Raw genomic sequence first — 288,358 nt, 5'->3', positions numbered from 1 at the left:
ATATTGTTTTACAGAAATAATCTTCATAATATTCCCTACACAAAATCATCTGCTGGTATAAAATATCTTAGGTAGTTATATTTATATACGCATTTATTTTGACCGTTGCGTCAACGCAACACCAGCAGCTAATGGGTTAACGCATGCATGATGTCAGGTCGCTCTATTGCATACATACATGACGATGAATGTCAGTTCGCTGTACATGAATTAAATGTTTAATGCATTGGGACTCGTATTATTCGTCTTAAATGAATGCAGATTCATTCTACCCAAGTTCAGTTAGAACAAATGCAAAGACTATTACATTTATTTTTATTCTTCTAGCACTTAACAGAATATACCCAAGAATCTTTTATTTAATTTAGTATTAATAACAGATATTCTACTATTATTTGAAATGAAATGGTACGACATGAATCTAAGAATTAACACGAAATCTCAGATTTTACTTTTATAAATTCTAATTTTAATTTTATATGTTATCTAAATCCTGCAAATATTGAACGGAAATAACCACTCAAGTGTTTACCATGTGTGCCTTCCTATCATAGAGACTCATAATAATTATATTCGAGCTCATTCTTTTCAATCATGTACACTAAATCCATGATGCCTTCAAAATCCTTGAGTGGTTGAGATAATCTGAGCTCACGCACATTAAAGAATGGCTGTATTTATAGGCGGACTTTATCTACGTAAGAGGCAAGGTGTTCAATAACACATTTTGAAATACTTGGCATAAAATATTTGCGTGTGAGAATTGGTTAAAAAAAGAATGAAAACAGATGAAACAAATCCATATTGCAAGGTATGTAAATAAGAACTGAAGTCACATAAAAGGAGCAAACCACCAACTCAAAAGTATTAGTACTGTTAATGTCGCGAATTTTAATTATTAATATGTGTTTTAAGTTATTATTATTCTAATATTTTTATTTGTATTCTTGTATATTTTAATCTGGAAAAAAGTATTCTTAAATTGTTAAAGCCTTGTTTAACTAGTAGTTCTTGAAAGTGTAGTGTAACAACGACAGGAAACGGTTGGAAGAGCCATCTGGTTTATGGCCTTTTTACTAACATTGGCGGCAGTAGGGTGTTGTGTTCTCGCCTTTTATTAATGGCGTGTGAAACGAAAATCGTCTTGCTTTCGCTTTGTTGAAGTTGCTGTTTTGCTTACTTCAAGCCAGTGGCTTGAACTAAGCTTAGGTAATTGGATTCTCGTAAAGCTTAGTTCCGCTTGTTAGTTGGAGGGTCAAATTTTTGTCTCACGTTATGTTACAGATGTTTTTCTAACTACATTGTCAGATTTTCTGGTCTTTGATTCGTCATGGGTGTGTCATTTTCTCAGTTTGGATAACGTAAAATTCTGGCATTGTTGGGATTTTAATTTTATGATTTTTGATAGCCTATGAACTCACAGAGGCGGAGAAACCGAGATTTCCTGGGTGCTTGCACTAGGCTAGAGTTCATTATTCATATTCTGATTTTCAAGCTAAGAGTAAGAGGAGAAAGGAATGGGGGCTTGACCTCTTGCGGGTCTTGCTCTCGCAAGCGTCGGATTTGTAGTCTGATTTGAGTCCTGCGATGTGAAGTTAAGCTGAGAAAAAAGTCGGGACCTTTGCCATGTTGCGGCCTTGCCTAGCAGCGGGCGGCATGAACCAGCGAGTAGCGGATATGATTTTCTCTCGGCTTTTAGCTGGCGAGAATTTGCGTTGGCATAAGGCGTAGAGCTCAGCATAGAATTTCGATTTTCTTGTTCCAAGAATTGTAATTCAGATTCTCGTGGTGATCCTGATGCGGTATTCCTGTTTTTTTCCAGACTTCCTAATTAGATTTTGTTCCAAAGGTGTTTTATGTTTTTGGTGGGTTTCGAGGCTTCTAGAATGAAAGAGACTCGTGTAAGATCCGTCTAAGGTGTGTGATGCTGTTTATTCTGCATGTGTCAGCTGCGTCGATTTTTAATTTTCCGCGTTCTGGAATTTATTAATTGTAAGGACAGCTTCAGTGGTGTTTCAACCAAATCATCTTTAAAATTCGCAAGAACTGTCTGTCTCCATTAACGAGGATTTTGGGAATAAAGGACAGCAGGAAGAATGTAGTGCTCGAGTAAACTTTGGACGCTGGACGATCTGTGGAGCTGTCAAATCGCCTTATTAATCAGTATACAAAGGTATTCCCGAGTAATGGGAGTGTGCGGTATGGACTTCACCCCGTCAGTGATTTGTTTTTTTTTATTGTTTACTTTAATAATTATCTTAATACTCAAGCAAGAGTCGTCATTTTAATGTTTGTTGAAATCTGAGTAATTACTTAAATTAATTAATCGGTGTGAAAATTATCAGTGTTCTTAAAGAGAATTACCACGATAAATACTTAAAGTTAGAAGATGAAATGGGAGAAATATTAGTGTTACACTTCTGATACAGTAGGATTTGATAATATTAATTGTAATTAATGTAAGCTGTAACTTCGTGTGGTATTAGGTGTTATTTTGCATAGAAAAATATGTGGTAGGGGATACTAATCAGTTACCCAAGTATTTTCTAATAATATAATATATTCAAGAAATTAATAAATGTGTTTGATATATATTTTATGTTTCATTTGTTTAATTTAGTGTAGAATTTACTGTGGTCTGTCATGTCCCTCCATTTGTTTGAGCCGGGAGGCTTTTAAAAAACATGGAGTTTTATTGAATTTGGGGTTATTGATTTTTCCCTAATGGGCTTCACAACGCGCCCTATTGTACTAAACCAATACCACTATACGATTGTTCGATATGATATACGATTGTTCATTCGATTTATCTTTTGAATATTATGAATTACATTTGTTCTAAATTAATTTTTTTTGAGTTAGTGTGTCCGGCACCATGAGTCAAAGTTTTAAAAAACTATTAAAACACCCAAATTTTAAAATATTCAAAAAATTTGTTTTGATTTTTTTTTTTTTTTTTTTTGAGTTAGTGTGTCCGGCACCATGAGTTAAAGTCAAAGTTTTAAAAATATATTAACACATTAACCGCCAAAACTACAAGGAATGTTTCTTTTCTCATGAAAATAATAACAAATATTAAATTAAGCATTTATAACATAAATTTACATTGAAAATAAAAAAAAATGCTCTTACCTGTGGAAAAAGCGAGTGTTGCGTTCGCGCAACATCAGCGGAATAAGACTACGGATGTTTAGTAAGTAGGATTGTACTCGTGTGATGTTTCTTTTGAGTGGAGCGCAGGATTACTTTTTAGCTGTATAACGTTTTATAAATCTACAAATCTCTTTACTTGTAATTAATTTAATATTAAAATATACATTGTATTTCTTTTACAAATACAGATTATTTCATTTGAAAGATTCAAGCATGAAAAGCATGATTACAATCATGATGTAAAGCTACATTACATACTTTGCATCTATAAACAGTCTAGCTATGGTACTCTTTACAACAAAGTCTTTTGTTATCAACGGACTTTACGATAAAATGTCTACCATCTCCATGCAACGGTTTTTGATTGCTGAATTTACTAAGTCTTCCTGTTGCTGATCTATTTCTGGCTAATTCTACACTCTCAATAGGAGTTTGCAAAAGGAATAATGCATTCTCGCGTCCGAAATCTAAAACAGTATATTTCCAGTAGTAAAATGTGGTGATATTTAGTAAGTTTAGACACGGTCTCACGTCATATAATTTATCAGTATTGTCAATTTGACTATTGTCAAATGCAAATTCTGCGTCATATTCCTGTACTGCAAACGTGATATCAATTCTCGTACAAGAAGAACAGAAATGTCTTTATCAAAAGACCAAAACATTTTTTCTTGAGGTAAACAATGATATCCTGTAAGCAATAATATTCCAATAAATCTTCTCATACATGCTTCAGATGCAGTAAATTCTGGTGATTTTTTTTCCCCTGAGCATATATATTTGTCTGTTCAACGAGAAGAGAGTAAATGTCTAAACCAAAAAGAAAATCGAAAATCTGTGCACTACTTTTACCTTGTGTTTTGTCTTTTATAATTTCTGTTCTATCTCTTTCTTCATGTTCTTCCTGAGACGTAACTAATAGTTCCTTTTCTATCCATATCAAGATTTCAGTCTTCTGCTTTTTAAACTTTTAGTATGACTATAACTGCTTTTAGAAGGCTGAAACTTACTTCTTACGTGAATTTCAACTTCCCCAGCAGTATCCTTTGGTAAAATATCATTATCATTATTTAAAACATTGCCATTCCTTTCTGCTTCGTCACTAGCCTCTGCAATTTCTGGGGAAACAACAACAATATCAGTTTCATTCTGGTCATTATTAACATTATCATCATCTGTTTCTTCATCAAAAATTCTTTAAAGGGCTTCTTCTAATGTAAGATACCTCGTTCTAGGCATTTTTAAATAACCAGAACATGAACCAGAACATCGAAAGGAATGAGTAGAAAAGGAGATTGACTACCCGTTTCCTGCTGACGTTGCGTCAACGCAACACCTGTTTTCCTTTTTTACTCAACACAAATATAAACATCTGACTGATGTAATGTTTTGATAAACGGTCACCTTGACTAAAAATACATCACTCATAAAGACGGCGATTCTTTCGTTAAATATTTTCAGCAAAAATACCCTGTCGAAAATTTTGCTTAAATTTTGCTTAAAGTATGAGATTAATTATTATAAACAAAATGATTGTTGAAGGGAAATATTGTTTTACAGAAATAATCTTCATAATATTCCCTACACAAAATCATCTGCTGGTATAAAATATCTTAGGTAGTTATATTTATATACGCATTTATTTTGACCGTTGCGTCAACGCAACACCAGCAGCTAATGGGTTAACGCATGCATGATGTCAGGTCGCTCTATTGCATACATACATGACGATGAATGTCAGTTCGCTGTACATGAATTAAATGTTTAATGCATTGGGACTCGTATTATTCGTCTTAAATGAATGCAGATTCATTCTACCCAAGTTCAGTTAGAACAAATGCAAAGACTATTACATTTATTTTTATTCTTCTAGCACTTAACAGAATATACCCAAGAATCTTTTATTTAATTTAGTATTAATAACAGATATTCTACTATTATTTGAAATGAAATGGTACGACATGAATCTAAGAATTAACACGAAATCTCAGATTTTACTTTTATAAATTCTAATTTTAATTTTATATGTTATCTAAATCCTGCAAATATTGAACGGAAATAACCACTCAAGTGTTTACCATGTGTGCCTTCCTATCATAGAGACTCATAATAATTATATTCGAGCTCATTCTTTTCAATCATGTACACTAAATCCATGATGCCTTCAAAATCCTTGAGTGGTTGAGATAATCTGAGCTCACGCACATTAAAGAATGGCTGTATTTATAGGCGGACTTTATCTACGTAAGAGGCAAGGTGTTCAATAACACATTTTGAAATACTTGGCATAAAATATTTGCGTGTGAGAATTGGTTAAAAAAAGAATGAAAACAGATGAAACAAATCCATATTGCAAGGTATGTAAATAAGAACTGAAGTCACATAAAAGGAGCAAACCACCAACTCAAAAGTATTAGTACTGTTAATGTCGCGAATTTTAATTATTAATATGTGTTTTAAGTTATTATTATTCTAATATTTTTATTTGTATTCTTGTATATTTTAATCTGGAAAAAAGTATTCTTAAATTGTTAAAGCCTTGTTTAACTAGTAGTTCTTGAAAGTGTAGTGTAACAACGACAGGAAACGGTTGGAAGAGCCATCTGGTTTATGGCCTTTTTACTAACATTGCCGGCAGTAGGGTGTTGTGTTCTCGCCTTTTATTAATGGCGTGTGAAACGAAAATCGTCTTGCTTTCGCTTTGTTGAAGTTGCTGTTTTGCTTACTTCAAGCCAGTGGCTTGAACTAAGCTTAGGTAATTGGATTCTCGTAAAGCTTAGTTCCGCTTGTTAGTTGGAGGGTCAAATTTTTTTCTCACGTTATGTTACAGATGTTTTTCGAACTACATTGTCAGATTTTCTGGTCTTTGATTCGTCATGGGTGTGTCATTTTCTCAGTTTGGATAACGTAAAATTCTGGCATTGTTGGGATTTTAATTTTATGATTTTTGATAGCCTATGAACTCACAGAGGCGGAGAAACCGAGATTTCCTGGGTGCTTGCACTAGGCTAGAGTTCATTATTCATATTCTGATTTTCAAGCTAAGAGTAAGAGGAGAAAGGAATGGGGGCTTGACCTCTTGCGGGTCTTGCTCTCGCAAGCGTCGGATTTGTAGTCTGATTTGAGTCCTGCGATGTGAAGTTAAGCTGAGAAAAAAGTCGGGACCTTTGCCATGTTGCGGCCTTGCCTAGCAGCGGGCGGCATGAACCAGCGAGTAGCGGATATGATTTTCTCTCGGCTTTTAGCTGGCGAGAATTTGCGTTGGCATAAGGCGTAGAGCTCAGCATAGAATTTCGATTTTCTTGTTCCAAGAATTGTAATTCAGATTCTCGTGGTGATCCTGATGCGGTATTCCTGTTTTTTTCCAGACTTCCTAATTAGATTTTGTTCCAAAGGTGTTTTATGTTTTTGGTGGGTTTCGAGGCTTCTAGAATGAAAGAGACTCGTGTAAGATCCGTCTAAGGTGTGTGATGCTGTTTATTCTGCATGTGTCAGCTGCGTCGATTTTTAATTTTCCGCGTTCTGGAATTTATTAATTGTAAGGACAGCTTCAGTGGTGTTTCAACCAAATCATCTTTAAAATTCGCAAGAACTGTCTGTCTCCATTAACGAGGATTTTGGGAATAAAGGACAGCAGGAAGAATGTAGTGCTCGAGTAAACTTTGGACGCTGGACGATCTGTGGAGCTGTCAAATCGCCTTATTAATCAGTATACAAAGGTATTCCCGAGTAATGGGAGTGTGCGGTATGGACTTCACCCCGTCAGTGATTTGTTTTTTTTTATTGTTTACTTTAATAATTATCTTAATACTCAAGCAAGAGTCGTCATTTTAATGTTTGTTGAAATCTGAGTAATTACTTAAATTAATTAATCGGTGTGAAAATTATCAGTGTTCTTAAAGAGAATTACCACGATAAATACTTAAAGTTAGAAGATGAAATGGGAGAAATATTAGTGTTACACTTCTGATACAGTAGGATTTGATAATATTAATCGTAATTAATGTAAGCTGTAACTTCGTGTGGTATTAGGTGTTATTTTGCATAGAAAAATATGTGGTAGGGGATACTAATCAGTTACCCAAGTATTTTCTAATAATATAATATATTCAAGAAATTAATAAATGTGTTTGATATATATTTTATGTTTCATTTGTTTAATTTAGTGTAGAATTTACTGTGGTCTGTCATGTCCCTCCATTTGTTTGAGCCGGGAGGCTTTTAAAAAACATGGAGTTTTATTGAATTTGGGGTTATTGATTTTTCCCTAATGGGCTTCACAACGCGCCCTATTGTACTAAACCAATACCACTATACGATTGTTCGATATGATATACGATTGTTCATTCGATTTATCTTTTGAATATTATGAATTACATTTGTTCTAAATTAATTTTTTTTGAGTTAGTGTGTCCGGCACCATGAGTCAAAGTTTTAAAAAACTATTAAAACACCCAAATTTTAAAATATTCAAAAAATTTGTTTTGATTTTTTTTTTTTTTTTTTGAGTTAGTGTGTCCGGCACCATGAGTTAAAGTCAAAGTTTTAAAAATATATTAACACATTAACCGCCAAAACTACAAGGAATGTTTCTTTTCTCATGAAAATAATAACAAATATTAAATTAAGCATTTATAACATAAATTTACATTGAAAATAAAAAAAAATGCTCTTACCTGTGGAAAAAGCGAGTGTTGCGTTCGCGCAACGTCAGCGGAATAAGACTACGGATGTTTAGTAAGTAGGATTGTACTCGTGTGATGTTTCTTTTGAGTGGAGCGCAGGATTACTTTTTAGCTGTATAACGTTTTATAAATCTACAAATCTCTTTACTTGTAATTAATTTAATATTAAAATATACATTGTATTTCTTTTACAAATACAGATTATTTCATTTGAAAGATTCAAGCATGAAAAGCATGATTACAATCATGATGTAAAGCTACATTACATACTTTGCATCTATAAACAGTCTAGCTATGGTACTCTTTACAACAAAGTCTTTTGTTATCAACGGACTTTACGATAAAATGTCTACCATCTCCATGCAACGGTTTTTGATTGCTGAATTTACTAAGTCTTCCTGTTGCTGATCTATTTCTGGCTAATTCTACACTCTCAATAGGAGTTTGCAAAAGGAATAATGCATTCTCGCGTCCGAAATCTAAAACAGTATATTTCCAGTAGTAAAATGTGGTGATATTTAGTAAGTTTAGACACGGTCTCACGTCATATAATTTATCAGTATTGTCAATTTGACTATTGTCAAATGCAAATTCTGCGTCATATTCCTGTACTGCAAACGTGATATCAATTCTCGTACAAGAAGAACAGAAATGTCTTTATCAAAAGACCAAAACATTTTTTCTTGAGGTAAACAATGATATCCTGTAAGCAATAATATTCCAATAAATCTTCTCATACATGCTTCAGATGCAGTAAATTCTGGTGATTTTTTTCCCCCTGAGCATATATATTTGTCTGTTCAACGAGAAGAGAGTAAATGTCTAAACCAAAAAGAAAATCGAAAATCTGTGCACTACTTTTACCTTGTGTTTTGTCTTTTATAATTTCTGTTCTATCTCTTTCTTCATGTTCTTCCTGAGACGTAACTAATAGTTCCTTTTCTATCCATATCAAGATTTCAGTCTTCTGCTTTTTAAACTTTTAGTATGACTATAACTGCTTTTAGAAGGCTGAAACTTACTTCTTACGTGAATTTCAACTTCCCCAGCAGTATCCTTTGGTAAAATATCATTATCATTATTTAAAACATTGTCATTCCTTTCTGCTTCGTCACTAGCCTCTGCAATTTCTGGGGAAACAACAACAATATCAGTTTCATTCTGGTCATTATTAACATTATCATCATCTGTTTCTTCATCAAAAATTCTTTAAAGGGCTTCTTCTAATGTAAGATACCTCGTTCTAGGCATTTTTAAATAACCAGAACATGAACCAGAACATCGAAAGGAATGAGTAGAAAAGGAGATTGACTACCCGTTTCCTGCTGACGTTGCGTCAACGCAACACCTGTTTTCCTTTTTTACTCAACACAAATATAAACATCTGACTGATGTAATGTTTTGATAAACGGTCACCTTGACTAAAAATACATCACTCATAAAGACGGCGATTCTTTCGTTAAATATTTTCAGCAAAAATACCCTGTCGAAAATTTTGCTTAAATTTTGCTTAAAGTATGAGATTAATTATTATAAACAAAATGATTGTTGAAGGGAAATATTGTTTTACAGAAATAATCTTCATAATATTCCCTACACAAAATCATCTGCTGGTATAAAATATCTTAGGTAGTTATATTTATATACGCATTTATTTTGACCGTTGCGTCAACGCAACACCAGCAGCTAATGGGTTAACGCATGCATGATGTCAGGTCGCTCTATTGCATACATACATGACGATGAATGTCAGTTCGCTGTACATGAATTAAATGTTTAATGCATTGGGACTCGTATTATTCGTCTTAAATGAATGCAGATTCATTCTACCCAAGTTCAGTTAGAACAAATGCAAAGACTATTACATTTATTTTTATTCTTCTAGCACTTAACAGAATATACCCAAGAATCTTTTATTTAATTTAGTATTAATAACAGATATTCTACTATTATTTGAAATGAAATGGTACGACATGAATCTAAGAATTAACACGAAATCTCAGATTTTACTTTTATAAATTCTAATTTTAATTTTATATGTTATCTAAATCCTGCAAATATTGAACGGAAATAACCACTCAAGTGTTTCACATGTGTGCCTTCCTATCATAGAGACTCATAATAATTATATTCGAGCTCATTCTTTTCAATCATGTACACTAAATCCATGATGCCTTCAAAATCCTTGAGTGGTTGAGATAATCTGAGCTCACGCACATTAAAGAATGGCTGTATTTATAGGCGGACTTTATCTACGTAAGAGGCAAGGTGTTCAATAACACATTTTGAAATACTTGGCATAAAATATTTGCGTCTGAGAATTGGTTAAAAAAAGAATGAAAACAGATGAAACAAATCCATATTGCAAGGTATGTAAATAAGAACTGAAGTCACATAAAAGGAGCAAACCACCAACTCAAAAGTATTAGTACTGTTAATGTCGCGAATTTTAATTATTAATATGTGTTTTAAGTTATTATTATTCTAATATTTTTATTTGTATTCTTGTATATTTTAATCTGGAAAAAAGTATTCTTAAATTGTTAAAGCCTTGTTTAACTAGTAGTTCTTGAAAGTGTAGTGTAACAACGACAGGAAACGGTTGGAAGAGCCATCTGGTTTATGGCCTTTTTACTAACATTGCCGGCAGTAGGGTGTTGTGTTCTCGCCTTTTATTAATGGCGTGTGAAACGAAAATCGTCTTGCTTTCGCTTTGTTGAAGTTGCTGTTTTGCTTACTTCAAGCCAGTGGCTTGAACTAAGCTTAGGTAATTGGATTCTCGTAAAGCTTAGTTCCGCTTGTTAGTTGGAGGGTCAAATTTTTTTCTCACGTTATGTTACAGATGTTTTTCGAACTACATTGTCAGATTTTCTGGTCTTTGATTCGTCATGGGTGTGTCATTTTCTCAGTTTGGATAACGTAAAATTCTGGCATTGTTGGGATTTTAATTTTATGATTTTTGATAGCCTATGAACTCACAGAGGCGGAGAAACCGAGATTTCCTGGGTGCTTGCACTAGGCTAGAGTTCATTATTCATATTCTGATTTTCAAGCTAAGAGTAAGAGGAGAAAGGAATGGGGGCTTGACCTCTTGCGGGTCTTGCTCTCGCAAGCGTCGGATTTGTAGTCTGATTTGAGTCCTGCGATGTGAAGTTAAGCTGAGAAAAAAGTCGGGACCTTTGCCATGTTGCGGCCTTGCCTAGCAGCGGGCGGCATGAACCAGCGAGTAGCGGATATGATTTTCTCTCGGCTTTTAGCTGGCGAGAATTTGCGTTGGCATAAGGCGTAGAGCTCAGCATAGAATTTCGATTTTCTTGTTCCAAGAATTGTAATTCAGATTCTCGTGGTGATCCTGATGCGGTATTCCTGTTTTTTTCCAGACTTCCTAATTAGATTTTGTTCCAAAGGTGTTTTATGTTTTTGGTGGGTTTCGAGGCTTCTAGAATGAAAGAGACTCGTGTAAGATCCGTCTAAGGTGTGTGATGCTGTTTATTCTGCATGTGTCAGCTGCGTCGATTTTTAATTTTCCGCGTTCTGGAATTTATTAATTGTAAGGACAGCTTCAGTGGTGTTTCAACCAAATCATCTTTAAAATTCGCAAGAACTGTCTGTCTCCATTAACGAGGATTTTGGGAATAAAGGACAGCAGGAAGAATGTAGTGCTCGAGTAAACTTTGGACGCTGGACGATCTGTGGAGCTGTCAAATCGCCTTATTAATCAGTATACAAAGGTATTCCCGAGTAATGGGAGTGTGCGGTATGGACTTCACCCCGTCAGTGATTTGTTTTTTTTTATTGTTTACTTTAATAATTATCTTAATACTCAAGCAAGAGTCGTCATTTTAATGTTTGTTGAAATCTGAGTAATTACTTAAATTAATTAATCGGTGTGAAAATTATCAGTGTTCTTAAAGAGAATTACCACGATAAATACTTAAAGTTGTAAGGATCTTAAGTTTTACTAACGTTTATTTTATTTTAAATCTTTACTATCACTTCTTATTTTCTACTTCCGGCCAGAATTATAAGCGTGAAGGAGTTTATGCAAAGTTGTCTGGCGAACGCCAAGTATTTAAGTGTGGCCTTTTTGCCAAGCAGAGGAGAGGAAGCCGTGAGTTCGAAGCAGGCCGCTTACCTTAGAAGTTACGCAGTTGCTACTTTGCCTTCCAGGCCAGAGGTTTTAATCCTCTTGATAAATTAAACGTATTGTAGTGTTCACAGTCTCTGTGCTACATACGCTTCCTGTTATTATAAGGCCAATCTTATTCTAAAGTTAAATTAGAGTTTAGTTTTTATTTTGATATCTTTTAAGTTAGACCCCGAGTGGAGGGTCATTGTATTCCGAAGTACGGAAGTCATTGTATATAAAGAAAAAAATAAAGGGTTTTGTATACCCTTCGTCTGTATCCTGTCCACTTACTACAATTAGTGAACATAGCTTTAGTAAGCTCTCTGTTCTAGTCAGGTCATTGTATGTTTCCGAAGAAAGTTAGAAGAAACATTGAACCTGATAGTGGCGCCCGACGAAGAATAACCATGGCCGAGTTTCAAGAAGAACCTGTGCTGCCTGCAGAAACAGCTCAGAATCCAGAAATGCCAGCTGCCGCCCTGGAAGGATTTGGGTATATTGTCCAGACCATGCGCGCTTCGATGAAACCGGAAGCAACGTTTAATGGAAACTCACAGGTAACCAGTTTTTTGGAAAAATTGGATGACCACTTCATGCTCTACCCCGTGCACGAGTTTCAAAAAGTTACCTTAGCTACCAGTGCTTTGAGGGGCCAAGCGCTTAACTGGTTCAAATGTATCGGCAGAAGTCTCTTGGGTCAAGCAGGAAGTCCCACCTATACCTACGAAAATTTCAAGACTGCCCTACTAAAAGCCTTCCCTGTTGTAAGGGATCGTGCGAAATTAGAAACAGAACTGTTCAGTATATATCAACAAAGAATGGAAAACCTCTCCAGGTTTATTTTAAGAAAAATTCACGTTTTCAAGCTCTTGTATGGAAACCGTCCGGATCCTGAAATAATTCAAGTGATTTTGCCGAGGTTACTACCCCAAGTGCAAGACTTTATTGAATTGAGAAATCCGACTACACTGGAAAAATTATTTGAGCTAGCAATCCAGTTTGAAAGTAGAAGAACGGCGGACGTCGAAAGAAGACGCCAATATCAACAGCGAAACCAATTTGGTACGCCAAGACTACAGCAAACTCAAGCACATGGCTACGGAGAAAAAGCGAATCAGTGGGCAAGGAAACCCGAGCATTCAAAAACAGCCGGCGAACGTCGACAGTTCAATAGCAACCCAGGAAAAAAGTCTCAAGGCCAGTGGAGAAAGAAGGAAAGCACCGAAAGAAAAAATAATTTAAACTAAAACGGATTTCTGCTGACGAGAGGGTGCGGAAATCCGAAGGCCACGAAAACCCCTCTTCCTACAAGTTAAATACAGTAATGGTGAAAAATTTAACTCTTCCGAAGATTGAAGTCTTGGTAAATAATATCCCGGCCACCGCACTCCTGGATACCGGCGCGCAGTGTTCCTGTGTGGCAGAAGTCTTTTTTAGAAAGTATTTTCGCAAATACCGCATATATAATGCGGATAATACAACAGTATTAGCGGCGCAAGGGGAACAATGTAAGTGCGTAGGTAAAGTACCTTTGTACATCCGTATCAAGGACGAACAAGTAAAGGTGATGTTTTTTATAGTAAAGAATTTGCAAGCACACTTAATACTAGGAATAGACTTTCTTTCAGACGCACAAGCTACACTGGATTTTAATGAAGCGTCTCTTAAACTGACGATGAAACCAGTGCGTGTAGAAAAGGTTGAACCGCCAAGGGTAAATCTCGACCACCTGCCTAATGACGAGCAAGATAGAATCCGACAAGTGGTAAGTGAATTTGCTTCCTTATTTAGTGATATTCCAGGATTTACCCAGGTTACTAACCATAGTATTGACACCGGAGATGCATTGCCGGTTCGTCAAAAACCATACCGGTATGATAAGAATAAGGAAAAAATTATAGAATGGCATATTACCGATATGCTACGTAAAAAGATCGTAACGCCTATCTCAAGTAGTTATGCTAGTCCGGTGGTTTTATGTAAGAAAAATAATGATTATCCTTTGGAGCATCCAAAAAGGTGGAGATTCGCTATTGATTACCGTAAATTAAATTCCATAACGAAATATCCGGTATATCCGTTACCGATTATAGAAGAAATTTTAAGGAACATAAAATCAACCAAATTTATGACAACTTTAGACTTAACGAATGGTTATTTTCAAATAGGGATCAGGCCTGAGGACGTGCCTAAGACTGCTTTTATAACCAAGTCTGGCACTTATGCATTTTTGCGAATGCCGTTTGGCCTTTCAGGCGCCCCAGCAACATTTCAGCGATGCATGGACATTGTGTTAAGACCTGTTCTCGGAAAGTCCACATTTATCTATTTAGACGATATCATTATTACTAGTGATAATCTAGACCAACATGTACAGGATTTAAGACAGGTGTTTTCTTTATTAAATGAGGCCGGTCTAAAAGTTAATGTCGAAAAATGCAAATTTGCAGCCCCTGAATTAAAATATTTAGGTTACAAAATATCGCAAAAAGGGATCGAGACAGATGAATCAAAAATAATCGCGGTACAAAAGTATCCCACTCCAAACACGGCAAAGAAGCTCTCTTCTTTTCTAGGACTTTGTTCATATTATAGGTCCTTTATAAAAGATTTTGCGGCTATCGCTGAGCCATTGTTAAAATTAAAAAGGAAAAAGGCAAGATTCTCGTGGACGGCCGAAGCCAATAGTGCTTTCGAAAAATTAAAACAAGCATTAACGCAAGCCCCTGTGTTGAAATTTCCTGAAAAGGATGAAAATTTAGAAATTTCAGCGGATGCTTCGGATTATGCGGTAGGAGCGGTACTTTCGCAAAATCAGCAGCCAGTAGCATTTTTTAGCCGAACTTTAAATCAAACACAAAGAAACTATTCCGCGACCGAGAGAGAGGCACTTGCAGTTCTGTTAGCAGTGCAAAAGTTCCGAGTCTATTTTGGAAAGGCGCCGATAACAGTATATTCTGATCATGCGGCGGTAACTAGATTGTACTCTGGAAAAAATTTATCCCCAAGGTTAATAAGATGGGCACTCAAGCTGCAAGAATATAATCTGGTAATCAAGCATACCCCCGGAAAGGAAAATATCGTAGCAGATGCCCTGTCACGAATTAAATTAGACGAACAGGGTAATACCGTAAAAGTTGCAATGCTGACAGCGTGTACAATAAATTCCCGAGAAACTGTAATAACCGAACTGGGTAAGGATCCTGAGTTTGGAAGTATTTATGAGTATTTGAAGGATCCTGAAAATTTTAGCCACCAAGATATTGTGGCGATAAGAAATAGGGCGGCCCATTACGAACTAATAGATGGTCTATTATTTTATACAAAAACTACGAATTCCAACAACGAATTTCGACCTGTTATCCCAGCTAGTCTTAGATTAAATATCCTGCAAGAGCTCCATGACAGCCCTTTAGCTTCTCATGCTGGTATTCGAAAAACTACTCAACGCGTACGCGAGGCAGTCTACTTTCCTGAACTGCAAAAGTTAACAAGGGCGTATGTCCAGTCCTGCCCAACATGTCAAGCCGTTAATTATATTAATTTCCGCCCGGCCGGGTTTCTAAATAGTATTAAATCCGAATTTCCAAATGAAATAATCGGCATCGATTTATTGGGCCCTTTCCCAAAAAGTCAGTTAAACAAAAGTCGCTATCTCCTTGTTATAGTTGATCATTTTAGTAAATGGACCGAAATTGTTCCCTTAAAACGAGCCTCCGCGAAATTAGTTACCGATTCTATTTTAAATAAATATATTTTAAAATACGGGGCGCCCCTAAAAGTTATATCGGATAATGGTCCTCAATTTGTAAGTAATATATTTGAAGACATGTGCCAAAAACTGGGCATACGTCATTTAAAAATGGTCCCGTATCGGCCGCAATCAAATATAGCGGAACGGGTCAACAGAAATATAGTGAAAATTATCCGTAGTTATGTTAAAAATTTTCATAAAAGCTGGGATAACTATGTCAATGAATTTGCTTTCGCCCTTAGGACCGCAAAACATGATACAACGGGCAAAACTCCTGCTGAGTTATTTCTAGGCAGAAAGATTATAACACCGTTAGATAAACTATTTTATGTGCAACAAAGAGCCCCAGAATTTAAAATGGGTGATATAGAAAAACTAATAAAAGAAGCAAAAAAGAATACGGAAGTAGCACAGAGAAAACAGAAACTCTATTATGACTTGAAACGACGGGGAGTAACTTATAAAGTAGGGGATGAAGTTTTAAAAATTAAGCATTCACTTTCTTCAGCACCAGAAGATAAAACTGCCAAATTTTTCCCACGCTTTGAAGGACCATATGTTATAGAAAAAATAACTCACGCTGTTGTAGTATTAAAGGCAAGAAATGGTGAAACCTGTTCCGCAAACATTGACCAGATAAAACCATTCTATGACCGTAATAAAATGCAAATCTTTTCAGATCTTTTGCAGGATCCGGTACGGCAGACACCGCAGGTACAAGTTCCAGAGGTGGGAAAACGACAAGTACAAGGGCAAGCCAATGAGAGACAGAAGCAAGTAAAAAGAAAATTGCCCCGCGGAAAAATTGAAGGTACAAAGAAAAAGAAGCCGTTCCACCGTCCAAAAAACAGAGTTCACGAACACCCCCAGAATGAAGAAGGGAGAAGGCCGACGTATGTGGAAAAGACCGGGAGAAAGGACGGCAACTATAACCCGGCTGTGAAACGGAAGATTGACTCATCCGACAGAACTCTCCGCAGCAAAAGTCGCCGAACTGCGGAAGGGCCATCAGCGGCGGAGGAAAAAGTACAAGAAAAATTTGAACGGCCAACAACGAGGTCCAAGCAGGATCACGACAGAAGTTTCCCGGTTCCACCAAGACCAGCTGCCTTCAAACGGCCAAGACCACAAGCAGAGGACAGAAGGAAGATGTTCAAGGGTGGCCGTAGTGGTGAAAAACGGAAGCTTCCAGAGGAAAGCACTGAAGGGCGAGCCCGTACAAGAAGGAGGATCAACCAAGCAACGGTCTGCAGCACCTTTAAAGACTGGGCCCAGAAAAGGATGTCTGAATATTACAAAGATAAGTAAAATTTTGTGTTACTTTACAAACTTAAGTTAATCTTTCATTCTTACTGCAAGTGGCAGATTTGAAGAAGTTTTACCTCATGCGAGGTCTACCTTTATCGCCAAAAGGGCGAGAAATGAGTTGTGACCGATTTTCTTATTATGTTTTTCAATTACTCGCGCGTAAAACTAAAGTTGATGTATAATAGCGTTGTCTAAAGACTTAAATATTGTAAAAAGTTATTGTATAAATTTTATTTAAAACATTCTAACAAGAAAGAAGTTTTAGTCTGAAAGACTTTTTGAAATGTAGTATTATTTCAATGTAGAAAGAATTGGCACTTGCTTTGAAAAGAATAGAAGTTAACAATGTACTACTAATGGATGTTTTCAAATGTGTAAAATTAACGGCATCTTGATATGTTCTTGTATACATGTGAACTGTTATTTTGAATGTTTAGAAATACCGTGATATGGTAAAAGTGAAAGTAATGTTAAAAAATTTGTTATTCGTGTGACTGTAAAGATTAAATCATGGTGAATATGTGTTAAAGGTTGAATGATGTAGTTAGGCTCTCTGACGCTACACTTTAGAGTTAGCCACTTTCAGAATAGTACCTCAGGGTCTAGAGTTGAAATTAGGGTGTGTTAAGAGGTCTCGTATGTTGAATTTTAACACGTTAGTGTTTTGATTATAGGAGGAAGTGTTGAACACATAGACAGAAACACATTCGTGTTTGGTGTTTTTACAACACATGTCAGAGAGCACGGGGAGAGATAATTAAAATAGTCATGAATGAAATAAGAATGTTAAGAAAAGTATATTCTATATGTTATTTGCAATGTCATTCTGTAACATTTCATTAAACTAGTTTTCCTTCCAGATCTCTGGAAGGAACCAGAATTGAATAAAGCTCCTGTTTTGATGCAGTACAGATGAAAAAGAAAAAAGATTGTTGTATATTCCGGGAGCTGCTATTGTAACAAATTTCTTTCTTTTAAATTTTTCTAGTTTCTAGCGAAGCATTTTTTGTTAAAGGTTGGCCTCGCGTTAGTTTCTAGAGCTAAAAGTTTTCAACAAGGTCGTTTTAGACCTCAGTTTCAAACTAATTAACTCTGGCGGGAAGTATGTAAGGATCTTAAGTTTTACTAACGTTTATTTTATTTTAAATCTTTACTATCACTTCTTATTTTCTACTTCCGGCCAGAATTATAAGCGTGAAGGAGTTTATGCAAAGTTGTCTGGCGAACGCCAAGTATTTAAGTGTGGCCTTTTTGCCAAGCAGAGGAGAGGAAGCCGTGAGTTCGAAGCAGGCCGCTTACCTTAGAAGTTACGCAGTTGCTACTTTGCCTTCCAGGCCAGAGGTTTTAATCCTCTTGATAAATTAAACGTATTGTAGTGTTCACAGTCTCTGTGCTACATACGCTTCCTGTTATTATAAGGCCAATCTTATTCTAAAGTTAAATTAGAGTTTAGTTTTTATTTTGATATCTTTTAAGTTAGACCCCGAGTGGAGGGTCATTGTATTCCGAAGTACGGAAGTCATTGTATATAAAGAAAAAAATAAAGGGTTTTGTATACCCTTCGTCTGTATCCTGTCCACTTACTACAATTAGTGAACATAGCTTTAGTAAGCTCTCTGTTCTAGTCAGGTCATTGTATGTTTCCGAAGAAAGTTAGAAGAAACATTGAACCTGATAAAGTTAGAAGATGAAATGGGAGAAATATTAGTGTTACACTTCTGATACAGTAGGATTTGATAATATTAATCGTAATTAATGTAAGCTGTAACTTCGTGTGGTATTAGGTGTTATTTTGCATAGAAAAATATGTGGTAGGGGATACTAATCAGTTACCCAAGTATTTTCTAATAATATAATATATTCAAGAAATTAATAAATGTGATATATATTTTATGTTTCATTTGTTTAATTTAGTGTAGAATTTACTGTGGTCTGTCATGTCCCTCCATTTGTTTGAGCCGGGAGGCTTTTAAAAAACATGGAGTTTTATTGAATTTGGGGTTATTGATTTTTCCCTAATGGGCTTCACAACGCGCCCTATTGTACTAAACCAATACCACTATACGATTGTTCGATATGATATACGATTGTTCATTCGATTTATCTTTTGAATATTATGAATTACATTTGTTCTAAATTAATTTTTTTTGAGTTAGTGTGTCCGGCACCATGAGTCAAAGTTTTAAAAAACTATTAAAACACCCAAATTTTAAAATATTCAAAAAATTTGTTTTGATTTTTTTTTTTTTTTTTTTTGAGTTAGTGTGTCCGGCACCATGAGTTAAAGTCAAAGTTTTAAAAATATATTAACACATTAACCGCCAAAACTACAAGGAATGTTTCTTTTCTCATGAAAATAATAACAAATATTAAATTAAGCATTTATAACATAAATTTACATTGAAAATAAAAAAAAATGCTCTTACCTGTGGAAAAAGCGAGTGTTGCGTTCGCGCAACGTCAGCGGAATAAGACTACGGATGTTTAGTAAGTAGGATTGTACTCGTGTGATGTTTCTTTTGAGTGGAGCGCAGGATTACTTTTTAGCTGTATAACGTTTTATAAATCTACAAATCTCTTTACTTGTAATTAATTTAATATTAAAATATACATTGTATTTCTTTTACAAATACAGATTATTTCATTTGAAAGATTCAAGCATGAAAAGCATGATTACAATCATGATGTAAAGCTACATTACATACTTTGCATCTATAAACAGTCTAGCTATGGTACTCTTTACAACAAAGTCTTTTGTTATCAACGGACTTTACGATAAAATGTCTACCATCTCCATGCAACGGTTTTTGATTGCTGAATTTACTAAGTCTTCCTGTTGCTGATCTATTTCTGGCTAATTCTACACTCTCAATAGGAGTTTGCAAAAGGAATAATGCATTCTCGCGTCCGAAATCTAAAACAGTATATTTCCAGTAGTAAAATGTGGTGATATTTAGTAAGTTTAGACACGGTCTCACGTCATATAATTTATCAGTATTGTCAATTTGACTATTGTCAAATGCAAATTCTGCGTCATATTCCTGTACTGCAAACGTGATATCAATTCTCGTACAAGAAGAACAGAAATGTCTTTATCAAAAGACCAAAACATTTTTTCTTGAGGTAAACAATGATATCCTGTAAGCAATAATATTCCAATAAATCTTCTCATACATGCTTCAGATGCAGTAAATTCTGGTGATTTTTTCCCCCCTGAGCATATATATTTGTCTGTTCAACGAGAAGAGAGTAAATGTCTAAACCAAAAAGAAAATCGAAAATCTGTGCACTACTTTTACCTTGTGTTTTGTCTTTTATAATTTCTGTTCTATCTCTTTCTTCATGTTCTTCCTGAGACGTAACTAATAGTTCCTTTTCTATCCATATCAAGATTTCAGTCTTCTGCTTTTTAAACTTTTAGTATGACTATAACTGCTTTTAGAAGGCTGAAACTTACTTCTTACGTGAATTTCAACTTCCCCAGCAGTATCCTTTGGTAAAATATCATTATCATTATTTAAAACATTGTCATTCCTTTCTGCTTCGTCACTAGCCTCTGCAATTTCTGGGGAAACAACAACAATATCAGTTTCATTCTGGTCATTATTAACATTATCATCATCTGTTTCTTCATCAAAAATTCTTTAAAGGGCTTCTTCTAATGTAAGATACCTCGTTCTAGGCATTTTTAAATAACCAGAACATGAACCAGAACATCGAAAGGAATGAGTAGAAAAGGAGATTGACTACCCGTTTCCTGCTGACGTTGCGTCAACGCAACACCTGTTTTCCTTTTTTACTCAACACAAATATAAACATCTGACTGATGTAATGTTTTGATAAACGGTCACCTTGACTAAAAATACATCACTCATAAAGACGGCGATTCTTTCGTTAAATATTTTCAGCAAAAATACCCTGTCGAAAATTTTGCTTAAATTTTGCTTAAAGTATGAGATTAATTATTATAAACAAAATGATTGTTGAAGGGAAATATTGTTTTACAGAAATAATCTTCATAATATTCCCTACACAAAATCATCTGCTGGTATAAAATATCTTAGGTAGTTATATTTATATACGCATTTATTTTGACCGTTGCGTCAACGCAACACCAGCAGCTAATGGGTTAACGCATGCATGATGTCAGGTCGCTCTATTGCATACATACATGACGATGAATGTCAGTTCGCTGTACATGAATTAAATGTTTAATGCATTGGGACTCGTATTATTCGTCTTAAATGAATGCAGATTCATTCTACCCAAGTTCAGTTAGAACAAATGCAAAGACTATTACATTTATTTTTATTCTTCTAGCACTTAACAGAATATACCCAAGAATCTTTTATTTAATTTAGTATTAATAACAGATATTCTACTATTATTTGAAATGAAATGGTACGACATGAATCTAAGAATTAACACGAAATCTCAGATTTTACTTTTATAAATTCTAATTTTAATTTTATATGTTATCTAAATCCTGCAAATATTGAACGGAAATAACCACTCAAGTGTTTAACATGTGTGCCTTCCTATCATAGAGACTCATAATAATTATATTCGAGCTCATTCTTTTCAATCATGTACACTAAATCCATGATGCCTTCAAAATCCTTGAGTGGTTGAGATAATCTGAGCTCACGCACATTAAAGAATGGCTGTATTTATAGGCGGACTTTATCTACGTAAGAGGCAAGGTGTTCAATAACACATTTTGAAATACTTGGCATAAAATATTTGCGTGTGAGAATTGGTTAAAAAAAGAATGAAAACAGATGAAACAAATCCATATTGCAAGGTATGTAAATAAGAACTGAAGTCACATAAAAGGAGCAAACCACCAACTCAAAAGTATTAGTACTGTTAATGTCGCGAATTTTAATTATTAATATGTGTTTTAAGTTATTATTATTCTAATATTTTTATTTGTATTCTTGTATATTTTAATCTGGAAAAAAGTATTCTTAAATTGTTAAAGCCTTGTTTAACTAGTAGTTCTTGAAAGTGTAGTGTAACAACGACAGGAAACGGTTGGAAGAGCCATCTGGTTTATGGCCTTTTTACTAACATTGCCGGCAGTAGGGTGTTGTGTTCTCGCCTTTTATTAATGGCGTGTGAAACGAAAATCGTCTTGCTTTCGCTTTGTTGAAGTTGCTGTTTTGCTTACTTCAAGCCAGTGGCTTGAACTAAGCTTAGGTAATTGGATTCTCGTAAAGCTTAGTTCCGCTTGTTAGTTGGAGGGTCAAATTTTTTTCTCACGTTATGTTACAGATGTTTTTCTAACTACATTGTCAGATTTTCTGGTCTTTGATTCGTCATGGGTGTGTCATTTTCTCAGTTTGGATAACGTAAAATTCTGGCATTGTTGGGATTTTAATTTTATGATTTTTGATAGCCTATGAACTCACAGAGGCGGAGAAACCGAGATTTCCTGGGTGCTTGCACTAGGCTAGAGTTCATTATTCATATTCTGATTTTCAAGCTAAGAGTAAGAGGAGAAAGGAATGGGGGCTTGACCTCTTGCGGGTCTTGCTCTCGCAAGCGTCGGATTTGTAGTCTGATTTGAGTCCTGCGATGTGAAGTTAAGCTGAGAAAAAAGTCGGGACCTTTGCCATGTTGCGGCCTTGCCTAGCAGTGGGCGGCATGAACCAGCGAGTAGCGGATATGATTTTCTCTCGGCTTTTAGCTGGCGAGAATTTGCGTTGGCATAAGGCGTAGAGCTCAGCATAGAATTTCGATTTTCTTGTTCCAAGAATTGTAATTCAGATTCTCGTGGTGATCCTGATGCGGTATTCCTGTTTTTTTCCAGACTTCCTAATTAGATTTTGTTCCAAAGGTGTTTTATGTTTTTGGTGGGTTTCGAGGCTTCTAGAATGAAAGAGACTCGTGTAAGATCCGTCTAAGGTGTGTGATGCTGTTTATTCTGCATGTGTCAGCTGCGTCGATTTTTAATTTTCCGCGTTCTGGAATTTATTAATTGTAAGGACAGCTTCAGTGGTGTTTCAACCAAATCATCTTTAAAATTCGCAAGAACTGTCTGTCTCCATTAACGAGGATTTTGGGAATAAAGGACAGCAGGAAGAATGTAGTGCTCGAGTAAACTTTGGACGCTGGACGATCTGTGGAGCTGTCAAATCGCCTTATTAATCAGTATACAAAGGTATTCCCGAGTAATGGGAGTGTGCGGTATGGACTTCACCCCGTCAGTGATTTGTTTTTTTTTATTGTTTACTTTAATAATTATCTTAATACTCAAGCAAGAGTCGTCATTTTAATGTTTGTTGAAATCTGAGTAATTACTTAAATTAATTAATCGGTGTGAAAATTATCAGTGTTCTTAAAGAGAATTACCACGATAAATACTTAAAGTTAGAAGATGAAATGGGAGAAATATTAGTGTTACACTTCTGATACAGTAGGATTTGATAATATTAATCGTAATTAATGTAAGCTGTAACTTCGTGTGGTATTAGGTGTTATTTTGCATAGAAAAATATGTGGTAGGGGATACTAATCAGTTACCCAAGTATTTTCTAATAATATAATATATTCAAGAAATTAATAAATGTGTTTGATATATATTTTATGTTTCATTTGTTTAATTTAGTGTAGAATTTACTGTGGTCTGTCATGTCCCTCCATTTGTTTGAGCCGGGAGGCTTTTAAAAAACATGGAGTTTTATTGAATTTGGGGTTATTGATTTTTCCCTAATGGGCTTCACAACGCGCCCTATTGTACTAAACCAATACCACTATACGATTGTTCGATATGATATACGATTGTTCATTCGATTTATCTTTTGAATATTATGAATTACATTTGTTCTAAATTAATTTTTTTTGAGTTAGTGTGTCCAGCACCATGAGTCAAAGTTTTAAAAAACTATTAAAACACCCAAATTTTAAAATATTCAAAAAATTTGTTTTGATTTTTTTTTTTTTTTTTTTGAGTTAGTGTGTCCGGCACCATGAGTTAAAGTCAAAGTTTTAAAAATATATTAACACATTAACCGCCAAAACTACAAGGAATGTTTCTTTTCTCATGAAAATAATAACAAATATTAAATTAAGCATTTATAACATAAATTTACATTGAAAATAAAAAAAAATGCTCTTACCTGTGGAAAAAGCGAGTGTTGCGTTCGCGCAACGTCAGCGGAATAAGACTACGGATGTTTAGTAAGTAGGATTGTACTCGTGTGATGTTTCTTTTGAGTGGAGCGCAGGATTACTTTTTAGCTGTATAACGTTTTATAAATCTACAAATCTCTTTACTTGTAATTAATTTAATATTAAAATATACATTGTATTTCTTTTACAAATACAGATTATTTCATTTGAAAGATTCAAGCATGAAAAGCATGATTACAATCATGATGTAAAGCTACATTACATACTTTGCATCTATAAACAGTCTAGCTATGGTACTCTTTACAACAAAGTCTTTTGTTATCAACGGACTTTACGATAAAATGTCTACCATCTCCATGCAACGGTTTTTGATTGCTGAATTTACTAAGTCTTCCTGTTGCTGATCTATTTCTGGCTAATTCTACACTCTCAATAGGAGTTTGCAAAAGGAATAATGCATTCTCGCGTCCGAAATCTAAAACAGTATATTTCCAGTAGTAAAATGTGGTGATATTTAGTAAGTTTAGACACGGTCTCACGTCATATAATTTATCAGTATTGTCAATTTGACTATTGTCAAATGCAAATTCTGCGTCATATTCCTGTACTGCAAACGTGATATCAATTCTCGTACAAGAAGAACAGAAATGTCTTTATCAAAAGACCAAAACATTTTTTCTTGAGGTAAACAATGATATCCTGTAAGCAATAATATTCCAATAAATCTTCTCATACATGCTTCAGATGCAGTAAATTCTGGTGATTTTTTTTCCCCTGAGCATATATATTTGTCTGTTCAACGAGAAGAGAGTAAATGTCTAAACCAAAAAGAAAATCGAAAATCTGTGCACTACTTTTACCTTGTGTTTTGTCTTTTATAATTTCTGTTCTATCTCTTTCTTCATGTTCTTCCTGAGACGTAACTAATAGTTCCTTTTCTATCCATATCAAGATTTCAGTCTTCTGCTTTTTAAACTTTTAGTATGACTATAACTGCTTTTAGAAGGCTGAAACTTACTTCTTACGTGAATTTCAACTTCCCCAGCAGTATCCTTTGGTAAAATATCATTATCATTATTTAAAACATTGCCATTCCTTTCTGCTTCGTCACTAGCCTCTGCAATTTCTGGGGAAACAACAACAATATCAGTTTCATTCTGGTCATTATTAACATTATCATCATCTGTTTCTTCATCAAAAATTCTTTAAAGGGCTTCTTCTAATGTAAGATACCTCGTTCTAGGCATTTTTAAATAACCAGAACATGAACCAGAACATCGAAAGGAATGAGTAGAAAAGGAGATTGACTACCCGTTTCCTGCTGACGTTGCGTCAACGCAACACCTGTTTTCCTTTTTTACTCAACACAAATATAAACATCTGACTGATGTAATGTTTTGATAAACGGTCACCTTGACTAAAAATACATCACTCATAAAGACGGCGATTCTTTCGTTAAATATTTTCAGCAAAAATACCCTGTCGAAAATTTTGCTTAAATTTTGCTTAAAGTATGAGATTAATTATTATAAACAAAATGATTGTTGAAGGGAAATATTGTTTTACAGAAATAATCTTCATAATATTCCCTACACAAAATCATCTGCTGGTATAAAATATCTTAGGTAGTTATATTTATATACGCATTTATTTTGACCGTTGCGTCAACGCAACACCAGCAGCTAATGGGTTAACGCATGCATGATGTCAGGTCGCTCTATTGCATACATACATGACGATGAATGTCAGTTCGCTGTACATGAATTAAATGTTTAATGCATTGGGACTCGTATTATTCGTCTTAAATGAATGCAGATTCATTCTACCCAAGTTCAGTTAGAACAAATGCAAAGACTATTACATTTATTTTTATTCTTCTAGCACTTAACAGAATATACCCAAGAATCTTTTATTTAATTTAGTATTAATAACAGATATTCTACTATTATTTGAAATGAAATGGTACGACATGAATCTAAGAATTAACACGAAATCTCAGATTTTACTTTTATAAATTCTAATTTTAATTTTATATGTTATCTAAATCCTGCAAATATTGAACGGAAATAACCACTCAAGTGTTTACCATGTGTGCCTTCCTATCATAGAGACTCATAATAATTATATTCGAGCTCATTCTTTTCAATCATGTACACTAAATCCATGATGCCTTCAAAATCCTTGAGTGGTTGAGATAATCTGAGCTCACGCACATTAAAGAATGGCTGTATTTATAGGCGGACTTTATCTACGTAAGAGGCAAGGTGTTCAATAACACATTTTGAAATACTTGGCATAAAATATTTGCGTGTGAGAATTGGTTAAAAAAAGAATGAAAACAGATGAAACAAATCCATATTGCAAGGTATGTAAATAAGAACTGAAGTCACATAAAAGGAGCAATCCACCAACTCAAAAGTATTAGTACTGTTAATGTCGCGAATTTTAATTATTAATATGTGTTTTAAGTTATTATTATTCTAATATTTTTATTTGTATTCTTGTATATTTTAATCTGGAAAAAAGTATTCTTAAATTGTTAAAGCCTTGTTTAACTAGTAGTTCTTGAAAGTGTAGTGTAACAACGACAGGAAACGGTTGGAAGAGCCATCTGGTTTATGGCCTTTTTACTAACATTGGAGGCAGTAGGGTGTTGTGTTCTCGCCTTTTATTAATGGCGTGTGAAACGAAAATCGTCTTGCTTTCGCTTTGTTGAAGTTGCTGTTTTGCTTACTTCAAGCCAGTGGCTTGAACTAAGCTTAGGTAATTGGATTCTCGTAAAGCTTAGTTCCGCTTGTTAGTTGGAGGGTCAAATTTTTTTCTCACGTTATGTTACAGATGTTTTTCTAACTACATTGTCAGATTTTCTGGTCTTTGATTCGTCATGGGTGTGTCATTTTCTCAGTTTGGATAACGTAAAATTCTGGCATTGTTGGGATTTTAATTTTATGATTTTTGATAGCCTATGAACTCACAGAGGCGGAGAAACCGAGATTTCCTGGGTGCTTGCACTAGGCTAGAGTTCATTATTCATATTCTGATTTTCAAGCTAAGAGTAAGAGGAGAAAGGAATGGGGGCTTGACCTCTTGCGGGTCTTGCTCTCGCAAGCGTCGGATTTGTAGTCTGATTTGAGTCCTGCGATGTGAAGTTAAGCTGAGAAAAAAGTCGGGACCTTTGCCATGTTGCGGCCTTGCCTAGCAGCGGGCGGCATGAACCAGCGAGTAGCGGATATGATTTTCTCTCGGCTTTTAGCTGGCGAGAATTTGCGTTGGCATAAGGCGTAGAGCTCAGCATAGAATTTCGATTTTCTTGTTCCAAGAATTGTAATTCAGATTCTCGTGGTGATCCTGATGCGGTATTCCTGTTTTTTTCCAGACTTCCTAATTAGATTTTGTTCCAAAGGTGTTTTATGTTTTTGGTGGGTTTCGAGGCTTCTAGAATGAAAGAGACTCGTGTAAGATCCGTCTAAGGTGTGTGATGCTGTTTATTCTGCATGTGTCAGCTGCGTCGATTTTTAATTTTCCGCGTTCTGGAATTTATTAATTGTAAGGACAGCTTCAGTGGTGTTTCAACCAAATCATCTTTAAAATTCGCAAGAACTGTCTGTCTCCATTAACGAGGATTTTGGGAATAAAGGACAGCAGGAAGAATGTAGTGCTCGAGTAAACTTTGGACGCTGGACGATCTGTGGAGCTGTCAAATCGCCTTATTAATCAGTATACAAAGGTATTCCCGAGTAATGGGAGTGTGCGGTATGGACTTCACCCCGTCAGTGATTTGTTTTTTTTTTATTGTTTACTTTAATAATTATCTTAATACTCAAGCAAGAGTCGTCATTTTAATGTTTGTTGAAATCTGAGTAATTACTTAAATTAATTAATCGGTGTGAAAATTATCAGTGTTCTTAAAGAGAATTACCACGATAAATACTTAAAGTTAGAAGATGAAATGGGAGAAATATTAGTGTTACACTTCTGATACAGTAGGATTTGATAATATTAATCGTAATTAATGTAAGCTGTAACTTCGTGTGGTATTAGGTGTTATTTTGCATAGAAAAATATGTGGTAGGGGATACTAATCAGTTACCCAAGTATTTTCTAATAATATAATATATTCAAGAAATTAATAAATGTGTTTGATATATATTTTATGTTTCATTTGTTTAATTTAGTGTAGAATTTACTGTGGTCTGTCATGTCCCTCCATTTGTTTGAGCCGGGAGGCTTTTAAAAAACATGGAGTTTTATTGAATTTGGGGTTATTGATTTTTCCCTAATGGGCTTCACAACGCGCCCTATTGTACTAAACCAATACCACTATACGATTGTTCGATATGATATACGATTGTTCATTCGATTTATCTTTGGAATATTATGAATTACATTTGTTCTAAATTAATTTTTTTTGAGTTAGTGTGTCCGGCACCATGAGTCAAAGTTTTAAAAAACTATTAAAACACCCAAATTTTAAAATATTCAAAAAATTTGTTTTGATTTTTTTTTTTTTTTTTTTTTTTTTTTTTGAGTTAGTGTGTCCGGCACCATGAGTTAAAGTCAAAGTTTTAAAAATATATTAACACATTAACCGCCAAAACTACAAGGAATGTTTCTTTTCTCATGAAAATAATAACAAATATTAAATTAAGCATTTATAACATAAATTTACATTGAAAATAAAAAAAAATGCTCTTACCTGTGGAAAAAGCGAGTGTTGCGTTCGCGCAACGTCAGCGGAATAAGACTACGGATGTTTAGTAAGTAGGATTGTACTCGTGTGATGTTTCTTTTGAGTGGAGCGCAGGATTACTTTTTAGCTGTATAACGTTTTATAAATCTACAAATCTCTTTACTTGTAATTAATTTAATATTAAATTATACATTGTATTTCTTTTACAAATACAGATTATTTCATTTGAAAGATTCAAGCATGAAAAGCATGATTACAATCATGATGTAAAGCTACATTACATACTTTGCATCTATAAACAGTCTAGCTATGGTACTCTTTACAACAAAGTCTTTTGTTATCAACGGACTTTACGATAAAATGTCTACCATCTCCATGCAACGGTTTTTGATTGCTGAATTTACTAAGTCTTCCTGTTGCTGATCTATTTCTGGCTAATTCTACACTCTCAATAGGAGTTTGCAAAAGGAATAATGCATTCTCGCGTCCGAAATCTAAAACAGTATATTTCCAGTAGTAAAATGTGGTGATATTTAGTAAGTTTAGACACGGTCTCACGTCATATAATTTATCAGTATTGTCAATTTGACTATTGTCAAATGCAAATTCTGCGTCATATTCCTGTACTGCAAACGTGATATCAATTCTCGTACAAGAAGAACAGAAATGTCTTTATCAAAAGACCAAAACATTTTTTCTTGAGGTAAACAATGATATCCTGTAAGCAATAATATTCCAATAAATCTTCTCATACATGCTTCAGATGCAGTAAATTCTGGTGATTTTTTTCCCCTGAGCATATATATTTGTCTGTTCAACGAGAAGAGAGTAAATGTCTAAACCAAAAAGAAAATCGAAAATCTGTGCACTACTTTTACCTTGTGTTTTGTCTTTTATAATTTCTGTTCTATCTCTTTCTTCATGTTCTTCCTGAGACGTAACTAATAGTTCCTTTTCTATCCATATCAAGATTTCAGTCTTCTGCTTTTTAAACTTTTAGTATGACTATAACTGCTTTTAGAAGGCTGAAACTTACTTCTTACGTGAATTTCAACTTCCCCAGCAGTATCCTTTGGTAAAATATCATTATCATTATTTAAAACATTGCCATTCCTTTCTGCTTCGTCACTAGCCTCTGCAATTTCTGGGGAAACAACAACAATATCAGTTTCATTCTGGTCATTATTAACATTATCATCATCTGTTTCTTCATCAAAAATTCTTTAAAGGGCTTCTTCTAATGTAAGATACCTCGTTCTAGGCATTTTTAAATAACCAGAACATGAACCAGAACATCGAAAGGAATGAGTAGAAAAGGAGATTGACTACCCGTTTCCTGCTGACGTTGCGTCAACGCAACACCTGTTTTCCTTTTTTACTCAACACAAATATAAACATCTGACTGATGTAATGTTTTGATAAACGGTCACCTTGACTAAAAATACATCACTCATAAAGACGGCGATTCTTTCGTTAAATATTTTCAGCAAAAATACCCTGTCGAAAATTTTGCTTAAATTTTGCTTAAAGTATGAGATTAATTATTATAAACAAAATGATTGTTGAAGGGAAATATTGTTTTACAGAAATAATCTTCATAATATTCCCTACACAAAATCATCTGCTGGTATAAAATATCTTAGGTAGTTATATTTATATACGCATTTATTTTGACCGTTGCGTCAACGCAACACCAGCAGCTAATGGGTTAACGCATGCATGATGTCAGGTCGCTCTATTGCATACATACATGACGATGAATGTCAGTTCGCTGTACATGAATTAAATGTTTAATGCATTGGGACTCGTATTATTCGTCTTAAATGAATGCAGATTCATTCTACCCAAGTTCAGTTAGAACAAATGCAAAGACTATTACATTTATTTTTATTCTTCTAGCACTTAACAGAATATACCCAAGAATCTTTTATTTAATTTAGTATTAATAACAGATATTCTACTATTATTTGAAATGAAATGGTACGACATGAATCTAAGAATTAACACGAAATCTCAGATTTTACTTTTATAAATTCTAATTTTAATTTTATATGTTATCTAAATCCTGCAAATATTGAACGGAAATAACCACTCAAGTGTTTACCATGTGTGCCTTCCTATCATAGAGACTCATAATAATTATATTCGAGCTCATTCTTTTCAATCATGTACACTAAATCCATGATGCCTTCAAAATCCTTGAGTGGTTGAGATAATCTGAGCTCACGCACATTAAAGAATGGCTGTATTTATAGGCGGACTTTATCTACGTAAGAGGCAAGGTGTTCAATAACACATTTTGAAATACTTGGCATAAAATATTTGCGTGTGAGAATTGGTTAAAAAAAGAATGAAAACAGATGAAACAAATCCATATTGCAAGGTATGTAAATAAGAACTGAAGTCACATAAAAGGAGCAATCCACCAACTCAAAAGTATTAGTACTGTTAATGTCGCGAATTTTAATTATTAATATGTGTTTTAAGTTATTATTATTCTAATATTTTTATTTGTATTCTTGTATATTTTAATCTGGAAAAAAGTATTCTTAAATTGTTAAAGCCTTGTTTAACTAGTAGTTCTTGAAAGTGTAGTGTAACAACGACAGGAAACGGTTGGAAGAGCCATCTGGTTTATGGCCTTTTTACTAACATTGGAGGCAGTAGGGTGTTGTGTTCTCGCCTTTTATTAATGGCGTGTGAAACGAAAATCGTCTTGCTTTCGCTTTGTTGAAGTTGCTGTTTTGCTTACTTCAAGCCAGTGGCTTGAACTAAGCTTAGGTAATTGGATTCTCGTAAAGCTTAGTTCCGCTTGTTAGTTGGAGGGTCAAATTTTTTTCTCACGTTATGTTACAGATGTTTTTCTAACTACATTGTCAGATTTTCTGGTCTTTGATTCGTCATGGGTGTGTCATTTTCTCAGTTTGGATAACGTAAAATTCTGGCATTGTTGGGATTTTAATTTTATGATTTTTGATAGCCTATGAACTCACAGAGGCGGAGAAACCGAGATTTCCTGGGTGCTTGCACTAGGCTAGAGTTCATTATTCATATTCTGATTTTCAAGCTAAGAGTAAGAGGAGAAAGGAATGGGGGCTTGACCTCTTGCGGGTCTTGCTCTCGCAAGCGTCGGATTTGTAGTCTGATTTGAGTCCTGCGATGTGAAGTTAAGCTGAGAAAAAAGTCGGGACCTTTGCCATGTTGCGGCCTTGCCTAGCAGCGGGCGGCATGAACCAGCGAGTAGCGGATATGATTTTCTCTCGGCTTTTAGCTGGCGAGAATTTGCGTTGGCATAAGGCGTAGAGCTCAGCATAGAATTTCGATTTTCTTGTTCCAAGAATTGTAATTCAGATTCTCGTGGTGATCCTGATGCGGTATTCCTGTTTTTTTCCAGACTTCCTAATTAGATTTTGTTCCAAAGGTGTTTTATGTTTTTGGTGGGTTTCGAGGCTTCTAGAATGAAAGAGACTCGTGTAAGATCCGTCTAAGGTGTGTGATGCTGTTTATTCTGCATGTGTCAGCTGCGTCGATTTTTAATTTTCCGCGTTCTGGAATTTATTAATTGTAAGGACAGCTTCAGTGGTGTTTCAACCAAATCATCTTTAAAATTCGCAAGAACTGTCTGTCTCCATTAACGAGGATTTTGGGAATAAAGGACAGCAGGAAGAATGTAGTGCTCGAGTAAACTTTGGACGCTGGACGATCTGTGGAGCTGTCAAATCGCCTTATTAATCAGTATACAAAGGTATTCCCGAGTAATGGGAGTGTGCGGTATGGACTTCACCCCGTCAGTGATTTGTTTTTTTTTTATTGTTTACTTTAATAATTATCTTAATACTCAAGCAAGAGTCGTCATTTTAATGTTTGTTGAAATCTGAGTAATTACTTAAATTAATTAATCGGTGTGAAAATTATCAGTGTTCTTAAAGAGAATTACCACGATAAATACTTAAAGTTAGAAGATGAAATGGGAGAAATATTAGTGTTACACTTCTGATACAGTAGGATTTGATAATATTAATCGTAATTAATGTAAGCTGTAACTTCGTGTGGTATTAGGTGTTATTTTGCATAGAAAAATATGTGGTAGGGGATACTAATCAGTTACCCAAGTATTTTCTAATAATATAATATATTCAAGAAATTAATAAATGTGTTTGATATATATTTTATGTTTCATTTGTTTAATTTAGTGTAGAATTTACTGTGGTCTGTCATGTCCCTCCATTTGTTTGAGCCGGGAGGCTTTTAAAAAACATGGAGTTTTATTGAATTTGGGGTTATTGATTTTTCCCTAATGGGCTTCACAACGCGCCCTATTGTACTAAACCAATACCACTATACGATTGTTCGATATGATATACGATTGTTCATTCGATTTATCTTTGGAATATTATGAATTACATTTGTTCTAAATTAATTTTTTTTGAGTTAGTGTGTCCGGCACCATGAGTCAAAGTTTTAAAAAACTATTAAAACACCCAAATTTTAAAATATTCAAAAAATTTGTTTTGATTTTTTTTTTTTTTTTTTTTTTTTTTGAGTTAGTGTGTCCGGCACCATGAGTTAAAGTCAAAGTTTTAAAAATATATTAACACATTAACCGCCAAAACTACAAGGAATGTTTCTTTTCTCATGAAAATAATAACAAATATTAAATTAAGCATTTATAACATAAATTTACATTGAAAATAAAAAAAAATGCTCTTACCTGTGGAAAAAGCGAGTGTTGCGTTCGCGCAACGTCAGCGGAATAAGACTACGGATGTTTAGTAAGTAGGATTGTACTCGTGTGATGTTTCTTTTGAGTGGAGCGCAGGATTACTTTTTAGCTGTATAACGTTTTATAAATCTACAAATCTCTTTACTTGTAATTAATTTAATATTAAATTATACATTGTATTTCTTTTACAAATACAGATTATTTCATTTGAAAGATTCAAGCATGAAAAGCATGATTACAATCATGATGTAAAGCTACATTACATACTTTGCATCTATAAACAGTCTAGCTATGGTACTCTTTACAACAAAGTCTTTTGTTATCAACGGACTTTACGATAAAATGTCTACCATCTCCATGCAACGGTTTTTGATTGCTGAATTTACTAAGTCTTCCTGTTGCTGATCTATTTCTGGCTAATTCTACACTCTCAATAGGAGTTTGCAAAAGGAATAATGCATTCTCGCGTCCGAAATCTAAAACAGTATATTTCCAGTAGTAAAATGTGGTGATATTTAGTAAGTTTAGACACGGTCTCACGTCATATAATTTATCAGTATTGTCAATTTGACTATTGTCAAATGCAAATTCTGCGTCATATTCCTGTACTGCAAACGTGATATCAATTCTCGTACAAGAAGAACAGAAATGTCTTTATCAAAAGACCAAAACATTTTTTCTTGAGGTAAACAATGATATCCTGTAAGCAATAATATTCCAATAAATCTTCTCATACATGCTTCAGATGCAGTAAATTCTGGTGATTTTTTTCCCCTGAGCATATATATTTGTCTGTTCAACGAGAAGAGAGTAAATGTCTAAACCAAAAAGAAAATCGAAAATCTGTGCACTACTTTTACCTTGTGTTTTGTCTTTTATAATTTCTGTTCTATCTCTTTCTTCATGTTCTTCCTGAGACGTAACTAATAGTTCCTTTTCTATCCATATCAAGATTTCAGTCTTCTGCTTTTTAAACTTTTAGTATGACTATAACTGCTTTTAGAAGGCTGAAACTTACTTCTTACGTGAATTTCAACTTCCCCAGCAGTATCCTTTGGTAAAATATCATTATCATTATTTAAAACATTGCCATTCCTTTCTGCTTCGTCACTAGCCTCTGCAATTTCTGGGGAAACAACAACAATATCAGTTTCATTCTGGTCATTATTAACATTATCATCATCTGTTTCTTCATCAAAAATTCTTTAAAGGGCTTCTTCTAATGTAAGATACCTCGTTCTAGGCATTTTTAAATAACCAGAACATGAACCAGAACATCGAAAGGAATGAGTAGAAAAGGAGATTGACTACCCGTTTCCTGCTGACGTTGCGTCAACGCAACACCTGTTTTCCTTTTTTACTCAACACAAATATAAACATCTGACTGATGTAATGTTTTGATAAACGGTCACCTTGACTAAAAATACATCACTCATAAAGACGGCGATTCTTTCGTTAAATATTTTCAGCAAAAATACCCTGTCGAAAATTTTGCTTAAATTTTGCTTAAAGTATGAGATTAATTATTATAAACAAAATGATTGTTGAAGGGAAATATTGTTTTACAGAAATAATCTTCATAATATTCCCTACACAAAATCATCTGCTGGTATAAAATATCTTAGGTAGTTATATTTATATACGCATTTATTTTGACCGTTGCGTCAACGCAACACCAGCAGCTAATGGGTTAACGCATGCATGATGTCAGGTCGCTCTATTGCATACATACATGACGATGAATGTCAGTTCGCTGTACATGAATTAAATGTTTAATGCATTGGGACTCGTATTCGTCTTAAATGAATGCAGATTCATTCTACCCAAGTTCAGTTAGAACAAATGCAAAGACTATTACATTTATTTTTATTCTTCTAGCACTTAACAGAATATACCCAAGAATCTTTTATTTAATTTAGTATTAATAACAGATATTCTACTATTATTTGAAATGAAATGGTACGACATGAATCTAAGAATTAACACGAAATCTCAGATTTTACTTTTATAAATTCTAATTTTAATTTTATATGTTATCTAAATCCTGCAAATATTGAACGGAAATAACCACTCAAGTGTTTACCATGTGTGCCTTCCTATCATAGAGACTCATAATAATTATATTCGAGCTCATTCTTTTCAATCATGTACACTAAATCCATGATGCCTTCAAAATCCTTGAGTGGTTGAGATAATCTGAGCTCACGCACATTAAAGAATGGCTGTATTTATAGGCGGACTTTATCTACGTAAGAGGCAAGGTGTTCAATAACACATTTTGAAATACTTGGCATAAAATATTTGCGTGTGAGAATTGGTTAAAAAAAGAATGAAAACAGATGAAACAAATCCATATTGCAAGGTATGTAAATAAGAACTGAAGTCACATAAAAGGAGCAAACCACCAACTCAAAAGTATTAGTACTGTTAATGTCGCGAATTTTAATTATTAATATGTGTTTTAAGTTATTATTATTCTAATATTTTTATTTGTATTCTTGTATATTTTAATCTGGAAAAAAGTATTCTTAAATTGTTAAAGCCTTGTTTAACTAGTAGTTCTTGAAAGTGTAGTGTAACAACGACAGGAAACGGTTGGAAGAGCCATCTGGTTTATGGCCTTTTTACTAACATTGGCGGCAGTAGGGTGTTGTGTTCTCGCCTTTTATTAATGGCGTGTGAAACGAAAATCGTCTTGCTTTCGCTTTGTTGAAGTTGCTGTTTTGCTTACTTCAAGCCAGTGGCTTGAACTAAGCTTAGGTAATTGGATTCTCGTAAAGCTTAGTTCCGCTTGTTAGTTGGAGGGTCAAATTTTTTTCTCACGTTATGTTACAGATGTTTTTCTAACTACATTGTCAGATTTTCTGGTCTTTGATTCGTCATGGGTGTGTCATTTTCTCAGTTTGGATAACGTAAAATTCTGGCATTGTTGGGATTTTAATTTTATGATTTTTGATAGCCTATGAACTCACAGAGGCGGAGAAACCGAGATTTCCTGGGTGCTTGCACTAGGCTAGAGTTCATTATTCATATTCTGATTTTCAAGCTAAGAGTAAGAGGAGAAAGGAATGGGGGCTTGACCTCTTGCGGGTCTTGCTCTCGCAAGCGTCGGATTTGTAGTCTGATTTGAGTCCTGCGATGTGAAGTTAAGCTGAGAAAAAAGTCGGGACCTTTGCCATGTTGCGGCCTTGCCTAGCAGCGGGCGGCATGAACCAGCGAGTAGCGGATATGATTTTCTCTCGGCTTTTAGCTGGCGAGAATTTGCGTTGGCATAAGGCGTAGAGCTCAGCATAGAATTTCGATTTTCTTGTTCCAAGAATTGTAATTCAGATTCTCGTGGTGATCCTGATGCGGTATTCCTGTTTTTTTCCAGACTTCCTAATTAGATTTTGTTCCAAAGGTGTTTTATGTTTTTGGTGGGTTTCGAGGCTTCTAGAATGAAAGAGACTCGTGTAAGATCCGTCTAAGGTGTGTGATGCTGTTTATTCTGCATGTGTCAGCTGCGTCGATTTTTAATTTTCCGCGTTCTGGAATTTATTAATTGTAAGGACAGCTTCAGTGGTGTTTCAACCAAATCATCTTTAAAATTCGCAAGAACTGTCTGTCTCCATTAACGAGGATTTTGGGAATAAAGGACAGCAGGAAGAATGTAGTGCTCGAGTAAACTTTGGACGCTGGACGATCTGTGGAGCTGTCAAATCGCCTTATTAATCAGTATACAAAGGTATTCCCGAGTAATGGGAGTGTGCGGTATGGACTTCACCCCGTCAGTGATTTGTTTTTTTTTTATTGTTTACTTTAATAATTATCTTAATACTCAAGCAAGAGTCGTCATTTTAATGTTTGTTGAAATCTGAGTAATTACTTAAATTAATTAATCGGTGTGAAAATTATCAGTGTTCTTAAAGAGAATTACCACGATAAATACTTAAAGTTAGAAGATGAAATGGGAGAAATATTAGTGTTACACTTCTGATACAGTAGGATTTGATAATATTAATCGTAATTAATGTAAGCTGTAACTTCGTGTGGTATTAGGTGTTATTTTGCATAGAAAAATATGTGGTAGGGGATACTAATCAGTTACCCAAGTATTTTCTAATAATATAATATATTCAAGAAATTAATAAATGTGTTTGATATATATTTTATGTTTCATTTGTTTAATTTAGTGTAGAATTTACTGTGGTCTGTCATGTCCCTCCATTTGTTTGAGCCGGGAGGCTTTTAAAAAACATGGAGTTTTATTGAATTTGGGGTTATTGATTTTTCCCTAATGGGCTTCACAACGCGCCCTATTGTACTAAACCAATACCACTATACGATTGTTCGATATGATATACGATTGTTCATTCGATTTATCTTTGGAATATTATGAATTACATTTGTTCTAAATTAATTTTTTTTGAGTTAGTGTGTCCGGCACCATGAGTCAAAGTTTTAAAAAACTATTAAAACACCCAAATTTTAAAATATTCAAAAAATTTGTTTTGATTTTTTTTTTTTTTTTTTTTTTTTTTTTTTGAGTTAGTGTGTCCGGCACCATGAGTTAAAGTCAAAGTTTTAAAAATATATTAACACATTAACCGCCAAAACTACAAGGAATGTTTCTTTTCTCATGAAAATAATAACAAATATTAAATTAAGCATTTATAACATAAATTTACATTGAAAATAAAAAAAAATGCTCTTACCTGTGGAAAAAGCGAGTGTTGCGTTCGCGCAACGTCAGCGGAATAAGACTACGGATGTTTAGTAAGTAGGATTGTACTCGTGTGATGTTTCTTTTGAGTGGAGCGCAGGATTACTTTTTAGCTGTATAACGTTTTATAAATCTACAAATCTCTTTACTTGTAATTAATTTAATATTAAATTATACATTGTATTTCTTTTACAAATACAGATTATTTCATTTGAAAGATTCAAGCATGAAAAGCATGATTACAATCATGATGTAAAGCTACATTACATACTTTGCATCTATAAACAGTCTAGCTATGGTACTCTTTACAACAAAGTCTTTTGTTATCAACGGACTTTACGATAAAATGTCTACCATCTCCATGCAACGGTTTTTGATTGCTGAATTTACTAAGTCTTCCTGTTGCTGATCTATTTCTGGCTAATTCTACACTCTCAATAGGAGTTTGCAAAAGGAATAATGCATTCTCGCGTCCGAAATCTAAAACAGTATATTTCCAGTAGTAAAATGTGGTGATATTTAGTAAGTTTAGACACGGTCTCACGTCATATAATTTATCAGTATTGTCAATTTGACTATTGTCAAATGCAAATTCTGCGTCATATTCCTGTACTGCAAACGTGATATCAATTCTCGTACAAGAAGAACAGAAATGTCTTTATCAAAAGACCAAAACATTTTTTCTTGAGGTAAACAATGATATCCTGTAAGCAATAATATTCCAATAAATCTTCTCATACATGCTTCAGATGCAGTAAATTCTGGTGATTTTTTTCCCCTGAGCATATATATTTGTCTGTTCAACGAGAAGAGAGTAAATGTCTAAACCAAAAAGAAAATCGAAAATCTGTGCACTACTTTTACCTTGTGTTTTGTCTTTTATAATTTCTGTTCTATCTCTTTCTTCATGTTCTTCCTGAGACGTAACTAATAGTTCCTTTTCTATCCATATCAAGATTTCAGTCTTCTGCTTTTTAAACTTTTAGTATGACTATAACTGCTTTTAGAAGGCTGAAACTTACTTCTTACGTGAATTTCAACTTCCCCAGCAGTATCCTTTGGTAAAATATCATTATCATTATTTAAAACATTGCCATTCCTTTCTGCTTCGTCACTAGCCTCTGCAATTTCTGGGGAAACAACAACAATATCAGTTTCATTCTGGTCATTATTAACATTATCATCATCTGTTTCTTCATCAAAAATTCTTTAAAGGGCTTCTTCTAATGTAAGATACCTCGTTCTAGGCATTTTTAAATAACCAGAACATGAACCAGAACATCGAAAGGAATGAGTAGAAAAGGAGATTGACTACCCGTTTCCTGCTGACGTTGCGTCAACGCAACACCTGTTTTCCTTTTTTACTCAACACAAATATAAACATCTGACTGATGTAATGTTTTGATAAACGGTCACCTTGACTAAAAATACATCACTCATAAAGACGGCGATTCTTTCGTTAAATATTTTCAGCAAAAATACCCTGTCGAAAATTTTGCTTAAATTTTGCTTAAAGTATGAGATTAATTATTATAAACAAAATGATTGTTGAAGGGAAATATTGTTTTACAGAAATAATCTTCATAATATTCCCTACACAAAATCATCTGCTGGTATAAAATATCTTAGGTAGTTATATTTATATACGCATTTATTTTGACCGTTGCGTCAACGCAACACCAGCAGCTAATGGGTTAACGCATGCATGATGTCAGGTCGCTCTATTGCATACATACATGACGATGAATGTCAGTTCGCTGTACATGAATTAAATGTTTAATGCATTGGGACTCGTATTCGTCTTAAATGAATGCAGATTCATTCTACCCAAGTTCAGTTAGAACAAATGCAAAGACTATTACATTTATTTTTATTCTTCTAGCACTTAACAGAATATACCCAAGAATCTTTTATTTAATTTAGTATTAATAACAGATATTCTACTATTATTTGAAATGAAATGGTACGACATGAATCTAAGAATTAACACGAAATCTCAGATTTTACTTTTATAAATTCTAATTTTAATTTTATATGTTATCTAAATCCTGCAAATATTGAACGGAAATAACCACTCAAGTGTTTACCATGTGTGCCTTCCTATCATAGAGACTCATAATAATTATATTCGAGCTCATTCTTTTCAATCATGTACACTAAATCCATGATGCCTTCAAAATCCTTGAGTGGTTGAGATAATCTGAGCTCACGCACATTAAAGAATGGCTGTATTTATAGGCGGACTTTATCTACGTAAGAGGCAAGGTGTTCAATAACACATTTTGAAATACTTGGCATAAAATATTTGCGTGTGAGAATTGGTTAAAAAAAGAATGAAAACAGATGAAACAAATCCATATTGCAAGGTATGTAAATAAGAACTGAAGTCACATAAAAGGAGCAAACCACCAACTCAAAAGTATTAGTACTGTTAATGTCGCGAATTTTAATTATTAATATGTGTTTTAAGTTATTATTATTCTAATATTTTTATTTGTATTCTTGTATATTTTAATCTGGAAAAAAGTATTCTTAAATTGTTAAAGCCTTGTTTAACTAGTAGTTCTTGAAAGTGTAGTGTAACAACGACAGGAAACGGTTGGAAGAGCCATCTGGTTTATGGCCTTTTTACTAACATTGGCGGCAGTAGGGTGTTGTGTTCTCGCCTTTTATTAATGGCGTGTGAAACGAAAATCGTCTTGCTTTCGCTTTGTTGAAGTTGCTGTTTTGCTTACTTCAAGCCAGTGGCTTGAACTAAGCTTAGGTAATTGGATTCTCGTAAAGCTTAGTTCCGCTTGTTAGTTGGAGGGTCAAATTTTTTTCTCACGTTATGTTACAGATGTTTTTCTAACTACATTGTCAGATTTTCTGGTCTTTGATTCGTCATGGGTGTGTCATTTTCTCAGTTTGGATAACGTAAAATTCTGGCATTGTTGGGATTTTAATTTTATGATTTTTGATAGCCTATGAACTCACAGAGGCGGAGAAACCGAGATTTCCTGGGTGCTTGCACTAGGCTAGAGTTCATTATTCATATTCTGATTTTCAAGCTAAGAGTAAGAGGAGAAAGGAATGGGGGCTTGACCTCTTGCGGGTCTTGCTCTCGCAAGCGTCGGATTTGTAGTCTGATTTGAGTCCTGCGATGTGAAGTTAAGCTGAGAAAAAAGTCGGGACCTTTGCCATGTTGCGGCCTTGCCTAGCAGCGGGCGGCATGAACCAGCGAGTAGCGGATATGATTTTCTCTCGGCTTTTAGCTGGCGAGAATTTGCGTTGGCATAAGGCGTAGAGCTCAGCATAGAATTTCGATTTTCTTGTTCCAAGAATTGTAATTCAGATTCTCGTGGTGATCCTGATGCGGTATTCCTGTTTTTTTCCAGACTTCCTAATTAGATTTTGTTCCAAAGGTGTTTTATGTTTTTGGTGGGTTTCGAGGCTTCTAGAATGAAAGAGACTCGTGTAAGATCCGTCTAAGGTGTGTGATGCTGTTTATTCTGCATGTGTCAGCTGCGTCGATTTTTAATTTTCCGCGTTCTGGAATTTATTAATTGTAAGGACAGCTTCAGTGGTGTTTCAACCAAATCATCTTTAAAATTCGCAAGAACTGTCTGTCTCCATTAACGAGGATTTTGGGAATAAAGGACAGCAGGAAGAATGTAGTGCTCGAGTAAACTTTGGACGCTGGACGATCTGTGGAGCTGTCAAATCGCCTTATTAATCAGTATACAAAGGTATTCCCGAGTAATGGGAGTGTGCGGTATGGACTTCACCCCGTCAGTGATTTGTTTTTTTTTTATTGTTTACTTTAATAATTATCTTAATACTCAAGCAAGAGTCGTCATTTTAATGTTTGTTGAAATCTGAGTAATTACTTAAATTAATTAATCGGTGTGAAAATTATCAGTGTTCTTAAAGAGAATTACCACGATAAATACTTAAAGTTAGAAGATGAAATGGGAGAAATATTAGTGTTACACTTCTGATACAGTAGGATTTGATAATATTAATCGTAATTAATGTAAGCTGTAACTTCGTGTGGTATTAGGTGTTATTTTGCATAGAAAAATATGTGGTAGGGGATACTAATCAGTTACCCAAGTATTTTCTAATAATATAATATATTCAAGAAATTAATAAATGTGTTTGATATATATTTTATGTTTCATTTGTTTAATTTAGTGTAGAATTTACTGTGGTCTGTCATGTCCCTCCATTTGTTTGAGCCGGGAGGCTTTTAAAAAACATGGAGTTTTATTGAATTTGGGGTTATTGATTTTTCCGTAATGGGCTTCACAACGCGCCCTATTGTACTAAACCAATACCACTATACGATTGTTCGATATGATATACGATTGTTCATTCGATTTATCTTTGGAATATTATGAATTACATTTGTTCTAAATTAATTTTTTTTGAGTTAGTGTGTCCGGCACCATGAGTCAAAGTTTTAAAAAACTATTAAAACACCCAAATTTTAAAATATTCAAAAAATTTGTTTTGATTTTTTTTTTTTTTTTTTTTTTTTTTTTTTTTTTTTTTTTTGAGTTAGTGTGTCCGGCACCATGAGTTAAAGTCAAAGTTTTAAAAATATATTAACACATTAACCGCCAAAACTACAAGGAATGTTTCTTTTCTCATGAAAATAATAACAAATATTAAATTAAGCATTTATAACATAAATTTACATTGAAAATAAAAAAAAATGCTCTTACCTGTGGAAAAAGCGAGTGTTGCGTTCGCGCAACGTCAGCGGAATAAGACTACGGATGTTTAGTAAGTAGGATTGTACTCGTGTGATGTTTCTTTTGAGTGGAGCGCAGGATTACTTTTTAGCTGTATAACGTTTTATAAATCTACAAATCTCTTTACTTGTAATTAATTTAATATTAAAATATACATTGTATTTCTTTTACAAATACAGATTATTTCATTTGAAAGATTCAAGCATGAAAAGCATGATTACAATCATGATGTAAAGCTACATTACATACTTTGCATCTATAAACAGTCTAGCTATGGTACTCTTTACAACAAAGTCTTTTGTTATCAACGGACTTTACGATAAAATGTCTACCATCTCCATGCAACGGTTTTTGATTGCTGAATTTACTAAGTCTTCCTGTTGCTGATCTATTTCTGGCTAATTCTACACTCTCAATAGGAGTTTGCAAAAGGAATAATGCATTCTCGCGTCCGAAATCTAAAACAGTATATTTCCAGTAGTAAAATGTGGTGATATTTAGTAAGTTTAGACACGGTCTCACGTCATATAATTTATCAGTATTGTCAATTTGACTATTGTCAAATGCAAATTCTGCGTCATATTCCTGTACTGCAAACGTGATATCAATTCTCGTACAAGAAGAACAGAAATGTCTTTATCAAAAGACCAAAACATTTTTTCTTGAGGTAAACAATGATATCCTGTAAGCAATAATATTCCAATAAATCTTCTCATACATGCTTCAGATGCAGTAAATTCTGGTGATTTTTTTTCCCCTGAGCATATATATTTGTCTGTTCAACGAGAAGAGAGTAAATGTCTAAACCAAAAAGAAAATCGAAAATCTGTGCACTACTTTTACCTTGTGTTTTGTCTTTTATAATTTCTGTTCTATCTCTTTCTTCATGTTCTTCCTGAGACGTAACTAATAGTTCCTTTTCTATCCATATCAAGATTTCAGTCTTCTGCTTTTTAAACTTTTAGTATGACTATAACTGCTTTTAGAAGGCTGAAACTTACTTCTTACGTGAATTTCAACTTCCCCAGCAGTATCCTTTGGTAAAATATCATTATCATTATTTAAAACATTGCCATTCCTTTCTGCTTCGTCACTAGCCTCTGCAATTTCTGGGGAAACAACAACAATATCAGTTTCATTCTGGTCATTATTAACATTATCATCATCTGTTTCTTCATCAAAAATTCTTTAAAGGGCTTCTTCTAATGTAAGATACCTCGTTCTAGGCATTTTTAAATAACCAGAACATGAACCAGAACATCGAAAGGAATGAGTAGAAAAGGAGATTGACTACCCGTTTCCTGCTGACGTTGCGTCAACGCAACACCTGTTTTCCTTTTTTACTCAACACAAATATAAACATCTGACTGATGTAATGTTTTGATAAACGGTCACCTTGACTAAAAATACATCACTCATAAAGACGGCGATTCTTTCGTTAAATATTTTCAGCAAAAATACCCTGTCGAAAATTTTGCTTAAATTTTGCTTAAAGTATGAGATTAATTATTATAAACAAAATGATTGTTGAAGGGAAATATTGTTTTACAGAAATAATCTTCATAATATTCCCTACACAAAATCATCTGCTGGTATAAAATATCTTAGGTAGTTATATTTATATACGCATTTATTTTGACCGTTGCGTCAACGCAACACCAGCAGCTAATGGGTTAACGCATGCATGATGTCAGGTCGCTCTATTGCATACATACATGACGATGAATGTCAGTTCGCTGTACATGAATTAAATGTTTAATGCATTGGGACTCGTATTCGTCTTAAATGAATGCAGATTCATTCTACCCAAGTTCAGTTAGAACAAATGCAAAGACTATTACATTTATTTTTATTCTTCTAGCACTTAACAGAATATACCCAAGAATCTTTTATTTAATTTAGTATTAATAACAGATATTCTACTATTATTTGAAATGAAATGGTACGACATGAATCTAAGAATTAACACGAAATCTCAGATTTTACTTTTATAAATTCTAATTTTAATTTTATATGTTATCTAAATCCTGCAAATATTGAACGGAAATAACCACTCAAGTGTTTACCATGTGTGCCTTCCTATCATAGAGACTCATAATAATTATATTCGAGCTCATTCTTTTCAATCATGTACACTAAATCCATGATGCCTTCAAAATCCTTGAGTGGTTGAGATAATCTGAGCTCACGCACATTAAAGAATGGCTGTATTTATAGGCGGACTTTATCTACGTAAGAGGCAAGGTGTTCAATAACACATTTTGAAATACTTGGCATAAAATATTTGCGTGTGAGAATTGGTTAAAAAAAGAATGAAAACAGATGAAACAAATCCATATTGCAAGGTATGTAAATAAGAACTGAAGTCACATAAAAGGAGCAAACCACCAACTCAAAAGTATTAGTACTGTTAATGTCGCGAATTTTAATTATTAATATGTGTTTTAAGTTATTATTATTCTAATATTTTTATTTGTATTCTTGTATATTTTAATCTGGAAAAAAGTATTCTTAAATTGTTAAAGCCTTGTTTAACTAGTAGTTCTTGAAAGTGTAGTGTAACAACGACAGGAAACGGTTGGAAGAGCCATCTGGTTTATGGCCTTTTTACTAACATTGGCGGCAGTAGGGTGTTGTGTTCTCGCCTTTTATTAATGGCGTGTGAAACGAAAATCGTCTTGCTTTCGCTTTGTTGAAGTTGCTGTTTTGCTTACTTCAAGCCAGTGGCTTGAACTAAGCTTAGGTAATTGGATTCTCGTAAAGCTTAGTTCCGCTTGTTAGTTGGAGGGTCAAATTTTTTTCTCACGTTATGTTACAGATGTTTTTCTAACTACATTGTCAGATTTTCTGGTCTTTGATTCGTCATGGGTGTGTCATTTTCTCAGTTTGGATAACGTAAAATTCTGGCATTGTTGGGATTTTAATTTTATGATTTTTGATAGCCTATGAACTCACAGAGGCGGAGAAACCGAGATTTCCTGGGTGCTTGCACTAGGCTAGAGTTCATTATTCATATTCTGATTTTCAAGCTAAGAGTAAGAGGAGAAAGGAATGGGGGCTTGACCTCTTGCGGGTCTTGCTCTCGCAAGCGTCGGATTTGTAGTCTGATTTGAGTCCTGCGATGTGAAGTTAAGCTGAGAAAAAAGTCGGGACCTTTGCCATGTTGCGGCCTTGCCTAGCAGCGGGCGGCATGAACCAGCGAGTAGCGGATATGATTTTCTCTCGGCTTTTAGCTGGCGAGAATTTGCGTTGGCATAAGGCGTAGAGCTCAGCATAGAATTTCGATTTTCTTGTTCCAAGAATTGTAATTCAGATTCTCGTGGTGATCCTGATGCGGTATTCCTGTTTTTTTCCAGACTTCCTAATTAGATTTTGTTCCAAAGGTGTTTTATGTTTTTGGTGGGTTTCGAGGCTTCTAGAATGAAAGAGACTCGTGTAAGATCCGTCTAAGGTGTGTGATGCTGTTTATTCTGCATGTGTCAGCTGCGTCGATTTTTAATTTTCCGCGTTCTGGAATTTATTAATTGTAAGGACAGCTTCAGTGGTGTTTCAACCAAATCATCTTTAAAATTCGCAAGAACTGTCTGTCTCCATTAACGAGGATTTTGGGAATAAAGGACAGCAGGAAGAATGTAGTGCTCGAGTAAACTTTGGACGCTGGACGATCTGTGGAGCTGTCAAATCGCCTTATTAATCAGTATACAAAGGTATTCCCGAGTAATGGGAGTGTGCGGTATGGACTTCACCCCGTCAGTGATTTGTTTTTTTTTTATTGTTTACTTTAATAATTATCTTAATACTCAAGCAAGAGTCGTCATTTTAATGTTTGTTGAAATCTGAGTAATTACTTAAATTAATTAATCGGTGTGAAAATTATCAGTGTTCTTAAAGAGAATTACCACGATAAATACTTAAAGTTAGAAGATGAAATGGGAGAAATATTAGTGTTACACTTCTGATACAGTAGGATTTGATAATATTAATCGTAATTAATGTAAGCTGTAACTTCGTGTGGTATTAGGTGTTATTTTGCATAGAAAAATATGTGGTAGGGGATACTAATCAGTTACCCAAGTATTTTCTAATAATATAATATATTCAAGAAATTAATAAATGTGTTTGATATATATTTTATGTTTCATTTGTTTAATTTAGTGTAGAATTTACTGTGGTCTGTCATGTCCCTCCATTTGTTTGAGCCGGGAGGCTTTTAAAAAACATGGAGTTTTATTGAATTTGGGGTTATTGATTTTTCCGTAATGGGCTTCACAACGCGCCCTATTGTACTAAACCAATACCACTATACGATTGTTCGATATGATATACGATTGTTCATTCGATTTATCTTTGGAATATTATGAATTACATTTGTTCTAAATTAATTTTTTTTGAGTTAGTGTGTCCGGCACCATGAGTCAAAGTTTTAAAAAACTATTAAAACACCCAAATTTTAAAATATTCAAAAAATTTGTTTTGATTTTTTTTTTTTTTTTTTTTTTTTTTTTTTGAGTTAGTGTGTCCGGCACCATGAGTTAAAGTCAAAGTTTTAAAAATATATTAACACATTAACCGCCAAAACTACAAGGAATGTTTCTTTTCTCATGAAAATAATAACAAATATTAAATTAAGCATTTATAACATAAATTTACATTGAAAATAAAAAAAAATGCTCTTACCTGTGGAAAAAGCGAGTGTTGCGTTCGCGCAACGTCAGCGGAATAAGACTACGGATGTTTAGTAAGTAGGATTGTACTCGTGTGATGTTTCTTTTGAGTGGAGCGCAGGATTACTTTTTAGCTGTATAACGTTTTATAAATCTACAAATCTCTTTACTTGTAATTAATTTAATATTAAAATATACATTGTATTTCTTTTACAAATACAGATTATTTCATTTGAAAGATTCAAGCATGAAAAGCATGATTACAATCATGATGTAAAGCTACATTACATACTTTGCATCTATAAACAGTCTAGCTATGGTACTCTTTACAACAAAGTCTTTTGTTATCAACGGACTTTACGATAAAATGTCTACCATCTCCATGCAACGGTTTTTGATTGCTGAATTTACTAAGTCTTCCTGTTGCTGATCTATTTCTGGCTAATTCTACACTCTCAATAGGAGTTTGCAAAAGGAATAATGCATTCTCGCGTCCGAAATCTAAAACAGTATATTTCCAGTAGTAAAATGTGGTGATATTTAGTAAGTTTAGACACGGTCTCACGTCATATAATTTATCAGTATTGTCAATTTGACTATTGTCAAATGCAAATTCTGCGTCATATTCCTGTACTGCAAACGTGATATCAATTCTCGTACAAGAAGAACAGAAATGTCTTTATCAAAAGACCAAAACATTTTTTCTTGAGGTAAACAATGATATCCTGTAAGCAATAATATTCCAATAAATCTTCTCATACATGCTTCAGATGCAGTAAATTCTGGTGATTTTTTTTCCCCTGAGCATATATATTTGTCTGTTCAACGAGAAGAGAGTAAATGTCTAAACCAAAAAGAAAATCGAAAATCTGTGCACTACTTTTACCTTGTGTTTTGTCTTTTATAATTTCTGTTCTATCTCTTTCTTCATGTTCTTCCTGAGACGTAACTAATAGTTCCTTTTCTATCCATATCAAGATTTCAGTCTTCTGCTTTTTAAACTTTTAGTATGACTATAACTGCTTTTAGAAGGCTGAAACTTACTTCTTACGTGAATTTCAACTTCCCCAGCAGTATCCTTTGGTAAAATATCATTATCATTATTTAAAACATTGCCATTCCTTTCTGCTTCGTCACTAGCCTCTGCAATTTCTGGGGAAACAACAACAATATCAGTTTCATTCTGGTCATTATTAACATTATCATCATCTGTTTCTTCATCAAAAATTCTTTAAAGGGCTTCTTCTAATGTAAGATACCTCGTTCTAGGCATTTTTAAATAACCAGAACATGAACCAGAACATCGAAAGGAATGAGTAGAAAAGGAGATTGACTACCCGTTTCCTGCTGACGTTGCGTCAACGCAACACCTGTTTTCCTTTTTTACTCAACACAAATATAAACATCTGACTGATGTAATGTTTTGATAAACGGTCACCTTGACTAAAAATACATCACTCATAAAGACGGCGATTCTTTCGTTAAATATTTTCAGCAAAAATACCCTGTCGAAAATTTTGCTTAAATTTTGCTTAAAGTATGAGATTAATTATTATAAACAAAATGATTGTTGAAGGGAAATATTGTTTTACAGAAATAATCTTCATAATATTCCCTACACAAAATCATCTGCTGGTATAAAATATCTTAGGTAGTTATATTTATATACGCATTTATTTTGACCGTTGCGTCAACGCAACACCAGCAGCTAATGGGTTAACGCATGCATGATGTCAGGTCGCTCTATTGCATACATACATGACGATGAATGTCAGTTCGCTGTACATGAATTAAATGTTTAATGCATTGGGACTCGTATTATTCGTCTTAAATGAATGCAGATTCATTCTACCCAAGTTCAGTTAGAACAAATGCAAAGACTATTACATTTATTTTTATTCTTCTAGCACTTAACAGAATATACCCAAGAATCTTTTATTTAATTTAGTATTAATAACAGATATTCTACTATTATTTGAAATGAAATGGTACGACATGAATCTAAGAATTAACACGAAATCTCAGATTTTACTTTTATAAATTCTAATTTTAATTTTATATGTTATCTAAATCCTGCAAATATTGAACGGAAATAACCACTCAAGTGTTTAACATGTGTGCCTTCCTATCATAGAGACTCATAATAATTATATTCGAGCTCATTCTTTTCAATCATGTACACTAAATCCATGATGCCTTCAAAATCCTTGAGTGGTTGAGATAATCTGAGCTCACGCACATTAAAGAATGGCTGTATTTATAGGCGGACTTTATCTACGTAAGAGGCAAGGTGTTCAATAACACATTTTGAAATACTTGGCATAAAATATTTGCGTGTGAGAATTGGTTAAAAAAAGAATGAAAACAGATGAAACAAATCCATATTGCAAGGTATGTAAATAAGAACTGAAGTCACATAAAAGGAGCAAACCACCAACTCAAAAGTATTAGTACTGTTAATGTCGCGAATTTTAATTATTAATATGTGTTTTAAGTTATTATTATTCTAATATTTTTATTTGTATTCTTGTATATTTTAATCTGGAAAAAAGTATTCTTAAATTGTTAAAGCCTTGTTTAACTAGTAGTTCTTGAAAGTGTAGTGTAACAACGACAGGAAACGGTTGGAAGAGCCATCTGGTTTATGGCCTTTTTACTAACATTGCCGGCAGTAGGGTGTTGTGTTCTCGCCTTTTATTAATGGCGTGTGAAACGAAAATCGTCTTGCTTTCGCTTTGTTGAAGTTGCTGTTTTGCTTACTTCAAGCCAGTGGCTTGAACTAAGCTTAGGTAATTGGATTCTCGTAAAGCTTAGTTCCGCTTGTTAGTTGGAGGGTCAAATTTTTTTCTCACGTTATGTTACAGATGTTTTTCTAACTACATTGTCAGATTTTCTGGTCTTTGATTCGTCATGGGTGTGTCATTTTCTCAGTTTGGATAACGTAAAATTCTGGCATTGTTGGGATTTTAATTTTATGATTTTTGATAGCCTATGAACTCACAGAGGCGGAGAAACCGAGATTTCCTGGGTGCTTGCACTAGGCTAGAGTTCATTATTCATATTCTGATTTTCAAGCTAAGAGTAAGAGGAGAAAGGAATGGGGGCTTGACCTCTTGCGGGTCTTGCTCTCGCAAGCGTCGGATTTGTAGTCTGATTTGAGTCCTGCGATGTGAAGTTAAGCTGAGAAAAAAGTCGGGACCTTTGCCATGTTGCGGCCTTGCCTAGCAGCGGGCGGCATGAACCAGCGAGTAGCGGATATGATTTTCTCTCGGCTTTTAGCTGGCGAGAATTTGCGTTGGCATAAGGCGTAGAGCTCAGCATAGAATTTCGATTTTCTTGTTCCAAGAATTGTAATTCAGATTCTCGTGGTGATCCTGATGCGGTATTCCTGTTTTTTTCCAGACTTCCTAATAAGATTTTGTTCCAAAGGTGTTTTATGTTTTTGGTGGGTTTCGAGGCTTCTAGAATGAAAGAGACTCGTGTAAGATCCGTCTAAGGTGTGTGATGCTGTTTATTCTGCATGTGTCAGCTGCGTCGATTTTTAATTTTCCGCGTTCTGGAATTTATTAATTGTAAGGACAGCTTCAGTGGTGTTTCAACCAAATCATCTTTAAAATTCGCAAGAACTGTCTGTCTCCATTAACGAGGATTTTGGGAATAAAGGACAGCAGGAAGAATGTAGTGCTCGGGTAAACTTTGGACGCTGGACGATCTGTGGAGCTGTCAAATCGCCTTATTAATCAGTATACAAAGGTATTCCCGAGTAATGGGAGTGTGCGGTATGGACTTCACCCCGTCAGTGATTTGTTTTTTTTTATTGTTTACTTTAATAATTATCTTAATACTCAAGCAAGAGTCGTCATTTTAATGTTTGTTGAAATCTGAGTAATTACTTAAATTAATTAATCGGTGTGAAAATTATCAGTGTTCTTAAAGAGAATTACCACGATAAATACTTAAAGTTAGAAGATGAAATGGGAGAAATATTAGTGTTACACTTCTGATACAGTAGGATTTGATAATATTAATCGTAATTAATGTAAGCTGTAACTTCGTGTGGTATTAGGTGTTATTTTGCATAGAAAAATATGTGGTAGGGGATACTAATCAGTTACCCAAGTATTTTCTAATAATATAATATATTCAAGAAATTAATAAATGTGTTTGATATATATTTTATGTTTCATTTGTTTAATTTAGTGTAGAATTTACTGTGGTCTGTCATGTCCCTCCATTTGTTTGAGCCGGGAGGCTTTTAAAAAACATGGAGTTTTATTGAATTTGGGGTTATTGATTTTTCCCTAATGGGCTTCACAACGCGCCCTATTGTACTAAACCAATACCACTATACGATTGTTCGATATGATATACGATTGTTCATTCGATTTATCTTTTGAATATTATGAATTACATTTGTTCTAAATTAATTTTTTTGAGTTAGTGTGTCCGGCACCATGAGTCAAAGTTTTAAAAAACTATTAAAACACCCAAATTTTAAAATATTCAAAAAATTTGTTTTGATTTTTTTTTTTTTTTTTTTTTTTTTTTTTTTTTTTTTTTTGAGTTAGTGTGTCCGGCACCATGAGTTAAAGTCAAAGTTTTAAAAATATATTAACACATTAACCGCCAAAACTACAAGGAATGTTTCTTTTCTCATGAAAATAATAACAAATATTAAATTAAGCATTTATAACATAAATTTACATTGAAAATAAAAAAAAATGCTCTTACCTGTGGAAAAAGCGAGTGTTGCGTTCGCGCAACGTCAGCGGAATAAGACTACGGATGTTTAGTAAGTAGGATTGTACTCGTGTGATGTTTCTTTTGAGTGGAGCGCAGGATTACTTTTTAGCTGTATAACGTTTTATAAATCTACAAATCTCTTTACTTGTAATTAATTTAATATTAAAATATACATTGTATTTCTTTTACAAATACAGATTATTTCATTTGAAAGATTCAAGCATGAAAAGCATGATTACAATCATGATGTAAAGCTACATTACATACTTTGCATCTATAAACAGTCTAGCTATGGTACTCTTTACAACAAAGTCTTTTGTTATCAACGGACTTTACGATAAAATGTCTACCATCTCCATGCAACGGTTTTTGATTGCTGAATTTACTAAGTCTTCCTGTTGCTGATCTATTTCTGGCTAATTCTACACTCTCAATAGGAGTTTGCAAAAGGAATAATGCATTCTCGCGTCCGAAATCTAAAACAGTATATTTCCAGTAGTAAAATGTGGTGATATTTAGTAAGTTTAGACACGGTCTCACGTCATATAATTTATCAGTATTGTCAATTTGACTATTGTCAAATGCAAATTCTGCGTCATATTCCTGTACTGCAAACGTGATATCAATTCTCGTACAAGAAGAACAGAAATGTCTTTATCAAAAGACCAAAACATTTTTTCTTGAGGTAAACAATGATATCCTGTAAGCAATAATATTCCAATAAATCTTCTCATACATGCTTCAGATGCAGTAAATTCTGGTGATTTTTTTTCCCCTGAGCATATATATTTGTCTGTTCAACGAGAAGAGAGTAAATGTCTAAACCAAAAAGAAAATCGAAAATCTGTGCACTACTTTTACCTTGTGTTTTGTCTTTTATAATTTCTGTTCTATCTCTTTCTTCATGTTCTTCCTGAGACGTAACTTATAGTTCCTTTTCTATCCATATCAAGATTTCAGTCTTCTGCTTTTTAAACTTTTAGTATGACTATAACTGCTTTTAGAAGGCTGAAACTTACTTCTTACGTGAATTTCAACTTCCCCAGCAGTATCCTTTGGTAAAATATCATTATCATTATTTAAAACATTGCCATTCCTTTCTGCTTCGTCACTAGCCTCTGCAATTTCTGGGGAAACAACAACAATATCAGTTTCATTCTGGTCATTATTAACATTATCATCATCTGTTTCTTCATCAAAAATTCTTTAAAGGGCTTCTTCTAATGTAAGATACCTCGTTCTAGGCATTTTTAAATAACCAGAACATGAACCAGAACATCGAAAGGAATGAGTAGAAAAGGAGATTGACTACCCGTTTCCTGCTGACGTTGCGTCAACGCAACACCTGTTTTCCTTTTTTACTCAACACAAATATAAACATCTGACTGATGTAATGTTTTGATAAACGGTCACCTTGACTAAAAATACATCACTCATAAAGACGGCGATTTTTTCGTTAAATATTTTCAGCAAAATACCCTGTCGAAAATTTTGCTTAAATTTTGCTTAAAGTATGAGATTAATTATTATAAACAAAATGATTGTTGAAGGGAAATATTGTTTTACAGAAATAATCTTCATAATATTCCCTACACAAAATCATCTGCTGGTATAAAATATCTTAGGTAGTTATATTTATATACGCATTTATTTTGACCGTTGCGTCAACGCAACACCAGCAGCTAATGGGTTAACGCATGCATGATGTCAGGTCGCTCTATTGCATACATACATGACGATGAATGTCAGTTCGCTGTACATGAATTAAATGTTTAATGCATTGGGACTCGTATTATTCGTCTTAAATGAATGCAGATTCATTCTACCCAAGTTCAGTTAGAACAAATGCAAAGACTATTACATTTATTTTTATTCTTCTAGCACTTAACAGAATATACCCAAGAATCTTTTATTTAATTTAGTATTAATAACAGATATTCTACTATTATTTGAAATGAAATGGTACGACATGAATCTAAGAATTAACACGAAATCTCAGATTTTACTTTTATAAATTCTAATTTTAATTTTATATGTTATCTAAATCCTGCAAATATTGAACGGAAATAACCACTCAAGTGTTTAACATGTGTGCCTTCCTATCATAGAGACTCATAATAATTATATTCGAGCTCATTCTTTTCAATCATGTACACTAAATCCATGATGCCTTCAAAATCCTTGAGTGGTTGAGATAATCTGAGCTCACGCACATTAAAGAATGGCTGTATTTATAGGCGGACTTTATCTACGTAAGAGGCAAGGTGTTCAATAACACATTTTGAAATACTTGGCATAAAATATTTGCGTCTGAGAATTGGTTAAAAAAAGAATGAAAACAGATGAAACAAATCCATATTGCAAGGTATGTAAATAAGAACTGAAGTCACATAAAAGGAGCAAACCACCAACTCAAAAGTATTAGTACTGTTAATGTCGCGAATTTTAATTATTAATATGTGTTTTAAGTTATTATTATTCTAATATTTTTATTTGTATTCTTGTATATTTTAATCTGGAAAAAAGTATTCTTAAATTGTTAAAGCCTTGTTTAACTAGTAGTTCTTGAAAGTGTAGTGTAACAACGACAGGAAACGGTTGGAAGAGCCATCTGGTTTATGGCCTTTTTACTAACATTGGCGGCAGTAGGGTGTTGTGTTCTCGCCTTTTATTAATGGCGTGTGAAACGAAAATCGTCTTGCTTTCGCTTTGTTGAAGTTGCTCTTTTGCTTACTTCAAGCCAGTGGCTTGAACTAAGCTTAGGTAATTGGATTCTCGTAAAGCTTAGTTCCGCTTGTTAGTTGGAGGGTCAAATTTTTTTCTCACGTTATGTTACAGATGTTTTTCTAACTACATTGTCAGATTTTCTGGTCTTTGATTCGTCATGGGTGTGTCATTTTCTCAGTTTGGATAACGTAAAATTCTGGCATTGTTGGGATTTTAATTTTATGATTTTTGATAGCCTATGAACTCACAGAGGCGGAGAAACCGAGATTTCCTGGGTGCTTGCACTAGGCTAGAGTTCATTATTCATATTCTGATTTTCAAGCTAAGAGTAAGAGGAGAAAGGAATGGGGGCTTGACCTCTTGCGGGTCTTGCTCTCGCAAGCGTCGGATTTGTAGTCTGATTTGAGTCCTGCGATGTGAAGTTAAGCTGAGAAAAAAGTCGGGACCTTTGCCATGTTGCGGCCTTGCCTAGCAGTGGGCGGCATGAACCAGCGAGTAGCGGATATGATTTTCTCTCGGCTTTTAGCTGGCGAGAATTTGCGTTGGCATAAGGCGTAGAGCTCAGCATAGAATTTCGATTTTCTTGTTCCAAGAATTGTAATTCAGATTCTCGTGGTGATCCTGATGCGGTATTCCTGTTTTTTTCCAGACTTCCTAATTAGATTTTGTTCCAAAGGTGTTTTATGTTTTTGGTGGGTTTCGAGGCTTCTAGAATGAAAGAGACTCGTGTAAGATCCGTCTAAGGTGTGTGATGCTGTTTATTCTGCATGTGTCAGCTGCGTCGATTTTTAATTTTCCGCGTTCTGGAATTTATTAATTGTAAGGACAGCTTCAGTGGTGTTTCAACCAAATCATCTTTAAAATTCGCAAGAACTGTCTGTCTCCATTAACGAGGATTTTGGGAATAAAGGACAGCAGGAAGAATGTAGTGCTCGAGTAAACTTTGGACGCTGGACGATCTGTGGAGCTGTCAAATCGCCTTATTAATCAGTATACAAAGGTATTCCCGAGTAATGGGAGTGTGCGGTATGGACTTCACCCCGTCAGTGATTTGTTTTTTTTTATTGTTTACTTTAATAATTATCTTAATACTCAAGCAAGAGTCGTCATTTTAATGTTTGTTGAAATCTGAGTAATTACTTAAATTAATTAATCGGTGTGAAAATTATCAGTGTTCTTAAAGAGAATTACCACGATAAATACTTAAAGTTAGAAGATGAAATGGGAGAAATATTAGTGTTACACTTCTGATACAGTAGGATTTGATAATATTAATCGTAATTAATGTAAGCTGTAACTTCGTGTGGTATTAGGTGTTATTTTGCATAGAAAAATATGTGGTAGGGGATACTAATCAGTTACCCAAGTATTTTCTAATAATATAATATATTCAAGAAATTAATAAATGTGTTTGATATATATTTTATGTTTCATTTGTTTAATTTAGTGTAGAATTTACTGTGGTCTGTCATGTCCCTCCATTTGTTTGAGCCGGGAGGCTTTTAAAAAACATGGAGTTTTATTGAATTTGGGGTTATTGATTTTTCCCTAATGGGCTTCACAACGCGCCCTATTGTACTAAACCAATACCACTATACGATTGTTCGATATGATATACGATTGTTCATTCGATTTATCTTTTGAATATTATGAATTACATTTGTTCTAAATTAATTTTTTTTGAGTTAGTGTGTCCGGCACCATGAGTCAAAGTTTTAAAAAACTATTAAAACACCCAAATTTTAAAATATTCAAAAAATTTGTTTTGATTTTTTTTTTTTTTTTTTTTTTTTTTTGAGTTAGTGTGTCCGGCACCATGAGTTAAAGTCAAAGTTTTAAAAATATATTAACACATTAACCGCCAAAACTACAAGGAATGTTTCTTTTCTCATGAAAATAATAACAAATATTAAATTAAGCATTTATAACATAAATTTACATTGAAAATAAAAAAAAATGCTCTTACCTGTGGAAAAAGCGAGTGTTGCGTTCGCGCAACGTCAGCGGAATAAGACTACGGATGTTTAGTAAGTAGGATTGTACTCGTGTGATGTTTCTTTTGAGTGGAGCGCAGGATTACTTTTTAGCTGTATAACGTTTTATAAATCTACAAATCTCTTTACTTGTAATTAATTTAATATTAAAATATACATTGTATTTCTTTTACAAATACAGATTATTTCATTTGAAAGATTCAAGCATGAAAAGCATGATTACAATCATGATGTAAAGCTACATTACATACTTTGCATCTATAAACAGTCTAGCTATGGTACTCTTTACAACAAAGTCTTTTGTTATCAACGGACTTTACGATAAAATGTCTACCATCTCCATGCAACGGTTTTTGATTGCTGAATTTACTAAGTCTTCCTGTTGCTGATCTATTTCTGGCTAATTCTACACTCTCAATAGGAGTTTGCAAAAGGAATAATGCATTCTCGCGTCCGAAATCTAAAACAGTATATTTCCAGTAGTAAAATGTGGTGATATTTAGTAAGTTTAGACACGGTCTCACGTCATATAATTTATCAGTATTGTCAATTTGACTATTGTCAAATGCAAATTCTGCGTCATATTCCTGTACTGCAAACGTGATATCAATTCTCGTACAAGAAGAACAGAAATGTCTTTATCAAAAGACCAAAACATTTTTTCTTGAGGTAAACAATGATATCCTGTAAGCAATAATATTCCAATAAATCTTCTCATACATGCTTCAGATGCAGTAAATTCTGGTGATTTTTTTTCCCCTGAGCATATATATTTGTCTGTTCAACGAGAAGAGAGTAAATGTCTAAACCAAAAAGAAAATCGAAAATCTGTGCACTACTTTTACCTTGTGTTTTGTCTTTTATAATTTCTGTTCTATCTCTTTCTTCATGTTCTTCCTGAGACGTAACTAATAGTTCCTTTTCTATCCATATCAAGATTTCAGTCTTCTGCTTTTTAAACTTTTAGTATGACTATAACTGCTTTTAGAAGGCTGAAACTTACTTCTTACGTGAATTTCAACTTCCCCAGCAGTATCCTTTGGTAAAATATCATTATCATTATTTAAAACATTGCCATTCCTTTCTGCTTCGTCACTAGCCTCTGCAATTTCTGGGGAAACAACAACAATATCAGTTTCATTCTGGTCATTATTAACATTATCATCATCTGTTTCTTCATCAAAAATTCTTTAAAGGGCTTCTTCTAATGTAAGATACCTCGTTCTAGGCATTTTTAAATAACCAGAACATGAACCAGAACATCGAAAGGAATGAGTAGAAAAGGAGATTGACTACCCGTTTCCTGCTGACGTTGCGTCAACGCAACACCTGTTTTCCTTTTTTACTCAACACAAATATAAACATCTGACTGATGTAATGTTTTGATAAACGGTCACCTTGACTAAAAATACATCACTCATAAAGACGGCGATTCTTTCGTTAAATATTTTCAGCAAAAATACCCTGTCGAAAATTTTGCTTAAATTTTGCTTAAAGTATGAGATTAATTATTATAAACAAAATGATTGTTGAAGGGAAATATTGTTTTACAGAAATAATCTTCATAATATTCCCTACACAAAATCATCTGCTGGTATAAAATATCTTAGGTAGTTATATTTATATACGCATTTATTTTGACCGTTGCGTCAACGCAACACCAGCAGCTAATGGGTTAACGCATGCATGATGTCAGGTCGCTCTATTGCATACATACATGACGATGAATGTCAGTTCGCTGTACATGAATTAAATGTTTAATGCATTGGGACTCGTATTATTCGTCTTAAATGAATGCAGATTCATTCTACCCAAGTTCAGTTAGAACAAATGCAAAGACTATTACATTTATTTTTATTCTTCTAGCACTTAACAGAATATACCCAAGAATCTTTTATTTAATTTAGTATTAATAACAGATATTCTACTATTATTTGAAATGAAATGGTACGACATGAATCTAAGAATTAACACGAAATCTCAGATTTTACTTTTATAAATTCTAATTTTAATTTTATATGTTATCTAAATCCTGCAAATATTGAACGGAAATAACCACTCAAGTGTTTACCATGTGTGCCTTCCTATCATAGAGACTCATAATAATTATATTCGAGCTCATTCTTTTCAATCATGTACACTAAATCCATGATGCCTTCAAAATCCTTGAGTGGTTGAGATAATCTGAGCTCACGCACATTAAAGAATGGCTGTATTTATAGGCGGACTTTATCTACGTAAGAGGCAAGGTGTTCAATAACACATTTTGAAATACTTGGCATAAAATATTTGCGTGTGAGAATTGGTTAAAAAAAGAATGAAAACAGATGAAACAAATCCATATTGCAAGGTATGTAAATAAGAACTGAAGTCACATAAAAGGAGCAAACCACCAACTCAAAAGTATTAGTACTGTTAATGTCGCGAATTTTAATTATTAATATGTGTTTTAAGTTATTATTATTCTAATATTTTTATTTGTATTCTTGTATATTTTAATCTGGAAAAAAGTATTCTTAAATTGTTAAAGCCTTGTTTAACTAGTAGTTCTTGAAAGTGTAGTGTAACAACGACAGGAAACGGTTGGAAGAGCCATCTGGTTTATGGCCTTTTTACTAACATTGGCGGCAGTAGGGTGTTGTGTTCTCGCCTTTTATTAATGGCGTGTGAAACGAAAATCGTCTTGCTTTCGCTTTGTTGAAGTTGCTGTTTTGCTTACTTCAAGCCAGTGGCTTGAACTAAGCTTAGGTAATTGGATTCTCGTAAAGCTTAGTTCCGCTTGTTAGTTGGAGGGTCAAATTTTTTTCTCACGTTATGTTACAGATGTTTTTCTAACTACATTGTCAGATTTTCTGGTCTTTGATTCGTCATGGGTGTGTCATTTTCTCAGTTTGGATAACGTAAAATTCTGGCATTGTTGGGATTTTAATTTTATGATTTTTGATAGCCTATGAACTCACAGAGGCGGAGAAACCGAGATTTCCTGGGTGCTTGCACTAGGCTAGAGTTCATTATTCATATTCTGATTTTCAAGCTAAGAGTAAGAGGAGAAAGGAATGGGGGCTTGACCTCTTGCGGGTCTTGCTCTCGCAAGCGTCGGATTTGTAGTCTGATTTGAGTCCTGCGATGTGAAGTTAAGCTGAGAAAAAAGTCGGGACCTTTGCCATGTTGCGGCCTTGCCTAGCAGCGGGCGGCATGAACCAGCGAGTAGCGGATATGATTTTCTCTCGGCTTTTAGCTGGCGAGAATTTGCGTTGGCATAAGGCGTAGAGCTCAGCATAGAATTTCGATTTTCTTGTTCCAAGAATTGTAATTCAGATTCTCGTGGTGATCCTGATGCGGTATTCCTGTTTTTTTCCAGACTTCCTAATTAGATTTTGTTCCAAAGGTGTTTTATGTTTTGGTGGGTTTCGAGGCTTCTAGAATGAAAGAGACTCGTGTAAGATCCGTCTAAGGTGTGTGATGCTGTTTATTCTGCATGTGTCAGCTGCGTCGATTTTTAATTTTCCGCGTTCTGGAATTTATTAATTGTAAGGACAGCTTCAGTGGTGTTTCAACCAAATCATCTTTAAAATTCGCAAGAACTTTCTGTCTCCATTAACGAGGATTTTGGGAATAAAGGACAGCAGGAAGAATGTAGTGCTCGAGTAAACTTTGGACGCTGGACGATCTGTGGAGCTGTCAAATCGCCTTATTAATCAGTATACAAAGGTATTCCCGAGTAATGGGAGTGTGCGGTATGGACTTCACCCCGTCAGTGATTTGTTTTTTTTTATTGTTTACTTTAATAATTATCTTAATACTCAAGCAAGAGTCGTCATTTTAATGTTTGTTGAAATCTGAGTAATTACTTAAATTAATTAATCGGTGTGAAAATTATCAGTGTTCTTAAAGAGAATTACCACGATAAATACTTAAAGTTAGAAGATGAAATGGGAGAAATATTAGTGTTACACTTCTGATACAGTAGGATTTGATAATATTAATCGTAATTAATGTAAGCTGTAACTTCGTGTGGTATTAGGTGTTATTTTGCATAGAAAAATATGTGGTAGGGGATACTAATCAGTTAAACAAGTATTTTCTAATAATATAATATATTCAAGAAATTAATAAATGTGTTTGATATATATTTTATGTTTCATTTGTTTAATTTAGTGTAGAATTTACTGTGGTCTGTCATGTCCCTCCATTTGTTTGAGCCGGGAGGCTTTTAAAAAACATGGAGTTTTATTGAATTTGGGGTTATTGATTTTTCCCTAATGGGCTTCACAACGCGCCCTATTGTACTAAACCAATACCACTATACGATTGTTCGATATGATATACGATTGTTCATTCGATTTATCTTTTGAATATTATGAATTACATTTGTTCTAAATTAATTTTTTTTGAGTTAGTGTGTCCGGCACCATGAGTCAAAGTTTTAAAAAACTATTAAAACACCCAAATTTTAAAATATTCAAAAAATTTGTTTTGATTTTTTTTTTTTTTTTTTTTTTTTTTTTTTTTTTTGAGTTAGTGTGTCCGGCACCATGAGTTAAAGTCAAAGTTTTAAAAATATATTAACACATTAACCGCCAAAACTACAAGGAATGTTTCTTTTCTCATGAAAATAATAACAAATATTAAATTAAGCATTTATAACATAAATTTACATTGAAAATAAAAAAAAATGCTCTTACCTGTGGAAAAAGCGAGTGTTGCGTTCGCGCAACGTCAGCGGAATAAGACTACGGATGTTTAGTAAGTAGGATTGTACTCGTGTGATGTTTCTTTTGAGTGGAGCGCAGGATTACTTTTTAGCTGTATAACGTTTTATAAATCTACAAATCTCTTTACTTGTAATTAATTTAATATTAAAATATACATTGTATTTCTTTTACAAATACAGATTATTTCATTTGAAAGATTCAAGCATGAAAAGCATGATTACAATCATGATGTAAAGCTACATTACATACTTTGCATCTATAAACAGTCTAGCTATGGTACTCTTTACAACAAAGTCTTTTGTTATCAACGGACTTTACGATAAAATGTCTACCATCTCCATGCAACGGTTTTTGATTGCTGAATTTACTAAGTCTTCCTGTTGCTTATCTATTTCTGGCTAATTCTACACTCTCAATAGGAGTTTGCAAAAGGAATAATGCATTCTCGCGTCCGAAATCTAAAACAGTATATTTCCAGTAGTAAAATGTGGTGATATTTAGTAAGTTTAGACACGGTCTCACGTCATATAATTTATCAGTATTGTCAATTTGACTATTGTCAAATGCAAATTCTGCGTCATATTCCTGTACTGCAAACGTGATATCAATTCTCGTACAAGAAGAACAGAAATGTCTTTATCAAAAGACCAAAACATTTTTTCTTGAGGTAAACAATGATATCCTGTAAGCAATAATATTCCAATAAATCTTCTCATACATGCTTCAGATGCAGTAAATTCTGGTGATTTTTTTTCCCCTGAGCATATATATTTGTCTGTTCAACGAGAAGAGAGTAAATGTCTAAACCAAAAAGAAAATCGAAAATCTGTGCACTACTTTTACCTTGTGTTTTGTCTTTTATAATTTCTGTTCTATCTCTTTCTTCATGTTCTTCCTGAGACGTAACTAATAGTTCCTTTTCTATCCATATCAAGATTTCAGTCTTCTGCTTTTTAAACTTTTAGTATGACTATAACTGCTTTTAGAAGGCTGAAACTTACTTCTTACGTGAATTTCAACTTCCCCAGCAGTATCCTTTGGTAAAATATCATTATCATTATTTAAAACATTGCCATTCCTTTCTGCTTCGTCACTAGCCTCTGCAATTTCTGGGGAAACAACAACAATATCAGTTTCATTCTGGTCATTATTAACATTATCATCATCTGTTTCTTCATCAAAAATTCTTTAAAGGGCTTCTTCTAATGTAAGATACCTCGTTCTAGGCATTTTTAAATAACCAGAACATGAACCAGAACATCGAAAGGAATGAGTAGAAAAGGAGATTGACTACCCGTTTCCTGCTGACGTTGCGTCAACGCAACACCTGTTTTCCTTTTTTACTCAACACAAATATAAACATCTGACTGATGTAATGTTTTGATAAACGGTCACCTTGACTAAAAATACATCACTCATAAAGACGGCGATTCTTTCGTTAAATATTTTCAGCAAAAATACCCTGTCGAAAATTTTGCTTAAATTTTGCTTAAAGTATGAGATTAATTATTATAAACAAAATGATTGTTGAAGGGAAATATTGTTTTACAGAAATAATCTTCATAATATTCCCTACACAAAATCATCTGCTGGTATAAAATATCTTAGGTAGTTATATTTATATACGCATTTATTTTGACCGTTGCGTCAACGCAACACCAGCAGCTAATGGGTTAACGCATGCATGATGTCAGGTCGCTCTATTGCATACATACATGACGATGAATGTCAGTTCGCTGTACATGAATTAAATGTTTAATGCATTGGGACTCGTATTATTCGTCTTAAATGAATGCAGATTCATTCTACCCAAGTTCAGTTAGAACAAATGCAAAGACTATTACATTTATTTTTATTCTTCTAGCACTTAACAGAATATACCCAAGAATCTTTTATTTAATTTAGTATTAATAACAGATATTCTACTATTATTTGAAATGAAATGGTACGACATGAATCTAAGAATTAACACGAAATCTCAGATTTTACTTTTATAAATTCTAATTTTAATTTTATATGTTATCTAAATCCTGCAAATATTGAACGGAAATAACCACTCAAGTGTTTACCATGTGTGCCTTCCTATCATAGAGACTCATAATAATTATATTCGAGCTCATTCTTTTCAATCATGTACACTAAATCCATGATGCCTTCAAAATCCTTGAGTGGTTGAGATAATCTGAGCTCACGCACATTAAAGAATGGCTGTATTTATAGGCGGACTTTATCTACGTAAGAGGCAAGGTGTTCAATAACACATTTTGAAATACTTGGCATAAAATATTTGCGTGTGAGAATTGGTTAAAAAAAGAATGAAAACAGATGAAACAAATCCATATTGCAAGGTATGTAAATAAGAACTGAAGTCACATAAAAGGAGCAAACCACCAACTCAAAAGTATTAGTACTGTTAATGTCGCGAATTTTAATTATTAATATGTGTTTTAAGTTATTATTATTCTAATATTTTTATTTGTATTCTTGTATATTTTAATCTGGAAAAAAGTATTCTTAAATTGTTAAAGCCTTGTTTAACTAGTAGTTCTTGAAAGTGTAGTGTAACAACGACAGGAAACGGTTGGAAGAGCCATCTGGTTTATGGCCTTTTTACTAACATTGGCGGCAGTAGGGTGTTGTGTTCTCGCCTTTTATTAATGGCGTGTGAAACGAAAATCGTCTTGCTTTCGCTTTGTTGAAGTTGCTGTTTTGCTTACTTCAAGCCAGTGGCTTGAACTAAGCTTAGGTAATTGGATTCTCGTAAAGCTTAGTTCCGCTTGTTAGTTGGAGGGTCAAATTTTTTTCTCACGTTATGTTACAGATGTTTTTCTAACTACATTGTCAGATTTTCTGGTCTTTGATTCGTCATGGGTGTGTCATTTTCTCAGTTTGGATAACGTAAAATTCTGGCATTGTTGGGATTTTAATTTTATGATTTTTGATAGCCTATGAACTCACAGAGGCGGAGAAACCGAGATTTCCTGGGTGCTTGCACTAGGCTAGAGTTCATTATTCATATTCTGATTTTCAAGCTAAGAGTAAGAGGAGAAAGGAATGGGGGCTTGACCTCTTGCGGGTCTTGCTCTCGCAAGCGTCGGATTTGTAGTCTGATTTGAGTCCTGCGATGTGAAGTTAAGCTGAGAAAAAAGTCGGGACCTTTGCCATGTTGCGGCCTTGCCTAGCAGCGGGCGGCATGAACCAGCGAGTAGCGGATATGATTTTCTCTCGGCTTTTAGCTGGCGAGAATTTGCGTTGGCATAAGGCGTAGAGCTCAGCATAGAATTTCGATTTTCTTGTTCCAAGAATTGTAATTCAGATTCTCGTGGTGATCCTGATGCGGTATTCCTGTTTTTTTCCAGACTTCCTAATTAGATTTTGTTCCAAAGGTGTTTTATGTTTTGGTGGGTTTCGAGGCTTCTAGAATGAAAGAGACTCGTGTAAGATCCGTCTAAGGTGTGTGATGCTGTTTATTCTGCATGTGTCAGCTGCGTCGATTTTTAATTTTCCGCGTTCTGGAATTTATTAATTGTAAGGACAGCTTCAGTGGTGTTTCAACCAAATCATCTTTAAAATTCGCAAGAACTTTCTGTCTCCATTCACGAGGATTTTGGGAATAAAGGACAGCAGGAAGAATGTAGTGCTCGAGTAAACTTTGGACGCTGGACGATCTGTGGAGCTGTCAAATCGCCTTATTAATCAGTATACAAAGGTATTCCCGAGTAATGGGAGTGTGCGGTATGGACTTCACCCCGTCAGTGATTTGTTTTTTTTTATTGTTTACTTTAATAATTATCTTAATACTCAAGCAAGAGTCGTCATTTTAATGTTTGTTGAAATCTGAGTAATTACTTAAATTAATTAATCGGTGTGAAAATTATCAGTGTTCTTAAAGAGAATTACCACGATAAATACTTAAAGTTAGAAGATGAAATGGGAGAAATATTAGTGTTACACTTCTGATACAGTAGGATTTGATAATATTAATCGTAATTAATGTAAGCTGTAACTTCGTGTGGTATTAGGTGTTATTTTGCATAGAAAAATATGTGGTAGGGGATACTAATCAGTTACCCAAGTATTTTCTAATAATATAATATATTCAAGAAATAAATAAATGTGTTTGATATATATTTTATGTTTCATTTGTTTAATTTAGTGTAGAATTTACTGTGGTCTGTCATGTCCCTCCATTTGTTTGAGCCGGGAGGCTTTTAAAAAACATGGAGTTTTATTGAATTTGGGGTTATTGATTTTTCCCTAATGGGCTTCACAACGCGCCCTATTGTACTAAACCAATACCACTATACGATTGTTCGATATGATATACGATTGTTCATTCGATTTATCTTTTGAATATTATGAATTACATTTGTTCTAAATTAATTTTTTTTGAGTTAGTGTGTCCGGCACCATGAGTCAAAGTTTTAAAAAACTATTAAAACACCCAAATTTTAAAATATTCAAAAAATTTGTTTTGATTTTTTTTTTTTTTTTTTTTTTTTTTGAGTTAGTGTGTCCGGCACCATGAGTTAAAGTCAAAGTTTTAAAAATATATTAACACATTAACCGCCAAAACTACAAGGAATGTTTCTTTTCTCATGAAAATAATAACAAATATTAAATTAAGCATTTATAACATAAATTTACATTGAAAATAAAAAAAAATGCTCTTACCTGTGGAAAAAGCGAGTGTTGCGTTCGCGCAACGTCAGCGGAATAAGACTACGGATGTTTAGTAAGTAGGATTGTACTCGTGTGATGTTTCTTTTGAGTGGAGCGCAGGATTACTTTTTAGCTGTATAACGTTTTATAAATCTACAAATCTCTTTACTTGTAATTAATTTAATATTAAAATATACATTGTATTTCTTTTACAAATACAGATTATTTCATTTGAAAGATTCAAGCATGAAAAGCATGATTACAATCATGATGTAAAGCTACATTACATACTTTGCATCTATAAACAGTCTAGCTATGGTACTCTTTACAACAAAGTCTTTTGTTATCAACGGACTTTACGATAAAATGTCTACCATCTCCATGCAACGGTTTTTGATTGCTGAATTTACTAAGTCTTCCTGTTGCTGATCTATTTCTGGCTAATTCTACACTCTCAATAGGAGTTTGCAAAAGGAATAATGCATTCTCGCGTCCGAAATCTAAAACAGTATATTTCCAGTAGTAAAATGTGGTGATATTTAGTAAGTTTAGACACGGTCTCACGTCATATAATTTATCAGTATTGTCAATTTGACTATTGTCAAATGCAAATTCTGCGTCATATTCCTGTACTGCAAACGTGATATCAATTCTCGTACAAGAAGAACAGAAATGTCTTTATCAAAAGACCAAAACATTTTTTCTTGAGGTAAACAATGATATCCTGTAAGCAATAATATTCCAATAAATCTTCTCATACATGCTTCAGATGCAGTAAATTCTGGTGATTTTTTTTCCCCTGAGCATATATATTTGTCTGTTCAACGAGAAGAGAGTAAATGTCTAAACCAAAAAGAAAATCGAAAATCTGTGCACTACTTTTACCTTGTGTTTTGTCTTTTATAATTTCTGTTCTATCTCTTTCTTCATGTTCTTCCTGAGACGTAACTAATAGTTCCTTTTCTATCCATATCAAGATTTCAGTCTTCTGCTTTTTAAACTTTTAGTATGACTATAACTGCTTTTAGAAGGCTGAAACTTACTTCTTACGTGAATTTCAACTTCCCCAGCAGTATCCTTTGGTAAAATATCATTATCATTATTTAAAACATTGCCATTCCTTTCTGCTTCGTCACTAGCCTCTGCAATTTCTGGGGAAACAACAACAATATCAGTTTCATTCTGGTCATTATTAACATTATCATCATCTGTTTCTTCATCAAAAATTCTTTAAAGGGCTTCTTCTAATGTAAGATACCTCGTTCTAGGCATTTTTAAATAACCAGAACATGAACCAGAACATCGAAAGGAATGAGTAGAAAAGGAGATTGACTACCCGTTTCCTGCTGACGTTGCGTCAACGCAACACCTGTTTTCCTTTTTTACTCAACACAAATATAAACATCTGACTGATGTAATGTTTTGATAAACGGTCACCTTGACTAAAAATACATCACTCATAAAGACGGCGATTCTTTCGTTAAATATTTTCAGCAAAAATACCCTGTCGAAAATTTTGCTTAAATTTTGCTTAAAGTATGAGATTAATTATTATAAACAAAATGATTGTTGAAGGGAAATATTGTTTTACAGAAATAATCTTCATAATATTCCCTACACAAAATCATCTGCTGGTATAAAATATCTTAGGTAGTTATATTTATATACGCATTTATTTTGACCGTTGCGTCAACGCAACACCAGCAGCTAATGGGTTAACGCATGCATGATGTCAGGTCGCTCTATTGCATACATACATGACGATGAATGTCAGTTCGCTGTACATGAATTAAATGTTTAATGCATTGGGACTCGTATTATTCGTCTTAAATGAATGCAGATTCATTCTACCCAAGTTCAGTTAGAACAAATGCAAAGACTATTACATTTATTTTTATTCTTCTAGCACTTAACAGAATATACCCAAGAATCTTTTATTTAATTTAGTATTAATAACAGATATTCTACTATTATTTGAAATGAAATGGTACGACATGAATCTAAGAATTAACACGAAATCTCAGATTTTACTTTTATAAATTCTAATTTTAATTTTATATGTTATCTAAATCCTGCAAATATTGAACGGAAATAACCACTCAAGTGTTTAACATGTGTGCCTTCCTATCATAGAGACTCATAATAATTATATTCGAGCTCATTCTTTTCAATCATGTACACTAAATCCATGATGCCTTCAAAATCCTTGAGTGGTTGAGATAATCTGAGCTCACGCACATTAAAGAATGGCTGTATTTATAGGCGGACTTTATCTACGTAAGAGGCAAGGTGTTCAATAACACATTTTGAAATACTTGGCATAAAATATTTGCGTGTGAGAATTGGTTAAAAAAAGAATGAAAACAGATGAAACAAATCCATATTGCAAGGTATGTAAATAAGAACTGAAGTCACATAAAAGGAGCAAACCACCAACTCAAAAGTATTAGTACTGTTAATGTCGCGAATTTTAATTATTAATATGTGTTTTAAGTTATTATTATTCTAATATTTTTATTTGTATTCTTGTATATTTTAATCTGGAAAAAAGTATTCTTAAATTGTTAAAGCCTTGTTTAACTAGTAGTTCTTGAAAGTGTAGTGTAACAACGACAGGAAACGGTTGGAAGAGCCATCTGGTTTATGGCCTTTTTACTAACATTGCCGGCAGTAGGGTGTTGTGTTCTCGCCTTTTATTAATGGCGTGTGAAACGAAAATCGTCTTGCTTTCGCTTTGTTGAAGTTGCTGTTTTGCTTACTTCAAGCCAGTGGCTTGAACTAAGCTTAGGTAATTGGATTCTCGTAAAGCTTAGTTCCGCTTGTTAGTTGGAGGGTCAAATTTTTTTCTCACGTTATGTTACAGATGTTTTTCTAACTACATTGTCAGATTTTCTGGTCTTTGATTCGTCATGGGTGTGTCATTTTCTCAGTTTGGATAACGTAAAATTCTGGCATTGTTGGGATTTTAATTTTATGATTTTTGATAGCCTATGAACTCACAGAGGCGGAGAAACCGAGATTTCCTGGGTGCTTGCACTAGGCTAGAGTTCATTATTCATATTCTGATTTTCAAGCTAAGAGTAAGAGGAGAAAGGAATGGGGGCTTGACCTCTTGCGGGTCTTGCTCTCGCAAGCGTCGGATTTGTAGTCTGATTTGAGTCCTGCGATGTGAAGTTAAGCTGAGAAAAAAGTCGGGACCTTTGCCATGTTGCGGCCTTGCCTAGCAGCGGGCGGCATGAACCAGCGAGTAGCGGATATGATTTTCTCTCGGCTTTTAGCTGGCGAGAATTTGCGTTGGCATAAGGCGTAGAGCTCAGCATAGAATTTCGATTTTCTTGTTCCAAGAATTGTAATTCAGATTCTCGTGGTGATCCTGATGCGGTATTCCTGTTTTTTTCCAGACTTCCTAATTAGATTTTGTTCCAAAGGTGTTTTATGTTTTTGGTGGGTTTCGAGGCTTCTAGAATGAAAGAGACTCGTGTAAGATCCGTCTAAGGTGTGTGATGCTGTTTATTCTGCATGTGTCAGCTGCGTCGATTTTTAATTTTCCGCGTTCTGGAATTTATTAATTGTAAGGACAGCTTCAGTGGTGTTTCAACCAAATCATCTTTAAAATTCGCAAGAACTGTCTGTCTCCATTAACGAGGATTTTGGGAATAAAGGACAGCAGGAAGAATGTAGTGCTCGAGTAAACTTTGGACGCTGGACGATCTGTGGAGCTGTCAAATCGCCTTATTAATCAGTATACAAAGGTATTCCCGAGTAATGGGAGTGTGCGGTATGGACTTCACCCCGTCAGTGATTTGTTTTTTTTTTATTGTTTACTTTAATAATTATCTTAATACTCAAGCAAGAGTCGTCATTTTAATGTTTGTTGAAATCTGAGTAATTACTTAAATTAATTAATCGGTGTGAAAATTATCAGTGTTCTTAAAGAGAATTACCACGATAAATACTTAAAGTTAGAAGATGAAATGGGAGAAATATTAGTGTTACACTTCTGATACAGTAGGATTTGATAATATTAATCGTAATTAATGTAAGCTGTAACTTCGTGTGGTATTAGGTGTTATTTTGCATAGAAAAATATGTGGTAGGGGATACTAATCAGTTACCCAAGTATTTTCTAATAATATAATATATTCAAGAAATTAATAAATGTGTTTGATATATATTTTATGTTTCATTTGTTTAATTTAGTGTAGAATTTACTGTGGTCTGTCATGTCCCTCCATTTGTTTGAGCCGGGAGGCTTTTAAAAAACATGGAGTTTTATTGAATTTGGGGTTATTGATTTTTCCCTAATGGGCTTCACAACGCGCCCTATTGTACTAAACCAATACCACTATACGATTGTTCGATATGATATACGATTGTTCATTCGATTTATCTTTTGAATATTATGAATTACATTTGTTCTAAATTAATTTTTTTTGAGTTAGTGTGTCCGGCACCATGAGTCAAAGTTTTAAAAAACTATTAAAACACCCAAATTTTAAAATATTCAAAAAATTTGTTTTGATTTTTTTTTTTTTTTTTTTTTTTTTTTTTTTTTTTTGAGTTAGTGTGTCCGGCACCATGAGTTAAAGTCAAAGTTTTAAAAATATATTAACACATTAACCGCCAAAACTACAAGGAATGTTTCTTTTCTCATGAAAATAATAACAAATATTAAATTAAGCATTTATAACATAAATTTACATTGAAAATAAAAAAAAATGCTCTTACCTGTGGAAAAAGCGAGTGTTGCGTTCGCGCAACGTCAGCGGAATAAGACTACGGATGTTTAGTAAGTAGGATTGTACTCGTGTGATGTTTCTTTTGAGTGGAGCGCAGGATTACTTTTTAGCTGTATAACGTTTTATAAATCTACAAATCTCTTTACTTGTAATTAATTTAATATTAAAATATACATTGTATTTCTTTTACAAATACAGATTATTTCATTTGAAAGATTCAAGCATGAAAAGCATGATTACAATCATGATGTAAAGCTACATTACATACTTTGCATCTATAAACAGTCTAGCTATGGTACTCTTTACAACAAAGTCTTTTGTTATCAACGGACTTTACGATAAAATGTCTACCATCTCCATGCAACGGTTTTTGATTGCTGAATTTACTAAGTCTTCCTGTTGCTGATCTATTTCTGGCTAATTCTACACTCTCAATAGGAGTTTGCAAAAGGAATAATGCATTCTCGCGTCCGAAATCTAAAACAGTATATTTCCAGTAGTAAAATGTGGTGATATTTAGTAAGTTTAGACACGGTCTCACGTCATATAATTTATCAGTATTGTCAATTTGACTATTGTCAAATGCAAATTCTGCGTCATATTCCTGTACTGCAAACGTGATATCAATTCTCGTACAAGAAGAACAGAAATGTCTTTATCAAAAGACCAAAACATTTTTTCTTGAGGTAAACAATGATATCCTGTAAGCAATAATATTCCAATAAATCTTCTCATACATGCTTCAGATGCAGTAAATTCTGGTGATTTTTTTTCCCCTGAGCATATATATTTGTCTGTTCAACGAGAAGAGAGTAAATGTCTAAACCAAAAAGAAAATCGAAAATCTGTGCACTACTTTTACCTTGTGTTTTGTCTTTTATAATTTCTGTTCTATCTCTTTCTTCATGTTCTTCCTGAGACGTAACTAATAGTTCCTTTTCTATCCATATCAAGATTTCAGTCTTCTGCTTTTTAAACTTTTAGTATGACTATAACTGCTTTTAGAAGGCTGAAACTTACTTCTTACGTGAATTTCAACTTCCCCAGCAGTATCCTTTGGTAAAATATCATTATCATTATTTAAAACATTGCCATTCCTTTCTGCTTCGTCACTAGCCTCTGCAATTTCTGGGGAAACAACAACAATATCAGTTTCATTCTGGTCATTATTAACATTATCATCATCTGTTTCTTCATCAAAAATTCTTTAAAGGGCTTCTTCTAATGTAAGATACCTCGTTCTAGGCATTTTTAAATAACCAGAACATGAACCAGAACATCGAAAGGAATGAGTAGAAAAGGAGATTGACTACCCGTTTCCTGCTGACGTTGCGTCAACGCAACACCTGTTTTCCTTTTTTACTCAACACAAATATAAACATCTGACTGATGTAATGTTTTGATAAACGGTCACCTTGACTAAAAATACATCACTCATAAAGACGGCGATTCTTTCGTTAAATATTTTCAGCAAAAATACCCTGTCGAAAATTTTGCTTAAATTTTGCTTAAAGTATGAGATTAATTATTATAAACAAAATGATTGTTGAAGGGAAATATTGTTTTACAGAAATAATCTTCATAATATTCCCTACACAAAATCATCTGCTGGTATAAAATATCTTAGGTAGTTATATTTATATACGCATTTATTTTGACCGTTGCGTCAACGCAACACCAGCAGCTAATGGGTTAACGCATGCATGATGTCAGGTCGCTCTATTGCATACATACATGACGATGAATGTCAGTTCGCTGTACATGAATTAAATGTTTAATGCATTGGGACTCGTATTATTCGTCTTAAATGAATGCAGATTCATTCTACCCAAGTTCAGTTAGAACAAATGCAAAGACTATTACATTTATTTTTATTCTTCTAGCACTTAACAGAATATACCCAAGAATCTTTTATTTAATTTAGTATTAATAACAGATATTCTACTATTATTTGAAATGAAATGGTACGACATGAATCTAAGAATTAACACGAAATCTCAGATTTTACTTTTATAAATTCTAATTTTAATTTTATATGTTATCTAAATCCTGCAAATATTGAACGGAAATAACCACTCAAGTGTTTAACATGTGTGCCTTCCTATCATAGAGACTCATAATAATTATATTCGAGCTCATTCTTTTCAATCATGTACACTAAATCCATGATGCCTTCAAAATCCTTGAGTGGTTGAGATAATCTGAGCTCACGCACATTAAAGAATGGCTGTATTTATAGGCGGACTTTATCTACGTAAGAGGCAAGGTGTTCAATAACACATTTTGAAATACTTGGCATAAAATATTTGCGTGTGAGAATTGGTTAAAAAAAGAATGAAAACAGATGAAACAAATCCATATTGCAAGGTATGTAAATAAGAACTGAAGTCACATAAAAGGAGCAAACCACCAACTCAAAAGTATTAGTACTGTTAATGTCGCGAATTTTAATTATTAATATGTGTTTTAAGTTATTATTATTCTAATATTTTTATTTGTATTCTTGTATATTTTAATCTGGAAAAAAGTATTCTTAAATTGTTAAAGCCTTGTTTAACTAGTAGTTCTTGAAAGTGTAGTGTAACAACGACAGGAAACGGTTGGAAGAGCCATCTGGTTTATGGCCTTTTTACTAACATTGGCGGCAGTAGGGTGTTGTGTTCTCGCCTTTTATTAATGGCGTGTGAAACGAAAATCGTCTTGCTTTCGCTTTGTTGAAGTTGCTGTTTTGCTTACTTCAAGCCAGTGGCTTGAACTAAGCTTAGGTAATTGGATTCTCGTAAAGCTTAGTTCCGCTTGTTAGTTGGAGGGTCAAATTTTTTTCTCACGTTATGTTACAGATGTTTTTCTAACTACATTGTCAGATTTTCTGGTCTTTGATTCGTCATGGGTGTGTCATTTTCTCAGTTTGGATAACGTAAAATTCTGGCATTGTTGGGATTTTAATTTTATGATTTTTGATAGCCTATGAACTCACAGAGGCGGAGAAACCGAGATTTCCTGGGTGCTTGCACTAGGCTAGAGTTCATTATTCATATTCTGATTTTCAAGCTAAGAGTAAGAGGAGAAAGGAATGGGGGCTTGACCTCTTGCGGGTCTTGCTCTCGCAAGCGTCGGATTTGTAGTCTGATTTGAGTCCTGCGATGTGAAGTTAAGCTGAGAAAAAAGTCGGGACCTTTGCCATGTTGCGGCCTTGCCTAGCAGCGGGCGGCATGAACCAGCGAGTAGCGGATATGATTTTCTCTCGGCTTTTAGCTGGCGAGAATTTGCGTTGGCATAAGGCGTAGAGCTCAGCATAGAATTTCGATTTTCTTGTTCCAAGAATTGTAATTCAGATTCTCGTGGTGATCCTGATGCGGTATTCCTGTTTTTTTCCAGACTTCCTAATTAGATTTTGTTCCAAAGGTGTTTTATGTTTTTGGTGGGTTTCGAGGCTTCTAGAATGAAAGAGACTCGTGTAAGATCCGTCTAAGGTGTGTGATGCTGTTTATTCTGCATGTGTCAGCTGCGTCGATTTTTAATTTTCCGCGTTCTGGAATTTAATTATTATAAGGACAGCTTCAGTGGTGTTTCAACCAAATCATCTTTAAAATTCGCAAGAACTGTCTGTCTCCATTAACGAGGATTTTGGGAATAAAGGACAGCAGGAAGAATGTAGTGCTCGAGTAAACTTTGGACGCTGGACGATCTGTGGAGCTGTCAAATCGCCTTATTAATCAGTATACAAAGGTATTCCCGAGTAATGGGAGTGTGCGGTATGGACTTCACCCCGTCAGTGATTTGTTTTTTTTTATTGTTTACTTTAATAATTATCTTAATACTCAAGCAAGAGTCGTCATTTTAATGTTTGTTGAAATCTGAGTAATTACTTAAATTAATTAATCGGTGTGAAAATTATCAGTGTTCTTAAAGAGAATTACCACGATAAATACTTAAAGTTAGAAGATGAAATGGGAGAAATATTAGTGTTACACTTCTGATACAGTAGGATTTGATAATATTAATCGTAATTAATGTAAGCTGTAACTTCGTGTGGTATTAGGTGTTATTTTGCATAGAAAAATATGTGGTAGGGGATACTAATCAGTTACCCAAGTATTTTCTAATAATATAATATATTCAAGAAATTAATAAATGTGTTTGATATATATTTTATGTTTCATTTGTTTAATTTAGTGTAGAATTTACTGTGGTCTGTCATGTCCCTCCATTTGTTTGAGCCGGGAGGCTTTTAAAAAACATGGAGTTTTATTGAATTTGGGGTTATTGATTTTTCCCTAATGGGCTTCACAACGCGCCCTATTGTACTAAACCAATACCACTATACGATTGTTCGATATGATATACGATTGTTCATTCGATTTATCTTTTGAATATTATGAATTACATTTGTTCTAAATTAATTTTTTTTGAGTTAGTGTGTCCGGCACCATGAGTCAAAGTTTTAAAAAACTATTAAAACACCCAAATTTTAAAATATTCAAAAAATTTGTTTTGATTTTTTTTTTTTTTTTTTTTTTTTTTTTTTTTTTTTTTTGAGTTAGTGTGTCCGGCACCATGAGTTAAAGTCAAAGTTTTAAAAATATATTAACACATTAACCGCCAAAACTACAAGGAATGTTTCTTTTCTCATGAAAATAATAACAAATATTAAATTAAGCATTTATAACATAAATTTACATTGAAAATAAAAAAAAATGCTCTTACCTGTGGAAAAAGCGAGTGTTGCGTTCGCGCAACGTCAGCGGAATAAGACTACGGATGTTTAGTAAGTAGGATTGTACTCGTGTGATGTTTCTTTTGAGTGGAGCGCAGGATTACTTTTTAGCTGTATAACGTTTTATAAATCTACAAATCTCTTTACTTGTAATTAATTTAATATTAAAATATACATTGTATTTCTTTTACAAATACAGATTATTTCATTTGAAAGATTCAAGCATGAAAAGCATGATTACAATCATGATGTAAAGCTACATTACATACTTTGCATCTATAAACAGTCTAGCTATGGTACTCTTTACAACAAAGTCTTTTGTTATCAACGGACTTTACGATAAAATGTCTACCATCTCCATGCAACGGTTTTTGATTGCTGAATTTACTAAGTCTTCCTGTTGCTGATCTATTTCTGGCTAATTCTACACTCTCAATAGGAGTTTGCAAAAGGAATAATGCATTCTCGCGTCCGAAATCTAAAACAGTATATTTCCAGTAGTAAAATGTGGTGATATTTAGTAAGTTTAGACACGGTCTCACGTCATATAATTTATCAGTATTGTCAATTTGACTATTGTCAAATGCAAATTCTGCGTCATATTCCTGTACTGCAAACGTGATATCAATTCTCGTACAAGAAGAACAGAAATGTCTTTATCAAAAGACCAAAACATTTTTTCTTGAGGTAAACAATGATATCCTGTAAGCAATAATATTCCAATAAATCTTCTCATACATGCTTCAGATGCAGTAAATTCTGGTGATTTTTTTTCCCCTGAGCATATATATTTGTCTGTTCAACGAGAAGAGAGTAAATGTCTAAACCAAAAAGAAAATCGAAAATCTGTGCACTACTTTTACCTTGTGTTTTGTCTTTTATAATTTCTGTTCTATCTCTTTCTTCATGTTCTTCCTGAGACGTAACTAATAGTTCCTTTTCTATCCATATCAAGATTTCAGTCTTCTGCTTTTTAAACTTTTAGTATGACTATAACTGCTTTTAGAAGGCTGAAACTTACTTCTTACGTGAATTTCAACTTCCCCAGCAGTATCCTTTGGTAAAATATCATTATCATTATTTAAAACATTGCCATTCCTTTCTGCTTCGTCACTAGCCTCTGCAATTTCTGGGGAAACAACAACAATATCAGTTTCATTCTGGTCATTATTAACATTATCATCATCTGTTTCTTCATCAAAAATTCTTTAAAGGGCTTCTTCTAATGTAAGATACCTCGTTCTAGGCATTTTTAAATAACCAGAACATGAACCAGAACATCGAAAGGAATGAGTAGAAAAGGAGATTGACTACCCGTTTCCTGCTGACGTTGCGTCAACGCAACACCTGTTTTCCTTTTTTACTCAACACAAATATAAACATCTGACTGATGTAATGTTTTGATAAACGGTCACCTTGACTAAAAATACATCACTCATAAAGACGGCGATTCTTTCGTTAAATATTTTCAGCAAAAATACCCTGTCGAAAATTTTGCTTAAATTTTGCTTAAAGTATGAGATTAATTATTATAAACAAAATGATTGTTGAAGGGAAATATTGTTTTACAGAAATAATCTTCATAATATTCCCTACACAAAATCATCTGCTGGTATAAAATATCTTAGGTAGTTATATTTATATACGCATTTATTTTGACCGTTGCGTCAACGCAACACCAGCAGCTAATGGGTTAACGCATGCATGATGTCAGGTCGCTCTATTGCATACATACATGACGATGAATGTCAGTTCGCTGTACATGAATTAAATGTTTAATGCATTGGGACTCGTATTATTCGTCTTAAATGAATGCAGATTCATTCTACCCAAGTTCAGTTAGAACAAATGCAAAGACTATTACATTTATTTTTATTCTTCTAGCACTTAACAGAATATACCCAAGAATCTTTTATTTAATTTAGTATTAATAACAGATATTCTACTATTATTTGAAATGAAATGGTACGACATGAATCTAAGAATTAACACGAAATCTCAGATTTTACTTTTATAAATTCTAATTTTAATTTTATATGTTATCTAAATCCTGCAAATATTGAACGGAAATAACCACTCAAGTGTTTAACATGTGTGCCTTCCTATCATAGAGACTCATAATAATTATATTCGAGCTCATTCTTTTCAATCATGTACACTAAATCCATGATGCCTTCAAAATCCTTGAGTGGTTGAGATAATCTGAGCTCACGCACATTAAAGAATGGCTGTATTTATAGGCGGACTTTATCTACGTAAGAGGCAAGGTGTTCAATAACACATTTTGAAATACTTGGCATAAAATATTTGCGTGTGAGAATTGGTTAAAAAAAGAATGAAAACAGATGAAACAAATCCATATTGCAAGGTATGTAAATAAGAACTGAAGTCACATAAAAGGAGCAAACCACCAACTCAAAAGTATTAGTACTGTTAATGTCGCGAATTTTAATTATTAATATGTGTTTTAAGTTATTATTATTCTAATATTTTTATTTGTATTCTTGTATATTTTAATCTGGAAAAAAGTATTCTTAAATTGTTAAAGCCTTGTTTAACTAGTAGTTCTTGAAAGTGTAGTGTAACAACGACAGGAAACGGTTGGAAGAGCCATCTGGTTTATGGCCTTTTTACTAACATTGGCGGCAGTAGGGTGTTGTGTTCTCGCCTTTTATTAATGGCGTGTGAAACGAAAATCGTCTTGCTTTCGCTTTGTTGAAGTTGCTGTTTTGCTTACTTCAAGCCAGTGGCTTGAACTAAGCTTAGGTAATTGGATTCTCGTAAAGCTTAGTTCCGCTTGTTAGTTGGAGGGTCAAATTTTTTTCTCACGTTATGTTACAGATGTTTTTCTAACTACATTGTCAGATTTTCTGGTCTTTGATTCGTCATGGGTGTGTCATTTTCTCAGTTTGGATAACGTAAAATTCTGGCATTGTTGGGATTTTAATTTTATGATTTTTGATAGCCTATGAACTCACAGAGGCGGAGAAACCGAGATTTCCTGGGTGCTTGCACTAGGCTAGAGTTCATTATTCATATTCTGATTTTCAAGCTAAGAGTAAGAGGAGAAAGGAATGGGGGCTTGACCTCTTGCGGGTCTTGCTCTCGCAAGCGTCGGATTTGTAGTCTGATTTGAGTCCTGCGATGTGAAGTTAAGCTGAGAAAAAAGTCGGGACCTTTGCCATGTTGCGGCCTTGCCTAGCAGCGGGCGGCATGAACCAGCGAGTAGCGGATATGATTTTCTCTCGGCTTTTAGCTGGCGAGAATTTGCGTTGGCATAAGGCGTAGAGCTCAGCATAGAATTTCGATTTTCTTGTTCCAAGAATTGTAATTCAGATTCTCGTGGTGATCCTGATGCGGTATTCCTGTTTTTTTCCAGACTTCCTAATTAGATTTTGTTCCAAAGGTGTTTTATGTTTTTGGTGGGTTTCGAGGCTTCTAGAATGAAAGAGACTCGTGTAAGATCCGTCTAAGGTGTGTGATGCTGTTTATTCTGCATGTGTCAGCTGCGTCGATTTTTAATTTTCCGCGTTCTGGAATTTAATTATTATAAGGACAGCTTCAGTGGTGTTTCAACCAAATCATCTTTAAAATTCGCAAGAACTGTCTGTCTCCATTAACGAGGATTTTGGGAATAAAGGACAGCAGGAAGAATGTAGTGCTCGAGTAAACTTTGGACGCTGGACGATCTGTGGAGCTGTCAAATCGCCTTATTAATCAGTATACAAAGGTATTCCCGAGTAATGGGAGTGTGCGGTATGGACTTCACCCCGTCAGTGATTTGTTTTTTTTTATTGTTTACTTTAATAATTATCTTAATACTCAAGCAAGAGTCGTCATTTTAATGTTTGTTGAAATCTGAGTAATTACTTAAATTAATTAATCGGTGTGAAAATTATCAGTGTTCATAAAGAGAATTACCACGATAAATACTTAAAGTTAGAAGATGAAATGGGAGAAATATTAGTGTTACACTTATGATACAGTAGGATTTGATAATATTAATCGTAATTAATGTAAGCTGTAATTTCGTGTGGTATTAGGTGTTATTTTGCATAGAAAAATATGTGGTAGGGGATACTAATCAGTTACCCAAGTATTTTCTAATAATATAATATATTCAAGAAATTAATAAATGTGTTTGATATATATTTTATGTTTCATTTATTTAATTTAGTGTAGAATTTACTGTGGTCTGTCATGTCCCTCCATTTGTTTGAGCCGGGAGGCTTTTAAAAAACATGGAGATTTATTGAATTTGGGGTTATTGATTTTTCCCTAATGGGCTTCACAACGCGCCCTATTGTACTAAACCAATACCACTATACGATTGTTCGATATGATATACGATTGTTCATTCGATTTATCTTTTGAATATTATGAATTACATTTGTTCTAAATTAATTTTTTTGAGTTAGTGTGTCCGGCACCATGAGTCAAAGTTTTAAAAAACTATTAAAACACCCAAATTTTAAAATATTCAAAAATTTGTTTTGATTTTTTTTTTTTTTTTTTTTGAGTTAGTGTGTCCGGCACCATGAGTTAAAGTCAAAGTTTTAAAAATCTATTAACCCATTAACCGCCAAAACTACAAGGAATGTTTCTTTTCTCATGAAAATAATAACAAATATTAAATTAAGCATTTATAACATAAATTTACATTGAAAATTAAAAAAAATGCTCTTACCTGTGGAAAAAGCGAGTGTTGCGTTCGCGCAACGTCAGCGGAATAAGACTACGGATGTTTAGTAAGTAGGATTGTACTCGTGTGATGTTTCTTTTGAGTGGAGCGCAGGATTACCTTTTAGCTGTATAACGTTTTATAAATCTACAAATCTCTTTACTTGTAATTAATTTAATATTAAAATATACATTGTATTTCTTTTACAAATACAGATTATTTCATTTGAAAGATTCAAGCATGAAAAGCATGATTACAATCATGATGTAAAGCTACATTACATACTTTGCATCTATAAACAGTCTAGCTATGGTACTCTTTACAACAAAGTCTTTTGTTATCAACGGACTTTACGATAAAATGTCTACCATCTCCATGCAATGGTTTTGATTGCTGAATTTACTAAGTCTTCCTGTTGCTGATCTATTTCTGGCTAATACTACACTCTCAATAGGAGTTTGCAAAAGGAATAATGCATTCTCGCGTCCGAAATCTAAAACAGTATATTTCCAGTAGTAAAATGTGGTGATATTTAGTAAGTTTAGACACGGTCTCACGTCATATAATTTATCAGTATTGTCAATTTGACTATTGTCAAATGCAAATTCTGCGTCATATTCCTGTACTGCAAACGTGATATCAATTCTCGTACAAGAAGAACAGAAATGTCTTTATCAAAAGACCAAAACATTTTTTCTTGAGGTAAACAATGATATCCTGTAAGCAATAATATTCCAATAAATCTTCTCATACATGCTTCAGATGCAGTAAATTCTGGTGATTTTTTTTCCCCTGAGCATATATATTTGTCTGTTCAACGAGAAGAGAGTAAATGTCTAAACCAAAAAGAAAATCGAAAATCTGTGCACTACTTTTACCTTGTGTTTTGTCTTTTATAATTTCTGTTCTATCTCTTTCTTCATGTTCTTCCTGAGACGTAACTAATAGTTCCTTTTCTATCCATATCAAGATTTCAGTCTTCTGCTTTTTAAACTTTTAGTATGACTATAACTGCTTTTAGAAGGCTGAAACTTACTTCTTACGTGAATTTCAACTTCCCCAGCAGTATCCTTTGGTAAAATATCATTATCATTATTTAAAACATTGCCATTCCTTTCTGCTTCGTCACTAGCCTCTGCAATTTCTGGGGAAACAACAACAATATCAGTTTCATTCTGGTCATTATTAACATTATCATCATCTGTTTCTTCATCAAAAATTCTTTAAAGGGCTTCTTCTAATGTAAGATACCTCGTTCTAGGCATTTTTAAATAACCAGAGCATGAACCAGAACATCGAAAGGAATGAGTAGAAAAGGAGATTGACTACCCGTTTCCTGCTGACGTTGCGTCAACGCAACACCTGTTTTCCTTTTTTACTCAACACAAATATAAACATCTGACTGATGTAATGTTTTGATAAACGGTCACCTTGACTAAAAATACATCACTCATAAAGACGGCGATTCTTTCGTTAAATATTTTCAGCAAAAATACCCTGTCGAAAATTTTGCTTAAATTTTGCTTAAAGTATGAGATTAATTATTATAAACAAAATGATTGTTGAAGGGAAATATTGTTTTACAGAAATAATCTTCATAATATTCCCTACACAAAATCATCTGCTGGTATAAAATATCTTAGGTAGTTATATTTATATACGCATTTATTTTGACCGTTGCGTCAACGCAACACCAGCAGCTAATGGGTTAACGCATGCATGATGTCAGGTCGCTCTATTGCATACATACATGACGATGAATGTCAGTTCGCTGTACATGAATTAAATGTTTAATGCATTGGGACTCGTATTATTCGTCTTAAATGAATGCAGATTCATTCTACCCAAGTTCAGTTAGAACAAATGCAAAGACTATTACATTTATTTTTATTCTTCTAGCACTTAACAGAATATACCCAAGAATCTTTTATTTAATTTAGTATTAATAACAGATATTCTACTATTATTTGAAATGAAATGGTACGACATGAATCTAAGAATTAACACGAAATCTCAGATTTTACTTTTATAAATTCTAATTTTAATTTTATATGTTATCTAAATCCTGCAAATATTGAACGGAAATAACCACTCAAGTGTTTAACATGTGTGCCTTCCTATCATAGAGACTCATAATAATTATATTCGAGCTCATTCTTTTCAATCATGTACACTAAATCCATGATGCCTTCAAAATCCTTGAGTGGTTGAGATAATCTGAGCTCACGCACATTAAAGAATGGCTGTATTTATAGGCGGACTTTATCTACGTAAGAGGCAAGGTGTTCAATAACACATTTTGAAATACTTGGCATAAAATATTTGCGTGTGAGAATTGGTTAAAAAAAGAATGAAAACAGATGAAACAAATCCATATTGCAAGGTATGTAAATAAGAACTGAAGTCACATAAAAGGAGCAAACCACCAACTCAAAAGTATTAGTACTGTTAATGTCGCGAATTTTAATTATTAATATGTGTTTTAAGTTATTATTATTCTAATATTTTTATTTGTATTCTTGTATATTTTAATCTGGAAAAAAGTATTCTTAAATTGTTAAAGCCTTGTTTAACTAGTAGTTCTTGAAAGTGTAGTGTAACAACGACAGGAAACGGTTGGAAGAGCCATCTGGTTTATGGCCTTTTTACTAACATTGGCGGCAGTAGGGTGTTGTGTTCTCGCCTTTTATTAATGGCGTGTGAAACGAAAATCGTCTTGCTTTCGCTTTGTTGAAGTTGCTGTTTTGCTTACTTCAAGCCAGTGGCTTGAACTAAGCTTAGGTAATTGGATTCTCGTAAAGCTTAGTTCCGCTTGTTAGTTGGAGGGTCAAATTTTTTTCTCACGTTATGTTACAGATGTTTTTCTAACTACATTGTCAGATTTTCTGGTCTTTGATTCGTCATGGGTGTGTCATTTTCTCAGTTTGGATAACGTAAAATTCTGGCATTGTTGGGATTTTAATTTTATGATTTTTGATAGCCTATGAACTCACAGAGGCGGAGAAACCGAGATTTCCTGGGTGCTTGCACTAGGCTAGAGTTCATTATTCATATTCTGATTTTTAAGCTAAGAGTAAGAGGAGAAAGGAATGGGGGCTTGACCTCTTGCGGGTCTTGCTCTCGCAAGCGTCGGATTTGTAGTCTGATTTGAGTCCTGCGATGTGAAGTTAAGCTGAGAAAAAAGTCGGGACCTTTGCCATGTTGCGGCCTTGCCTAGCAGCGGGCGGCATGAACCAGCGAGTAGCGGATATGATTTTCTCTCGGCTTTTAGCTGGCGAGAATTTGCGTTGGCATAAGGCGTAGAGCTCAGCATAGAATTTCGATTTTCTTGTTCCAAGAATTGTAATTCAGATTCTCGTGGTGATCCTGATGCGGTATTCCTGTTTTTTTCCAGACTTCCTAATTAGATTTTGTTCCAAAGGTGTTTTATGTTTTTGGTGGGTTTCGAGGCTTCTAGAATGAAAGAGACTCGTGTAAGATCCGTCTAAGGTGTGTGATGCTGTTTATTCTGCATGTGTCAGCTGCGTCGATTTTTAATTTTCCGCGTTCTGGAATTTAATTATTATAAGGACAGCTTCAGTGGTGTTTCAACCAAATCATCTTTAAAATTCGCAAGAACTGTCTGTCTCCATTAACGAGGATTTTGGGAATAAAGGACAGCAGGAAGAATGTAGTGCTCGAGTAAACTTTGGACGCTGGACGATCTGTGGAGCTGTCAAATCGCCTTATTAATCAGTATACAAAGGTATTCCCGAGTAATGGGAGTGTGCGGTATGGACTTCACCCCGTCAGTGATTTGTTTTTTTTTATTGTTTACTTTAATAATTATCTTAATACTCAAGCAAGAGTCGTCATTTTAATGTTTGTTGAAATCTGAGTAATTACTTAAATTAATTAATCGGTGTGAAAATTATCAGTGTTCATAAAGAGAATTACCACGATAAATACTTAAAGTTAGAAGATGAAATGGGAGAAATATTAGTGTTACACTTATGATACAGTAGGATTTGATAATATTAATCGTAATTAATGTAAGCTGTAATTTCGTGTGGTATTAGGTGTTATTTTGCATAGAAAAATATGTGGTAGGGTTAGTGTGTCCGGCACCATGAGTTAAAGTCAAAGTTTTAAAAATCTATTAACCCATTAACCGCCAAAACTACAAGGAATGTTTCTTTTCTCATGAAAATAATAACAAATATTAAATTAAGCATTTATAACATAAATTTACATTGAAAATTAAAAAAAATGCTCTTACCTGTGGAAAAAGCGAGTGTTGCGTTCGCGCAACGTCAGCGGAATAAGACTACGGATGTTTAGTAAGTAGGATTGTACTCGTGTGATGTTTCTTTTGAGTGGAGCGCAGGATTACCTTTTAGCTGTATAACGTTTTATAAATCTACAAATCTCTTTACTTGTAATTAATTTAATATTAAAATATACATTGTATTTCTTTTACAAATACAGATTATTTCATTTGAAAGATTCAAGCATGAAAAGCATGATTACAATCATGATGTAAAGCTACATTACATACTTTGCATCTATAAACAGTCTAGCTATGGTACTCTTTACAACAAAGTCTTTTGTTATCAACGGACTTTACGATAAAATGTCTACCATCTCCATGCAATGGTTTTGATTGCTGAATTTACTAAGTCTTCCTGTTGCTGATCTATTTCTGGCTAATACTACACTCTCAATAGGAGTTTGCAAAAGGAATAATGCATTCTCGCGTCCGAAATCTAAAACAGTATATTTCCAGTAGTAAAATGTGGTGATATTTAGTAAGTTTAGATACGGTCTCACGTCATATAATTTATCAGTATTGTCAATTTGACTACTGTCAAATGCAAATTCTGCGTCATATTCCTGTACTGCAAACGTGATATCAATTCTCGTACAACAGGAACAAAAAGGTCCTTATCAAAAGAGCAATACATTTTTTGAGGTAAAGAATGATATCCTGTAAGCAATAATATTCCAATAAATCTTCTCATATAGGCTTCAGATGCAATAAATTCTAGGCCTCCTTTTTTTTTTTTTTTTTTTTTTCTTTCTGAACGTATATTTGTCTGTTCACTCCTCAACGAGAAGACAGTTAATTTCTAACCCAAAAAGAAAATCGAAAATCCAAGCACTAGTTTTACCTTGTGTTTTGTCTTTTATAATTTCTCTTCTATCTCTTTCTTCATGTTCTTCCTGAGACATAACTAATAGTTCCTTTTCTATCCATATCAAAATTTCAGTCTTCTGCTTTTTAAACTTTTAGTATGACTATAACTGCTTTTAGAAGGCTGAAACTTACTTCTTACGTGAATTTCAACTTCCCCAGCAGTATAATTTGGTAAAATATCATTATCATTATTTAAAACATTGCCATTCCTTTCTGCTTCGTCACTAGCCTCTGCAATTTCTGGGGGTAACAACAACAATATCAATTTCATTCTAGTCATTATTCACATTGTCATTATCCGTTTCTTAATCCAAAAATCGTTGAAGGGCTTCTTCTAATGTAATACCTCGTTCTAGGCATTTTTAAACAACCAGAACATCGAAAGGAATGAGTAAAAAAGGAGACTGACTACCCGTTTCCTGCTGACGTTGCGTCAACGCAACACCTGTTTTCCCTTACTTCCCAACACAAATATAAAGTTCTGACTGATGTAATGTTTCGATAAACGGTTACCTTGACTAAAAATAGATCAATCATAAAGACGGGAATTCTTTCGTTAAAAATACCCGGTCGAAAATTTTGCTTAAATTATGAGATTAATCATTATAAACAAAATGATTGTTGAAGGGAAATATTGTTTTACAGAAATAATCTTCATAATACTTCCTACACAAAATCATCTGCTGGTATAAAATATCTTATGTAGTTATATTTATATATGCATTTATTTTGACCATTGCGTCAAATCAACACCAGCGGCTAATAGGTTAAAACACCCAAATTTTAAGATATTCAACAATACGTAATTTTCAGATATTCAACAGTACAGTAGTATTAACAATCCAAACCTGTAAAAGCAAGTAACGATAAATATGAACAAATTAAATCAAAGAAGTGCATATTTAAACAATGGCAAATTACGACTGTCGGTTTACGATTTTCCTCAAAACAAGTGTACTTATTTTATACTACCAAAAATAGAATATCAGTCACTCATGGATACTGCATTTTTGATGAAGTCAGAAGTCATGTGAGATAACAAACCTATGACGGCACAAAAAAAGTACGTGATATCTGACGTCACGTGCTTTTTGCTATTTTTTGCTTCGGCTTTTGCTACCTTAGCTCCTTACCTATTGTGCCGCTTTGTACTTTTAAGATATACAATAATGGACAACTGAATATCACAAATTGGGAGCGCTACGAGGAGATGCTCCAGAACAACCACCAGCCCTTGGAATTTTAAAGTCTAGGAAAGACATTGACACGCTATTAAAAATCTACCTGACTGCATCTGCATCAGCAAGGCGATCAATAGCGTCTCACTCTATATTACTAAAGAAAAATATGCGAACACATTGCCCAAAACATTAGAAATCACAGAGCGCAATCGACTATGCAAAACGATGGCACTTAACTTGGAGTCCTATCGTTAAAACAAAGCTGAATAGACTAAACATCGATATAAGAAACGGATTGAACAATTCAGAAAAGATACCCCGGAATAACACGTTTTGAGCTTGAACCCTATGGATGGTTCCCTATGGGCTTTCATAAAGAATTTAAAACGTAAGGCGAGCAGCACTCGGACCATTTTTAAAGATGACAAAATAGCTTTTACTAGCAAAGCTAAAGCTGAAGTACTGGCCGATTATCTAGAGCAGCAGTTTATGCCAAGTCGGATCTCACGTGACCTGGATTTCGTCTTTTAATTCTGCCATAAGGTAAAAGACTATCTAAATGTTCCCACCATTAGGAATCAGATTAACTATGCCTCGCCTTTAGAAATCAGGGACTTAATCAAGAAGCTAAAAACACGGAGAGCACCCGAGCATGACGCTATAAACAACGTCGCTACTAAGAAAATGCCTATAAATAAAGTTTGTCACAAAGTTTACTAGCATCACAAATGCAACCCTCAGTATCAGCTACTTCCTCAATGCTTGGAAGCAAGCAAAAATTATACTGTTACCCAAACCTGGAAAAGATGCCACTAAGCTTGAGGGCTATAGGCCTGTTGCCTCCTATGCGGTAATAAATGTTATGTACAGCGCATTGTTTCTGCGCAACTTCAATGTTATGTACAGCGCATTCTTTCTGCTCAATTTCAGTTAGTTAAGATTCGAACTAGCGTAGAATACATGTTTTGATCCCGTATGGTCGGGAATTTATCATTTTCGATTTAGATTTTTAGTTATGTTACAGTCCACGAAATAAAATTGGTTATTGTTGTTGTTGTTGTAAAGTTGTCTTTAGTATACAGACTAACCAGCGACCTCAAAACATTGGTCGCGATCAGCCGCAGTTAATTAAAATTAAAAAAATGGCTAATGAAGACAGAACTACGTTGAACAGAAAACGTGGCGGTATTAAAGCGCAAATAACCAAATTAAAGTCGTCTGTCAGTGGATAAAGTCATGATTTTGGTTTCGAACAAATAAAAGTATTGCAAGAAAAAGTGCACAAGTTAAATAAACAAATTGATGAACTTCGCTTGCATTATTACAAAGTGTGCAAAGATGAAGAAATATCAGACATCGAAGCTACTTTTGAAGAAATCGAGATGGATATTACCAATGTTGAGGTAAGCTTTTAATGTCTTTATACTTCATTATGTAGTAAGAATGCAAATAATGAGTATGCAAATAATAGTATCCCAGAAACAAGAAGTAATTCATTGAATTATAAATTGCCTGAAATAACATTACCTAAATTTTTTGGTAATTTCGAAGACTGGAATTTATTTAAAAACCAGTTCATAGCTTTAATTTCATCTAATAGACAATTAACAGATTCTCAGAAATTGTTTTATTTACAATCTTGTTTAATTGGTAATGCAAAGCAGATACAAGCAATAGATGATACATTTTCTTCTTTATTTAAGGCACTTGAAGAAAGATATGATAATAAGAGACTGGTTGTAAATTCTCATATCAATGAATTACTTTCTATTGAAAAAATAGTTTATGAAAATCCTAAAGATTTACGTTCATTAATTGATAAAGTTCGGAAACATTTAAGAGCATTAAAAGTTATGGAATTAAATATGGATAAATTAAGCGAAGCTTTGCTGATTAATATTATTCTCAATAAAATAGATAAAGAATCACGTAAGCAATTTGAAATGTCATTAAATAGCAATGATTTATGTGAATGGGATTCTTTCATGACATCTCTTCAAAAGCGATGCCAGATGTTAGAAAATATGCAAAACAAAACTGTATTTGCAAAACCAAAACAAAACATTCCTCCGAAGAAAGTTCGATAGTTAGTGACAAAAACGAATAATCATAATAAATTTATGTGTCCAGTTTGCAAAGATAATCACGCAGTTTTTAAATGTGAAACAGTTCTAGCATTAAATCCAATGGAACGATACGAAATGATTAAAAAGTTTTTTTGTGCATTAATTGTTTACAGTCAAATCATAAAGTAGCTTCCTGTCAGTCTAGACACTTTTGCTCGATTTGCAAATCAAAACATAATTCACTTCTTCATCGGAATGAAGCTTCCATGTCGTCTGCAACAAGTGGGAGAAAGCAAAATTAAACTACGCCCTCCCCAGAGAACCACAAAACCGAGGCTGTTTTGAATAGCAATGAATGAACAGAAAAAGCCTTATCGGCGTGTCTTTTTCGAAAAATAAAACTATTCTCCTTTCAACTGCGATTGTTTGGGTTAGAAATATTTATGGCCAATTCGTTAAAGCAAGAGCAGTTCTTGATTCAGGATCACAGTCAAATTTTGCTACAAATGAATTCTGTGAGCTGGCAAATTTAAAAAAGGAAAGAATAAATATCCCCGTTTCTAGTTTAAATGGGCAAATTTCAAACATTAAATCTCGTACTTTTGCTTCTATTTTTAATGGAAATAATTCGTTCTCTGCTTCATTAAATTTTTTAGTTGTAAATAAAATCACAGATTGAGTACCTTCTACACAATTAAATATAGAAAATATAGATATTCCTAATACATCAAGTTTGGCTGCTGATTCAGAATTTGTAACTCAATCTAGCATAGATCTGCTTTTAGGAACAGAAATATTTTATGACATTTTTATTAATGGACAATTTAAATCGTCTACGAAATCACTCGTTTTCAGAAATTCAGTGTTTGGTTATATAGCTACTGGTTCTTTGAAAACATCCCTTGAAAATTGCCAGAATTATTTTGGACTTCTCGGTAATGTTGATAATATTGATAGATTGGTAGAAAAATTTTGGTTAGTGGAAAATATTGATGAAGAAAAGCCAATTCTTATCCAAGAAGAAGAATTCTGTGAACAACATTTCAAAGACACTTACAGACGAAATGATGATGGCAGATTTATCGTAAAAATGCCTATGAAAGACGAACAATTAGGAAATTCAAAGCATTTAGCCAACATAAGACTCAATCAATTAATTAAACGTCTTAGCAAAAACGCTACATTGCAACAATTATATCAAGCTTTCATAACAGAATATGAAAATTTGGACCATATGGAAAGAGTCGATGATAATTCAAAATCGGAACTTGAATATTACCTCCCCCATCATGGAGTATATAGACCAAAGAAGTCAAGTACAAAATTAAGAGTTGTGTTTAATGCTAGTGCTCCAAGCTCAAGTGGCTTAAGTTTGAATGATTTACTTTTAGCGGGAGCAGTTCAAGAAGATACTTTTGATATTCTTGTGAGATTTAGAAAACATCAAGTTGCAGTTATTGTGGATATACAAAAAATGTACCGGCAAATTTTAGTTGATAAATCCTAAAGAGACTTACTTCGAATCTTATGGAAGGGAAACCTTAGCGACTCACCTGTGACATATAGACTCCAAAACAGTGATTTATGGTACTAAAAGTGCTCCATTTTTAGCCATTAGATGCATAAAGCAAGTTCCATATGACGAAATACGTAAATATCCTGAAGCTGCCAAAGCTCTCTTGTCATACTGTTATGTTGATGATGTCATCTCTGGTTCATCAAACTTAGACTCAGCAAATGAATTGAAAAATCCGCTTATACAGCTTTTTCGTAGTTGTGGAATGACTTTGCACAAATGAAACTCTAATTCTCCTGAACTGTTGGATAGCCCTTCTACAAGCTCTGAGCTTTCATTCTCCTCCAAAGGTGATAATGTGGTTAAAGCTTTAGGTATAACATGGAAAACTCAGAAGGGTAAATTCAGTTTTAAATTCTCAATCACGGAGAAATCATCATATACCAAAAGAGACATTCTATCGACAATTGCCAGACTTTATGATCCCTTAGGACTGATTGGTCCAGTAATCACCAAAACCAAGATATTTTTACAGAAATTATGGGTTCAAAAACTGAGTTGGAATGAACCACTTTTTGCAACTATTGCTCAAGAATGGCAACAAATAGTTTCAAATTTAAAGACTGTTGAAAACATAAAAATTAATCGTTGCATCCTCTCCAATCATCCAAGCAAGATTTCACTCATGGGATATGCAGATGCTTCGGAAGCCGCTTATGGTGCAGTTGTCTACTTGGTTTGTGTCGATGAAGATCACGGCTCGTCATCTCAACTACTAGCCAGCAAATCTCGTGTGGCTCCATTGAAAACTTTATCTATTCCAAGATTGGAACTTTGTGCATGCTTGTTATTGGCTCATCTGATTTCGAAAGTTAGCAACTCATTGAAGATGTGTTTAGATGACATCATTCTGTGCACTGATTCAACGATAGCACTGTCTTGGTTGAAGACTTCTGCTCATCTTTTGAAGACCTTTGTTGCAAATAGAGTCTCCAAAATTAAAAAGACTAGTAGAGCTACGACACTGGAAGCATGTATCATCAGCAAATAATCCGGCAGATCTGATTTCTCGTGGTGCTTATCCTCATGAACTTGTGGCATCTTCTTTGTGGTGGAATGGTCCTGAACAGAGAGAACTTAGTGATGCTTCTTTATTTGAACTTGATAAGACTCTCATAGATTCTCCTGCTTATCAGGATGAACTTATAAACCTTTAGACGTTAATTTGAACTGCAATTTAATTTTGTTTTAGAATACCTTTTTTCAATTAACAAATAATTATGTTAAACTAATTAGAATCTTAATTCTTATTTTCAGGTTTCTGTCCAATCTGAAATGTCCAGTGAAGAAAACAGCCCCCATTAGTAGTACTGAATTTCAAGATGCGGAAATGCACTTGATAAAAATGGTTCAGGTAATAGAATTTGCTGAGGAGATTAAATTACTTCAAGGTCAAAGAGTAATCAAAAGTCAGGTAAAAACTTTAAATCCTAAATAAATAATAATAATTAAATAAATAATAATTAAAATAATCTAAGTTATTTAAAATAAATAACTTAGATGGAAAAAATATATTACGTGTGGGCGGTTGCTTAACTCATGCCACAATTAATTATGATTCTGAACATCAAATTTTATTGCCCAAAAATCATAAGCTTACCAAGCTAATATTTATTCATTATCATTTGAAAAATGTTCATGCTGGTCCTCAAGCATTGTTACATTTTGTTAGGGAAAGGTTTTGGCCCATTGGTGGCAAGGATTTAGCTAGAAAAACAGTTCACGAACGCTTAATTTGTTTTCGTGATAAACCTATCATTTCAGATCAATTAATAGCCGATTTACCTCCTGAAAGTGTAAATCCAAATCTAACCTTTCATAACACAGAGATAGATTGTGCAGGCCCTTTTCTAATCAAATATGGAAATCAAACGAAAGGTAGTCTACATAAAGTTTATATAGCAATCTTTGTTTGCTTAGTTACAAAAGCGATTCATTTAGAAATAGCATTTGACTTAACGTCTCAAGCCTTTATTGCATGTTTAAAACGATTTTTTTTTGCGTAGAGGTAAAAGCTCATGTCTGTTTAGTGACAATGCGACTAATTTTGTAGGAGCTCACAAAGAGTTAAAGAAACTTGCTTCTTTAGTTACTGTCCCTGATGAAGTTTTGGGTAAGTATTTGGCATCTGAAAATATCTCTTGGAAATTTATTCCTCCTTGTGCCCCAAATTTGGGTGGAATTTGGGAGGCCGGAATCAAATCTTTCAAATTTCATCTTAAAAGAACTATTTCCGATGCAAAACTAACCTATGAAGAATTTTTAACCGTAATTGATCAAACTGAAGGAATACTAAATTCAAGACCTCTTTCTCCTTTATCGTCTGAACCTTCAGATTACGAACCCTTGACGCCAGGTCACTTTTTAATAGGTAGACCCATAAACGTAATTGTAGAACCTCAAATTTTAGATTTGTCAGAAAGCAGATTGCAAAAATTAACTAAAATGATACAGATTATATGGAAAAGATGGATAACTGACTATCTTAATAACTTGCAAAAACGAAAGAAATGGTATTTTTCAAAGGACAATATAAAGAAAAATACAATAGTTATTATTAAAGATGATCAGTTACCTCCATTTAAATGGTTACTAGGAGAAATTGATCAGACAATTCCTGGTAAAGATGGTAAGATACGAGTAGCAGTCATTAACACAAAATTTGGTCCAATTAAAAGGCCAATATCAAAAATTTGTTTATTGCCTTGTAGGGTTTATATTTATTTTAACTAACATTTATTTTAAGCTTAAGCTATCTTTCCTGTCAAGCCTTTACTTTACCCTAGAATTGCCAATGCCAGAGTATGTAAATTAGTAGAACGCGCAGAGTATTCAAATTTTAGCAGAAGTAAATTGAGTTAAACAGAAGGGAAACGTGATTGTAAGTATGCTTCTTGACTCACTAGCGTGAAGGTTGCTAGGTAGAAATTTAAAAACCGCGCGTTTCGGCCTGTGTGCCTATTTCGGCAGTTCGTCGAATCTTTCAAATTCTTAATCAGAAAGTTTGCTGAATCTCAGCTGTATCTTAGAACGCGGTTAAGTTAGTTACGATTATAGAGCCTCGTAGGTAGTGACTTCGTTATTTATTCATCCTGTCATTTATTTTTAGTTACATTTTTGTCTATTTTGTTCAACCTCCGGTTCGGCGTAGTTTGTGAGCGTCAAGTGAACGCAACTGTGATTTCTAAAGTGGAATAAAAAGGGATTTAAACACTTCTTACGAGTTTGTGTACTTTACAGTTCATAGCAGTCACTACTACTGTTGCTGACAAGTGGAGCTTCGCAACATCACATTGGCGCCCGAACACCTTACGAACTGAAATGGCCAAAAATTGGATGGAAGCTCCTGTACAACTCCAACAATAAGAAATGGCGAATCAGTTAGAAGGATTTGGATACCTGGTCCAAACGATGAGAGCCTCTATCAAGCCAAACGTCAATTTCGACGGAAAAAATTCGGTGGCGATATTTTTAGAAGGCCTCGAAAATCACTTCCAACTTTACACTGTGCCTGAAAGACAAAAAGTTGCCATTGCCACGTCTGCACTAAGAGGAAAGGCCTCACTATGGTGGAAGAGTATAGAGAAATTTTTATTAGGAGAATTCAGAGGCCAAACATATATCTTTGAAAATTTCAAAATATCATTATTAAAGGCCTTCCCCATAGTGAAAGACCGAGCAAAGCTAGAAGCCGAACTGTATAGTTTTTATCAACGTAATATAGAAGATTTGACGGACTTCATTCTGCGAAAAGTTAAGTTGACAAACATGCTGTATGTGAAGAAACCCGACACGGAGATAATTGAAATAATCTTACCAAGATTGCTACCTGCTGTCCAAGATTACTTAGAAATCCGAAAACCAAGCACCTTGCAGGAACTCTTCGAGTTGGCGGTCAAGTTCCAAAACCGCAGAATAGCGGAAAAATCTAGAGGGGCATCGTATTCTCAAGGTCTCCGAAGGCAATCCTCAAATCAACAGACCGGAAACACAAATCGCTTTTATGGGGGAAAGAGCTATCAAGCCAACTCATCGAAGCTCGAAGGTCAAGGCCCAAAAAGGAAATTTGAAAACCACCGTCCGCGTAGCCAGAAGACTGAAGTTGAAAGGAAAGCTTTAAACGAGTAGAGGGGCCTGTAAGAGCGAGGGTCCAGACCCCGGAAGTTTCGAAAAAACCCTCAAGAAGATACCTAAATACGGTCGTGGTAAAGAATCACAATTACCGATTATACAAGTCCTGGTTGGCGATGTACCAGTAGAAGCCCTCATTGATATAGGGGCAGAAGGTAATTTTATGAGTGATACATTTTTCAAGAAGAATTTTAATAGGTTACGATTATTTAAAAATAAAAACACAGAAATTATAGCGGTGCAAGGAAAAACCTGTCAATGTATTGGGAAATTATCATTACAAATACAAGTGACAGGTGACGGAGACCCTGATGTTTAACGGAGGTAAACAGGCATATGTCCCACGCTCTCCCCTATATAGATACAAGAACTCCCTGGGGTCCCACAAGGGCGCACCGGAAGTTACTGAGCCTTCATGAAAAAGTTTAGATGGCCATACAAGGCCTATTCCAGTTTGATATTGGTTCTGTACAGATTCTTATGTTAATGGTTGCCTGGGTGTTCATAGGCCATAATGCATACATGAAACATAACATTACATACATGATATATGACATGACATTAAACTTATACATAATACTTGCATGAATTAGTACATACATACTTTACACTTCACATGACATTAGACTACACATACATAATGCATGACATTAATCTGCACTTATTAGAGTTATAACCTGACGGTATACTACGTTAGGCTAATTGTATTGCAAACTTGCTAAGTTACTTTATAACTGGATTACTTATAGTTTACATTATTGCTATTACTTCTTAAATGACATTATGCTATATAACAAGATAGGCACACATACTTTGCCTTATAATTGTATATGCGTTACTTAAAATAATACACATGTGGCACGCGTTACACGCGCTAATGACTACATTACCGATTACGTTATGTTAAAAGTACACATAGTATGACGTATTACAGTCATTGATTAAATTACTTACATTACACTATTACTTACATTACACTATTACTTACATTACACATTTACTTATACACTTACATATTTACAATTTTAGACATAACAACCTGCTAAATTACAATAGAGACATAGAATTCTTGCGCTGTGTATGCTATTATTTCTATGTTGGTTGGCAGACATCCTGCCCTAGGGCGCTCAGCTGCTGTATAATTTTACATATATTTCTTATCGCAGGTGCGTGTTTGATGATGAACGTCTTGTAAGGTACTATATCCGTAGTGGGATATGGTAGGTGATGGCTCGTCGTGAGGCTACAGTTGAACGCGTAGTGGTCGGGGAAGCCAATTTCCCCGCACACACACGCTTCAGTCATGGAGATAGCACGCTTATAAAAGAAGGTGGGAAAAGGGCCATGCTCCGTGATATAGTTTACCAAAGGGGGTATGGCCTGTAAGCGTTCTTTATCTACTACAGGGTAGAATTCGAATGTCCTTCTGCCGGTATCTCCATTCTCCCATTCGTGTTGCCATTGTTTATTCCCTATGTCTCTTAGTTGTCTTTTTAAAAATGACGCTGGGTTTAGTGCTGAGACAGCCTGTGCATTATTGTTGGTTGCTGCCTCATTGGCCAGTTGATTTGCCATCTCATTGCCTGCGATTCCAGAGTGGCCTATCACCCATTTTAGCTTGATGTTAGATTGCTGGTTGCTATGCAATGTCTGTTGGATTTGCAGGATTATGGGAGATGTGTGATGATGATTCTTTACTGCCTGCAGCACTGACATACTGTCTGTGCAGATTTCTGTTCGTGCAAGTTGTATGTCGTGTGCGTACTGTATTGCCGCTTCAATTGCTAAGGCCTCCGCCTGGAAGATACTGTTGTGAGCTGCAAGATGGCCTTTCCATTGACTGTGAAGTGTACCCTGCTCATAATAAGCGTAAGCACAACCCACTCCGTTATCATGTTTGGAGCCATCTGTGTAGAATTGCGAGGCGACTGGTACGCGTATTTCCAAACCCTACCCCACTTTTCGAATTTTTGACGTCATGGACAAATCGACTAGTTTCGCCTGGATGGTAATTCTTGAGCATGCGCTGAAGGGCGAGAAGTAACATAAACAGAACTTTGGCTTGCACTTGTAAACAGTATTAAATATATTGTCTGAAAGCGTATTCGTTTATGTAATTGCATAATTTTACTGTTTCTGTAATAAGAAAACTTCATTCAGATAAAATTTATTTTAATATTATTACTATTATCTGGTTATAGGATTATACGAAATGCTGAATACTCTAGGTACTATCGTAATCTTCGCATAACCTTTCACATTGGATTTTTCCTTATCATTTTAAAATATATTGTATGATAAAGATTAAATCAAAGCAAATTACTTTGTTAGAGATGTGAATGTTCTAACTGAATTTTCTTTTTATCACTTATTATTTATTTCCTCTTTGAAAACACATTCATATTTGACAAATAATTATCCCCGCTGAAAATGTTTTGATTGTTTAAAAACTATATTTGTCAATAATGTAATAAAAACTCACTAATCTAGTGCTTCATAGATCAATATGACAACGAATTCAAAATGTTTTAAAAACAGTTCTTTAATCTTTATTTTGTAGTAGATGCAATTAAGGTCACAGAGAAAAAATATTTCAATAAAAAAGTTCCCCATGTTAATTCAATAGCAAAATTATTTCTATTTCAGTGAGAAATCCACTTTCAATGCTTATATAACAGAAAAATGTAACATAAGCATTTTAGAAGTTTTAAATATAAGCTAAAGGTTTGCTGTACAATTTTATGTAAGAAACGTAATAATTTACTTTCATTCCTTTTTAATCGGCATATTCGTTTCCAATAGATAACTAAAATTTTTGGCAAGTTACAGACTTAACTTGAACACACAGTATTCCGTCACTTAAAATATCAATTAATTGTTCTTTTTCATTTAGAGATACATTGGAATTGAAAATACCAAAGGCAAAATGAGTCACAGATCCAACCTAATTCCTTATTTGGAAAATTTTCAAAAACATTTCTGTCAATTTTATCATATGTTGTTTTAAACAAGAAATCTGTATTATTTTCTTTAGTAAATTGTGAAAAAAGCATGTTTCTTTTTTTTTTTTTTTTTTTTTTTGGTTCAATTCTCCTTGCCAAAGTATTGGCTTAGTTTTAAAAGCTTACATTAGTACAAACTGTGACACAGTGTGTCTAGGTAAGATTGTTTCAAAATGTCTGATAATAATTTCAAACATTTTCTCTCCAGTTGCTTTTCCTTCCCAAATATTACAACATAAAAAATATTCTACTGCGTCGTTTTCAAAAACATATCTCACATAAACGATAAATTGAAACATTTTAGTACTGTTGGTAGTTTCATCAAGTTTTATAGTAAAGACTGGATTTTGTATTCTGTAGTGTCTGATATGACAAAATTTTGGTGAGAAACAGTATCTTTTTTTAATGCTATTGTTTTTAAATCGTTACTATATTTTTCTGCATGCATAAATGATGTCATTTTAATTGCTGAAGGAGGAATTAGCGATTCTCCAATTGTATGAGGTTTTAAATTTTTTTTAAATTAAATAGTTTCATATTTAATTATATGAAACTTTTAAGCATGCCTGTAAATCTTTCTCAGGAACTGTTGTATATTTTTCAAAAACATATTTTAATTTTAAATGCTCTCAGCTCATTCTTTAAAAAAATTCTTCAGATTTATTTACTTAATCCTTATGTTTAGTTTCTGAGGTACTTTTCAGTTTCACTGGTGCAAATCTCGCCAAGCAGACTTTGTTGACGACAACATACAATATACAAATAAAAAATGTTAACAGACGTTAGTTCTAAGAATTTTTTATTTTGAAGGCACAAACATTTTAATATCTTTTAAAATTTTGTAAAAAGCCAATAAATAGAGATAATAAATTTGTTAAAAGACATTAAGAATTTACTATGTTTTCATGGTTCAACATCCTGATTCGCCGGTTCGTATCACGTAACACCACGTGATCTCATCTCGCGTAAACTACGCTACAAAAATCTAATTCTCTCAGTAATTATCTACATTAATTTCAAGTTAAATCTTAATTTGGAATACAAGTTTAAATGCAAGAATTATTTCAATTTGTACAAATAGCTTACTCAGAAATTATGTAAAACCGCAGTGCTCTACTTCGCTACTGCATTCTCATTAGAATTGATGAATTTAACCCTTGATTTTGCCTTCGGGTGGGTGAAGTGATTGCAGTCTAATTGTCTTAATTACCACGAATGGTCTTGGGGCATAAATTTTAATTATCTTGTAAAAATTCTATGTAGTTGTATGCCAGTATTGAAAGAAACAATCTGATAAGAAATGGCTGCGACTTGTTTCGAAAATGAGGTTGTTTTCGAAAAAACAATTGCAATACTCTTGTATAATACTTACAAGGAATGAGTTAGGTTATTTAACTAAAGTGCAGTCAATTTTATTTCTTATTTACATGAATGATGTATCACACAATGCTGTGTAGGCTAGTGACCTAGCGATGATGACTCAAAATGCATCTTTGCATTCAGGCATACACTTTTTATAAGAATATAACCATGCATTGGAGTCCTAGCTTCAGCAGGTACATTTTGTTATGCTATGCAATCTCTGTGGGTCCTAAATTCTAAAAACTTTTCGACTCCTAAATTCCAAAAATTTTGCTACTTGATATTTCTGTAAATTCCAAAATTTGCACACCTGCCATAACTGCACTGGCTGTAGCCTCAGTTATCCAATGTTCCAACAAAATCAAATATTATAACATTATTTTAGACCAGACTTTCTTAAACTGTAGATTGCAACCCCCATCTACAGCAAAGGGTCGCAAAAAATTTTAGTAGTTTTGGTATTTCTTAAACTTAATATAATAATTTTACAATTACCCAATATTTTTACACAATGTATCTGAAAATAGATAAAGATAAGATAATACAGTCAAAGAGAAAAACAAAAATGTTTTAACGCATTCTGTTTATAATATAAATGTTCACTGTACTTGCTTTGCACGTGATGCTGTCATTTCATCTGTTAATTAATTAAAATTTTCACATTGTTCTATGTCTTAAAATGAGAAATTAAAGATATGACCTAAAACTGCAATACTATCTTACAATACAAGTGAAAAAATTGACAGTTTCGCTCGCGCGTGTTTCAGATTTTCGCAATGCTTATGGGGTCCCACAAAATTTTCATAAATATTTTGGGGTCGTGAAAAAAATCTATGATAAAAAAGGGTCACGACTGAAAAAAAGTTTTAAGAAGCCCTGTTTTAGAACAATCAGTTTCCTGACACCAACCCATTTTTTTGCCTGTTTTGTTTCTAAGCCGAATTATGTTGCTGTGGGAGTTTTTCTATATTTTTACTGTTTCAGCTGAATGGAAAAACGCTAAAATGTTTCAAATGACTATTAGGGGAAGAGAATCGAATATCCCACATTATTATTATCTCTATTTATCTCCTGTTTTGATTCCGAGTTATGTTTTTTGATAGAGTTTTTCCATATTACATATTTCAGTTCAACAAAAAATCAACTTTTAAAATATTGAGGAAAAGCATGTACTAAAATGTTTCAAAATGAAAATTTGGGATAAATAAATATATAAATTAGTTTTTTCTAGGAGTGTAGGAGTTCTTATACATAGTATGTAAAGAAAACTAGAAACAACTTTTCACAAAGACAAAAAAATTGAAGTTCAAATGATCTTCATAAAATCCTATAAATGTGGAACAAGGATAATTTAAAATGTAAAAACTAACACGTTGACTGCCGCGTGCATTTTACGTGATTTGCGCATGACGCCAACTTGAAATTTTTATTGTGCGATATATATTATGTCGAAATATTATCTACAGAACATAATGTTATATAATCATGCTTCATGCTGGGGGTCACCAGCGACCTCCAAACATCTGTAGACCATTTTTGTGATTTATAATTTAAATTCTTACGATTTATTATTCTTCAAACCATTATAGTAACAATGGCACTATTTAAAAATTTATCAGTATCAATATTTATTCTAATTATGTATTTTACTTTGGTCGCGTTGCCAGTGGCACCCACAGCGCTGTAGCCAAGTCGAGTGCAGGTTACCGGTTACTCCCACGGCAGTCAACATGTTAAAATAAACCATCACAAGAAAAACCAAAAAAGTAGTATAAAAGAACAAGAAAGGTGAGGAATAAAACCAACTTTAACATAATATCGTCAAAAGGAGGTATGTCGAATTTAATTACATTTCCCCTTCTAAAACAAAATCCTTGCTTCTCTGTATCCAGAATCAGCTGATGAACCATTTCAATATATTTTTTATCTTAATAGTTCACCAAAAAATTCTAGTCCTCCTCAAAGCGAAGGAAAATCATTGAAAATATCTTCCGATTTAAAAATATTTTTCTAATCTAAGGAAAAAAAAAAAAAAAAGAAAGAAAGAAAGAAAACATGCCCTCCTGCAGTGGAAAATCTTTGAAAGTTCAAAATAATTTTAACACAAAACTTTACTAGAACCTCTTATCAAACAGCAGTAGCAAAGGAAAATGGGGGGGGGGGAAGTAAAATCATTAAAAATATCTTCCAATTTAAAAAGATTTTACTAGTCTAAACAGGATTTTATCAAGTTAATTTGAATTTCAATTTTTATTCTTTCTGAAAAATTGGTTCTAAATTTCTTTCTTTATATATTTACTGATCAATTTTTAGCAGCATAATGCACAAAAATTTTTGGAAGGATTCTAAATTTTCCTTTTAAAAAATTATTTGTATATACATAGTCCAAACACATCTGTATACAGTGGAATACGTTGAACGCGAAATATCGGTTAACACGAAATAATGCAACGGTCCCGACAATCTACAGTCAAAAGTCGTTAATCCGGACTCGTCGGGACTTCGGCGATTTCGGATTATAGATCAACAGTTTAAATCTCGTAAGATGGCATGCAGAAATTCTAAAATTAAAAATATGAAACCGTAATTTATGAAATAAAGAACAATTATGATCTAAAGGGTATCAAAATTTACAAAAAAAAAGCTTAATATTTATTTGTTTACTTTATTAAACATTTCTTTCAATGTAAGTTGTTTAAAATGCTTCGTTTTATGTGATAATACTTTCTCTTTAATTCTATAAACAGACATAATTTCTTGTTCAGTTACAAAGTTCCAAGTCCTATAATTGCTGTGCTGAGAATACCGACTAATTTGTCAATCGAAATTTTTTCGTTTTCACTAACCTCTCTGTCACCTTCTTCATGTCTTTACCCATTTTTTGCAGCAATTCCACTTTTTGTTTGATGGACATCGAAACATACTTTCGTTTTGTAAGATCCTTTGGGAGCTCCAGAATCGGAAATTCTATTTGACATAATCGAAAGTTCAAGTTTACTTTTATAAAATTGCTCTTACAGTCTGCAAAAAATAATAAGCCAGATCCAATTCGAAGATTAAGGAACAACGCGATCATCACCATTAACTGAAATAGATAATTAGATAGTTTTAGCTTATACCGTCCGTTATACGTAAAACGCGCACGCGAAAACGTATTCTGCGCTTGCGCAGTCGTAAAAGGTCTTGCGCGCATGCGTAATTGTCTATGCGCATGTGTCAATGCGGCGCATGCGCAGAAAGTTTTTAGCTTTGAGGTTCGGATTATAGATCATTCCGGATTATGGGTGTCCGAATTAACAACTTTTGACTGTACTATGTAATTTCATGCATTTTTCTCTTAACACGAAACAAAAATCGCTTAACATGAAAAGATATCCTTTCTGGAAATGAACAAAATACAGAAAACACTGGCATCGCTGGCGAGATTTAAGCGGGGTGTGAAATGAAAGAGAGGTGGTTTCACATGTTTCGTAGAAAAGAGGCTAATTTGAAACGCCCTCGGAATAGCCTGTGACACGAGCCAGTTTTGTTTATCTACGGACTTTCGCCTTCCACGTCTACAAATGCCACACAAACATCTCATCTCTCATCAGTTAGCTTGGGAATTCAGTGATGAGTACATGGCAGTGTGAGTAAAAATTAGTGAGTTTGGCTCATATGTTGCACTGCATAGAATTCAGCGACTCCAAGGTTGAACGAAAATTTTCATTACACACAATTCTCAAAAGTATCAGATTCTTTGGCTCTGAAAGAAATGGAGAAGTAGGATATTGAAACTGAGCTGACACTTAATGAAATGTTTGAGAAAAATTCTGTATTAATGAACTGTTCTACTGTATTATCGAAGAATTCGTTGCAGTAGTTTATGATAATGTGTGTACAGCCCCAATTATGGCAGACAAAGTTATTTTGGAGTTTGTTCAAAGCTAAAAAGATATCATTGATGCAGAGACGAAAATAAAATGAATGCAGTTCCTGTTCCCATGTCATCCGAAATGAGGAATATCATAAAAAGTATGGACAGTTATTTAGACGCACATTTCCAATGGTAAAATGAATAACAAAATGTTTGACATTGAACAATTTGATGCTAAAAAAGACAATGCAAAGAAAAATATCAGAGAATTTTCCCAAAACTCAATAAATGTTTTGTTTTTCAAAAACTTGAAAATTTTGTATTAAATTCCATTAAGTTCTTGTGGATGTTTTTGTTTCATTGGTTTTTATTAAATACATGCATATATACATATCTATGTAAATAAAATGTACTCTAATAAGCTTAATTTTGTTGAATATATGCTTGTTTTTCCTTTTCAATATTCTTTAACACGAAAAAATATTTCAGTCCCCTCAGTTTTGTGTTAAATGATTTTCACTGTATATCTGTTGCACATAAATCCCTTTCTTACATAAAATATAAATGTATGTATAGAATAACTAAATAAATTGTAAAGGAAGTTTAATTAGCAACTATGAAATCTTAAAAAAGTACATAGTATGAAATTTATAATGGCAAACATTAAAAATAGATAAAAGTAAATAAAATTTAAATTATAGAATGTACTTTATAAATTTAATAATAAGTGGTTAAAAATATATTTTTTAATTACTTAAAACATGGAAGTTATTTGGCAGAGATTGTTGGATATAAAATTACTACTTCAAATTTTCAGATTACTATTGTTCATATTTAAAGTCTCAATTTGCAGTCTTAATCCACATAACAACCATTGTAAAACCCATTATCATATTCCAAAGATCAGCAGCATACATTTTTTTCAAAATCGTGCATAATATTAAATATTGGCTTTTGATAGTCAAGTTGATACAAATAAGATGAACTGTTTTTATGATTTTAGACTAGTAGTTTATTCTTCCATTCACTTATTACAATATTTCATTTTTTATAAGCTCGGCTATCCAAAATTTCAAGAGCTTTCCGGGTATTTTTTTTGTCGAGTTTTTACTATACATACATTTCAGCATTTACATTGTCAAAATTGCACAGACACATACTTGAAGTGAATTTACTTTTACAGCTAAACACAGGAACTGGAAAACAAAAAAGTACTTATTCGGAGATTGTATTTCTTTTTCGTTCATGAAAATCAAAGTTCATTACACAAACATGCATTCACACTGCACAAGCATGTATGGAAATTCTTAATACATTTAGTAAATAAATCAGAAAATATTTTAATGTATAACAAATGAATAGTAAGTAGCTAAGCTTTTAGTTAGTAGTTAGCTTTTAGAAGTAGTTAAGCTTTTATAAAACAGAGCATAATAACACAGTTACAAAGATATTTAATGTTATAAAGTTAGGTAATTTAGTAAATTTCAGTTGTTCAACAAAGCAATGAATTATGAAGTTTCTTGTGTATCTTTATAAATGAACTTTATTGCTGTTTTAAGTAATTAAACAACTGTTCAAGTTATTTTAATAATTTTGAAATATATACACTAAAAGAAACAATAAAATGTATTAATCTATTTGTCAAACTTGATTTTGGCACGAAAGTCTGCAGAATGCTTCGTAGTTTTTAAGCACATAGAGGCACTGCAATTCTTATTCCTTGATCTGAAGTTTTCTGCAATTTTGTTTTTTTTTTTTTATTTAAATTGCTGTATTGGCACACATACAATTTTTGGAACACCTTTAGTATTGGTCCTTTTGGCGATTTTTTTATTTGGCGACAAACTTCGGTCGCCAAGGTAGACCCGGTTTTGAAGATCGGAAAAAAATGGCGGATTGTCAACAAAACCCGATCTAGACTAAATAACAATCCTAAAAAATAAGCTCTTAATCAGAATAAACAGTCTTTCTCTAATTTTCAATATTTCTAGTACTGCTATGATAAATTCTTGAACCACTACTGTAAATGAATTTATGACAATTATCATGTTATGAGTAATGAAATTTACAAAATGTTAATATTTTTAATTACAAAATATAATGTATTAAACATTAATATTTTTAGTAGTTAGTTCATATTTATATTTTATTATATTAGTACTTAACTAATAGTTTTAATTTACAAAAGGTTAATTTTTATGTTTATGAATAATGAAATTTACAAAAGGTTAATAAATGCATTTCAAACTAGTATATGTTACTTTAGTTTCTTAGATTCTGTTATTAAAAGAAAATAAAAAAATATTTCAAAGTGAAGGAAATCAAATTCAATTATAATGGGCAAGTTTTGTACCAGTGTTAGAAATATTTTTTATGATTAAATATTGTAAATGGTAAAAATATTAAGAAATGTGTATTTTTTAATCCCTCAATTTATTACAAGTAATTTATGATTATAATTTAAAAGCTAAAATTAAATTATCATAATGAGTAAATTTTGTACCAATGGTAATAATACAACAATCATCGTAAATGATGATTTCTGTGAAAAATTCGAACAGTCATTGGAATCCACTAGTGGTGGAGTGATAGCCACTGAACAGTGGTAGTTCAGGCTGGCTATATGGGAGTTTTAGTAGTTTTCCGTAGATGTAATGTGAATCTGAGCCAGTTTCTCTTAAAAAGTACTTTATGAAGGCATCCTTCTTCTGCTAGCCAACATATGTATTTATTTTCTATTCATAATTCTCTCTTATTTTCTTATTTCTTAATTCTAAATCTTACTTCTGAAGAGAAGAAGTGTTGCATCTATAGGTCAAAAAATATGGTCAATATGTTTGCAAAATCCTGTCAGTTTTGGAAAACATTTAAATAAACTAAATAATTTGTATGTGATGCAAACAAAAATGCATTACACTATTACATGTACTGAATAATTAATCAGGGAACAAAGTATATTGTAACGTTCCTTTATTTTGTAACCAGAGTTATTTTATTCTTGGGATCTTTACTGTCAATTTCCTCCATCCATTTTCTCACCAGAATCCAAATGAAGTTTTTATTTTGTAAAACAAACCGTTTTTTGCCTTTTGAGGCCACATTAATAGGTTGCTAGATAAGAAAAGATTTGTAGTCTTCAGCCTTGCATTATAATTGCTGATAGTTGAATTCCATGCCAGTTAAGTTTTTAACCAACTTTGCATTAAATTGATTTGTGCAGCCTTTGGGCTACAAATTTATTTGAATTTAAATTTTACATTTGAACTTAATTGTTATCATAAGTTATCTTGCCACAAGTGGTTAACCGAGTCGTAAGTACAAAGTGTGCCTTCTGTTCTGTACATCTAAACTTTATAATAGAATAAAAGTATATCTTAACTTAATAAGAATATATCTAAACTTTATGATAATAACATTTAAAGACATTGAAATCAGTATCTAAGTGCTTGCCATGTAGTCAAATTTTTATATATAAATTGTACTCTTACTTTTATTATAGAGTTTTTATTACAAAAAATTCAGATTTCTGTTAGATAAAATGTTTTAAGTAATGTAGAAAATTTGCATAAAATTTAAAATAAAAAGTCGACTGTTATGTCAACATACTATTAATGAAAGTAATAATACTCAGTGAAGGTTATTCATATGCAGCTGTTAGGTTGTAAGATTTAAAAAATTTGAGAACTCTAAATTCTAAGCAATATATTCCATAATCTAAGCAACATTATATTTTTTATAGTCAGACAAATTATGAAAATGTTATAAAAGCAATAATGAAACATGATTTAAACCTATGAATTCATGCAATTACACATCCATATAGTTCTAATATGAGGTATACAAGTATTTTTAGACCATGGTAATTTTGATCAAAGGAAACACCAAGAGTTTACCTCATGCTACTGAAAATGTGTTTTTTTTTCCCTTGGGGGGGTGGCGTTTATAATAATATGCAGAGTTGACATATGAAAAAATGTCAAGATTCATGTGATGTAATATTAAAAGCACTAGTTTTAACTATCAAAAATTTGGCTTTTTAAAAAATATTTTAAATGTTGTGCTTTCCTAACACAAAAGTAACTTTAAGAAAAACACACAATTTATCCCTCCTGCCATCAAAGCTCCGATACCTATCAAATTCGTTAAAGTTACGTGGACAGAAATGGCGGCATATTTGAAGCTCAGTATTTAGGGTTACCAAGGTTATCATAATTTTTCATTTATCGCTCCATAATGTTGCCAAAAAGGACTAATACTAAAGCTGTGCCCAATTTTTGTATAGTGGCTTCAGATGTGGATACGTTTTTCGAACACTTTCGTTTATTTTACTGGCGTCGTTGAATTTTGCGATGAAATGCAGCACATTTATTGCCGAGTATCACCTTCCAGATTTTTCATAGTGTTATGTATACATCAGCAATGAAACAATCACCATTCACTAAAGATTTTGCGTATATTCCCACTCATAATAATTTAAATTGCGAAAATCTCACAATTAACACCTAAACACACTATTCAGGAGCACAATTCTTCCGAAAGCGCCCCGTAGTGGTCAAAAGTGGGGTAGGCGTCTTGCCAGATGAAACTAGTCGATATTTCCGTGACGTCAAAAATTTGAAAAGTGGGGTAGGGTTTGGAAATACGCGACTGGTTAAGGCTCCTCTAAACCAGGCTGAATCCAAGGAGGTTAGAATACATGGAGATGGCGTCTCTGCTGTCGCAATACGAGGAGAGTGAAGCCGGGGAAAGCAAATAAGCCACGCCTCGTGAGGGCAAGAAAACGCTTCCCTTACTATGTGAAGTGAGGTTAAACGTCAGCTTGTTTGAAGTTTTGAGTGTGTTTTCTGATTTCTTATGTGAAGACGTGAGAGGGTTATAAGGTACTGAATGGTTACATTGAAATAATGTCTACATTCCGGATTTCATTTCCATATAAAAGAATGTTTTTTTAACATGCATAAATAAGTAGAATAATTGAAATGTGCGTTTGAAAAGCCGTCAGAAAAGAGTTTGAGTATTTTCTCGGTGTGACGTGCGCGAAGAAACATCTATAATTCTCAGATTTTTCTTCAATTAATGGTTTGAGTATTATACTCGTAATTAACTGAGTTGTAAAAGCAAAACGGTAAGTAAACAAGGGAAGGGGGAGTGGTCAGCTCATCGTGGAAAAGAAAACGCGTTATTTTAAAGGTGTGATCATATTACATTACAAGTCATATTTTATGTATTTAATTTTATTTTCTGTTCAAGTAAATATTTAATAACAGGATTTAATTTGGGGTGAAATTTGTGGGAGTTTTAAAAATAACAATGCAGGATTTAAATATTATTTTTTATCATTGTTCATGCAATTTAATATTTTTCGAAACGTAAGTAGTATTTCTAACATGGAAAATTGAGAATTATACCTGTATATATTTAGAATAACTAAAATATAATCAATTAATGGTTTGAGTATTTATTTATTTATTTTCACAATACCTTTATTGCTAGCATTCATTAATGACAGCATGTAATTACATAATGCATTTCTCATTTAATTCATTTTAATGGAATCAGTCCCTTTGTACATATATTTTCCCTCTGCATATCCTGATAATCATTAGAATTGATACAATTATCAGCACTTGCAGCCGTTTCCTTGGATATGTTTTAAACATGCACAGCAAATTTTTATCTAACTTTGAGCAAAGTATAATTAAATAAATGATAGTATATATGTTAAAAGAATATTTACCTGTGAAATGTAATACCGGATCCTGCTATTCTTCTATTTGTACAGCCGAAAGCGACGCAGGAATTTACCATTTTGGCAGGAATAAAAATTGCTTCTCGGAACAATATTGCAGCCGTCTACAAGATGATAGAAAATGTAGAAATAAAATGAAATGGCGGGAAAAAGTGAAGGAAAAAGCGCGCGAAGAATCCACGGTCTTTAATTTACGAAACTGGGTGTGGCTAGGTTCTGCCTCATTGGCTGAAGAGCTCGTCAATCTTTCTAAAGCCACGACTACTAAGGGCATGCTTTCCCCCACTTTTTGGCTTCACTTGGACTGCGCGCAGGGCATCTCCATGTATTCTAACCTCCTTGGCTGAATCACTAACTTTTCTCTCTTGGCGAGGGAGGGACCGCGCTACCAATTTTGGCGCGTTTATCGCACACGCTGGCTGAATGTCTGCTGTTTTTTTAAAGATTTATTTTATAGACGCGCGGCATTCAGCGCACATAAACTTTTCGGATAATTTATTAATTCTCGAATAGTATATAGACGTTTTCACTTAAATAAAAATTTCGCGTATATTTTGTAAACATATTCAAAATAACTTATTCTTTAGATGTTTCAGTTTTGTTAGCAGACTAAAATAAATAAGATATGAATAAAAACTTTCAATAGTGTCAAATGGGGAAATAGTTAAAGCGTAGAGTGTGCAAATAAATTTATCTTAATGACATTTTAACAAAAATTTCCATAAAAACACTAAATTCATACTAAAAAAATAACTTAAGAATATGTTGTCATTTTAGTCTGAGGTATATGGAAATAATTGTGCAAGACTCTGAAGAAACACTTTCTTTTAAATGTGTGAAATATTTCATAACATATATGGAAGAAGAAAGTACAGCATTCTGTGTTTTGGATGATTTTCACCAAATGTAATATAAATACGAACTAGAAACCGTAATAAAAAGTCCTTCCTCTCCAATCAGATCACCTTTGTGTTGCATTGTATTTGCAATACTTCTAAAAATCCAATTTTTACCTAAATTAAAAAACAGTTATTCCATAAAAGATAATAAATTTGAACGTATATAGAATGAATTTTGTAATTTGAGTTATGTTACAAAATAATTCCTAGTTTATATATTTTATACTAATAATTTAGATAAAACCTGTCCAATTTAAGAATGTGTGTTAACCACATTCTTAAATTGTAAAAGGACGACTTAACCCCACGTAATTCATTTCAAAGCATAAAATAGCTTATTTTCTAATATTCAAAATTTCTAATAGTCATAAAATAGCTTATTTCTATCTTTCATAAGCTTATTTTCTATTTTACACAGCAACAGCATTTTCATGCAGTCAAGGTTTTTTAATTGCTAGTTATTATACATAATACTTAATTTTTAACACATTCTTATTAGAAAGCATAACTAAGAAACTTCTTTTTAAAGCACCACAGTGATTTCAATGAATGTCGTTAAATTTACAAAAGTATTGAAGATATATTGAACAGCATTATAACAAGAAACTACTGTACAAAATATGTAAATTTAGCATAATTTCTTTTTTAGTATTTGCATAGTTTCCTCCAAATGAACCTTAATGGGAAGTTATCTTGCAAAAATTTAAAAGTATTAAAATGGCCTCTATTTAAGATGTAACTGCATTTATAATTATTTTGTAATTGTGAATAGATTATATTATTGCAATTAGATTATGCACTTACAACATAATTGCATAAAGTAATGAAATTAAGAGTTCACAGATACAATGTAATATAATTACAATGCAATTATCTAAATTGTAATTATAATCACTTATTTAATACCACAATATTATTATAATCACAATGTAATTTAAATTGGGTACTATATTTGTATACCCTCCACTCAAATGGAGGTACTGATAAGCCTGGAAGTTATTATCAACAAAAAGCCTGTTCAGGACAGTTTGATGACAATTTCCACCGGGCGAAAAGTACATTCTTAAGCCCAGGCAAATCATGACAATAAAAATCATTTAGTCTCATGATTCACTATATTTCAAACCCTAAATTTGAATTCTGCACCAAATTATTTACCTATATTTTAACATACTTTATGAATTATTAGAAGCGATATGGCAAATATCTTCTAAAAATAACTTTAAAATATTTGTATCCATTAATTGATTCAGATACACACTTTTATTATTTAAGTATATCAAAATAAAGTTTCATGTTCCTGAAATACAAAAATTATGAAAAAAGTTAAAAGTAATATTCTTAGAAGCATATGATATTAGTCACCAGCTGCAAAATAGTTAATTTTTTGCCCTAAATACAAGTTTATTACACAGTAGTCAAACGTGTAACTTAATAACATGTTATATAAAAAATTAATGATAATAAGTTTATCAGAAATGAATTAATTCTGCAAACAAACTTTCTGCATTTGAAAATTTTCTACACCTGACGGGAGAAAGAGATCTAGTAAAATTAGATTTATTATAACTTCAGTTGGACCAAATACCTTCTCTCTATATATATGCATCACTAAAGAAATAAATAAAATTATCATGCTTAAAAAACAGATGTACCATACCAGTTTTTTTCCCCTTGTTACCCTTTACATTGAGAAATAACAAACAGTACAATGCTGAAAAATACTATCCTTGAAATTTTGTTTAAATGAAGAAACACACACCATCTTTTTATTTAAGCATTACACTTCAAAAACAGATACACATACCAATTTATTTTCACTAGCCTTTATACTGATAACATGCCATATAAAAATGAAAAGAATTATCCTTGAAATTTAGATAAAATGAAGTAACACAATGGGAAAATTTATGCACATGGACAACTTTTCTCTATTGCATGTTGTCTGACATGATCCACAAGTGCCTAAAAATGTATCCAAAGAAACACATTTCAATATTAACAAAAAATTGTTTACAGATTAAAATTCATTTATTTCATACCAGTATTATAAAGATCATGCATGAAACAAATCTGCTTTCCCATACTTTTAAGTAAAACTTAACTGAAATTTTATACTGGAAAATATGCTATAATTCTATATATTAGAAACAAGAAAATAATACCATAATAATATACTCATAGCCTAGCAGAAAGTAACATATATAACATCAAACACAGAAATTTATATACTCGTAGCCTAGGAAAAAGTAATACATATTACATAAAACACATAAATTATTTAATATAAAACATACATACCTTCTAAAATTATTTTACTTTTTGTTTCTTATTGGCCGATGCTGATGAATATGAAACGTTATGGGCTCTTTTGTTGATAAGATGCTGTGTAAGGCCTTTGCATCTAGTAATAAAAAAATTATCAATAATTACTTTCTTAAGATTACAGCATTCTGGCATGGCCACATGCGTACATTTATCAATTATTCTTTCAACTAATTCTTTTGTGATGGCTGATCGTAAACGAAGGAGTACATCTTTACATTTTTGAAATTCTCGTTCAGCTTCCCTACATATTCGATACATTCCTGAAGAGATGACCTTCAGTCCACCTTTATTGCTGTGTTTTGTAAGAATTGTGCGATGCTCGGGTATGTCAGGTTCCAGCATGTCCTCTGAAATGGTCATAGCTGTTTTACAATTTTCACATATGCTTTTTTTTTTCAACAACTTATTATATATGGCTCCTGCGATGTAATGTATATCATTTTCTTCCACAGCTGGGGGCAAGCGACGTTTCACTGCCACTGCAGAAGAGGTAGATGGCACTACAGAATTGGAGATAGGATGCAAGACCTCCTTTCTGATAGCAACCTCTAATTCAGAAGCATCAAAGAGGCTGTGGTCACTTTCAGAACAATAATTTGTATTATTGATATCCGAAATGAACTGTGATAGGCACACTAATTTCAGTGCTCTCTTGGCTTGCAAAGCAGTAGGCTTTGCACCCGACTTTCGTCTAATCTGTGAAAAGGCATTTTCCAGCGCATCTTGTGTCAACCTGCCTGGTAAGAAAAATGTAAACCCCTCGGAAAATAATTCTTTTGAGAGTTTCACAACACTCAATGTGCTCATAATAATGCCAGTTTGAAATGACTTCCATGCTTTTCCAAACTGAACAGTTTCAGTCACATGAATGAATTTCAATAAAATATTAAATTTCTCATCTTGATTTTTGATAGTGATGCCTTTTTTTGGATGCCTTGCAGTCATAATTGTAAACCATTCTGCTACAAGTCTCAGCCACCATGCAGAAGTTAATGCTTCTTTTGCAACTTGGTGTAAAAGAACTGCTTTTTCAATAGCAGCAGCTGTTTTTACAGAAAACAATTGCACAGCAGATGCCACATTCATCGAGGAAAAGTGTGTTGGGAAGAGATGAACTCTGTTCAAGTGATGTAGAGATCTCAGGGCAGCATCTGATTCTATCTCACTTGACCAGAGTCGTTTCACATACACTGAAGATACTATCCTCGATGGCAAGGCATGCTGCTGGCGAAATTCCTCTGGTAATATCATAATACTTGAAAGAAATGCATTTCTCATGTTTTTAATGAGATGTGGTACATCTGCAATACTGTGAATGAAAACATCAGGTCCTCCAATATTGTAATTTGTCTTCCTATCTGTCCTAGAGACAGATACATCCAATGACGACCACATTGCTCTGTTATTGCTTCCCATATCTGAAACAGAGGCTCTTACAGTTAAACCTATTTCTGTAGCTGCTACTCATGTCAGAACCTGATGTTGAAGGCCCTGTTAATTCATTGGCAACAATCTGTTTCCATGATGTTTTAAGGCCTCTAAGCATTACAATAGTGTAATGCTTAGCAACTGCAGGTTTTCCTAACGTAACATTTCCAATGAATGACTTAGACGATGTATCAAAATCTTGATATGAAGCTATTTCCATTTCGTCAACTAAAAGGCAGCAGTTCCTATCAAGAGCATCCAATGAATGAGCTTTTGTCTTGAGGAAAAAAAACAAATTTTCTAAAATGCCGAAATTAATTTTTATGTCCCTAATCCTCCTGTTCAAGGTACTGTACGATGGTGCTGGATATCCAGTACTTCTGAGGTAATTATATCCATGTTTGCTCAAAGCAAATCGCATCTTCAGTCCTTTTATAATGGACTTTTCTGACCAGTTCCTTTTTGACTGCACAGCAAGGGTTCCTACTTGCTCATCGGACAAAAATGATGTCAATTTTGCATCTTTTTCTTGAAGCTGTTGCTCAAGGAATTCTATTTTTTTTTAACAACTCTTCATTTGAAGCAGGTAGAGTTTCCTAAATTCAAAAAGAAATAGTAAACATGTTATGCTGTGATTATTTTTTTAAACAATGGTTGGATGAATTAATATATTTGTAATAACAATGATTTTTTCAACAATTTTTTTGGAGAATATTAAATAATTTACCACTTCAGTATTTGGCTTAGGACATCTTACTTCTCTTATCCTCTTGTCAGTTACAGATGGTGGTGGATTTGGAATGCTAAAGAGTGTTGGTACTGCAGTTTTTCTTAGTTTTTTTCTATCTTTGCATAGTGACTCAAATTGAGATTCCTCAAAATGATCCTGTAAATACATAAAGTAATAAAAAAAAAGTACACAAAATAAATAAAAGTACAAAAAAACAAACCACACAGTGAGGTTGTGCCAAAGGCAGCAAGCATGAACTGTAAGTAAGTATAGGCAATAAATAAATATGCAGGTAATTAAATTAGGCCCAGTATTATAAAAAAGTGAAACAATAAACAAACCATGTCTAACATATCAGCAGCAGCATCTTGTAAGCTTGTAAGCATCTTGTAAGTATTTGTAGATCATTTTTCAAAATGGACAGAAATTGTTCCACTTCAACGCGCGTCAGCCAAAACTGTCGCAGATGCATTCTTACACAGATACATTTTAAAATACGGTGCACCGATAAAAGTCATTAGCGATAACGGTAAACAATTCGTTAGCCAAATATTTGAAAACATTAGCACTGGACTTGGCATACGCCATATCAAAATGGTTCCCTATAGACCGCAGGCAAACATCGCAGAAAGAGTTAATAAAAATATTGTAAAAATAATTCGAAGTTATGTTTGCACACATCAGAAGCGCTGGGATGGCTACATAAATGAGTTAGCCTATGCTTTGAGAACAGCAAATTATGATACTACGGGAAAAACTCCAGCAGAATTATTTTTAGGATGTAAGTTAATTACGCCACTAGAAAAATTATTCTTTGTGCAACAAAGAGAGGAAGAATTCAAACAAAAAGATATACAGAAACTTATTGATCAGGTGGTTAAATGTTCGGATACGGCAAGAAATAGACAGAAACTTTACTATGATAGAAAACGCCGTGAAGCAGATTTTAAAGTAGGGGATAAAGTTTAAAGCGAAAATTTTCTTTATCAAGTGCCCCAGATAATTTCACTGCAAAACTGGTTCCAAAATTTGAAGGCCCCTATGTAATACAGGAAATCAAGTGAGTCATATTGTACCTTAAGAACGAGAGAGGGGAAACCTGTAAAGCAAGTCCCGACCAGGTGAAAAATATTATAATCAAAATGATTTTGAAATCCTTAAAAGTTTCTTGCAGGACACAAGCGCAAAAGAAGTGGAAATTCCAGAATTAACGCCACCCGCTCCACCACCCAAGAAGCAGAGAAGAGAAGAGGAACCTAGCCCTTCTACAACCCATGCGACGGTACCGAAAAGAAGGAAGGAAAATGGTCAGACTCCAGCATTCAAGAAATGCAGGAAATCAACGCCGCCGCGTAAAGAATCTTTGGTAAATAGGAAAAGACCAGTTACAACGTCTCGCAGTAGAAAATCTGAGTCGAGGAAACCACTTCCAGGGCCAGATAGTCAGGAGCAAACAAGGCCGCCGTTCACGAGAAGAAAAAGACAGAAGGAGGAACGAAAAGATTGGCACCAAGAGAAAAAATTCAAGCAAGATTCCAGACCGGAGGCCGCCAAGACCAGCCGTCCAGGGGCAAAACGGAAAAGACAGGAACCCGAAGACTACCACCCCAAGAGGCCGGCGTACAGAGGGCGAAAAAGAAAAGTCACCATGGAGGAAACTAGAAGAACCCAAAAGCGGAGATTGACGGCCATGAATTCTATAACTTGGGATCAATTTTGCCAGAAGAGGATGTCGGAGTTCCAATCATCGAAAAGTCAAAGATAAGTTAAAATCTCCTATAATTTTTTTTTCTTTTGTTCTGAAATGCTATGTGTAAATACGAAGTTCTATGTTTTGACGGAAGTCAATTTGTCTCGGTTGAGACTTAGTTTTGTTTTACTTTATTTAGCTAAGGCAAAAATATTATTTTCTTTAAGTGTAAAATCTAAGAGCAAGCAATTCCTGTTGGTCGAAAGACTAATTCTGTTATGTTAAACCCAAAATTTGGCCGAAAGTAAAATAACTTCGTATTCTTGCATTAATGAAAAAATTAGTTTCAGTGCCGCCGGCTTGGCGAAGAAAGCGTGAAGTAAAACTTTATTTTTATCTTATTCATTTTATGGTAAATTGTAAAAAATCATATGTATAGAATTTTGTAAATATAGGTACATACTTGAAAGTTATGTAAAAGTAGAATTTAGTCTAGAACCATAAAATTTTAGATGCTAAAAGTAAATGCTCGAAAGAAACGAATTCAAATCTAAGTATTAAACTGTAGATAAAATCCTGCTTTACAGCGAAAGCCTGCATGTCTAAAGATGAATGAGGGGGAATTTAGAATGAAAGTGTTTTGTAGGGTTCTCCACCTACACTTGAATTTTAAGATTTTTAAAGTGGAATAAAAAGGGATTTAAACCCTTCTTACGAGTTTGTGTACTTTACAGTTCATAACAGTCACTACTACTGTTGCTGACAAGTGAGCCTCGCAACATCACAGCCTTATAATGTTGCGCGCTTCCAACCTGCCCGCAACAATAGTGGTGACTGCTGAGAACTGGAAAGTAGACAAAGTCTTGAGAAGGGTTTAAGTCCCTTTTTATTCAACTTTAGAAATTACAAATGCGTGCTCTTGACGCTCACAAACTACGCCGACCCGGCGGTAAAATAAAAATAAGAAACTGAAAAGAGATAATAACAAGTGACTAACTACGAGGCTCTCTAAACGTAACTAACCTCACCGCGTTCTAAGATACCGCTGATAATTCAGCAAACTTCTGAATAATACGTTGAAAGATTAACAAACTGCCTAGGCAAGCACACAGGCCGAAACGCGTGGCTCTTCAATTTCTAACTAGCCACCTCCACGCTCGTGAAGCAAGAAAGCACACTTTCGAACTCGTTTCCTTTCTATTTAACTCAGATACTTCCGCTGACAATTTGAATCCTTACGCGTTCTACTAAAATTTACATACTTTGGCATTGGCAATTCCAGAGGAAAGTAAGGCTTGACAGGAAAGATAATTTAAAGTTAAAATAAATATAAACCTTACATTTGCCGCTGCCAGAATTTGGTAAACTTGGAAGCAGGTCCTAGAAACGACCTGTTGAAAAGTTTCCACAATTCTGAACTAAATTTTAAGAGCCTCGTTTACATATAAAAAAATCTGTTATCTCACAAATAGTAGGATAAATTTCTGTAGATATTTATTTAATTCTCTCTTCTTACAGCAACCTTTCCTGGACTTCAGCAATCAATCTGTTCTCTTCCTTCCAGCATCTGGAAGGAATCAGTATCAGTATCTTTTTAAATACATTATAATTTACACTTTCTTGACACTGAATAAGTTTTTGTTTTTGAACGATTTATTTTCCTTAGTTACTGCTTAATTCACATTCATTCAAGTATTCAAACATGACTTTAACTTTACCCTGGCTCTCCACCATGTGTGGTGTCAAACAGGAATATTCGTGTTTTAGTATTGCAACACTTCCCCTAACCACAATGATTTGTTAGAATTCAACGACCAAATAGACACACCTTACTCGACATTCTACAACTCGATGAGCTACTTTAACATTCTTAAAATTCAAGTGTAGGTGGAGAACCCTACAAAACACATTCATTCTAAATTCCTCCTCATTCATCTTTAAACATGCAGGCTTTCGCTCTAAAGCATGATTTTATCTACAGTTTAATACTTAAATTTGAATTCATTGCTTTTGAGCATTTACTTTTAGCATCTAAAATTTTATGCTTCTACACTAAATTCTACTTTTACATAACTTTCAAGCATTTACGTATATTTACAAAATTCTAATACATATGATTTTTACAATTTACCATAAAATGAATAAGAGAAAAATAAATTTTTACTTTACTCATTCTTCGCCAAGCTGGCGGCACTGAAACTAAAGTTCTTATTAATACAAGAATACGAAGTTATTTTTATCTTCGGCCAAATTTTGGCTTTAACATAACAGAATTAGTCTTTCGACCAACAGAAACTGCTTGTTCTTAGATTTTATACTTAAAGAAATTAATACTTTTGCCTTAGCTAAATAAAGTAAAACAAAACTGTCTCAACCGAGACACTTTGACTTCCGTCAAAACATAGAACTTCGTATTTACGCATAACATTTCGGAACAAAAGAAAAAAATTTTATAGAAGATTTTAACTTATCTTTGAGTTTTCGATGATTGGAACTCCGACATTCTCTTCTGGCAGAACTGCTCCGACGTTATTGGTTTCATCGACGTCCTTAGTGTCGTCCACGTTGCTTTTTCGTTTTCGCCCTCTGCATGCTGGCCTCTTGGAGTGGTAGTCGTCAGGTTGCTGTCTTTTCCGTTTTGCCCCTGGACGGCTGGTCTTGGCGGCCTCCGGTCTGGAATCTTGCTTGAATTTCTTCTGTTTCTTCTGTTTTTCTGGTGGTGGTCTTTTCGTTCCTCCTGTTGTCTTTTCGTTCTCGGGAACGGCGGCCTTGCTTGCACCTGACTCTCTGGCCCTGGAAGCGTTCTCCTCCATGTAGAATTTCTACTGCGACACGTTGTAGGTGGTCTTTTCCTCTTTACCAAAATTTCTTTACGCGGCGGCTTTACTTTCTTGTATTTCTTAAATGCTGGAGTCTGAAAAATTTCATTTCTTCTTTTCGGTACCGTCGCATGGGTTGTAGAAGGGCTAGGTTTCTATTCAGTTCTCTGCTTCTTGGGTGGTGGAACGGGTGACGTTACTTCTGGACCTTCTACTTCTTTTACGCTTGTGTCCTGCAAGAAACTTTTAAGGATTTCAAAATCATTTTGATTATAATATTTTTCACCTGGTCGGGACTTACAGGTTTCCCCTCTCTCGTTCTTAAGGTACAATACGACTCCCTTGATTTCCTGTATTACATAGGGGCCTTCAAATTTTGGAGCCAGTTTTGCAGTGAAATTATCTGGGGCACTTGATAAAGAAAATTTTCGCTTTAAACTTTATCCCCTACTTTAAAATCTGCTTCACGGCGTTTTCTATCATAGTAAAGTTTCTGTCTATTTCTTGCCGTATCCGAACATTTAACCACCTGATCAATAAGTTTCTGTATATCTTTTTGTTTGAATTCTTCCTCTCTTTGTTGCACAAAGAATAATTTTTCTAGTGGCGTAATTAACTTACATCCTAAAAATAATTCTGCTGAAGTTTTTCCCGTTGTATCATAATTTGCTGTTCTCAAAGCATAGGCTAACTCATTTATGTAGCCATCCCAGCGCTTCTGATGTGTGCAAACATAACTTCGAATTATTTTTACAATATTTTTATTAACTCTTTCTGCGATGTTTGCCTGTGGTCTATACGGAACCATTTTGATATGACGTATGCCAAGTCCAGTGCAAATGTTTTCAAATATTTGGCTAACGAATTATTTACCGTTATCGCTAATGAATTTTATCGGTGCACCGTATTTTAAAATGTATCTGTGTAAGAATGCATCTGCGACTGTTTTGGCTGACGCGCGTTGAAATGGAACAATTTCTGTCCATTTTGAAAAATTATCTACAATTACTAAACGAAAACGATTTTTATTTAACTCACTCTGGGGAAAAGGACCAAGAAGATCTATGCCTAAAATTTCATTCGGAAATGTAGCGTGAATACTATTTAAGTACCCGGACGGGCTGTAATTAATATCATTTATTAACTGACATTGATTGCAGGACCTGACATACGCAGTTACTATTTTGTATAATTGCGGGAAATATACCGCCTCGCGTACCCCTTTTAAAGTCTTTCTGACCTCTAAATGACCCGCAGTTTTCGCGTCGTGTAATTCCTTCAAAATGGTTAATCGAAGCGAGGCTGGGGTGACTGGTTTGTACTCGAGATTTTCGTTTGTTGTTTTCGTATAAAATAATAAATTATATATTATTTCATAGTTTTTTTGCTCTATTTCTTATCGCATCAATATCTGTGTGCTCAAAGCTTTCGGGGTCTTTCAAATATACATAGATACTTCCAAATTCAGGATCAGCTTTCAATTCAGCAATAATTGTATCTCTAGAATCTAAAATTTTTGAAATCAACACAGCGCATTTGAGTTCATTGCCTTCATCGTCCAGTTTTATTCGAGATAGTGCGTCAGCAACATTGTTTTCCTTACCCGGTTTATATTTAATTATTAGGTTATATTCTTGAAGTTTTAAAGCCCATCTTATTAACCTGGGCGTTAGGTTTTTCCCCGAGTAAATTCTACCAACAGCCGCATGATCCGAAAAGACTGTTACTGGCGCTTTGCCGAAATAAACTCGAAACTTGTGTACAGCCATTAATACGGCTAATGTTTCTCTCTCTATAGCTGTATAATTCCTTTGTGTATGATTCAACGTTTTACTAAAAAATGCCAAAGGATGGCCATTTTGCATAAGAACCGCACCCACAGCATAGTCCGACGCATCTGCTGCAATTTCCAGGTTTTCGTCCCCTTCCGGAAATTTCAAAACAGGGTCATTGATGAGTGCTTCTTTTAACCTTTCAAATGCTGTATTTGCTTCTGCTGTCCACGTAAACTTACTTTTCTTTCTTTTGATTGCTAACAACGGTTCAAGAATGTTCGCGAAATCTTTTATGAACGACCGATAATAAGAACATAACCCAAGGAAAGAAGAAAGTTTCTTGGCGGTGTTGGGAGGTGGGAAATTCTTGATGGCTTTTATTTTTGAATCCTGAGTTTCTATACCGTTTTGCGAAATTTTATAACCCAGATATTTAAGTTCTTTAGTCGCGAACTTGCATTTTGATGCGTTAATTGTAAGACCGGCCTCTTTTAATAATTTAAAAACCTCTTCCAAGTCTTTAATATGTTGTTCCAACGTACTACTCGTTATAATTATATCATCTAGATAGATTAAATTCGATTTTCCTAGGACAGGCTTTAGAACAATGTCCATAGCTCTCTGGAATGTTGATGGGGCTCCACACAACCCAAAGGGTATGCGTAAAAATGCATAAGTGCCCGATTTTGTTATAAACGCGGTTTTATGTATGTCTTCGGGTCTCATAGCTATTTGATAGTAGCCAGACGTTAAGTCCAAAGTAGTCATGTATCTTGTAGATTTAATCTTTCTAATAATTTCCTCTATAACCGGCAAAGGGTAAACTGGGAATTTAGTAATACTATTAAGTTTTCTGTAATCGATAGCAAACCTCCAAGCCCTTTTATCCGAAGGAGGAAACTCGTTCTTTTTCCTACATAGTACGACTGGACTCGCGTACTCACTATTTATGGGCGTTATTGTTTTGTTCTTTAACATTTCCTGAATATGTTCTTCTATGATTTGCTCTTTTTGTTCATAGCGGTAAGGTTTAATCCTACAGGGTTTGTCGGCAGTTAACTGTATCTCATGCGTAACTATTTGACAGCTACCAGGCCGTTCTGAAAACAAGTTTGAAAAAGTACTCACCACTTGCTCGATGGCTTGACTTTCATGGTCATTCAAATGGCTAAGGTCAACTTGCGGTTGTTCCACTGGTTCCACCCCCTTCCGATCCATCTCCAGCACGATAGAACTTTCCTGGAAATTCAGTTTGTCCTTCGCGGCTTTTAAAAATTCCATACCTAAAATAAGTGGACTTTGCAAATTTTTTACTACAAAAATTAATACTTTAAGGCTTTCGTTCTGAACTTGTATTTTTAAAGATATTTTTCCAATACAATGACAAGTTTGTCCTTGCTCTGCTATGATTTCTGTGTTTTTATTTTTAAATAATCGAAACCTATTAAAGTTCTTAAAAAAATCACTCATAAAATTACTTTCTGCTCCTGTATCGATGAGGGCTTCTACTGGTACATCGCCAACCAGGACTTGTATAATTGGTAGCTGTGAGTTCTTTACGATGACCGTATTTAAGTGTCTTGTTGAGGGTTTTTTTAAAACTTCCGGGATCTGGACCCTCGCTTTCACAGGCCCCTCTACTCGTTTAAAGCTTTCCTTTCAACTTCTGCCTTCTGGGTACGCGGACGTTTGATTTCAAATTTCCTTTTTGGGCCTTGACCTTCGAGCTTCGATGAGTTAGCTTGATAGCTCTTTCCCCCATAAGAGCGGTTTGCATTTCTGGTCTGCTCATTTGAAGATTGCCTTCGGATACTTTGAGAATACGATGCCCCTCTAGCTTTTTCCGCTATTCTGCGATTTTTAAACTTGACCGCCAATTCGAAGAGCTCCTGCAATGTGCTTGGGTTTCTAATTTCGAAGTAGTCTTGAACAGCAGGTAACAATCTTGGTAAGATTATTTCAATAATCTCCGCGTCGGGTTTCTTCCCATACAGCATATCCGTCAGCTTAATTTTTCGCAGAATAAAGTCCGTCAACTCTTCTATATTCCGTTGATAAAAACTATAAAGTTCGGCTTCTAGCCTTGCTCGATCTTTCACTATGGGGAAGCCCTTTAATAACGATTTTTTGAAATTTTCAAATGTATATGTCTGGCCTCCAAATTCCTCTAATAAAAATTTGCCTATATTCTTCCACCATAGCGCGGCCTGTCCTCTTAGTGCAGATGTGGCGATGGCAACTTTTTGTCTTTCAGGCACAGGGTAGAGCTGGAAGTGATTGTCGAGGCTTTCTAGAAATATCGTCACCGAATTTTTTCCGTCGAAATTGACGTTTGGCTTAATTGACGCTCTCATCGTCTGGACCAGGTATCCAAATCCTTCCAATTGGCTTGCCATTTCTTGTTGTTGTCCAGCAACTTCCATCCAATTTTCGGCCATTTCAGTTCGACAAGTGTTCGGGCGCCAATGTAATGTTGCGCGCTTCCAACCTGCACGCAACAATAGTGGTGACTGCTGAGAACTGCAAAGTAGACAAAGTCTTGAGAAGGGTTTAAGTCCCTTTTTATTCAACTTTAGAAATTACAAATGCGTGCTCTTGACGCTCACAAACTACGCCGACCCGGCGGTAAAATAAAAAATAAGAAACTGAAAAGAGATAATAACAAGTGACTAACTGCGAGGCTCTCTAAACGTAACTAACCTCACCGCGCTCTAAGATACCGCTGATAATTCAGCAAACTTCTGAATATTACGTTGAAAGATTAACAAACTGCCGAGGCAAGCACACAGGCCGAAACGCGTGGTTCTTCAATTTCTAACTAGCCACCTCCACGCTCGTGAAGCAAGAAAGCACACTTTCCAACTCGTTTCCTTTCTATTTAACTCAGCTTACTTCCGCTGACAATTTGAATCCTTGCGCGTTCTACTAAAATTTACATACTTTGGCACTAGCAATTCCAGGGGAAAGTTAGGCTTGACAGGAAAGATAATTTAAACTTAAAATAAATGTTAGTTAAAATAAATATAAACCCTACAGCCTATTGAGGATAACTTCAAGGATTAATTTTTATTGTTAATAAAAAATATACATTGTTCTTTATTATACTTATATTTCGGTAATTTTCATGGCAAAATGTGAATTTTTTCACTGTTTGAAATGTTGATATACTATTGAAAAAATTTGCAAATGTTCAAACTTTATCGTGTGTGTGGGTGTATTTAATTATGGCAAAGCACACGAGGGCTATCTGCCTAAGGGGAGGGATGCCTTCGTTGAGGACTTTCTAAGGGAAACTGGCTCGTATACACGTTACACATGGGGAAAACCACGACAACACCCATGCAGCCCGCCCGTTCGCGGGATTCGAACCTCGGACCGAACTACCAGTGTTCAGTGACCGTTCGGCCGCTGGTGGGCTCAAACTTTATCGAATTTTCTGAATTGTTTATTTCATTCTGTAAATGATTTATTAACTTTAAGTCTTTATTATTGCTTAAAAAATGAATAGCTGAATTTTAGCTTTTGATGTTGAATTGTATGCTTGGATTTAGTTTGCATATCATAGATATTGCAACGTGGGGCGGTATGTTGCCTCCAACGCGGAAATACAAGTTATGTACAGCGCATTCTTTCTGCGCAATTTCAGTTAGTTAAGATTCAAACTCCTAGCGTAGCATAAATGTTTTGAACCCGTATGGTCAGGAATTTATCATTTTCGATTTAGATTTTTCGTTATGTTACAGTCCACGAAACAAAATTGGTTGTTGTTCTTGTAAAGTTGTCTATAGTATACAGTCTAACCAGCGACCTCAAAACAAGGCCTGTTAGCCTGCTCTCGGGTCTGGGGAAAACTTATGAACGAATCATTCTGAACAGGCTCAGGCCCTTCCTTGACGTGCTACCGCCCGAATAATTCGGATTTCGGAGTAACTTATCCACCATCAAACAACTTATTCGACTTGTGGAGTTATGTGGAAACGCTCTGCACCATAGGCAGAATATTGCCCTCCTCATGCTGTAAGTGGCGAAAGCCTTCGACCGCGTTTGGCATGAGGGTGTTATTTACAAGCTGATGAACTTTAATGTTGATAGAGAGATTATCGAACTTATTGTCTGTTTCATTAACAATCGAAGTTTCGTGATCTCCATTGCAAAGGATACTACTAATTCACGAAAGGTTAATGCTGTGGTTCCCCCAGGGTCCATTTTAGAACCCATTTTGTATCTTCTGTATGTCCTTGATTTTAACCGGACACACCTGGACCGAAATAACTTCTTAGGCTGTTACGCAGACTACATAGCTTTTGCTGTGAGGTCTTCTAACGCCAACACCGCAATAAAAAAACTACAAGACATTATGCAAGAAATTGAATGTTGGTGTACTAAGTGGAGAATTTCAGTCAATGCCCAAAAATCCCAGTTGCTCATATTTAAAAGGAAACATACTCAGACCCAGCTCAAGAAAAAACTCTATTTGTTAAACGAAGTGATCTCACACGCGTCAAATGCAGAATGTTCAAGGGTTACACTTAATGAGAAACTGACCTGGAAAAACCATATCACCAACGTCAGAAAAAAAAGCTCTCACAGTAATAAATAGCTTAAAGCTCCTGCTGAACAAATATTCTAGATTAGATTCATTCTGATCGTCGGTATGTGAAGCATCGGTTACGCAGTAGACGTGATGAGCGTCAACATCTTTGCCTAATTTGCAATGAAGCAATAGCATAATATAATGTATTAGGGTATTTACAAATCATTATACTTTCTGTATTTATTATATGTGGGGTAGTTAGAAATATGACGCCCGAAGTGGTTCTAAATTTACTGCCTCTTTGATATACAAACAAATAACTGGAAAATAAAATGTCAAAATTACATGTCGGGAAATAAAAATTCACTTTAATTTTGAAAAAAAAAAAAAAAAAAAACCCGTTAATTTCAACATTTAAAAATTCTACTCTTATTCGGTTTGTTTCTCTGTTCGGTGGATCAGTGACATCGTAGAGGTCTATTTGAATGTTCTGTGGCCAGAATTCTTCAATGTAAAATACACATTTATTTGTAGTTCTAAAATTATTTTTTATTTAGAAAACGCTTCACACAGCTAGCAACACTGAAAGCAATTAAGAGAAAGGTTCACACAAGTATTGCAATATTTGTAGCTTCTTCTGGAGATCATATTTTAGAATAAACTGCAAAAAATTCAAAATTTAGATTTTAATTTCACTAACGGAAATATATCTTTCAAATACTTTCTTTTTTAATGAGGAATTCTTCCTTATTAATGTCAGCGACTGTTATAAATTAGTTGATATTCGAAATTTGCATTCAGAAGTTTCGACGAAATAAAAAAAGGCATAGCAAAACTATGTAGTTGTTGAAATAGCGTGGTAATTTTCTTGAATATTTTATCTAGGGTAAAGACTGTTTTTCTTTTCTGTTTAATTCCTTATGACAGTTAACAGCTTAATCCTTCTTCCCCTGCCTCGATGATACATTTGAATGTAAAATAATAGTTCACGCTTACTATGGCGCCCCTAAAAATGTGTCGCCCGGCGGTGTGGACCGCCCGCTCTTGTTACGAATCATTATGTAAAGAGTAGGACCGCTACCAAGGTCAGGATTTAATTTCTGTAATTAGAAGTGCAGGAGCCCTATCGAAAGCGATCAGTAAAGTTTAAATAAAATAAATAAAGTAATGAATAAGAAGAAAAAGATGAAATAGAGAATGAATAGGAGAAGGAGATGAATTAGAGAATGAATAGAAGTGCAGGAGTCCTATGGAAAGCCGTCAGTAAAGTTTAAATAAAATAAATAAAGTAATGATTAATCAATAATTAATATTAACTAGAGTGTAAATATATGAAAATTTAATAAATAAAATTAAATTAATGATAAATAGGGAAGGAATGAAATAAAAATAACGGAACTAACCCTTATCTGTGGTTGCGATTTGAATTAGGATTTCTCTCAAAGGCTCAGAAGTATTGGAGCTAGACTCCGATGGACCCTCGCTGCATTTAAGCCCTGATCGGGGTCATAACAATGCGTAAGGGGGAAAAATGTAATTTTAATTTAAGCATCATACTCACTTCACAAACATTCAGTTTGAAGATCAAGTGTGGCTTGAACAGTGTCTACACCAAAATATAATTACTTCTGCAGCATTTGCTTTTGACCGGAAAATGACCTCTGCAATTTTATATATTTTTTTGAATTTGTTTGACAGTCACATGACTGTAAAGAATTTAATTCTTTCGTTCAAATATTTACAAACTATAATAGCATTCATCTGTAAAATACATACGAAATTCATAAATATTTAGTTATTGAACATTACTTTAACAACTTAAAATAGAAATTTACATCGTACTTTGCACTTCCAAAACGCCCACGATCTTAAATATATATATTTTTTACTTATTTCAGATGAATTTTGGGTTTAAAAGCAATTAAAAAATGTCGCAAATAATATATATACACGCTACATGTGCAATTAATTTATATTTATCTCTGTTTAAAGGGGCCCACCAGCGGCTGAGCGGAAAATTTATTGATACTTACTGATATATACTGATATTTCAAAACTGATAGTTCAACCTGGGTCCAAATCCCAGAGAATGGGCTAGCTGCATGAGAGTTTTCGTGATTTTCCTCACCTGCAAGGTGAATAGGAGCTAATTTCCTTTAAAACGGCCTCCTCGAAGGCATTCTATGCCAAATAGTCCATATTCAGATAACCTAATTTCTGCCTGATGAAATCACTGTAGTCGGTATTCATATACTTGTAATTTGGTGATAAATTTCTTTATAACCATCCCTCGTATGACCATGCATTTCATTTTTTCCGATTTGATTGCAGTGCATTCCATGACTTGGCATTTGTCAAGAGATCAAAAAGCGGTTATCCTGTTACTTCAACAAAGAGATATTTTTCACAAAGAAAGACTGAGTTCGAATAACAGCTTCATGAAATTAAAATGTGACTCAAAGGCCGAAGCTTACCTTACCCGTATGCCGAAATTTTACCCTGTAAATAGCTCATAAATTCACGGGAACTTCTTTGGGTACGGTAAATGCCATTGTATCTAGTGTTTTGTTATCGGATGTTGTAATTAGTTATCCTCAAAGGAAGGGAAATTTATGTTCTTAAATAAACAAAATGTATAAATAACTATTGCTAATTATAAGATTTTCAGGGTACTTACGTATTATCCTGTCGACCGTTGGCAGAAATTTCAGCAACTCTCACTAATCACGAATCGTTACCGCGGAAGTCTAAAGGAAGTGAGTCATCCATAATTGGCGCTAAATCGTGCTACTTGGCCAGTCGACAGAATAATACGTAAGTACCATTTTTGGAAATGTCTCATCAGCATTGAGATGAAATTTTTCGTATTACAAAATATAATTAAGTGAATAGCATTCCGACCGAGCATACATTCTAAGCCAAAAAAAATATCATGCGCCAATAAATCTTAATATAAATATCTGGGGCCAAGGCGTAAGAATGTGCACTCTCCCACCGTTCGCTGTTCGAAAACTGACGTATTCATACAGGCATTTATTCAAAAAGCTAAAGAAACATAAACGTACCCAACTTCAAATTTTCAAACTTCAAATATTAAACTGCCACGTAAATAAAAATGCATCATTAACGGATACGGATTATGGAGTTGCTTATGTGGAGCAGAAGGACCTTAATAAGCTAGATAAGAAAACTGAGCTTGTGAAGGCGTATGACTTTGGCGAGCCAGTAGGTGTGCCGCTAAATAAATTTTATGGTGTCTAGGAATTAAGACCGAGGTTTAGGGTCTCTTGCTCTTGGCATTCTCTTGAACGCCTAAGTTCTACAGTATAGGATAAAAATTTAAGAAACTTATTTGCATAAATAATTTAAGACGTATTACATGTATATGCAAATGCCAAAACATTTGTAATATAGCATAGAAACACACACATACACAAAAGTTGAATTAATTTTGATAAGAATGGAGAGATCTTTATGGGTTTATTTGTCTAATTGAATGCGCACACAAACGGGAATTCAACGAAAGAATTTTTTTTTTTAAATTTGATATGAAGGAAATAATTAGAATTTTTAGGTACTTACAGAAACTCCCGTCGACCAGTTTTGCCTATTAAAAGAAAAGACGCCAAATTACGCGAGGTTTTGTCAAAAATGGAAAAGTCTTCTTCAAACACGCTGGGTTTGGGGAAATCTTGATTACCATGTGGTTAGTTATTATTTTTGAGTAGACTCCTTTTTTCCCCTCTATCTTGCATTTTCGGAAAACAACAACAACAAAAAAAAAAAAAAAAAAAAAAAAAAAAATCATTAAAATTTGGGACCTGCCTACTACAGAAGAGCGTGTTGTTGAATATTCCAAATCTTAACGGCCTCAAAAAAATGTGTTAATGGCCACGAAATGGCGCCTAGCGAAAACCTAAGTGAAAATAATTGCTTTTACAGTATATCTCCTTAATAAAAAAATAATGGGAATTTTTTATGAAAAATTAAATATAAATAAATGATAATATAATAAATTTGAAAGAAAAATAAGAATTGGGTGTTTTTTTAATTGTATTCAGTTTTTTTTTTTTTTTTTTTTTTTTTTGGAACGATTGGCGCCGTTTCTTGTGGTCGAGGGGAATTTCCGCAAGTACCAGTTTGTAATTTCATAGTGAAAGTTTTTTTTATTATTATTATTATAAAAAAAAAAGCAGCGCTTGAAAATAATTTGTTATTTCTTGATAATTTAAGCTACTTGGGAAGTAATTAATGTTAACATTTTTTAAATTAGGAGTAAGCATATATTTCAAATACCTTTATTTCAATAGAATTAATTTGGTTTCTTCATTCAGTTTTCAGATTTTAGCTTTTTATCGATAAAAAATGTTTAATACTTGTCGAATTGTAACGCATTATTTAGTTAAAGACAGTACAAGATTTTGTGTTCATTTAAACTGGAGAAAGAGAAATATCAAGAAAAAGAGACGTCGTATATAAATTTCCCGTAAAACTGCAGATCTTTTGTATGCATAATTATGAATGAAAACATAACTATATGTATTAATAAAACAGATAAAAATATCATTTATATTAAATAAGAATATTTAGATACCAGCTTCTTTTTGTCTGTTTTTGTTTAAAGTAATTAATATCTAAATATCAAAAATAAATCTTATTAAACATTCAGTAATTAGAAAATGATAACTTTAATTCATGCTTTCCTGTGAAATTCTTAACTGCTGTATTTATGATAATATAATAACCATAAAAGCAAAAATATTAATGGTTTTCATTAGCCATGCATTATTGCGACAAGGAAGAAAGAGTAATGGAATACATGAAGAGAAAGACTGCTAAATAGAAAAGAGGAGAAAAATCCTTCGCTGGTTTTGAAGCGATATGTTGCTGAACACTGGTAGTTTGACCTGAGCTCGATTCCAGGCAAACGGGCTAGCTGTAAGGGCGTTTTTGTGGTTTTCCGCATGTGTAACGTGTATACGAGACAGTTGTCCTTTGAATGTCCTGCATGAAGACTTCCCTTCTGTTCGGCAGACAGCCTTTGGGTTTATTTGATTACAACTTCGCTATAATTAAATAAAGCATAAAACAAAGTAAGCAATACAATAGAAGAAAGAGGGAAACTGATTAGAAGACAACATGATATAATCACTAGTGACTGAGTCGATGTAATTGTTAAATACTGATAGTTAAATCCCGATTCTATTGCCGAATAGCGGATTAGCTGCATAAAGTTTATTCATACCCCCTCTTCCTGTTCTTCTATTTGTAGCATAATTACGAGCAATTTTCTATTAAAATTTTCTCCATGAATGCATTTCTTCCTAAAGCAGATACCCATCTCCTGTTTAATAGTCGATTAAACAAACAATTTGTCTGTTCTGTTACTTCGGCACAAGTTTCAATCTGTGGATTTTCTCAGTTTTCTTCTTGTGTAATATGAATTAATTTTCCTTGGAAAATCCTCCGTGAAGTCATTTTGTTGTTTAAGCATATATTATACTCGAGCTTTGTCGTATTCAATTAAACAAACGATTAGACATCCCTGACTTCTCTTTATACTAAATTTCCTGTTTTCTATCAGAACTTCTTATTTTAAGCAATGTAAAATATATCTAAACCCGTAAACATAAAGTAAATTTAATGAAAGTGTAGTATTTCAATGTTTTAAATGTTTTAAAACCATCCTATTGCTATTTGTGAGAAAAATGTTAATTAAGGAAATTAGATAAATATATTGCTTTTTTTTTTTTTTTTTTTTTTTTTTTTAGAAACTGGAGCAGGACAGACCCTCCTGGCAATTCTGCCGTATGGTCTTTTCAGAGCGTATACGAATTGGAAAACAACTAAAGCCAAATTTGCAATCCGATTATAATTGCATCGCATTTTAGTGTTAAAACATAACATATAACAACGAGCAGCATGATGAAACATTGTACTTAATCAACATAATTTAGAATAATGAAAATAACAAGTGAGGACACAGTTTAAAACTATTAAGTTCAACACTCAAATGTGAATGCTTTCAGAAAAAAGTATTTACATCAAGAATATCAACATTAGTATTCAATTTGACATATAAGATTCATTGACCCTGCTTTAAGTTGTCACTGCGAGTGAGGTACGGTGACATATTACGTCAACTCGAACTGAGAACTTGAACTTTGTCAAATGGAACATTTTCGTGATCAGAACCTGTCTGACTTGATTGTTTGAAGTGGCAAGGTCTCGGTTTCAATGGGTCTTCTTAAAGATGCTCTTCAGTTGATGAAAACAAGTCATTCATTAATCGCTTATTTTGACTATTTGAGAGCTTTAGTGATCGATACTTAATAAAACGTGTGATGAAGGAGACAATTGGGAGGTAAGTAAAAGCCATGTTTTCTTAACCATGAAGCAAAAACAATGCAATTATGCATGTCAAACGAAAAAGAAGCAATTCTATAGAATAATATATAAACAATAAATTTAAATAATAATTTTTTTTTTCCAAATGACACAAAATCTTACCATTTAGAACTAGTTTGTTTACGTTACTTAAATTTGTATTTAAATAAATTACAAACTTTATAAATAAAAATAATATAAACCGTAATTAAGAAAATATTTATTTCTGCTATTCTTGAAACTTAAAAGTCTTTAAATTAACATTCAAGATCTCGTTTGATAATGATTATAGATTTATTTAAATTTAATTATTTTATCACTTAAATTGTTTAAACCAAATATGAAACTATTGAAGAAAAATATATTGCTAAGATTATGTGTTTAATGTTATTTATTTCTTCTTAAAGTTGTTTATTGAATATTTTTTTAATTTAGATACCAGTGGATGCGTCTTCTAGTTGTTCTCTTACCAGCAGCTTCTGGGGCGAGGTGAGTATTTTACAAATTTATCATTGCAGCATTCAGTTACTGTCTATAAAAACCATTTTTCATGCTGAGCTAGTTAAATCTTTGGTTATAGAGTATCCTATTTTTTGATCAGGTATTTCAATCCAGGCTCAAATTCCAGCAACGCGCTGACTGTATTGCGTTTCTGTGGTTTTTCGAATGAGCACTATAAATACGAGCCACTTTTCTTTAAAATCATCCTACACGAAGAGCTTCTTCATTTAAACTAATAGCCCTCCTTTGCTTAGCTATAATCAACTAAACGTCAAACGTTATTAACCTTTGTTTACATCTTTGATTAAGTAGACGAATGATATAAATGTTCATGACACTTATTAGAAATTTTTATTAACAGGTAGGTATTGTGTTTAAGCGATTCTTTCGTATAATGTCCGAATCCATCTATCATTTAGCCATCTCGTCACGGAAAGCAATGCGCAGGATGTAATACAGAAAGCTACTGTATTCCACCTGCAAGAATAAGGGATAGACAATTATAATACATTCATGCCTTCTTCAGGTTTCGAACCTGCTTCCACCAGTATTGCAGTCGGTTTCGCTAACCCTCAACAGATCAGGGATCAGGGGGCTAGTCTGGACGAAATAAAAGTAATATTATGTGGGAAACAACAACCAGAAAATCAAAATCCTTAAAATACATATTCAGAAAAGGTGTCTAGAGGGAATTCTGGCTCGAACTAAATTTAAGTTGGGAAATTAGCATATGTTTGTAAGCGTATGCATTGTAAATGTTTGAAAACGTAATTTTCAAACTCAAATAGAGATAAACATTGAAAGCACTGACAATTCCCCCTCCCTCCCAATGACGGGCACTTGCCTATAACAGCATTGGCCACTCCTAAGGCCAGATCTGGTGGCCATTTTATTGTGGAGGCACCTAATAGGCGGCCACTGTTACCTCCTATGAAGGGACAGACAATCTTACATCCATGCCTTCTCCAGGATTCGAACCCGCGCCCTTCGGTATCGCAGATTAACTACTATACTGTCTGGGAGGCACTGACAAAAATTAATATACATTTTTCAAAACACTTCGCTATAACTGCACATATCTTTTGTTCCTTAAAGTAATAAAGCTAATACTGAACGAATTCAAGTTATTAAATACAGCTTGATACAATTCATTCAGTATTAAACGTTTTTGATTTCAATTTATCTGTAATACGGTACAAATCTGAATCCAAAATAAATTTTCCTGACCTAGTAGATGATAAAAAGCGATCTAGTATTAACCAACAATGCCTCGAAACTGAAACAAGTAGTGATGAAATGTAAATTTCATCAATGACGTATGAAATGTAAATTTCATCAATGGTAAGTTCTTCTAAAAATTCTGATTTGCTTTTATGTACTTGTGTTTAGAAAACAATGAGAACGGCTTCGATCTTATGAAAGAAATGCCATATTAGCAAACTAGCGCTCTGAGAAGCATTTGCGTTCCATTTCATTTAAAATGAATATAACTTTTTTTTGGGGTTGTTTTTGTTGTTGTTGTCTCTCTCCGCGTCTTTGTATATTATTTATATATCATAACTTAGTGTAGGAAACATAAAAAATCTGCAATGCTCTTGCCGACACTCAATCTCCAGACGTCCCGATGCTAGCAGGGCATGCTTTCAAATTACACTACGAATACACTCGGTAAGAAGAAAGAAAAATCTTACAACCTTTTTTAAACACGAATTTTTTCATGAACATTCAACTCAAATTGAACTTCTTTTACACATTAAAAAAAATGAATGACGTATGCGTGCTCTACAACATCTACGGTAATTGCCTAGTTACATTTTAAATAATTCTATTTTGAGCAGTACGTATACTTTATTTCATAAGCTGATCGATAATAGGAAAATCAGCTCATTTATTGCAGATATGCAAAATTTTGGTTTCATTATTTTCAAATAACTTTTTAGTTCTTAATTTTAGATTTCATTGCTCTTAGAAAATTACTTGTTTCTTTCACTTTCATTTAAAGCAATAATATGATTCGCTAGTCTGAGAGGTTCATTGCAACATATGCAGATCTGTACTGCTTCAACAGAAATTAAAACCATAGGCACATTTTGGTCTGTGTTCAGTTAACATGCAATGAAATTCTCTTAAATGCATACAGTATATATAAAGATAGGCTTTTATGATGGAAATAACTTATAAAAGCGAGATGCCAAAAAGCAGGTTGAATAAAAAGCCAAAAAGCAGGTTGATGAGAATAAAAAGACAACGAATACATGTTTAATGAAAATAATTTCAAGCAAAATCAATGAATTTTGTCAACATGTGGCAAGGTCATCTATATTAAACTTGTAAAAATCAGTGTCTCTGGTGCACTGCACGATAAATTGATGTGCCCTTTTCTTGGACAAAAAGGGGGGGGGCTCAAAAGATAGAGAAATGGTATTTTTTAAAAGTCTCCATTTTTTCTTCTTCAACCTCAAACCCAACGGGAATATAATTTAAAAAAATACTTTGTCAAATGAACATTCAAGGTCATTGCTCTCTTCTAATGCCAGCGTTGTCGATAATAAAAAAAAAATGTTAAACTTTTTTGCTTTAACTCGCCTAATACCTTTGCATTGGAAATCACTGAACTGAATTTTTTTCTATTCTGATTACTGAAAAGAGGAAATGCGGATTGTTTTCGGGAAATTATACCGAAAGTTATTAAACATATGTCAAATTTTCTGGGAGTAAAAAATTCTTGGACAAAAGTGCAAATTTTCTGCACAAACAAATGTCTTGCACGGAGAAAGTAAAAAAATGGAATAAGATCTGGAATCTATGTAGTGTTCTTAGGATTGGCCTCTACAGACTTCCAAATACAATTGCTATAAGCGTTTCAACGAAACGTTTTCACAAGAAAACTTATTTATTCTCGTGTAGGGATAAAAATTCTTGAATTCCATCACTTTATCTTAAGATTACTTCACACCAGTCACCCTTTTCCATGCTTTTATAAGATTTTGCGTTTACTTGTAATATTACTGAGTTTATGCATCAGCATTCCTTTGTAAGTCGTCCCAATTCTGAATTCGGTAAAGCAGTCGCAATATAAAACAATGAAAATCTTCTCGATCTGCGCTTGATGCTCAAGCAAGCAACACTATGATGGTAAAAAATCGAAACGTTCTCAATCAGGACTAATGGAAGTCTTTTTTGATCTGCATATCGTAATTAAATTCTGTTTACTCACACAATAAAAATGCAGTAAAGTAAATGCTTCCGTATATTTTAAAAATCAAATTTATTAGCAACTCAAAACTATCATGAAACTTGCATGTCTTCTTGCAAGACATTTTTCATGGACTTCATATAAACTCGAAAACGCATTCAAATACATCAATCCAGATGCTCACGCAGACAACGACGCCCTACGTTCTCTCTTAGATCAACAGGAACCGCTCTCCTACATCAAAATAACTTGTCTATGTTGCAGAGGCACAGGCGCCAACAAAACCACGGAGAAGACATTTAATTCAAAATGATTGTAATTATATCGTCAAATTTTTTCGTAGAGTTTAATTCATAAAATTTTTTTAAGTTAATTATTGTACATATGCGTAAATTATTTCCACTGTCGTATTTGCATTAGTGACTGAAACAAATATGACAAATATTTGCGTTTCGCTTTTGCAAGCTTTACTGATAAATATGCTCTGATTCCTTTATTTCTAAGCCAATTTTGTGCTCAGGGCTCTATTTATGCACAAATTTTTATTTTCGTCCAATCCAGTATGACATGCGAAAATCTGAAACTTATGGTCCCTTGAAAAACAGTTCAACCGGATGTAATTTAAACCAAATTTTTAAAAAAATCTGTACTGTATAACATTTTTTCTGTTTTCCAGTTTCTCTTTTCAGTTTTTGTTAAAATATTTTCAGCGAATTAAATTTTTAATGGTCAAATTTTGTAAAATATTCCTATACTTGTTTCCCACTGGATCCATAATTTTATCAATTATGCCTAAATTATAAAATATCGTGATATCAAATTACAAAATCATTCATTAATAGCAAATAATTGTTGTGTTTAAAATGATTTAGTGCTGATACAGAAAAACAGTTTTTGTGAAATTAGAAACAATAAGTAAGCAATAATGAAGCATACATGAGAAATTAACAACAAAAAATGTAAAAATTACTCAAATTAAAACTTGTGGTAAATTATATAAATGGTAAAACTGTATTAAATATTTGCATTGTTAACCATATGGTGTAGTTACAAAGGTATTTATTTTTCGTTTTTATTTTTCATTTTCCTACATCTGAATTAAAAAGTGTAACCTAATGTAGCATAAATTGTGTATTGAACATTTTAAAAGATTTAACGTTTCTTCTATGTCCATCAGCTCCTTGCTGTCTTTAAGTAAATATTAATATGTAATTTTAATATGTCTTAATAATATGGCTTTAAGGAACTTTTTTTGCCATTATGAGAATTTCAACTTCCCTCCTCCCAGTTCGAAGACTCAGTTTTGGTTCTATAATACACTAGCGTGCAAAACTTAAGCAACTTTAAAAAATCAACTGGAAGCCATGAAATTCATACGACAGAGGCACAATGTAGTAAAGATGAGGAAAGTATAGTAGAAAAAACTTTCATAGGATACATACACTACGAAAATAATAGAAAAAGGTTTCATTGACAGAACCACGTTGGTACAAAAGGCTAAGAGGAAAAACAAGAAATCAAAGTGTCTTGGTTAGAGATATGACATTCCCTAGTATCGTCCTAGTATCATTATGAAGTCGTCTGGCCATAGTAAAGCGAAGCACCTGTCGTCCGGTTGCCGTCATAGAGCTGTAATATACTAGAGAGAGAAACGGCAACCCTGAAGGGGAACAGGAATACGAACCACGTGACATTTGGTACATTTCCCAGATCGTATTTCCCGCGAATCTTCCTTACCATTACAGTTCTATGGAGAATTTGTGAGAAGCAAGTGTTTTGCGTGTAAGCGCATTGTTTCGGACTTCAAAAATGATACTTTCGTGCTCCGCATATGGATGTAATTCCAGATATGTGAAAGATGGAGGAGTAACATTTCACAACTGAGCTTTTTCTAATGTTTTAAAACCTAATTTTATAAAATGTAGAGGTTTTTTTATCCACTCTAGTTACCTTTTTCTAATAAAAAATAGATTTTCTAATTTTATATAATATATGCATACTTGAAATAACATTTAAATAAAAGTATCTTAATATATATGTATGTTTCTAATAACTGTTTTCTGAAAAAAATGTTAAAATTTTAGTAATACAATATAATTTTAATTAGTCTAGTATTCTGCTTTGGCGACATTTTTTATACGCCAACAAACTGCTTTGAATGCGTTTGTTTATATATTATTTGCGTTTGCTCATGCGGACATGTGCGAAGTAGTAATGTATGTATTTAATACTTGGTAATGTTGATGTAACGCTGTGTAAGAACTGCATAAAATTATGTTTTTTTTAGGGGGGGGACATGAATGACTTTATTTATATCCTTTTCTTGCATCCAAATATAACAAATTTGTTTACCTTCAATCACGTATTTCCTTTCTTATATCATGTTTCTGGCATTTATTCAAATATTAATAATTTGTTAAGTATTAAGAAAATAGCAATTATATAGCAGTTAAATTTCAAAACTTTAATAATTTTAAGTTTCTTTTTAAAAATAATGAACATTATTTAAATTTTACCTTCTAAAATTATTTAAAATAAGTGCGACTACATTGCACTAGCTAGCAAATATATATATATATATATTTTTACTAGCAATATATATATATGTATATATATATATTGCTAGTAAAAGGAATATATATATATATATTTGCTAGTAAAAGGAAGTCTTAATTTACCACCTTTTTGTTTCATAATTTAATTATTTACCACTCTCTCTCTTCCTTTTAGCTTATATCTGCTATATTGACCATTCATTTTTAGTTCATTTTATTTAATATCTTTCTCACTTTGATTTGCCTACTCTGTAGTTCTCTGTAATACACCGTATTAACACTAAATTTCCTTTTCGTATTAACATTAAATTTCCTTTTCGTATTAATATTAACTTTCCTTTTTGTACTATTTTCTGTTTTCACTCATTCTTCTTATGTTATCTATTTTTTTTTTATTTTTTATTCTGTCCTGAGTACTAAAAAGCCTTCTTTTTTATTTATTTATTTTACTTATTTATTTTTTAGTTTGCTATTAGTTTATTATTTATTATTTAGTTATTAGTTTATTATTTAGTTTGTTCTCTCCAGTTTTTTTAATTTTATTTTAAATTCGGTAGACGCCGATGGACATATTGCAAAATATTATTCTTCAGCATGAAAATTAGTTAAATTTTAAAAATTAAAATTTAAAATAAAGTTAAATTTTAAAATAAAGTGTTCAATTTTAGGGAAATTATTAATTTTGGCTGGTGTTTATCGATCTAACCTCTTCTGCAAATTCAACGGCAGCTTCTGCGAAATGACGTCTTTCCAAGTTCGCATTTCGAACCGAGAGAAAAGAGAGAAAAAAATCGCCAGCCATGGCGATAGTACGCCAAAGTCTGGATTCAGTTCCATTTCATGCCCAAACTCCTGCAGCTCATTCCTGTGCCACTTTTTCACCCGGTTTTGAATGGCGATGATCCGTCTAGTATATAACAGGTCTATGGTTGCCGTATGCAACTATTGAGCAATATTGCCTGCTGTCTGGTTTCGATTCCTTTTCGCCTGCAGGGCTATATATCGGTTAGCAGTCACAGTTGTTTTTCTTGGCTGACCACCACCAACCTTTGTTACATCTGTAACTGTCACTTGGAAAGCTTTTCAAGTTCGTAAAACAGCACTTTTATCAATTCCATTCCACACTCCTGGGCAACAGATGTTAAACTACGTCCTTGTCAATCACTCTACCACGTGACAAGGTGTACTGATGTTTTCTTGCAATCATACTTCACGTACAATCTCGCTTGCAGAAGAAGCCTGGAAATGCGCCTTTCTTCTTTTTCATTTGCCTTGTACTCCGCGCCAGGGTCGAATTAAGACTTTTAGAGGCCCTAAGAACTTAAAATATTTTAGTACCACCTTATGCATCCATGCCAGGTTTTCTCCTGTTTTTCCTCTTTCCGCTTTAGCTTTGCTGCATTATATATTCCATGGTAAAACTGATAGTGAATATCTTTCTCGTTCCACCTTTCCCAAGACATTAAGTACCTTTCTTTGGTACCCGTTTTTTCTTGATGTCTTAAACACGTTCTTAATTTCTTTAATGGTTAATTTGTAGAGTTTCGCATAGTTTGAATGACTATTAATTTTAGTTTCGTTTCTTTTCTGAACTTCTCATTTCCTCGCCAGGATGCAAATTAAGCTAAGAGAGTATTTAAACAGACGAAACGGGAAGGTTAGACAGAGCGTGATTTCGCTATCGCTAGTCAGCGTACGTAGCTATTCTGTCCTCCAGCTGTTGATCTTAATTGCGGCTACGCTTTCTGGCTGTTTATTAAATCTATCACCGGTTTAGATTCTTGAGTCAGCCTGTTAGCTTTATGTAAATTGTGTAATCTAGCTCACTATTTACCATTTTGATTTTATTGTTAAATTATCCTTAAGTGCCTCACCGCAAGTAGTCGGTGTTATTGTGAGCACGCAGAACGTGACTTTTTGTTAAATAGTTTGAGAAGAAAAAAAAAAAAAAAAACATTTAAACCCTTCATCTGTGTTGTTATTATTCACGACTGTGCGAGAAGTCGCCAAGCTTCCTGCTAAGATCAAATCACTTTCATGGTAGTGAAATCTTACAAGTTCAGGTCTGCTGCACGCGCTGACTCCTCGCGTTTTGCTTATTCTGATGAACCCTCTGACGTGGTGGTGCTGATATTTGCAAACACAAGACCTTTCTGCTGAGTTGGCTTTTCAGGATACTGATCGCAAAACGTTCTTATGAATAAATTCATGGTTGTGTATTGAGAAAGGATTTGTTATTTATGTAGCGATCTCAAGAGAGTCACTGAACGCTCTCAAATTTGAAAGAGTCGAAATTCTTGAACTTAGCGCACGCGAGAGTTTTCGCGCTATTTGTAGAGAATTCGATTCGCATGAAACCAACCCAGGACGCCTATTGTACGATCACTGGATCCATCTACTACTTGAGCGAACAATATTGATTAAAAAGAAAACCGGTATGGACAGCCGTCTTCGACTTAACGGAGAAAGCCATTCTGTGGTTTTCAGTTGGTGTGCGGGTGGGTCCATTTGATTTTATTGAAAGGGGACAAGGCTTTAAGGAGCTTTAGACCAATCGCAGTGCAGACCAGTAACGAAATTTATAGCGCGCGCTGGCTGAAGTTCTAGGAATATTCTCTCATTATTTCACTAACTCACACGCTTCATTTATAGTCGAAAAAAATGTCACAAAACAGTAGTATGAACAAAACGCAGCAGAATATGCTGCTGTGTTATGTGAAGGAAAATCCCGTTTTTTAAGGGGAAAGTTAACGCAAGAATTTAGGGCTAAGAAATAAAGATACCATGAAAGCAAAGGTAAATAGATAAGAATAAATGAATTAAGCTTACTTAAAATCATTTTAGAAATAAACAATTTTACTAATTTAAATTTATAATGTTATTTGCATTGCAATCTAATAGCAAACTAAGATTTTTTTTTCATGCTTACATTAAAAGTGTGTTTTCACGCAATTTATTTTGCAGTTAATATTAGAAAAATATTTCTTTAAGTAAAAAATTAGAAAGAAAATATTTCTTTCTTAATGCTTTTTCCTTTCTTTTATTTTCTGTTTCTACGAAAATTATTTCTTTCAGGAAAAGAAATAAAATTTATTCGTTATTACAAGTATGGCCGATTGCTGCTGCATTCAGCTATCACACATGCATCAAAATGTTGTATTTTAAATAATTTATTCTATAATTAACATGAAAGAAAATAATTTTTTCAATATAAAATATGCAATCAAATTTAAATAATCTATTCTGTATGTGTAATTAATTCGTATTGCAATTTTTGTCATACATGTTATACATGTACTTTTTTTAAATATTAGATTGCTGTTATTTTAATTTATTATATATATATATATAAGAACTTTTTTTTTAAATATGCTTACTTCTCAAAAGATTTTATTCTGTGAAAATAAAAGATAGTAATATTATTTTCACACTGGAAGTACTAAAGTAAAAATAATCCATGTAGGTCTCCTGCAGTTGAAGAAGTCCTTGTCAAACCAGCGTATTAACACTTTAACACGTTACATAGAAAACTGTAATAATAATCAATATCTCTTTTATAATATAAAAATAAGAACTCTGCTATGAACAGTAAATTTTTTTTTTTTTTTTTTTTAGTTTGCAAAGAAGCAGTGACATTTTAATGCTAAAATAGGTTAACAAAAGTAATATTTCATGAACCTCAGTCTTACAGCATTGTTGCTTTATAGCATAATAGAATAATAATACAGTATAATTCTGCTAATAAGCCCACCAGCGGCTTGGCGGTAGAGTTGCAGGTAGAAATTCTAAAATTATTTGTTCAAACCGAACTAGAGTTTAGGGAGATTACACGATGGATGCGTCAGGCCGACATCCAACTCAAGACTTTTGATCTAAAGCAAGTTAGGCCTATCAAAATTGTTATCAGAGGCCTACCTAAAGAAACTGAACTCGAGGACGTCAAAAATGAAGTGGAATCCTGGGCTTTCCAAGTGCATAGGTGCGCTCGGTTGACTAAACTGCGCGCTAGACACCCTATGCCACTTGTTTACATACAAGTCCGACCTCATCCCTTCATAGACCAACTGTACAGCGTCACCGATATGTGGGACGCTGAGGTCAAATTTGAGGCTTACAGAACCCGTAAAGGCCCTACTCAGTGCTTTAGGTGCCAAGGATTTTTTCATTCCTCTGAAACTTTCACCCTTAACATCCGTTGTTTGAGATGCGCTGGCCCGCACTGGGCAAAAGATTGCACATTAAGTGCCGATCAACCTGCTTGCTGTTGCAACTGTTTAGGTAGTCACCCAGTCCTTTAAATCTGGTCCTCGTTACTCAAGTAGCAACAAAAAGAGCACAAAAAAGACTCCTCCTAGGGCAGCTGCTCCTTCAGGCCCCCCAGGGCACTACAAAAACCCCAGCAAAAGTTGCACAACCAGCCACTGTGACTGCACCTAAAAGCACAAGCTCGCTGTCTTATGCAGCGACCCTAGATAAAGGACCTACAGAGCCCCGACCCAAGAATCAGGGACCAAATCCGGCGGCTATGGCGAATGTGCCTCAAATAGCTCCCCTGGCTACTTAAGTAGAAAGTGCAGACTCCGAGGATGTTTTCTTCTCTACTTTAAAATGCCTCATTGAAATCTCCCGCGATCCTGCGGTAGTAGGCATATTCTACTGCAAGCCTTCCAAAGGGCCCTGCCAAAGCTTAGGCAGGCAGACGCTTTTACCAGGGCCTTCCTAATTTATGAAAGCTATGTTATGCTTTCAAATTAGGATTTCTCGGCTATTTGAGACCCGTGTCTTAAGTTTTTCAGAGCTGTAACCTTTTACAACGGCCTTAAATTCAACTGTTTAAGACAAAGTTCAGTTACCAACAGGCCACTTAGCATGTGTACATGGAATGCAAACGGCGTCATCAATAAGATCGATGAGATCAAAGACTTTATTGTAGAGCACGATCTTGGCGTGTTATTAGTCCAAGAGACTCACCTTACCCCAGGGAGAACTCCCAAAATTGGGAATTATGACATGTACTCGACTGATAAGGTGTCATTAGCCAGGGTTGCAAGTGGTGGCACCTGTATCTACGTGAAGCGTTCGATTAGGCATCACATGATATCTCCCCGACTTAAGTATTTTGGAAGCGACAATTGTCAAAATTTTCCTCCAAAATTCTCCCCCACTAACAGTCATCTCGGCGTACCTGCCTCCACAATCAGCTGCACGTGGAAGAGGTACTTTTCCTGTTAGTGATTTTGATAAACTTTTATCAATATCAAATCATCTAATTATTGCTGGTGATCTTATAAGGTATTTCTCCCACTTTCCTAGCGTCCTTCGTGGTGTAGTGGTTCTGCACGCTGGGCCGGTATTCCAGAGGTCCATGGTTCGATTCCCGGCGAAGGCGGTTGCTAATTTTTCATCTCTCCGGCTTCCAAAAATTCCTAATGTCTCTACAATCTAAATTCACTTCATACCGCATGGTTTTGCCCTAACAAGAACAAGTATGGCATTAGTCTAAATTCATGGTATCAGCGAAACCATGTACAGATCATAGCTCCTGCCCTTCCGACTTACTACCCTGTTAGAGGGTCCCCTGCAGTTCTTGATCTGGCTGCCTTTTATAATGTCAATTTTAGGCACGAAATAAAAGTGATTCAAAACCTTGACTCTGATCACTGTCCAGTTTTGATCACTCTAGATATCCAAAATCATTACTCAAAATTACAGGAGCAAGTCTCTACAAATTGGGACGACTTTAGATTTACCTTGGAACGTACTGCTACCCCCTATCAAAATTTCCAGCAATTCGGATTTGGACAGGTGTTTACTAAATTTGGAGTCCATTCTCAAACAAGCGAGAGCTGCGGCTTCAAAACCAATTTTCTATCCGGGTGTCAGACTCCATTCCTGAGACCAAATCCAAACTTAAGCAGAGGAACGTTTTGCGAAAACTTTAACAAGGGCAAAATTCGCGCGATCCCAGTATCCGCGCCCAATTTCGCAAAATACAGAACGAGATAAGGACTGAAACCCGTCTTTTCAAACATACGGGGTGGAAACACTACATTGAGTCCTTAACGATTGAAGATAATTCGATTTGGCATGCAGCCGCTCGAATACGCAAACAATCCAAACACATTCCGCCCCTTCAAACGGCCGATGACACAGATGTCTTACACAGACACTGAAAAGGCTGAAGTCTTAGCTGACAGCCTTGCTACTCAATTCACTCCTAATAACGACGCCTACTGTAACCGCCCGGTTACTCAGGGGCGCATATATTCATGTGTTGAAGAGTTTTTAACACAACCTTTCACGCCTGAACTCAGGCCCACTGATCCTAAAGAGGTGACGGAATAGACTGAAACCTAAAAAGGCTCCAGGCATAGATTCTATCTCTAATCGCATGATTAAAAATTTCCCTGTAATGTTTTATTTGGATTACGGCCCTTATTAATTTTATGCTAAGGAGAAGCTACTTCCCCGACCGTGGAAAATAGGAAAATTGCAGCGGTCGTTCCCATTCCAAAAGAGGGACAAAATTTAAATTTACCCTTCAACTACAGATCAATTAGTCTGCTTTCTTCACTCTGAAAATATATGAATATGTCTTACTTAATAGCCTGAATGAATTCTGTCGAGATCAATACATTTATCATCCCGTAACAATTCGGTTTCAGACTTAAACACTCCACGCTACACTAGTTACTACGTGTAGTGGAATTCATTCACGAAGGCTTTCGTAAGCGAGAGAACACTGGAATTGTCTATCTTGACATAGCCAAAGCCTTTGACAGGGTTTGGCAGCCGGACGAAGCTTGCGCGTACGAGTTAACCACGAATTCTCCTCTCCCCGTCCGATCTATACTGGATGTCCTTAGGGAAGTCTTGTATCACCTCTGCTCTTCAATATCTACATTAACGACGTGCCTAAGGCACCTAGTATCGATCTAGATTTATATGCAGGTGATACGGCCATCTTAACTCAACATACCAACATCACCACGGTAATCTCTTACATTACAGAGTTACTTTTCTGCCTTAGAACTTTGGCTCGGACTGTATAAAATCAAAATTAATGTCGCTAAATGTGCTGCCACTATATTCATCCGAAGAAACATCCCTCGTTTAGATAATCTAATTTTCTTCAGTGAACCTATTCGCTGGGTTACTGCTTACCAATACCTTGGTGTTTTACTAGACTCAAACTTAACATGGCAACTTCACATTCCAAAAAATCATTGTGAATGCGAAAGCTGTTAAAGCCAACCTTCGCCCCTTTTTCTCTAAAAATAGCGACCTCTCACTTGACAACAAGATCTGGCTTTACAAATCTATCATAAGGCCCTATTTTCACTTACCCGAGTTTCATCTGGGGCTCAGCTGCTTTGAACAACCGTAAACTCGTTCAAATTTTTCAATCAAAATTTTTACTGCAGATATTAAACGCTCAGTGGTTCATAAGGAAGAATGACATTAATAACGACCTCAAAATTATGCCCATTAATCGCTTTATACAGCGACTTTCCGAAAGATTTTTCAAAAACATTCATCTCGTTGGAAATTGAGTATTACATACCCTGCCGGATACGATCCTGCAGTTGCTTCTCCTAAAAAGCGACCCAGAGCTATCTTACAACCTGAATATGTTGAACTGCCTTTTAAACGGCTCTGGTATTGGAATACAGACGCCCAAGTGGATGCTTACTTCACGTTCCTAAACTCCAACCGCCCCCGCGTTAACAATGCGTTACGGCATTGACCGGAGGAGCCCTGTTCTTTAACTCTTTAAGAAGAGAGTCTTTTAAGGACTCTTTAACAAGGGACAACTTATCTCCGCAGCCGCACGCGACTGCATTTAATTTCCTAATAGCTTCTTAAAAGCTTTTTTTCATCTGCTAAACGGGTTGCTTTTGAACCCCCACAAGGGGCGCTTTTATCTGGCCTTTAAAACTTCGCACTGAATAGCGACCAAGATTTCTTCTCCTCCATCAGCCGTATACTCTGATCAACTCTTAGAACCTGCCTAACGGGTCCTTTCCCCGCCCAGTTCGCCAGCTACTCTTAGTGGGAACCCGCGCTAGCTTCTTCCATCCGGACTGCTTGTTCTAAGGATTTTATTTTACTGCTGATATCAAGAATCAACGAAATGTATTGCACCTTTTATTATTCTTTTCGAAATTTTATGAATGATGACTGCCTTATCAAAATTCATTTCTGGCCCTTTTCAGACACGAAATTTAATTAAAAAGACCTACTCTGAGTTTTTACCTTTTTGTCATGCGGAAAGCATGACCTGAAAATCTTTTATTTTTTATAATTTAGGCTTCAAAATTTTCCCTTATTAGATGAACCGCTCTTTTGATGTAATTATTTTTTTTATCTCTGATGATGTGGAGTTAAAGGCTTACCCTAGCGCACTCCGTAAATTAACTTCCTTTATCCTTGACCAGTCGTTGGATTCTTCGCACATCTTTGCAGAATGAGGGGGCAAAACAAGACATCTGTCTGATTTGTCTGTCTGCCCGGAGCATTCGTCGTCGAAGATCGTCATATAGTTTAAAGCTTCCGAAAGCAGCTCTTTCGCTTTCTTCACCTCTGATGGGAGCATCTGGGAAGGAAAGGGAAGGGCCGTTCGACTGGTTTCAGAGGCGGGAAAGTAGTACTGCTGTACATAAGGGGGGAGTGGAGGGGGTGAAAACCCGGTTGACTTTGCTGTCGCGGGCGCTCAGTTCAATGACCCTAATAGCTAAGCTCTTCTGCTGGTTGCTGGGGGACTAAGTATATCCCACGGAGTATAATGATGTTTATACTCCGTGGTATATCCGCTGGGTATTTGTGCTTAGAATTCGAGGGACGATTTCTTAAAGAGGCAATTAGATGATTATTGTGGTTTCTGACTTTATTGAAAAAGTTAGCTGCGGTTTCTATTATATAATCGTTAATGGGCTTGACTTTGAGATCGTCGTGAATATTTACATTCGGGAGGAACCAGGGTGCGTCAGTAATTTCTCTTAAAGTTTTATTTTGAATGACTTAGAATTGTTTTAAATTTGTCTTGGCGGCATGACCCCAGATTTCACATCCGTAGAGTAATGCAGGTCTTAAAACTTGGTTATAAAGAACGATTTTGTTTCTTAAGGAAATATTGCTTCTTCTTCCTAGGAGGGGACGCATATTGACCCTGGTGTAATTGAGTTTTTGTTTTGTTGGTTTAAATTGCTGGCGAAAACCGAGTTTATTGTCAAGTATTATTCCAAGGTATTTTGCTTCGTTTTTCCATTCTATTTCTTCTTCGAAAATTATAGGTTTGGGAGGTCTTTTATTAGAGTTGCCTTTTCTAAATAAAACTGCTTTGGATTTTTGGGTATTAATTGCGATTCGCCATTTGGAGAGCTAGTCTTCAAGTTGATTTAGATAGTTTTGTAGTTGCAGCCAGACGTTAGTTAAGGTGGAGGCGTAAGTTAAAATAACTGTATCATCTGCAAAAAGCGCTATTGTGATATATGGATTTCTTGGAATATCGTGAGTATATATTATAAAAATGTTGGGAAAGTGCTGATCCTTGAGGTGTACCTGCCATTATACTTCTTCTAGAGGAGAGACTGCTATGAATTTTGACCGAGAAGTTTCTGTTATCTAGATAGGAGGCGACAAGTCGGATGAAGTGGTCCGGGAAATTTAATTTGATGAGTTTGAATATAAGGCCATTGTGCCACAACCTGTCGAAAGCTTTTGAGACATCCAGAAATATGGCACCTGTGGGCAGTTTGGCGTTGAATCCATCCGTGATATAGTTGATAACACTTAGTAATTGATGTGTGGTGCTGTGTTTTTCTCTGAAGCCAAATTGTTCCTCAGGCAGGTAGTTGAAGGAATGAATTTTTTGCTGGATATTGTACAATATGATACGGTCAGCTATTTTTGCGAGGTTGCTCAGTAGACTAATGGGACGATAATTTTCTGGGAAAGCCGGATTGGAGTTAGGTTTCGGGAAGACAACAATTATTGCGTGTTTCCAAATTTTAGGATAAGCCAGTTTGATGATGCTTTTGATAATTTTAGTGAGAAAGGTGATGGCGTTGATGGGAAGATTCTTCAGAGCAATATTTGCGATTCCGTCGTCCCCTGTGGCTTTTTTCCTCTTCTGATAATTGATAAATTCCGCTACAGTGATAGGATTTGTGAGGAAAGTAAAGTTGTGAGGTCCAGGGGTACTGAGAAAGTTGTTAACAAGGCTATTGACTTCATTTATTGTGTCTTCATCATATGGGTCTGGATTATGAGTGAATATTTCTTGCAAAGTGTCTGCGATGGCGTTTGCTTTGTCTTGATTGGAATATACTACGCCGGAGATGGTGTGAAGATTAGGGAATTTGTTTATAACTATTTTTGAGCTTTCTAGTGATTTCGTAAAGACTATTGACTTCTGTAGATAAGTCATTTAAATAATTTTTCCAACTGTCTTGCTTGAAATTTGCGATGTTTCTTTTAATTTCGTTTTGGATCCTGTTGAGTTGTTTTTTAATAATGGGGTCTCCAGTGTTTTGCCAGATTTTTCGAATCCTGTTTTTTCTTCTAATCTTGTCCTTGATTTCTCTGCGGAGAGGCATATAATTATTTTTGATAGTGATGTTTTTGGTAGCTAGATTTATGGCATGTTGAATATTTTGGGTAAATTTATCAATTTCTTCTTCTATTTGGGATTCCTTTTCAATTTTGGGGTTACCTGGTATCGTACAGGTTAAAATTTCGGAGAACTTTGGCCAATTTGTAATTCCCACACAGCGTCCCAAAGTCGGAGAGTAGGCATTAGCGGATATTTCAAGCATGATCGGGTTGTGGTCGGATGCTAAGGCTGGAATGGCAGAGATGGTGCAGTTTGGAGTTAGGTTACAGGAAAGAAAAAATCTATTGTAGAGTGGCTATTGTAACCGTAATGGGTGGGCTCATCGGTGGCATGTATGTTAAGATTTCTATTTTGAATGAGATTGAAAATGTCTCTGCCTATTTTATTAGATGAGTTAGTCTATGTTTGGCGAAGTTGCCTCCCACTATTGCAGTAGAGTTTGTAGGAAGTAGAATTCCTTGTTCTGTCATGTCCGGGTTACTTCTTGATGGGATGTAAATATTAGATATGATATAATCCCGGTCTGTCCGGTAGATATTATAATTTGCTATTAGTACTTTTTTGCACGGCTTCAGGTGAGTTTCTTGAATGAGAATTACGTCTGGTTCCAGTTCTTGAATTAGGTCATTAAATTCTTCTTTTTTGTCGAACAGACCGTTCGCATTCTAAGAGAGGATTTTTAGTGAGCTACGACTGTTATTGATTGGATTGTTAAAAATAGTTGCTAATTTTTTCTAAGACGTCGATAACGACTCCGAACTTTTCGATTGGGTTGGTTGCTGATTTAAATTGTTTGATTCCGCTAACAATGACTTTCCACACATGTTTGAGACTATTGAAATTGACAAGTCCGGAGATTAGGAAGCTACTGGATTCTTGGGAGGGTTCGCTGCTATTTTGTGTTGAATTTGCATTAGTAGGTGGTACTGTTTCTGTCTGGATGTTGTTTCGTTTCCCCGGGTTAATTTTAGGTGGTGCACTTGGTATGAACTGGGATTTATCTCGGTTTGGGCGTGCCGGACACTGAGAAAAATTGGCTGGATGAGGCCCAATGCAGTGGCAGCACTTTGCTGGTTCCGTGAGTGGTACTGGGCACGTTTTAGGGGAATGCGGGCCTCCGCACCTGACACATACCCAATCTCTGGTGCAAAGCAGGGAGCTGTGAAAAAATGATTGACATTTATAACATTGGGGAGGTCTGTTTTTTCTCTTGAGTGATTTAATCTGAACATTGAGGTAGCCAATTCTTTTTACTTGGTGTATAGCCTTATTTGCATCAGTTTTTTTTTTCAAGGTGTATAAGAAAAAGGGGCATTGGTCTATTTTCACGTCCATTTCTGAGAAGAGTGATGTATTTGACGTTGAATCCTTTATCTTTTAAGTCTTAGGTAATGTCCACTGGATTCATTGTAGTTGGGAGGCCTCTGATAACAATTTTGAGGACTTTTTCCTCTGGAAGTTAATAGGTGTGTGCTTTGAGATTAGTGTCCGTTACAACTTTACTCACGTATCTGTGCGTATCTGCGTCTGGTGTGTAGATGTGTAGTTTATTTGCTTTTATCTGTCCTATAATTTCCTTGTCTGTTTGTATATTTAGATTCTCTATGAATTCGTCGGGTTTTACTATGTCATCGACCACTATGGAGGGGGGGGGACTCGTATTTGATTTGATTTTGCTTCATTATCTTTTTTCTTATTTGTTTCCGATTTCTGAGGTTGACTTTTATCGGCGGTTGTTTCTTTATTCTTTGAATTGGACGTGATATCGTCTTTCTCGACGGTATCCTCGATGTTCATTGTATCAGTTTCATCTACCAGGTGTTGATATTTATTTGACACCTTTGTGTAATTATGGTCATTTTCGATTTCTGAGTCTGAGGAGTTTGAACTGTGTTTTCGTTTTCGTGGTTCCTTAAAAGGGCCGCCGGATTGTAAGGTTTCGCAGAATTTCTGGATTTCATCTATTTTTCGGGTTAGGTTTTGGTTCATGGTAATTAGATCGTTAATACGTTTGGAGGAAGTTTCATTTTCTTGCATTCGTAGTTGATTTATTGCTTTGGCTAACAAGTAATTGATTTCTTTTATTAAAGCAGGAGATTCATGTGGGGTGGTTTTATGGATAGCTTCTTGAATATCTTGTACGACTATGCGGGTTGTTTCTGTGTCAGCGGAAAGTGTAATTTTATTGCTAAATAGGTTGATGATTTCCTGATTCAAAAATCGTGCTGGGTGGAGTTCTCCATCATTGGTATCAGTATTCTGGGAAGTTTTATTGGTATCATTAGTCATCATCGATCCGTTTCCTTGTGTATTGCACTTTGTAATCCATTACGAAGTCTCGATACTTTATTTACGTTTTATGCGGAATTGTGGTAAGGTTGTATATGGAAAATCTTGCGGAATTAATAAGGGTCGCTCTTCATATTTAATTTTTTTTTTCTTGCTGTATACAAGAGTGGACGCAATACGAATAAATATCTATGCTACAGTCAATTATTTCCATTATTCGAATTAATTCATCGTGAGAACTTTAAAAGTCTTAATAAACAGAAACTTACTCATTGCTGATACAAAAGTATTGATATGCTTTGTTCAGTTCTCTTGTTAATAAGAAACAGCAATTGTGCATGTAATGACAGTAAAAAAATAGTGAAAATTTGTATATGTCTGTATTGTTGCCTGAGTAGTAATAATGCATGAATATAAAATAAATATTAGAATCTACTGAAGTAATAATTACATATGTTAGAACACAAGAAAAGAATCTGAAATTTTATTCATTTTAGTGACAGGTATTTTTTTTTTTTTTTTTTTAATTATGTTGACAGAGTTCTTTTTTAAGTTTCCTCCAAACAGCAGAGATGCGTGTCCTAAATTTTGTACTGAACAACACAAAATTAGGTTCAAAGAAAAGAAATTCATAAATTCTGCATTGCCTACAATTGCTAGTTAAAAAATCATGTTTTCCATTTCTCCACATCAAAAAATTATACTGGGGGGGGGAGACACTACTTCATTTCGCATTTGATGTTTTATATCAATAAAAATCCCATGGTTTTAACCATTGATTCTAATGCTAATCCCTCTTCATTGTTAGCTTTTAAGGAAATTTGCTTCTTATTTGCATTTTGGTCCTTTCTGTCAATAGTGGTATTAAGGATTTGGTTTTTATCATTTAACCATACTCTCCAGTTTCTTTCTGATGTTTCTCTTTCCTTACACCCAGTGTGCATGCCGTGTTGAATGCATTGTTTCAGATTCAAAATGTATAGACAGAGAACAGTACCAGGACGACAAAAGTGGTAATTTAACAACATAAATAACATTGGCATCAATTATCCCTTCCCTAAGACAAACACTTCCATAGAAAAATGTTTATAGCAGCTGTGTCTGGCTGTCTTACAGACGGTTCACTGTATTTTGTGATTTAAAATTTATTAGCTCGTTATAATACTGATGCAATTTAAAGATTTTTCTTAGTTAGTTCAAACAACCCATGTTACTGATCAAAAAGTAGTATCTTATGATTATTAGTCATATTATTAAAAATTTCAAAATGGCTTTTGGAAATTTTCCCCCTTACACAATGATTTGCAGTTTGCAAAAAATCTTTCACAAGTTGGTCTTACTATGGGCAAGTATTGAATTTTGTTTCCTAAATGATAACCAATAATTTTGTTTAGAGTTAAAAATCATTTCTATGGTATATGTACATCTTTTTAGTTTTTAATATACTTCAGAAGTTCCTTTTCTTATGCCATAAGGCATGCGTAAAAGCTTATTTCCTTGTATTATTATTAAGCCATCCAGAAGAAGCCTTTCTGATAATTGATCACTGAAACTTACGCCGTACCTTTCTGTTAATTAGAAAATAATTTTGGATAATAAAATAAATATATCAGAAAAGTATTATATTATTAAAATATTTTTTAAAATATATTAAATTAATGTAATAGAAATCTCTGTAATTTAAAGCAAGCTTTCATTCTTCAAATATGTGCCCACCAGCGGCCGAGCGGTAAAGTCGCTGAACACTGATAGTTCGGTCCGAGGTTCGAATACCGCGAACGGGCTGGCTGCATGGGCGTTTTCGTGGTTTTCCCCATGTGTAACGTGTATACGAGCCAGTTTCCCTTAGAAAGTCCTCCACGAAGGCATCCCACCCCTTAGGCAGATAGCCCTCGAGGCTTTGCCATAATCACACACACATTCTTCAAATACATGTCCATTTCCGATACCCAAAGGCTAATTCCATCATAATAACTTATCTTTTACCCGGTCATTATTCAGCGAAACCTTTCTATTTGAAAATTCTGTGATCATCATTTGTAATAAAGGCCCAAGATACAACTTCCACCACCTGCGAAATGCATAGCTCTCTTTGTACAGGATCTCTGTGGCTGTCACTGGAAGGCACTAAATAGTATGTTCAAGCACTAAATAGTCTTCCTTATTCTGTGATTGTTATTTAGTGTGTGATATATTTTTGTGTATGTGTATTTGATAGTGTGTACATATATATATACTTTTGTCTACCATTGGAAATAAAAATATATGCATTACAAATCTGAGTTATTAAGCATATTAAGGCTGTTTACACCTTTCGTTCCAAAACAGATATTCAAATTAAATACATTAGACAATTTGTGTTTATCTCCATTTGTTTCAATAATAATGTTTTTGTTGGCATTAATTTCTCTAAGTAATTTAAGCATGAGGTTGTTTAAGGCCCTTTTTTATCCATTCATTTATTGAAATATTTACATTTATTACTTCTTACTATATATTAATATTTACATTTATTACTTTTTTTCCATTAGATAATCCAAGAATTTTATATATGTTACAATTTATGGTATAGGCTTGTATATATTCAATATGATTTTTTTTTAATTTTATTTTTTTAATTTAATTTGTGATCTTATTATCAGATTGTGTTATAAGGTATTTCTCCTGCCTTCGTAGCATGCCTCGGCACATATTCGAGAGGTCCATGGTTCGAGTCGCAGGGAGGGCATTGCTAGTTTTCACGTCTCTCAGCTTCCAAAAAAATCCTAATGTCTCTACAGTGTCTTCTTTAAAAAAAAAAAAAAAATAATAATAATCTGATAGAATGAAAATATTTTGGTCATTAAAACTTTTTAATCACTGTTGTTTACATCTACATTTCTTTTTTCCACATAATTTGAAGTTTTCAAGTAGTTTGAAGGTTTTCAAACTATGTTTCAGAGAAATTTTAGATCTCGTGCAACTCCTCTGGGGCATCTGCAAGTCAAAAGCAAACTTTAAAACTATTTTTAATATCACTGGACATACTTAAAATAAAGAAATATTTTTCATTCTATTGTTATTGTTACAAAAAATAATATTAAGCAGATCTGTTTTTATGATTAAAATTATAATGAAATAATGATTTTCTTTTCACTTTCTGCATAAAATGCACACATTTTGTATTTCAATTATTTTTTAACATTTATTTTTCTGAGGATGGAAATGCTTCTCTCTAAAAAATTACAATTTTAGAGTTTTTTCTGAATTCACAGATTTGAAGACAGTTGGATAGAAAAGCCACAATTTTTGAAATGGATGAATAAATGCAGCCCTGGCTTTTGTTATGTTTTATGCATTTAATAAATTTCCGCCCGACTGTTTATTCTTTAATTCTACCTAACACAATTAATCGATACTTGTTTCTAGTATAGAATTTTAGCATCAATTCTGCATAATAACATGAGTAATCTTTTTTTAATTGAATTTATCATTATTAACAAAATACTTTGGCACTATGAACTGAGAATTTTTTCCTTGACTTTTATCTTTCAATACTTGAAACTGGAACTGGTCATTGATTTACATCTATAATAAAAGAAATAAATGCTTGTATGAGTTTTAGCATATTGTTAAAAATGCAATAAACCTCAGCTCCTTTGTTGCATGAATAATGTTAAACTCCCTGTTAAGTATTTTTTTAGCATCTTCTATGTAACAGTATAGACTCCATGATTATTCCTTAAAATTTGAAGTATCAGAAATAGATGTAAATATGTATTGTCTTCTGCATTAACTTACAAAAATAAAAGTGTGAATATCTGAATGGAATTATATAGAAAGAGCTACAGGCCGCTATGTTTTCATGATGGTCATTCCACTATACTGGAAATAATAAATCAAACAATAAGTGCAGGAAAAGATTCAGTAAGAGGATATAATCTCTTCTGAAACAATACATTTGACTGTAGTTGTTCTATATGATATTTCGGCTAATCTTTGGAATATGATAACAGGTAGTTTGGCGACATTTCGGTAAAACGATAAAGGTTACTAGCTAGGACTTTAGCAGTGTACATGGATAAAGTCAAGAGTGTGCGCAATGCCATTTTTGTGCAATTCTGGGATTTTTTTTAAGTGAAAATAGGTCGACGTGTACATGGTTACCGTGTATGTGCAATTCTTAAAAACGCGGCAAGCAGTTTGCGATTCTGCACTTTCTCCCAATTTCGCACCTAATCTTCGTCATGATTAAGCACTTTTGTTCCATAAAAGTCAGAGGCGTAGCTAGACTGGGGCAAGGGGGGCATCTGTTCTCGGGCGCAGAATCCAAGGGGCGCCAAACTGATGGTACGATATTTTAGAATTAAATGTTTTCCATCCTTGGCAAGCAGTAGGGGGCGCGAAATCTTCAGTTGTCCCTGGGCGCTGAAAACCCTAGCTACGACTGATAAAAGTTCTAGCATAAGCGTAGTTCGGCTAGCAGATTGTTGGACAAAAATGTTGAGGAAAAAAATGCCTTTACTTCGTGAAAACAAAATGGCGTCCAAACAAAAACTAGCAGGTTGCTGTAGCAGGGTTAGTCGTCAAATTTTCGCCAAAAAATCGCCAAGTTACCATAATCCAAAGATTAACCGATATTTCTATACAACATCCAAAATCTTGGTAAATAACTTTCTAAACCAAGTTTACAGTGTAAAAAAAGTAGTGAGAAAATGTAGTCATGTAACTGGGCTACCATACATAAAAATTAAGCAGTGTTACAAGTGTTTTTATCTTAACTGCCTGTTACAATCAAATAACTAGATATGAGAAAGAACATGCAGTGCCAGTACAGCTGGATGATCCCTTTTACAGAGTTGCTAATTTGAAAACAAGTTAACCTGTATAACAACCCTTCATACTGGTTTCCTTTAGATTCATTTCGTAACAAATATGCCATTAAAATCTGTACCAATCAATCAATAAACGTTGTTACAAGCAAGTTTTTGTTTGCAGGATGCTGTTCATAATTGGTTTTCTTGTGGTGGTATAGCAACAGCGAAGGGAAAAAGATTCCGAGTAATTTAAATTCAGCTAACATAGCAAAATTCCATTCTTCTGTAACTTTATAATTTGATACAGCTTTATTTTTTCAGAATGTTTTTATACTACTTGTCCATCCATTGCAGACAAATTCCACAAGTGCATATTTTAAAATTAATTTCACATTTAAAAAAGTATGCTTTGTTTATAAATGATTTGTTATAAAAATAAAAATGAGTTATAAAAATCAATGTAACTTGGACAAATACACACAAAAAAGGGAAGAAAAACATACAAAAATGGTGCTGCTGCTTATTAAAAACCGAAGAATTATTATATGCACATACACATGGTTGACACAGTTTGGTGCATCCTGCGAAATTTGTTGTGGAAATATGGAAGCAAAAAAAAATTTTTTCTTGTCATTTTGTATTGAAATTATTAAGGTGTTGATGGCTATGCTAAGTTACACAAAGCAAGGTAACGTAGAGTAAGAGCTGTGTACCTTAGGCAAAGAGATGCCTTTGAGAAGGTCTTTCTATGAGAAATTGACTTATATTCACATAATACATGAGAAGAAACAGGAAAATTCCCATGCAGCCATCCCATTCACCAGTATTTGTACCTGGATCAAACATCCAGTGTTCAGCTATCTTATCTGCTAGTCTACTGGTGCCAGTCTAAATAGACATTAATGTAATATTATACAAGCTAAGTAGCATTGACTTATACATCACTAAAGAAATAAATACACTTCAGAAAACTTTCCTGTTTTCCGAAAGTTTTCTGAAGTGTATTACAATGTCAATATCTTCATTATTATCACTTCCTGATATTTCAATGCATGTAATTTTATGGTGAACTATTAAAATAAAACACAATATTTTTTTGAATTGGTGGTGTTTAATTATAAGATTATTTTGAAAAACGTTGTTCATGATAAAACTAAAGAATGAATTTTCTTTACACACTGACTTAAATTATTATATTTCAAATCAACAGATTGCATTTATACAATAAGACAGGATGAAAAATACAGTAGTCATTGAGGCACAGTATACCCTGTTTAATGTTTAATATAGTATGGAAGGTTTTGTAAAGCATCAGTTATTAAAAAAAACAAAAAACAGTAAAAGTAGGTAAGATATTTACACAACTGAACACGTGGAAAGATGTATCCAAAAATATAGGTATAAGTATATTTCTGTAATTCAGCTTAATTTAAGTCAATTTCTTTGAGTTCATAAATATGAAACGCGCATAAACTGAAATCACTGAATTCACATAAATCTGTTTTATTTTATTAATATTTATTTTCTTGTTGTTATAAGGTTGTTAGTTGTGAAAAGAATCTATTTAAAACTTTCATTTAAAAAAAAATGCAACCTGTGACTATTTTTTAGATAATTATCTGTTATTAATTTCAGGTTAAATATATTTTAAATGATTCTTTAATAAATTACAATATTGTGAATAAATCAGAAATATCACTTCTTAAGGGAAAAAAAACTGGAAAGTACACCCAACAGGTTGCTAATAAAACCTAAACAAATTCTTGAAATATGCAGAAACATTATTTTTAAATTCTTTAATGCTATGCACATGCATTTAGATTTCAACATATTTCTTAATGATTTTCTGTACGTAGTAAATTACGGATATAATCTTTATAACTTTAAAACAAAAAACCAACAATAGCGAAGTATTTCATTATAAATTTTACATATTTTTAGTGGAAAATACATGCACGGAACAGCTTAGAAACACGTATGTTTCACTGCCGTAATGCAATGTTTTGAAGTTACAAACATGGACGCCGCTTGTTCGGTGGGCGTATTTTTACTTCCGCCTTAGGAAACGCAACTCGCGACTAAATTTGGCGATTTATCAGGTCTTGGCGAAATTGTGTGGCTAGCGCACGCGCAGAGATGAACGAACTATCGTGATGATATGTCGTATTTTCTAGCGTGATACTTGATCGCCGATATTTCTTAATGGCGGCTTATATGTAATAGTGTATGTGTCAAACATAATTACTGAAGCAGTAAACTTCATATGTGATTAGTGGGGGGTATTAAATACAGAAAAATGGCGGTTCATTTTTCAACAGAGTGTACTTATGGTGCTTTTTTTATGGCTTGACTATGGTGTCGAGCTATTGGCAGTTACTAGCACTGCATATGGTTAACGTGGTCGCATTACAGTAAAGATAAATATTAAGTATATACGGGGAAAAAAGTCCTTCAGCTGAGCATGAGCTCTTATGATATGATAGCAATGTGTGCTCTTATTTCAGCTTATGGAATGCTGGAGTAGTACGAACTATGTCTCAGCACCTGTGTTATTACATCTTTCCTGTACATTTTCGGGATTTAGTAAACCATGATATTTAATAATGATTATATTTGGTTGAAAGTGAACAATAAAATAATAATAATTCTTTCTAATTTAATAATGACTATTCTTAGTTTAGCCTACATAGTTCAGTATTAACTCTGTAACTATAACATGTATTGTATATATTTACCTATTAAATAACTGTTAAGATACGTATTGTTTCTTATAAAATATCAAGTGGATGTATAAAAGTTAATAATTTATTCATTTTAACAGTTTTTATTTAACTCATTCCGCATCCTTTGCTTCCGTTGTCTAGTTTGTAACATATACAAACACTTACCAAATGTGATATATTTTCCTTTATATATATATATATATATATACAGTGGCTCCCAAAAGTATTCGTACACTTAGGGTTTTCCTTGAAATAGGGCTCTATCCATTGATTAAAAGTAAACTTTATGAATGAGATTTTAATAATAAGGTCTATAATTTATTCGTAGCAAAATTACATGAAATATTTTTTTAAATATAGCGAAACTTTATTTTTAAGAAATTAATAATAAAAAAATGACAAACATTTTATCTCACAAAAGTCTTCGTACACTGAAATATTTTTAGATAAAATCAAAATTAGAATTATCGTTCGCCGCTTTTTTAAAATTTTTGCATTGTGGTGGCATTTAAAAAATCATTTGCTTTAATTTTTTATTGTTTACTTCATAATATTCTATTTATTATTGAAAAATGGGTCGCAGTCGTAAAGAAATTACAAACAGCATTCGAAAATTGATAATTTTCCCCCATAGTAGTGGTAAATAAATTCGAAATATCGCTAAATTAGTTAATTTATCCCATTCTACAGTGCAGTATGTGATAAAATGCTTTAAAGAAGAAAACTGGATTGAAAACAAGGTAAGAAAATGTCGACCGAGAAAGTTAACTAAACGTGATAAGAGATTTATAATTAGAAAATTTGGGAAAAACCAACGTTTGTTTGTAAAAGTTTCTGCAGAATTTAATGCAAAGTGTTCTACTTCAATTTCACCTGAAACTGTTCGACGAGTTCTCAGAGAAGCTGGATTACATGGGCGTTCTGCCCGTAAAAAGTTTTTTTGTTAGTGAGAAAAACAGAAAGCTTAGGCTTTCATTCCAAAAATCAATGATAAATACACCTGAAACGTACTGGACTAATGTCCTATTTGCTGACGAAAGGAAATTTAATATTTTTGGTTCCGATGGTCGAATAACTGTATGGAGAAGAAAAAATGAGAAACTTCATTCTAAGAACTTAGAACATTTAAGCATGGCGATGGAGGTGTTCTTGTGTGGGGATGCATGGCAGCATCAGGACTAAGTAATTTGGAATTTTTTGATGACAGAATGAATCATTCTCCTTGTTTAAATATTTTAAGAGACAATTTAAAATTTTCAGCCCAAAATTTGGGTATTGGAAACAACTTTATTTTTAGTCATGATAACGATCCTAAGCATACGGATCTCAATGTTCGCCTGTGGTGTCTCTATAATTGTCCACAGGTTTTGAAAACATCAACTCAGTCGCCAGATTTAAACCCCATAGAACAAATTTGGAAAGAACTGGAGGTTAGAGTACGGAAACACGATATCAAAACGAAAAGCGACTCAAAACAGTCATGATGGAAGAATAAATGAACATTGATACATAAGTTACAAAAAAATCTAGTAAAATCTATTCCCAGACGTTTAAAAGCTGTTGTGGATGCTAAAGGATATCCTACTAAATATTAATTTAATGAAAAATGAAAAAATTAACTATTATGTCAAGATTTTTTTGAAGTGTGCGAAGATTTTTGTGAAATAATACGTTCGTCATTTTTTGAATATTAATTACTTAAAAATAAAGTTTCGCTATATTTTAAAAATATTTCGTGTAATTTTGTTACGAATAGATTATAGATCTTATTATTAAAATCTCATTCAGAAAGTTTACTTTTAATTAATGGATAGAACCTTATTTCACTGAAAATCACAAGTGTACGAACACTTTTGGGAGCCACTGTATATGGGGACATATCATGAGTGGCATATTCAAAATATGTATTTAAGTTTTAAAAGAAAATTCAATCTGAGAAATATTTTATCATGTAAGAAATGTTAATCAGAAGTAACATAATTAGGTAATATATTTTGAAAGATCGTGTTAAGTAATTATTACATTTATAAGTGTTAGGTTTATTTTACATTTCAACATATACTTGAGTAATTGATTATTACTATCCCTTTAATAACAGATTTAAATATATCTTTTCTTACTTTGACGTATGTAATTATCATTTCTGTAACTTTTTCTTCATTAAGAGACTGTTAGTTTTCAAACTTTAAAAAATTCTATAATTTATAATTTAATAGCTTGCCCTAATAAGACATAAAAAGTATATTTTATAACTCATAATGATAGTGTTCCATTTAAAAACTGTTATTAGAAATGTAGGTACTTTTTCTGTTATATGGGCACTGCAAAAAACAGTATTAAAATATGTGATAACTTGCTGAAGATATCAACAATGTGATCAGCTATTTCATCTTGGTTTTATGAGTGAACTGAGCCAAATATTCATGGGTTATTATTTGTCTATTATACTTTCTTATTCTCATTAAATAAGTATAATTTACATGCTGTACAGCTTGGATTGTGCATTTTTCCAATACTAACCATAGTCTTTGTGCATTGGACTGCAATATATAAAGCATTTGTAATGAAATCTAGAAATTGTTCCTGTTCAGGAACGTGCACGAACTCAGTTAATACACAATAATTTAATATGTTCATTATAATGTAGATTTTTTGTGGCAACAGTGATGTTTTGTTATATATTACTTTGAGCGTGATAACGCATGGAATGTTATTCTTTTTGTAATGTTTAGAATGCTAAAATAAATGAGTTCGTTGTTAATTAAAAAGGTTTTCTCTGCTAAATATATTACCATTCGTCCGAAGTTATTAAATAAGTCAAGAAATTGATTAATTTCAAACAACTGGCGTCCGGTGACAGAACGGAATGGCTATTTGAAGAAAACGAAACAACGGTTTGAAAAAGAAACATCGATTTCGTATTGGAATTTATCAAGTGAGTTTATGATTTATTTGATTATATCTCTTATTATTTGAATATATTGGATATGTTGAATTCAAAATCATGGAATTTTTATCACGAAAGCGTAAGCCTCTAAGGCAATCGTTTACGATTACTGCCAGTGCTTTAGATGCTGAAATTCTAAAGCCTGACGTGGACGTTAATCAACTCCAAGTATTGAGCTTACAGTTGGAAGGAAAATTCAACAGATTAGAAGAGGTTCAATCACAAATTTCCGAACTTTTGTTGAAAAGTGAAAACGAAAGTGAATATTTGGCTGATTTTGACACGAATGAAACATATCGTGATAAATATATCAGTTTAAAAACAAAAGTAGAAAATAAAATGGTGAATTCCACTCCTGTAATTACACCTGGGCCTTTAGAAAATTCCACGAAAAGGAACTTTAAATTACCAAAGTTGGAGCTTCAAAAATTTAATGGGGAGACCCGAAATTGGTTAGGATTTTGGGGACAGTTTAAGAAGATCGACGAAGATGTAAATATAGATGACGATGACAAATTTCAATATCTATTGCAAGCAACGGTCGTTGGATCCCCAGCGAGAGAGTCTATCTATCTTATATGATAAGTTAGAGACACAACTCAGAGCTTTGGAGACGTTGGGGGTAAAAAGTGAGATTTATGCAGCTATGCTTAACCCCTTGTATAGTCTTCACTACCTGAAGAAATTCTGAGGGCATGGGAGCGATCTCGCCAGCGTAGGGCAAGTGTTGCACACACTGAAAATTTGGAAAATTTATTGCATTTTCTCCTAATTGAAGTTGAAAGTGAAGAGCGTCTTCAGTTGGCCCGTACAAGTTTTTCTGCTCCAGACAAATTTGAGTCGGTTCCAGCCACAGTAGCTTGTATTTATGCAGGAGATTCAAAGAAGAAACAGCTTAATTTTTGTGTTTGGTGTGAAATGGAAACACATAATTCTTATGAGTGCTTTAAGCTGCACAGCCTTTCATTGGAAGATAAGAAAATTTAACTAAGAAAGAAAAAAGCTTGTTTTAACTGCCTAAAAATTCGGCATGCTGCCGAAAAGTGTAAAAGTTCTGTGGAATGCCTAGTTTGCAACAAAAGTCATGTAACGGTGATGTGCAGAGAACTAAAAGGTTCCAGAAGTTCAAAAAAGGAAGAACCTAAAGCAGCTAACGAAACGACTGAGACTTTATTGTCTAACCAAAAACTGCAAACAACTCTTCTCCAAACTATTATGGTGAAGATTGTCCATAATGGAAAAAAGGAGCTTGTGAGAATGCTTTTTGACAGTGGGTCACAAAGATCTTATTTACGGAAAGACATAATAAAGAGACTAGATTTAGTCCCATTAGATCAAGAGACCTTGAGCCACAATTTGTTTGGTGGAGTTGAAACTGAATCTCAGGTCCATGGTATTTTTGATATCGAAATACAAGGAACGGAAAATAAATTCAAATACGAATTATCGGTTTTAGATAAAGACAAAATTTGTGGATACATGCCTAGAATGAAACTCAAACATATATGTTCCTCACTTCTAGAACATAAAATCAAAATCAGTGATTCTGGTAGAGATACACCAGATATCGGATTGTTAATAAGAGCCGACTATTCCGGACTGTTGATGACGAATAATATCATTCCAATTGACAAAAACCTAATTGTCATTGAAACAAAATTGGGTTGGACCCTACAAGGCCCAGTGCAAAGTCATAATACCTTGCTTGATATCGTCGGACTTTGTTATTTGGATCTCACAGAACTATGGAATTTAGAGACAATTGGCATAAAAGATCCGGCGGAAGTTAAGACTAAGGAGAATTTAGACACTGACACGATAAAATTTTTCCTAGAGAACAATAAAATAATCGAGGGCAATCGGTATGAAGTCTGTTTGTCTTGGAAGGATAGTCATCGGATTCTTGAAGATAATAAAGATAAAGCGGGGGGGAAAAAAGACTTTTCACCAATACACGAAGACTGCAGAAGATGGGATTTTTCGAAGAATATGATGGTTTTATTAAAGGCTGGCACGAGGAAGGTATAATTCAAATAGCTTCGAATAATAGTGATACTGGTCACAATTTGTCTCATCAAGCAGTAATCAAGGATTGCAGTCTGACTACGAAAGTGCGACCTGTATTGGATGCCTCATTGAAGGATGAAAATGGGAATTCCTTGAATGCTTGCCTCGAAAAAAGGCCGAATTTAATAGAAATTCTTCCAAAACTTTTGATACAATTGGTATTATGTAAATCAAGAGTAGCGCCTGCCAAAGAAGTGACTATTCCTAGATTAGAGTTGCTTGGAGCACTTATAGCTACTCGGCTGTATCGTCAAGTCACTGACGTTCTTAAATTGACAAAATGCCAAGTGTGCCTTTGGAGTGACTCGTCTGAAGTTCTGACATGGACCAAAAAAGACACCCACTGGAGTCTTTTGGTGACAAATCATGTAGCTGAAATAAGGAGATGCACAAATCCGGACGACTGGCATTATGTACTAAACTCAAGCAATCCAGCTAATCTTCATTCTAGATGGTGCGATGCCAAAATGTTGCTACAGAAATGGAAACACATGGTGGAAGTGGCCGGATTGGCTTAAAAAGGAGCCGGATAAATGGCCTTTCTCTGAAGAATCAGAACTAGAAACTCATGAACTGAGTAGAGAATATGTTGCAATTTCCTAAAATTGCAAGGTGGGAGGATGTTCAGGAACGTGCACGAACTCAGTTAATACACAATAATTTAATATGTTCATTATAATGTAGATTTTTTGTGGCAACAGTGATGTTTTGTTATATATTACTTTGAGCGTGATAACGCATGGAATGTTATTCTTTTTGTAATGTTTAGAATGCTAAAATAAATGAGTTCGTTGTTAAGTAAAAAGGTTTTCTCTGCTAAATATATTACCATTCGTCCGAAGTTTTTAAATAAGTCAAGAAATTGATTAATTTCAAACAGTTCCTTTTGATGTCATTTCAAAACAGAAGATGTATTTTATTTCCCAGTCCTCTATGAAAGCATGCAGAACCTATTTATCGGGCCCTGTTCGACATTCTCATTCTGAGCGTATGCCACAGAAATTAAAAAAATTATGCACGGTGTTCCATCGATTTAATTTAATGTCTGCTGGACTTGTTTTTTGCTGTGCTAAGCAGCATTTCCGAAACAGCAAAATGTTGTTCAGACCATGAACATCCTTGAAAAAGAAACTGTCACTGGAATTTTTTATATCCTGTATAGCATGGCTTTGTACTGGCTGCTGTTAAAGATATAGTACAAAATGAAAGATCTAGAATATTCATGACATTGGCAGTTTCAGATTTGGGATTTTGCTGCATATTAGATCTGAAATTTAAATCCAGTAAGATGTTAATTATAAAATTAGAAATATGAAATGGTGATTTATGAAATAACAAAGTATGTATGACCTAAAGGGACTCAAAATGTACAAAAACGAAAAGCTCAATATTTATTTGTTTCCTTTATTAAGCATTTATTTCAATGTAACTTGTTTAATTTTTTGTGAAAATACTTTCTCTTTAATTCTATAGATAGAAATTCTTGTTCAATAGCAAAGTTCCTGGAATTTACAAAAAAAAAAAAAAAAAAAAAAAAAAAAAAGAGCAGGAAGCAGTGAAATTACTACAGAAAAAAGGGATTCCTCATAGCTGAAAATTTTATAAAAATAATCCTGAAATGATGTGTTTTACCAATTACGATACACCAAAATAACGTTTCAATCTTAGATCTTTCCCAGAAAAAGGTCTGAGACCTCGCACTTGGTTTGACGGATCGCATCTAAATTTCCTTGGAGCTGTAAAATTTATGCTCCATTGGTACCATGGACAGAGATCAGTTGAGTTTTGTAATATGCAGTACAGTTGTTGATGGGAACAATTATATGCAGAAATTTTTTAACCATTTTATATCTAGGTATGTCTCTTGCTTGTTTCTGAAGTCTGTTAATAAATGTTATTTGATCAAATCCTAGTTGATTTCTCATTTAAACTACAACAATGTACAATCCTAAATGTTGGAAATTATTTCTTACAAATTTTAATTTTTATGATAATTGTTAAAAACTATATAGAAGCATTTTTCATGCCAGCAAATTGGAGTTAATGGCAATCGTATGGACATTGAACAGGTTAAGAGAATTCTTAATCTATATAAGATTTACAGTATTTACTGCAAAAGAAAAATTATTTCTAATGTGTCAGCTGAGTAATTTGACAATTGTAGCGTTTAAATATTAATTACATTGGCAAAATGACAATTTTATGTGCTACCTCTCTTGCAAGAAATATATTTCATTTTAAAAGCATGAAAATATTTAAGACTTGTTTTAATATTTTCCCCCCTCTTATTATACAGCAAAGATTATATACACCATAAGTTTGGCATATTGTTACTATTTTAGGTTATGTGCTATTAATGTATTAATGTGCACTACGCACTTACAAGAAATAACTATCTTGAAATTTAAAGTTTAAAAATGATGGCAATTATTTTAATTAATAGTGTCAAGCTGATACAATTACAGAACAATTTTCAAATTTTAATTAAAATCAGATTTTTTAATACGTAATGAAAGCAATCTTTCATTGAACATTTTTATAAACAAAAGGTTATATATCAAAGGACTATTTACCATTAATTTAAATGGAAAAAGATTCTCGGATTAAGAAAAAGAAAACCTTTCAAATTATATTTAAACAAATTAAAATTACTAAAATATAAAATGATGTAATAAATATATAGTCTAATTAATATTAGCATTTAAAAGGCCAACAAGTGTATTATAATTACAGGTAGTTGAGTAATGATTATGTTTGGTATCCTAAAGTTGTCAAAGATCTGATAGTAAGATATGCAATTTTTTTATGCAGAAAGAACGAGGATCATTTAGTAGTATCTTAACCATAGCTTGAGTGTGTACTGTCCCTATGATTTGATTTCTAATCCTGTTTGCTCACAGCACTGGCAATTCAGGTTTATATTGTGTTATGGTTAGCGTAAAATATTAAAATTAATATATTCAATAAACAAAAATTTGTTTTCATACATGATCAAAGCATTTTGAAAAAACTGTTAGATTATCAGGTTCAGTGTTCCTCCTTACTTGCTTTGGGAACATTAAATGACCTGACTCGGAACAGGGAGCTTACTAAAGCTATGTTCAATAAATGTGGGAAGTAGACAAGATACACAGGAAGGGTATACGAAACCCTTTATTTTTCTCTCTTTACAATGATTTCCGGACTTCGGAATACAGAGACTAACCACTTGTGGTCTGAACGTAAGAATATAAAAATATTAACTAAACTCTAACTAAACTAACTTTGGATTAATAAACAAGTGCCTACTTGAAGATTGGCCGTATATTAACAGAAAGGCCGTATGTAGTACAGAGAACTGTTAACACTACGATACGTTTAAAATTATCAAGAGGATTAAACCTCTGGCCTTGAAGGCAACCAGCAACCGAGTAAAACTGCTATGGCAAGCGGCCTGCTCTTGCTTGGCAAAGCAAGAGCTCCTTCCTCTCTCTTGCTTGGCAAAAAGCCACAACTTAAGTACTTGGCGTTCGCAAGACAAATTTGCATAAATAAGTTAAAGCTTTTAATTCTGGCCGGAATTAGAAAATAAGAAGTGATAGTAAAGATTTAAAATAAAATAAACGTTAGTAAAAATTAAGATCCTTACATACTTCCCGCCAGAGTTAATTAGTTTGAAACTGAGGTCTAAAACGACCTTGTTGAAAACTTTTAGCTCTAGAATCTAACGCGAGGCCAATCTTTTACAAACATTTCTCACTAGAAACTAGAAATTAAAAAAAAGTCGTTTTTACATTATCAATTCCATGGACAATTACTTTTCATCTGTACTGCATCTAAACAGGAGTTCTTAGTTGAAATCTCGTTCCTTCCAGAGACTAGTTTAATGAAATGTTACACAATTAAATGGCAAGTAACATGAGTACTTATATTTCTCTTAACATTCTTATTTCATTCATGACGTTACTTAATTTTCTCCCCGTGCTCTCTGACATGTGTTGTAAAAGAAAACACCAAACACGAACGTGTTTATGTACAAGTGTTCAACACTACCGCCTGTAATCAAAACACTAACGTGTTAAAATTCAACATAACAAGACCTCATAACACACCTTATATTCATCTCTAAACCCTGAGGTACTATTCTGAAAGTGGCTAACTCTGAAGTGTAGCGTCAGAGAGCCTAACTACATTCATTCAACCTTTAACACATATTCACAATAATTTGCTCTTTTTACAGTCACACGAATAGGTTAAAATTTTTGGCATTACTTTCACTTTTAACATATCACAGTATTTCTTAACGTTTAAAATAACAGTTCACATTGTATATAAGGACATATTAACATGCCGTTAATTTTACGCATTTTAAAACATACATTAGTAGTACATTGTTAACTTCTATTCTTTTCCAAGCAAGTGCCAATTCTTCTACATTGAAATACTACATTTCAAAAGTCTTTTAGACTAAAACTTCTTTCTTACCAGAATGTTTTAAATAAAATTTTATACAATAACTTTTACAATATTCAAGTATTTACACATTCCTATTATACATTAATTTTAGTTTTACTCACGAGTAATTGAAAAACATACTACCAAAATAGGTAACAACTCATTTCTCGCCTTTTTGGCGATAAAGGTAGACCTCACATGAGGTAAAACGTCTTGAATTCTGCCACTTGCAGTAAGAATGAAAGATTAACTTAAGGTTGCAAAGTAACATAAAGTTTTACTTATCTTTGTGATATTCGGACATCCTTTTTTCTGCCCAGTCGTGGAAGGTAGCGAAGACTAGCATTTGGTTTATCTTCCTTCTTGTGCGGGTTCGCCTTTTAGTTCCTTCCTCTAAGAGCTTTCTTTTCCTTCCAGTTCGGTCACCCTTGAAGACCTTCGTTTTAGACTCTGCCTGTGGTCTTGGCCGTTTGATGGCAGCTGGTCTTGGCGGAACCGGGACACATCTCTCTCGTTCCTGCTTGGATCTCGTTGCTGGCTGTTCAAATTTTCCTTGTTTCTTTGCCTCCGCAGCTGGTGTTCCCTCAGAAATTCGTCGACATTTGCTGCGTAGACTCCTGTCCGATGCGTTGATCTTCCGTTTGGGAGCCGGGTTATAGTTGCCGTTATTTCTCCTGGCTCTCTTTGCATTCGTCGTACTTCTCCCTTCTTCATTCTGGTGGTGGTCGTGCTCTCTCTTTTCTGGTCGGTGGAACGGCTTCTTTTTCTTGTTACCTTCAATTTTCCAACGGGGAAACTTTCTTTTCAATTGCTCCTGCCTCCTAATGGCTTGCCCTTGTGATTGTCATTGTTCCACCTCTTGAGCTTGTGCCTGCAGTGCCTGCCGTGCCGGATCCTGCAAAAGATCTTTAAATATTTGCATTTTATTACGGTTATAGAAAGGTTTTATCTGGTCAATGTTTGCGGAGCATGTTTCACCATTCCTGGCTTTTAACACCACTACAGCCTGAGTTATTTTTTCTATGACATATGGTCCTTCAAATCGTGGAAAAAATTTGGCGGTTTTATCTTCTGGTGCTGAAGAAAGTGAAGGCTTAATTTTCAATACTTCATCTCCTACTTTATAAGTTACTCCCCGTCGTTTCAAATCGTAATAGAGTTTTTGTTTTCTCTGTGCTACTTCAGTGTTTTTTTTTTTTTTTGCTTCTTTAATTAATTTTTCTATATCACCCATTTTAAATTCTGGGGCTCTTTGTTGAACATAAAATAATTTATCTAACGGCGTTATAATCTTTCTGCCTAAAAATAACTCAGCAGGAGTTTTGCCCGTTGTATCATGTTTTGCGGTCCTAAGGGCGAAAGCTAATTCATTGACATAGTTATCCCAGCTTTTATGAAAATTTTTAACATAACTACGGATAATTTTCACTATATTTCTATTGACCCGTTCCGCTATATTTGATTGCGGCCGATACGGGACCATTTTTAAATGACGTATGCCCAGTTTTTGGCACATGTCTTCAAATATATTACTTACAAATTGAGGACCATTATCCGATATAACTTTTAGGGGCGCCCCGTATTTTAAAATGTATTTATTTAAAATAGAATCAGTAACTAATTTCGCGGAGGCTCGTTTTAAGGGAACAATTTCGGTCCACTTACTAAAATGATCAACCATAACAAGGAGATACCGACTTTTATTTAACTGACTTTTTGGGAAAGGGCCCAATAAATCTATGCCAATTATTTCATTTGGAAATTCGAATTTAATGCTATTTAGAAACCCGGCCGGGCGGAAATTAATATAATTAACTGCTTGACATGTTGGGCAGGACTGGACATACGCCCTTGTTAACTTTTGCAGTTCACGAAAATAGACTGCTTCGCGTACGCGTTGGATAGTTTTTCGAATACCAGCATGAGAAGCTAAAGGGCAGTCGTGTAACTCCTGGAAGATATTTAATCTAAGACTAGCTGGGATAACAGGTCGAAATTCGTTGTTGGAATTTGTAGTTTTTGTATAAAATAATAGACCATCTATTAGTTCGTAATGGGCCGCCCTATTTCTTATCGCCACAATAACTTGGTGGCTAAAATTTTCAGGATCCTTTAAATACTCATAAATGTTTCTAAATTCAGGATCCTTACCCAGTTCGGTTATTACAGTTTCTTGGGAATGTATTCTACATGCTGTGAGTATCGCCACCTTTACAGTATTACCTACTTGATCTATTTTTATTCTGCATAGGGCATCTGCTACGATATTTTCTTTTCCGGGGATGTGCTTGATTACCAGATTATACTCTTTATACTCTTGTAACTTGAGTGCCCATCTTATTAACCTTGGGGATAAGTTTTTCCCTGAGTACAATCTAGTTACCGCCGCACGATCAGAATACACTGTTATTGGCGCCCTTTCAAAATAGACTCGGAACTTTCGCACTGCTAACAGAACTGCAAGTGCCTCTCACTCGGTCGCGGAATAATTTCTTTGTGTTTGATTTAAAGTTCGACTAAAAAATGCCACGGGCTGCTGATTTTGCGAAAGTACCGCTCCTACCGCATAATCTGAAGCATCCGCTGAAATTTCTAAATTCTCATCATTTTCAGGAAATTTCAAAACAGGGCCTTGCGTTAATGCTTGCTTTAATTTTTCGAAAGCACTTTTGGCTTCGGCCATCCACGAGAATCTTGCCTTTTTCCTTTTTAATTTTAACAATGGTTCAGCAATAGCTGCAAAATCTTTTATAAAGGACCTATAATATGAACAAAGTCCTAGAAAAGAAGAGAGCTTCTTCGCCGTATTTGGAGGCGGATACTTTTGCACAGCGATTATTTTTGATTCGTCTGTCTCGATTCCTTTCTGAGATATTTTGTAACCTAAGTATTTTAATTCAGGGGCTGCAAATTTGCACTTTTCAACCGGCCTCATTTAATAATGAAAACACCTGTCTTAAATCCTGTACATGTTGGTCCAGATTATCACTAGTAATAATGATATTTTCTAAATAGATAAATGTGGTCTTTCCTAGAACAGGCCTTAGCACAATGTCCATACATCTCTGAAATATTGCCGGTGCTCCTGAAAGGCCGAACGGCATACGCAAGAATGCATAAGTGCCAGACTTGGTTATAAAAGCAGTCTTAGGCACATCTTCTGGTTTAACACCTATTTGAAAATAACCAGTCTTTAAGTCTAACGTAGTCATGTATTTCGTAGAGGTTATGTTCCTTAAAATTTCTTCAATAATAGGTAACGGATATACCGGATATTTAGTCATGGAGTTTAATTTACGATAGTCAATCGCAAAACGCCACCTTTTTGGATGTGTTACTGGATAGTCATTGTTTTTCTTGCATAAAACAACCGGGCTAGCATAACTACTTGAGATGGGCGTTATGATCTTTTTACGTAACATATCTCTAATGTGCCACTCTATAATTTTTTCTTTATTCTTATCATATCGGTATGGTTTGTGGCGAACTGGCAGTGAATCTCCGGTGTCGATACTATGGTTAGTAACTTGAGTAAATCCTGGAATATCACTAAATAACGAAGCAAATTCACTTACCACTTGTCGGATTTTTTGTTGCTCTTCCTTAGGCAGGTGGTCAAGGTTTAATATTGGTGGTTCTGTTTTTTCTTCTCGAACTGGTTTCATCGTCAGCTTAAGGGACGCTTCGTTAAAATCCAGCGTTGCTTCTGCCTCTGAAAGAAAATCTATCCCTAAGATGATATGTGCTTGCAAATTCGTTACTATAAAAAACATAATCTTTACTTGTTCGTCCTTGATACGAACGTATAGCGGTAATTTACCTATGCACTTGCATCTTTCTCCCTGCGCAGCTAACACTGTCGTATTATCCGAATTATATATGCGGTATTTACGAAAATACTTCCTAAAAAATCTTCTGCCACACAGGAACACTGCGTGCCTGTATCCAGGAATGCGGTGGCTGGGATGTTATTCACCAACACTTCAATCTTTGGAAGAGTCAAATTTTTCACCATCACTGTATTTAACTTGAAGGAAGAGGGGTTTTCTTGGCCTTCGGATTTCCGCACCCTCCCGTCAGCCGAAATCCATTTTAGTTTAAATCTTGTTTTTTCCCTTCCATGCTTTCCTTCTTTTTCCACTGGCCTTCAGACTTTTTTTCCTGGATTACTATTGAACTGTCGACGTTCGCCGGTTGTTTTTGGATACTCGGGTTTCCTTGCCCACTGATTCGCTTTGCTTCCGTAGCCATGTGCTTGACTTTGATGTGGTCTTGGCGCACCAAATTGGTTTCGTTGCTCATACTGGCGTCTTCTTTCAATGTCCGCCGTTCTTCTACTTTCAAACTGGATTGCTAGCTCAAATAACTTTTCCAGTGTAGTCGGATTCCTTAATTCAATAAAGTCTTGTACTTGGGGAAGTAACCTCGGCAAAATCACTTGAATTATCTCAGGATCCGGACGCTTTCCATACAAGAGTTTGAAGACGTGAATTTTTCTTAAAATAAAGGTGGAAAGATTTTCGATTCGTTGCTGATATATGCTGAAAAGTTCCGTTTCTAATTTTGCACGATCCCTTACGACAGGGAAGGCTTTTACTAAGGCAGTCTTGAAATTTTCGTAAGTATAGGTGGGACTTCCCGCTTGACCCAAGAGGCTTCTGCCGATACATTTGAACCAATTAAGCGCTTGGCCACTCAAAGCGCTGCTAGCTAAGGTGACTTTCTGGAACTCATGCACGGGATACAGCATGAAGTGGTCATCCAATTTTTCCAAAAAACTGGTTACCGGTGAGTTTCCATTAAATGTTGCTTCTGGTTTCATCGATGCGCGCATGGTCTGGACGATGTAACCAAATCCTTCCAGGGCGGCAGCTGGCATTTCTGGATTCTGAGCCGCTTCTGCAGGCAGCACAGGTTCTTCTTGAAACTCGGCCATGGTTATTCTTCTTCGTCGGGCGCCACTATCAGGTTCAGTGTTCCTCCTTACTTGCTTTGGGAACATTAAATGACCTGACTCGGAACAGGGAGCTTACTAAAGCTATGTTCAATAAATGTGGGAAGTAGACAAGATACACAGGAAGGGTATACGAAACCCTTTATTTTTCTCTCTTTACAATGATTTCCGGACTTCGGAATACAGAGACCAACCACTTGTGGTCTGAACGTAAGAATATAAAAATATTAACTAAACTCTAACTAAACTAACTTTGGATTAATAAACAAGTGCCTACTTGCAGATTGGCCGTATATTAACAGAAAGGCCGTATGTAGTACAGAGAACTGTTAACACTACGATACGTTTAAAATTATCAAGAGGATTAAACCTCTGGCCTTGAAGGCAACCAGCAACCGAGTAAAACTGCTATGGCAAGCGGCCTGCTCTTGCTTGGCAAAGCAAGAGCTCCTTCCTCTCTCTTGCTTGGCAAAAAGCCACAACTTAAGTACTTGGCGTTCGCAAGACAAATTTGCATAAATAAGTTAAAGCTTTTAATTCTGGCCGGAAGTAGAAAATAAGAAGTGATAGTAAAGATTTAAAATAAAATAAACGTTAGTAAAACTTAAGATCCTTACAAGATCAGTATACTTTTTTAGAATTAAGGCGTACATTTTTGCAGTCATTACATTAAATTAAAATATTAAATAAGAATTTCACTTTTTCTTTCTAGAAAAATGAAAATCCATGCTTTCTTTTACAACCCTTAGTTCTTTCTGAGAGTAAATTTAAGACCTTTGTAAAAGAGAAGTGGCATAAAGGATTTAGTTATAGTCATATAATTTGGGAATAATAAATTTCCAAATATATTAGAAATATTTATTAATCCTAAATATTTATTTTTAATATTTAGGGATTGAGTGGGCTTTCTACTAAAGATACAGATCTTGCTATTGTTCAGATATAATTTAACTTTTTCTTTCAAGTTATTGAGGTCACCTAAGAGATTTTTGAAGAATGAACAAAAAAAAAAAAAAAAAAAAAAAAAGAGTACCACATATATTTTTGTTTTGATGCACTGTATTCATATGATAAATTTGTATTTATTTTGAAGAGTTTAATCGTTTTATCCTTTTTCCTGGTGTGCTGCAAAAAAAGAGTAATACTTGTCATCCCTTGGAATAGTATATTTTATGTATAATCAGGGTTTAAACTCAGACGGAGATTAACTGAGCTGCTTCTTAGCATCTAAGTGGAATTGTAATTCCGGACAATGTCTCACATAAGACGAGGTCCGATACTTTTTTTTTCTATTTATCTATTCAAAACTAATTTAATAATTTATTAAATTTCTCTTTATCTTTACATTTTTCTTCGCCGCTAGAAAGAAGAGGGATGGCGACCAAGGGATTTGGCGAGGGAACCTGTTGGCGAGAATTTCCTCTTTTGTGATGTACCTGGCCAAGATTTTCTACCTTCGCCACGTGTACAGGAAATTGAGGAACATGGATTAAGATGAATTGTTCTTTGACTTTTCGCGATAATTTAAACTCGAAGTTTCGTCTTTTTTCTTTTACTAGTTGAACTTGTATCATCCATATCGCAGTTTGATGTCTGATTTTATATCTCTCAATATGTAAGGGAGAAAAATGGAGTCACACAGCTTTAAACTCTTGATAAACGTGACCGTCGAACCTGTTCGAACTTCGACATCAGCTTCGAGCTTTGGCGCTTTTTGGCGACAGATATTTCACGCATGCGCAGTTGTGTTCCTTTTCGTTCGGAGGGAGCCACTCCTGCTGCTGCGAAGCTTTCCTTCTTAACACTACATATTCTTTGCTGCGACCCTCCTTCCTTCTATTCTAACCTCCTTGAAATTTAACGACCGAAAGACTTCCTGGGTGCAAAACCAGACACCAGTGTTTGTTTTTCTTTCGTTTGTTAAAGTAGAGCGAACTTCGAAAAACTTATCAAATAAATCTTTGATTCTGTTATGAAAGGTATTTTTTTTCTGATAGTGCTATATCCGAACTAATAATTTCTGCTTTAAATTAAACCAAACTCGACATGTTTCCTCTTCTTCAAAGAGCAAAAGTTTTAAATGATTTTTAGTAGTACTGAAATTCTAAGAAATCGCAATAATATTATGATGTTAAGTTATATTTATGCAAGTTCAAATATTAAAAGTAAATTCAAAAAGAGTTTATTTTGCTTCCTATAAGTATTAATTTTTAGTTATGTTTAAGGTTTTGTCAATGTATGGATTTGAACTACATCAGTTGGATTACGCAAATTTTAGACACGAATTCACGAAAGAAGCAGTTTTGCCCTACAGATATAAAAATTTAGTACCCCAAAACTATAAAGATTTGATAGGAATGGAAATTCCCCCTCTCCCACAGAAAATTTCCATTTGTTGATTATCAAAACATATTGCACCTCGTTTAAATGCAGTTAATGTAAGACAGAGTATCATCGGTAATTAGAGTTCAAATTGGCATTCATATCTTTTTTCAGATATAAAACTTTACACAGCTTTCTGAAAGAAAGTTTAACAAGAGCCATTTACATTTAACAAATTATGTATTGTTGTAAAACCTATTATGTGTTAAATGCTAAGTTGATGGAATTTGCATCATTTAGAGATATTAAAAATTTAAACAAAGGAAAACTGTGTGAGATGTGACTATTTTTCTAAAAGGAGATAGATAGCATTAAAGTAAGATATGTAGTAAGTAATTACAGTAAGGCAAACACTCCTCACTTGTTTTGCTCTAATTCAAATAATTCAGTCTGATTTAAAAAAATGTTTATGATCTACCTCCAGCAGTTTGCATGCAGTGAAAAAATTTTACCTTCCAGAAAAGTTATGTGTTTTTTGTAGAGATATACTGTACTTGAAAACAAAAGAGAAACATGCCAAGTGAAACATAAAATTAGTAACACCACAACCTTGAGTTTCGCGTATAATTATGTCAAGATCTCGATTGATTTCGATAGCAAACAGGGACAGGTCCCTCTTCATCAGGAGTAGAGAAATCTGCAAGACTATCTCTCTTGAAATCGATTGAGATCTTGACATAAATTTACGCCAAACTCAAGGTTGTTTTGTTACTAATTTTATATTCCGTAGTTTCAAAGAATTGTTGAAAATGCTTTAAAAAGAAAATTTTGTGAGTAGGAAGAATGTGAGCTTTTTGACATTGTTCCACAGGTTATTTTAAATTGAAATATTTCTGAGTTCCTGCTGTAGATTTGATCATGTAAGGATGTCATAGCTTCCAAATCTTGCAGTTTTTTTAATCACATCTTCCAGTCTTTCTGTAGATCACTGAATCTTCAGGCTTTTGATTTGTAGTCTTAACAAAGGAAAATATTTTACAATGATAAAAGAATTTATTTAATTAATGAAAATTAAATTGTGCAAATTGCATTACCTGACTCTGTAGTAATTTTTAGCATAATTTTCCTTTTTAAATTTGTTTTGATCTGAATTTTCTTAATGATCTGTAGATATTTATGGAACTGTATAAAGATTCAACCAATGTTTAATCCATTAATATTTATATTTAATTTTGCATTACATTACTGAGTTTATCCACACCATAAGTACATGCACTAATTAATAGTTTTTTTTTCATCACGTTTAAAAGTACTTTAATGATGAAAGGTTTTATCCTCTACTGGGTATATATTCTGTATAAAAGTGTTCGAAAGTTCAAAACAAAATTTGCCAAAAATTATAAAATTAAAAATATCTATGAGGCTAAGGTTTCTGAATCACTTTGGTTTTCTACTCTATCAACTTAATTACTTTGGCAATTTACATTTAATTAATATTTTAATTCCTAGTCAATTTGCTTACTAACTTTCTCAAAATTCTTACTAGTTTAAATTTTATTTTTGAGTAATTCACTACATTTGGTTTTACTTTTGGTTTTGAATATTACTATACCCATGCCTATATGGATCAGAAAAGACGAATTGAGTAATTGAAGAGTTAGGTTTGGAGGCAACTCTACCTTAATAAGATCTGTCTCCTGCCTCCTCAACAATTATTCACTTATGCAAATTAATTTAATCTTAAAAATTCTTTAAAAAAATTTTTGGTATTAATTTTTTTTGGAATATTATACATTTTTCATGGTTTTAGATACGTGCACTTAATTACATATACTCCCAAAATTTAAATGATATTATAAATTAGTTTGCAGCAATAATTAATCTTTTATATGCATGCAATTAAAATTTCACAATTTAAAATTTGAATTTAAATTTACTTTAAATTACCTTTATACGTGTATAGAGAATATTTGTTAATTAAATATCAATATATTTTATGTCAGAATCATAATATAAATAATTCTTTAACATGGAGCATGTGTTATAAAACAACTGTAAGTCAATTTGAATTTCTTTTGAAATGATGTGTAAAAATATATTTATGGGTGCTCTTTGGCGATTTTTGACAGTACATGGGCACCGAGTTTGTGCAATGCTTTCACTTGTTATTTTGGCTTTATGTAGGAGCGAATTTTGTGCCAAAATTCAACGCTATACAAATCCAAAATAACAAGTCAAAGAATTGCACAAACACGGTATCCATGTACACATTGACATAATTTCAATTTAAAAAAATCGGAGAATTGCACAAACTAAGGATTGCACACTCCCTTAACTTTGTACACATCAATCTAAATTCACTTAAAAATTCAAAGGAGCAGCCAACAAAAACATTTATAATCTCAATAAACTACATTTTAAATCAAACAATGAAATAACATAAAAATGTAAATTTATCTTAGCACTACACGTAGGAAATATCCACTTACCTTATTTGCAGATTTTCCTGTCTTCAGCCAAATAAAATTCCTTAACAGCATCCAAAAACTTCCTAAAAATTATCTGAACTAGAATCTGTATACTGGTGTCGTCACATAAATTCACAAAAATAAGAGTAAAAAAATATCCTCCATAGTGTAGGTATCCTGCGACGTTAGATCATACATATTTCCTTCCTACAAACAGGACACTTATAATAGCAACTAAGTAAACCTCTATTTACACACCACTCAATTAATACTTTTTCCCTTTCGTTCCAAATCGCACAGAATTTTCAAATGGTACTTTTCCATTTCACCAACGCAAATCTCGTCAAGCAGGCATTATTGGCGACAACATACAGCATACAAATAAAAAATGTTAGCAAATGTTATTTCTAAGAATTTTTTATTTTGAAGACATAAACATTAAAATTATTGTAAAAAAGCCAATAAATAAAGACAATAAATTTGTAAAAAGATATTAATTTAAGAATTTAGTATGCTTTCATGGTTCAACATACTGATTCACCTTTTCATAATACGTGAGCCCAAGTCTCACGTAAACTACTAAAATCTCTCTCAGTAATTATCTACATAATTTCAAGTCAAGTCTTAATTTAGAATATAACTTTAAATACAAGAATTATTTCAATCCGTACGAATAGCTTACTCAGAAATTATGTAAATTTGCGGTGCTTTACTTCGCTAGTGCATTTTCATTAGAATTGATGAATTTAACCCTTGACTTTGCCTTTTCTATATTTTTGCCTTCGTGTAAGCGGTGTGATTGCATCCTAATTGACTTAATTACCGCGAATGGCCTTAGGGTATAAAATTGAACTATCTGAGAAACATTCTATTAATTGTATGCCAGTATTGAAAGAAACAATCAATCTGATAAGAAATGGTTGCAAATTATTTTGAAAATGAGGCATAAAAGGTTAGCAGTAAGGATATTACGTTTGGCATCAGTTGTACCATTATCAGCGACTTTAACGCTTGCGCCGGCAAAACGGAAAAGGGCCCTTCAAATTTATTTTACCGAGTAAACCACAAAATAACAATGTACTTCTTATCCAAAATCCATCCCATCATTTAAATTCACCACAATCACGCAACCAATTACATCATAATAGGGTTTCCATAGCATTCAGATACTAATGTTACCGTAAATAAAACAACTTAGCGATAATCCTAGGGGCATCCTTTAATCTACTCTAACCAAATGGTCTTTCCACGCACCATGAAATTGTCCTGGAAACTTCCAGTGTTTCATATTTCGTGATTAGTTACCACTGAGTTTTTCATATGAAGACATACGAGCGACCAAGTGGTAAAACTGCCTAACACGCATAGTTTGACCCAGGCTCAAATCTTGGGGAATGTGCTGACTGTTTGGGTTTTCATGGTTTTCCCTATTTGTAAGTTAATTTGTTGTGAGCTAGTTATCTTTAAAAAGCCTTTTACAAAGGTATCTCTTCGTTTAGGCATAAAATCTTCGAGTGCTTGGCCAGAACCTAAATAATCTAATCTAATTGAACCGTTCATGCAGATGTAGATACATGTAACAGACAAGCTTGCTTATGCAGATTTGGGTAAAAGAAAAAAAAAAAAAAAAAAACTACTATCTTAATTCATATAAACAAATACAGTGAAAGAAATAAGCTTGATATTTTAATTTCCTATTGAAATCTAATACTAAACTGAATCTCTTAGCTGAACTTCTTTGTTTAACATGCAATGACAGCAGTACCTTAGTTTTTGTGAAAAAGATACAAGTAAAAGTTATGCGGTTTCAAACTAAATTATTCAGTTTTGAAGGCCGTAAAAAATCGCCAAACTATTGCTGATGCCAGTGTAGTGAAAAATAATTGCGGCAACCCTAATGCAAGAAAGGAAGTATATTAGTAAATAACTATCTAAGATTGATGTTTTAATTTAGATGAAAGGTTAATTTCATATAATACTTTATTATTATAATTTATATAAAAAAGGCTAAACATGACTGAATGGAAGCATAAGAGTAAACAACTATTTCAGATCATTATTAAAATTTATATAAAAATTGCTAAACATAATTGAATGGATGCCTGCATTGCTATTTCGCTACCGAGTTGTCACTAGAGCATAATTTCATCTCATTGGTTGTTCAAACGTAATTTTCTATAATGAATGATTTTTTTTTTCTTTGAAAAAATTCTCGGTAAAGTGCTGAAATGCCCACTTATTTGTTTGCCGCTTTTTACAAGGGTAAAAACAATTGTATTTTTGTCAATTTTCATTTACTTTTTAAGTGAAAATAGATACATAGATAAAGATGTGTACATAGATAAAGTCAACGGTGTGTGCAGTGCCATTTTTGTACAATTCTTGGATTTTTTTTAAAGTGAAAAATAGGTCGCTGTGTACATGGATACCAAGTATGTGCAATTCTTAAAAACGTGTCAAGCAGTGGGTGATTATGCACTTTACCCAAAATTCTATTGCAGACTTTCGGTCATGTGCAATTCCTAAATTGTTAAATCCATAGGATATCAAAAAAGGATTTAAAAATTAAACTAGTATTTCAATGGCATCTTAAGAAATATAGAACTATATAAACTTATGCAATCTGAAATTAGCACGTACGCTAGATTTGGTGCTGTGTAAATAGGCGCGTTTGCTAGATTTGTTGCTTTTGGGCATACATTCTCGCTGCAATTTTTTTACTGTCCTCAAAATGGAATAGTACCAATTATTCTCTAAAAAATATATGCAACACAAGGGTGCTGCTGTGAATAGGATTACTATGCCACATAAAACCTGTCTTACATGTATATTTCTGGAAAATTACTACTGTTTACATCAGAGGTTTCTAATGGATTTGGTATGGACTCCTTGGGGGTCAATGAAATTTTAAAGTTTTTCTATGATTGTCAAGAGGTCGACTGGCAGCCAATGCCTGAATAAGCACTGATCAGCACAATCAAGGACCCATTGATTACCAAAAATTGATAATTAACAGTTGTTTATTGATTAAAACCTTTATCATACAAGTCTTATTCAAAACACATGAGTGTGCTAAGTATTGAAAAATAGTCATCTGAAAACAAATATTCTCAAATTAAAGCTGTTACTGGACCAACATTATTGACTTTTCGCTCTTGAGGAAATAAGCTTTAATCAAGTCCATAACTTACTGCAAGAAACAAGAAAGAGTTTAAATATTTTCAAACGAGATGATTTAAGAATTCCGTTCAGCACTTGTATGCCAAGTATTCAAAATATTGCATCCACGCATCAAGTGCAGACATCGCATTCAGTAAAACTGAACTTTTGGACAAAGAGAATCTGTGATTTTGTGTCTGAAAACTTGTTTATAAAATTAATAAGAAGAAGAATAAAAAAATTAATAAAAATAAAACATCAGTCTAATAAACCATTTTTCTTTCATAACTTTTATTCTTGTTCTTAGTCTAATTGCCATCATTATGTATAATTATTTGTATTATGATTGTTTCAATTGCTGTATATTATAGAGAAAAATGTAAAGGGGTCAATGAAGAAAACATTTCTCTTAAAAATGTTCAATGCAAGAGAAAGGTTGGGAATCTCTTGTCTATATATAAATACTGAAAATCTGTGAGGAGCTGATAAAGAAAAATGAAATTGAGTATCAATTTGAGAATGATAATTTATCTGTTGTTGTAACCAAGAAAAGGAGTCAACATTATACAAGAAATGCATATTGGGAAATAATTGAAAATTTGATTGTGTCCTTAATATGTTAGGATTAAATTATTGATGTTTTTAGATGGGACATTTATTACAGAAAGATTATTTTTAGATCATGCATCTAGGAATGTTGTTTAATATACAATGAAAGTATATTTTATGAGAGGGAATTTTAAATGTGTGTGGTATCACTGGAAACATATTTGAATTAAAAGAAAATTGGTTATTTTCTTGAAACTGTTGAAAAATTTCCATGCTTGCAAAAAAAAAAAAAAAAAAAAAAAAAAAAAAAAGCAAGATCTGTAAATTTAATAAGATAATTTTAGTGTACTTGGAAATTCTAGTATATTGTACATCTTAGATTAAGCAGTTGCATAGGCCCATAACAGCCGAGTGGTAAAGTTGCTAAATACTGGTAGTTCGGTCCAAGGTTTCGATCCTGTGAACAGGCTGGCTGCATGGGCGTTTTCATATTTTTCCCTATGTGTAGCATGTATATATGCCAGATTCCCTTAGAAAGTCCTCCATGAAGGCATTCTTCTAATCAGGCAGATAGCCATTTAGGGTTTGCCTCAATCGCATAAACCAAACAAAAGCAGTTGCATAAAATATGTGGAGTCAAAATGCAGTAATGAAGATGTTATAAATACTGGATAATTTAGTTTGTAAAATTTAATTTGCTTAAATTTTAGTTTGGACTTATTAAGATAAACCAGACCAAATTTTAGCAGGCTGATCAAGCTTTAATTAATATAAAACTTCCGTATTCTAGAAACTTCTAACATTTTATCTTTCATGATTTACAGTTCAAGGTTTGGTTTTAAAAATAGTCATTTAGATTTGTTAAAACTGTTGTATTGAAATATTAATAATATTTTAATTCATATTAAAATTTCAGGCTCGTATAAAGCTCTCAGTCCAAACTTTAAGCTGCACTTTTTGTTCTTATGATTTCTGAAGTTAAGTTTTAGAATCATGTTTAGAAAAATATAGTTTTAACATTTTTTTTTTTTTTTCTTTCCTAGAATGGAGTTTGAAATTAAAAGGACGTGGGATGACAGGCCATTAGACCATGACATCATTAAAATTCTTTTCAAAAATGATAAGGATTTTATCATCATGAATGTTACAGCACCTTATTTTAAAGATCCGCCTCCCCCAAGTGGTGCTGCAGGACAGCCATTTGAAAATCTGTTTGATTATGAAGGTCAGTTTTTCTTTTTCTACTTTAGTGTTCTTTTACAGTTTTTTTACTTAAAGAAAAAAATTCATGAAATACTGAAGTAGCTTTAAGGTCACTGGTTGATATACAGTAGACTCCTAAGTAATTGGCCCATTCTAGGAAAAAAAGTTAAGTTTGTTTACTGCAGAAACATGGAAAGATTACTGTTGCAAACCATCTTACAAAACAAAACTATTTATGAGAAATACAAAACAGAAAAAAAGAACTCATGAAATAACAGCAGTATTAACAGGTGATGTTATAATATTTAGAAAATTAACTGTTCTTAATGTGAACTATGTAAACATTTAAATCATTTCAGTAATGTTTATTAATGAAAATGACCAAGTGTAGAATCATGAATTTTGTACTTCACATTGGCTTTTACTGAAATACAAGAGTAGTATAAACAAAAACAAATAGAAGGTGCATCGCCTTTGCATTGAGTAATTCGTGGTGTACTTCTGTTCATGGAGGTAGGAAGTAAGATGGAGAGGCCCTACCCGGTTTGCCCGATAAACTGCTTTAAACACTGGTGATTTCTTCGTGGTGACCAAAACATTGAATGATTTACGATTAAGATCAATGGGTTTTGATACAATCTGATGTAAATTTTTTGTAATTCGTAAATATACATATAAATGTATATACAGTAGAATTCCAGAAATTTGCAAAGCTTGGGACCAGAGGTTGTGCGGATTTTAGGATTTTGTGGATTTCAGGACAGAAAAGATAAAACATAATATTCAGACTAAAAGTGCAAAATGAATAAGGCGTATTAGATACATTTAATTAAATTATTATGTACATTATTGCAATAATTTATAATATGCATTAAATTATTATTACATATATAAATTGATTATATTATTCATTTTATTATATGTACACAGCTTCGAGATTTGCCGATTTCGCCTCATGCAAAGATTTCCGGTTTGGGATTCCAGTGTTAGAATCACTGTTGCTGTAAAATTTCAACAGCTTTCCTTTATTTTTCCGTATATCATACACAATCGTGTCGCAATTCCATACCATACTGCTATAAATCGAGGAGTAGCAACTGCTTCCATCTTTTGCAGAATTTGCACTTTTTGCATTACCGTCAATGCAACGTGTTAACGTTTTTCAACGTTGCAAGCAGTAAAATCACGAGTTCGTTTCTTATCTGTCATTGTGTTAAAAAGGGCTGAAATTAATATTCTTAATTTATCCACAAAATATCCGGATAAAAAAAGGCAGCACTAAACAATCTCATGGAATGAAATAACAAAGCTCAGAAAATACAACAATCGCGAACTTGAACAAAGAGTTGAGTGAATCGTCTGCTTTTTTACCTCGATGCAGATTAGAGGGGAAAAACTTATCTTATTTATTTTATCTTATTTTTTAAACTTTTTTTTATGTTAATAATTTGGTATTTCCATTTTGTCTCATTATTATTCGCTAATTATGACGTCATTTATTCGGTAAGTATTTTTTTCTTTGATATTTCGTACTCAATGTTGTGGTTTCCGGAACCTATAAACTGAATGTTTACATTCTGAGAGGTAACGCGGATTTCAGATCGGCAGATTTTCGGTATTTGACTGTATTTTCTTTTTCTACAATATTTCAGAGTCCTGAGTATATGAAAAGCATACACTTTTAAACATTTCATTCTGAATGGAATTAAAGGCTGTACTTTTCACAGAACTGTTTCCTCAGTATGGTTTAATCTAAATGAAATATTCCACACGTTTTCGTTAAATACATTAGAAAAAAATTTTAAGGTTATTCAATTGTATTTGTTTAAGGATTAAGATAAAGGTTAGGTAGGTTAAAAAAGGTTAGTTAAAGTTAAAAATTAAAATCAAAGTTTAGTTAAGATAAAGGTTAGTTAAGGTTAGAAATTAAGATCAAAGTTTATTGTATTATTAATATTAAAAATATGCATTGTTTCTTTTCTATTTACAGAGCTTCTTCCTAAAATATTGTACAACAAATTGCACAAACTAGGCATTCCGCACTGGCTTGTCTTTATCCATGTACACGTCAATCTATATTCACTTAAAAAGTCAAAGGAGCAGCCAACAAAAAATATATAATCTCAATAAACTACATTTTAAATCAAACAATGAAATAACATAAAAAAAATTCATCATAGCACTACACAAAGGAAATATCAACTTACCTTATTTACAAATTTCAATCAAAATTCCTTACCAGCATCCAAAATCTTTCTAAAATTATTTGAACTATAATCTATATACTGGTGTTGCCATATAAATTCCCAAAAATAAAGAGTCGAAAATATCCTTCTTAATTCCAGGTATCCTCCGACGTTCGAATTTCCTTCCTACAAACAGGACACTTAAAATGACAGCTAAGTAAACCTTCATTTACACACCAGCCAATTAATGCTTTTTTCCCTTTCATTCCAAATCGTACAGAAACTTCAAATTAATCTTACAACATTCAGCCATTTTACCATGTAAACCCTGAAATAACAACGTACTTGTTATCCAAAATACGTCCATCATTCAAATTCACTGCAATCATGCAACCAGTTACATCATAATAGGGTTTCCATAGCATTCAACTACTCAGGTTACCATAAATGAAACAACAACTTGGCCATAATCCAAGGGGCACTCTTCAATCTACTCTAACCTCTAAGTCAATTTATAATTAATGCTGTATTCAGTTCATTTCAAATTAGAGTACCTTTTATTTTAATATTAAAATAAGTTAAATAGTACTTAATTTTCTCTGAATATTTCTGAAAGGGAATAAAAAAAAGGATTTTTTAAAAATATTATTTAAAATTAACTGAGTTATTATAAAATGTAAGGGAATAATTCTTTTAATTATATTTATCAGATTTTCCCCCCTAATTTCAACAATACATATCCTAAAACTCTTCTTTATTAATTAAGACACAATAACATGCTGGACAAATACTAATTTTGAAGTCAAACAACAAAAATCGGCATTATATTTTCAAATTTTCACAATGGTTTTACCGAACCATCATCCTCAGCTGCAAAAGGGCAAATAAATGAGATAGGATATAATGATTAGATAAGATAAGAAAGCCTGGACAGGAGATAAACTACTGGCACCATCTGTTATGAAACCAGAACCGAAACATAATTTCTTTAAAGGCTGAAGGCAAAGAAGGATTGGAGTTAGGGTCGTTAGCTAGAACAGAAAGATTTTTTTGAATGTGAAATGCTTCCAGAAAATCCACTTCATCAACGGAAAATGTTTTTTGAATAATTTTGGCAGCAGAAAAATGGAAAGTGTGATTTTCAGACCAAAATGTTGGGCAACAGAAGACTTTTCTGTTTCCTTTTTTTTAACATATGCCTCATGTTCCTTGACACGAAATTTTAAGTCTGTCTTAGTTTGAGCAATGTAAATTAAACCACACTGGCAAGGAATCCTGTAAGTACCCCAGGAATTCATATCCGGAATGGGTTCCTTGAGTGTGGAACTTAGAATTTTATTGATGGGAGAATAAACGACCCAAAAGTTACATTTCCGCAAAATACGTGCAAATATATAGCTAATTTATGGAAAGAAGGGAATGACAACAGAATTTTTATAATCTCCTAAAACAAGAGTGTACCTTTTGGTGTGTTGAGATGAGAATTTTTTAACTGCTTGATTAATAATGTTGGGTGAAAAGCCCCTGTCAATAGCTATTGCTTTTAAGTAATTTAATTCTAAATCAAGGGATAGTTTGGAGGAGCAAATTTGAAGAGCACTGAAAACATAGGAATAAAATGATGCTAACTTTTGTTTAGTCGGATGACACCCTCCACTTGAACATTGGTGAATAATGATATTACATCAAAAGGAACCATGACTAAATTTCTAGGAGAAATGTTTTTAACTTTTTTTACAAACTCTATTGATGTTTTTATGGTGTAAATGTTATTGTCTAATGGAGTTGAAAATCTGGAAACTAAATATTTAGCTGACGGATTCAAGGCAGTACCTAAACTATGACTAAATTTCTAGGAGAAATGTTTTTAACCTTTTTTACAAACTCTCTTGAATTTTTTATGGTGTAAATGTTATTGTCTAATGGAGTTGAAAATCTGGAAACTAAATATTTAGCTGACGGATACAAGGCAGTACCTAAATTTGATAGAATAGCTTGGAAAGGAATACCACTTTTGTGAAGTTTGGGGGGAGCATATAATCTGGCACAATTTGCAACAGATGGGATAAGTGAATGTTTTAAGTTGCTTGAAAGGATTTGTGAAGGTTTAGTCGCAGTTTTTATTTCTGACAGGTCCAAAGGTGAAGGATCTTTAGGGATCGGATTATATGGTCCTCTGTTTAAGAGTTTAGTGACACCATCGATGTAAGTGTTCTTATCCATGATGACTATCTGGCCACCTTTGTCAGCCTTTGAAATGATAATATCAGGGGTAGAATGAACTTCTCGCATTGTAGCTCTTTCTCTCGCGGTTAATTTGGTTTCAAAGGTTTATTATTGAATTTCACATTATGAGCTATAAGATGCCTAATCATTTCTTTCTGTGAATCTGAAACTTTACTGAATTTGAAAGCTTTTTCGATAGGAGCCAAAATCTTTGGAATCGAGGGTTTAGAGGTTTGTGAGAAGTTAAAAAGTATATTTTAGAATTCTCTCTTGTTCTTCTGATAAACTAACATTAGAAATATTAACTATTGGCTGTTTTGGTATGTTTGTATTGGGAAGATTTTTTGAACTACTTGAACTGGAAGACTGTAAAAGAAGTTTTTCGAATTTTACCGCAAGGGTGTTTTTATGACAGTTAACTGCATTCTCTGTTCTAGACCAAGACTTTTGATGTAAAATCATTATTCACCGATGTTCTAGTGGAGGGTGCATTAAGATGTCTAGAAACCAGACTTCACGAATTTCTTTTCTCTTGCATCGAAATTGATGAGCTAATTTCTCTCACTCAAGTCTGTTTGAAACAAATGCATTTTGTTTTCCAAAATAAATATTGCAAGCAAACTGAGGGATTAGCCATAGGAAGCCCCCTGAGTCCCATCCTGGCTGATATCTACATGCATTATTGTGAATCAAAATTGTTTGAAATTTTAAACTTCCTAGGCATGGTTCCGCTATGCAGATGATACTTTTTTAGATATTTGAAGGTAATAAAGGTGATTTAAAGGAAGTTCTTTCAACAATGAATTCTATTGATCTTGCAATTCAGTTCACTTTTGAACTTGAGACTTGCAATTCTCTTCCGTTTCTCGACATTCTAGTCACACGTAGCACATCCAACTTCAGTACTACGTTTTACCGTAAACCTTCATCGGTTTGCCTTCCACCACACTTTAAATCATGTCATCCGACAAAACAAAAGTTAGCTTCATTTTATTCCTGTGTTTTCCGTGCTCTTCAAATTTGCTCCTCCAATCTATCCCTTGATGAAGAACTAAATTATTTAAAAGCAATAGCTATTGACAGGGGCTTTTCACCCAACATCATTAATCAAGCAGTTAAAAAATTCTCATCTCAACACACCAAACGGCACACTCTTGTTTTAGGAGGTTATAAAAATTCTGTTGTCATTCCCTTCTTTCCATCAATTAGCTATAAAGTTGCACGTATTTTGCAGAAATTTAACTTTCGGGTTGTTTGGTTTGGTTTATTGAGATTACGGCAAAGCACACTAGGGCTATCTGCCTAAGGGGAGGGATGCCTTCGTGGAGGACTTTCTAAGGGAAACTGTCTCGTATACACGTTACACATGGGGAAAACCACGAAAACGCCCATGCAGCCAGCCCGTTCGTGGGATTCGAACTTCGGACCAAACTACCAGTGTTCAGTGACTTTACCGCTCGGCTGCTGGTGGGCCCTTTCGGATTGTTTATTCTCCTATCAATAAAATTCCGAGTTCCATACTCAAGGACCCCATTCCGGATATGAATTCTTGGGGTATTTACAGGATTCCTTGCCAGTGTGGTTTAATTTATATTGGCCAAACTAAGAGAGCCTTAAAATTTCGCGTCAAAGAACATGAGGCATATGTTAGAAAAAAGGAAACACAGAAGTCTTCTGTTGCCCAAAATTTTTGGTCCGAAAATCACACTTTGAATTTTTCTGCTGCCAAAATGATTCAAAAAACATCTTCCATTGGAGAACTGGATTGTCTAGAGGCATTTCACATTAAAAAAAATCTTTGTGTTCTAGTTAATGACCCTAATTCCAATCCTTCTTTGCCTTTAGCCTTTAAAGAAGTTATGTTTTAGTTCTGGTTTCATAACAAATGGTGCCAGCATCTTATCTCCTGTCCAGGCTTCCTTAGCTTATCTAATCATTATATCCTATCTCATTCATTTGCCCTTTTGCAGCTGAGGACGATGGTTTGGTAAAACCATCGAAACTAGTCCTGAGAGAATTTGAAAATATAATGCTGATTTTTGTTGTTTGACTTCTGAATTAGTCTTCTTTTATTACTTCCATAAATATGCATGTCATAGGATTTGCTTTCCAATCCTTTTAACATTCCTTTCCAGTGTGAACAATTCTTTCTTAAATAATTTTATAACATATTTTTTTACAGGATTTCTATTTATGTTTGCTATTCAATGTTAAGGTTATTATATATTTAGATAATATTTATAATCATTTTAAATTTAGATACATTTAATAATTAGATTTCTTCACAGTAACTTTCACAGGAGTTTATAAATGAATAAATCCTTCATTTCAAATACATTTAAAAATAATTTAATACATATTTATGTATTTTGTTAAAGGCAGATAGAGGCTTTTTGTAAGCATATGCATAAATACCCATACATATTTCATATTTTTCATTTTTGGCATGTGCAAATTTTTAATGTCTCTGCATTCACAATCTCTTTTGAATAAAGTAATTTACAATAATCGTTTTTGAATAAAGTAATTTACAATAATCGATTTTGAATAAAGTAATTTACAAATGTTTTCACCTCTGTCGATTGCCCTATTTTAAAATTCTTAATAAGCTGTCTTGATAATGTGGCACGTTCACATGGTTGCATCATCTTGATGGCACATGATACTTCCACGGAATTTGCAAATGTATCCATCTTCTGTTCTACACATTTGTGTAAAATTGCACGTTCACATGGTTGCATCATCTTGACGGCACATGGTACTTCCACGGAATGTGTAAAGCACATGGTATTTCCTTTCTGTTCTACATATTTGTGTAAAATACATAATTTTACACAAATGTGTAGAACAGAAGATGGATACATTTGCAAATTCCGTGGAAGTACCATGTGCTTTACAGAAATGTGTAGAACAGAAGATGGATACATTTGCAAATTCTGTGGAGGTACCATGTGCCGTCAAGATGATGCAACCATGTGAACGTGCCACATTATCAAGACAGCTTAAGTTAACTTATTGGCATATCTGTGTGTATATTTATAAATTTTGATGAGAATTGGAGCATTAGGTGGTAATTTTATTTTTTAATTAACCCAAATGAGTAATTAAACTAAATTAATAAAAAGTGTAAACCCAAAGTGATTATTTTTCAGTTATAAAAATAAAATGATTAGTTTAAAATGAGCAACTATAAAGCCTCGCCTCTAAAATTTTTTAAAAAGTACGTGTTTCATATATGAGGACGAGAAAAAATTTATTTGGTACTATTCCGTTTTGAGGACCGTAAAAAATCGCCAAACCATCGTTGATGCCAGTGCTGCCAAAAATAATTGCGGCAACCCTAACGCAAGAAAGAAGTATAATAGTAAATAACTGTTTAAAGATTATTGTTTTAATTTAGATAAAAGGTTAATTTCATATAATACTTTTTTATTATTATAATTTATATGAAAAAGGCTAAACTTGACGGATGGAAGCATAAGAGTAAATAACTATTTCAAATCATTTTTATAATTTATATAAAAAAAAAGCTAAACAACTGAACGGATTCTTGCATCGCTATTTCGCTACCGAGTTATCGCTAAAGCATAATTTCATCTTGTTGGTTGTTCAAACATAATTTTCTATAATGAATGATGCCTTTTCTTTGAAAAAATTCTTGGTAAAGTGCAGAATCGCCCACTTATTTGTTTGGCAATTTTTACAAGGTTAAAAACAATTGAATTTTTATCAATTTTCTTTTACTTTTTAAGTGAAAATAGACGGATGTGTACATAGATAAAGTCAAGGGTGTGCGCAGTGCCATTTTTGTGATTTTTTTTAAAGTGAAAATAGGTCGATGTGTACATGGATTGCAGACTTTTCGTCATGGGCAGTTCCAAAATTGTTAAATCTATAGGATATCAAAAAAGGATTTGAAATCAAAAAGGATTTAAAAATTAAACTAGTATTTCAATGCCGTCTTAAGAAATATAGAACTATCTAAAATTACGCAATTTGAAATCAGTGCGTACGCTAGATTTGGCGCGCTGTTAAATGGTCGCGTTTGCTAGATTTGGCGCTTTTGCGCATACATTTTCGCTGCAATTTTTTACGGTCCTCAAAATGGAATAGTACCATTTATTTAATTTAAAATATTTTGTCAGTTGAAACATAAAATAAAAGTAGTGAATACTCTATCAAGGGTATCGAAAGACATATACAATTTTAAAGTTACTGCAAAGTATTTTTCATTTTTTAAGCATAACATTTTTGCTAAAAATCTATATTTTTATAGTTCAACAGCTAAGAATTTTATAAAACAAATTCATAATCAAAATCACTGTTGTTAGTTATTGAAAAATAACCAACATTATATAATAAAGTTATACAGTCAAATACCGAAAATCCGCCAACTCCTGAAATTCGTGTTGCCACTCAAAATATAAACATTCGGTTTATAGGTTCCGGAAACCGCAACATTGAGTACGAAATATCGAAGAAAAATTATTTACAGAATAATGATGTCATAATTACCGAATAATAATGCGTCATAACGGAAATACCAAATTATTGACATCATGATAAAAGTTTCCCCCCCTCTAATCTGCATCGAGGTATGAAAGCAGACGATTCACTCAATTCTTCTTTCAAGTTCACGATTCACATTGTTGTATTTTCTGAGCTTTGTTATTTCTTGAGATTATTTAGTGCTGCCTTTTTTTAATCTGTATATTTTGTGGATAAATTAAGAATATTTTAAATTTCAGCCCTTTTTAATACAAATACAGGTAAGAAAGCACTCATGATTTTACTGCTTGCAACGTTGAAACACGTAAACACATTGTATTGACGGTAATGCAAAAAGCGCAGATTCTGCAAAAGATGGAGATAGGTGCATTTTATAGCAGAATCGTATGGAATTGCGATACGATTGTGTATGATATATGGAAAAATAAAGAAAAACTGTTGAAATTTTACAGCAACTGTGATTTTAACATCAGAATCCGAAACCGGAAATCTTTGCATGAGGCGAAATCGGCAAACTTCGATGCTGTGTATATATAATACAATGAATAATATAATCAATTTATATATGTAATAATAATTTAATGCATGCAATAAGTTATTGCAATAATGTATCTAATATGTCTTATTTATTTTGTACTTTTAGTCTGAATATTATGATTTATGTTTTCTGTCTTGAAATCCGCAAAATCCTAAAATCCGCACATCCTCTGGTCCCAAGCTTTGTGGATTTCTGGACTTTGTGGATTACCGTATTGCCATCAATAATAAAACATGTGATTTTTGCGTAAATGTCACTAAACTATACAAATTGCTATTATCTATCAAACAATGAATTTTTCTTTTATGCTGAAGTATCCCATTTTTCGATTTGCATGGAACTGTTGTGTGTCGAAATACTATCAAAGCGCTGTCAAGGGAGCTTCTGAATATAAACAAAAAACACCCCATCTGGAGACCGAAGCCCGGAGCAGTGCTTCACCTGTAGGTCAGATTTGGCCTCTCCTTTCTTTCTTGCCTCCATGCTCCTGTTGGATGCATCCCTTTCATCTTGGCATGCTAATCCTTCAAATTCTTATAAGAATCATGACATCTATGTAAATTATGTTTAGCTGTGATTATTTCACTGTGAAGTATATTTTGTGGTGATTAATGCTACTATTTTAAGTCATTTTACTTATTGTTGCTTTCTGAATTATTTAAAAGGGCAAGACAATAGTCTGCTCGAGTAGCAAAATGCATCTCTCAAAATAAGACCATAGATTAAAAAAAAAAAAAAAAAAAAAAAAAAAAAAGAGGTCTGCCCCCTCCCCCCCCCCAAAAAAAAAAAGAGAGAGAGAAAGAGAGAAGTTTGGTCTGACTATTTTATGGAAGTTTGAAAGTTTGATCTGAATATTATTGAAATTCTATTGTAAATATAGTTCTTTAATGCCAGTTTAATTTGCTTTCCTCTCCAGTGATGTTGTTTTTTTCATTATTTACAGTGTATTCTTTTTGTTTTAAATATTCGTTTAAGTAACTAAGTGGACTTATCTTTCAGGTTAATTGAGGTAAATTTCTAATAATGAATTATAGTATGGTTTTTCCTCTTTCTTGTATTTTTTAACTACTTTCATATCAGCGGTGAACTGGTATTAACTGTACTTGTCATTCCCAGTTTATGGGGAGTATACTGCATATTGCTTTGAACTTTATATTATTATTACATATTGCTTTGAAATTTATGGTTATTTACTTTATTTTACTGATGTTTCCTTTTGATTTACACAATAATATAATACATATTTGTCATGAATTAAAAAAGAATTCAGGCATAATTTTACTATACTTAGAGCATATGTATTTAAGATAAATTTAATGCTGAAATAGCCATTTCTGAAACAGCAAAATAGAGTGTATTAATTGCTTTAAAAATGTGCATTGATAAACTACAGATATGTAAATTAAAGCTGTCACTTATTTTGTAAAAGACTAATCTACTTTAGCGTATGGTAAAGGGAATTCATTGAATTGTATTGCCATAAATATTTTACTTTCTATCAAGCATGTAAAGTCAAACAGATGAGAGGCAAGGCCAGAATTGCAGTGCAAGGTAGGTAATATAAAATGGTGGAAACATGGTCTGAGTGTCTTTGAATGGAGTGTAAGTATAAAATATCATCATTACGACAGACTTTTTCATGAGATTTCTGAGTTGTGACATGAGACTTACTTTACCGTCATTAATGACAGCATGAAAGTGTAGGGTTATGACTGTATTATCAAAACCAGGTGGACCATGCTCTTTGATAAAGAGGAGACTACAGAGTGTTAAACTTCATGAAATTGTTAAAAAAATAGGAAATTCCAGGCTCCTTCCAGATACATTTACCGTTCGTTGGGAGATCCAAAGGTTAAAATTTCATGGTCAGGCAGTTTAAACTGGAGATTAATGCAATCACTTTCAAATCTCTCTTCCAGATCATCATTTTGGAGCTTGAAATAGTGATGCCTGGAGTGACAATTCATTCTTCTTGATATGGCAATGGACTCACTTGGAGTTCTGAATGTTAGGTTTTCATAAGCTTCTATATTTAAACTAAAAACTAATGTAACCTATGCTAGGTACCACCTTTAGTGATGTTCACCACTGTTAGAGTTTGAAGCGGTGGTGATGTATCCCATGGGGCAACGAATCACGTTACATTACCTGACAATCTGATGGGTGCCTATGAATACAGTGTCTGATTACCAGTATTAACTGGAGTGTGTTATGCCTTTGTGAAGTTTTCCAATGGAAGCTCACTAAGCTTTCCGATGATGGTCATTCCTTCTAATAGGGATTTGCTTCCCCTTCTCCCGGTTCCTGCACATGTAACAGTGAACATGGGAAACTTTTTTGATATTTTAAGCAAATTTTAAGCATCTTCTGTGCTGCCCATACCATTGCAACAGTTTGGCGAGGTCCCATTTCTGTTTTAGCATGATCGGGCTCTGGTGTTTTAGAGCTCATGGCATGTATACCTATTTTGTTGACATAGTATTAAAGAACTGATAAACACATTGAAGCATGACCTATGCAGCTGGTTTACTGACATAAATATTGAAGAATCCACATTAAGCATGTGGGTCTTAGATCCTGGAGCTCAATCTTATTGAACAATTAAGGGTAGAACTAAAATGTTTGCTATGAACCAGAGCCCTAAGATCCACATCAGTGGCAGATGTGGCCTCTTCTGTTTTACAAGAAGGGCATGCTGTTCCATCTGAAAAACTCCGACTGTGATCATAGCACATAGCAGATCCTGTCAATATTGATAACTAATGTTTGACTTGGAGAGCCATAAAATTTAAATGATACTTTTAGTCATATATGGTACACAAGCAGTAGATTATCGTAAGAACAGAGATCTCTGTCCGGTCATTCACAGCTGTGTGTATTTACTCATTAAATGCTAATATTCATAAGTATCAAGTTGAAATCTTTTCACTCTAAGTCTAATTACATGCTGCTGTTCCTGCAGCCAATTTCTTTTCTTTTCTTTTTTTTTTTTTTTTTTCTGTTTAACAGACAGTAATGTACAATCTCACTGAGAAGCTCTATTTACCAGTTTTTGGAAGTTAAAGGTATTTATAATGTGAATTGCTATGCTCCATAACTAATAACTCCATAACTCTTTACTCCTGAGCACTTTTGAGATAATTTAAGAAAGTGTCTGCTATATGTCCTTTCTCAAGACTGTATATGAGATGGGTTGAGTAATATGTGGCTTTTGCTTCCTCGCAAGGCCTCTTACAGCCTAATTAACAGAAGTAAAGTTCTCGATTTTCTCTTAACTTAGGAGAACATAAAATGCATAGTAAAACCAGTTTCTGTAATTATTCTTATAAAATGTTGATGATTTAAAAAGTCATTGTTTTGTCAGAAGAAATCAAATTGAAGACAGCGTGAAGGATACTTTACTGTCGTCTAGAGCTGTGAAAAATTTCAAGTTTTTAGCCCTCTTTTCTCTTTTTTTTCCTTATCTTTTTCATTTCCCCCCTTTTTTCTCTTAAGCAGTAAAATATTTTGATTATTAATTACTAAAGAATTTTAAGAAAAGTTTCCAAGAAGAGACTGGGCTGGTGCTAGGCATTTTACTTCCTGGCGCAATGTCTCCTAGTCCCAGATTTTGTCATCCGGTGCCTCCCCAAACTATCTAAATTTTGCCACCCCTAATTTCTGTAGCCCAGTGTGACTGCACTGGTTGTACTGGCTCTGGTGCCAGCCCTGTGAAAAGAACTAGATTTCATTCTTTAAAGTGCAATTCCATAGAGCTCTGTGGAATACTTTAACATGGAAGAAAATAAAGAACTTTTGGCCTTCTTGATTATATTGTCCAAGCCTGTTGGACTCATAAGTTTTGGAATTTGAATGATTTTGCTTGGTTTGCAAATAAAAGTATAAATTTAAGTGACATAATAAACGGAGTTCTTTAAATAAGTGACATAGAAAATGAAATGTATTGTATAGAAAATAGTGAAAGTACCATGGAGCTTTGAAACAGCAATGCTTTAAAGTAAGTGACAGCTTGAAAAGCTTTGGCTATGTACTGTTGAGATATTTGTAATCGCATTGTTCTTGGTTAAAAAGAAGTACAGCTTTCTGTGACGTCCGATGCATTAGCTTTCTGTCAGGTCTGATGTATTCTGAAATAATCCCATTTTTTTTTGTTTATATTTTCTTTATGTTATTTTTGATTGGTTGTTTATTGTGTTTTCTTTATGATTTGTTAAAACATGATCTGTTGTAAAGTTATATATATGACCTCTGTTAAACCTTTTCACTGTCTGTGTGTATTTCTCTGCGTGGATCTCTGTGTATTGCTTTGTAACAAATGTTTGTGTTTCGAACCACAGCATTTTAAATGTTCAACAGCAGAACGTGGTTCGTCAAAAGTTAGAATGCTCTGATCTTTTTTTCATTAAACCTTCTATACCAGTGCCATAATTTATTGTTCATTTGATTTTGATTTGGGGGGGGTTGTGAATGATGGCCTTTTTCAAGCGGAAGTGAAAAGGAAGTTTTTGGTGCTGCGCTATTTGATGGCGTTAATAACTTTACTGTTTGGTGTCGAAGAGTTCAAGCAGTGTTTACTGCAAAGGAATTGGATACATTTTTAGAAACAGAAGCAAGCGCGGACAGAACTGCAGATGTTTTGAAATAAAAAAAAGCTTACGCCTTAATTCTTGCACTTTTAAGTGATAATATTACTTCTTCTCTTCAGTGTGAATACACAGCATATAAAATATAGAAGAAACTGCAAGCTACATATAGTGCTAAAGGAGCAGTGAGTCAGATTTTAATGCGTAAACGTTTACCTACCATAAGAAAATCTAAAGATGTGTCAATGAGATAACACATTGACAACATAATGAACTTGGTTAGTAATCTATGCATCTCTGGATCTGAAGTGAGTGAATCTGATGTTATTATTTACATTTTAATGTCATTGCCGAAAGGAATATGAAAATGTTAAGGCATCACTAGAAAATTAACAATGTGATAATTTGATTTTGGATTTTGTTACAAACAGACTTATTGATTCTGAATCCCTTATGTTCGATTACAAAAATGAAAATAAATATTCTAAACCAAATATGAACAACTCTGTTTTTATTAGTGCTCCTAAAGAACTGTTTTGTGCTTATTGTAAAAGAAATGGACATTCTGCTAAATTCTGTCGAAAAAGAGAACTTCGTCTGTCATAGCTGTGGAAAACTGGTCATTTCAAAAGTGAATGTTTTGATAATTCTAAAAAGCAGGCAAATTCAAATAGTAATAAGTATGCATCACCTGCAATATCTTTTATGGCTGGAAATCTTGTGCATGATCAATTTATTATTGATTCTGGCGCAACTTCTTACAAGGAATGCTTTACCTCAGTTAAGCCTAAGACTGGAACTGTTAAATGCACGTCTAAATCGACGATTTTAAAAGTGGAAGGCATTGGTGACATTTGTGGCAAAACTAAGGAGGGTGTTGAAATAATGTTAAAAGATGTTCTTTACGTTCCGAAATTAAACGGGCAATTAATTCCTGTCAAAAATATTGAAGCAGCAGGTTTGAGCAGCGTAATTTTTAAAAATGAAATAGTTTACATTGAAAACAAAAACAAACGTTTTAGATTTGGACAAATGCGGACAATATTTTAGTGATTTTTCACCAAATCTATTTACAGCTGTAGCAGTTAAAAATGATGATTTATGACACAGAAGACTAGGACATTGTTGTGATAAAAAATTAAAACTAATGAATCTTCCCGCAAAAGAAACTTTTTTGTGAAGTCTGAGTTCGTCCCAAAGTGCATTGCCTATAGGAAAGGGTCCTCGCATAAAAAAGAATCCAAACCATTTATAACTATACACACTGATATGTGTGGTCCAATAAAACCTCACACATTCCATGGAGAAAAGTATTTCGTGACTATAATTGATGATTACTTGCGATTTATGAAAATAAGATTACTCAAAAGAAAAAGTCACATTGTTTGACGACTTTAAACTATTCTTTAAATTGAATCCAACAGTCGCAAAACTGCACTGTGACAATGCCAAAGAATATGTCAGTGGAGAACTTTATGAAGTTGCTAAAAGAGCAGGTGTAAAAATTGATCCTGCACCTCCCTATACACCTTTTCTAAATGGTGTTGCTGAAAGAGCAAATAGAACTGGATTGGAAAAAGCTAGAGGAATGATACTTGAGGCAAATTTACCAAAATTCCTTTGGGGTGAAGCAGTACTTACAGCTACTTATATAAATAATCGACTCCCAAATAGTTAAATTGACAATCGTATTCCTTATATTCTGAAGTACGGTGAAAATCCTGATTTGACAAACGTGTGTATTTGGCTGTGATGCTTATACTCTTGTGCCACAATCCCAAAGAAAGAAACTAGATGAAAAATCTGTCAGAATGATATTTGTAGGTTATTCCACAATGGGATATTGTTTAATGATTCCAGAAACAAGACATATCATTGTTTCCAGAAATGATAAATTTAATGAAGGAAAGAAGAAAGTAGAAAATCAAAAATACATTTCCGATAGTTCATATTTGAGTGAAAATGACAATGGTGACATTAAAAATGAAGACAAATCAATTTCAAACACTGACAATGGCAAATTAAATGCTTCAAATAAGAAGGAGGGATAGAGAAAATCTTCAAGAGAAAAGAAACAAACAGTTGGGTGTCCTAATCCTGAGACTTACCAAGTGATGTTTGCACAACAAGACACTCTGACGTTTGAAGATATTGTAAATCTACCACAAGTAGAACAAGAACTATGGACGAGGAAATGAAATCTATGGAAGACAACCACGTCTGGGATCAACAAAATTTACCCCCTGGTAAAAGAGCCATTTCCTGCAAATGGGTTCTACGAAAAAACAAGATGGAACTTATAAAACCAGGCTTGTTGCTTGTGGCTTCATGCAAAAGGAAGGCATAGACTATACAGACACATTTTCTCCAGTAATTAGTATGTGCTCATTACGTTAAATCCTGGTAATTATCAATAATGAATGTTTACAAACTTTTACTTTAGTTGTCAAAGACAGCATTCTTGAACGGTCAGTTAGATGAAACCAGCCCAAAAGATATGATGATACGAATGGTAAGAAATGTCAACTTAAAAAGAGTTTGTATTGTCTTAAACGGTCTCCTCGACAATGGTATCAGAAATTTCTTAATTTTGTTATTAAATTAGATTTTAAGCAATTGGACTCTGAATCATGTATTTTCATCAGAAATCTAAATTGTAAGAAAGTAATTTTGGCTCTTTATGTGGCTGACTTATTAATTGCAGGTTCGGATGTAAAAGAAACAAGTATTATAATATCATTGTTATCTAAAGAATTTGAAATGTCAAATTCTGAAAGTGTCTCAGAATTTTTAGGCATTAGACCAGTTGTTTAGATCAGAAACAATATATTGAAAAATTACTTGATAAATTTAAAATGTCTGATTGGAAAACTGCCCAAACTCTCATTGAACCAAAATCTGCAACGGCTGATTTTCAGAAAGGAAATGCATTTCATGGCCAATACAAAAAATTAAATGGATCTTTACTTTACTAACCATATATTATATGGCCAGATATTTTATTTGCAGTAGATTCCTTAAGCCAACTGCTGGAGCATCCTACTGATGTTGCCTGGTGTGCTCTAAAGAGAATTCTCAAGTAGTTGAAAAACACCTTAAATTTAAAATTGATATATAAAAAGTATAATTTGGAAAGGATGAGCTTATGTTTGTGTGTAGATGCAAAAGAAATGTGTGCAGCTGATGAATGTTTATTAATATAGGTAATCCTTGTGCAACACAGTAGTTAGGTTCCTAGAAAATGCCGTGTTGTATGAGACCCAGAGCCAGTATAAAAAGGAAATTTATATTCCGAAAACTTATTAAAATCAAATATTTTTCTAATTCTACGTAAAAAAAACTTAATTTTTATTAAACATATATATGTATACACAACACAAAACAAAATATATTACATATTTTAATTTAAGCCAAGTTTAGTTTAATTTTCTTTTGTTGTTACTGCTCAGTATAATCAACCGAGAACGTTTTTTTGTTGGAATGAGATCACTTTCACTTTCAAAATTTCTTTCTTCAATTAAAGATCTAGCATTTTCTTCTCTCTTTAAAAAAAATCTGTAATTTTACTTTGCTTACTAGTTCTTACCGGGCCAGTGTAAATTTCTCTATATGGAGCTGGACAGTTTTGCAGCTCCTTTTTAAATTTTAGCTTATTTCAGCGGAAGGCTCTGCAGTCAAGGAAAATGATTCAAGATTTTCAGCTAAGCATGGGCCTTCTTTTAATTTTTAACATTAAATTATTAACTGCATGATCTTCATCAGTGCTAGTGCACTCAGAGTTGATTTGATTTACGGCTTCGAATGCCATTTTCATCAAATCTGCCAATTTTTTCTGCTAATAAATTTTGAATGTCCTGAATAGCCATGTCGACAAAGCCTTCACCTCCGATCTATTTAGCAAGTTCTAATAAGCCACCACTTTCATTTTCTGACGATTCACGCACTTTTCTATTTCAACTGAAGAGGGTCATATCTTCTTCTAACATGCATTTAACATTGATGCTTTCAGTTCTTTCAGAGACAAAGATACGATATTTGAAACTGAAACTTAATGTCTTAAAGATGAAAAAGGTATTCTTTAACACACCATGGCTAGACGCAGACTGCCGACCAGCAGGGTGAGACACTTTTATTTTCAGGCCACGGAGATGAAGATTAGAATTTTGGAAGCCGAACGTGCAGTTTAAGTGTTTTTAGATCACTTATTGTGACCTCATGTTGTTCATTTTAAGCTATAGTGAGGTTTCTTGATTATTATCTGGTGATTGTGTTCTCTTGAGACTGGTATTGTTTCTGTTTTGCTATTATGCTTTGAAGGTCATGGGAGGAAAAGATTTTCCTTCGTTACCTGTTAAAAATTCAACGGTCTCTCTCCACCATGTGGTTCGTCTCCCTGAGGACATTTGTTCTAACGGGTACAGGAGCTTGGAAGAAAACTGGCAGAACTTACAAAACAAGGAATCTTAAGTGTTAAATGACTATATGGGTGCTTTGCTCAACATGAAAAATCTTTCTGCGGAATTCATTAAATTTCTTCGGATTGCTTGGGCAATTTTCTTATCGTGTTATAGGAGGGTTATTGCAATTTATGAGTTGTGTTATAGAAAAACTGTGTTACAGAATGCCCTGTTGTGTAGGAGGGCTGCCTGCATTTAATAATGTTTTTACCTGAAACATTCTGTACAGTGAAGTTTTTGATAAATGTTCCTGATTAATTTTGTTTACTTTACTGCTCATTGTTGTGCAGCTATTTTGAAAAATAAAACAATAAAATAATTTTTCTACTTTCATTTACTATCTCTATTTAATATTATTTAATTTAATCTTCATTTAACCTTATTGCCAAATCTCAAATGTATTTACAAATAAAGTTTGATTTATTCTCAACTTTTTGATTTTCCCTTTCTCATTTCTATGCACATCATACCATAGCATACAGTTTCATGCATTTATTTATTCGATTCATTAGAGAATCAGAGTTTTACTAGTTTGACATACAGTCTAAAACATTATTTAGATATTCTTCGGAGTATCAATTTTGATTTAAAATAAATGTGCTAATATTTTTCATTGACTGCATGTTAGTTGTTACATTTTATGCTCTGATCTAGAAGTGTGTGTTACTCAATATGTATATATAGTCTTTGATGTTTATTTACAGTTGTGGAAGCTTTCTTTCTCGGGGAAGAGGACAAGTATTTAGAAGTTGAAGTATCTCCGTAAGTGAAATATTTGTAATTACTTTTAAAGTTTTTGGTTCATTTGTAAATTGTAATGTGGGGCTTCTGATCTCACAGTTAATATAATTTAGAATGTACTGAAATTTAACTTCAAGATTCATCGCTTAAGGTTCCTTTATTTACAAATTTAACCTACACGTATTATAAATTCAAGCAGTAGAGACTAGCTAAAACTGATCAAAGTGTGAAAACGTTTTGAGAAATTATTTCTTCTCAGTGAGATGTGGAAGTTTATTTTTTGTCCAAATTCATTGAATCTTCAAATTATCTGATTTTGAATTTATGAGAATTCACTATACAAGTTAGTATGTCAGATCTCACAGGAAATTCAGTGACTAGTGAGTATATCTACTCGTTAGTTACTGAATTTTCTATGAAAATCTGTGCTTCACTGAGAAAATATTCTGAATTTCTTTGACATGCACACACACACACACACACACATATACAATTAAAAAAAAAAAAAAAACTTATGAAGATTTCTTCTATTATAGCAATGCATTTAAATATGATATAGAGTAAAGCACTTCTTGCATAGTGATATATTGCATATTTTACAAACAATAGTTCATGATTCATGCATCTAGCACATTTGTTTCTGCTTTCAGCATCTAATCTATATTCAGAAGAAATCTTTTTTTTTTTTTTTTTCGGTGGACTTCCTTTGAGTTGGTCTTTTGTAATGGAAGTATGTATTCTTTCTGGTTTTGAGACATCTTTCAACAATAAGAAGAAAATCAACAAATTGTGTATTGTGGCAACTGATTTCATCAAAAATGATGGCATTTATGACTGATATCGTTAGCAGTTTATTGAAAACCTTTTCCCACCGTTTTATAGATTTCCCTTCTCATACATGTTTGCCATTTGATCTATACAATCAACTGTACCCATAAGCACAGTACAAAGTCTGAGATCCAGATTTATTTTGACTTTAGTGGCTCCAAATTTTGGAGTTTTCTGGATTTTGATCATTTATCTTGTAAGATGACATGTAGAAATTATAAACTTAAAAATATGAAATAGTAGTTTATGCAGCAGTGAAGTATTTATGATCTTAAAGGAATTAAAATTTAACAAAAAAAAGCTCAGTGTTATTTGTTTGCTTTATTAAACATTTCTTTCAGTATAAGATGTTTAAGTTGCTTCACATAATTTCTTATTCAGTTACAAAGTTCCTTTGCTCCATTGTTCAAATCTTGCAGTTTCCAAGTCGAGAATTACCAGTAAATTGTCAGTTGAAATTTTTTCACTCTTAGCAAGCTCTTTGACACTTTCTTCATCATCCATAGCATTTAGAACCATACTACAGCATTTAAAAACCATACTACAGATTTCAAGTAGTGTCTCATTTTAGCTCATTACCTCAATGCTTAGCTAGTGTATGCTATTCGCGATGTATCATGAGATTGGCAAATAAAGATAGGGTGTTTTGCTAAATTTTGCTCTGCTTCTGTCATGGATTGCAGAAGATAAGCCTGAATTACTAATCTAATTAGTTATTATAATTATATCTTAGCCTGAATAAATAAATTCCCACATATACATAAGGCTTATCTGAATAACAGATAATTTTTTTTCTACTCGGATAACATTAAATGTAATAATTTAGCCTATGATGTCATTCACATAGTCTATTTTTTTTTTTTTTTTTTTTTTTTTTTGCATATGGAAATAAATCTTGTTTAAATTTCTTTTTGTCTATACACTCAAGGCTTCACAGTGTAGTTGGCTGAAATCTGTAATCGTCATCAAGCAATCAACATAAAATATTACCATGGTGTTTGGTATTCTGTTGCTAATGCTGTACAAAGTCCGAAATCCGGACTTGTGAGGACTTCGGCGATTCCGGATATTAGATCATCAGTTTAAATCTAGTAAGATGGCATGCAGAAATTCTAAAATTAAAAATATGAAATCGTGATTTAAAATAATGGAGTATTTATGATGTAGAGGTTATCAAAATTTTCAAAAAAAGCTTAATATTTATTTGTTTCCCTTATTATACATTTCTTTCAATCTAAGCTGTTTAAGTTGCTTCGTTTTTTGTACTATTACTTTCTCTTTAATTCTGTAGACAGACATAATCTCTTGTTTAGTTACATTGTTGAAGTTTTGTAACTGCTCTTTCGAGAATTCCGACTAACTTGTCAATTGAAATTTTCATGTTTTCAGTAAGTTCTCTGTCACTTTCTTCACTATCCGATTACTACAGATTTCGCCATTCATTACTTGATTGATGATTGAGAAGCATTGTCATCACAATGAAAAACTTCTTTTATATCATCTTCATTTATTACTGCTTCACCACATTTCTTTATAAAATCCGTTAATTGGAAAATTTCACCTTTGTTTTGCGATATCCGAAAACCTTTAAAATTAGCAGCTATCATCATCAAATTTCCTTCACTATCCATATTTGGCTATGCATCATGAGCTTGGCGATTAACGACAATTTGTTCCGTTAAATTTTATCTTGCTTCTATCTCGCACCAACACAATTAAGCCTGAATTGTATTAGTTTAGTTATTTATTATACTTATGTCTATTTCTTGCACATGTTTAAGGCTTATCAGAGCTCTGAATAAATAAATTCCCGCATATACTTAAGTCTTTTTGAGTGCCGGTGCTAGATATCTTACCGCCTGATGCAGTCTCTGTGGGTCCTAAATTCTGCGGCCATATGGAACCTTAGCTCTGGTTCTGGGTTTATGTGAATAACAAATCAGTTATTCTTAATACAAATAGCCGTAAATGTAATCTTTGGGTCTATGTGTATTGCCAACAAAATCTATTTTTAGCATATGGAAAGAAATTTTTGGTAAATTTTTCCTCGTCACCATTTTTTAGTGCATTTAACTTAAATCTGTAATCATTGCCAAGCGTAATATCAACATAAAAGGTTACCATACTCCTTTATTATTCAATTACTAACATAAAAAAATGTTTAAGCATCGCTACATGAGTCATTACTCAAGTTGTCATGTGTTGATAAACATGGGGATTGAAAAGAAAGTATAATAAATAATGATTCGCCAGGTTGGCATAAAATGAATGATGTATCTATGTGGAATGTTTTGGTTTGAGATACGCAGCAATGGAAGCAAATTACTGAGATACGCAGCAATGGAAGCAAATTACAATTTTATGCTAAAATGATTGTGTCTTCAGTAACGAGGTATTTTATTTAGTGTCGAAGTGAAATTAAGAATCAGGACTCTCCAGATGTTTCATTATGTGCAGGGGGGAGGAATCAAATGCACATGCATAAAGCCTACCAGAAAAACGTTGTTGGTGGTTTTGAGTTCCGGATTTTAGATCATTCCGGATTTCGGACTTTGTACTGTATTAAAAAAAGAATGCTTTAGGCATCTCTGTGTGGGTAATATATCAAGGTGCTATGAGGTGACAGTCACATGGTGATAAAAGCACAAATAATACAAAATTATTGTCAGGTTGGTGTCAGAGAATGTTAATTTAGTGCCAAACTGAAATTAAGAAGCACTGTCTGTGACATACTTTATTATTGTTGCATTCTACATGTTCGTGGATTTGCAGTGATTGATGACAACCATTTAATGAAGAATCAAAACAGAATTTATTCATCAGTATTACACTAGATAGTTCCATAGTTCCAAAGACCTGTTAAACTCATAAAAAAACAAACAAATAAAATACAATAAACATGCTGAAACAATCAGCTGCACAGCCTTCAGACTATCAAGTTATAATGGTGAAGATAGCTTCAAGCAAAGGACTAAAGTACAGCTTTTACTTAGTTGATTGCTCTCGAGCTAATCTCTGAACTCAAGTCACTACTACTGAACTCAACATACTCCTGATGTACTACTCTACTCTGTGTACAGGCAGGGGTACATACAGCTTTTGATTTGCCTTTGAGAACATTCTCAGTAAAATTCTAAGTCTAGTAAGAAATCGTTCTAGTTTGTTCTTGCTCCGTGTATAGCATATCGCCAAATGGGCGATTTCAGACCAAATCTGGCAACCAGAACATCGGTTTACGGGGAACCTATCCTACTGCAGCTGGGCATTTCGTAACATTATGAAAAAATGTTTACTGTGCATGCATGATGTACAGTCAAAAGTCGTTAATTTGGACACCCATAATCCGGAATGATCTATAATCCAGACTTCAAAGCTACAAACTTTCTGCACATGCATCGCGTTGAGGCATGCGCATAAGCGTTTACACGTGCGCATGCGCATAATACGTTTACGCATGCACGTTGAATGTATAACGGATGGTATAAGCTAAGCTAAAATTATCTAATTCAGTTAATGTTGCAGATTGCGTTGTGCCTTAATCTTCGAATTGGATCCAGCTTATTATTTTTTGCAGACTGTTAGAGCAATTTTATAAAAGTAAGCTTGAACTTTCGATTGTGTCAAAGAGAATTTCCGATATATATTTACTAATATGTAAAGGATCTACAAAGCGAAAGTGTGTTTCAAAATCCGAAATCTTTATCAATTTCACGCTGCTCTGCGGCGGCGGATTGAAAACGCCGCGGCACGCAATGAATTGGAAGTTGATCTGTCAGCACTATCCTTATCTTCAGGGCAGATGTTTTTATTTTATTTGGCTCATAATTCCATACTAAATGTAGTATTTCATCTCGATGTACTCCGTCTATGATTTAAATCAAGTTCCTCGTCGTTATAATTCGCTTCCGATAGTGAAGAAAGTGACACAGTGGTTATTGAAAACGAAAACATTTCGATTGACAAATTAGTCGGTATTCTCGATACAGCAATTATATAACTTAAACAGCAGAACTTTGTAACTAAACAAGAAATTATGTCTGTTTAATAGAATTAAAGAGAAAGTATTATCACATGAAACGAAGCAACTTAAACAAATTACATGGAAAGAAATGTTTAATAAAGTAAACAAATAAATATTAAGCTTTATCTTTTTGTAAATTTTGATAACCTTTAGATCATAATTGTTCTTTATTTCATAAATTACGGTTTTTTGTAATTTCTGCATGCCATCTTACCAGATTTAAAATGATGATCTATAATCCGGAAAAATCGATAATCCGGAATCGCCGAATTCCCGACGAGTCCGGATTAACGACTTTCGACTGTATTAAGCATATAGTAAAACGAGACATTACTTTCAGAATCTAATTTTCCCCTTTTGCAATAAATTTCTAAAAAAAGTCAAGATAATTGATAGTTTACGTATGGATATCGGACTTAGTACTGTATTAGTTCTTTGAATAAGACAGCAATCTTATTGCCAACCTGTTGTTTATACAAGACAGTAAATATCTTAACAATATAGCACTTACCCCACCATACACATCTTCAGGACCTTTCTCTGTTGCTGAAATAGGACCCTTCTCATTAATTTTATTATTTATAAAATTGCATGACCTTGATTTAGATACCACCAGTGGGTGAGGTAAAGTCACTCAACACTGGTAGCTGAACTCAGGCTCATATTCCAATGTATGGGCTTGCTGCATGGGAGTTTTCATGTTTTTTCCCATGTGTGACATTGGTATAAGCCAGCTTCCCTTAAAAACTCTTGCCAAAGACATCCCTCCCATTGGTAGATGGCTCTGAAGTTGCTTTGCCTTTATCGGATAACATAATCTCATCTTGATTCAATTTCAGAGATTTTTTTGACTGTATTATACTTTTCAGCTGCTGCAAATGGTATTTTCTAGATAAGTTTGAAAAAAGTAAAAACTTCGTCAAATCAGAAGCTGCTTTATTATGTCTACTGCTTTTAGCAAGTTTTAGAGCAAGACATGGGACGGAGGACGTGGTCACCACCCCTCTACCAATACGGTTAATCGGTATAGCGCCACGTCCACCTTTATTTAGATAAACATACGTGGTCATTATGCTAATACACTAATACATAAACATACATACAAATTTGATACTCAGTACAGTGGCGTTAAAGCTAATTAATGTTAGACGCTGGATAAAACATTGCCATGTTACAAGGTGTATGCAAAAGCATGGATACGGTAGCATATAGTATACATAACGTGTGTACTCATATGTTGAGGACACTATGATCCTTTGAAGCAGTTATCATTAGATACACAAGACAAGTACATACTGAAATATTAGGTGTGCAATGTTATGCTGGAATAAGTAATTAGTACAGTGAATTAAAAGTTAGACCCTAGATTAGTACTGTGTGGTACAGTGCATTAGGTAAGTGCTACTTTAACATACATTAACCATAGGTACTTAATACAATCCTGAAGAGATAATTGGTGCAATTAATTTTAGAGTGGGACCCTAGTTTGATTTTTGCGATACTGTGCAGTGTTACAGGATAAAATGTGCAGATGCACAGTTGCATTATCATATATCCAGACACAATAGATACATGATTATTCAGTGCGTAATAGATGTATATTAACTATACAGTGCCAAGATATGTGATAATACTAGTAGATACTAGTAGATATTTAGAGCAAGACATTGCTCATGATCAAACTTTATTCTTTGCTGCAATAAGCATTCATACCATATTATAACAAGTGTCAGCATCACATATTCAGATCAGGCCCACCAGAGGCCGAGCAGTAAAGTCGCTGAACACTGGTAGTTCGGTCCGAGGTTCAAATCCCCCGAATGGGCTGACTGCTTGGGTGTTTTTGTGGTTTTCCCCAATGTGTAACGTGTATACGAGCCAGTTTCCCTTAAAAAGTCCTTCAAGAAGACATTCCTCCCCTTAGACAGATAGCCCTCGAGGCTTTGTCGTAATTAAATAACCTAGCCTAGCCTAACACATATTCGGATCAAAATATCAAAGCCATATTTGGTTAAAGCAGACCTTCCCTTGAATTATACAATTGATTCATCGATGCCGAGGCTTTTCAAAATGTGCATCTCTGTCTGCCTCCTTCCAAAAACAAGAACTCTGAGATCACTCACTTCCAATGAATAGGATAGTTTTCTTTGCATTCTTCATGGTGATGTAATGAGAATGCTGGATGGCCTTGTTTCTCAAAGTTCGAGCTCTGACCCCCCAAACTGTAGTAGAGGGTTATGCAATTGAATTTCGAAGTTTGCAAAATTTTTAGCAAAACTGAAAAATTTCTGGATCTGCAATAATCAAATATTAATTTAAAACCAGCTCACCAACACTACACACATAGTATACTCAAGAACACTGAAAATAGTGCACTAAGAAGGGAGCATCGGATTGAAATGAAGTTTAATACCCTTAATAATAGAGATGAGAAATTAACTTGATCCCCAAATCAATACAATTAAACAAATGCAGTGTGTGCAATTGAATAAATACAGTGCAGCTTCAATAGCATGTAAGACTGCCTCTTGCTGCAATATATGCCATAACATGGTCCGGCATTGAGTTGATTTGGCGTCTGATGTTGTCATGAGGCAGATGGGCCCACAAATCTTGAACAGCCACCTTCAAATCATGTACAGAGTGACACGGTGGTATCTGGCATTTCAGCTGGTGCCACACATTGTCTGTAGGAAAACAAGTCTCACACATGCTCTATAGGGAAACAGTCCGGCCATGGAAGAGTCTGAACATGATGTAGGAAATCTTCAGCAACTTGAGCTGTAAGTGGATGAGCATTATCTTGCTGGAAAACTGCCTCTGGAAGACCATTTAGGAAAGGTCCCACATAATGCCGAAGATTCTGATAAACATAATGCTAGCCTGTTAAGTTTCTATGTGCTACAATTAGAGTGGACTGGCTCTCACACTCCCAAACTATTACTCCTGTGTGGATAGTGTGTTGTGCGACAGCGTGAGTGGAATTATCCCATTCACCAGGGTGCTTCCACGCTTATACGTGATTATCATATATCTCCAAAATGAACTGGAATTTATCACTAAACACCATGTTTTGCCAATCTGTGGCATTCCACGTTATTCTGGCTTATCACCACCCTAGATGGAGTCGCTGATGTTTTGATATTAAAGGCAGTATATGAAAAGGGTGCTTTGATTGCAGATTCACCTATGCTGGGCATCTGGAAATGGCATCCCTCTGTCTAATTGTATTATGGAATATGTCACTGTGGAATCCACTAGCACTTGCTGCATAATCCTTCAGTGCTTTTGCCTCGTTGTTTTCCTGGTTGTTCCAGATCTGGTTCTCCATACATGAGTACCATCTCCCGTCCAATGCTCCCAACATGCTCTGATGACACAATCTGAATGATTGATTCGGCAAGCAACATGACACATCTACCTGCCTGTGGTTTTCATGCCGATGATCAGGCTTCTCTAAAACTCGTTTAACTGTGAAAAGTGCCTTCACACACATCTACCCGACATTTTTCACTTACTAAAGTCCTTCTAGGGTTGGAATATGATCATCACACTTATGAATCTTCATGTATGTGCTGGTTTATGTAGGGCTCATTTCATGATGCACCACTGCAGGGTGTGTGGTTATGCGCATTAGCACCAAACTTAGACAATTTGCATATCGGATTACTGTATTTATTAGCAAATTTTTGTGAAGTTATATATAAAGAAAAAAGTTCAAAAAAGTGAACAAAAATAAAGAAAATTGATTCTAGGATTGATTCCTTAGTATTTCTACTTGTTATTAAAAAAAAAAAAAAATACGCTGTGCAAAATTGGACATAATGGCCAAATGTAGTAGCAGGATATTTGTAATTTGTTGGTAAGGTATATTAGTATCCGTGAATAAGTGTATAATGTTTCTACTCTTAGAAGTCAGGTTATGATCTCTATTTTGCAGGAAAATGATAGTTTATTCATATTTGGGAATATGCATATAATGTTTTTTCTATAAGAAGCCAGCTACAATCACCTCTGTTGTGTTCACCTCTGTCTGTATGCTAATCTCAAACTTTTTTATTTATATATTCTGTTATCCCCTCTGCTTGTACAGATGCAGCTTCTGAATTAGTGCTTTTTTGTAAAATGGTTTTGTTAGTCATTGACAAGTAAATCCTAACTTAACAGGCTTTTCAAATTTTCACCTGCATTGTAAAGAGAAACAATAATCAGGAACAGTTAAAAATTGGCTCATTAAATAAAATAAATTCATAAATTGAAGCCATTGTTTATGCCAAGAAGAGTAAATAGTACATTTCTTTTTATAGTAGGCCATTTTTAGGCTTATTTTAAAAATGTAAAAATGGGGATTTCTAATGATGTGTTCTTTCATTTTTTAAAAATTTTATTTATGCTAAGTTTCCAAACAAATATTAAGCAAATTTTTCCAAGTGAAATGCACTTTATAATTATGAAATTCGTGTTTTCATAATAATGTTCATTATATTTTTTAAAAGTGTCCTGAAGCCAACCTGACCTGAAATTTTCTTTTAAAGAGCTTAATTTTTACATGTAAAAAAAAAAAAAAAAAAAAAAAAAATCGGATTCTATAAAATTTCTAATGTGTGTGTGTGTGTGTGATTACGGCAAAGCCTCGAGGGCTATCTGCCTAAGGGGAGGGATGCCTTCGTGAATGACTTTCTAAGGGAAACTGGCTCGTATACACATTACACATGGGGAAAACCACGAAAACGCCCATGCAGCCAGCCCGTTCGCGGGATTCGAACCTCAGACCGAACTACCAGTGTTCAGCGACTTTACCGCTCGGCCGCTGGTGGGCTATAAAATTTCTAAACTAAGGATTTAAGTGAAATTAAATTTCAATAAAGCGTAATAATTATGATGCATTTTTTGTATATATACATATATATATATATAATGTTGTATGAACTTAAATCCATTTAGTGCGAATACAAGTTATTATTACTTGCGCAATTGCTGCAAAGTTAGTTAATAATAATTTATTTCCTAAACAGTATTGATTAATTGACTATATTATCTCCTAAGTTTAATTAAAGTAGAATTATTTTAAAAGTGTGCATCCATACTGGTAAGTTATATTTTGAAAGATGTTTTGAAGTAATTTGAAAGCAAAAAGTTAATAATGTTTTAACGGGGACTGGAGTTAAATCATCATGAAGAAAATATTTCAATTTCATCATGAAGAAAAATTTCCAAGTCCCACCCACTACCATAAATTACTTCACCCAAGTCTTACCGACTGATATTATTCAAAGCCCCTACTGCCGCTAAGAATTTTCGGACACCCTACACTTCTGAGTCAGACACGAAGAGAACACTTTGCCAACTCCCCCACTAGAAAGAATGTAAGTTACTTAATACCTTTCTGGCCTTTATATCTTCATGTACATTCACTATCTTATTTATATTATTTTCTATATTATTTTTATATTATTTTTATGTTTTCTTTGATTTGTTTTTACAAAGTTTGCATTATTTATCTTTTTTATAATCTTCTATGTTTATTTCAACTTTACTACTAATAATAATATAGTACTCAAATACATAAAGATGATAGTGTCGGGGACGGTTACTCGAGTTTTACAGGATTTCTCTACAGTAATTGATTTTTACTCCAAATTGAATTGACTAAAATGCTTCATGAGAATAAGTTCTTTGAGTAGCAACTATTCGCGGAAATATTTGGCCTGACTAGAATTGCCGATTTGGCTTTAACTTATAACTTGAGTAAAGACGAAACACTTTCATATTTACGTATTTTTTTCAATTATTGTTCATTGAACGGGAGTTGGTTTGTTCCTCTTGAAAAGTCAACTAATTTCCGATCAATGACAATAATTACATGTTTTAATTTTTCCTTTTACAATTGAAATATTTTCTTCATGATGATTTAACTCCAGTCCCCGTTAAAACATTATTAACTTTTTGCTTTCAAATTACTTCAAAACATCTTTCAAAATATAACTTACCAGTATGGATGCACACTTTTAAAATAATTCTACTTTAATTAAACTTAGGAGATAATATAGTCAATTAATCAATACTGTTTAGGAAATAAATTATTATATATATATATATATACAGTGGTGGCCAAAATTGTGGACACTTGGAAATTTTTATGTTTTTGAACTTTGTATGCTTATAGAAAACGTTACATTTCACAAAATGCAAACTTGTGTATATCATTTTAAAGAGAATTTATTAGTGAATTCAATACAAAACACAAAATTCAATTATTTGAAATACAAAAAAAGTTAAACGATAATAGTTATTGATATACATTAGATAGTGATGATTGCAGTGAGTTATCAGTACTTAGTAGGGTACCCTTTATTTTTTATTACAGCTTCACATCGACGTTTCATTGAGCTGACAAGAGTTTTAAGCTCTTCTTTCGTTATTACATGATGCCAGGAAACAATTATAGCCTCAATTAGTTCCCTTTTATTTGATGGGCGCCTCATTCCGACAAGAGTTTTCAAACGGTGCCACAAATTTTCGATAGGATTGAGGTCAGGACTGTTTCTTGGCCATGACAACAATTTAATGCTCTTTGTATGAAAACACTCTTTCGGTACACTTTCTTTTGGCTGTGTGGCAAGGAGCAGAATCCTGCTGAAAAATAAACGAAGCACTGTTGGGAAAGAGATCTCTGATGGAAGGTAGAAGTTTTGGTTCTAGAATAGTGTTAATGTATTTTCTGGCATTCAGTGTCCCATCGATGACATGAAGGCGACCAATACCATCTGCTGACATGCATGATCAAATCATAACACTAACTGGGTTCTTCACAGTTGCTTGAATGCAGTCAGGATGTAGCTCTTCTCCTATTCTACGTATTGCATGTTTTCGCCCATCACTACCGAATAACGATATCTTAGTTTCATCACTCCATATTATAACTTGTGACCACTGATCATCTGTCCAATTAATGTGTTCCTTTGCCCACTGTAGTCTTTTTTTTTTTTTTTTTTTTTTCGTTGCTGAAAATAAGATAAAGCTTTTTTCGTGGAATTCTACCTCTCAGTCCAACATCTGTCAATCTTCTTCTGATTGTTCTTGAACTGACAGAAACACCAGCATCATTCAGATCACTTCTGATGGCTGCTGATGACATTTTTCTATCTTGGAGACATAGTCTTTTTATTCTTCTGTCATCAATAGATGTGGTGCACCTTTTTCGGCCTTTTCCTTCTTTGTTTTTTTATTGAATTTGTCTCCTGATATCATAAACAAAACTTTCGGACTCCAGATGTGGTCACTGAACCATCCACCTGTCTTGCAATTTCAGCATAGGAAAGACCATTTTCTCGTAACACAATAATATTACATCTCTTTCTAGGTTTCCAATCTACTCTTTTATTTGATGCCATTGCTTTTTGACTAAATAACAATTTTTACAAAAATTCCTACTTGTAATTGCAGTATATAAGAAACAGGTCCTCCTTCTACAGAACAAAGCAAAATAATGAATTGTTTCAAGTGTAAACATGATGTCAGCTTCTACTGGCAGTTATTAACATTTGATTGGTTCTGAGAACAAGAACAGTGATTGGCCAGGAAAGCTAGACATTGCAAACCACTTCATAACTGTGTTTTTTTTTATTTATATTAAAAGTACATATAACTTTTTTATATTGCAAATAATTGAATTTTGTGTTTTGTATTGAATTCAGTAATAAATTCTCTTTAAAATGATATATACAAGTTTGTATTTTGCGAGACGTAACATTTTCTATAAGCATACAAAGTTCAAAAACATAAAAATTTCCAAAAGTGTCCACAATTTTGGCCACTACTGTATATATATTATTTTTTAAAATTAGGATGTTCATATTTTTGGGAAACTTTTCCTTCTTTAATGGCTAAGTGGCTGAATTTTAACAGACAAAAGGTCAAAATTGAGAAGATACTGCAGGAAATTCCTTGTTAGAAGATTGTTGTACACAGAAAGTGAGGTTTAATTAAAAAAAAAAAAAATCAATTTTGTCATTTGGATTTTTTTATATTAATCATAATGGTGTGGAATATGTAATGTGTGAAACAACAGTTTTAAAGTCGCTGAACACTGGTAGCGTGGTCCGGGATTCGAATCTTGATGAGCAGGCTGGTTGCATGGCTGTTTTCATGGTTTTCCCATGTGTAATGTGTATACAAGCCAATTTTCATTAAAAAAAGGGCTCCATGAACTCATCATGAAGCATGCAACATATATCAGTAAAGCAAAGGAATGGTTTGAATGCATTCTGAGCTCTTCAAATACAGAAAGCAATGTTTTGAGAAATTTATTGCTGTCAATGAAGAAAATTCACTGAAAGCATATGAAACTTCTTTTTTAATTGCAAAAATAAAAAGCCAACACAATAGGAGAAAATCTTGTGTAGCCAGCTACAATAAAAATGTTAGAAATCGTCTGTAAAAACATATTGTGACTAAATTCATAAAATTTCTTTATCAAATGTTGCTATATACAGAAGAATTTCTGAAATTAGTAACCATCAATTGCCACAACTTATCAGAAGATTAGGACTAACAGTCCAAAGTTTGCATAACATTTGGATGAAACAAGTGATATTTCTGCATTGGCACAATTTTTAGTTTATGTAAGAAATGTGTATGAAGGGAGTATACATGATGAATTATTATTTTGTGAACCTTTGTGAATGAACAGAAGAAGGCAAATATTTTATTTTTTCACAAATAAAAGTTTACAATGGAATAGTTACACGGATTTCTGTGCACATGGTGCTGGGGCAATGATAAATGAGAATGTTAAATTTTCATCCAAAGGTAAAGCTGATGATCAACATATCATTTTTACTCATTGTCTAATCCATCAAAAAGCAGTCATAGCCAAAAAAAGAATTCTCCAAATTTCAATGCGGTGCTTTGAGATTATATCAAAATCATTAATTTCTTGAAATGCAGATGTTGTCTATTTTCAAACCTCTGCAAAGATATTAAAACCCTATTATCACATGCAGAAGTATCCTCATGAGTGTGGTTTATACAGATTATTACAATTGAAAAATAATTGTTATTTTAACTGAGTAGAAATCTGATTTTATTGATTTTTTTCATAATAAATTATGACTTTTAAAAATGAATTAGATGTTTTTGAAAAAATGAATGAATCAAACTCGTCACTTCAAAAAAAAAAAAAAAAAAAAAAATGTAACATATTTGTATTAGAATTTAAAATTGAAAGTTTTATATACAAAAAGTAATATAAAAAATTTAAAAATATATCTAGAAATATTTATAGCCATAGGTGCTTTTATAACTGAAAATAACCCTTCCAAGAATTAATTCTATGAGTTATAATTGATCATTTAAAGTTTCTGGAGACATAATTTTTAAAACATTTTTCTGCAAATTTTGATGTTGAAAGAGAAAATTCTATTCACAAACCATACTCAGGTGCGATGAATAATGTTAATCGTCTACCATTAAATGCTTGAAAAGAATTTGCTGAGTTATTGAGTGACATAGATTTAACAGCTTGGCTAACAGGTTTAAAGTTTGAGTTTTCAAAAGAATTGTTAAATAAATTGTAGCTGGTGATTAAGACTATTTCTGGTCCTTTCTGAAATGATTCTAAACACGTTTTTAATATTGTATACTACATGTATATGTGAAGCAGCATTAATGCTTATAAAATCCAAAATGTTTAATTAAAAATCATTAATGTTTATAAAATCCGTCAATGCTGCAAAAGTTGAAAAAAATTCTGTGTCCTGCAGTATTTGATATTCATCCAAGATTTAAGTCTTCGTGTGAAAGTAAACAAGTACAACCAGCTCATTTGTATAAATATTTGACTTTGACTGTTATACAGGGTAAAACTCATGTGCATACAAGACTTGCTTTTGAATAAATTTCTTCGTAATTTATTTTCAGCAAAGGTCTTAATTTATGTTCCTACTTTATATACATCTCTACCTACATCAGTGTGGTTATTTTTCTCCTCACTGGCCATGCTGTGAGAACAACTATCTCTTTTGTTAGTAGTCTCTTTTTTGAGCCATCCTAAAATCATAACAAATTATTTATAATTACGTTTCAGAAAATTATTTATAAATATATCGATTTGCCATTCTAAAAGAAAATAAAGAAGTTATCTATCTCAGCAACTATGCCAGTTTCTGCCTAATGGGACAAATATAACTTATAATTTTATTAGGACAGTAGACTTACAAAATAAAAGTATTATAAACTTTATTGAAATAAAACAATGTAATTACATTTTAATGGCATTAAAAATTGTACAATTTTACGTAATTTTAATTGAAATCAGTCTAATTTTAAAAATTATTGCCAATATTAATAATTATGTAGTTACATGCACCACAGGTTGGCCAGGAAAGGCTGAAAATTGAAAATGGTTTGGCTTGAGTTGCTTTCTGTTTTGCTAGATAACTCTAAATGACAGATTTTAACTAAAAGCAGAAGTTTTGTAACAAGTAATGCCTGACACAATTTTTTTAAGTGATTCTGGGAAAAACTTAAGTCAACAGGCCTTGAACCAATTAATGGTAAACCATATTTTCCCAGTTCTGTTAATGTCATTTGTTGGCTCAATCATTGTATCTAGTTTATTAATACTGTATGAAAAAATAATTTTATTAGATGCTGTCACTTCATTTATGTGTTGGTTACAGTTAAATTTCAATCAAGCTCATGGTAAAAGTAGAATTCTTAAAGTAGAAGAGCAAACATTATTTGGTTTTTATTTCTGATTTTCGCCATGAAAATTTTGAGCTTTATGATTCAGTTTCTAACTAAGAAGATAGTAAAGCTGCAGCATCTGGTAGTTACATACATCGAAAGAAGCATAATAGTTATAAAATTTTTGTAACCAGTATAATTTATAACAAAATCTTGGATAAATACTCAGGTTCTTTGGCAAGGCAAATGCTATTATTTAGATATTACACAGAACTGCTTTCATGTCAGTATAGTGCTGGCAGTCATGGCAAAACATTGGGAATTTTCTAGATAAATATGCAGCATATACAGTTTGAAGATAGTAGTTCCTACGTAATTAAAATGTACAATAATATTCTCAAGTCATTTTATACCGAGACCTCACTTTTATGATAATTAAAGTTGTATCGTCATTAGTTTTTTTTTTTTTTTTTTTTTTTTAAGCAAGTGTGCAGTGTCCTTGCCAGGACTCAAACCCTGGACCTCTCAAATACGCGTTGTGTATGCTTCCCATTACATCACAAAGGCATGTGGGAAGGAGGGAGAAAGTACCTTATAAAATTGCGGTATTGCAAGAACTGGTAAGTGGATTGCGACAGTATCATTGTTATACTATTATCACTGGATTGTTACTAGATTGCTAAGTGTCTCCACTCAGCTTCTGAAATTGTAGCAGCGTAATTTCTTTAATTGTTCAGTCCATATGAAATTTTTTCTGTCACTATTCTGCAGCAGCAGATCATAAAGTTACAAACTTTTCATTGCATATTTCTTATAAACCATGCCTGAAATATTCCATTTAAAGATATGATTTGGTTATTTATGCAGGAAAAACTTTAGTCTATTAACCCCTTAACGCATTTGCCCGTGTCTCACACGGGCGAAAGTTTCCGGCAAATTTGCACATGCCCGTGTCTTACACGGGCGCCCTTGTATCTCGCGTTATTTTATTTCTAATGCTTGTCTGAGATCCGTTCCAGTAAAAATAAATAGACTAGATTATAATTAAACTTATTTGACATAGATGGCACCACTATTCAGCATTTTTCTTGTGTAAACCACGTGGCACATTTTGATGATTAGCTATAAGTTTGCTAGGAATTCTTTGCTATAAAGTAGTCGTTTGGTGTGGAAAAGGTAATATATCCATTTTTATTACGTAAATATAATAAAAGTAAGCAGTTAACTGCAAATTATATTACTAAGTGTTTTTGTAATTTAAAAAAAGTTATCTGATAATGAGCGACTCTGATGATGACAATTTTGAATATGCCAATTTATCAGACAGTTTCAGCGATGAGAGTGATGATTTCTTGAGTGATGGAAGTGAATCGGAAGATAATGACAACGAGATTTTGGATATAGCAAGGAATTGGTATCAAATTAGTAATTTTTAATTAAATTTTTAGTTAAAAATTATTTTTATTTGTCGATCATGTCTTAAAATGCACTAGAGAATATGATTATGCAAGGAAAAAAATAGGTGATTTTTTGACCGAAAATTAGAAATTAGTGTGTGCCTTAAGGGGTTAAATGAGCTCTAGGAGGAATCGTTTCGTAGAGGACTTTAGAGAAAAACTGGCTGATATTCATACTAGGCAGGATGCCTTGAAATGCTGGGCTTTGAAAATCCCTTGCAGCCAGGCTGCACAGTCACTGGGAGCCAAACCTGCCCTTAACTACCAGCATTAAGGAGTCTTAGTCACTTATATGGGTTCAAAGACACAGTCTTGTACTGGTAAAAATTCTTGTATTGGTCGTGCAACAAAATTATTTTTAAGGTGAGGTTATGAGGTGTTTTCATTTTGTTGAAATCCATTTAAGTTCTGTGTGAATAACATATTCAAGTAAAGGAAGATCTTCAGACAGAATGATATTCTTTTGATTCCTGATTGTTTTGGCTGGAGGGTGGGTGGGAAAATGATGGATATTTGAATCCTTTTCTTTTTCTACAAATGTGTGCACACTTGATCTAACTTTTTAGATTTTGAAATCGTTTATTTTTCTTCCCTTCGAATTTTTTGAGAAAATGTATTTTCCTCTGCATGGTTTAAAATTATGCATTATTAAAATGATACACGATTATCTTTATTCAAATTTTATAAAAGTAAAAGGAATCCATCCATCCCTATGAAGTATTTATTCTTAAACATGCTTACTACATTAGTTTGCTATGTGTTTATGATAAGAACTACTTTTATATCTGCATTATGATGTAGGGTTTCCCTTAGTCCAATTAACCAATTATTCAAATTTTTGTAATCTAAACTCCTCAACTTCCCCTCGAAATAATGAAATAACTTTATCACCATGAAGTGAGTGCCCTTTATAACAAAAATGATATGGATACAGTGCAAGTGAATTAATAAAAAGAAAACTAGCTTTCTTGATGCGCTGCATTTTCTGAACATGTATTGGAACTACATCTGAGAAAAGACCTTAAAGAACAGTTTTAAGCATGCTAACATTTTAATAAATGATAAAATAGAGGAAGGTAAAGATATAAAACGTCTCCAACTAACAGGAATTTAATGCTTGGGTGGATATTGATGAAAAAATTAAAATGCTGCATCAGTGGCAGAAGAAGGTATATGCCAGTCCTTTTCTGAAACAAATCCAAGCTCATCATATAATAAACTTTCTGAAGAAGATAAGGAAATTAGTGAATTTCTTACAAATGCTGAGATAAGATTGCCCTACAAGTGTTAAAATCAGGGATACAGTGTTGATAAAATAATTTTCAGGAACCTGAAAATTATTTTATTTTCAGGTTCCAAATTCACATTATGTATATGAACGGCTCATAAATAAACTTTTGCTTAACAAATGCAGGCAAGCACTATTAGTGACTTCTCCCTAATTAAAAATGCTGTGAATATATTGATATGTTTCTATTCATATTTATACTATAGTAAATTAATTCTATTTACATTTTGCTCATTACTTAATGTTATGAAAATTGTTATGGACAAACATTATCATATTAAGTGGTGTCTATGATATATACTTATGGTTCCTGAATAATTCTAACAAGTATTTAGAATGCATGCAAAATATCATTGTTCTGGATTTTTAACTGCATTTTGTGATGTTTAGTATTCTTCATTTTCATCATCATCATCTTTATTATTATTATTTCGCTTGCTTTTTTTTTCAAACCATGCTTTATTTCCTGCACTATCTTAATGCCACTATGAATTCATTTTTTTTTTTTTTTATATTCTATACCTAACAATCAGTCTTTGGCTTCCTAATTTAGAACTTAACTCATTCTTTTTTGTTTCACTGTATGTTGAATTGAACCACTTCTTTACTTGTTGTTGATGGTTTAAAGCAGATTAAGTACTAATCATAACTCTAAGAATCAAGCTGCAAAAAAGAATAAACTCTTTGAAAGAAAAAGATTTTATGATAGCCCCCTCCCCCCAAAAAACGAAAGATAAACTAATTGTGCATGTACTACTCATGTTAATTTCATCACGAATTCATAACAGTTTTGTATTCTTTACTACATAGCATAAAAACAGGGAATTTTCATGTCCTGCAATCCCCCAACAGTTTCATAACAAAGTCTTGTCTTAAAGATGCTTGCACTTTTATGGAAATCTGAGACTATTCGCGAAAATAAGACTTTCGTACTAGCATTAAGGTTTTATTCTTCATGATACTGATTCTGAACTCCATACGAGCGCCATGAACCTTTGGTTTTATGTTGGGGTACCCCTGTACTTTCATAAACAATGATCAATTAGGGAAAAGGTACTACCATCACCTTTTTTCACATTGGCCGTACTAGTGAGACTAGGACAGTTTTCCTCTGACTGTGGCTTTTGGTACAATCATCAAAAGCAAAGTATCAGTATTTATTTTGATTTTTTGTCTGTAAGAATTCATTTCTGAAGATTTGAGAAGAAAAAGAAAAATTGTTTCCTAAAGGAATATTAGAGAATTACTAAAGGATTTGAAATGTAGGGCAAATTTATTTATTTAGTTTGTTTTAGTTCTAAATTTCTTTCACTATGTTCATTTTTATAGACTTTAAGAGCTGTTTTAAAAGTATTGGCTTTTCCAAATCTGTGCTTAAACATTTTATTTACATAACCTTAACTTTTATCCATTTTTAATTTTATTTTAGGCATGGACAGCATCTAGTATTGCTTCTTTCTGGCAGAAGAAATGTTATTAAGGTTGTATACTTTTATAATTTTATATCGTAATCTAAGGCAACATTTCATTAACTATAGGTCACAACCCCAAATGGGATCACAAAGCAAAATATTAGGATGGTGAAAATTTAACTTTGATACATGAATTTAAAGAAACATTGTTCGCAATCCCTTTATTATCTTTAATTTAATATACAGTCAAAAGTCGTTAATCCGGACTCGTCGGGACTTCAGCGATTCCGGATTATCAATTTTTGGCATTCAGAAATTATAAAATTAAAAATATGAGACCATAGTTTATGAAACAAAGAGCAATTATGATCTAAAGTGTATCAAAATTTACAAAAAAAAAAAAAAGCTTAATATTTATTTGTTTACTTAATTAAACGTTTCTTTCAACACACGCATGCGTAAAGCATACATTACGCATAGCCGAAATTAGAAAATTGCATCCAGAAAACTCTTTGATTTGTATTCGTGATATTTATGATGACGAGGAATATGATTTAAATCATATCAGAGACGGAGTACATCGAGATGAAATACTACATTTAGTAAGAAATTATGAGCCGAATAAAATAAAAACATCTGCCCTGAAGATAGGGATAGTGTTGACAGATCAACTTTCAGTTCATTGCGTGCCGCGACGTCCTTCTGCGCAGAGCAGCGTCAAATTGATAAACAGATTTTGGAATGGTTAGAGAAACAAAGGAGCCTTTATTTATTTCTTTCAATTCCACTTTTTGTTTGATGGACATCGAAACATGCTTTCTTTTTGTAGATCCTTTGGCAGCTCCATCATCGGAAATTCTATTTGACATAATCGAAAGTTCAAGCTTACTCTTATAAAATTGCTCTAACAGTCTGGAAAAAATAATAAGCCAGATGCAATTCGAAGATTAAGGAACAACGCAATCTGCAACATTAACTGAAATAGATAATTAGATAATTTTAGCTTAGCTTATACCGTCCGTTATACATTAAACGTGCATGCGTAAACGTATTATGTGCATGCATACACGCATATGCACATGCGTAAAGGTATTATGCGCATGCGTCAACACATGCGCAGAAAGTTTGTAGCTTTGAGGTCTGGATTATAGATCATTCCGGATTATGGATGTCCGGATTAATGACTTTTGACTGTATTACATTTTCTGTAATTATAGAATTGCCAAACACCCAACTATAATATTGCCAGATTATAAACTTGCCAAATTGAGCTTAAAATTATGTTTCCATATTGATAAATATCAATAAGCACATCATCATAACAGTGTTGCATTGCAACTTTCACATATTAGTTATTTCAGAATCAAAATATGCCAGAAACATACAGTACATAATGTTCTGCACCATACAGTGTGCTGGGAATAAGGTTACCACTGCTATGACTAGTGTAGTGATAAAGCTTTTCGAGTAGATTGTCAGTTTTTTCTGTTTCTCTATAACGAGTGTGTATGTCACAGTGACAATACAGTATTGTATTTTGCTGTTTTACATGACTAAGGTTGATATTCATTTGAATAATTATTATGAAATATGTTATTTTATTGATATTTCAGAGAAAAAGTACATTTTGTCCATGGTAAAGGGTTAAACTTGAATAACAAAGGTAATGAAAGATGCAGATGATAATGCTACAAAGTCTGTTCAAGCAAGAACTAGCAATCAGAAAAAGGCATTTAAATTTATAATTTAATTAAAATTGAATTTATAATTTGGCTACTGAATATGAATAGCTTTAAGAAAGTCCAATTCACCAATGGAAGAAGTTTTCTGGATTATTTTTGCACACTCGATGTCAAAATTGTGATTAAATTCCCGACTATGATTAGCTGTCGAAAACTCGTTAATTTCGCCTTTTTGAACATAAGGTCCGTGTTCCTTGTTGTGAAACTTTAATGTGTTTTAGTTTGGCATTTATATCTCAACACGCTGTGTGTTTTATAGCTGAAAAATATGATTGTAAAACTGAAATTGCAAAAATAATTATGAATTACTTAGAAGCCTTCATGAAGTTTTGCAAATTTTTTACATCTGATCTTGGTTTAACCCCTTCGCGCCGACTGTCACGTATACGTGCCAGCAACGAACACGCTTATCTACCGGCCGACACGCAGGCGTGCCAGAGCATTGTTGCGTTTACTACCGACTGTCACGTATTTGTGCCGTATCTTGGAACGTTTTTCAAACTATAATTTCTGCCACAAGATGGCACTGTATGTCCATATGGTTTCAGATACATGTACATTAGACCTTCTACTCGAAATGAGAGAAGCATGACTCACATACACGTGTTTTTGATTATATAAACAAATGGGGAACTAAATGTTTCCGAATGGCATGATTTATGACGTCTCTAAATCGCACTTTATTCACATGTGGTAGTTGTTTATTGTAAGTAGAAATTTTATATGCGCTAAAGCGTTGAGTATTTCGGTTTACAGTTCAGTTTTTAGAAAATAATTAGATCTTGTTAGATGTGAATTCTTTCTGTTTTTACCGTTTCAATATCGAAGCGTCGAAAATGTTTAACAGAGCATGAAATAGCAGAAATGATGCAAAATTTTTCAGATATTGATTCTGATATTGATTCTGAAAGATTAACTGAAAGACATTTTCCAAAACTTTGTTCAGAAGAGACTGATAAGAAAATGAGACGACGATGCTTCATTTGTTCACATTCCCGGAAAAATCCTCCAAAATGGCAAATGAGTTATTACGAGTTCAAGGAATGTAACGTAGGACTGTGTGTAGATCCCTTTTTAAAATTTTTCATACGAAAAGAGAATTTTAAGTAATATATTTAGTTTTCAGGTGTATAATGTTAAAAGTCATAAAATGGTGAGTAATTAAAATAAAATGTGTAAAATATGCATTTAAACAAGAAATAAGGTAATTAAAGTATATATATAAAAATATTTATAAAGCCGTTTAAATACTCTATAGAGCATTATTAAACAATGCGTTGATACTTCGGAAATTTCATGGATTTAGGCTTAGTAGCAAAAAAGCCCCCGGCCCTGGAGAGACGCTCGCAGAAGACACTGCCGGCCTCCGCGATAAGCGCGCGTTTTCACTACCCGGCTCGAAGGGGTTAAAAAAGTTAGCTTTTATTCAAAACTACTTTTGAATTGATATTGATGAGATTAAGCCTATGCCATATAAAGCCCAAGAGGAATTTGTTGAGCTATCGAAGGATTCAAAATTTGAATTTCCTCAAGAATCCTTGTGCGAATTGTAGATCGGACCTACAAATGAATTTCCTTAAGTTTCTGAAATGGCTGATATTCTTCTGCCATTCAGTAAACACGTGTGAAATTGCATTTTCGGTTTTAATGCTTAGTAAATCCAAATATCATTAAATAATGGAAAACATTGGAAGCTGCTTTATATCAAACAGCATCAAGTGTTACCAAGGTCTAATTTGTTATGTAGAAAAACACAAGCGCATCTGTCTTATTAAAACATGATTTTCTTTCACTAATTTTTGCATACTTGAAACAACTCCTAAAAATACTTCTTTTCATATGTATATTTGTTATAAGTATTTTGAAAAAATATTTATTTTTATAGCTTTATTTTATTTTTAATGTTTGCGGTCGCAAAAAATATTGATGTTAAAATGGGTCATGAAGGAAGAGAAGTTTAAGCAGTGCTGATATGGTATCTCCTTGTAGAACTTGAGCATCTTCCATTTTAAATCAACACTCAGATTTAATATTCTGTTTTAAAAGTAACCTTTCAGCTTCAATATATATATATATTTTTTTTAATACAAAATGCATTTTTATTGTACAATTGCGCTAGATTGACTAGACTGAAATGTGTTTATGGTCATTATGATAGTTGTGGGATTTGTATTAGAACTGAGATTTAATGTATGTTCACTGCTTGTTTAAATTTTTGTGGAATCGCATCTGTTTGTAAAACATCTTAAAACTATATAATCCTGTTTTACAGTAACATGCAAATGAACTTTTAAATGGTTGAAAATGTAGCATCATTATGTAAAAATCTAACTTTCTGAAGATAAACTAAGAAAACTAATTTCTGAAGATATTCTTTTTATATTTTATAGCTACTTTCTAAATTTTGGAAAGACTTAAAGCAACTGCGTTAGCCTCGAAAAGTTAAGCATGCGATGGTAAAATCAAAAACTAAAAAACTAATATCCGAACATGTTGTTCACCAATATAATTGCTAATAATGTTAACAATTAGCTTAGCTGCTCTTAACTGTTAGAAAGACCTAAAGCAAATACATAAGCTTCCAAAAGTTAAACATGCTATAGTAAAATCATTAAAATTGAAAGAATAAAGCTTTTGATCAACCCCAAATTCCAGATGTAGGCTGCAAATGTGCTTAAGGCATGAAAGAAAACAAGCAATATGTTTGAAGATGAATATGAATGATGATGAAGATTTGATGAATTATTTTTGTTTTATTTTTATGAATTATATGAAGATGTCATATTTGGGTCATTAATAAATTAATGTTTAAAGCAGGGGTTCCCTACAGGTTTGATATACACCTGTGGGGTTTGATGAAATTTTAAAGGGGGTCTGGATTATTAAGGCATGGACAGCCAAATATGTATTGGCAATTCATCAGCATAATCAAGATTCAATTTTTAATATTTGATTAGATGATATGTATTAATAAAATTAATAATTAACGGTTTTTGATATAAAGCTTAATTCTACAAATAAGTAAAGTCTGATTCAAAAAACATGGGTATGCTAAGTTTTGGAATTTTTAAACCCAAACCAAAAATTGTTACTGCACGAAAATTATTGGCTTTTGCCTCTTCTTACCAATTGGAAACAGGTTTTAGTCAAACCAATAAATTATCATAAAAACCAAGAAACAGGTTGAATATTTCTGGACAAGGCAGTTTAAGAATTACATTAAGGAATTTTTGCCAAATATTCAAAAACTTATTTCAATACACAATACACAGCCATCATATTAATGAAAATCGAACATATGTGCAATTAGAATCTGTAATTTTGTGTCTGACAGCTTGTTTATATTTGTAAAATTAAAAATAATAAGAATAAAAAATAATAAAATACAATTCTAATTAACCTTTTTTTTTTTTTTTTTCCAAAAGTGTTTATCTTATTCTTAGTTTGTAATCTTGAAGTTACCTATGTGGAGTTCTTCGTATTGTTACATTGTAAGATATATATTATAGAGAAAAATCTAAAGGTGTTGATTTGGTTGCAAGAAAAAGTGTTAAGAATCCCTGATTTAAAGCTAAAAGCAAGTAAATATAAATGTTCGGGTCTGATTTCATGTGTCTCATTCTGTCCAGATCCTTACATTCTTATCATCTGATTCCAGGGTGAATCTTGATTTGTCCATGAACAGGATGTTTCATCAATCTGAGACAGTCCAATTGAAATAGTGATGACACAACTTTAATCTTGCCCTTCTGGATTGAATGGTTAATGGAACCTAAAAATGTGGTAGTCAGGCTTACAATATCTTCACGTGAAGCCTTCGGTGGCAAGTACTGGCAGATATCGTGTAAGTAATGCTGCAACATAGATGTAACCAAGGATGTAACAGTTATGGTAGTTATATGACAGTTCTGCTTGGCTACATGTGCAATACACCGATCTTCAGAAAGGGTGGCAACCCTTGGTTGACCAGGCACAATTATCCAGACAACCAGTTAGAATTGTTTCCACATTCGAGAAGTCGCCAATATTCAACACTAAAGAAAAGAGGGACATCTTTGACTGACCTGCTTCGGTTTATATTATAGCATGTCTGCATACTACCTGCCATATATCTTTTTTCAACCTTAGAGACATGAAATAGCATCAAAAATCATCTTAGAAAAGTTATAAACACTCTTTATCAGCATTTATAAATGAACCTCATTAAATTCCTCAGAATACCTTCAGTTACTGCCTAACGAGTATATGGCTGTAATGTACAATATTAGCATACTGCAAACCATATCTGCAGCGATTAGTACCCGCTTAAATTTTGCTATTTTTTTGGAAACTGGTAATTTGCATTGTATGCTTAATTTTTGGAAGCCACTGTACTACATTATTATCATTTCTGCTTTTGTTTTAATTTCAAGTTTAAACTTGTCTATGTAAAGAAGAATACTTATCTTTCTTAAATTGTCAATTTTAAATAGATGTGTCTGCCTTTGATTTATAATGCATCAATCGCCTGTGGCCGCTGGCATGGTATTGCCAGAATTCCTAAAGCTTACTTTCCTCCTCGTACATATTGTTTTAATGCGTATGCTATTCATGGATCAGGCGAAGGTCGTCACTACGAAGCTTTATATCCGGTGCCAAGAAATCAGTTTGAGCAACCAGACTTGTAAGCTTCTTTGTTCGGATTTTCTGGTTACTCATTTAACAGTTTGGATAAAGCCTGTATTAATGTTGTTATTTTGCATTTCAGTCATCGTTTAGACTACTTTGGATACCTTTCATTCTCGGTCATATTCGATGTGGGCCATTCCCTTACCCTGTCTGATGTATGGCGTGAAGCTGTAGAAAATCATGGTAAGTTCTACAGAAAGTACTTAAAATCTCCCGGTTGGATTTTTATTTTAAAAAATGCATATAAATTTTTTGATTTATAAAACTGTTTTTTTACAACAGTACTTTTCTTAGAATTGATTTAGAAATTTATATGGAATTATGAACGTTGTCTTAGTAAATTATGGCACAGCACACTAAGGTGAAGGATGCTTTATGAAGAACCTTTCTGAGGGAAACTTGCTCATGGAGAGATTATTGTGATCTGTGTATAGCCAGAATTTGGAATTTTTTACATTCTCAAATCCGAAATTTCCAGATTTATTAAATGTTCAATCATCATCTTTCTCAAATTTCGTTTTAGATAAAATTTATCATTCAGAGATTACATAAATAGAAAAACTCTTGGACTATGTAAAAATATAACATCAGATTAGACAATTAAAATGAAATTTAGACAGTTAAATTGTAGAGAAATACAAACCACTCATATCTTGGGCTGTGAGAAGATTGAAAATAGAAACAACCAGTATTGGCAAAATTGATTACATCTGTTTCAACTTGCTTCCATGGACCCATTTAATATATCGCTGATAAGAATGAACATGCTTCAATTGTGATAGCCTTGTTATGGAGGCTCAATTGTGATTGTGCAGTTACTTTTCTAATAACTGCATAGCTGACCAAAATTCTTCATACTCCATATGTCATTTTGTTTTTTTCTAGCAGTTCCTTATCTTCAACATCTGCTGATATGCATACTTCAAGCTCTGATCTATTCCTAAAGGTTTAAGTGAAAAGCCATTATCTACATTTAAATGTTTTGCTGACTATACTGAACTTAAATTGTTAAGGAAGGAAAATGTAAATGCTGTAGTCACTCGTTCCAAGAAAGGAAGCTTAACTTCACTTATATGCATAAATGTTGAAAACTAAAAATGTTGCCCACCAGCATCCACCAAGTAATTAAATCACTGAACAGTTATTAATTTAGTCTGGGTTTTGAATCCCAGTGAAAACATTGGCCTGCATGTTTGTTTTCATGGTTTTCTCCATGTGTAACGTTTATACGAGCCAGTTTCCCTTAACCCTCCGAAGGTTCTGACCCTCTGGACGTATTGTTCCCTAAAGCGTTAGCAGCTTTGTCACGAAAGCTTTTGAAAATTGTTAGACCTGTCTTTCACAGAACTCACCAAAAGCATTAAGCAGTTTTCTCAACCCCCCCCCTCACAAACACACACCTGCAGAGAATGATCAGATAGACTGATTAGTTTCCGCTGTAAAAATTATCAAGCACTGTCAGAACTTTGCCCTTCAGGAGTTTTCAAGTGTTTGGAAAGCGATCCGACTTGTAGCAGTAATTGTTCGCTTTAGTTACAGACTATGTTACCAACTGAAAATTTTGTGGAAACCTGAAATCAAGACATTAAATGAAAAGAATTATAACTGTTTAAATTTCTTTTCCTGTTTATAAATCTGCATTTTTATGTATGTATGTAGGTGTGCGTGCGTGTTTATATATATATATATTTAAATTTTTATGGACAATTTATGTGCATATGCCCGTAATATCAAGATATTTTTGCGTTTCTAATACCCTTCACTTTTAGTTATTTATTAATTTACCTCTTATATACGATTGATTGCCTATGACAGAAGGAATATTTTCTCACTGAAACAAAATTTTTTCGATATGTTATATGTTTTTCCTTTTTTTAAAGTAAATTATCTTGGACACTTCGAAAATTTCTTATTTTATTTGCAACTTTGGGTGTTTTTTCAGAGTTTATCTGAAATTGCGAATGTAAATAATATTTCTCAATTTACTTGATATAATGACCAAACTAATTAACTGAATCTGAAGTAAAAAAACTTGTTTATTTCCTAATCATAATCACATACGTCTATAGTTTTGGTCACTCAGTTTTCCGCTTTTGTGTAAAGCGGTAAGTAAGGAAAGCAGAGGGTTTATTAAGTATGCCCTAACGATATTGTTTTCTTTAAAATTTAAGAAAATATCAGTATGTTTTACAATTTTACTACTTATTATTTTGGGCGTGGGAGGGGGCTAAGAGCAAATATAAACAGTTGCTCTTAGAAATCTTGGTGTTGAAAAATTATAAGAGCGTTAATGAAAAAAAATCGAATTTTGATGGATTGATTCTTATGTTTTTATGGCCTAGACTCGCAGTCCCGGTTCTTTAAATTCAATAACTGAAATAATAACAATTAAAAAAAAATTACCAAATTTCTCTCATATGTCCTTTCGGTGTAATGTTCTCCACCTGTAAGTAGCAACTAGAAAGTCTCTGATTCTATTCTCAGATATCACATGAACTTAATTTGCAAATTTCTTCCCTCTACAAAATTAATATTTCTAAATTGGAATATACAGAAGCAATAATCTAATGCTTTTAATGCTGATATTTTATAATTTTATTTAATTTAGTTCAAATCACTCGAGGGCTATCTGAAGTGAACAGATACCTTCAAGGAGGACTTTCTAAGCAAAACTGGATCAGGCACAAATTATATATGAGAAAACCACGAAATCGCCCATGCAGCCAGCCCTTTCACCGCGTTTCAAACCGTATCGAATTATCAGTGCTCAGTCACTTTACCGCTGAACTGCTGGTGTGCTAGCTCTCTTAATGCGCTTTATGGAACATTAGGCTTATGTGGTTATGGCAAAGCCTCGAGAATTATCTGCCTAAGGGAAGGGATGCCTTCGTGGAGGACTTTCTAAGGGAAACTGGCTTCTTTACATGTTAAACATGGGGAAAATGACGAAAACGCTCGTGCAGCCAGCCCCGTTCGTGGGATCCGAACCTCTAAACGAATTACCAATGTTCAGCTGATAAACATTGGTGCAAGTAATGTACTGCTTGGACGCTGATAAGCCTCTTTATGGAATGTGAGTTTTGTATTTTTAATGGGAAAGTTGAAAATATTTTTCAAATTATTCAAAATATTATATATAAGTAGAGGTAATATATATTTTTACTGAATATTGTCTTTCAGTTTTACTTTCAGCGTAGTTACATAATGCAGAAACATAAAATCCTTTAAATATTTATGCAGATAACTTGGCTTTTAATATTCAATAAAATGCAATATTTTTTAATTAGAAAAATAGAATTTATTTCCACATATTTCCATATGCATTTATTAGTTTTATACTTCATTGAAGTAAGATTATTTCCCAGAATTCATTACATTTTTAAATTTAATTTTTCAGTACAATAATATGGAATTATCTTGAAGGGTACGAATGGCGAAAGTTTTAAAATATGAAAAGAAAAAATTATGTTTGCACTAAAATTTTGCAAATGATAACGAATGTTTTAACAAAATTGGGCACAACAGTTTACGATTAAATTCACTTTCATTCAGTTATGTGTTATTTTTATTTATGTGTCAATATAAATGTGAATATTAGAAATTATATAAAACATGCTTTGAACTAGAAATAAGCTTTTCAACAGAACTTCAAATACCCGAAATAATGTGAACATAATCTATCTGAACATTCTGGGCAACAGGTTTGCTTCCTAATCTTTTTGTTTCTAGAATGTTTTTCTCAATTACGGTTTTACACCTAAGAAAATTAAATATTTTAATTTCCATAAAATAAAATACAAAACAGGCATTCTATGGAAAAACTGAAATGTAAAACCACTTTTATTCATCAAAACTCGCAACCTGTGTCTACTTCAACTAAAAGAAGGAAAATTAATTTTTGTTCATATGGCTGGCTGAGTTAGGAATGAAGAAATAATCTCCCTCCCACTCCCAAGAACTAAAATTAAACAGGCTCCTTTCTTTGCGCATAACAAAAAGCATAATTTATGTCTGTTAAACTAAAAACAGACTATTTGAATAAGCATAGCACACGAGGGGATGCCTTCGTGAAGAGCGTTCGAAGGAAAATTGGCTCATATCCCTGTTGCACATGGAAGAAAGCTGTCAAAACAACTGTGATACAGCCATCCCGTTCACTTGGGTTCGAACCTGAATCAACCTATCAGTATTTCGTAGTCTATCATTCGTTTACTTGCGGGGTTCAAATATTCGTTAAACAGAGGCAATAATTCTATTGATATATAGTACTCATTTTAAGAACAAAATACAAAGTTTGCTAAAATTGTATATTATGTATTTCATTCCTTATATTATTTATATCAAAGAAAAAATTACAAACATATGAATGAGTTAATAAGTTTAATTTTTGATATTAGGCTAGAAAGAAGATCAAACATTTCGGATAACTGTAGTTTTCAATATTGGCATAAGATAATTATAGTCTTATTATATTTCTTGCTCTCTCCAGTTTGTTAATTGTAGTGCGAAACGCAGATGATTTCGATGCTTGAAATGTAAATTATACTTGCATTTTTCTTTCCCATCATTCTATTTCTTTATAATATTAATATTAAAATGATCTGAATTACGTCTACTTGGCTCATTAGAACACTTATGTTAATAATGCCTTGTTAACAATACACAAGTAATGAAAACATTGGAAAAGTAAAAGTTCAAAATACGAAACAATCAATTTTGTTACAACTAAAGCAGTTTAATCTCTGCTATTAAAACTGAGGCACTCTAAAAGGTAAAACTATATGCACGTGAGCATTTAAGATCAAGATGCCAAATGAATTTCCGAGCAAATGTATCGGTATAGATGAATGTATTACAGAACTAGCCGCTTGCGCGACCAGACTCTTGAAATGGTAATTGTAAAAAAAGAAAAAAGTATATACGATTTTAATAAATCTAGCTAATGCAATTTCTTGGCTCCAGCTAATGATTAATAATAATTGAAATGAATATGCTTTATTGCTTTTCAATTGCTTAGTCTGCTAATTAAAAAAAAGAACAAATTTGGAAAAAAAAAATTAAAAACTATCTTACGCTTTGCTGAATGGCAATACACTGCCGTGTGGAAGATAAAAATATTTTAATTCGGACAGTGGCAATACATTTATTTTAGATTGTTGAGTTTGTTGATTACATTTGAAATTTTGGAATTTTGCCAAGTGGCATCGCGCTCCTTTTTTATCGCTGACTTTTCTGAAATTTGAAATATATGCGTTTAAAAAATCTTACGTTTTGTTCGCTGACAAAACAAAGATTTTAACTGCTTAATTTTTAATTAAAATCCTTAAATTCACACGAAATAATAAATAAATAAAAATAAAATCAAAATTCAAAAGTCGGGCTTCGAACTGAGAATGTTTGAGCACAGCACTATGTGTGTCTAATAAAATCTGATGATTCTAGGTGCCGCTGTGTTCCTGCAATGTGGTTAAATCTGAAAGATAAATACTATATTGCGATTTCGCAAATTGGCAACAGACTTCTTTTATACCGCTGAGTTATCTGTTTAAATTTGAATTATCTGAACAAAGTTCCGCTTTCTGAGCAAATTTAAACATTACATTTAAATCACTGAGTTCATATTCAAAAGCTCCTTAAATTCCCATAAATTATGAATAAATTAAAAAATAAATAAATAAGCAAGTTCGAAATTCAAAAGTCGGATTTCAAAACGCACATGTTCGGGAGACGTTCAAAATTTGATGGCTCTATCAAGTTCAAAAAGGATTGTAAGTATTTCCGCTTTTCCACAATGCGAAAGAAATATGCATACATACATACTGTTGTATCTGATTGTTAGTCGCTTAAGTAAGGTTCATCGTATTCTTCATAAAGGTATATACATATTCGTTATATAATAGTAGAGATATAACTGTAGAGATTAGTCTGGTATTACAGAGGGTATATACTACATAAAAGTTTTATTCACGTTTCTCTAAATAAAAATACTGCTATTAGTACTATTCTCATTCCTAATATACTACATAAGGGTTTTACTCATGTTTCTCTAAATAAAAATACTGCTATCAGTACTATTATCGTTCCTAATTATCAATACTAAAATCCTTAACCTCCCCCCAAAAAACCTAATAATCGTGGAATTGCACAGTCGGATTAACTGAAAAGTAATGTTTCAAATGAATGTATGTAATATGGAACATAATTGCCGAATTTCGGCCGTTTCTCAAAAATCCTTTGATTGCTATAAATTCTTAGCTACTGTGTAGGTGCTAGAAAGGCTACTTGTTTCTCTGCCTCACAACTCTAAGGCATAATGAGATTTTATTTTTAAATTAGGGAAAAATTTCAACGAGTTTAATGTAATCTTATGCCAGGATAAGAATATATCGGATCCCTAGTATTCCGCATGGTCTGAGATGTTTTAATCCATAAAAATTTCGATCAAATATAGCAGCAGTTATTTTGTAACTTTTATTTATTTATTTAATAATGTTGATTAAGAGCAGCGTTATTAAATAAGAGCAACATCAGCAGGGAAGAATTAAGAAGGAATCAAGTTAAGAAGGAATTTAATTTTGATGCCTACTTTATAAATTAAAAAAAATTCATTTTCAGCACTCATAATTATTATTACATTCCTTTAGTTGATTTTGCTTTTAGAATATAATATATAATAAATAGGACTGGCCTTAATTGTATCAACCCGTTATTATAAGATTATCGAGTTTTATTCAATGTTCATTCAGTGATTAGGATGCAAATTTGCATAACCAATGCCATATTAATTTTTCACTTTGAATATCTTGTATTAATTTGCCAGTCTTATGCCAAAACAAATAATTCATTTTTATTTTTCCAGTATGACTTTAGTGTGGAGAAATCAAAAAGGGATTTTATAAAGGCGCTTTTGTAAAAAATTCATAAAAATATTAATGCACTAAAAGGAGAAAAGTAGTTTATTAAATAGTTCATAAGGTATTTTCTCCTTCCCTTCTACATGCCTTCGTAGTGTAATTGGGAGCACGCTCGACACGTATGCGGAAGGGCAGGAGTTCGAATCTGCACGAGGGCATTTAGAATTCCTTCAAGCTCCTCGCTTCGAAAAGTTCAAGAACACTTTCAAGAACAAGCGATTTTAGAGTTCTCTATACAAAATTCATCTACAATTATAACTCATGAATAATAAAAGCATGGGACGCCCGTGGTAAATTTATAAAGTTCCGATAGTTCTGATTATGCAATTCGATTTCATTGTGTAGGTACCCACGCTTTTGTTGTTCACGATATAAAATCGCAGATGAATTTTGTAAGGAAAATTAGTTAATCTGTCTTTCCCGTTAACCATATAATAAAATATATTTTCCTTTTAGTTCATTAATATTTTATGAGTTTCAAATCAAAGATAATTTTTTAAGAGCTCTCTCTCTTTTTAAATTTTTATCTTTTTATTCTCAATGACAAGTTTTCAATTAAATTATTCAACTGGAAAACCATTTTTTGAAAATTAATAATTATTCTTTTGTTTCGAAAAATTCTGTTGCTTCAGATGGTAAAAAAATTCAGCGATTTTATCAAAAATTAGAAAATACCTTAAAATCTTATATAAATTTCAATTAAAAGATTTTTCTGGTCTATCCGGTTGTACCAACAGTAAAATTATGAGTTTTAATTTTTTTGTTAAATGAAGATATGTGTGCAAAATCATTTACAAATTAAATTAAAAAAATCTGAGTCAAATTTTTAAGAAACCGCTTCATCGTAATGTATTTTCATGTATGAACAGGATGCAAACAAGATATGAATTTGGATAGCTTATCAAGAAATAACGTTGACAAAGTTTTAGCCATCGCAACAAATACCAAGAGTGAGCTAAATGAAAGTTTATGAAAAGAAAAGTATGCAACGGAGGAAAAAATGTGGAATTCGGATGTTCTGTCTCATAAACATCAACTACCTTTTATACGTTGTAATAATAATTTAGAAAAACTAAGATTTTTCTCTAAAGAAACAAAGTGCTTCCTTCTATACAAATCTGTGCATATTTAACTATAGCATATTTTTTCTTACGAAAATCCACTTTTGAAAAATATTAAGAATTTCATAGATATGGATACTTATTATAGATTCTAAGGTACACTCTAGAATTGAAATTAATTGTATAGGGTTTATTATGCTTCATAACCACGGTTTATGAAGCATAATTAACCCTTTGTTTTCTTCAATTTTGTGAACATACTTACTTGGTAATATTCTTGGATATGTAGCCTTTTTTTTTAATATAACCTTCTTTTTTTCCGTTTAATTATTATTCGCAGTCTTCAGCGTTAGTTACATCAATCTCAGAAGAACTTAGTATAAAATTATTTTACACTGTAAGAAATACAAAGCATTTCTTACACATATGTATGTGAACTCGTAACTATTATGAAAGCGTATTCCTATCAGAATTAGGAAAGTTCTTGAATGCGAATATATGCAGCCTTGATAATTTCTTAAAAATATTTCAGCTGGCAGATAGATAGCTTGGTGATGGATTAATTAACAATACTGTACTTATTTCGAAACATTTCCATTTATGAATGTAACTGTATTGGAATCAATTTCCAAAGTTAGGGTTTTACATACTAATTTATTTATGATTTTAATTTAAAGATTCCCCACTCTCCATGGTTAATGAAGCAGTTTTCAAAATTATTCAAGTAATTGATTAAGGAAAAGAAACTTAAAGCAAAATTGCTTTAAATAAAATTTTCAAATTTCCTTACTTTGTAAACAACAAATTTTGGAATGCATATCATTTTCTTAAACGGTCTTCTAAATCATACAAAATAATTATTGCATCTGTTACTTTAACTCTTTTTAGTTAGACTGGAAGAAATAGGTTTTCCCCAATGAAGATTTTTCGTTTGTTAAATTTTCTTCTGCTTATATTCAACAAAGAAAAATGAATAACATATTTACTTAGAGGGAAGAAAACAAAAACCTTTTTTTCTTACTGTTATTAAGCAAAAAGACATATATGAAACAAACTTAGGAAGGAGTAGTTTCAAAAGCAAATGGAAAACTACAAAATGGGCTTCCGTTTCTATACATCCGAAAGGTTTTGCATTGGTTTATTTTAATTTAACTTAATTTTGTTAAATATGTATTGAAAACCCCTTTAGTGAATCTGTCAGAACTATGCCTGCTCGAATACGAAAATGTTTAAAATAATTTTAACAATCACTAATTAATCTGTGAAACAAGCATAAAAATTACACTTGAAAGCAGATTCTAATTGATAAATAGGATCACTGTAGAAGATAATGTAAATTGCAACTTTACTTTATGACACTCAGCAACGAAGATAGTTAATACACATAATTTAAAAATTTAGGAGACAGAACTGTAATAAAGCCAACCATTCGAATATTTTTCTTTGGAGCACAGTATTATTAAGTTTATAAATATGAAATTTATACGCAACAGGAAGCAAACATATATGAGCTGTGAAAAAAATATTTATGCGAAATTCACACATAAATTAAACTTGAAACCCAAAAAGTAAAAAAAAAAAAAAAAAAAAAAAAAAGAAAGCATTTAATTTTTAATTTCTGGCACCTTTGTTAGTAAAAATTCGAAATTTCTCTTTTTTTTTCCAAAGGTTTAATCCAACAAATAAAAATGACCAGCTCATTTAAGTAAAAGAAATAAGTATTCTTACATTTACACATAAAATATAGTTTCATTCAAATAATTTAAAGATAATTCTTTTAAGAAAATAATCAAAATTTAAATCATTACCAAATACCACAGAAAAATTGCTATTCAAAATAAAAAGGTTATTTTACTGAAATTAATTGCAATATATAATGCTTCGAAAATAAAATCAGCATAAATTATTAAAAGCAATGTTATTCTTATTAATGATAATTATCAGTTCATCTTCAAATAAATAAATATGAAGACACAGTTTTTATAGAAAATATTAAATCTAGCTTTCATATACCTAATTAAAATTTAGCATAAAACCGAACAGACTTTTAAAAGTAATGTATGAGACAAAAGAAATTAATGTTTACTAAAATTCAATGTTTACTAAAAATGTGAGAAAAAACAGTGAATACAGATATATATACACACATACATATACATATTAAATTTAATGTCCATATGAAAGGCTTACACATGAAATAAACACAAATTTAGAACGTACACTAATTGTATTCCAAATAAGAATAAAAGCAAGTTGATTTCCAAAATACATATTCAAGACAAATCTAGAGATGTCATTATTTTTCCATACATAATAATAATTTTAGTATTATATTTATAAATAAAACTTAGAAATAAACAAAGCATGCAAATACTGAAAATAAGGCAAAGAACAAGAAGATAAATTCTAGAAATTTGACATTTTCAAAATCCATGGGAAAAAATAAAATATAAATGCAAAATATAGTCAATTTTTGACGGAATGTATCATATTGCCAAATAATAAGAATGTGCTACTTCAATCATTTCACCAAAAGTTTAGAAACGTGGTTCGCTTCATTAGAAAGGATGATGAAAGTGTAATTTTTTATAATATAACAAAGACTGAGTATAAAATTCTGTGCAATTTCTCTTATAGAAAAAATGTACGGAATGTGTAAAGCGAATATTTCTGAAGATCTCAAGCCCCCGAACCCTTATTTAGTGCCACTTAACTCCTATCCAGTTCTTAGAGTTGTAAACTGAAAAATGTTTAAAATTAAAAAATGCTATTTCTATATTACAGGAGTTATTAAAAGAAATAGCTTTAAGAACTATTTTCTAAATTACAGGAACTGTATGGTATATTTTAAAGCAAGGTGCTGCACAGCGTCCAACATCACATTCCTCACACTGGAATCGCGTTTCGCGATGAATCCTTTTACCATTAGGATTTGCTTTTTGGGTACAAACAGCACATTTCCTGGAACGATGAGTGTTTTTGTTCATAACACAATCTGAAACATACGAAGGAAAATGTCTACCTGTAAGGCGTATTACATTCTCAGATGATTTTGTTCTCGTATGATTTGTATTGTCCATAGAAATCCCACTATCTGATCAAATGCTCGATCAATTTTTATCTAAATTCAACATGCATTAAAGATCCTCCTGATTTTTTATAATCACAAATGTGTTCCACACAGTCTGATTTAGTAAGTGATGAAAAATTTTTTTTAGTATTTCCTTTGCTGGTTCCTCGAGATATGATAATACGATAAACACTGATCAGATTTATCAACACCTCCCATATTTATATTATAGTGTACGACAGCTTGGGGTTTTTTCGCTACGTTTGTTCTTTTTGTTACAACTTCCACATTGTGCCACGTGCTCAGCATACAGATCTCTTTTTTGACCTTCCATTTTAGCACACAAATTTTTCCTTTTTGGAATGCTTTTAGTTCCCCTTTCTTATTTTTTTCATTTTTAGAAAATGACGGTAAACCTTTCCTGCTGCTTTTCATAGTCCCACATAAATCGGTTTTCTTCTGAATAAAAATTTCTGCTAATTCGGGAGAGGTATAGAAATTCTCTGTTGTAATTGAATACCCTAGTCCTAGCAAATCGTGCGCTAAAGACAAAACACTTTTTGTAGCTAGCCCGTACTGTTCATACTCTTCTCTAAATACCGTATTTTTTCCTGTATATATTATCGAATTCCATATATAACCGCTTGCTGCTTCACAGAGTTGAAAAAGTTTAATTCCAAAACGATTTCGTTTTGAAGAAATGTGCTGTTTCCATCCAAGCAATCCCATATATGCAATAATTGATTCGTCCACTGTAATGTTCCTTTCGGGAACATAAACACTCTTAAATTTTTCAGTCAATTTTTTATGAATTTCATAATTTTTTTTCAGTTTGGGTTGCGAATGACTGCTGCTGTTAAATTCTTCATTGTTTGCAAAATGCAAAAATTTCATTAATAAGCTAAATCTTTGTTCAATCATCACTTTTCCCACATAAGGGGTGCTTATAACTGGTCTCTGTTACCAAAACCACTTTTCTGTTGGTTTTTGAATAATTCCTTGTAGTAATAAAAGTGCAAAAAAGTTTTTCATTTCATTTCTATTTGTTTCATTCTATTTGAGAGCCTGTGATGAAGGTGTTAGCTCAGCTTCCTCAAAAAATTGAGAGGCATATCTGTTTGTTTCATCTACTATGGAAGAGATTATAACCTCATCAAAGTATAAATAAAAATATCTCAGAGGATCACATGAATCATCTACCTGGGAGCTGAATCCTGGATAGCCAGTGAAGGGAAAATTTGGGGGTGCAGGGCTCGGTGTAGCAGTATTAACAGCACACCAGTCTCTTGCATCTGCAATAGAATCGTTTGTTTCACTTTCAGATGACATTGATTCATCTGAACTTCCAAAAAAACTTTCAGTTTCTGAATCACTTTCCATTTAAGAAATAAGCTGCTGCTTAGTACAATTTTGACCTTTTCAGCGCAGTTTCAGATTGGAATGACTGTAGTATACAAATAAAATGAAATAGTGGACATGGGCTCGGGATCCGTGGACAGCAGAAAAGAAGTCATTTTCATCAAATCTACCATATAATATCTGGAATGACCATGCGCATTGCTTTCCATTGTTATCCTTCGTCTTCTAATTTTGGAAGCAATTCCTGTTCTTTCTTCATTTCCCTTTATATTACCGCTTCTTTTCAAGGTGCACCCTATTTGAAAATACTTGATCGGTTTTTAGAAACAGATGCAGAACATTTCTGAGTACTATCAGAAGAAGACAATTAGTAGAATGTAAGAACGTACATCTGTAAGTTAAATTCTATGGGGAAAATCCTTTTCAACAAAACGAACTCAATTTTATGATACATATATAAGCATAATTTTAAATGTAATCTAAGTATGAATTTTATAATTTTAAATACATGCATCTGAGAATACCATAGCCTTTATCGAATTCACAGTCTTTTTTTTAACACTAAACGCAAGTTTTGCATAACTTTGCAACCAAATGGTTTACACTTACATCAATGTGTTATTTTTTATAAAATGTTTAAGAAAGAATTTAAAATAATTGTATATAAGGTTAAAGAAAATGCTTAAGTGTTATAAGAGAAACTAAATTAAGGAGGGAAAAAAAAAGGTTTCGCCATTTATGTTTTTTAAATAATCTAATTAGCATTTTATAAACAAGTGCTATTATTTCTCTCTTTTATGACAGTATTAGAAAAATAAGGGAAATAAAGATGTTTAGAAACTGTTTAAAGTCCAATTATATATTTATATGAATCATAAAGTAAGAAGCAAACATTTATATTATATACAGCATGCAACTATAAATGCAAATGATATAAATATTCTGTTTTTCGAGCTTTTGTAAAAGGAGAGTTATATACTCCATTTAATAAGCATAAAACGTTTTTTCCTCTTTTCTCATTTTCAGCTGAATTATGATTAATGTATTATGAGGTTGTGCTGCCATTTCCTAGTCCGAATTACCAGTGTTCAAAGACTTCATTGCTCATCCGCTGATGGATCAATGCTCTTTATGCATTTTATGGAACATGAGTTTAGTATGTGCAGTCGGAAAATTGAAAATATATTTTCAAAATATTGTAGTTAAAAAGAGCTAATGCACAGTGTTTCTAAACATTTTCTATCAGTGTTGCTTTCACTGTAGTTACCTAATACAGAAATATAAAGTTTTATAAATATTTATATTTATAATTTGGTTTTTTGATATAACGAATTAAGATTTCCCAGAATTCAATACATTCTTAAGTTTCATTTTTCAGTATAATAATATGCAGTTATTTTTAAAGGGTGTAAATGGTGAAAGTTTTGAAATATGAAAAGAAAAAAATTATGTTTGCGCTCAAAAAAATGCAAATGATAACGAATTTAAAAATAAAATTGTGTAGATCTGATCATGATTAGATTCATCTTCTTTCAGTTAGGTTATTCTCAAGAATATTGATGTGTTCAAGAATACACATGATCAAAGTGCGAATATTAGAAATTATATAAAACATGCACTGAACTAGAAGTAAGCAACAGAAATTCAACTAATTTCAACGAATACCTGGGATATGATCACAATCTATCTGAATATTTAAGAAACTCTTGGCAACAGGTTTGCTTCCTATAGGCTCATATTTATTTATTATTACGTACATGTGTGACTGTTATTTTTTTATACAGAGAATGTTTTTCCCATCTAGGGTTTGCAACAAAAAAATTAAAGATTTTAATTTCCGTAAAACAATACAAAACAGACATTCTAAGGCAAAACTGAAGTGTAAAACCCTTTTTATTCACCAAAATGCACAATATATTTCTACTTCAACTAAAAGAAGCAAAATTAAGTTTTGTTTGCACGATTGGCTGGCTCAGTTAGAAATAAATATATAATCTTTTATTCCTTCTTTCCTCTAAGAAACTAAAATTGAACAAGGTACTTTTTTTTACAAAACAAAACGTGTAATTTATTCATTTTCAATAAAAAAATAGTTTATACTATTTGGATATTGCAGAACATAGGAGAGTTATTTATTGCAAACATACCAGGGCTGGCATCGTGAAGGGCTTTCTAAGGGAAACTGACTTTGCACAAAACACCTATGATACAATCATCCTATTCACCTATGTTTGAACCTAAATCAAACTATCAGCAAGTGTTTTATCATTCGGCTATTAGCAAGGTTCAACTAGACGAAACCAATTCAAAACTTTTATTTGCATACAGTACTCAACTCGACACTCGCAATAAGAGAATTCTAGTCTTACAATATTTCTTGTGCTCTGTCATTAGCTAATTTTAATGCAATCAGCAGGTAATATCGATATTAGAAAACTTTTAAAGTAAATTGCACTTTCGAATTTTCTTTCGCATCATTCTAAATTTTACAGTGGGAGCCCAGTTATATGAACAGAAACAGATAATAGTTATATAGGTTCAGGGGGGGTACTGACTCATGGATAGCGGGAAAGAAGTCTTTTTCATCAAAGGTACCATATATAATACGTGGATGACCACGCACATTGTCTTTCATTCTTATCGTCCCTCCTCTAATTTTCAGCCTATATCCTGTTCTTTCTTCTAGTCGTTTTACATTACCGCTTCTTTTCAACATGCAACCTATTTGACAATACTTGATCTGTTTTTAGAAATAGAGCTAAACTTTTCTCAGTATCGTAAGCGAAAGACGTTCAACCGAATGTAAGAACGCATTTCTATGAGTATGTAGGAAAATCTTCTGCAAAATGCTTCAATTTTATAATAAATATGTGCATAATATATGCAAAATTTAAGAACTAATTTTATAATCATATATATATATTTACAAATTCGTTTTTCAAAATCGTAGTTTTTTTTTAACCCCAAAGGGGCACTAAGACAGATGGGCTACTAGTCTCAAAACCGCATTTTATAGCATTTCACTATAAACGGCGAATCAACTTTTAAATTGTTGCCACCAAATATGATTGTCCTGTATATTTAAAGAAATTAAATTATTAAGAATCTTCATGAATATATGTCTTGTATTATTAAAAATACAGTACCTACAGCCATCAAATTAAGAATAACGTAACCCTTCACTCGAATATGCACACTGGAAACTGGAATTTTTAAGTTCGAATTTGTTTTATTATCTCTTTCATATTTTGTAAAACTTTGATGAATTTTTGATTAGGAAACTCAACAGTTTCAAAGCGAGCAGTGGTAACACTAATGAATAAAATATTTTTATCTCCAGCGTGCGAGACTGTTTATCAGAAATTCTAAAGATATGCTGTTTTTAAATATTTTATTATATTGCTGTTGAATTGGAATTTATGTGCTTTAATTGCAAAGAACTTGGTATTTAATAAATAAAGGTGACACACAAAGCATGAAAAAAAGTCCCTTTGAGTGTAATATAAAATCTGAAAGCTTCTGGATTTTATTTTAATGTTTTTAATTTTATAATTCCTTTTTAAAATCCAAATGAGTGTTAGTACAGAAGGGCTATTAGTTTCGAAACAGCATTTGCGTTGAATCACTTTAAATGCCCGAATTACATTTCAAACTGTTGCCACGAAATATTATCGCCCTGTATTTATTTAAAGAAACTAAATAATGAGAATCTACATGAACGTGTGTATGTTTTTCACATTACGGAAAAACAACATTACCTAGAGTCATCACATTTTGGATTACATAGTCCTCCACCCAAACAAGGACTCTTAGAAGGCCAAATTTAGAATCTGGAATATGTTTTTATTGTCTATTTCATATTCTGTAAAACTTTACCGGATTTTTGATTAAAAATCTCAACAGTTTCAAAGCGAGCAATGGCAACACTGTAAGGAATAAAACATTTTTGTCTACAGCCTGCGAGCCTGTGTATCGGAAATTCTAATGATATGCTGTTTCTAAATATTTTTAGCCCAAAGTGGCGTTAACCCAAATGCTCTTGAAACATGGATGTGTCTGTAAATGAAAAAAAAATGGCCGTTTGGACCTAATATAAAATCTGTTTTCATTTTTTATTTATTGTTTTGGGTACTGAATCCAGTTGTACATAACTTTTCAACCAAATATTTTGCGCTAGCATTATTTCCTTATTTTTTATAAAACGTTTTAGAAAAGTATTTAAAATAAATGGATCTTATATCAACAAGCTAAAGAAAGTGCGTAACTGTCATAAGAAAAACTGAAGCAAGGAGGATAAAAAGTTTCGCAGGTCGTATTTTTAAACTAATCTAATTAGCTTATTATAAGAAAAAGACTGTTATTATTTTTTCGATGATAATAATAGAAAAATAATGGGAATAAGGATGTCTGCAGATTTCTTTATGTAGAGTAATATATTTATATTAAAATTAATTTCATAATTGTTAATTTTAATAAAACAGAATTCTATTTGCATGAGGTTTGCATATTTCATAAAAAGCATGTGCATATTTGTATCCTATAAAATTATTTGTTAAAATTCTACAGGGTATTTGAATGGGCTCCAGACTTGCTTGTTTGGGGGCTTGCTTGTTATTTCATAAAATAACAAGGAAATATTTATATCATATACAACAATGCCTTTAATATGTCAATTCACCAAATGCACATGATATATATATATTCTCTTTTTCAAGCTTTTATAAAAAGAGAGTTATATAAACCATTTAGTAGGAATGAAACTTTTTTACAGCTCTCAGCTGATATTATGATGATGCATAATAATGTTGTGCTGCTGTTATTTACTTTCTTATACAACTGAATGAATTTTAAAATATTTATTCATCTTCTTGAATTTATTTCATAGCATCATTTCTATTTTAGAATAATGCCTATTTATCCGGGAACATCTTAAAAAGAGTACAAGAGGTTAGGATTTTAATGTAAGAAATTAAATGAATAAAATTAGGCTTTCAGTTATGGACTATTTCGTCTACGAATGCATGAGAGACTTGTGAAATTTAAGTGTCTGCAAAGCGATTGTGCGAAAAAAGTGCCATTGAATGTGTTGTTCCTTACCTTGCTAAAGAAAATTTAGAGAAATAAGACGGTTCCTAGCACTTATAAAAGATGCTGAAATGATCAAAAACTGCGTTTAAAAACTTAAAAATGCAACTTCTGTGTCGTTAGTGCTTGAAAGTAATATTTGAAATCTTTCCTGCAAAATTTTGATTAAAAATATATATCAGTTAATTTGTGTCAGACGATTATGGATTTCTTATTCTAATAGCACACTGAAAAACATATTATTCATTGACATATTTATTTCTTTTGCAGAACGAAAAGAAATTTGCTTCATACAATTGTAATAAAATGAGTCAAAAAACTGTCGTTGTGCTGAAGCCTATTTTATTTTTATTTATTTATTTGAAATTGGAACCATGGTTCTGCTCAAAACAGTGAAAAAATTGTTTAGTCGTGCAATCTTTTTGAAGTATGTGTACATTACAACTCTCAGAAATCTACTACCAAAATGCACTTTAATTAATGATAATTGCACATTGATTTAGTGAATACTATATCTTTTTGTTACTTTATAATATCAAGAATACATTTTTAGAACTGGGAAAGAAAATTATATTTAGAATTGAAAGAAAATATGAATTTCACAAATTTTTTGCATTTTACAAAATATTTAAGAATTAATAAAGCAATACTGAAATAAAATATGAAAAGATATTAAAACACAAAGTAAATGGTAACAAATGACGCAGATATAAAATAATTTTGCTTTTTTATAATACTTATTTCATCAATTCTTTTTTATTTATCCCCAAACTGATTGCTTTCTCAATGTATTTTTGTTCCGAAAGTGAATACCAAATCGTACGTTTGGTATCATTGACAGTGACAAGAATAATATTACCACATTTGTATTAATTATGGAAATATGAGCCAGTTCTGCTTAATTGTCCTCAGTTGAAGCTTTACTGCTCTTAGGCACAGAGCCAAGAGTATTAATTACGAGATTAACATCACTGAAAATGTAAATCACAATAGTAAGCATCAATTGTTATTGATGCCTATTAAAACATATAATATTATGATAATTATCTCAAAAAGTGATACGCCCACCAACGGCCAAGCAGTAAAATTGCTCAACACGGGTAGTTCGGTTCGAATTCCAGTGAACGGGCTAGGCTGCATGGACGTTTTCATGATTTTTCCTTTGTGTAACATGTATAGAAGCCATTTTCTCTTAGACAGTTCTCCATGAAGGCCTCCCTCCTTTGGCAGATAGCCTTTGAGCGCTTTTCAAGTAAACCAAACCAAAGAGAAATATTTCAAACGAAGCATAGATATTAAATTTTAAATAATTCTATTTTGTTCTTAGGTTGTGAAATTATTTGAGAGGACGTGAAGGAAGGATGCCATGAAAACTACACATAAAATGTTAATAAGATGTGAAAACTGATTTCAAGAAATACATGCATATAGTTGCCCTTTTTAGTAAAAGAATCATAAGTATTAACTAATGAATTTTAAAATAAGGGGTAATCGGTACCTAATTTAACATAGCTCATCAGTGCTTAGTCATAAATAACGTCCACTAGTGGCCAAGCAGTACCGTCACTGAACACTAGTAGTTTGATCTGGAATTGAGTTTTCCCACTTGTAACGTGAATACGAGCCAGTTTTCTTTAACAAGTATTCCAAGAAGGCATCCCTTACCATACAGAGACAGCCCTCCTTTGTTTTAATTAACCGTAGTCATAAATAACAAATTGTTTTCCCATCCCCCAAAGTCCTCCATGAAAGTCAAAGTTGTCTATCTTTACCTGAGCATCTAATTGTGTCATTTCAAATCTTGATATAGACAAATAATCGGAAATTCTTATTTCCTTTTTCGAAATTTTTTGCATCACCCAAATCACCATCATATTTTTCCCACCAAATCACCATCATATTGTTTGCCATTCTTTTCACCAAAATAAGCTAATTTAAATGCATTTTCATATGCAGATTTAAAATAGTTTCTCATTTCACTGGATTTTTGAATTTTCTGGATAAATCTTCTTGAATAGTAGAAATTTGGCTACTACTATCAAGAAGACACCTCACAATACAATTGCTATTTTTACCTCAGCCACAGCATGCGCCATTTAAAGGATATATTAGATCCAGTTTCAGCAGTAGAATTTTGAGCAGTTTCTGCCAATCTTTATTTCCTTATTTTTTCTTTATGCTGAGCTAGCTGTGCAGGTTTTATGCAAACACTTACATGATGTTTACCACAAGAATTTCTGCAAGAAAATTTTGTGTTCTTGCAATTGATTGCTAAATGGTTACGTCCAGTGCTTAAATTACGCCGGAGCACTAAATAAGATGAGCTCCGGTACTTCTTTTTATAAAAACTGAACCACAGTTTAAAGGGAAAAAAATTTAGAATTCCTAATGGTTTAGTTTAACAATAAGCAGACCTTGGAATTCTCTATTTTCCTGGAAATACGAACTCATGAGAACATGAGACGTTCAAGTAAAGTCCCCTCACTCACATGCAGAAACCCTTCCCTCTAAGTAATGCAACATACCCCTGACATATATCTGCTTGATGGCTATAATTATATCAGCAGAGAGCTGCGGTCAAAGAGAACATTCTCTCTCAAGAAAATTCACCTCATTTTTTGTTTCCACCCACTCATATCCTCGTTCTGTTTCGCCCCGGAATTTTCATCAGCTATACTTTAAGCATATTTGTGATGATAATAGAACTCCCCTTCCTCCCTATGATCAAAGCTTAAATTGGGCCGGAGCCCACCGGATTTCAGCTCCAGTGCTTCTTAATTTTTGTTATAAATCATAATTCTAGCCGGAATGCACCGGAGCCCTGAATAAGAATGCTGCGGCACTTCTTTTATGTAATTGAATAGCAATTTCAGTAGAAATTTTCTCTCGAAAATTTTATTTTAATAATAAAATTATATTAAAAATCGCTTATTAAATTTCAATTTCTCCTTACATTTATTTAATTTAATTATTTAATTACCTCAATCTTTAATTATTTCAATAAATAATTAATTATCTGATAATTATCAATTAAATTATAATTAATTATATAATAATTATTGATTAAATAACAATTTATAAACATTAATTAAATGGCTATTAATTAATTTGATTATAATTAACTATTTAATTTTTAAATTATTAATGTGTTTAATAGTCATTTTATTTATTTATTTACTCTTGTTCCTCTTTGCTGACGGTCTTCCATAGGGCTCTGGCACTTCTCATCTTAGAAATTAAGCCCTGGTTACATCCAGAACACAACAAACATTTTCTGGTACATTTCAGAAAGTTACATTTGTCTTTGGAGTTCAGTTCTGTACTTCTGTATTTCATATGCTCCTCATCACAAAATATACATTTGTATATGATCTTCATCACAAAATATGCATTTGTAGCCAATTGTTAACAAAGCTGAAGCAGTCGGAACTTTCAGTTTATAAATCAGATAAGATATCGTGTGTTGTTAATTTTACAAATTTATTGTTTCTGGATTTTTTTTTTTTTTCCAAACTTGCAGCTTCTTGGCAATTAACAATTTTTAAGAATTCGATTATTTTTTATATCAAATTCTGCTTCTATTTTTCAACTTTAGTTAAATTCTAAATTTAATTCCGCTGGAAGTTTTTGCAAAATTATAGAGCAGAAAATATTTCCAAAACTTCCAGAAGTAAAGTTCAACGAGTCTCAACTTTGGATGTTGACTTTACATTCATAATACAGTTTATGCAGTAGTTTAACATTTGAAATGTTTCCCACTAGTTCAAGAGATAGTTTATTCATATGCGAAGTGACGATTACAGCTTGTCTTCCAGGATGTCCTTTCAGTATTTCTGTTGCTGAATCATAATTCTGATCACTTAAAACAAAACTGGAACTGCATTACCACTAAATTAAGCACTAAAGCATTACCACTAAATTAGGATTTTAGGTATGCACATTTTTCAGTTTTTTTTTTTTTTTTTTTTTTTTTTTTTGTTCAGTTTTCATCAGTCCACTATTTTGAATCAGATTTTTATACTTGCTGCAAAAGTTCAACCATTTACATATGTCTTCATAATGAGTTTCAATTTGCAGACATGGTAACTTCATTTCTTTTGTTTCTTCTGTTGATGTAACATTTGCCATTTCATTCTAATGTATTACTACAATTCTAGAATATTCTGAAGTCCTTTTTCAAAAATCACTGTATTCTTCCTTGCGTTATTACAGTTTTATCTCAGTATTCTTAATTTTGTGTAACTTCATTTTCAGTCTCCTCCAAAGTCAGTTTCATATTTTGATTTCTGAATCTAAACTTTTCTGTTTATTGATTTCTTTCAATTAACTGTTTGTATAAATTCTCAATCTCTTTTCTTTTGCAGAGTATGATTTTCTAAACTCATTTCAACTTTGGTTAACTGTTTTATTGTTAACTGCCTTACAACAGATTGTTTCCTTTCCTAATATTCAAGCATACCCTCGTTTTCAAAATATTCAGTGTGTCGATTATTTTGATTTGTTGTATTCCTGGGAAGTAGGCTCTATAAAGAAAATATACAAGACTATAATAAATCAGACTGTATCAAAGGAATAATAGTAGATGGCATTTTTCTATACAATGTTTATTCCTGAGCACCAAAGGCGAACAACAAAAATATGCACAAAAATGACATTACAGTTTCTTTGCAGATAATATCTACTGCCAAGCTGAAAATTCATAATCACAAATTTATATTCTATTGCCAAGCTGAAAATTCGTAATCACAAATTTATATTTGACACAATGTCCACTAGTTTGTAGAACAAATTACTTCTATCAAGGCAGTTGGTACAGAAAACTAACTTAATAGAACTCTATAAGGTCATTTGTAAAAAATATAATATAATATTTATTGCTTTCAGTGTATAATAATTTATTGCTTTCAGACCTTTAATGCTGTGGCTATAGACTATAGTATTGTGTCATTTTATTGCTATTAAATTAGTACTTATCTGAAATTCACTAACAGTGCCTGCTTACTTTTCTGAATCCTAATGATGATGTTTTATTTTATGCAAGCCAAATTATATGAGTCATTTAGGTGATTGTTCCATCTTAATGTGAACATCATTTTGAATTTTAAGTAACAATATGTATTTGGATTTGTGTGAAATTGTCATTAAATCTCTGCTGCTTATTATACACATATGTTTTTTAATATTTCTTAACATCAGTTGGAATCGCCTCTTCAATGTTATGTGACAATAAGCAGTAATTATGTGTTAGAAGTTTTTCATATATGTACAACTTACTAGTAAATTCTTGTAGCATGAATATTTATAAAAATCTTTTTAAACATTCTATCATTTAAGCATCAGTTATTTCCAGTAGCATTTATTATTACATTTTCATATTAGACAATATTATGATTTGTTGGTAAAGTGGTTAATATTAGTTTCCCATGTAATGATTATTTTTATTAAAATTGATATGACTTATTTCTGTAATTGTGAAATTTATATGCAATTATGTTAAAACTTTATAACTATATTGCTTAAAATGTCCTAACTTTAGTGTAGTTAGGCAATGCAATTTAGGAACCAAGTTACTTTAGTTGAATTGTTGTAGAGTTTGTGCATGAAAATTATTTTTTTTTTTCTTTTTTGTCCCCCTCTCAAATCAGTCAATTGCAAGGATCTAATGTATTGTACACTCTATTAACTCATTATTTATTTGACTGAAAGTGAACAAATGAAAGATACCTTGTTTGTAGGAAAGCAAAAATACATGAAAAACATCAGATATTATTCAGGTTTGACAAAATAAACTGATCAGCACTTTTTGGTTAGGAGAGTGAAATTTGGCAACAAGTGTTAAATGTTGGTATGAAATCTAACCAGAGATTAGGAATAGCGAATTTAACAATTCTAAACAGCTTCATGAAAGAAATGGGTATTTTGAAATTCGTAAATAAATACAAAAACAAATATGGAACTTCAGAAATAAGAATGCCTGTAGTTATTCCATTCAATAGTTGTACAGTGCTTCATTCACTGTTGCAGTTGACTCCACCTAGAAAGTGAGCTGTATCATTAGAGTCGACCACAGAGCCCAATAAATTTTCAGTATCCCCCCTCAAATCAAGGTTTCCAGGAACCAACATTTTGATGGGGATTTTTTTCAGATCTACATTAAAAGTTAAAAACTCTGATATGGACACCACATGTATTCCTTATACGGCCTATTGAGTTATACACAATTTTTGCTGCGCTTCATTTAAACTTATTTCCTCATATGATTCTAAATTAATTAACTGATCCCTCGAGGCAAGTTTAAAATGAAATCAAATATTGCAAATTTTGATTTAAATACAGCCGCTCTGTTTTTTTATATGGGAGTCAAACTTTTTATATATTGTTTCATAACAAGTATAAAACAGATGTAAGTATAGGAACCAGGAGATCACGTGAAAAGTTAAATTTTGTTATTTGTCAAAATTTTTTTTTTTTTTTTTAAATTTGATGTTGCCGAAAAATATTTTGTCTGTAATGCGATATGACTACAATCAATGATGGCAAAAATTAAGGCTAGGTAAAGGGTTATATATACATATACACGCAGATTGAAAAAAATCCCCTTCGAATCCATTTTATAATCTTTTTGGGAAAGAAAAAAAAAGTTCTTTAGTCTGTCCAAATGTACAGATAAGTTCTAGACTTCCTTTATATTAATTTATCAGTTATTTTATGATTTATACATTTCCTGGCCCTTTTTCCCACCGTTTCCAAGCCAGAATGCAAATTAGCTTGCATGTATTTAAATTTGGTCTTTAGATTATAAGACAGTGTTTGTTCTGCCTCTCAAAGCCACTTACCAGGTTGCTAGCTTAGAAAAGATTTGTTGTCTTCGGCCTTGTCTGGTATCGCTGATATTGAATCTCCATGCCATTTCATTTTTCAGATATTCTTACATTTTAATGCTAAGGAAATGACGAGTAGGGAAAGAAAGCTTTAATACATCAAAATGCTTTTAAAATGATGGGAAAAATTTAATAATTAATGTGTATGGTATTTGTGCAGATAAACTTGTGAGTGATAAACTTGTAAATTGAAGTAAAACAAAATTAAATACAAGTATTAACTGCTTAAATATTCAAGACTTTATTATCATAAGATTATATACACAAAAAATAGTATTGAAAATAATGCACATCAGAGTTATAAACTATTTAAACCTGACAACTGAAAAAAAAAAAAAAAAAAAAAAATGTTAAACTGTGAAAGAAGTAAGAAACATGAACAGAAAAGAAAGGAAGAAGAGAGATAATTTGAGCATTGTTTGTAACTTTTATTCGGGATTACACCATTATCATGAGATTTACATAAATAAATTGATTGTATAACTAAGCTTTAAACAAGAATTTTTATAAGGTCTACAGTGCCCAGAAAAAGTAGTAATTCTTACCCCCAGCCAAATCACTCTTTTTGTATTTACAAGAAAATGACATGTGGCTGCAATACAAAATCGTTTCCTAAAAGCTGAGTTCAGGTAATTCTAGTGAACTTCAGGAGTCTTGCAATTTTGCCATCTTTATCATGTGCTCGCTTCAAGAAATTCAGAACTTGTTCTCACGACAAGCCCAAGCAACAATCTGTTCCTATTTATCACTAATGACTTGAAAGCACTCTTCTGGAGGGTAATCAAAACAAAAGCATACATCTTTTCTGCTTTGTATTTGTCAGTTGAAGATTTAAAGTATGTAATACTGAATTCAGCTTTTTTGTCTGCTTCCCAGGGCCACCTAACTGCGTCACATGATGCAGATGCCCCATGGAAACTTGAAAGAAGATGGATTCTATTCATATATGTAGTATTTATAAAAGAATCTGTCTTTTTTTTAAGTTTAAACATGTAAATGTAATTCAGCAGGACTTTCAAGAGCATCTTAAGACTTCTGGTCCCTATGCGACAGCATTCTTTTTATACCCTTATTTACGCCACCGGCGCTGACATAGTATAGTAGTTTACCTGAACAGCTATTAGAAAAGAAATGCATGGACCTTTGAATCAGCCACCATCCAGTATGTAAACCTTTCATTTCGTTGAATAATTCCTCGTTGCAGAGCCATTTCGGTGCTCGGGTAAAGTATAGTTACATTTTATGCTTTTTTAAGTCTTTCTGTATGGATAATACCTTGGTCTTAGAATAATTTAATCATAATTCTTCGTGATTTGGAACTTATCAAATTGCATAATCTATACTGATTCTTTGTCCCTTTTTCCCCTTCTAAATGAGCATGCAATGAGAAATTAATTGGAAATGTTTAAAGCAAAACCTATCAACCAGGGGAAATTTTCATAGTTTTGAGGGGGATGCGCTTATGTTTTTATTTAGCTGTTAAATATTTATTTTTAGTTTATGATTGTGAAAACTACTTTTATTCATTATTTGGTATTTATCAATATTTTCTATAATTTCTGTTGTTTAATTTATAAAAACACATTAAAACGAATGAAAAAAAAATAATGTATATGTATTTGTCTCATTTTGGAAAGAAGGGGGAATGATCTAGCAATGGTGAAAGGGGGTGCATGAAGTAAACCACTGGTCTAAGGAAAAATTACTAAGTTGATGTTCATTCTTCTTGCTTATCTGTAATGAAATCATTGTATAGCTACTCATGAGGTGAAGTAAAGAGTACGGTACATAAATGACTGATGCGCAGCTAACCAAAAAGTACTAGTACTTGTCATTCAGAAAAAGAAACCTTTAATCCAAATAACATTTCCATGGTTCTGTAATTATTATATCTATAATTTACTGTGCAATCTGATTTACCATTAGATTTAAATGTAGTAATTTTATGCTTTTTTAAATATCTGAAAAATATTTGAACAGTTTTTCAATGATAAAACTTTTTTTTAAATCCTGCTTTATTAAATAGAAACCAAACTTCCACATGATCTCAAATAGTTTATTTATTATTTTTTTAATTTTAGTCTTTTCTAAATATAAGCTGATGTTGTGAACTTGTTAACATAGTTGTAAAGAGAATTTTGTTCAAAATTTTTCAAGATACAGGGTTCGTACGGTCCTTAAGAGTCCTTAGAAGTCCTTAAATTTTTTGGAATCAATTTTTGGTCCTTAAAACTCCTTAATTTTGGCCAAAATCAGTAGAAGGTCCTTAATTTTAATCATTTGAAATTTCTGTCTGTTTTTACGACTGCCATTTTGAGTGTGAATTAGCATTTTGGAGAAATATTTTTGGCCGATTCACTGACGTATTATATGGTTATCTTTTAAATGGGTTCATGGGTTGTAATTTGTTTCTATTTCTAATATTTACTCGAGTTTCATGGGATACTCGAGTTTCTAAGCAAGAAGTGAAACATCAACATTTCGAAATTCATTTTTCGTAATAAAGAGCTCTTAAACAATTTTCGCTTTTGGGGATGTGAAGTCTTTTTTTAAACGGTTCTAAATTTGGCGACTTGTCAAAATTTTGGCGATTTTAACATCAGTTTCTATAGAAAATTTTTTATTTCGAAATCTGAGAATTTTTCGATGATTTTTTTTAAACATTGTAGCACTGATAAATTTCATTAAAATAATGGTAATATATTGAAATTACATTTAAAATTAACATTAAAATAAACCATTTTTATTTTTTGCTGTTATATTATAAAGTTTCATTTTGGCAACTTATTATACAATATTTTAAATCTGAAAAATAAACAAGGTATAATGCTATAAAGCACATTTTACAAAATACCTCTTAGCAAAAGTAAAATTAGCTATGTAATTCATTAAAAAGTCTTCTTTTTAAATTTTCATAGTAAGCGTTTTTCCCATGTAATTGTCTCAGAATATTCAAAATTCTCAGAATATGCATCAGTTTTCTCTATAAAATTAATTTTACACTTTTTCTCCCCCCCCCCTTTTTTTTTCCAAAATTTTTCTGGCTTTTTGCTGTTACAGAGTTAGTTGGGATAATTTTTCTTTAGTATTTTTTACATTGCAGCTTGGTAAATTTAGAAGGATTTGAAGGCAAGATTTATAGACCCACAATTCTAGAAGATTTGAGAAATATGTGACAAAATGAAAAATGTCTCCATGGTATCAACGCATAATGGATGTATTTTTCAGAAAGTTTGCGATGAATTTCTTATTTTTTGGAGAACGTCTGGAAAAACAATGAAGACATAATATTTGAATGTTTTACTCCTGATACTGGAATCTTTTTCTTAACATGTTTATCTTCCCTTTATTTTCTCTACTTTTCACTAGACACAAGCATGGTAAATATCAAAAATGCTTCTAATCTAATTACTTGGGAAGAAAGAAAAGATTATAGAACGGGATGTTTTTTATTAATAAAGAAATTAAAAACTTACAATTTAAAAGGTCCATCTAATATGTCTTAATGCATCATACACAGAGCTGGCACTAGGCATTTTCCCATGTGATGCAATCTCTGTAGATCCTAAATTCAACTGCATAGTACCTTTCTAAATTTTGCTTCCTATGCCTGCTCAATTTAGAGCCATTTCTAGATTTTGTTGTTTGGTGTGTCACTAAATTCTAAAAATTCTGCCACACCAGCTCTGTAACTAGCCTTTACCATATATATTTCATATTTCTTCTGAATTTCATATTACTAAAGAAATTAAATTAGTCACTTTTTCTATACATTCTAAATGCATTTAAAGTGTTTTTTAGAAAAACGGAAATCTTTACTTAAATTCAAAAATTCTAAAATGAAAAGGAAACATGCTGAAGAAAGAAACTGAATGCATAAAGAAAATTATTCTTCAAAGATATGTGCAGTTATTATTATGTATATTACCCATTTTTTATGATTTCGGCCTTTACTATAATTTTCCATTTCTGTTTCCTCATATGATAAGGTTGCTGAGCCATATTAAATTAAATTGTATAATCTTTGACTACTAGTCCACATTTTTAGTTTGAATTTGATTGTTCTTGCTTAATTACGCCACCATGATTAACTTTATTAGCATCAGAACATGCCTTTATGTTTGCTCTAAGTTCTTTTTAAATAAGAGGCTTATTTAAACTTTTGTCTGATGTTGCAGTTACTTTCAGACATAGTGATAATTTGCTTCACATTTATCGGGGGGTTTTGGACTATTTAACTTTTACCAGATCAAGTAAACCCTCATAGGTACATTATGGAGTGGTTGACAAGTTAGGAGATAAAGCATGCAGAAACTAGTGAGAGCATTGGTTTGCATATTGAGGCAAATCTCTAATTATTGTTAGAAAAGATGCTTAAAGAGAAGGAAATCAATATAAGCTAGCCAAAATGTTTGAGAAGGCTTCAAATTAAAATGACGGATAAATATTTTGTTGATTGTTGTTGTTACAAACATACATGTTTTGTAGCTTTTAATGTGTTATTATTCTAATATTGTTTAAGAATTAGTGTCATAAATTACATGTGTTTTAAACTGAAAAATTTGATTAGATTTGAAAATTTATTAGATTAATGAAATTTTATTAGATTTTGATTTTAATCGGGCTTTTTTAACAAATACTGTTAAAAAAAATAAAATTTAATAGTGGCCATGTAAATCCATAATGACTAAGGTTGTTGGATTTCAAAACAATGCAGTTTGTATTTTGTATTTACTTTACTTTAATTTTATACTTATAATTTTACAATACTTATTACTTTTACCTTTTGGCCACTAATAATTGTTGTTAGTTTGGTTTCATGAGAGTGGCAACAGGGCAATTCATAGAATTAGGTAAACATGTTTCTGTAGTTAGTTAGGCTTAGTGAAGCTTAATTGTATGTTATATACCTGAGTGATGTTTTTATTAAATAAATGAATACTTTAGAATATAGTAGTCTCTTTAGAGTCCTTGATACGCTGGTAGCGTAATAGTTTGATGCATAAGCAAACTTTTTAGTGGTACCCTCGGCGAGACATAAGAGACGTTAGTTTCGAATTCTAAAGTTTAAAAATGGAAGCTATTAAACTTGAAAAGAAGATTCACAGAGCTGCTTTTGCAAAAGCCTTCAATGTTTTAGAAGAAATTTTAAAGAAAAGTGATATAAATTCTTCTGAATTACAGTCAGAGCTTAATGTTTTTGTTTCGAAAGCTCAACGTTTGGAAGATACGCACATACGTTATCTTAGCACACTGTCCGAAAATGAAATTGAAACAAAATTCGATATTATTGAAGATTATCGTGACAAGGCTGTTAGAATCGAAACTAAAGTGAAAGATATTTTTCAGAATATACAAAATGTAAGTACTTCAAATTTAATTTTGAATGAATCTGTTAATGAGAATGTATGTAAACGTACATTTAAACTTCCAAAGCTTGAATTACAAAAATCTGATGGTGAAATTAAGGAATGTTTTTTTTTTTTTTTTTTTTTTTGGGGGGGGGGGCAGTCAATTTGAAAAAATTGACAAAGATACTACGATTTCTGATAGTGATAAATTTCAATATTTATTACAAGCAACTATTGAGGGTTCGCGTGCAAGGGAGGTTATAAAAAGTTTTCCCCCTACATCTGCTAATTATCCCAAAGCCATAGAATGTTTGAAGGCTCGTTTTGCTCGAAACGACTTGCAAGTGGAAGTTTATGTGAGAGAATTGTTGAAATTGGTCCTGAGAAATGCAAGTTCTAGTAATTCCTGTAATAACTTATGTGCATTATATGATAATTTGGAACAACAAATTCGGGCTCTGGAAACCCTTGGCATCACTACAGATAAAAGTGCTGCATTACTTTATCATTTAGTTGAATCTTGCTTGCCTGAAGATTTTTTAAGAGCCTATCAAAGAAGTGCAAATGTTGACCATGGTCCAGACCCAAAATGTAGACTGGACAGTTTATTAAAATTTTTGAAATCAGAAGTAGAATCCGAAGAACACATAAGTTTAGCTATGGCTGGTTTTGGTTTGAAGAACAAAGTGACCTGTGGGATTAAATCTATTAAAACTGTTCACGATCGACCATCAACGGCAGCAAGTTTGTTGAGTGCTGATTCTCCCGCTAAGAAGTGCTGCGAAACATGACTCATTTAATTGTTTTAAGGCTCAAAAATGACATTTTCAGAGAGGCAAAAACTCTTAAGAGATAAAGGGCACTGCTTTCGCTGTTTAAAGGCTGGTCATTGTGCAAATAAATGCAGGAGATCTATTAAATGTGCAATTTGCCATAAAAATCACAACGTAATTATGTATTTAGAATTGCTTAAAAATAAAACAAATGTTCAGAAGCCTATGTTAAACAGCAATGAAAAAGAAACTAGCAAGGAAGAAAGTTCTGTAAATCTTTCTAGCATTAGCAACACACCACAAGTACTTTTGCAAACCCTGAAAGTAAAAATAATTGGAAATAATTGTACACTTTGTGTTCGAGCTTTATATGACATAGGATCTCAAAAATCGTATTTAAGGAAGGATTTAATTTCTTCTCTAGGCCTGATACCTTCTAGACAACAGATTTTAAGCCACGCCCTTTTTGGAGGAGAACGAACACCTGAAAATGCGCATAATGTCTACAAAATTAAGCTAAAGAGTTTAGACGATAATTTTACTTGTACTTTTGATATGAGCAAGATACAATTTGTGATGCTGTACCTTCTGCCTTAAATGGGTCATGGATTAAAGAGTTCAGGTCCATGAATATACCATTTTATGACACTGAAGATTCATCAGGGCCTATTGATCTTTTAATTGGTGCAGATGTGGCTGGTCGACTTTTCACCGACAGAAAAATAGTACTTTCTAGTGGTATTGTAGCCATAGAAACTTGCCTGGGCTGGACATTGATTGGTAAAACATCGGTGAATGCTGAAAGAGAAGATACAGCGATGACGATTATTACAATGTTTGTGAAAGATGCCAATATTTCTGACCTTTTTTCCTTAGACATCTTAGGAATATCTGATCCAGTCGAAGTAAAATCACGAAAGGAAAAGGAATTTCTTACGAAGAAATATTTTCAAGAAACTCTACAAATCAATGATGATGGGCAGTACGAAGTTGCCTTACCGTGGAAAGACGATCATTTGCCTCTCCCAACCAACAAAGATATAGCGATAAGAAGACTTCAAGTCTCAACAAAAAAGCTGAATTCAGAAAAATTATTTGATACCTATGATGATGTCTTTAAGCAATGGACTGAATTGAGAATAATAGATGATGTCACAGATGTGTATGATTCACACCAGCACTTTCTTCCTCACCGACCTGTAGTCAAGGAACATGGTACTACCAAAGTACGTCCAGTGTTCGATGCGTCTGCTAGGCAAATTGGATCTCCATCTTTGAACCAGTGTCTAGAATCCGGTCCCAATTTATTAGAACTCATTCCAAGTCTCCTTCTGAGATTTAGAGAATTTAAATATGGTGTTATTGCAGATATTGAAAAGGCCTTTTTGCAAGTGAGCGTTCGGCCGGAAGAACGAAACTATTTGAGATTCTTCTGGTGGAATGATAGCGACTGTAAAGAAATTAAGGTAATGCAACACAACAGATTGGTCTTTATTGTAAAGAGCAGCCCATTTCTTTTGGGAGCAGTTTTAGATTATCATTTGGGAAAATCTTTGAATGATGCCAGATATAATCAAGATTATGTTAAGATTCTTATTTCGAGTTTCTATGTTGATAATTTAGTAACGAGCTTAAATGATACATGTGGTATATTACCCTTCATTGAAACGTCTCAAGCCATACTGAGTGAGGGAAAATTCAATTTGAGAGGCTGGCAGTACACTAATGATAATGGTCATGAACCATTTACTTCTGTATTAGGACTTTTATGGGATAGAAACAAGGATACGCTAATGATAAATCTGGACTGGTTAGACAGCTATAAATTCGAAACTTTGACCGAAAGAATAATTCTTTCTGTCACTCATAAGGTGTTCGATCCAGTTGGTTTATTATGTCTTGTTTTGCTGATACCCAAATTGTTATTGCAAAAGATGTGGAAAGAAAACATACCTTGGAACTCTGAAGTCAACGCTAATATAAAAGAATAATTTATGAGCTGGTTTTCAGAACTTCATTTGCTGAAGGAAGTGACCATATCACGGTGTTTTTCAATTGATCCAAGTAGACAAAACATTTCTCTGCATACATTTTGTGATGCTAGTCATTTGGCCTTCGCAGCAGCTGTTTACATTCGTGTGGAGACATTGGAGAATGTCCAAGTTCGTCTCTTAGCAGCTAAAGCTAGAGTGGCTTCTGTAAAACCCATGACTATCCCTCGATTGGAGCTGATGGCTGGCTGCTATGGTGGGAGCTCGTTTGTGTGCATCTGTTGTGGAAGGGCTTCAATGGAAACATGTTGAACAGCATTATTGGACTGACTCAACGGTTGTTTTAGGGTGGATTCAACGTAAGGAATCCTGGACGGTATTTGTGAAGAACAGAGTGAATGAGATAAATAGTTTAACAGATCCTCTTGCATGGAAACATCTTCCTGGGATCCAGAATCCAGCTGATTTGCCTTCTCGAGGATGTTCGGCTAGACAACTGTTATCAAGCAAATGGTGGGAGGGTCCTACTTGGTTATTAGAACCTTCTTCTAACTGGCCCATCACAGAACAAAATTTCGGTGAACATTCTATAGCTAAGGAAAAGAGAAAAACAAAATCTGATGGGCATTCTTCTATCTGTTCCCTAAGTTACTCAAATACTTGTAGCTGCAAAACTTATGAAAAGAAAAAAGGGATGCAGACATTACGGATCAAGTTGGTACTATTATTATTTTTCAAGCTATGACAAAGTGATACGGTTGATTGCTTGGATAAAAAGATTTATCTTTAATTGTCTAAATGCCAAGTCTTCGCGAATTATTGGAGAGTTATCCTACAAAGAAGTCAAAAATGCAGAAAAGAAAGTCATATTATTAATACAAAACGAATACTTTTCTGATCATTTAAACAAAAGGAAATTAGAATCTTTGGTAACATATAAGGACGAAGAAGGAATTATTAGACTGCGAACAAAAATTACATTTCGGAAGGATGCAGAAAACTTTAAACATCCTTTTGTTTTACCGGGAGAACATCAGGCTGTCAAAAGGTTAATTACAACGGAACACCAGAAGAACTCTCATGCTGGTTCTCAAATATTGTTGAATATTCTAAGAGAACATTATTGGATTTTAAACGCGAAAAAGGTCATTAGATCTCTTTTATCCAAATGTGTTACTTGTTTAAGGTACGCAAAGAGAAATTTAACAGCACCTATATCTGCATTACCAGAAAATCGCGTAAGAGATGCATCTATTTTTGAAATTATTGGAATTGATATGGCTGGACCTGCGTATTTAAAAGGAGAAGAAAAGGCTTGGATTTGCCTATATACGTGTGCTGTGTATAGAGCTGTGCATTTTGAACTCAGTTCCTCACTGTCTACAGAGGCTTTTCTTCAGAGTTTCCGTCGGTTTATGGCCCGCAGAGGCCGTCCTTCTGTAGTTTATTGTGACAACGGAAGCAACTTCGTTGGAGCATCAAATTGTTTGAAACTCGTTGATTGGAATGTCATTACTCAATACACCACCACTAAGAAAATTCAATGGTTTTTCAATCCCCCATCTGCCTCTTGGTGGGGCGGTTTTCGGGAGCGATTAGTTGGCTTGATGAAACAAATTCTTAGAAGAGTTTTTGGGAAATCTCTGCTGTCTTTTGAAGAAATGACAACGGTATTGTGTGATGCTGAATTTGTTATTAACTCTCGTCTACTTACCTATGTTTCAGAAAAGGAGTCTGAACTTGTTCCTTTATCTCCTAACTCATTTTTGCAAGATTTCCAAAAGTCAGGCGTTCCTGATTTGGATGAGATTTATCAGCATTCCCTCAACAAGAGATTAAAATATCGTCAACAACTAATCACGGATATACGAAAAAGATTCAGATCTGAATACCTAGGACTTTTGATTCAAAGACATGATCCGAAGAAGCATGAGAAAAATATCAAACTTGGAGATAGTTCTTGTTGGAAGTGATAATGTTAAATGTACTGAGTGGCCATTAGCCGTTGTTACAGAATTGTTACCTGGAAGAGACAATGTCATTAGATTGGTACGATTGAAAACAACAAATGGGCAACTTTTACGTCCTGTACAAAGAATTTTTCCTTTAGAACTTTCATGTAATTGGTTCGAAGATCTAAAAAATGAAAGATTTGAACAAGCTAGGGTTGAAGGGTATTCAGTGGAAAACAGCCAAAAAGATATTAAATCTATAAAAACCAGGAGTGGAAGAGAAGTGAAGCCTATCCAAAGACTAGACTTATAGACTTTATAAATGTTTGGACTTTAATTCAGTTCTTTTATGTTTTTCCATTAAGTTTTTCTTTAATATTTCTAATAGGTTAAGTTGTTTCCCAACAACTTAAGGTGGGAGGATGTTGGATTTCAAAACAATGTAATTTGTATTTACTTTACTTTAATTTTATACTTATAATTTTACAATACATATTACTTTTACCTTTTGGCCACTAATAATTGTTGTTAGTTTGGTTTCATGAGAGTGGCAACAGGGCAATTCATAGAATTAGGTAAACATTTTTCTGTAGTTAGTTAGGCTTAGTGAAGATTAATTGTATGTTATATACCTAAGTGATGTTTTTATTAAATAAATGAATACTTTAGAATATAGTAGTCTCTTTAGAGTCCTTGATACGCTGGTAGCGTAATAGTTTGATGCATAACAAAGGTTACCTATTTACCTAAGTTTATTATTTATAACTAACTGCTTACCCTTAAAAATTATCTCCAGATATTAAAGCGAGTTATTGCCTTTCATTAATACTCACTGTGGTCACAAGATAAAACACAAAAATATAGAAATTCAAGTAAAACTTATTCTTTGCATCTAGTGAGACTTAAAATAATACAAAACAACTTATCACCTCTGGTGCTTGAATGGCTTATTGGAACCTGAAAGTATATTAACTGGGTTACAACCCCTGGAATTCTGCACAAAGCTATGACACTAACTGCATCAAACAGAGCCTAACTTTCAACACTTGCTAACCGTGCCTACATCAGGCCTTTCAAGTTTGTTCTAATCAGCAGGTCTTTCTCTAGACAAGCAGCAGCGGTGATAATATTGTCTTTTGTTTATGAATCATGCTGATTATGATCTTACTTCTCATTTTAACCTATGTCGTTTGACATAAAATCTACCTGCTATTTATTAAACCTCTAGACCAGCAGTTCTCAACCTTTACGTTTACCATCTAAACAAAAATTGAAAACCTTTAGTACCACCACTATAAAAAGTACTACCACCACCAATCTTGAACAAAGCGGCAGATCACATAAATTTACGAGTGGTAGAGAAAAAACTCAATCAGGATGTTGGGATTTTAATTTTTGAAATGAATAGTTAAAAATACTTTGCTTCTTTGTGTACCACCTATTTTTTCTTGCGTACCACCAGTGGTACACTTACCACCGGTTGAGAACCTCTGCTGTAGACTGATCAAGTATGTGACAAAATGAGACATAACAAAATGAACGTAAAGCTAACTATTTGTAAAACGTAAATGTCACTTATCTTCTTTCAAATATTTCCAACCTATTATAAGCGTAAAATATTTAATGCTATTTGATAAACTGCATGAAGTTTATTTTATTCTCAAACTTATTAATAATTATGTTAATTCATGTTTAGTAATAATGCATACTACTTAGGGATCAATTTTATTTTTAGGATGATATTACAAAAGTGAAATTCAGGCATAGAATAATATTTTTAATTGAATTTATTCAGTTCTCATTTGCTCATAGATTCTTAATTTTTTTTCATTAATGGCCCTTAAAAGTACTTAATTTCCGTGTGCAGAAATGTGTACAAATCCTGAAGATATTTAAATATTTTTCCTTTCATAGTGTAAATGATGTGCATTTATTTTTGCTGAAATTTCTAATTAATGTATAATGTATCATTTTATTGCAGAAAAAGGGTTAAGCTGCAAGGCTAGTGATACCAAATGAAGTATTTTTGTTCATTGAAGTGCAGTAAGGTAAGTTCTTTTTAATTCACTATAGCTATTGCAGCTACATTATTTAAATTTGCTATTTAAAAATTTTGTTGACATTTATATCTTGGTTTAATATGTATCTGTAAGGCGAAGAATTTGCTGAAAAAGAAGCATAAGTTGCAAAGTGATAATTTTCATGGAGGAAAATGTCTGTATTTTTCTTTCCTGTATAATTTACTCTTTCTTGTACTATATGAATATCGCATTCGTGGTATTTAATGCTAGAGAAAAATAATTGCATACTTGGTCATTTCAACTTTATGAATAACAGATTTATTAAACTTCAAAAGTAACTCTTTTTTAAAAAATAATATTACATTGTTAAGCGATCGCCTGCTAATTACTATATGTCATCTAAAATGTGTTTTATTGTTGCACTTTTTTCAGTTTCCTAAACTCATAAATTTCATTTTAGTATTCTAGGTATCGTATTTATATTACGCTTCATACTTTGCATTTAGCAGTTTAGGTTGAAACAAAATAATTGTTTCGTTGTGTTTCTGAATATTGCAATGATGTCTGCTGTTGGTCTTTTTATATTTGTGATTCTAATAATTGCTGTAATATTTTGTATTAGTGATGTTAAATTTGATAAATAATGGTAATAACATTGAAATTATCACAGTTTGATGTGTTAAAAAAGTTATCTTTTCCTTAAAAGAAATATTTATATTCCATAGGCTGAGAATATATTCGAAATATGCACCATTAGTGTTTTGTTTCTTTGTTGAACTTACTTTTAAAATGAACAGGATCTGTGTGTGCGTGTGTGTGTTTGTGCACATACATATATATATGGTTGGTGTTAGTATGTGATTATATGTACACACACATATTTATATATATGGTTGGTGTTGGTATGTTTGTGGTATATATAAGACACACTGCTATGTAACGGGTGGCCATAATTAAACTGACAGTGCTCACAGTGTTCTGTAGCGCGATCTATTTGTGAGAATGACGCCACATTTTGTAGGAAGATTAAACAAGACGGGGGACGAAGGATTCCGCGAAGAAATATTAGTTCCAAAAGTCACCACTAGGGCAATATTTGGCACTGTGTAATAGAAAATAGTGTTAACAAATGCAAATCAATATGGAAATTACCTTTTATTTTGCATTCAAATGAGGTTCAATGTGGCTGCCTTTGTTGTGGACCATATATTGCATTCTGTGCACAGTATGCACAACAGCAGAAAGTAACATGTCTGCAGGAATCTCCCGTACAGTCCGTGATATGTTATCCTTCAACGTAGCCAGGTCCTGGACCACTCCTTGATAGACCTTGGACTTAAGGTAACCCCATAACAAGAAGTCACATGGGATATGATCAGGCAAACGAGGTGGCCATGCAGTTGAAAGTAGCGGCTAATGACTCTCTATGTTGTGAATTTCTGTCGTAGCATCTGTTGCACCCGTACTGCAACGTGTGGAGGGGCTCTGTCTTGCATGAAAATGATTTCCCCCAGTCATTGTCTTTGCTGAAGTGCTGGAATGACAAAGCTGTTCAACATGTAGCGATATTTCTCTCCAGTAACAGAACAGGTTTCCGGTCCTGTCAGGGTAATGTTCTCATAGAAGAATGGACCTACGATAAATTCTGCTGTGAACCCACGCCAAACAGTTACCTTTGGTGAATGTAAGGGAATTGCTGTGACTGCATGTGGTGATTTGTCATCCCAAATTCGGCAGTTCTGGGTATTCACAGCTCCATTCAGGTAAAAGTGGGCCTCGTCTCCTCATAAGATTTTCCACAGCCAAGCATCATCCACCTCCATTCTGGCAAGAAATCCGCTGTCTTGTTTAATCTTCCTACAAAATGTGGCGTCATTCTCGCAAATAGATCGCGCTACAGAACACTGTCAGTTTAATTATGGCCACCTGGTATATGTACACACACACACACACATATATATATATATATACATAAAAAACCTATTCACCTTGAATTCCACATTCACTAGAATAATTAATTGGTGTTTTTTTTTTTTCGCTAGTGTTAAAATATTATGTAAAAATAGCTAGTAAATGTCACCTGTTCCAGCATTTCCATAAAGAACCAACATTGTGTAAAAACGAAATTTGTATAAAAATTATTATAATAGAAAAATATAATAAAATAATTGTATGTCTTGTGTTATATCTTCATCAGGGGGTTGTGAAACGAGAGGAGTAAACAAAAAAAAAAATTCCTTTTTCTGAACTGAAAAGTGTGAAATTGCTCTCAAATCAAAATTGTAAATTTTAAACAATATAATTTAAATATGTGCATCCATCAGTCCAATCCCTAATGGATAAAATGGAAAGCCACATTGACTAAATTAAACGTTTATTACTAATCAAAAATTGAAAAACAGTACAAAGAACTGTTAAAAAACTGTTTAATTATTTATGAAATGGGCAATGCACAAAAAAACAAAGCAAAAATGTTTCGTAATCTGTAGAAAGGAAAGTAATTTTGTCAGAAACGTAAGGAATTAACACACCAGAATGTGCATTTTGTATTGAGAACAATAAACTTGAAAACTGTTATAAAAATTTTAATTAATTAAAAATTTTTAAGTTACATATCCAAAAGCAAATTATGTAAATAGAGAACAAATTTGAAAAATAAATAAATAAAAGCATTCGAAATACAGGGTGAATTTTTTAAAACAAAATTTAATTCTGTCATGTGTAAACTGTGTTGTGATATTTGTAATAATAATTAATTGAGTAATAAATTTAAGAATTTATCTCTAGCACAAAATATTTAAAAATGAAACTATTGAAGTAAGGAAGTAATTTTGAAAAATTTTCTTGTTCTTGAAGCTAACAGAATTTAACTAATACTTGCAGAATGCAAGCCAAATGATATGCAAATAGTTGTAGTAATTTTCATTTAAAGATGTAGTAGCAGTTTTTATTCAAAGAAAAAGAGTATGACGATTAGATTAGTTGATTTCTTTGTTATAGACCACAGATTTAAAGTGGGCTACTGTGAGACTGAAAATGAAACAGTCTTGTTCAGTTAGTAAAAGATTTGTTAAACATCCTCTTCAGAAATATTACAGACTGTAATACTGTTGAATATAATGTCTAATTCAACTAATTAATAATCCAGTCTATACTCCCTGATGGATCTGTACCTTTCATGAAAATCAGAGTAAAAGTGCATCGTGTAAGACATGTAATTTGGCTAGCTGCTTTTCAAAAAAAATTATGTGTAATTTTATATTTTAATTAACAATTGAAAAGCTGTAGAAAGAAGGGCCCAGCTCCACATTTTTAAATTTTCAGAAACTTTTTAAAAAATTTCAAAAACTCATTTTTTAACTTATGTTCTAATTTTTTCATCATTAAAAGCGCTGTTCAAAATGATTTTTAATGGCTATTACTGTAGAAGAATGGGGACGTCTGTTAGGTTACAGTATTATTTAAATTTAGTAGCTAGGATTTTATTGTCCCAGTGGTCATTAAATCGCCCATTTTTGCGTGATAAAAATTTAAGAGACAATGCCTGTGAGAGAAGGTTTATTTTATTAGCAAATGAAAGAGAATGTTTATAACACATGAAAAAACAAAACAGCATAAATAAGTAAACAAAACCTTACCCTTTAGCGGTTCAGCTTAACTGTACAACAGTCTCCATCGCTTGAGATACTACTCGGAAATAAGCCCTTTTTACTCCAAGCCTACAAAAATACCACCTCCATCTCTTGAGATTTTCTTAAACTACTACTCGAAGCTGAGCTCTCTTTACTCCAGTGCAAAGAACAATTTTTTCCAGCAAAAACTTCCCAGGGACTTAAAAGTCTACCAAAATTGGAGCTGGGCCTTTCTTACTGAAAGCATCAGAATGATTTCTTCCAAAATATTTTGATTGCCACTGTAGATTTTCCGAATTCTGACGATTTGATTAAATATAGTGTTGGCTAAGACTTTTCTGGAAATGTTAGACTTCCAGTTCAGTTTTATAGTACTGAAAAAGTTAAGGTCTTTTGTCAAAGATTTTTATTTTTATAATGTTATAAACTAGTTAATCTAAATCAGGAATTTGCATTCCTTTTCTTGCTTTAACCCTTTTCAAAAGAATGTTTTCTTCATTAACCTTCGTGCATTTTTGCCTGTAGTATACAGCATACAACATAATCATAATATAAATCATTGTTTATAATAACTTAAAGATAACAGTTAGACTAAGAATATGACCAGAAGTTTTGAAAAGAAAATGGTTTATTATATTTGTATTTTTATTATTTTTTATATTATTTTTAATTTTACAAATTTAAAATTTCTGGAATTAAAATCACTGAGTCTAACTGCACATAAGTTCTGTTTAGTAATTTGATTGTATTGATGTAATTTTTTTAAATATTTTTCATAAAATTTTGAAAGTTCAGGATTATGGAAGCTGTGGCTGAAATTAAATTCTTTAATGAAATGGAAAAAGGATTACATATAGCTATAGAATAGATAAGTGCCCCCTGAAATTCCAATGGCTTGTTGATAAATATTTTCTTGGTATTTAATGTATTTGTGAAATAGTGTGCATTTAGATGTGTGTTCCATTTTTCAAATTTTGTAAATTCATTAATAATGGGAAAAGTGTATAGCTGAATTAAACGACTGTAAATTTCATTAAGATATAAGATGATGTATAAGTTTTGATAATCATAGCCGTTAATAATTCTTGATTTGAATTTTAGTTATTGGTTATAATCCAGTTATGAACAGTTATGTTGGTGTAATTTTTATGAGACAAATGTTTTTGAGAATGTCGGTAAGATTAATATTTGTTAGATTTTTGTTAACAACATTCACTATAAATCTGAATTTAGTAGGAATTTTTGTAGAATTTACATGGAGCATAAATGTTGAAAAATTTATTGCGCTGGATTTGCTGGAAGTTTAAATTTTGTGACCTTTGAACTTTTAAATTTAAAATGTTTTCTTAAGCATTAGAGGTTTGCAAGTTACTTTTATTATTGAATTCATTATTAATAATTTGATAGAATTTTTTTCAGATGGTTCTATTATTGGCTCTGTCAATAGTGGCATTAATAAATTGGTCTTTCAGTTTTTAAATTTTTTATTTATTTCAAAATGGTTAGTATTGGTTTTGATGAATTAAAGTTATTAAGATTATTTCTAGTTCTGTTGTATATATGGTGTATTCCTTTTTCAAGGGAATTAAGCAGAAAACTGTTTTCAGTTGGTGCTAATAGTAAATTGGTTTAGGTTATGATTTATTTTAAAACTAGTTTTTACTGGGATTGAAACTAATTCCTTATTTAGTATGAAAGTTCATGATTTCCTTAAGCCTGTTTGTTTTCAATAACATTAAAGTCACCTGCAGTGCTTGTGTTTCTGGTCAATGTATTTTTCATACTATGAGTTGTGACAGAATCAAGGAGGGTTAATTTCTGGAATACTTACTATTGGCAATTAGTGTGCTTAATATTTTGTTGTATTTGAAACAAGTTTTATTGCCAGATTAAGAAATATTTTAAAATTTGTATGAGAATTTTGTTAAAATCTGTAAAGTCATAGTTAAGGTGAATAAAGTCAATTTTATGGCAATAACATCTGAAGTTCCTTGTTTTTTAAGGCAAAGATAGCTATTAAAATTTCTTTAAAAAAGTTCTTGTAATTGAATTTACTTGTGAAGTAATGATATCTGCTGGTGGTAATATAGGTTTTTGACTTTTTCACTTCCTCGGCAATCTCTTCTGGTTTCAATTTTGAGAAACTGTAGGTTTTTATAGATGCTGGAACTGTTTTGGACCTTTTTGTTGCATATGAAAATGGGTATTCAATCCAAAAAGATGAAGTGTTTTAAGTATAATGTTTTTTGATTCAATCTCTTTTTTTGTGTTTGTAATAATTTCTGATATTTCAGAATCGCTATCATGAAAACTACTTTGTTTAAAATGTTCTGGTTATGCTATGTGGTAAATATTGACATTGCTTATTTTGTTAAATTATTTATTCAAAGCTGTGTGTTTATTAATTCTTAAATTAATAAATTTTCTGGCTTTGACAAATGTATCTGAAGTCTCAGTTATGACAAGTAATGGCACAAATACGGTTAAAGGTTTCATGAAAGACTTGTGTTCTGATTTAGCAGAAAAATTGGAAGCAGTTGCATTATTAATCTATGTCCATCAGAGTTTTTACAATGATATGATTAAGTTTTTGATATGAGCCATTAATAAACATTATTGGGAAGCTGGCTTGAATGATGTAAATAACCTATGTAGTGATACTACCAAAAGGCAATGAGGATAAAATAAAAATAAAGCTAAAAATAATAAGTATTCCAAAAATGAATGTGAATCTAAATTTGTGTAACTTAAAAAGGAGAATAGAATTTGCTATGGCAGTATAAGCTGCAAGCCATGCAAGGATAATAATTTAAACTAATACTTTAAACAGAGAACAAAATAAGTTCAAAACTAACAAATGCACAAAATACAAAAGTATTCTTAAATCAAAATTATAAATTTAAAACAATAAGCACATTATATTCTCTCCCTTTTAAATCCATATAATTAGCTATTTCTGTTTAAAAATAAACTCTGTTTCTACCTTTATAGAGACCTTAAAGATTTTATTCACTGCATATTAATGCATTCAAATGGAAGCAGTACTTCAGTATCAAAAGCAGTTTAGGGTCCCCTTGTAATTAAGTGGTTAAAGCTACAGAACATTGGTAGTTTTGGTCTGGTACTAGCAGCATATGGGGTTTTCATGGTTTAGTGTGTTTGACTTCACTATAAACTAGTCCTTATTTGGAAATCCTTCTTGAACATAAATGGGCTTTGTGTGCTTTCCTAAAATTGATAATCAGTCAACAGTTTTTCAAAAGTTTGCTAAAATAATTAAAAAATTTAAATGGTTCCTCTGAATTTGATCTAAAACTGTTTAAATTAGGTGTTGTATATATATATAGAGAGAGAGAGAGAGAAAACAAAGCATATTCATAGCATAGAGAGAGAGAGATATGCAAGGTGTTCGTTATTTATAATTTTGCATTCTCAAATGCTTTAGATTCTAAAACAACAACAAAAACAAAAAACAAAAAAAACTGTTTCTCAGAAAGGTGTTTATGAAATTATTTTATTGTAGCATTAGATTTGTCAACATGCTCCTAGTCTCAGTTTTCTGAAGATATTAGATAGTTAACAAAAAAATGAGATATATACAGTTTCTGAATGCTGCATTAAATAATTTTACCTAATGTATTTTTAAAAAAGAAACATAGTGCTTTCCTGTTTGTATTTGAATATCCAACCTTATTTTGGTGTAATTTCTTTGCTGCTGATGCTTTACCAGTATAACAGGTTTTTTTAAGTATATGATTTCTAAGATACTGATGTCCCTATTTTATTTTATTCATTTATTTTGATTCTAGAAAGTAAATTTTAATGCTTACTTTGTTATTATTCTTCTTTACATATATACTTTCTCCCTTCCTCTGTAATTACGTTGTTAATTAAATTAAAGTTTTCCATTTCACGTAAAAGAAGACATATCATCTGAAAATATCAGTGATTCTTTGATATCGATGGCACATTTTTAATTAGTTATATACATAAATTGTGCTTTCATATTTTTTAGCAGTCTAGTTTACAAACTTAGTTGAAATCTACTTTCACATTTAGATTTGTTGAAAAGAAATTAATTTTTCGTTTTGCATTTTACGCCTAATTTATGTAAGCATCTTAAGTGATTTATTGATCTTATTACAGCTTTTTATACATTTCAAGGTCTTAAATTTTTTAATTGGATTTAAAATTTATCTTCTAAACTTCATGAATAATATTTCTTGAATTCTTTTCATGAGAATTTGTACTCATTTCAGCATTTTTAAATACAGTAATTAGGTAAATTTTTGATGGTTGCATAATGAATTCACATGTATAGAGCTATCAGCATCAGATATTTCAAATTAGAATGGACATGCAATTATTTGATATCCCTTTAAATAGTTTTCACATCTGCTTATATACTATTCTGCAATTTTTTAAGCATATGAGTAAATAAATATTTGGTACAGAGAAAGCAATCTATAGAAATATGAAATATTTATTTTTTTAATTCATCACAGTTGTTCGAATATAATGGGTATGTCACTCGAAAGGGCCTCCAGAAACTATTGTGTAAAATGGTCAAATGAAGAAGAAATGAAACAATATTTTGAACACAGTTTACCTGTATATGGAAGAAATGAAAGTAGACCAAAAGACATGCTGTAAATAACCTCCCCTCACATCCAGACACAGTTCAGTTTGATGTTGAAAGTCTATGAATGTTTCCGTTTGAACCTCAGATGTCACTGCCTGGATTTCGTGGCAGATGCTATGCCATAACTCATCGAGGGTACATGGTTTGTCCATATAGACTTTTCCGTTAAGATTACCCCTCAGAAAAAATTCAAGTGTTATCATATCTGGTGACCTTTAGAGGCATTATTCTTTCGAAATGACTTGTCACATCAGAGTAAAACAATAGACTATATTATGTACCACTGTGAAAATGCACAGAATGTGCATACCATTTGTGAAGGAAGTGGTTCCTCGAACAGTGCATAAACCACTTTCACTACGTGTTTTGGGAGTTTATATAAGTGGAATGAATAGTCCAGATAAATGGAAGCACACCTCATCACTGAACCACATATACTCTGTTATTCTCATCTTCTTATCAATGAATTGCTAAAAGCAATGACAAAAATGTAATGTATTTATCTTAGCCTGTTTAAGTTCATGACAAATCGTAAACCATTGCGGATGCAGGCCGGCTTTCATTGCAACTGTTTGACATGTGCTTCATGACAATCCACTTTCCTGCGATAAACTTGTCTATATGACATACTTCCTCATTGTTTACAAAGTGCAGTCTTGCCATGTCAACTTTCTGATGTAATCAAATACCTTCTATCCAAATTTGTTTGCATTTGGTGAAATATTTGCACTAAGGTGCAACAATTTCTAATGCTCCCTTCAGGTGGGTCACCCATTACTGTGTCTGAGGTGAAGATATTTTATTCGTCTTCTTGTTCCTGTTGTTATTGCTAAATAGGTCTTTGATAGTGTTTCCAGTGTTGGGAAACAACACTTCCTGCAGGAATCAAATTTTCATCGTAGGGTGGATTGGTTGACTAGCATAACAACATAGTTCCTTTTTCCTGTTAAGGTCTGAAGGAACTTGCAAGAAATCATCAGATGCCTACCAAATTATAATGGATCCACCTCAATCCGGGTCATGTATGAGCCAATCTGTGTCGTATCTTTCATCCAGGGTTCGTACAGCTCTTAAGAGTCCTTAGGCTTTTTGGAATTGATTTTTGGTCCTTAAAAGTCCTTAATTTCCTCCAAAATTGGCAGAAGGTCCTTAATTTTAGTCATCTGAAATTTCTGTTTGTTTTTATGACTGCCATTTTGAGTGTGAATTAGCATTTTGGGAATATTTCTGGCGATTCACTGACATATATGGTTATCTTTTGAATGAGTTCAATGGTTACAATTTGTTCCCATTTCTAATAGTATAAATGGTGGGATACTCGAGTCACTAAGCAAGAAGTGAAACATAAGCATTTTGAAATTCAATTTTTCTAATGAATTGTTCTTAAACAACTTCTTGCTTTTGGTGGTGTTAATTCTTTTATTTAACGGTTCTAAATTTAGTGACTTATCAACATTTGAAGATTTTAAGATCAGTTTTTATAGAAAATTTTTTAATTCCGATATCAGGAAGTTTTCGTCAATTTTTTTTTAAACATTGTAACATTGATAAATTTCATTAAAATAATGGTAATATATTGAAATCATATTTAAAAATAACATTAAAACATTTTTATTTTTTGCTATCATATTATAAAGTTTCATTTTGGCAACTTATTATACAATATTTTGAATCTGAAAAATAAACAAGATATAGTGCTATAAAGCACAATTTATGAAACAGTTCTTAGCAGAATCAAAATTAGCTATGTAATTAATTTAAAAATGTCTTCGTTTTAATTTTTTTTTCGTAATAAGAGGTTTTCCCATGTAATTGTCTCAGAATATTCAGAATTTTTATCAGTTTTTTCTATAAAATTAATTTTACACTCCCCCCCCTTTGTTTTCCAAAATATTTCTGGCTTTTTGCTATTGTGGAATTGGTTGGGATAATTTTTGTTTAGGATTTTACATGCTGCAGCATGGAAAGTTTCGAAGGATTTGAAGGCAAGATTTATAGACCCACGACTAGATTTGAGAAATATGTGACAAAATGAAAAATGTCTCATTGGTATTAACACATAATGGATGTATTTTACAGAAAGTTTGCAATGAATTTCTTACTTTTTGGAGAATGTTTGGAAGAACAGTGAAAACATAATGTTTGAATGTCTTTACTTCTGATACGAGGATCTTTTTCTTAACATGTTTATCATCCCTTTATTTTCTCTAGTTTTCACTAGACACAAGCATGGAAAATAAAAAAAAATGCTTCTAATCTTATCACATGGACAGGCGTTATAGAAAGAATTTTTTTATTGATAAAGAAATTGACAAGTGATAATTTAAAAGATTAATCTAATATGCCTTAATGCATCATATGCAGAGCTGGTGCTTAACATTTTCCCACCTGATGCAATATCTGTAGATCCTAAATTTTGCTGCCTAATACATTTCTAAATTCTGCTTCAATGCCTGCTTTAAATTCTAAAAGTTAAAACATTTCAAGATTTTGTTGCTCGGTGTGTCACTAAATTCTTTAAATTCTGCCATAGCAGCTCTATAACCAGTTCTTACCATATATATTTCTTTTGAATGTCATAGTACTAAAAAAAATAAAATTGGCAACATTTTCTATATATTCTAAATGCATTAATTTTTTTAGAATAACAGAAATCCTTAATTAAATTCAAAAATTCTAAAATGAAAAGGAAATGTATTGAGGAAAGAAACTGAATACATAAAGAAAATTATTCTTCAAAGATGTGTAAAGTTATTATTGTTATGTAAATTACCCAGTTTTTTATGATTTCAGCCTTTACTATAATTTCCCATTTCTATTTCCTCTTATGATAGAGTTACTGAGCCAGCTAAAAATTAAAATAAAATTGTATAGTCTTTGTCCACTAGTCTACATTTTCAGTTTGAATTTGACTGTTCTTGTTTGATTACATTACCAAGAGCTGTAATTGACTTTGTTAGCATCAGAACATACTTTTATGTTAAGTTCTTTTTAAATAAGATGTGTATTTAAACCTTTGACTGACACTGTATTTACATTCAGATAATTTGCTTCACATCTGTTGGGAGGTTTTGGACTATTTAAATTTTACCAGATCAAGTAAACCCTGATAGCTAAGATGTGGAGAGTTTAGCAAGTTAGGAGATAAAGTACACAGAAACTAGTGAGAGCACTGGTTTGGGGATTGAGACGAATTTCTGAATGTTAGAAAAGATGCTTAAAGAGAAGGAAATCGATATAAATTAGCAAAAATGTCTGGGAAGGCTTCAAATTAAAAAGACGCATAAATATTTCATTGAATGTTTAATATGTAATTATCCTAATATCATTTAAGAATCAATGTCATAAATTACATGTATTTTAAAATTAAATTTTATTAGATTGTGATTTTAATATGGCTTTTTAACAATTAAGTAAAAGTTAATAGTGGCCATGTAAACCCATAATGACTAAGGGTATCTAACTACCTAATTTAATTATTTATAACTAACTGCTTGCCCTTAAAAATTATCTCTGCATAATAAAGCGAGGTATTGCTTTTCATAAATCCTTGCCTTGGTCACAAGATAAGACACAAAAATGTAAAAATTCATGTAAAGCTTTTTCTTTGCATCTAGTGAGACTTAATACAAAACAAATCACCTGTGGTGCTTTAGTGGCTTATTGGAACTTTAAAGTATATTAATGGGGATTACAATCCCTGAAACTCTTTATGAAGCTGCAAAACTAACTGCATCATACAGAGCCTAACTAACTTTCAAAACTTGCCAACCATGCTCATATCAGGCTTTTCAGGTTTGTTCTAATCAGCAGGTCTATTTCTAGGCAAGCAGCAGTGATGACAACATCTGGTCTTTTATTATGAATCATGCTGATTGTGATCTTACTTCTCTTGTTCTCATTAATCTGTGCTGCTTGACATAAAATCTACCTGCTATTTACTAAACCTCTAGACTGAGCAAATATGTGGCCAAATAAAACATTAAAAAAGGGATGGGGAAGGGGAAAAAATCAGACTGAAGCTGAGTAAAACATAAATAAAATGTCACTTCTTTCAAATATGTCCAACTATTATAAGTGTAAAATATTTAATGCTACTTGATACATTTTATAAAGTTGATTTTACTCTCAAACTCATTAACAATTTTGTTAATTAATATTTAATAATAATTCATCTTAACTCTCAAACTCATTAACAATTTTGTTAATTAATATTTAATAATAATTCATCTTACTTATGGATCTATTTGATTTTTAGGATGGTATTACAAAAGTAAAGTTCAGGCATAGATAATATTTTTAATTGAATTTATTCAGTTCCTATTTGCTCATAGGTCCTTAACTTGTTTCATTAATGGTTCTTAGAAGTCCTTAAAAATAGCAACAATTTCCGTGTGCAGAAATGTGTGCGAACCATGTCATCAGACATGTTAGTCGAGATTTATCAGACATGCACTCATTTTTTACATTGTTTCTCAAAAAAGAATGTGTATATCGGATAACATAACATTTTTCACATATCAACCAGAAATTTTGCTCTTGTGCCATGAATATGTTGCTTATAAATTCTGAGTACTTTGGGGGTTGTGATGCTATATTCAAAGAAGTAGGTACAGAAAGGTGTACCATCTCTGAAATTCTGTAAAATCTGACAACTTGCACTATCTATGAAACAGCATGTTTTCTGCAGTTTAACTGCTGCTAGCTGACAATAGAATTATTTTGTTTTCAGGAAAAATAATAGTGTCCTTATTGAGTTTCAAAATATAAAGCATATCCATAAAAATCTTTAATATATGCTCCTATTCTTCTGATAACCTCTTTTCCTTTTGAATCAGAAATTCTGCTTCAATATTTGTGTAGCAAAGAGCATGCTATGTAAAATTAAATCCTGGTCTCTTTCTTTTTATAAGATAAATTGCAGTGGCACCCACGTAAGAAGTCTCTCTAAGAACATTAGCTTCTAAAATGGGAGGCGACCTTTTTTTTTTTTTTTTAATTATTCACAAAACAGCATACTAACTTATAATCTTAATAGTCATTTTGAAATTGAATTAATTTATTTTTAAAATTGAATTTAGATAATTTAATTCACCTTGAATTGTGTTTTTGGTAACTTATTTTAGAAATTAATTTTTTTAATATGTAAAATGTAACAAACTTACCACCATTTTTTATGGATATTTAATATAATTCTTTAAATCTTTCGATACTTAATATCTTTTGCTAATTCTGTGAAAATCTTTTCTTTAAACTGCAAATGATAACATTCAGGCTGTCTTAAACTTCTAACCTTCTTTTTTCTTGACTTTCAAGCCATTTATTGCATCTTCATAAGTGGGGACAGATCTTCTTGGTTTTTCTTTTCGCTTTCAATCAAATTTTCGTCATCTTTTTGACATATAGCTTCTGCAGACATTGCATCATTATCCACACTTAACAAAACCATTAAAATTTGAACTGAATTTTTTTTTTATTTTGCATTTGTTTGTTAGTCAATTTCTTGCACATCAATATCATATTCTGCAGTTATTGCATATTAAAAATCACGCTTTATTAAAGCAGTTTGCAGTGATGTTTGGTATAACTGATTCACATGCTGCCATCATAAAATGGGTAGCATATAACTTTAATTTTGTTGTTTTTTTTCTCACAGGTAGCTATTGTTTGCAAACCAATACACTAAGTTTTAAAAAGTTTTAGCCTTTGCATACTCTGTGCATATTTCATTTTTTTATTCAATTTAGTTCATTATAATATTCTGCTATCATCTATGCATTCTTGTTGCTTTTATAGTTGCAAAATAATGTTTTAAAATTTTTTAGCATGATTTTTTTTTTCCTTTTTCTGCTATCAATGGGTTCTTCACATAACTTCCTAACAAAACAATCCAGTGTTTCTTGCTAGACTTTCACCTTGGCATATTTCACCTTTGTGGGCGTGAAGCTGAAATGGGTCATAGCGAGGAGTATGTGAGAAAATCTAATTTCATCTATGTCAAAAATGTCTTTTGCTTGATATCCAGAAAAAATATACTGGCAAAACTTGATTTTCTATTTATTTTCATTGCTAGTTTCTACACTTTTGTATTCACCATTTATGGATTAATAGAATAAATCAGAGATTTTTAAGCCTATCTATCTATTCAATAATAGAGTTAATTCAGTTCTGGAGTTCTTTGAAATGTCATTAACCATTTTTCTGTTAGATACTTCCATTAATCTTGCTTGTTTAAGCAGTTTATACCCCTCTCTCTTCACATTTTGATTTTTAACAATTTCTTCGATTTTATCCTTTTTGTACTACAAATAATATCTCAGTTTAGCAATATCCCATTTAGAGTAGTGACTGCTAAATTTAACTTATCTGCAGTTTAAATCTGAAATAATTTTGATCCACCACTTTTAAAATATGCTCAATAGTCATAGCTTTTCTTTTAATGTTTTTCACTGTCATTTTTGAAACAAAAGTTTTAAAGGGAAAACCTATTACTTCGCAAATGGAAGAAAATATCTAATAGAAAAGCATCTTTTGTAGAAGTGTATCTGAAATTTCCCAAAAGCATTTTGAGGGAAATGGAAAAGAAAAATGTAGTAAAACGTTTCCATCATTATTTGAAGACTTCTTTACCATCTTACTAATTTAGAGAAAAAGGGGGGGAGAGATTGGACCTAGGCTTTTTTAGCTGCTTTAAATGGCTTAGTCAGCTAGGGATCTTTCTAACTAGTGCAATTACTGCAAATAGCATGTAGTCATTCGTGAGGCATTGACTACAATAAATCATTAATACAATCAATAAATCATCAATAAAGCTATCATTGCTGTGAAAATAAGATTCATGACTTCTGTTTATAGTTCATTCTTGGGAAATAAGTGCATTCAGTAAGAATTTCTTTAAAAAATAATAAAAAATTTATTTTTAGAGATAAGGGAGAATTTCCTAAAAGAGCATTCCAAAGCTGTAAAGTGGGAAAACAAAATAGGGAAATATTTTGATCTTCATCAAATAAACATCTTAAACAGAAAAAGTTCTCATGTGTTTTATTTTGGTTGTTTTATGTCATTATTGCAAAAAAGGAAATTAGTTCTGTCTTTATTATTTTGTAAACTTAGTTTATTGAACTAAAAATTTAGAAATTTTCTGTGTTGAACATATTTGTTTGTAATCTTTTTTTCAGAAAGAAAACAGTTATTTTGTGGGATTTGAACCTATATTTGTCATGAAAATAAGTTTTTCAAGCAGTCATTGTATCATCCTTGAACTTGTTTATATTTTTAATATTTTATTGTAAACATTTTATATAAATATTTTTCCATTCCATCTGTTAGTGTCATTTATGTGTGTATGAGTTTATTTATATAAATTAAGCTAACTGACCCCCATGAATATGGTGGTTCCTGGAGGCGGACTGCATCCTCTTTCGGCCCTGGATTCAAATAGCAGGCAAAACGTAAATGTTTGTGACTGTAGTGTCTTTATGTAGTTGGGTTATTTTGTCTTCCAAAACTCCTGTGGAGAGGTTTGTGGTAAGCTGAGAGGAGTATAAGAGAGTTTTGGACATTGATTTACCTATCACAGTTGTTAAAGGGATAAAATGTCATTAGCCTCACTTGCATTGTCAATCAGTGTCCAAGCCAATGAGGGAAGTTAAATTTGCATGTGTATAAATTTGCAGTTTACACAGCAAAATTTTCTACTGTGTGTCTGTTTATGCTTTGTGGTAATTGGTTGGTCATTTTTTATATCTTTTTGGTGTAAAATTGAAAACATAGAACATTTATACAAAATATTTACTTTGGATTTTGTGACATAATATGATTTGATTCCCTACCAGTTGAAGTCCTGCTTATACCAGTTATGATTGTAAAGTCCTTGTCTGAATGCTTGAATGTTCTTGATCAAAACAAAATGGGATTTTTTTAAGAAAGCCTGTGACTAGTTTGCATAAATTTCAGGGGATTGTGCAAAATATGCATTGAATTTTAAACTTTTTAATAAGCAGAATATTACACAAAAAATGATATAATTTGACATTTATTATCTGTCGGTCTTCAGACTATCATCCTGATGGCTAATGTAAACTCATCGTCAGATACAGGCAGTCGATGTGCTAAGCTATATAGGATATAATCAGATGTAAGAATTTTATGTTTAGATTGTTGCACGACAGTTAAGGAAGAATCTGTAATTGGATATTAAGTGAAAATCGATGATATGAAATACTTAAAATTTAAGTACAGTTATAAATGGGGAACATCCCCAGATGCTTAAGATAATTGTCTAAGAATTTTTGAGTATGTATATGGCTTGAAACAAAAGTGTCCTTAAATTAGATGCAATTTGATTATAAAATCCCATTTTATGGTTCCACCATTTGAAGATATAAATTTCAGAGTTGCCAACTCTCCTGATTTTCGACCACTCTCCCGCCATCCCGATTTAAAATATATTTCTTCTGACTTTTTCTTATTCTTAAAATTTCTCATGATTTTCATGGAACTTGGCCTAATACTTTGTTATATGAACAAAAAGAATGTGATTTTGGATGTCTGAAAGCAATTGAATTTTCTCTAACCTTGCGAATCAGATGAGAATTTCTGCTTTGTGAGTGAGAGCATACGTATCCAGAAACGTCGTTCTCCAGTTCTCCAATGGGCATTGAGCTCCACTGCTTGTCATCTGGTATTTATTAGCTAATGAGCACAAAGCAAGCTCAAGGCTGTTATTTGGATTTTCTGTAGTTATTTCGTTCATCTTGTCCTGAATTGTTTGAGTACATTTTCCGATTACTGTAAGTTTATCTTCTGAAGAACGAATATTTATGTTTTTTTCTTCGGACCTTAACAAAGCTTTTTGCTTTTTTTACAGTTCATTTTGCCATCATTTGATGTTTTTAACACAGTTCTACAAAGCATAATTCCATTAATTCATATTTTGCAATCAATGATTTATGATCTTTTTAAAGACATTTTATCATAGTTTGTAAACCAGTCTGTGTTTTGTCTTGTAATTCTATATATGATGTGGGTGAAATAGAAAATCAGAAGAAAGATGAAGATTTGGTAATAGGAGCTGCAACTACAAAAGTAGTGGAAGAACTTTCAGAAGAAGACAAAAATAAGTTTTATCTTCATGTTAGAAGTTATTTCTGTCGAGTTTGTGATTACATACTACATAAATTTCCAGTCAACGATGAAGTGATTTTACATGCTAAAGCTGCTAATGTTTCTGCTCTAGCAAATGCATCCTCTTCTGATATAAGGTACTTTTTGAACAGATTTCCTGTATTACTTCATTTAGTCATGAAAGATGATGATATTGATGTTGCTACTGATATACTGCAGTCGCAATTTTGCAGTTTACAATTAGAAAACTTGGATGAAGTTATAAAATCAGCTAGGATTGACACCCAGTGGAGTTTTAATTGGAAAACTGAAAGGCGCTGATGGAATTTTAAAATATAGTGAACTGTCTAGAATTATGTTGGCCATCTTGACAGTTCCCCATAGTAATGCAGAGTGTGAGAGGATTTTCATTGTTGTTAAAACGAAGACTAAATTTAGATCTAATATTAGTGATGACACATTAGAAAAACTTTTATTAGGGAAAGCAATAAATTGGCAATTGCTATTAACAAAATTATGAAGTTTTTTTCTTAACGAAAGCAAAATCTGCCACTGTTCATAACATTTGTATGAAAACTGATTAAAGTGTCTTTCCCCCCCTTAAATGATGCAAGTAATAAAAATGTTTTTATGTGTAAAGTACTTTTGTGTTGCTTGCATTTAAGAATTAGTAACTATTTAAAATTAATTCATTATAAAAACTATATTTTTATCATTTAAAAAGTCTTTTTAACATTGTGAAAAATCTCCTGATTTTTGAGTGTCATAGGTTAGCAGGTATTTAATTTCTTTTCTGCTAGTAGTGTGAGCTAATTTTGTAATGATGTATGGCATGCATACATCATTACATAAATTAGTATATTAAATTTAGGGTGCAAAAAATATGTTTTTGTTACACTGTAATTTTTGCAGCCCATTGTTTTACACTCAAGCAATTCAAATGAATGCATTATATCTAATATTGGATGGATTTAGGTATATCTGGAATGCAAAAGGAGCTCTAACAGCTGTAATTGGCGAAATATGGATACCTGTATCAGCCAGCTTTATCAAAGAATTTTTAATTAATTCACAGATTGCAGCTGAATTAATATTTTTCACTAGAAAATATACTGTAGGAGATTTGAAACATTTTGTTGGAAAATATAAAAATCAAAGCTGAAGAATCATGTTTACCATCCATTAAACTGATATAATCAACTTATCCAAAATATTTATTATGAGTTTTATCTCCTTACATCTCTTTAATGTTATTGATCTGATAATGAAATAGTAAACAGTAAGATTTAAAAAAATTCCCCTTCGAAAACCAGGTTCACAGTCAACAGAGGATACCAAACTGTGGATTGTATCAGAATGCATTAGATAAGATCTTTATATACAATTATAAGAGTTTTGAGAGTAGAAACATAAAGCATATTCCTTCATAATTGGGACTGTATCCTAACATGCAGAAAGTTTCATCTTACATTCTGCAATGCATAAGAGATTTTCAAGGTTTTCAATTTTAGCATCTTGTTTGTTTTGGCTTTTGTTGCAATAATGTTATTTTTTAACTCAATTTGTTTTAAAAAGAGAAATATTATTTGATTTGCTTGCTACAGAAGTTTAAAGTTTTTTTTTTTGCTCCACTGGAACTTGAACAGCCTTAAAAAGGGTTCCATTTTCAACAAAGGAATTTTCAAATGCCATAGCAGTGGTTCTAGTAACAACAGAAATAAAATTTCCTTGATGCACTGAAACATTTTAAATGTCCAAATATTTCTCCATTTTCCAGAGCAGGAATTTTCAACTTCTGTAACAGTGGAAGTGGTTTTGATCAGCATTTGTAGAAACATCCTCCAAGTGCATATTAAAAATAAATTAAGTAATGATTAACTACAGTTTCCAATCACTTAAATGCAGACCACTAATATTTCAGGAAAATCAAAATTCATTTAACTTTGCATAATTAATGAGCCATTAATTTTTAAGTCATTTGATATCACTAAATGTAAGCTTAAACCCATCCTTTAACTTCAGATCTCCATGATGAAAAGAATCAGACTTCTTTGAAAATCATTCTGCAATCAAATTAAGTCTAAAATTTCAATACGACAATAAGAAACTAAATCCTTTCCATAATTAATCACAAAATATGTTTTGCTTACATATATATTAAAATAGACAAAATTCAACCTGAGATGGGTGTTAAGTATAAAGAATAGCTTCTGCACTTTTAATTATAAATATTTCACCACTAAATTTGTTACTCACAAATGACTTAAAATCCTTTCATTGTGACCACTGTGATACTGATTGAACAGATCTTTTCTTTAGACATCTCATATCATGATTCTGAAAACATCCTACTTCAAAATGCTAAAATTATCCCCTTTTGAAGCAAGAAGCCATTTCTTCAGTAATCCAGATTTAATAATGAGAATCTTGGAATATTTATGAAATAATATGTATACTGTTACTTGGGATCACTTTAATGTATATGAAATTAAGGCAAAAATCAACATACATTTCATGTAATATAAAACTGACACTATGTTACATTGACAAACTGACACTAAGTTATTGGTAGAAAAATCAGTAACTTTCTACTAAAACCTTACATTGTAGTTGATATGATACATTGCCAATTATTTTTGACAAGTTTGCATATGCCAATGCTGCTAACGAATCAGAAGCTGCTATTTAATAACACTGTGAAAGCACAGGCAAAATTTATTAACTACAGTATAAAATCCATTAATCTAATAGCCGAACCACCTTTTTTTCAGTCCAGGAATAGGAAATATATTACTAAAAAAAGGGGGAGGGCAGATAGCGTAAAAGCGATTGTTTTTTCCAACTAGCATTCTTGTATGCCACTTTTATGACTTATTCCCCAGCCAAATACTTGCTTGGGAAATCATAACGTGTTCAATAACATCGATTGACATGAGCCACGATCACGTTTTCGGCCCTTGAGTGGTTGCAGAGGGAGTTAAAATTTTTCTACTTATCTAAATACTAAGTTGTTGAGAAATCCCCCAAAAGTTAATTTGAAGGGCGATCTTCTGTATACTGAGAAATCTTATCAGCTGGCGATGAAATGATATGACACAGGAGCCACCATGCATTCATTAAATGATTTTGTTAAGTTTAAATGCTGCCTTTATTATACTTTTGTATCTAGGCCTGAAATGGTTAAGATTTGGATTATAGTTCTGGATCTCTGGGACAAGTTAAACTTTAAAAAAATACAAGCGACAAAGTAAAGGACAATAAAACCTTTATTACTATTGTCTAACTACTCTTTTTTTTTAATGCACTTAAAATCGGAAGAGAAACATGCTAAACGAAGATATCAAGTTAAAGAATGTGAAATGGATATAACCAAGGCGAAGAGAACGACGCTTAGATCTCTTACAGTCAGATTAGTGTCTAAAATCGAAACGAAAATTTTAGAAAATGATATAGAGAAAGGAGAATTGGAAGAAAATTATAGAACAAATAAGTTTGAAATTTAAACAGTAATAGAAATAAATCTTTAACTTCAGAATCAAATCACTGATGTTAATGAAATTGAGACAGAAATTATCAAATGTGAAGAGTATTATGAGAAGTTTATCATTCATAAATATAAGTTCAAAGGAGCTATTGGTAAATGCAAATCATATGGACAAGCGACGGAGGACGTGGGCACTGTCCCTTTACCATTTGGGTTGATCAGTACAGCACACGTCCAACTTTATCTTACATTATATATTACGATACATGATATACACATTGCATTATATACTACATATCAAATTAATACCTTACCCTAACATTACATTAACTTCACATCAACTTATTACATTAAAATTCTTTCCTAATAAACCGTATACTGGTAGATTATAAAAGGATTATTTTGCACAGGATTCGCATTAGACACAGGATACGTATTATGTTATCATTATTACACGGGGAAATTAATGATACATACGAACATTATACGCAATAGGGGTTTATAAGCATGATACGGGCTAAATTATTCACAGGAAAATTAGTTATACATAGGCATTGCATTAGACAAGATAAATTATACACATGATATGCTTTATACACTGGATGCATATTGAATTGTCATCAGCACCATGCCAATTGTACCCGTTACTCGATACACTGCCTACGTCGTTATACATAATGCTGTTATATAGTTTGCATTCATATTGTTTCAGTTCGGCTTTGCATTGTGTGCCATGTTGCTTATTAATCAGTACATACTACATTACATATGACATTATATATTCTGATACATATGGCACTATTACGATTACATTATATATTACGATACATGGCTTACGCATTAAATTATGTACTACATATCAAATTAACAAGATAGTGCATACTTCGTTTATCAATACATACTGCACTACATATTACATTATAGTATATTGCGATACATGGTTTACACATTACATTATATTCTACTCATCAGATTGACAAGACGAAATAACTCCTTACCTTAACATTACATTAACTTCGCAACTACTTATTACATTAATTTTCTTTCCTAATATGCCGTATACTGGTAACAGGTACATATCATCAGATTGTAATAATGTTGTTTTGTTTTGCACTGGGTGGGCATTAAACACAGGATGCGCATTAAATTATACACAGGAAAAACATTATGCACAGAAGGAGGACAAAATAATACGAACATCTGTGAAATAATAGAAAATATTTATTAAAAGGGGGTTGGGCCACCCTTTGACTGAAGTACAAATTGAATGCGACGTGGGATAGATGCATAAAGTCATGGACAATATTTAAAGGATTATTAATCCATTCCTCCTGCAGAGCGGTCTCTAATTTCGAAAGTCCGGATGGAGGTGGTGTTACGAAGCGAATAACGATACTAATGCGTAGTTCGAAAGGCTAGTAATAACTTGACGATTCTTGTTCGAACGCTAATTTTGTTTCGACGAATTTGCATCAGTGGTAAATTTGATCTTGATTTGGATACAAAAAATTCATGATGATATCTTTCATTTATATTTAATGAAAGCACCAAAATATATCACAGCAATACACATACATCGCAATGGCGAACCACAGTTACATAATGTAAAAAAAAAAAAAAAAAAAAAAAAAACAGAATTCCTTTGGCGCAACAGCGCCCTCTATCCTATGAAAAGTTCCAACACACCCCACCTGTGCTCTTTTAAGAGCACATTAAATTTACATATCAATAATATATTTAGATATAATCAAAATCAATATGCACAAATTAATACTGAAAACTACATTGCAAATTAAATACAATACATGAAACAAACATATATATATAACTTTAAACTTCAAAAGGATACATTAATTGGACGGGTCTTTGATAAAGTCCTTGAGAAGTACGAATCAAACATGAACGCACATACCCATCCCTACCTTTATAAACTTCTTCTATAATTCCAATAGGCAATAAAAATTTTGATTTCGTCGACCCCTCCAGCAATACAACCTCACCCTTTTTAAGATTCCTTTCAGGAGATGGATTTAGAAAAGTATGCGCAGACCGTAATTCGAGGAGATAATTCTCCTTCCACTTTTTCCAAATTTGTTTCAAAAGATTAGTTTGATACAGTTTTCTCCTAGTCAAAGTCTGCCTGTTCAATGGTTCATTCCTGAAAAGGTCGGCGAAATGTACAGGATAAGAAATATTTTCTTGCCCTGGAAACAAGAAATGGGCAGGTGTAAGAGCTTCTGGCTCTTTTATTTCATTATGGACATAAGTAAGAGGTCTATGATTTAAAACTAACTCAATTTCTGATAGAATAGTCATCATTTCCTCGAAGTTAAGAAGAGCCCTTCCGAGAACCTTTCTCAAAGGATCTTTGATACTTTTCATAAGCCTTTCATAAAAACCACCCCACCAAGGCGCGTGAACCGCAATATATTGCCAAGTTATGTCGTTTATTGATATGAAATCTTTCAATTTTGAATCTATTATAATTTTTTCTAATTCTTTAAGAATTTCATTAGTGGCTCTAAAGCTCTTAGCATTGTCGGAAATGATAACTTTACAATTTCCTTTCCTAGCTAAAAATCTCCTTAATGACAAAATAAAGTTTTTTGTTGACATATTTGTGATTAATTCTATGTGCACAGCTCTAGTAACACTGCATGTAAATAATGTTATATAAGCCTTTTGAGGCGTATCCTTTCCTGATTTTATTAAAACTGGGCTAGTGAAATCTACACCAGTTACAGTAAAAGGAGGGTTTTCAGTAATTCTACTTTTAGGTAGTTGACTAGTTATTTGTTTAGCTGGTTTCAACTTATACTTTCGATAAATTAGGCAGTTACCTAACACTCTTTTTATAATTTGTCTACCTCGTGGAATCCAAAATCTAGACCTAATTTTGGCTAGCGTAAATGTAACTCCACCATGAAAAATTTTATTATGTTCTCGAATAATAATTAACTCTGTAAATTTAGACTGCTTAGGAAGAAGTATAGGATGAGCTTCATCCTTTGTAAACGCTCCTTGCTCTAACCTTCCTTTTATGCGCAATACACCGCAACTGTCGAGAAATGGGGCTAAATTCGAAAGTGGAGAGTTTTTAGGAATCGATTTACCATTTTTAAGGTTCTGCAATTCTAAGTTGAACTCTATGTTTTGCTCATGTTTTATCCAGTCTATTTCAGCATTTTGAAGTTCTTCTGCTGTGAGGGGACCTGCAATCGTTTGTAGTTTTTGAAGTTTATTAACCAACCGTTTAACTAGTGCAGTTACTCTTAGTACTTTTAACGAACAACTATATTTCCTTAAATCTAAAATAAATTTCGAATTTTCTACCAAACAGTTATTTTGCACTGTACTTTCAAATTCTTTTTTTAGCTCTCGTCTGTAGATTTTAAGTTCTCTCTTTCAGTAGGCCAGTATTCAGGTGATTGGCTTAGCCACGGTGGACCATTCCACCAAAGATGGTTTGTAGCTAAATTTGCTGCAGAAATTCCTCTGGACAAGATATCTGCAGGGTTATCCTTACCAGGGCAATGAGCCCA

At 33.0% G+C, this 288,358-nt stretch overlaps 2 protein-coding genes across 3 annotated transcripts; one reads left to right on the top strand and one right to left on the bottom strand.

The window, feature by feature from the left end:
• Positions 1-110,703: 110,703 nt before the first annotated feature.
• Positions 110,704-112,795, bottom strand: LOC146993132 (uncharacterized). The gene is made up of 2 exons (XM_085808149.1): positions 111,962-112,795; positions 110,704-111,625 (listed from the first exon to the last, which is right to left on the bottom strand). The coding sequence occupies exon 1, from the start codon at positions 112,793-112,795 to the stop codon at positions 111,971-111,973; it is 825 nt and encodes a 274-aa protein (XP_085664275.1). The 3' UTR covers positions 110,704-111,625; positions 111,962-111,970.
• Positions 112,796-131,182: 18,387 nt separating this feature from the next.
• LOC118179682 (UPF0462 protein C4orf33 homolog) lies at positions 131,183-263,959 on the top strand. Of its 2 annotated transcripts, XM_085808014.1 has the most exons (8): positions 131,183-131,328; positions 131,787-131,840; positions 181,970-182,151; positions 201,333-201,390; positions 221,082-221,133; positions 227,279-227,469; positions 227,554-227,657; positions 263,893-263,959. In XM_085808014.1, the coding sequence occupies exons 1-8, from the start codon at positions 131,309-131,311 to the stop codon at positions 263,928-263,930; spliced, it is 699 nt and encodes a 232-aa protein (XP_085664140.1). In that variant the 5' UTR covers positions 131,183-131,308; the 3' UTR covers positions 263,931-263,959. The 2 variants fall into 2 exon arrangements, with proteins under 2 accessions (XP_085664140.1, XP_085664141.1); XM_085808015.1 differs by lacking the exons at positions 131,183-131,328; positions 131,787-131,840 and adding an exon at positions 174,252-174,407.
• The last annotated feature ends 24,399 nt before the right edge of the window (positions 263,960-288,358 follow it).

Source organism: Stegodyphus dumicola, chromosome X1 (assembly GCF_044657685.1).
Source record: "Stegodyphus dumicola isolate Sdum_Otavi_A_Nest chromosome X1, ASM4465768v1".
NCBI lineage: Eukaryota > Metazoa > Arthropoda > Arachnida > Araneae > Eresidae > Stegodyphus > Stegodyphus dumicola.
Note: the sequence above shows the minus strand (reverse complement) of the source record. Positions and strands in the feature narration are given on the sequence as shown.

Excerpts from the sequence above, each read along its gene's own strand:
- LOC146993132 (XM_085808149.1), bottom strand. The coding sequence starts at position 112,795 with ATGAGCACATTGAGTGTTGTGAAACTCTCAAAAGAATTATTTTCCGAG.
- LOC118179682 (XM_085808014.1), top strand. The coding sequence starts at position 131,309 with ATGAAGGAGACAATTGGGAG. Across the intron at positions 201,391-221,081 it reads TTAGAAGTTGAAGTATCTCC|GCATGGACAGCATCTAGTAT; the intron begins GTAAGTGAAATA and ends ATTTTATTTTAG. Across the intron at positions 221,134-227,278 it reads GCAGAAGAAATGTTATTAAG|ATGTGTCTGCCTTTGATTTA; the intron begins GTTGTATACTTT and ends AATTTTAAATAG.